This window comes from Saimiri boliviensis, chromosome 17 (genome assembly GCF_048565385.1).
Source record: "Saimiri boliviensis isolate mSaiBol1 chromosome 17, mSaiBol1.pri, whole genome shotgun sequence".
NCBI classification, from domain to species: domain Eukaryota; kingdom Metazoa; phylum Chordata; class Mammalia; order Primates; family Cebidae; genus Saimiri; species Saimiri boliviensis.
Window position 1 is genome coordinate 33,497,058 of NC_133465.1, and position 255,075 is coordinate 33,752,132.

At 48.4% G+C, this 255,075-nt stretch overlaps 4 protein-coding genes and 2 long non-coding RNA genes across 12 annotated transcripts; 2 read left to right on the forward strand and 4 right to left on the reverse strand.

Annotated features, from left to right (window-relative positions):
* Window positions 1-579: 579 nt before the first annotated feature.
* LOC141581711 (uncharacterized) lies at window positions 580-64,911 on the reverse strand. Its single transcript, XR_012514467.1, has 3 exons — window positions 64,812-64,911; window positions 64,571-64,717; window positions 580-1,587 (listed from the first exon to the last, which is right to left on the reverse strand). It is a non-coding gene; the product is annotated as an uncharacterized LOC141581711 (long non-coding RNA).
* On the forward strand, window positions 40,729-48,630 carry LOC120366818 (actin-related protein 2/3 complex subunit 5-like protein). The gene is given in 6 exon segments (XM_039476246.2): window positions 40,729-40,868; window positions 41,855-41,960; window positions 47,914-48,002; window positions 48,004-48,174; window positions 48,220-48,227; window positions 48,473-48,630. Coding segments are annotated over 6 exon segments (672 nt in total).
* A 2,716-nt stretch (window positions 64,912-67,627) lies between the features above and the next one.
* Window positions 67,628-95,088, reverse strand: LOC141581712 (uncharacterized). The gene is made up of 4 exons (XR_012514468.1): window positions 94,945-95,088; window positions 83,989-84,171; window positions 83,466-83,602; window positions 67,628-68,495 (listed from the first exon to the last, which is right to left on the reverse strand). It is a non-coding gene; the product is annotated as an uncharacterized LOC141581712 (long non-coding RNA).
* A 12,762-nt stretch (window positions 95,089-107,850) lies between these two features.
* On the reverse strand, window positions 107,851-117,671 carry AIPL1 (AIP like 1 HSP90 co-chaperone). 6 transcript variants are annotated; one of them, XM_010341796.3, is made up of 6 exons: window positions 117,576-117,671; window positions 116,831-116,944; window positions 111,275-111,463; window positions 109,274-109,450; window positions 109,008-109,149; window positions 107,851-108,268 (listed from the first exon to the last, which is right to left on the reverse strand). In XM_010341796.3, the coding sequence occupies exons 1-6, from the start codon at window positions 117,669-117,671 to the stop codon at window positions 107,934-107,936; spliced, it is 1,053 nt and encodes a 350-aa protein (XP_010340098.1). In that variant the 3' UTR covers window positions 107,851-107,933.
* A 9,439-nt stretch (window positions 117,672-127,110) lies between these two features.
* PIMREG (PICALM interacting mitotic regulator) lies at window positions 127,111-133,352 on the forward strand. The gene is made up of 5 exons (XM_074388529.1): window positions 127,111-127,149; window positions 127,647-127,973; window positions 129,853-130,145; window positions 131,639-131,734; window positions 132,310-133,352. Exons 2-5 carry the CDS (start codon window positions 127,680-127,682, stop codon window positions 132,338-132,340), a joined length of 714 nt encoding a protein of 237 aa, XP_074244630.1. The 5' UTR covers window positions 127,111-127,149; window positions 127,647-127,679; the 3' UTR covers window positions 132,341-133,352.
* A 188-nt stretch (window positions 133,353-133,540) lies between these two features.
* PITPNM3 (PITPNM family member 3) lies at window positions 133,541-243,009 on the reverse strand. Of its 2 annotated transcripts, XM_039475865.2 has the most exons (20): window positions 242,813-243,009; window positions 223,935-224,030; window positions 210,957-211,064; window positions 186,937-186,984; window positions 166,304-166,380; window positions 165,580-165,815; window positions 160,745-160,934; window positions 160,174-160,296; window positions 159,248-159,432; window positions 155,021-155,193; window positions 153,235-153,405; window positions 151,757-151,951; window positions 150,814-150,962; window positions 149,710-149,826; window positions 146,464-146,580; window positions 145,983-146,131; window positions 145,547-145,696; window positions 143,717-143,900; window positions 139,991-140,119; window positions 133,541-137,683 (listed from the first exon to the last, which is right to left on the reverse strand). In XM_039475865.2, exons 1-20 carry the CDS (start codon window positions 242,832-242,834, stop codon window positions 137,378-137,380), a joined length of 2,925 nt encoding a protein of 974 aa, XP_039331799.2. In that variant the 5' UTR covers window positions 242,835-243,009; the 3' UTR covers window positions 133,541-137,377. The 2 variants fall into 2 exon arrangements, with proteins under 2 accessions (XP_039331799.2, XP_074244629.1); XM_074388528.1 differs by lacking the exons at window positions 223,935-224,030; window positions 242,813-243,009 and adding an exon at window positions 213,233-213,964.
* Window positions 243,010-255,075: the final 12,066 nt, after the last annotated feature.

Genomic DNA, 255,075 nt, shown 5'->3' on the forward strand with positions numbered 1-255,075 from the left:
GGGTCTGGATGCAGCATACCGATGGGTTTTAGTTTTTTATCCAAATTGCCTGTCTGTCTTTGGATTGGGGGATTTAGTCAATTTAAATTTGTAATTAATAATGATATATGTGAGTTTAATACTGTCATTTAATATTAGCTGGCTGTTTTGCCCATTAGTTGATGTAAATTCTTCATTATATTGATGCTCTTTACTTTTTGGGATTTTTTAGAAAGGCTGATATTGTTTGTTCCTTTCTATGTATAGTGGTTCTTTCAGAAGCTCTTGTAAAGCAGGCCTGGTGGTGATGAAATCTCTGAGTGCTTGCTTGTTCACAAAAAAACTTTATTTTTCCTTCACTTACAAAGCTTAGTTTGGCTGGATGTGAAATTCTTGGTTGAAAGTTCTTTTCTTTAAGGATGTTGAATATTGGTCCCCAGTCTCTTCTGGCTTGTAGGGTTTCTGCTGAGAGATCTGCTGTAAGTCTGATAGGCTTCCCTTTGTGGGTAACCTGACCTTTCTCTCTGGCTGCCCTTAGTATTTTCTCCTTCATTTCAACCCTGGTGAATCTGACAATTATGTGCCTTGGAGTTGCTCTTCTTGAGGAATATCTTTGTGGTGTTCTCTGTATTACCTGGAGTTGAATATTATCCTGCCTTACTAGGTTGGGAAAATTTTCCTGAATAATATCCTGAAGTGTATTTTCCAGCTTGGATTTATTCTCTTCGTCACATTCAGGTACACCTATCAAGTGTAGATTAGGTCTTTTCACATAGTCCCATATTTCTTGGAGACTTTGCTCATTCCTTTTTATCCTTTTCTCTCTAATCTTGTCTTCTGGTTTTATTTCATTGAGTTGGTCTTCGACCTCTGATATCCTTTCTTCTGCTTGATCAATTTGGCTGTTAAAACTTGTGCATACTTCACGTAGTTCTCATATTGTGTTTTTCAGCTCCATCAATTCACTTATTTTCCTCTCTAAATTGTGTATTCTTGTTAACATTTTGTCAAACCTTTTTTCAAAGTTCTTAGTTTCTTTGGATTGGGTTAGAACAAGTTCTTTTAATTCACAGAAGTTTCTTATTATCCACATTTTGAAGCCTGCTTCTGTAATTGGAACACACCCGTTCTCCATCAGGCCTTGTTCTGTTGTTGATGAGGAACTATGATCCCCTGCTGAGGGACAGGCGTTCTAATCTTGGGTATTCTCAGCCTTTTTTGGCTGTTTTCTTCCCTTCATTGTAGATTTATCCATCTGTGGTCTTCATAATTACCGTCTTTGTAATTGGGTTTCTGAGTGGACGTCCAACTTATTGATTCTCAGCGTTGAAATCTGAGCAATCCACTGCGCCGACTAAAACAGCGGCGTTAAGATTGATGGTGCTTTTCTGACTCTGCACCAAGAACCTCCGCTCCGAGGCGCTGGCAAAACCGCCTCGCCAGTCACAAGAGTCACGCTGGCGACCCGTGGGGATCCTCCACTGGGAATCTCCTGGTACATGAGCAACAAGAATTCATCTGAAAGTGTGGCATCCTCTCGTTCTCTGCGCTTTCACTGGGAGCTACAATCCCGAGCTGTTAGTGATCAGCCATCTTGGATCTCTCTCTCTGGTTTTTTTAAAAAAGAAAAAAACAGTAATGAGAAATAGAGACACATAAGTCTGGCCACATCTGGAGGAAGGAGTAAGGCAGGCTGGGGCCTCAGCACATCAACACCACAGATGGTTTTGAGACACATGGATGAGTAGACACTGGCGGCTATGTGTGGGCAGGTCACCGTGTGCTCAGCCCCGATCTGTTCAGGGCAGCCCTCAACCCTCTCAGCCTCCAGTCAGGCCAGATCTCATGAGGGATCTGGAGAAGAACTAATCCCAGCTGACCAAGCTTAAAGCTTGCACCCCCAAGCAGGCACAGAAACTTTGCAGGACAGGCTCTCTACTTTTTCTCCACACTGAGTGGTGCAGCCACCATGAAGGTCACTCAGACTCCACTGAAATGGTCATTGGGCACCATCTTGGATGAAAGCCCGCTGTGGCAGACAGCAGCGGTACTTTCCCACAAACCTACCTACCTCAGACAATTCCACACAAGTCGACACACACACATGCAGAGAGAGACAAAGAGAGACAGACAGAGAGATCAATACCAAAAACCTGAGTGAACCAGTCATCAGCCATAAGCAGATAAAATGAGGTGAACTTACAGCATTTCTTTGGCAAACTGTGCAGAGAGCCTGAGGCAGGGTGAAAAGATTTGAAGCTTAAGAAATTAACAAGCAGATGCAATCTGCAGCCTAATGAAGTGTAAGGCCCAATCAACACCTTTGTGAAAGGGAATATGGTGGGCACTTCCAGATCTTTCCACCCAGCCCAAGGCCCTTGTCATGACTCAAGGTAAAGACTTCCTACCACAGATACTGCTCCTAACAATGCCCGCAGGCTCCCAGCTCTGCCTCACTGAACCGCATCTGTGTAGAATGGGAGAGAAGAGTTCCAGTTCATAGCTTCTAAGTCTTAATTCAGAGTCAATCTAGTCTTCTCGTATTTGAATTTTGGAGTTCATTGGTAAAGCTCACAATTTCAAAAATAGACACATTATAGTAAAAGCTGAGGAAAGGATATCCCCAAACTGTTAGCAGTTGTTGCTTTTGGGAAATAGTATGGGTAGAGAAGGAAGTTTGCTTTTTATTCTGTGTTAGTTGAATATTTATAATGAGCAGATATTACTTTTGTAATTTAAAAACTTATGGAATAGCTAATGTTCTTTAGACACAATGATTTGGTTTGTTTCTGTTTGGCTGTATTTTGATATCGAAAGTTTCAAGGATCACAAACTGTAAAAACAGGGAGGGAACAAAAAAGCTCATCTGGACTCATCCCCTCAAGGTTAAAAAGAGCTCAGAGATGGGGAAGTGGGGAGGAGTCATTTCACCAAATTCATGGCAAGTTACTGTCAGAGCTAAGGCTAACTGCCCTGGTCTCCTGATGCCCAGGCATGGCTCTTTCCCTGCATGCTGGAGACCTTAGCTGCAAATTTGACTGACAGCCTCCTCTCCACACTCAAGGATGGACAAGGACTGGTTCCAGCATGCATCATCCCTAAAGCCAGTAATGGCTCAGAACTTAATCTGCATCTCAACCACCTGTGGCCTCTAGCTGCCACCCAGGACTCCTGCTTTTATCCAGACACATCCCATCTTAACTAGGAAATGGGTGATAATTACATGAGCTGGTTATTGTCACCCTCTCATCAGCTCTTTGCCAAGATACAGACAAGATGTGGAATATGAAAGGAGACACTTTGGGAGCCACTGCAGCTGGATCTGCAGATTGCCAGCCCCACTGTGACATGGCTAGTGTCTTCAGCCTCTTCTCTCATCCCTCATTGTTTTGCATCCAACATTTCAGACATAGGAAATGGCTCATAGAACACCCACCCACCCCATAGTACTATCACAGTGCTTTTCCCCTGGGATTTTAAAGAGAGCCCAAGTACCTGAATTTTTCCTTCCTCCCTAGGTGGTCTCGATGTGCACTTCATGGTGAGGCTCTTCTTCATTATGCAATTTAGAATCCTCTATTTGCCAGAAATATCTGACTCTCATCACACTTTGGTCCCAGAGCAGGACTTTGCTTGCAATTGGCCATTGCAAATTGTTTTCAGGTGAACGTTTGTTGAATTGAATTGCTTCAAGGAGCCTGGCTTGAGAAGGTGTTGGGGGGCTCTCACTTCCTTTTGACATCCTCCATGATCTTAGGTAAGAAAGATCCTGCTCTTCTATGGATGTGGAGGTGGGAGATTGGTCTTGGCATAAGGAACAAACTATACATTGAGTCAACTCAGTCAGTCAAACCAACAGTCAATTCCAATTATGAGCAGCTGACCCTGCTAAAAGGATTGAAGGCAAGAGTTTCAAGCTGCCTGACATTTCCCTGATAATGTTCAGTTGGCCGCATTCCAAAAGCCAGGCCACTCTGATCAGACGTTCCCACTTGTCCGGGCTTCCAGAATGACTCTGCCTAGTAAATCTTCAGTCAAGGTTGAAGGTAAGTGCAAATCCGGCTCCATTTGAGTTTTCACCACCCAGGACAGCACCCAGCACCTAGTCGCCACTTGGTGCTATTTGTTGACATATCCTGGAGCTGAGGGTGGCGGGTTTGAGCATTAATACCCTTCAGCAATGAAAGAGCAACCCTTGCTTCTCTAACCGCACCCAATGGGCCACCAAACTTGTCCAAACCCCTGAAAACTAAGGCCAGAAATTGTGGAAGGAGATTCCTTTAAAACCACACCTGGACTCAGACAGTTAAATAGGCCAAGGTACTACTGTGTAGGCAAGGCGGTGTTAATTAAAGCAGCCTCAAGCACCACTAGTCAACTCCCTCCAGATAGGGTGCCCTCACAATACAGATCAGCACGAAACAAATAGATACAGACAGACTTGTGCTATGCTGTCCCAACCGCCTCCAGTCACAGAAGAGAAGGAAAATTTTAAATCAACCAAATTTTCATATTATGCTTATCTACCTTACTATCCTTTTAGTGACACAAATAACATAGGTTAAAGTCAAACAATCAAGTGTGGAAAGAAAAAATATCCCTCCCTACCCCAATAACATCTCCACAACTACCACTGCCATCCCTCAGGCATGTATCCTTTCTCATCTTTCTCTATGCTCACAAAGAAACATAGACACACACACACACACACACACACACACACACACACGTTCTGGTTTTCTTCCCCTCTAAAAATACATAAGCATGAGTTGTTTGTTTAACAATTGCATATTATACCATAAGGGTAAACCATATATTATTAAAACATTCTCTTATTCATAGGTGTATTCATAGGTGTATCAGTCAGAATTCTCCAGAGAAACAAAATCAATAGGATGTGTGTGTGTGTGTGTGTGTGTGTGTGTGTAGAGAGAGAGAGAGAGACCGAGAAACAGTTCTCCAGAGAAATAGAATCAATAGAATGTGTGTGTGTGTGTGTGTATATACATATATATATATATGTATATATATATATACATAGAGAGATAGAAAAAAGTTATTTTGAGGAATTGGCTCACAAGATTGATAATTTGCAAATATTCAGGGTAGGCAGGGCGGCTGGAGACCCAGGGAAGAGCTGTGGTTCTGATCCAAAGGCACTATTATCCTGGAAGAATTCTCTCTTATTCCAGCACAGTGCTTTCTATTCTTACCAGAAAAAGGTCACTTTTTTCCTATTACAGTCTTCACCTGATTGGATAAAATCTTTTCTTTTTTTCCATTAAGGTCTTCACCTGATTGGATAAGGCCCACCCACATGATGAAGGGTAATCGATCTGCTTTACTCCATGTCTACTGATTTAAATGTTAATACCTTTCCAGAAACACATACAATAATGTTCGATAAGACATGGGCCCATGGCCTATCGAAGTTGACACATAAAGTTAGCCTTCACAATAGGCATTCAAACATTTACAAAATTGTTACTCAATGCCACGTTTCAGGCTGGTAAATTTTTGTCCACATAATTTTGTTTCATCCCTACAGTAATCCTGAGAGGTAGATAGAATTACCCTGTTAGGCACATGATGAACTGAGACTCCAAATTCAGGTTCATCTAATTACAAGTTTGAATTCTAACTCGCTCTCCCACCAGCTCTGTAAGCTTGAGCTGTTGGCTTAACCTTTTGCTGTCAGCTTCCCATATATAAAATGAGCTTAATAACACATCTACCTGTAGGATTGCTAGGAGGATTCAATGAGATAATGCAGGTAAAGGGCCTCACACTGCATAAAGCTTGGTAGACTATAAACATTCAGTAAAGACCACATATTATTTCTACTATTGTTCTGTCGAAGGAGGCCTGAACCCCACTTGGACAAAGCCCAGGAGCATTCCTGCAACACGTGGATGTAACAGGTGCATAAACTATTTACGAACCACACCCGTCACCCACAAGCTGGGGAGGCTCCTTAATTAAGAAGCAGCCCATCCTGCCACCTGGCAGTGTGTTTCCATTTCCTGGCCTGAGCTTCAGTGTTTCCACAGTTGGCACTTTGCAGAGGAGATCTGAGAAACATTAGCACTCTCTGAAGCCCACGCTCCAGACCCACTGGGGAGCCCACCTCTCCATCTGTCCAAGCATGCACCAAACAGCCACGAGGCAGAAGTCATTGAGAGATGTATTTAGAATGAGCTTTCGATTACTGAAGTGGAGGTCAACTGAGCTCCGTGCTGGGCAAGTTTCCAGTGAACACCTCCTCTCGCCTGGGCCCCCAGGCCATTGCTGAGACAGAGTTCAGAGTTTGGATGGCACTGTACACCTGGTGGCCACTCAGAATCCACACTCTCTCTGTGGCTGGACTCGCCCCAGGAACTCAGGATGCTGAGAAGCCACTGCCATCTGTTCATACCTGCTGTTTCAAGCCACCTAGGGTGGGGGAATGATTTATATGGAGAAAAAGCCTGGGACATCAGACAGGACAAACTGCTCTGCCCCCTCACGCACACACAGGCCACCCCCATTTAGACGTGGGAACTGCAGTCACCATTTCCTCCAAAATATGAATTGCCAGGACCCAAAGCACCAATTTCTCAGCTTCTGAGCTAGAGAGAAGAGATATGAGATATGAAAGTTGATGGGTTCAGGAGAAACTGATTTGCCCCCATGCCTACCTCCCTTGCGCTGTACTGTGTAAAAAGGCTCCATGCTAACAGAAGGGAGCAGGGTTGGAAGGAAAGAAGTGAATCTGAGGCTGGGTGTGGTGGCTCATGCCTGTAATCCCAGCACTCTGGGAGGCCAGGGTAGGCCAATCGCTAGGTCAGGAGTTCAAGACCAGCCTGGCCAACATGGTGAAACCTCGTCTCTACTAAAAATATAAAAATTAGCCCGGTGTGGTGGTACATGCCTGTAATCCCAGCTACTCAGGAGGCTGAGGCAGGAGAATCGCTTGAACCCAGGAGGTGGAGGTCGCAGTGAGCCAAGATCACACCATCGCATTCCAGCCTGGGTGACAGAGCAAGACTCTGTCTCTAAGAAAAAAGAAGTGAATCTGACAGAGTATAGCTAAGTCATCTATTGCCCCGCCTATAGGACAGGAACAGGGAGCGCAAAGGAATAGGTGAGTTCCCTCTGAAATGAAGATGGGGAGGTGGAATTTGAAAAAAGGGGGAGCACTGTTTGCTGACTAGAGTTTTGAAGTTGCAAACCCACAGATGTTTCCTGCACACCCAGGCCCTGGGGGTAGGGATGGATCAGTGAGATATAAGTCTACACCTGAGAGGTAGCTGAAGAGGAAACACAGGATGAACCCAAACATCTCGGCGTCCCCAAGTCAGGAACTCAGAGGGTAGCTGTGATGATTGATGGTACTTGTCAACTTGACTGGATTGCAGGATCTCTAGACAGCTGGTAAAGTATTGTCGCTGGGTGTGTCTGTAAGGGTGTTGCCAGAGGAGATGACACATGAGTCCATGGACTGGAAGAGGAAGGCCCACCCTCAATGTGAGTGGGCACCATCCAATCAGCTGCCAGCACAGCTAGAACAAAGCAGGCAGAAGACGAGGGATAAGCAGCTTGCTTGCTGAGTCCGCTTGCTCTCTGCTGCCTCTCTTCCCAATCATGCTGGACACTTGCTTCCTCTCCTCTTGCCCTTGGGCATCAGACTTCAGGTTCTTCGGTGTTTAGATTCTGGAACTTGCATCAGCAGCCTCCTAGGAGCTCTGGGGCCTTCAGCCTCAGACTGAAGGTCGCACTGTAGACTTCTCTGGTTTTAAGGCTTTTGGACTTGGACTGAGGCACACTACTGTATTTTCTTTCCCCAGCTTGTAGACAGACTATTGTGGGGTCTCCCTTGGTAATCATGTGAATGAATTCTTCTGTTGGTTCTGTCCCTCTGGAGCACCCTGACTCATGTAGTAGGTGACAGTGGAGAACTTATGGGGTGTAAAGATGTGACTATCAGAGAAATGCAAAGAGCCAAAGAGAGAGGGCAGCCAATGGTCCAGGATATTGCCAACACTGGGGCACTAGAGAAAGAGCTCAATACTGGCCTGGCATCCCAGCTCTGGCAAGCCCCTAAAGCAGGCATGACAAAGAACAACATGCCCCAGGCTCCACCAGAATGCCAACTGCATAAGCAGGCCTTGGCCCACCTGTCCCCAGGGCTGAAGGGGAAAAGTGGGCTAGACCAAGCTAACAACTCCAAATATACCTCCCGTTTCCCCAATAAATGGACAGACTAAGAAAATTTGAGCTGGAAGAAACAAGGGCACCTGCACTTCATCAACTGGGTGTTTGAAGTGAAGAAATAAAATCAGCTCTGCAAGTCCACAATATCACATTTTTCCCACCACCAGCTCTACAACCGTTGAAATTCTATATGCATTTCATAGGCAAATGCCAATAAGCACGTGACTCCTTGTGATAAGTAGATTTTTCTTCATGTAGCATTGAGAACAAGACTTTACATATGGCTAGGAAAGGCAGGAGCCTATTTTAGAATTCTCGAAATGAAGATGGGACTCTCACGCTAAGAATTTCTGTACTGGAAGGAGTGGCACTGCCTCTAGGAAACTGCTAGCTCACATCATGTCTTGTCAGAGAAGGATTTATTTCCCCTGAGAACCTTCTGTTGTATCTTAGCCTGGGTTCCTCCCAGAAGCTTACTTGAAGATAAGGATTTGAGAACAGGAGGTCTGTTTGGGAGATGATCTTAGAAAGTGTTCTAGAGAGTGGGAAAGTGAGTCAGGGAGGGGAAAGAAGCCCATACTTCCCCTAGGTGACTTCATGAACAGGTAACCACCTGGGCAGCTGGTATGGTGCAACCCCACCCACCACCACTATCAGGGTTAAGAAACTGAGTTCTTTTTTTAATTCTTCTTTTTTTTTTTTTTTTTTTTTTTGAGATGGAGTCTTGCTCGATCACCCAGGCTGGAGTGTAGTGGCATGATCTCAACTTACTGCAACCTCTGCCTCCCAAGTTCAAGTGATTCTCCTGCCTAAGCCTCCCGAGTAGCTAGGACTACAGGCATGTGTCACCACACTCAGCTATTTTTTTGTATTCTTAGTAGAGATGGGATTTCACCATGTTGGCCAGAAGGGTCTGGATCTCTTGACCTCGTGATCCGCCCACCTCGGCCTCCCATAAACCTCATGCTGGGATTACAGGCATGAGCCACCACGTCTGGCCAAAACTGGGTTATTTATTCACCCATTTCTTTTTCTCATCAACCAAGGACTGCTCCTGGTATCACTGACTTCCAGGCACTGCAGCCTGGCCTGCACCTGGCCTGAGCAGTGGGTGATTACGTTTCTCTCATTACATCACTAGATGGTCAGACGTAATGAGAGGAACAGCCAACAACCAAACCACCCATGCTGCCATGCCAACAACCAAAACCCCAAGTCCTCTTCATATACATTTTTCAAGCCTGTTCTTCATCCTGTAAGCATGCAACTGAGTTTTAAGACCCAACTGTGGGAGTTTACATTTATTCTGCTCCTCCCTTCAACTTCTTTATTTCTCTTTCTTAATTTCAACCAGTTATTTCAACCCATCTAAGTAATCTTGGAAACTGACTCAAACACCTAAGTATTTATTGGCTGTTCCTCTCATGACGACATCTGACCATCTCGTGATAAGGAACTAAAACATACTCCTCTGCAGTGGCCCCATCACCCACTGCATCCTTTCAGATTCCCCCGCAGCCTGTGATGGCTGGAGATTTGGTCTCTATAGCTGTTCCTTTCCTTGATATCCTCAAAGACAAGCACAGGTCCTTTGCATTTTAAGAGTTTTGCTGATGATTACTGAGAGAAACTGGATGTGGAGTGATAGAGTAATGAATATGAGGAAATCACATTAGTCTCAGAATTCTATGAAGTCCATAAAGTCTTGCCCTTTGTCCACAGGTAAAGCCCTCTCTGAGACGATCGCTAGATACCTTCATGGAACATCTTCCTAGCTTTAATTCCTAAAAATGGGCTTAAGCCCTCTTCCACCTGCAATGGTGGGTACCCCCCTCTCCTATGTGAAGATGACATCCTGCAGAGTACCTCCCTTCCTCTGGTGGCCATTTTACATTTGAGATCTCGAGACTGTGAGATCCTTAAGTCACTGATGCTCTGTTCAGCAAAGAACTAATCCTGTCTAAAAATGTCTTCATGGGCACTCATCAATGTATCCAGCTGATAAGCAGAAACTTAACATTATCCAAATTTTAGTTGTGTCTACCCTTTAGTCATTGGTAAAAATGCGAAATAGAACAGAACCAAGCACAGAGAGCTGGACAACAGCTCTGCAGACATTTTTCTCACTTGCCCCCAGTGAAGTCTTAATATCCAGCTCCAAATCATCCCACGTGAAGCTCATCCTTTCCATAAACAGCTAAATGGGGTCATAGATAAAGGCAGAAGTCAAAGTCATATCTAATATCCAGAATACACAAAGAACTCTTAAAATTTAACAGAAAGATAATTTAATTGTTTTAAATGGGCAAAGGACTTCAATAGACATTCCTCCAAAGAAGACATACAAATGGCCAACAAGCATGGGAAAAGATGATCAACCTCATTAATCATTAGGGAAATGCAAATCAAACCACAAGGAGATGCCACTTCACATCCACTAGGATGGCTGTAATAATTTTTTTTAAATGTAAGAAGAATTGGCAAGGATGTGAAAAAAATTAGAACTATCATACATTGCTGGTTGGAATGTAAAATGGCTCAGCCACTGTAGAAAACAGCCTGGTGGTTCCTCAAAAAGTTAAACATAAAATTACTCTATGAGGCTGGGCACAGTAGCTCATGCTTGCAATTCAAGCACTTTAGGAAGCTGAGGCCAAAGTATTGCTTGAGTTCAAGAATTTCATATTATTCTGAGCAACACAAAGAGACCTCATCTCTACAAAAAATAAAGTTAGCTGGATGTGGTGGCACATGCCTGTAGTTCTAGCTACTCAGGAAGCTGAGGTGGGAGGATCATTTAAACCTGGGAAGTCAAGGCTGCAGGGAGCCATGATTACACCACAGCACTCCAGCCTGGATGACAGAGAAAGACCCTGTACCAAAAAAATAAAATTTGAAAAAACTGTATGATTCAGTGATCCCACTCATAGATATATACCTAAAGAAACTGAAAACTGTTACTAAAACAAATGCATGTAACCACATGTTCAGAGCAACGCTAGTCACAATACCCAAAAGGTCCAATATCCAATTTGGACTCCAATGGAGTGTGCATTGTCCAGATCATGGGAAGCCAGGATCTTAGTCCTTTCTGGGCTTGAGCTGAACTTATATGGAATCTTACATCCACTGCTTGGGGCCACCATGGGAAGGGGCCTATTAATCATGGGCAATGGAGAGTTTTCAGAGCTGGGTGACCAGGACAGCCCAAATGTCCATCAATGAACAAATAGAGAAACAAATTATGGTATATACATATAATGAAATATTATTAAAATATAAAAAGTAATGAAGCATTGTATTAACTCATAAAAAGGAATAAAGTATTATTAAGCCATTAAAAAAGAAATGAGTGATAGCAATGTGGATAAACCTGAAAAACACTATGCTAAGTGAAAGAAGCCAGACCCAAAAGGTCACACATTATATGACTCCATTGATATGAAATATTCATAATGGGTAAATCTACCAAGACAGAATGAAGACTCGTGATTGTCAGGGGCTAATTGGAAGGAGGGGTGGAGAGCAACAGCGACTCCTTATCGGGCACAGGATTTCCTTTTGGAATGATGAAAATGTTTTGGACCTAAATAGAGGTGGTAACCGCATGCCATCCCCATCTAGCTATTAATGGGAAGGATGAGCTTCTCTTGGGCTGATTTGGAGCTGGATGTTAAGATGGAACTGGGGGCCACTGAGAAAGATGTTTGCAGAGTGGTTCTCCAGCTCTCTGCCCTTGGTTCTATCTAGCATTTTTACCAATGACTCCAAAGTGGACACAACTAAAATATGGATAATGTTAAGTTTCTGCTTGTTAGCTAGAAACATTGATGAATGCACTACATGTACAACATTGTGAATGCACAAAGTGCCACTGAATCATTCACTTTTAAATGCTTAATTGTTGGTTATGTAACTTTTAACTCGTTTTAAAGGGGCGGGATGGGATGGTGGGGAGGGGTAACATGGAGAGAAATGCCAGATACAGTATGCACCTAAAATAAAATAAATAAATTTTAAAAAAGATTTGCTAATGAACGATAGAATATATATATATATAGTTTGCACTTTCAAGACTGTGAACTTAAAACTCAAGGATTGGCCTGTATTAGTCTGTTTTCACCCTGCTGATAAAGACATACCCGAGACTGGGCAATTTACAAAAGAAAGCGGTTTAATTAAAAGTGGAAACCACTGATAAAACCATCAGATCTCACGAGACTTATTCACTACCATGAGAATGGTATGGGCGAACCGCTCCTGTGATTCAACTATCACCCACAGAGTCCCTCCCACAACATGTGGGAATTATGCAAGTACAATTCAAGATTGAGATTTGGGTAGGGACACAGAGCCAAACCATATCGTTACCTTCATCTTCCTAAAACTGCATTGAAAGGACCAAAGAAACAGAAAACTAAGATCCCTGAGACAGAGAGCAATGCCTGCAGTAGACTGAAAAACAGGAGAGTATCTGGGAGGAATGAAGACTCCTCCCTGAATGGATGGAGGAAAGTGGTCAGTAAGAAAAAAAAATGGCTGGTGATTCATACAAGAAAAAGGTGGCCCTATCTGAAATGTGGGCAGGAAGGTTTTCCAACAGAGCCCCGTGGAATCTCTCAACTCAAGGCAACGGGGGCCTAGGGTGAAAGAGCAATGTGAATCAGGGGGCAGCATCCCAGTTGGCAGGCTGGTGGGAGGTGTGCACAGGGTGCAGGCAGAGCATGGTGGTGGTTGTACCAGGAAGTCATTGGGTGTGGTGTGATCTGGGCAAGTAGGGAGACAGCCTTAGTGCAACAGGCTCCTGTCATGGTCAATAAGACTAGAAAAAGGTGGGCTAACTGTAGGTCATCTCAACAGGCATGATTTAAAAAGTCAAAGTTCCAAACCCATAGCCCAGTATCAGAAGTCCTAATTCACTGAATTTCAGGGACTGTTCTAGAACCAGAGTAAGCATGACCCAGCATATGCATCTGTATCCTGTTTTATTTTTTAAAAAGCACTTAACCTTACCACCTGAGACATTCTTATATTTTTCATTCTGATCTAGTATGTTTCATTAAAAAAAAAAAAAGATGCTGGCCATCACCCACTTACATAGTTTAATGTAGCCTAGATCTCCATGGTAATTCCACCACTATCTATACACAGACACCCCAAAGATCCAAGCTAAAATAAGGGAAGGGGGCATGGAGGCAGGAAATAATCAGAAGGGGGAAGTTGCAGGTTTCAGGGATTCTTTCAGGGCACCAGGAATTCCTGGCATCCCACAATGGAGGATGCAAGCCAAAGACATGGGACTTTGCTACCCACCTGCTACAGGGGAGGCCCCCACTCGATCTGTTCTCAGCAGATTTAGGCAAATCAAAGACAAATACATGTGTCACAAAAGGAAAAAGGGCCAAAGGCATGAACTGGCAACTCATGGAAAACGTAAAACGTGTGACAAGGACATGACTTACTAATTTATGAATTGTTCCCCTGACCCCCAGCTCTCAGGAGCCGCTTCTGTCTGCAGGAGTGAGAAAACTGGGGAGGAAAGGAAATAACTTTTGAGAAGTCATTTTAAGTTAGGAATTAGAATCTCTTTAATGTCCTTTGCGAGACACAAGTAAAGCCTGATTCCTTTTTAATTACTTCAGGCTACTTGTCTGTGCTTCTCTGATTAAGCTACTCCATGCAGAGCCACAGGGGCCTGGCTTTCACATGAGTAACACAGATGAAGAGATGCCAAACCTCCCTTGAGATCAAAGGAATGCAACATCACACAACAGTGTGAAGTCCTTTGAAACCACCAGATTAGAGAAAATAAAAACACCAGTGCCAGCAGGATTGTAAATTGTACCAACTTTCCCAAATGCAACCTGTTGCTAGGAGCAAAATTTAAATTGCACATGCTCTATGACTCAGCAGTTCCATGCCTACAAATTCAGTGAAGGAAATCATTACAAAAGTACCTACATCTATTTACAAGAAGGTGAACACTGAAGGTAACCTAAATATGCATTTACTATCATGTACCTGCTACTCAGGGTCCCAGACACACATACAGAGCACTTAAAGGCTTCACTTGAGTTTACCTTCATGTCAGCTCCAGGGGATGTATGCTATTATCTCCATTTCAGAACTGAAGAAATTAAGACTCAGGAAGTTTAAGTGACATGTCCAAAGTCACAGCAGGACCATATGACAACAACCTTGCTCTTTGGTTACAGAGTATAGCCATACGACAACCTGTTAGAGAGATGTTTACGAGCATTCATTTATGCAACAAGCGTTCCCTGAGTGCACATTATGTGCCAGTCACTATTCTAGATGCTGAGCAAAGTGGGCCAAAGGCATGAACTGGTAATTCACAAAAAAAGTGAAGTATGTGGGACAAAAATATGGCTCATTCACATGTGAACGTTCCCCCATTTGTAAATCCCCCAGGTGATTAAAACAGAAAAAAATCCCCGTCCTCCAGCTGCTTGGAGAAACTTGACTACACGCTAACATAGGAAGACGGCTACAACATGGTGAGGCTGAAAAAAGCAGGTCAAATGATTCTGCTGCATGTAAATATAATGCATTGATTCATTCAATTAATATTTATTGAGGAGCTACTTTTGTCAGGTACTTCTTTCACTGATTTATGAGATACTCAAAGGCCTCAAGGAACTGGTTCTTTCTGTTTCCTTAGTTAGAGGTCCACCCAGAGCTGGGCACAGTGGCTCATGCCTGTAATCCCAGCTCTTTGGGAGGCTGAGGTGGGTGGATCACCTGAGGTCAGGAGTTCAAGACCAGTCTGGCCAATACGGCAAAACCCCATCTCTATTAAAAATACAAAAATTAGCTGGCTGTGGTGACGGGTGCCTGTAATCCCATCTACTCAGGAGGCTGAGGCAGGAGAGTCACCGGAACCCCCGGGCAGAGGCTGCAGTGAGCTGAGATAGCACCATTGCACTCCAGCCTGGGTGGCAGAGCAAGACTCCATCTCAGGGAAAAAAAAAAAGAGGTCCACCAAGGGGCAGACACAGAGCCAGTGCATTAGAAAATGTTATTGACTAAATGAGTGAGCAAAAGAGAGTGGGAGGCATAAAAGATAGCAAACTTTGAAACATCATTTACTTAAATTATTAATAAAATTACAAAACAAACATTCTTGAAAGAAAAAAATGATAAAACAATTTAGAATAGAGGGTGAAATTGCTCCCCCTCTATCCAAGCTTTAGAACTAATTCTTGACCCTTTGACTGTATAATTTTCAGACTCCCAATCATGCCCTTCAAAAAAGGTCTCCCCTTGTTTCCCTGTTGTGGTGCCCTATCCATTTCCCAATTCTATCCAACCATAGAATTATTTTGTTCATCAGACTATTTGTTCATTTTCCTTATTGCCCCATGAGAATATAACCTTCACACCTAAACTTAAGAACAAAGAAAACACGCATCATGCTATATAGCTGAATTACTAAGTATGAAAACTCTGATAAAGAATTTCTTTCATCTCAGGAGTAACAAAAACTATCTCTAGTTTTTGTTACTTTTCTCTTTTTTTTCCCCAAGACTCAGTCTCACTCTATCGCCCAGACTGGAGTGCAGTGGTGTGATCTCGGCTCACTGCAACCCCCGCCTCCTGGATTCAAGTGATTCTTGTGCCTCGGCCTCCTGAGTAGCTGGGATTACAGGCATCTGCCACCATACCCAGCTAATTTTTGTATTTTTAGTAGAGATGGGGTTTCACCACATTGGCCAGGCTGGCCTCGAACTCCTGATCTCAAGTGATCCACCCACTTTAGCCTCCCAAAGTGCTGGGATTACAGGCGTGGGCCACCGTACCTGACCTGCCCCAACTCCCCATCACTCTCCAAGTTTTCCCCTTAAAAGTTCTATATTTTGAATGCCCTTGGCTTTTTGAAGCTCTGATCCAGAAGAACCCATTTTTGGGAACTCCCTCAAGAGTCCATGGGTAAGACATCTATCCCTAGAATTCTAGGAGTGTTCTGAGGGTCAGCAAATGGACTAACTAAAGCCCAGCTTCTTTGCCCCACAATATCCGTCTGAGACTGGGGCCTCTGATTCCCTGACGTGCCAGAGTTGCAAATGTGGATAACCGTGATTCGATGAGACACGGGTATATGTGTGTTTCTCAAGATGTGAGAGCAAAAGCAATTAAAACGGCATTAGTTGTGCTTTTGTGTCGACTTATGTTCTTAAAACTAATTATTTGTTCATTAAGGCTCCCAGCCTTCATCAGAGGCTTTGTCACGTGGAAATAGCTGACAAGCTCAACTTGTGGCTATGAAATGAAAGGCTTAGCAGAAGCAAAAGATGCTCCACAATTATGAACAGCCTCTGTCTCTGAGGTAATCAGAACCAACAATTCTCCATGAGACCTGCAAAGCTTAGGGTTAAAAATGAAGACATGTAATTCATGGTTGGCTTATCAGCTTTTTGTGATGTGAAAAATGAGCCAGAAGCTTTATTACCTGGACTTTTGCATGTATCTTCTTGATGTGCTTCCAGCTATAGACCTTTGACCATTCTAGAAAGGTGGGATCAAAAGTGTACATTAATCACAGTTATTTATTTCATCTCTCACCTGAGAGCCTATTAAAATGAAAGTAAAAGACCCATGAAAGTTATAAACACAGATTGATAAAGACAACAAGAAGAGAGACATCAGCAGACAAGACATATGAATAAATTGGCCAGGCACGGTGGCTCACACCTATAATCTCAGCACTTTGCGAGGCCAAGACGGGTGGATCACCTGAGGTCAGGAGTTCAAGGCCACCCTAATCAACATGGTGAAACCCCATCTCTACTAAAAATACAAAAAGTTAGCTGGATGTGGTAGTGGGTGCCTGTAATCCCAGCTGCTTGGGCAGCTGAGGCATGAGAATCACTTGAACCCAGGAGGCAGAGGCTGAGGTGAGCAGAGATTGTACCATTGCACTCCAGCCTGGGCAACAAGAATAAAATTCCATCTCAAAAAAAAAAAAAAAAGAGAGAGAGAGAGAGAGATAAAGAGAGATAAATATATTTCTGGAAGCTAGGAAGTGGGTGGTTGGGACAGGTGATAACAGGTAAAGTAGTATAGAGAAAGCCACACTAAGTGTAGACATAGAAATGGATACAGTTCAGGAAGTAATCTGCTCTCCAGACGCTGTAGTAGTTGGGACTCAGAAATTTCAGATACAAATGGAAATGAGATATGGGACTAAAATCAGGGCAGTTGAATTGATTATCTCTATATTAAATATCTTAATCCACTCTTGGACCAAAACTCTTAGCAGCTATGTAGAGATGTCTGAGTAAAATATTGAAGGGTGAATCTCAAGAAAAGTTGATAGTCCATGTATTAGTTACCTACTGCTGCATAACGAATGGCCCCAAAAGTAGTCACTTAGAGCAACACATATTTATTATCTTACAGTTTCTGTGGATGAGGAATTTGAGAGTAGCTTAGCTGGATGGTTCTTGCTCAAGGTTTAAGACTGCAGTTGAGATGTTATCCAGGGTTGAAGTTTTCCAACATGGCCATGTCCGTTTGTTCATGTGCTGTCTATGGCTGCTGTAATGCTATGATAGCAGAGCTGAGCAGTTAGAACAGAAACCACATGCCCATAAAGTCTAAACTATTTGGCTTAACTGGGGCTGGATGATCCATTTTCAAGATGGCATATTCATAGGGCTGTTGCCTGGAGGCCTCAGCTCCTTATCACATGGACGTCTCCACAGGGCTTCTTGAGTGTCCTCATGGCATGGTAGCTGACTTCCCCCAAAGGAGAGAACAAAGAAGAAACAGATGCCTTTTATGACCTAATCTTGTAAGTCACACATAGTCACGTTAACCATATTCTCAGCAGAATCAAGTCACTAAGCCCAATCCTCACTCAAGGAGTGTGAAATGAAACTCCCCCTCCTGAAGGGGAGCATGCCCCACTAACTCTTGCTGGCTCCTAGGTTCTGGGTTGGGTAAAAGCAACATCAAAGATGGAAACTTGAAAATATTCTCCAGAAGTCCCAGATTCCCACATCTTCTGGGACTCATTCCTCTCTCCCACCAAGAGCCTCTTCCTCCTCCTCCCCTGCAAGCCCACTCCTTCTAGAAACTCTACAATTATTATTTTTTTAAGTAGGGAAATAACTGTGTTAACCCTGTTTCAAACCTTATTTCCAGGCTTCTTCAATTTAATTACCTACAAGTAACAAATTGTGTATAAGCAAAAACTAAAACGAGCTGCAGTGTCCAAGTGGCTTGGGATTAAAAATATTAGAGACCTAGATTTTATCAGATTTATAAACCAACTTTAAAAAGCAGTCGAGGTTGGGCTTGGTGGCTCATGCCTTTAATCCCAAAACCTTGGGAGGCTAAGATAGGTGGGTCACCTGAGGTCAGGAGTTCAAGACTAGCCTGGCCAACATGGAAAAACCCCATCTCTACCAAAAATATAAAACATTAGCCAAGTGTGGTGGTGGGCACTTGTAATCCCAGCTATTTGGCAGGCTGAGGCAAGAGAATTGCTTGAATCCAGGAGGCTGAGGTTGCAGTAAGCTGACATTGTGCCATTGCACTCCACCCTGGGCGACAAGAGTGAGACTCTGTCTCAAAAAAAAAAAAAAAAAAAAAAAAAAGAAAGAAAGAAAGAAAGAAAGAAAGAAAGAAAAAGCAGTCCTAGTGTAAAATAGCAGCTCCCAGTAACTTCTGCAGGTTTTAGCTTCTTCCGAAGTTGACTTAATTCAGTTTGCCTCATTCTTGGAAACCACATTCAAATTATCTGCCAGAGCTGGAACTTCTTCATCATCATCCTCTCCAGTAGCAAGCCATGCTTTTTCATCCCCAGACTGTTCGGGCAGAGGTTCAGCCCATCTTCCTAAACTAGTTAGACTGTCTGCATCACACTGGCTTAAGATGCTGGGTAGCGTTTCCATTAGCTACTGTGTCTCAGCACGGCGTGTAATAGTGAAAGCATTCTCTGCCAGAGATGCCTGAACTTTAGGGTGGTTAAAGTGAATCAGTGATCTTTGATCCACTTTAACTTGTAAATGTATTTGCCTCTCTTCAATACCAGATATTGTTTACCCCTAATTTTTTTTATTTATTTTTATTTTTATTTTTATTTTGAGGCAGAGGTTTGCTCTGTCTCCCAGGCTGGAATGCAGTGGTGTGATCTCAGCCCACTGCAGCCTCTGCCTCCTGGCTTCAAGCAATTCTCCTCCCTCAGTCTCCCCAGTAGCTAGGATTACAGGTGCCCACCACCATGCCTGGCTAATTTTTTGTATTTTTTTCAGTAGAGACAGGGTTTCATCATGTTGGTCAGGCTGGTCTCGAACTCCTGACTTCAGGTGATCCACCTGCCTCCATCTCCCAAAGTGCTGGGATTATAGGTGTAAGCCACCTTGCCAGCCCCTAACTTCTTTAAGGAGAGCTGAAGTTATTTTTATCATCTGCTCTAGCTGTTCTATGAACCATCTTATTTTTACAACCAGCTCCTTTCCCACCAGTGCACACACTCGTGCCTGCAGTTTGGCGGGTTTTTTCTGGTTCGTGATTGTCTCTTCCATCTTGTCAGAGCAAAAAAGGGGCCGTGCAGGGATGGGTTGGCACTCAGGGTCTCAGGTAGACCAGCCGAGCTTAGGCAACATAGGCGGGGATGCAAGATGGCGGCTCTGCGACTCTTACCTCATTCTTTAGGACAAACTTAATCTCTTTCTGTGAATTTCCAGGCATATCCTCTGGCCTATTTTTTCAAAACCAGAGAGTTTTATCAGTATAGCCAAAGTCTCTTAGCCAAAGTCTATTTATCGAGAGATTTCGCAACCAGTAAAAGTGGCTTTAAGATGGTTTTTAAATACAATTTCTTTTTCTCTTTACCCGATTTCCATTTTTCCAGGTGAGGACATTGAAGTCAGAGAGGTTATGTCACTTGCTGCAGGTCACAGGGCTGGGACTGGAGCAACGAGTCGGTCAGGATTCAAATCCAGAAATCTCTGGCTCCAAAGCCAGGCTCCAAATTTTCACTTCCCTTCCCTTCTCTCCAAGGAGAAGGACCTCATCACTGGAACTGTCCTTATCAAGTGCCATTCAAAGTCAAGGCTCCCAGTGGAATTGTCTTCATTCACAATTCCCGGGTTCTGCTGGAGAGAACCTGATTGGCCCAGCTTAGGTCATGTGTCCCCACCTTGGACGTATCAGGCGGAGGCTGCAGGGCAACCACTCTGAGCCACCAGGGCCATTCTCAGGGAAGACAGGTGCGCAGCGAGCTGGAAGGCCATCCCGAGAGGAGCCTACTACTGATGAGCAAAATGTTGTTAGGCAGAATCGATTGCTTTCATACTGCTGTGTACACTATCATCAATAGCTACGCAGAATGGTCATAATATTTCACCAAATGTGCTCTGGCTCCCCACCCTGAGCAAACTCCCTCTGGTCCAAGAACAGAAAATGGAAATGCATTTCCACTTTTCCTGTGTTCGGGCGTGGGGTGATTACTTGGCAAATAGCCCTGTCATATTTGGTCATCTAGGATATGTTTCCTACCTAGCGGCTCCTCTTCCCAGACAGACCTAGAGACATTTCTCAAAATGTTCTGCTCCAACAAGCATGTGACAAAACAGCTTGTCTGCTGGTCTCTTTCTTGCCGAAACGAGACCGTGATGTCAAAATTCAGTCCTTCACTCATTTAGAAACAGTCTGATAATGGAGAGCTAGTTTAATTTCCCGGGTAAAATAAGATGCCTCTTGACTAGCAAAGCTCCCCGTAACTCCAGGAAGAGGCATAATTATCTTCTTCAGAGTCAATCCCTTGTGGATCTCCTAATTAATTGTAAACTATAGATGAGAGCTGTTCAAAAGTAAGTGTACAAGGTTAATTACTGGTGCATTATGCGTAGCACAATTTTGCTGGGCACATCTGATAAAGTGATGATCAACTTTTTGCAAGTTCCTCCCCACTGTCAAGTGGGTGAGTTGAGAGAAACAACCCGAAAGTTACTTCTAACTTTGGCAGACTAGTTATCGAGGTACACCGGCATTATCAAGGGAAATCAGCTTTGCCTGTGACTGAGTGGGCCCTTGACCTTTATACACTCCTACACATGCAAGTCCAATCACACTACAGGTGCACACACACAAGTGTTCATGTACACACCCATGTGCACACACACAAATGCATGCGTGCACACACACCAGCAGATGTTATGCAAAGGGCGTCGGCGTCGAAGTCCAGAGAACTGAAGTTGAGTCTCAGGCCTCATGCATTGGGCATTTTCTTACTGGAAAACAGAGTCATTCCAGGGCATTCTGCATAATTCCAGCCTCCTGTTAGGAGTCAGGAACATTAATATGGTCCAAGCTTAGAGCCATCCTCATTCCTCTTTGTGGCAAAGATAAACACACATATTTGGAGATTCTGTGTCCACGTGGCTGAGTGGCACATACAACATAGTGTACTTAAGGATTGGTTTGTACTAATTGTCACATGTTATTTCTCCTTTTTGGCTCCTGCCAGCTCCTGCTTTGGAGCCTACCAGAACATAAGGAGGCTAAACAGGATTCCAAATGAAACACAGCCCAATCCTTCAGTTCCCTCCTCTCCTGATAGAGACCCTAACAGCTTGGTGAGGAATATGGGTTGCTATGGGGATGAGCTGTGACTGAATCAGGTGGGTATAGGCAAGGGTATTGCAACACCAGGAAGAAAGAAAAGGAAAAAGTTTGTTTCTTGGGTTGGCCTTGAAATATTACAAGACTGCTAATGTGGAGGGATGTTGTCCTTCCTGTCCCCAAATCCCTGTTTCTGCATGCCTATTCCCTGTCCCTTCCCAAGAGTGGAGATGTTGGTCTGATGGATCACAGCCCATGTTCTGCCAGCAGGCAGGGTTGCTGCTCCTTAAGAGAAGGACCTTGGGTGGACACAGTGGCTCACGCCTGTAATCCCAGCACTTTGAGAGGCTGATGTGGGTAGATCACCTGGGGTCAAGAGTTTGAGACAAGCCTAACCAAATAGTGAAACCCCATCTCTACTAAAAATACAAAAATTATGCCTGCAGTCCCAGCTACTCGGGAGGCTGAGACAGGAGAATCGCTTGAACTCAGGAGGTGGGGGGTGTAATCAGCAAGGTCGCGCCATTGCACTCCAGCCTGGGTGACAGAGCGAGACTCTATCAGAAAAAAAAAAAAAAAAAAAAAAAAAAAAAAAAAAAAAAAAAAAACTTGGTAATATTCCCTCTTCCCTTCCTGCCTTGGACTGGAACAAGCAGATGCAAGGTGCAGCTCAGAGGGTGTGGAGGGAGCCACAAAGGTGCAGACGGGAGTCTGAAATGAGCCAAGGAGAGAAAGCCTTTGCTTCCGCCTGTGAAGATCCCCAAGGGCACCTTAAAGGGTCAGCTGCTTCCCCTGAAGAAGAAGGAAAAGGTTGTGGCAGACACATCACTGTGTAAACAGGTGCAAGAGCGTTAAAGACAAGGCTTGTTTGGGGGCTGCTGGGACATTTGCCAGCACTGGGTAGCATTGGGGAGAGGGAGGTATGAAGACCCCCAAGTGTCAAATGAGGACTTTGGACTTTTTTCTACAGGCAGTGGAGGCTTCTGAGAAGGGAAGTGACACAATTTGTCCTTTGGGAAGCTGAGACTGGTGGCAAGTATCAGGAAAGTGTGGGAAGGGGGAGAGATGAGGGCAGGCTGAGACAGCAATCAGAAGTTATGACATACTGATCTCAGGAGGGAATGGCAAGGTGGACAGGTCATGGTGCTGGGAACAGGAATAAGTAGGAAGGTCAGGTAGTCCAGGGCTCAGGAATCACCGTCTATAGGGGGAGAGAGAGCCAGCGGCTGAGATGGCTCTGGGGTTTGATCACTGAGGCCTGGGTGAATGGCAGTGCATTTACAAAAGAGCACACAGAAGAATGTGTGAGCACACACACACACATACACATACATGCATATACACATGCACGCACACATACATATGCATGCATGCACACATACACACATGTATGCACACACATACGCACATGTACACACACAAACCTTTCACTCCTCAGCCAGTACTTATCAGATTCCTATTCTCTGGAATTCTTTCCCTTATTACTCCCATACATGACTTAAATAATAACATTAACAAATAGGGTCACACATCATTTGGGCACAACTATATTAAATTGAAATTTTCTATACCTAACCAGCTCTGAGGCAGGCCAAAAGAGGCTCAGAAAGGACAAGCAGTGTGGCTCATTTCGCACAGCCAAAAGCTGAGAGGGTGGAGTCTTGACTTCTGACCCAGTGCTCCTCCTGCCATGCTCCACTGAGGCTGCAAGGAAACCATGAGATCAGCTTGTCCAGCCCTCTCATTATCCATCTTTTTGACGGTTTGTATTGTAGTCAGGAAACTCCTGTTAATCGTTCTTTTTGCTACCACCATCATATTTTCTTCCTCCAAAAAGGAGCACAGGCAGGGAGATTATTTTGACATATTTCCTGAAGACGCTGTTTCTAGAGCACTTGCCTGATAAAAATGATATATTTATTTGGGACCGCCAAGAGCTTGCTGAAATGAGGAATTTATCTGCATAGCTTTTGTTATTAAAGTGATTCTTCTTGTTTATTTCCTTCTAAGCTACTGATTCCATCTATAATACATGAGTTTCAGGTAATAGAAATTTTTCATGCAAGTAAATATTTTAATAACAACATTATGGTCTTGATTCAGTGTTACAGGCAATAGCCTGGCACAGGGAACAAGGACGACGCTGGAAGGCTAGAGACCTGGGTTCCTGTCTGCACTCTGCATCTGTACCCATGGCCAAAATCCTGTCCTCTGTGAACCTCAGTTTCCTTCTCAGCAAAGTGTAGTAGGTGCTGTACACCCTTCCTGACTCACAAGGGCCACTGTTAAGATCAGATGAGATGGCAGCTCCAAAGGTTCTGGAGATGCTGCAGGCTTTGCTATACATGGGCAGGGTCAGCATGAGACACTGACCAGGGTAAAGACTTAGGAGTGTAATAGAGAGACTTAAAAACACAGTGGCTTATATGAGATAGCGTTTGTCTTACACAAAGATGGGCGGGGGTCAAGAAAAGGTGAATGGCCTCATTCTACAAGGTCATTTGGAGCAGGCTAGTCAGCACTACCAGCCTCAACACAGGTTTTCCATCTTTGTGTCTCCTACCATGGTTGCTTCCCAACAAGCAAGAAGGTAGCAAAAGGAAATCAACATCACGGTGAGTGTGTCTTTAAGGTGAAACTCACATGACACTTTCACTCACATCCTCTTGGCTCAGATTTAGTCACGTGAGTCACTTGGTTTCCCTAGCCACAAAGAAGGCTGGGAAATGTAGTTTCTAGCTTGGTTGTCATGTGCCCATCTAGCACTTGGAAGATAGAATGAATAGTAGGAGACACTTAGCAGTATGGGGAAAATGACCACTCAGGATAAAGGCCACAGATACGGAAGGGCCCACAAGATCTTTAGGAAAAGCAAACAGCCAATTGAGTACGGAGCAAGGCTGTCATGTGTCTGCCTCAGATATTTTATGCATGTTCGTACTCATATGAGCACATCTGCAATCAAAGACCAGCACTGGCAAACAAAATAATAAGAGTGAAACTCATCATACCTCCTGGCTGTCAAGGTGGTACAGATCCAAGAGACAGATGGTGGTGAGGCCTAAGCCGAAGCAGCTACATTGGAGAGAGGTATGTGAGTTCAATATCTACCTTGCCTTTCCAACTCTGGAAGAAGAGAGGCCATGATGAGTTCAGTTTGAGGACCACAAAGAGAAGAAGGTCTGAACAGACTAGACCTGGGAGGGCCACAGACTTTGGGACACACCTCAAGTCAGACATATTGCCAGTGTTCACTGCTCCATCAAGCTGATGACCATCCACCATTTTTTCCCCCAAGCAGGTTGCCTTCACCATTTTGATCCCCACTGAAGTCTGCCATCTCACACCCTTCAGCCACATGCAGTGTGGCAGGATTAATATCTGATACCCCAAACAAGGTGACTCTTGGTCAGATTCAACCCTGAGCCCTGCCCCACCCAGAACTCTTTCAAGTGTTCTCTAAGGTCTCTGCTATAAACCCAGGAGGGAATGCAACTGGTTAGCACAGCGCATGTCAAAATCCTACCCCGGCCACCAGCCCTAGCTCATGACAGGGGTCAGAAGCACCCCAGGGAAGAAAGAAATTTCAAGTCCAAAGTGATCAAATGGGAGTCAGTCCATGAGTACAACTGTCACCCTAGTAGAGGGCGAGTCCCTCCCAATAGGTGGTACCTTACACAGGAGACCATTGGAAGAGCCTCTGGAGTTCACTATTCACTATTTACATACCAGTCAACATACATTAACAGCTCAAGTGGATTCACATCAGCTCAACCATAATTATTTGTCAAATCCACTTTTTCCTTCATTATTTCCTACTGAGAGTGTGAGATTATACAGATTTATGTTGTAGCTATCACAGATTCTAACAGCATCAGAAAGGAAGAGAAATTAACCCCCTACTTATTAGGAAATGTTTAGCTCAACTCTCCAGGAGAAGTCAATTTACTAGGTTAAATTTTCTGAAATTGCATGAAGATACTAGTCTGACAATGCACCATAACAGAGTGGCATTATCTGCTATTTTACTATGGAAGACCTGCTGACAACAGCCTTGATAATTTATAGCTAAAAGGTATTTACCAAGAAGTTGTCAGGCTAATTCTAGCCTGAACCAGACACTGGGACCCACATTGTTTCCTGGAAGACTTGGGTCTTGGTGAACAATAATAATCATACATATTGGGTCCTTTCAGTTCTAGGCAATGGATACTGTGCTCAGTCAGTAACACACAAGCATCATTCCCCACATGGACCATGGCCATTCCTTCCTAACTGCTCTCCCATATCTATGCTGACCCCTACCAACACCTCACCCATCTTTCATGGTATACCCAGAGTGATTCGTCAAAACCAAGATCTGATACTATCCTTCTCTCCCACCACAGGGTCTTTGCACAAGCTCTTTCCTCTGTCTGGAATCCTCTTTCTATCCCTCTTCACTTTCCTATTCATCCTTCAATTTAAGCCCTTTATTGCTAGAAGCAAAAACCAAAGTCTTTACAATGGCCTGCAGGTATATATCCACTTGCTATATCATCCTAACAGGGGTACTCTTGAGAGTGACATAAGATGCTGTTAATACTTACACCAGAAGTACTGGTACAAATGCACCTATCCTGGGCACAGACGCTCCTGGCCTGGCTCTCCTCACCTGTCTGGTCTCATCACCTACCATGTTTTCCTTTAATTGCTCCAGTATTCCTGGTCTCCTTGCTGTTCCTCAATCACACCAGGCCTAACACCTGCCTTCAGGCTGTTGTGCTGGCTGTTCCCACTGGCTTCTCCCAGAAGTCAGCCAAACAAACTCCTACACCTCCTTCAAGTTGCTGCTCAAGCTCACTTTGAGTGCCCTGATGACAACCTTCATCATCTGCTTCTTTGCTCAAACCCATGGATGGCAGAGGTGGGTCACAGTGATATTGTGAATGTCACCAGCTCACATCCCAGACATTTGAAACACTAGCATAGTTACTATTTAGACACACTGATTCACTGGTGTATCCTCTCTGATTATGGTGTATCCCTGGAGAGTAGCTCTGTAGACCCCAGGTAAAATGACCCAGTACAGAATTCTGGACCTGTCCTTGTAAAGCTTCAGCTTTCTGCTCTCTGTCCCCACCATGCTAGGGAAACCCAGCTGACAAGCAATGCCCCCAGTCACAGAGTTAACATTCAACTATCTGCCTCCCAAGTGACAACTTGAATAACCAGGCAGCAAGAGGAGCCCAGTGGCCCCATGGAGATGGAGCATCCTCTAAGTTGGAAGAAGCCCTGGAGTCTTCCATTCCCACCTGCCGTATGGTAGTAAACAAAATAAGAAACCCAACTCAAGCCAAAATAGCAAGAGTGGGAAGGGAATCTAATGTCTCATGTAACTGGGCATTCTAGTTTAGCTGGCCTTCAGCATGGTGGGGCCCAAGAGGTCCAATAGTGTCACAGGAAACTGTTTCATTGTGTTCTCACTAACGTCCCAGGGAGGGCCTCTCCATGTGGCAATAAAGTGTCCACTGACAACTCTAGGGCTCCATCATCCCCACAGCTGGTCCTACCAGTGAAAGGAGACAACTTTGTTTTATAGAGTTGCAACAAAAATCCCAGAGAAAGCTCTCATTTGCCCAACTTCGATCACATGTTCATGGCTGAACAAATCACTGAGGTCAGGGCATGAAATACTTTGATTGGATGGCCTAGATCACATGCTCAGGTGGAAGAGTCACCCAAAACATATGGTTGCCCAAAGCCATGTTGAACAGCCAAAAAATTATATGTGCGTCCCTGACACTAATCTAACAGGAAGGGGCTGTGTTGCACAAAGGGAAGACTTGAGCTCTACAGAGGCTCTCTAGTAGATATCTATGACGTGACTTTGCCACTATCTCTATGTGACTTCAGACAAGATATTTTATTAATACTTCACAGAGCCTTAGATTTTTCAGATGTGATGAGAGGATGCAGTTCTCTGCTCTTCCAGACCCTAGAGCATGCTATGAGGGTGAAATGAGGAAGGACTGTTCTCCCCTAGAGAGAGGCCGAGGTGTCCTTCATCAGGAGTACAAGGGAGCAGGAATGTCCATGTTTCTACCACATCTCCAAGCTCCAGTGGGCTCTGTGCTGGAGCATGAGTTTCTTTTCCACTTACCACTCAAAAGAAAGAACAACTTTGCTTCCCACGTACTTGATGTTTGGATGCTGCCTCCTCCTACCACCTCCACCTGTTAGCCAAAAGGTACCATCTCTGAGCCCAGAGGAGGCAAAAGCCCATCACTCCTGTACAGAGTCCACGCCACGCAGCCATGACCTGAACAACACATCCACAATTAGCTAATGTGGATCATTTTCAATAGAAAATGAAGCATGAAATATGCAAAAATAATGAGCCCTTCACTGAAATTCCAGTAGCTGCTACACGGTAACCAATTCAAATAGCAGTTGCAATTCCTAGGGAGGAAATCCATTAATAAGAACAATGTTGGAATTGTTATGTATGGACTCTGAAACTCACTTGATAATTAATCCGGTCAATAAACATAGTATTAATCCTCCCACATTATAAAACTTAAATGAGGCTTTTATTGAAATATTGGGTCCAGTTTCAGACTTAGCAGCTAGTCTGAAGCAAATGGGGACATTGGCAACAGCATGAAGACCAATGCAAAAGCCAGAGCAAAGGACAGAAGACAGAGCCTTTCTCATAGGCCTAGAGGAGACCTCCATATCACCAGGTCCCCAGCATAACAAAAGCCCCAATATTAAGCCCTGGCTCGGATGCCCCATGCCAACAAGTGCCAAGCTTCCAAACAGTGCTCTTTAGAGGTCACTAATTATTGCTAATTATTGGTCTTCCCAAACCCATCTGTGCGCAATGGGTAGCAACACCACATATGTTTTCAGAGCTCACTCAGATTTTTCACTTACTGTCTTCCTGGAAACCCCTCTAGCTAGTAGAAGAGTGACATTGAAAGCATCAGGCTTGGGTGTTGGATCAGTTTCAACCACAGGCTCGGCCACTTACTTACCAGCTCTTTGCCCTACAGTTTGTGAAGGTCCTTTCCCAGTCTGTAAATAATACAAGTGCCTACCTTTCAGGGATTTTCTGAAGAATAAATAACAAAATAGGTGTTAGGTACTCAGCCATGTGTCTAACTGGGACCCATTGCTATTCATTTCTTTCACCCAAGGCTGGAGTTCCTGGTTCTCAGAGGCATACAGGTAACAAGTTGCTCTGCATGGAAGTCAGTTCCTCATGCACTCCTTTTTTTTTTTTTTTTTTTTTTTTCCAAGACAGAGTCTTGCTCTGTCACCCAGGCTGGAATGCAGTGGCATTTTCTTGGCTCACTGCAACCTCCACCTCCCGGATTCAGGTGATTCTCCTGCCTCAGCCTCCTGAGTAGCTGGGATTACAGGTGCCCAACACCATGCCCAGCTAATTTTTATATTTTTAACAGAGACAGGGTTTCACCATGTTGGCCAGGCTGCTCTCGAACTCCTGCCCTTGTGATCTGCCCGCCTTGGCCTCCTCAAGTGCTGGAATTACAAGCATGAGCCACCGCACCCTGCCCCTCGTGTACTCTACAGCATTCAGGCTGGAGTTGGCTCCTGATGTCATGAGGGCCTGGACTGCAGAATTAGGAAGCCTTCTGAGATGCCACACTTACTACATGCAGGCTATACTTAAAGATCCATCTTATGAAATGTTAGCCATGAGTTGACAACTGTTTAAACTGGATGGTGGTTACATAGGGGTTCATTGTACTGTTCTCTCTAGTTTGGTATATATTTCGTTGGTTTGAGTTTTTTTCTTTCTTAAGATCTATCTAAAGTGAGTTTATTTGGGTTTTTTAATTCCACAGCTAGGAGCAATACTGGCAAACTCATACCTGGGCATTTCTCTTGCCATTCTGTTGAGGAGGCTTCTCTGGGTTAAGTCGCCAGGACATTCCTGGTGGAGCTTAGATCCCGATTGTGACTGGCAAACTTTAGGAGAGCTTGCCACCTCCATTGTTTTAAGAGCACTGAGGAACATAAGTAATCCAAGTAGAGAATCTTAACCAAGAAACAAATTATTAACTGCTAACGGATGAAATGCAACGAGATTCTAATGATATATTTCCTAATTGTTCCTTGCCTCAGGTCATATGAGGAGTAACTGGTATAATTAAGAATAGAATGCAAGCCGGGCATGGTGGCTCAAGCCTGTAATCCCAGCACTTTGGGAGGCCGAGGCGGGTGGATCATGAGGTCAAGAGATGAAGACCATCCTGGTCAACAAGGTGAAACCCCATCTCTACTAAAAATACAAAAAATTAGCTGGGCATGGTGGCGCGTGCCTGTAATCCCAGCTACTCAGGAGGCTGAGACAGGAGAATTGCCTGAACCCAGGAGGCGGAGGTTGCGGTGAGCCGAGATCGCGCCATTGCACTCCAGCCTGGGTAACAAGAGCGAAACTCCGTCTCAAAAAAAAAAAAAAAAAAGAAAAAGAATAGAATGCAAGTTTTCTGCTTCTACACCTGGTGTTTTTTCTGCTACATATACAGATACTTCTGTATCTCCTGCCTCTAATCTGTAGCCATTATACCCACAAGCATAACAATAGCAACAACAAAAGCCATAGCAGCTAATATATATTGAGGATTTCCTCTGCCATGAACTCTGCTAAGCTTTTTAATGCATAATCTCATTTAATTCTATAAATACATTTCTAAAATAAAATAACTTTTAAAGAGGCTGATATCATTATCCCCATTTCACAGATGAGAAAACTGAGGCTTAAAGTCATGAAGTAACATTGAAGTAACTAAGTGTATACAGCCTGGGAATGGTAAGGTTTGGCATTCCACCTTGATCTACCCTGTGTGCATATGGAAGTGCCTGGTTGCTGCACAAGACTCCATAGTTTATTTCACAGTCTCTATAAGGCATTTGGGCTCTTTCCAATTTCTTCATTCTTACAAATGATGTTGCAATAGACATCCTTGTACAGGATTCTGACTCGTGTCTGTCTTTTCTGTTCAAGTATAAAAAGTCAGGGATTTTTGCTCCTTTTGCTTACTTCTTCTGAACTTCAGTACATAGAAGCAAGACTGGCATAAAGTAAAATCAATAAACATTTGTTGAATGAATGGATGGACAAATGGATTGATGGAAGGGAGGGAGGGGGAAGAAAGGAAGGAAGAAAAGGAAGGGAAGGGAGGGAGGGAGGAAGGAAGGGAGAGAGGAAAGAAGGAAAGAGGGAAGGAAGGAAGGAACCAGGGAGGGAGGGAGGGAGGGAGGGAGGGAAGGAAGGACAGACTGGACAGTTGGATGGGCAGGTGTATGGATGGGAATGGGATTAATTCTCCGACGTAGACACCCAGAAGTCTCTAGATCTTGCCCCCAAGAACCACACTGTTTAGGACAGTGGTCCTCAACTTTTGTTGCATCTTGGAATCTCCTGAAGACCTTTTTAAAAAATGATGGTAATCACCTCTGCAAATATTCAGATTTAACAGGCCTGGGATGTGACCTGTGCATTGGAATGTCTAAAAGCTCCTCAGGTGATTTCAATGTGCAGGACCACTGGACAAGGCAAAACTCTTATCATTCACAGAGGCACTTGTTAAAAAGCCAACTATATCTTCCCATTCTAAGAAGGCAGCCAGGCTGTTTCATTTCCTGGCTTTGAGCTTTTGAAGAACTGGAAGCAGAAGTCCTCCTGAAGACAGCTCCTCTCCATCTTTTGTGACATCAGGGTGGTGTCCCTGAGGCGAGAGAGGCGAGTGAGCTTCCCCAACCTGGAATGGGGAGGGATTGGGAGTCCCACAGCAGTCAAGGGACCTTTAGACCCTGGGTGTTAGAGTCCCACTCCCCAGACCTACAAAATCTGAATCTCTGTGTATAGAACCCAGAAAGCTATACTTTCAATAAGCACTCCAAGTGATTCTGATACACAGTCAAATTGGAAGAGGATTAATCTATAAAAATAAGTGAAGAGAGGCCAGGCACGGTGGCTTGCACCATCCCAGCACTTTGGGAGGCTGAGGTGGGTGGATCACCTGAGGTTGGGAGTTGGAGACCAGCCCGACCGACATGGAGACACCCCATCTCTACTAAAAATACAAAATTAGCCAGGCGTGGTGACGTGTACCTGTAATCCCAGCTAGTCAGAAGGCTGAGGCAGGAGAATTGCTTGAAACCAGGAGCTGAGATTGTGGTGAGCCGAGATGGCACCATTGCATTCCAGCCTGGGTGACAAGAGCGAAACTCTGTCTTAAATAAATAAATAAGTGAAGAGAGATTAGTTCTAATAAAATGAATCAGTCCAAACCTTCATTCTGTAACTCAAATATTCAAGAAATATTACGTCTTTATTTCCTTTAAATCTAATTAAACCATATTTTATGACTCAACCCCATGACCGTAGCAGAAATGCCACTGTCATTCACAGTTGCTTTGGATGGATTGTTACCATTTCATGCTGTGTTTTCTATTTCTTCTGGTTGTTCTTCTTGTCTGCCCACATTACTTCCTACCTATTATTGGGCGGACTAAATATATTTACCACACTTTCCTCTCTTATATTTAATATTTTTCCTTCTAACATTTTTTATTTTTACAGAGAATAACCCTCAATTTTCATATTCGTATTTAAACTTACATTGAAGTTACAAGTATATTTAAACTTTCAATATTTAAACTTACATTTAAGTTACAATTTCAACTTACAAGTAAGATGAAATATGAATATGAAAATTTAGGGTTATTCTCTGTAAAAATAAAAAATGTTAGAAGGATATACAAATATTTCATATTCATCTTTACTTACATTTAGTAATCAATATCTATATCTTCTCTCTGAACAGAACAAAATCCTGAGTATTCTTTTTTTTTTTTTTTTTTTTTTTTGAGAAGGAGTTTCGCTCTTGTTACCCAGGCTGGAGTGCAATGGCGCGATCTCGGCTCACCGCAACCTCCGCCTCCTGGGTTCAGGCAATTCTCCTGCCTCAGCCTCCAGAGTAGCTGGGATTACAGGCACGCGCCACCATGCCCAGCTAATTTTTTGTATTTTTAGTAGCGACAGGGTTTCACCATGTTGACCAGGATGGTCTCGATCTCTCGACCTCATGATCCACCCGCCTCGGCCTCCCAAAGTGCTGGGATTACAGGCTTGAGCCACCGCGCCCGGCCAATCCTGAGTATTCTTTACTTCCCTTCACCCCCTCCCTATACCTTCCCTGCCTCTTGCCTCACAATACTTCCTCTAAGACTTTAATTCCAGTTTGTTGTTACTCTTTGCAATCAAATGTCATTCATCTTAAAATTTCATTAGTTTTTTGCATACCATTGCATCTTGTGCCACAATGTCTTCTTCAATTCTTCTTTCATGTCTAGTAATTTTTTCAAATGGATTATGAGAAGTAAGCTTTCTGGGTCCTTGCTCAACTGAAAAATATCTTTACCCTCCAGGGCATTTGAGGCAAGGTATGTAATTTTCACTTTAAATTACTCTCCCTTAGAGCTTGGAGTACATGGCTCCTTGCATTCTCGTACTCAATGTTGTTCATGCTTGTTGTTTTACACAGACTCTGTTTCTCTGTTTCTTTTTTCTCTCTTGCTCTTTCTGAAAGATTCTATGATCTTTCTCTTTATCCTTGGTGATGCAAGATTTTTCTATGATTGGTCTGGGGTTTGGTGCATTTTTTACTCAATGTGTTTCAGCCTTTGGCACCTTCCAATAATAATTATAATATGATTAATGTTAATAGCTTTCATGGAGTTTTTTTCGCAAGGCCAGGCTATTCTGAGGGCTCTACTCAGGTAATACTTTACACATCCTATGCTAGATACTATCATTATGCCCATTTCATAGAAGAGAAAACTGAGCCACCAGAAAAGCATATCTGTCTTCAGTCTGGAAATTATTTCTTTTAGAGTTTCCTCCATTTCTTTCTCTCTGGTAATTTCCATTTGTCAGCTATTGGAAATTGGAAGTCGATCTCAATGTTTGATTTTTGTGCTTGGGCAGTGTGTTTTGGGAGATTTCCTCAGCTTGATGGTTGAGCTCATTGATTCCCCACATAGTTGTGATCTTTCTGAGACTGAGTCCATCTGTGGAGGCCTGCAACCACACCCATCATTGAGACAAGAAAGAGGCCACACTGCCTTGCCTGTTTCACCCTGATAGTTGCCCCCTGGCTCTCTCCTGGCCCCTGTTAGCCCTCTGCACACCCATAGACTCTTAACTCCCTTTTTTTTCACAGCAGTACTTGCCATTAATTCTATTCCACTGCTTTCCATCCTCTAAAGATTTTTTAAAATAATGTCTGCTCCATCAAGGACATGCTTCTTGCTTTAAATGCTACCATGAATTGTTTATACCTTTTTATCATTTCTAGGGATTTGGATCAAAAAGATAAACAAGTGCTTAGTTCACCATTTGACCCAATGTCCTTCTCTTAGATGCAAAGAGCAGAGACTCTGGTCATCTTGAGAAATGGGGATTCACTCAGGAACATGGGTAGCAATGAGGTAGACAGGTGTCTCCGACTTGTGGCCAGGCCTTCCAGGGAAAATAGACATGACCTGGCTGCATCTCAAAGGCCCTGGAAAGCCCTTTAAGAATGGGAAAGGAGGCTGGGTGCAGTGGCTCACACCTGTAATCACAGCACTTTGGGAGGCCAAGGCAGGCAGATCACCTGAGGTCAGGAGTTCGAGACCAGCCTGGCCAAGGTGGTGAAACACTGTCTCTACTAAAAATATTTAAAAAATTAGCCTGGCGAGGTAGAGGGCACCTGTAATCCCAGCTACTCGGGAGACTGAGGCAAGAGAATTGCTTGAACCCAGAAGGTGGAGGCTGCAGTGAGCCCAGATTGCGCCATTGCACTCCAGCCTGGGCAAGAGAGCAGAACTCTGTCTTAAACAAAGAGAAAAGAAAAGAAAAGAATCGGAAAGCTGTGCAGAATTAAGATCCTCTAATGGTGGTGTATCAACTCTTCAGCTCCAGAAGCTGAGGATGGCAGCTCTAATCCTCCGCCACTAACTCTGTCTCTCTGCTTCTCCTCCTGCTGCCATCTGATGAAGTCCTCTGTACCCTGACTATAAATTTCTGAGAGGAAAAACCTGATTGGTCCAGTTAGTCATTATTATTCTTGTGGCTTCCATATCCCCTCAGCCTGACAAACCCATTGACTGACCACCTTGAGATTCAATGCCCATGCAGATCCAATTAGTCTGAGCTTTTATGGTGGGAGACATGTAGTCCCTATATGGAACCCCTTGAAGTGAACTGTGGTTGAGGCTGGTGCTCTGAGATTCATCCTTTCCAAAGCAATGTCTAAGGATCCTCCAAAATATAACTATCCGGAGCCTGTGAGAGTGTCTGCAGGCTCACAAATAAGCCCAACTCATCTTTATGAAACTATCCATCAGGAAAAAAGAAATGCTCCTGATTCTCATTTGTGATGGTTAATTGTATGTGTCAACTTGACTAGGCTACAGGGTGCCTAGATTAAACATTGTTTCTGGGTGTGTCTGTGAGGCTGTTTCTGGTTGAGATTAGAATTAGAATCAGTGGACTCAGTAAAATAGATTGCCCTCCCCAGTGTGGGTGAGTACCATCCAGTCATTGAGGGCCTGAATAGAACGCAAAGGGAGACGAAAGAGGAATTCATCCCTTTGGCTATCTGCCTGCCTGCTTGAGCTGGGACATCAGTCTTCTCCTGCCCTTCAACTGGGACTTACACCATTGGCTCCCCTGGTCTTTCGGCCTCTAAACTCAAACTGGAACAACGCCCCAGCACCACAAGCTTTCCTGGGTCTCTAGTTTGCAAACCAAAGACCGTGGAACTTCTCAGCCTCCATAATCATGTGCATCAATTCCTCATAAATATATATATATTTATGTATGTATAATATATATTTCTGTTCTTTTTTTTCCTCTGGAGAACCCTGAACAATACACCATTGGATCAATGTTCCCCAAGAAATCAGCACCTCTACAAACACAGGCAGTGAACTCCATGATGAGGATTTAGCTGATGTAAGGGAAAGTTTTGGGTTAGAAATACCAGAGTTAATAACCCCAAGAAAGATGCTACAATGCTTCTGAAAAAACTCACAAGCAGGGTAGCTCTCTGGTTCATAATACCACACTCTTCTCTAGGAATTGCCCAGTACATCGTATTAACAGTACGATGGCTTCAAGACCGCCCCTCTCTGCTCTGTACTTAGCCACAGATGATTGGTTGACACAGGGTTGAACACCTGACCCACGCTAGGCTAATCAAAAATCTCTTTCTCCGCTTTAGCATGTGAAACTTAAAAGAATATCCTTAACTAATATAGGCCCCACCTCATGGCAGAAACCACACGGCCCGGCCTCTGTTGAAACAGACAATCTGCAAAGAAGTATCCCAATTGATGATAATTTCTGATGCGATCAATCTCTTTAATCCACGCCCTTACCACTGCCCAAGCCATGACCCTAGCTACACACTGGCCTTGACTCCAGCCCCTGTTCAGCCTATTCCTGGCCAGATGTTGAACTTGGACCCTGGCTACAGAACTAAATCCTGACCTGGTCAGAGGTGATTCTATGCCCTCATCACAAACTGAGTCTGACCCCAGCAACACACCAATCCCTGGCTCCCTCCAGTCACCCTGGAAACATATGCTGTTGTCACAAGCGGCCATGGTATGCAATGGTTTCCCTCCACACAACTGAAGTTACTGCTAGTTTACCGCAAAGCAGCCAGCTCAGGCCCTCCTCCCCATATTACTGAGGATGGCGAATCTCTAGATCTGTTGCTTTGACTCTGGGCCCAGATGCTCCTGGTGGAGTTGCATCCTGGAAACATTCTCTCACTGTGGGATGCGATGCCCAGGACGACTGCCACAATCTGTTCTTTGACCTAAAGGAATATGGCATGAGCTGGCCAAGCTCAGACTCACACAGCCTCTCTGCAAGAAAACCTAAGCAAACACCACTGGTTGGAATCATCTAAGGAAAAACCTGATGATTATTCAGTTAACTAGAAGCCCCTCAGAGTCAGCTCCAGCAGCTCTCTCTTCCTCGTACCAACACATACTTGTTTTCAAGATCTGTCCATTCTATATCGCCAATGCTCCCCCTGTGAACTCCTTCTCTCCATCTTCACCCTATCCTTTCTTGGTACAAGCTGGCACCCACAGCCTCCTTTCTAACTGAAATTCCTACCTCCAGTCTCACCACCTCCTCCTTGACCCTCACCCCAATTCACCAAATATACTTGCAAAAAAATCAAATACATGCTCATTCCCTTCTGCTCATCAACTTACCTGTGGCTTCCCATTGCCCTCCAGGTAAATTCCAACTTCCTGGGCATGGCTTTCCAGGCCCTTCATGATCGGTCCTAAAGTGTGCATCTAGTGAAGAATAGAGCTTATTTCTCATGCAGACCATTTCTCCCCAAGTGCTCACGGGTCTCTACTCAAACCCTTCTGTGGGGGAGATGATGGCTTTGTTGTTAGAATCTGTCGTTTCCTACGGCGGAGCATGGTGGTGGTAGGGGGAGGGGTTATAATTATACGTACATTGCAAATTAAAGCTGTTATTAATCAAAGCAGCCCTAAAAACATCAGAAACATAATGTGACGTCTCAGAGCTCTTTTCCCGCTGGCTCCAGTGAAGATCCAAAAGGAAGCTGACCTTTTCCACAGCTGAAATATAAATGTCAGAATTGCATGGTGCCATCCTTCAATTACTGTCACCTTGAAAGGGGAGAGCGCTGGAGGCCTCACACTTAAGTGTTTTCAATCACAGATATATTTCAAACACTGTCTCCTTGCGAGAGGAGCACTGTGCTCTGGAAGCTGGTGCAGCCCCCACTGTGGCTTCTGTGTCATGTGCAATGACCCAGAAAGTTAGGAACTTAAAAGATGATTTGGAGTTGATCAGAACTGCCCATTTAATCTCCTCCTGTTCTAACAAACTAAAGATTTAATTATCCTTCAATTGCTGTTTACAGAAGCACCACAGAACAAAGATGCCTCCATCAGGTATCTCTTAAATACAGGTAACTGTAGATTGCTTCTCCCTTTACAAAATCAAGTTTTTATTGTGCAGCTTCAAGTAATGGGGAAAAAAAACTTTCCTTCCAGCCATATTTCTAATCTTCATTCAAAGTCTCCATTCAACAAGAAGGCAGAGAGGTTTGAGTCCGATAAGCAGGAAAAAGCAATTCAACATCAAGACAGATCTGATGCTATGGTATTTATAGAACACACATATCACATTAGCATCTTCCCATGTTATAATATAATATCTTCATCTGTCTCTTGTAATCTATATTTACAGAAGGGATTTTTTTCCCTCTGCACTTAATTAACAAGGAGTATTATTGAATTTTAGTTATTATAAAACATGGCCAATCAATATAATTCTCTGTTCCTCTTTTTAACAGAACATCCTGGGTCTGATTTGAGCTGGGAAGTTCAACCCCATCACAAAGAGGAGAGTTGTAAATTCAACAGGCCTTACTAGGGAGCTTTGCCTCACTGTGGCCATCCTCCGCAGCCAAATACATTCTGCCTCCAAGTCCAATGGTGCCAGAACCCTGGGTGGTCATCAGGGTGGTTGGAGACAATGGGCAGCCTGACCCATGAGCTTCACCAGCTGGTGGCTGGCTTATATACTGTCCCATTACACTCGGACACATGGCAGAACTTGTCCCTGCCTTGGAGCCCAGTGACTCAGATTCTTCATCCCCAGCCCCAGAAAGCAGGAAACAAGCATAGCTGGGAGGAAGATGCTTAAAGGGGAGACGTCACTCATCCTAAACCCATTCTCCAAAAGCCTTTCCCATACTTCAAAGGTTGATGTGGTGATTGTTTAGAGTGCAATGAAAAGACTTTAGAGGAAACAGCCCAAAACAAGACTCTGAACCATGCCCAGTCCTTCCTCACGTCCACACTACGAGCAAATCCATTGGTTATACCTTGAAAATATACTGATACATGCTGCATTTACAATGGATGGGTTCAGTCTCTTGGTAGGTGCCAGCCCATATACACTGGGTTGGATGTGGCCTAATCAACAGGCATGGCAGAGCCAAGAAAGGGTCTCAGGAGGGGGTTTGGTCACTCCCTGCAAGTACACGCAGCCCCCAACTCTGCGACATATAAAAACAAGAAGGATATTCATACTTTTTGAGATGGACAATTGATATTTTCTCAATTTTAGGCAAAGTCTGAAAAAAAGTTTGTTGTTGTTGTTGTTTTTGTTTTAGATGAAGTTTTGCTCTTGTCACCCAGGCTGGAGTCCAGTGGCGTGATCTTGGATCACTGCAACCTCCGCCTCCCGGGTTCTCCCGCCTCTGCCTCCCAAGTAGCTGGGATTACAGGCATGAGCCACTATGCCCAGCTAATTTTTGTATTTTTAGTAGATGCGGGGTTTCACCATGTTGGCCAGGCTGGTCTCAAACTCCTGACCTCAGCCTCCCCAGTGCTGGGATTACAGGTGTGAGCCACTATGCCCAGACAATAAAAGCATATTAAGAAAAATGTTGTTATTCACCTCAATTATATACTGTTTTTTTAAGTGTATTTGCTCTGCCATAAAGCTTTAAGAGGAGTCCCGGCCAGGTTTAGTGATCACACCTATAATCCCAGCACTTTGAGAGGCCAAGGTGGGTGGATCATGAGGTTGAGATGGAGACCATCCTGGCCAACATGGTGAAACCTGGTCTCTACTAAAAATACAAAAATTAGCTGGAGTTTGCAGTGAGCCAAGATCACACCACTACACTCCGGCCTGTGACAGAGCCAGACCCCATCTCAAAAAAAAAAAAAGGTGAGTACCAGCACCATTTTCTTCCAGATTGCTAAACCTAAATTCTCCTCATATAGAAAGTCAAGAGGCAACGAAGATCGCAGTGGACAGAACATGATTAAATAGCAAATACTCGCCCCGACACACACACTCACACACACAGCTGCACCAAAAGAGACTGTTTACTGTGCTAAGTAATCCACATTTCTATGGATTCAATGAGAAACTGGAGAGGGAAAAATTCCCTTCCATCACTGCTAAAATCCAGGTCACGGAAATACAGACCCAGAACAGAAATGCACAGGCCAAGACAAGGCAGACAGCCACAGTGCCAGGAAAGCAAAGAGAGTTTGTTCCAGATCAAGATGTGTGACGGGGCTATGTGGCGGGGAGGGCTTAAGAGGCAGAGGGACATGCCTGATGATGGCTGCCCTGCCCAAAACAAAAACAGTGAGCCACGGAAATGTAGATTTTCCACTTGGTGCCTGAGCTGGAAGCCATCAGCCACATACAAAGAGTTTAAGTTTGATTCAACTCAGCAAACATTTACTGGGCATTTACTGTGTGCCAGGTGCTGGCAGCAGCCCAGCAAGATACATGTGTCTGTCTCTGGCCTCAGACAGCTCCTGGTGAAGGTGGAGAGATAGAGAACATTTTGGTGGCAGTCCGGTGTGGCCAGGCTCTGATCCACACGGTGTCTAAGCTGCTGCAGTGCCTGTGGCCATCTGGTCTTCCTAGCACAGCCTGGGGGCAGGACACCAGGAAGAGGATGCCTGAGATAGACCCAAAGAACCCCCTTTCTCTGGACGTAGTGTTCCTAATTCCTGATTGTTGCTGGATCTGTAATTGACAGCAGACCTTGTGGTATATCACTTGTAGTTGAATATGTAGATGAGTATGTTAACTGTACACTGTTTTATGGTACGGATTCAAGGTTTAGATCAATCTCAGTTAACCCTTTGGCCAAAGGTGACCTCCAGATCAACGTCAGACAAGATAGGCTGGCCTCGAACTCCGGACTTCAGGTGATCCACCTGCCTCGGCCTCTCAAAGTGTTGAGATTACAGGCATGAGCCACGTGCCCAGCCAACGAATGCATATTTAGACATTAGACAGCAGCAATCTAGGGCTGGAACTGCAAGTGAGCAGCATGTATCAGAATTTCTAGAGGGCAGGACATGGAGTTGGAGGTACAGATGGAGATTGTCATGGATGTTCTCCAAACATCACTCACCCCGCCACAAGAAAACTCTGCTTCTGGGGGACTTTCCAGTAGCTCAGGGCCAGAGGAGTACAAAGTTCTGCACGCACTCCTCAAGTGGGCTAGAGAAAGCCTGTCATGGGAGCCAGTCACTCTGTGCCCCTTCCCTCCATTCCCACTGCCACCTCCTTAGTCTTCTCTCTCTTACACAGTTGCCATCATCTCCTGAGTCTTCTTTTCCAGTCCTGCTCCCACACTCCCTCCAGAGGGATGGAATCGATGTGCTGACCAGGTGGGGTTTGGAGCCATCCCTGAGTAGAAATCTGGAGACACTCTCAGCTCCTCTGCCTGGCTTTCCATGTCCTCCAACTCCAGCTTCATCTCCCACTGTTCCCTTCCGTACCCTGGCCTCTCTTTCCCGGGCCACCAGCCCTTGCCTTCTCAGAATTTCTTGCAGTCACCTCTCAGAGACCACCTCCTTGTAGAAGTCTGCCTAGATTTTACCCCTACCCTCGCTGGAGGTAGCCTCCCTCCCTCTCATACAGGACATACCATGTTTTTACCTTGTGCTACGATGATCTATACTCCTGATTTATCTCCCTCATTGAATTCCTTGATATTGTTTCCTACCCAGTACATCATACAGGGATTTAGCAAATGTTTTTGGATTCAATAAACCCTGTTTTTCAGGTTTGATGCTACTGGTGTAACTGATATAACTACTGTCTTAGGATTTACCTTCCCTGAGGGGCAGCCTGGTCTAAAAGTTATTCCATTGCACACTGGGTGAGGGGCCCGGGCGGTGAAGGAGAACATTGGGATGGGCAGGTGCCACTCCTGGCAGCTTGCTCCCCACAGCTCTTCTAAAGCCAGGGTCAGACCATGAGCCCTGGGTGGGAGGTCCATCATCCTAGACTTGATCAAGCCTAGAAGGGCTTGCGTTCTCAACCAAGGCTGGTCCTCACCAAGATCATCCCCAGTGACCTGCCCTCCCTAGTCATCCCTCCTCCCACATGCTACACCCTATACATCTTGCAAAGCTGGTGTCCCCTGTGGCTCCTTAACTGCCATGTCTCTCTGATCTCTTCTTTCTCACACCATAGGTATGTGAGCATGGTGTGGGAAAAGAGAGGTCAGAGAGACATCCGGCCTCTCAAGGTGCATGGAATTTACAGTCCTGGTGACATGATCGTTCCATATGTGAATCCGGTTTGCCCCTTTAGTCCCATAATGCCAGGATGTGCATCTTTCACAGTGGCCTTTATGCTCTCCTGAATACTTGGGGTATACGTGCACATGTGTGTCTGTGTCGTGTGTGTGTGTGTGTGTGTGTGTGTGTGTGTGTGTGTGTGTGTATGCGCGCACGCGCGCGTTAGGACCAGGGCTTAAAAACACAGAGCTCCAGGATTTCAAGGACCACATTTGGTTCAGTTATTTTCTTTAATTATGGCAAGCTAAGAAGAAAAGAACAGCAACGTGCATGCTCTGTAGCTGGACATACTTCCCACAGTCATTACAGCAGAGGAGAGTGGGGCACAGCTCCTCAAATGGTCCACCTGTCCCTCAAGAACCACACTCCATGGTCAACCCTATCCTCACAGGGAGAGCCACGATTTCAGTTTGGTAAAACAATATCCCATTAAATTAATGTTGTTAATTTGAATTTTATTGATTTCATCGTTTGCTGTTCTATAATTTGTCCATTTGTTTTGCTTTTATAGTCATATGAGAGCCATCAGCAGAAAGATTTCACACCGGCTTTCATGTTGGTACATATTTAAATACCGTTATAATAGAAATTACTTGTATCAACAAAGAGGGAGAAGTTCTTTGAAAGTATTTTTATTTCAAAAGAAGACCCAAGCTTTGCTAGGATCTGAGAAATATTTTATTTAATGTTAGATTCCCACAAGAGGATCAAGAGCTCTCAACTCCTCCCAACCCCAGTTGACTCCTCCATGAGAAATCTGCTAGTGGTTTTCCCAAGAGGCTACCTCTATGTGCAACTCAAAGATATATAGTGTGTTAAGGCCAGAGTGTTGCTCTCTGAATGACCCGGAAGCATCTGGGACCCAGCTTCTGCTCATTTGCAAATGAATGGGACAAAGTCATGTCCACTGGAAACTTGCCTGAGAAACCATCTGAGGACCCCATTGTGGGTCCATCATTCTGAGAAAACATGAGCTGTGAAAGACCACAGGACAGATTCAGAAGACTCCCTTGAACTTTCTTCCCCAGGGAGTGCTGGCACTTCTCTCTATGCCTGATGCCAGGAAATACAACCATGCCCAAGAGACTGTGTTTTCTTTCTTTTTCCCCCACAAGAAGAAGATATGGAGACACTATGTGGTTACTAAAGCTCTTAGCAGAGCACCAAGTTCCTGGGCAAATACCACACAGCCATTTATCTTTCACTTCACTGAATTTTCCATTTTAATTTGTGTATAGGGTGGAGTGTAAAGACGATAGGAAAATCTCAGTGAATGCATCAGGGAGGCTGTTATAAGCATGGCTATAACCTACAAGCCTGGGAAAGTCAGGGTATGTTTAATCAGCCACAGAGTGTACCCAAGGACTGGCTTCCTATACTTCCCTTTGCAGACTCATCTCTTACTTCTTTTCTCTTTTTTTTTTTTTTCTTTGAGATGGAGTCTCTCTCTGTTGCCCAGGCTGGAGTGTAGTAGCGTGACTTTGGCTCACTGCAACTACCACCTCCCCGGTTCAAGCAACTCTCCTGTCTCAGCCTCGGCCTCCCAAAGGGCTGGGATTACAGGCATGAGCCACTGCACCCGGCCCTGGCCTCATCTCTTACTTCTTTCACCTTTCCTGCTACATCCCAGCTCCAGCCTCTCGCTCCTCTTGGGGCCTTTGTACCACTATTCTTTCTGCTTAGAAGTTTCTCTACCCTCTCTGTACTGGCTGAAACCTGCTTGTTTTTTAGCCCTTAGCTGAGATGGTATTTCCTTCAGAATCTTCCCCTACTCACACCAAAACTGGAATTAATGCCCCTCTGCTGTGCCCCGTGGGACCCTGTGTGTACCCCCCTTAGAAGTCATCACACAGTGGTGCCATATTGTTCTCTCCCCACCAGACTGCAAGCTCCTCAGGGGCAGGCCCTTGAAGCCCTTTAGATTCCACAATGCAGCATGATACCCAGTATACGCAGGTACTCAGGGAGGCTTTTTGAATGGATGGATGGATAGTTTCAGAAGAAATGCTTATCACTAGACAAAGAGGATAGCAGTGACTCTGTGGTGTCAGATGTCCCCTTTCTCCCCTGCCTCTTCCACTATCAGATCCACTGCTTCTGGGCACCCTTAGCTTGCTGCTGTGGGTTCTGATCTTCATTCCCTAAGCAAGAAGCACTCAAGTAGATAGAGATACAGTCTCTAACCCATCAGGCCTCCTGGCATACACTCCAAATTCCCCTCATTGGGCTAATCCAGTATCTAAAGGAAATTGCTAAGCCTCCACCTCCGCAACACAGGGCTCTCAATAGGTTTGAATGGCAGATGATGAAAAATAGTACTTGGGGCCCAAGCTGCTAAGTGCTGCCAAGTTTATAGGTGTCGTCTTCTTGTTTCTTTCTCTGATCATTGGCCATTTGTACCCCAACTATTTTTTTTAGAGATAGAGTCTAAATCTGTGACTCAGGCTGGAGTGCAGTGGCCTGATCATAGTTCACTGCAGCCTCAAGCTTCTGAGTTCAAGGGATCCTCCCACCTCAGCCTCCCAAGTAACTCCCGGGGTTTACTATGTTGCCCAGATTGGTCTCAAACTCCTGGCCTCAAGTGATCCCTCCACCTCAGCTTCCCAAAGTGCTAGGGTTATAGGTATGAGCCACCATGTCCTGCCATGCACCCCAATTTCTCATAAGAATGGGGCCTGAACATGGTTTTGCTTGACCCAGCTCTTCCAGAAGCCAGCCTGGAGAACCTGCTGCCAGGGCAGACTTGTAGGTGACTGCCAGGATAACTAAGCTTTGCTGTCTCCAGATTCCTCACCTTCCCCAGTTCATACATCTTGGAATCACTTCCTGGTAAGATAAGAAATTCCTGCTGGGCATGGTGGCTCACGCCTGTAATCCTAGCACTTTGGAAGGCCAAGGTGGGCAGATCACAAGGTCAGGAGATTGAGATCATCCTGGCTAACACGATGAAACCCATCTCTACCAAAAATACAAAAACAAAAAAGTATTTGGGCATGGTGGCGGGCACCTGTAATCCCAGCTACTTCAGAGGCTGAGGCAAGGAGAATCGCTTGAACCTGGAAGGCGGAGGTTGCAGTGAACTTGAGATTGCACCACTGCACCCCAGCCCAGGCCACAGTGTGAGACTGTCTGGGAAAAAAAAAAGAAAGAAATTCCTCTACCTTTCTGCTTTGTGGCCTTACCAGGCTATCTGAACTCCAAAGATTAATCCTTAAGGGTACGGTTACCAAAATCCACTCTGTCTATGAGGCAGGTGAAGGCCAAGTCAGGGCCTCTACTATCTAGTGTCTTTTCCCTGTTGTTTTTCTGTGTGAGCACAACCTTGTATCTCTTTTTCTAATCAACAACAGTATAGAAAACCTCCAATTCAAGCTATTAAAGTTCGTTTCTCTGCCTCTAACATTCTACTAGAAAATGAACCATAATTTGAAGCACACAGTAAAAAAAGTAATCTTTCCTTTTTAACATCCAAGCTCCTTCATTTTCAAAGAAAGCCAAAGGCTGTTGGATTGGATTTTGCTTTTTACCAATTATACATTTTGCCTCAAAAGCTGCCCAGAGTACAAAAAAGAAGTGAGGGTGTTCACACTTTGAAGATGAATCATCTCAAAAGCTGGCATAACCCCTCCACCCATGTTCATCACTCCAGTCTTGAGATAAATGCTCTGGTCATTAATGAGTATGCATAAGACAGGCTGGAGTTATGACTAGCATTTATTTACTGCACTAAAGAATGTCCTCTATTAATGACAACAGCTGTCGGTTTAATAACCCCAGAAAAGATCATTAAATTCCTTCACATTTCCCAGAAACAGATGGAAGAATTGCAAAAAGGTTCAAGCATATGGGGAAACATATTGGAGCCAGCAGCTCCAAAGAATAGCCAGAAAACTGATACTCTAATGGGCTGCTCCACACAGCATCACCTGTGGGGGTGCCCATTGGGAGCAGGTGTGCTCCCTGCCTTGTGGGGATTGTGGAAACATGGTGAGGAGCAGTGTCAAGACAGGTGAGCCCTGAGTGCACTAGCTTGGGCTGGAAAGACGGCTGCCTGAGTTTGTGGGTTGTTGTGAAGGCTAAGAAGGTGACTAACATCAGCAGCCCTTAGCTGCAAACCTACTTTGCTGCCTTGGTGATTGCTAATGCCACCATCCCTTGGCAGAATAGACACATTCATTTTTCCATGCATGCTGTTTCTGGTCACTGCACACTTACTCCAATGCATACAGACATACCCAGGCATTCAACAGATAGCCTAATGCCCTTGCAGACAAACTCCTGAAACATGCATCAGTCAACTTATTCTGCTGAAGAAACCTCCCATAGTCAGAGCCTATCAGCTTGGTCTTGAGTTCAGAGTCAGCAGACTTGTCTACTTTTCATGCATCCAGATGAAGGAAGGCATTTCAAGACCTCTGAATCAAGTGCTCGGGTGATTCTGTCCACTTAGAGAGAGGGAGAAGTAACCATGGAGGAAATGTAGAGTTGCCAAAAAATTATCTCCAAAAAAAAAAAAAGGTTACAGGGCCTGATGGTTCTACTAGTGACTTCTTTCAGACTTTCCAGGAAGCATTAATTCCCATTCCAGATAAACTGTCCTCATGCATAGAAAAATACGGAAAGCTAAGCTCTTCATTCCATCGAGGAGGCATGGTCTTGATAACACTTATATAGCATAGAAAGAAAAGAAAACTAAAAACCAAGTTCACTTAAAAATGTAGACATAAATTCGTGCATAAATAGTGGCAAGACAAATGGGAGGCTTCATACAAATATATAAATTCATATTCTTTGAGGTTTGTATGAAAGGTTTAATGTAATAAAATTAATATAGAATATATATGTCATGTTTAGATGGAAATATTAAATATTAAAAAGATTTATAATATACTTTTCTCAGATTAATTTATTTGTGTTATGAGTTAAATTGTGTCCTTCCAAAAAAAGATATGGTGAAGTTATTATCACCAGTACCTCAGAATGTGACCTTATTTGGAAACAGGGACATTGCAGATATAATTAGTTAAGGCGAAATTATACCGGAACAAGGTAGGTCCCTAATCCAAGATGACTGGTGTCCTTATCCGAGGGACACAGACACAGGGAGAAGGCTGCGTGATGAGGGAGGTGGGGTGGAGAGAGGGAGCTGCAAGCCAAGCAACGCCAACGATTAATGCTGGTTTAACACTGTGGTCAGCAAACTACAGCTTATGAGCCAGAATCCAGCTTGCAGCCTATTTTTTGCAACCTGTGAATAAGGATTTTCTTTTTTGAGACAGAGTCTCGCTCTATTGCCCAGACTAGAGTGCGGTGGCATAACCTTGGCTCACTGCAACCTCCACCTCCCAGGTTCAAGTGATTCTCCTGCCTCAGCCTCCAAAGTAACTGGGATTACAGGCAACCTGCCACCACGCCTGGCTAATTTTGTAGTTTTAGTAGAGACAGGGTTTCACCATGTTGGCCAGGCTGGTCTCAAACTCCTGACCTCAGGTGATGTGCCTGCCTCGGCCTCCCAAAGTGCTGGGATTACAGGCAGGAACCACTGTGCCCGGCCAAGAATGGTTTTTATATTTTATATTTGTGTGTAAACAAAAGAAAAGAAACAAGAAGGAGGAGGGAAAGGAGAAGAAGGAAGAGGAGGGAAAAGAGATTGAGGTTATATGTTGCTCACAAAGCAACATATTTACTGCTTGGCTGGTCACAAAACAAATTTGCTGACCCCTGGTTTAATACAACCCTAATAAAAATCCCTATAGATAAACTGAAGTTGATTTGGAGGAAGACACAGGTGAAATTCTTAGCTAAGAAAATTTTGGGTTTAAAAAAAAAAAAAGTAAGGAGAGATTATGCTCTGAGAAATTTAAGTATAAATCTACAATAGTTTCCCACCCCTGAGCCAGCACAGGTGGGAACAGATCGGAGCCAGTGGAATGGGCTCCTGCCACGGCCCAGAACACGCCATCCTCATGCTTCCGCCTGGTGGACATCGACGAATTTGACAACAAATGTGTGGACTAGCAGGAAGCAGCAGAGGCAGGCCTGGAGTGGGGTGGATGAGCTCCCATGGCAACAGTACATGTTTCAGGCGTTCCCTGCAGCCTTGCAGAACTCTCTCTTCAACACCAAGAATCAAGCTGTGAAGGAACAAGCCCAAGGTGTGGTGCTAAAAGCACTCACAGAGTTCAAGAGCAGAGAGACTGGGCGGGTTGTGCAGTTGCTGGACAAAATCCCAGCACTTTGGGAGGCTGAGGCAGGCAGGTCACAAGGTCAGGTGTTCAAGACCAGCCTGGCCAGCATGGTAAAACCTGTCTCTACTAAAAATACAAAAAAAAAAAAAAAAAAAAAAAAAAATACGCCAGGTGCAGTGGCTCACACCTGTAATCCCAGCACTTTGAGAGGTAAAGGTGGGTGGATCACGAGGTCAGGAGTTCAAGACCAGCCTGGCCAAGATGATGAAACCTCATCTCTACTTTAAAAAAAAAAAAAAAGTTTTTTGTATTACTGTATTCAGACAAAAACAGCCTTGACTTGTCAATGAGGCACATTGACATAGGCTTTGAGAAGCCCACAGAAAACCATGCAGTGTTACTCCAGGTGCATGAAAAGGCCTTAGCAGTAGGAGGATTGTGCTCCATTATAAGAGTTCTTACAGCAAGAAAGACTGTTTAAAAGAATAAAAAGACTCCAAAGACACATGCACATGTATGTTTTTACTGCAGCACTATTTACAATAGCAAAGAATGGGAACCAACCCAAATGTTCCTCAATGATAGACTGGATAAAGAAAATGTGGCATATATACACCATGGAATACTATGTAGCCATTAAAAAGAATGACGTCATGTCTTTTGCAGGAACATGGATGAAGCTGGAAGTCATCATTCTCAGCAAACTAACACAGGAACAGAAAACCAAATACTGCATGTTCTCACTCATAAATGGGAGCTGAACAATGAGAACACATGAACACAGGGAGGGGAACATCACACACTGGGGCCTGTCTGGGGGGGTGGAGGTGGGAACAAGGGAAGGGAGAGCATTAAGACAAATGCCTAATGCATGCAGGGTTTAAAACCTAAATGACAGATTGATAGGTACAGCAAACCATCATGGCACATGTATACCTATGTAACAAACCTATACATTCTGCACATGTAACCCAGAACTTAAAGTAAAATTTAAAAAAAAATACAAAATAAATAAATAAAAAGACTCATTTTATCTCAAGAAGAATTCTGATGCCCAGGCTGGTGAAAAAGGGATGGACAATGGACCACCTTCTTGGGAACTTCCAACTACACTATTTTAGGACATGCATCTGCTGAAATGTATTTTATTTTCAAGGTGGAGAGAAAAATCATCTGTTTCCTAAATCCTGTGCAGGATCTGACAGTCTGACAGTCTGTGCCCTTGTCTTTGCATACTGCAAAACTGACATTTTGGTTGTACCAGAGTGGCTGGTTGGCACCTGTGTGCGCTGGTGGGTGGCAGGGGGGGATGGTTTGGGCAGGTGCAGATTCAAGGACTGTGGTAAAAGGGAGAGATTGTTTTCTGATGTGGAAAAAAGCCAAGGGTTTGTATAGACATCCCATCTTCCCAGAGGAGGCGGACACTCTTTGCCTCATTGTAAAGCTCTTGCTGCATCAATAAGGCTCTTGGCTTATCAGGAAATAAAAAATCTACAATAACTAAAACAGAAGGACTCTAAGAAAAATACTGGCATAAAAATCAATGAAATCTGTTGCATCACCCTTAAATGGGCTTAATTCATAATAAGAGATAAATATATATTATTGGAAGTATCCAAAACTTAAGGGAATAATTATAATTTTTAAAATACTGGGGAAAATAGTAGTATGAGAAAAATAAATTATTAGATCACTATATCACACTATATATCAAAATAAATTATTGGCTAGTTAAAACAATTGAACGTAAAAAAAAAAGGAAGAAATACTTAAGCAATCTAGAAGACAATTTTCCAAGCACAAGGTAAAGAAAAAGAGCTATAGACATTTTCAAACTTCTGTACCTCAAAAGAATCATAAACAAAACTGAAACGTAAATGACAAGCTAAAAAAATTGACATAATTACGACAGAGAAAGGATCGATAACCATCATATATTTAAAAAGATCAGTAAGAAAAGCACTAATACTCTAATAAAAATATGAGCAACAGACAGACTCCAACAACTCACACGGGATATATAATTGGCTAAAATATATATAAGAAATAGTCATCTTCCTTGGTAATTAAAAAATGCACATTTTAAAATGAGAGTTCATGTTTAATCTATCAAACTGGCAAGAAAAATTTTTTTTTTTTTTTTTTTTTTGAGACAGAGTCTTGCTCTGTCGCCAGACTGCAGTGCAGTGGCACAATCTTGGCTCACTGCAACCTCCGCCTCCTGGGTTCAAGCGATTCTTCTGCCTCAGCCTCCCGAGTAGCTGGGACATGTGCCACCACACCTGGCTAATTTTTGTATTTTTAGTAGAGACGGGGTTTCAGCATGTTGGTCATGCTGGTCTCAATCTCTTAACCTCATGATCCACCCGCCTCAGCCTCGAAAAGTGCTGGGATTACAGGTGTGAGCCACCACGCCTGGCCTTAAATACTCTGTGTTTGGTAGGGTCCAGTTGAGGACTTTTATACATTAATCTTAGAAGTATATAAAAACAATGTCTCTGGACAGCAATTTTGCAGTACAGTCTGTTTGCTACAGCATAAGCTTCTGTAATGAGAATGAGGACATAAGTGATTTGCAGAAAGTTAAGGACATCAGTAGAACCCAGAGGATGCATTGCTTCCTACGTAATTCTTCCCAGAAGGCTGTGTTTTAAATCACCAAGTATCAACAGCTGAACTCAATGCCCATGCCCTGGGATGAGCAGGAGAAGCCCCAGTGGGGTGCAGTTCATGCTGCCTGTTCACCCACATTCTTTGGCTAGAGTTTCCCACTTGTTCTGCCATGAAAGTACTTATCATCTGATAATTCACCACCTTTATGCATTTTCTCCTTGTCTCCATAACCCAGCATCTCCTCTCCAATTCTTCTTTATATCCCTTTCCATCAAACAACTTTTAAAAGTCCAATCTGTAATGTAATTGTTACTCTATTTATTAGAAATCTAATTAATTTTTAAATAGCATTTTTATGAGGCTTGTTATCTTTTGTTAGTGTTGTGGTTACAACATAAAATAAATTTTGAGTAATTTATTTTCCCCATAAGTCATGTTATTTTCAGTGCACAGTTTTGCAGAACACAATATTTTTTAGCATTTTATATGACATATATACACATATATATCGACTTATTGTAGTACACCTCTATATGATTATCAAAAGCCTAAAATAACTAACTAGCAATTTCACTTACAGCAATATACATACAGGAAAAAAATCAGGTGCACACAAAAATTTACACATAAGTGTGTTCATTAAAGAGTAACTTATAAAACTGAGAAATCAGAAAAAATACAAATGCATAATACTTGATTGAATACCCGATACTCCATCTAGAAAATGGAATCTATGAGCCATTAAAAATAATCTTTTCGAAGAGTGCTTAAAGCAATAAAATTTATCATAATACATCATTAAGGGGATAAAGAAGTCTGTAAAAACAAATGCCACCGAATATCATCTAAATTCTACAATATAAATTACTGAATTATGTATTTCCTGTCTTAGATATGACAAATATATAAATATGTATAGCAAAATATAAATAACAGTAGATAAGACTGTGGGTAAACATTAATTACCTCCGTGCACTTTCATACATTTTTCTAACTTTTCTATCATGAACATATTGACTTTGATAAATAAAAGAAAATGAAGATTATGTTTCAAATAAATAAAAATTTAATGGATTCTTTATGAAACAGAATGGTAGCAAAAAAAAGTTGGAGGGAACAGGACAGAAATGGAGAGAGGACTGGGGGAGAATGAGGTCACCTTAAGTTTCAATCCCAGGCCTGTCTCCCAGGAGCCCCAGAGACTAGCAGAAGAAAATCCTCGGGGCTATGGAAATCCTCAGGTAATTCTCAGGCAAACCCTGTGCCTACTTTCCTGAGCCAGTAATGCCTGATTCTCCAGCTTCTCTCTCTCTTGCCCCAGGCCATGAATGGTCTCTCTGACCCCCTAGATCTACTCACTCACCAGATTCCTTTACCCTTGGGTCAAGCCCTTCAACCCCTTTAGACATATCTCAGCTCAGCTGCAGCCCAAGAGCCAAGACTGCCTTATCCACTCCATTCCCCAGAAGCCAGGTGGTCCAGGGCAGGCCCTATATAGAGTCACTGGAGGAAAGCCTCCAACTCCATTCCTGCTCCCCACCCTGTCCTGCAGGAGCAAGCATTTCTTTGTAATTTATAGAAGGAATTGATGATCCAGGCCCTAGTGGAGTGTCAATACAACCTCCAGCAGTGGCACAGGACTGCTGGCAAGAGCCAACAGACTTGAAAATGTCTTGAGGCTGGATGGATGGCTCAGTTATCATTCAGGTGAACCATCTCTACCTACGCCCACATGGGAATATAATATTGGGATCAGACACACCCTGCTCCCACACCCATGCCTTGGCACTATAAAGCTCTTCCCACCCACCCAGGGCAGGAGCAAAAGAGGTAAATCAATGGAGACAAAGTCAATGGTGATTTTAATAAGAAATTAACTTGAGTTATAAAGAATAACATAATGGCTCATTTCCAGCAGCAGGGTAGATTTGATTGTCCTGAAGGACCTCCCCAAGTGAAACTACTAAACGGTTGAATAAAATATTTTTTAAAATCTATTTAAATGCATTATTGAGTTGGCACAAAAGTAAGAAATCTGCAAAGCCCTAAAACAAAGTGAAATAAGAAGTCTGGAAGGAAAATGAGTGCCACAGTCTGCTTTCTCCCTGAAGGCTTCTGCTAACCTCTGGAGATGCTGCGATGCTTCTCTGATCAGCCAACCCCAAGGCTGGCGATCTAATGTGAAATTCCTGCATAAGGTTGAGGCTCACAGAGGCCACACACTCTAAAAGTGAGTAAGAAGTAAACCTGGATCACCATAAAGTCGCAACAAGGAAACTTAACCAATACACTCTGGCACTGGTTAGAGGGGAAAACATTGTAAACAGGCCACTTCTTATATAACTTTGAGATCCAAAATTATGCTAGTTGTGAGATCCAAACAACCCCAGGCACTTCAGAAGCAAATAAAAATCCTCTCTGGTGAAACTCAACCCCAAAAAAGTCCCCAAAAATCCTCACAAATAAAGTCTCAAGGACAATAAGCAGCTTACAGCCCAAAATTACAAAACATAAAAACATACAGGGAAATAAAGTATCATTAGTAAAAAGCATTAGGGAAAAGAAATTCACAGAAACCTTAGGCATTGGAACTTTTTGATATAGAATATAACATACACATAAATAGGCACAGGAAAAGATTGAAAATAAACTAAATAGAAATAAAATACAATAATAAAATCAAAAATTCACTAAACATGTTAACTAGCAGATTAAACACCCATCAAGAGAGCAATAGTAGACTAAAAGATCTGAAGAAATTATCTAGCTGCAGCCCATAGGACAGAAAGATGGAACTGTGGAAGAGAGGTTACAAAAAGGAAATATGTCAAGAAGGTCTAATACAATTATCATCAGAGTTCCAAAAGAAAACAACAAAGAGAATGAGAAAGTGGCAATACAGGAGAAGTTAATAGCTGAGAATTTTCCAGAACTGTTGAAAAACACCAATTCTCAGTTTGGGGAAAACCTATGAGTTTCAAGTGGAATAATTTTTGTTTAATCTCTACACTAAGTAGATTACAGTGAAATTGCAAAATACCAAAGAAAAAGAAGACCATGATTAAGATTACAACCAACCTCTCAAACACTACAATGGAAGATAGAAAACATGAAGATTATCTTCATGTTGAAAGGACTGACGATATGAAATTCTATATCCAAAAATTTTTCTTTCAATCATGAGGATTTTAAAAGACATCTGGAGACAATAAAAACAAGTAATTTACTACTATAGGATGCCCATTAAAGGAAATACTAATGCTTATGCTTCACACAGAAGAGAAATTGTCCCAAATGAAAGGTCTAAAATGCAAGGTAGAATGACAAGATAGATACTGTAAAAAAGTTGGCAAAGTCTAAGCAATGACTGTACAAAACAATAATCACAATGTCAAATACACTGGAATTTTAAAAATAGGCTAGAACTAGAATATTGAACAACAGCTTATAAACTTGGAGGAAAACAGTCAGAAAAAAATTGTTCTAAGGCAGATCTCATCTGCCCTCTGCCTCAAGGCTATATCCCAGGGATGCCCTTTATAATGAAGGTATCATTTCCTCTAAAAGACAGGAGTGTGCTTGAAAAGCTGCTTAGGAACTGGGGAATCAGCTTCCTCTATTCCTTTGACTCCTCTCCATCCAATCTTACTTCTCTGTTGTTTTTTTCCTGCCTTCCTACCTTAGTAGGAGGCAGGAAATTCTACTTTTGCAATTCTGCAAGGCACATGGCTTAACCCATCAAGACTTAATCTAAAGAAAGGGGAAGAGAGGGTTCTACTGTCAACACTACTTGCTCTTCCCTCTCTGTTTTCCAACTGGGCTTCTTAGACCATGTTTATTGTAGACTATATTTACGCCCTCCCAAAAGGCCATAAGAAGTAGCCAACATACTCTAATATCTCCCAAATATCTACCAATCCCCTAAAGTGCCATCCTCAGTAAGCACACAATAACGATTTAACCAGCTGCATTGCTACCTTTAACAAGGGCTTCCCAGCTGCAAACTGGGGGATTCCCCTGTGCCTCATTCCTCCAGAGCTCAGCAATGCCAATTGCAAGTACCAATTTCTGCCACTTTTAGGAGTGTTGGGCAGGGCATGGATACTCCCCACCTGGACACTCATCAGTAAGTTCTCCTCTCACTTTTGTCTCCTGGGGCTTCAAAGACAGACCTTGGGTTGGCCAGCACCTGCTCCCAGCAGTCTTCCTGCTCACCTTGGCTCAGCTCAGACAATTTCTCCAGGGAGCTCACACTAACAAAGGTAAGGAGTCTTGAAGTCATTGCTTACAAAACAGTACTAAGAGGCTTCTGCCTTGAGAGGCAAACCCTTTATTACGGATAGATCTTTAGATTGCATATTTTTATAATTTCCCAGAGAGTTCTTTTTATGCTCTGCTAAGATCCAAATGAACTGGTACAAATGCTTGGACTTCCTTCTGCCTCTGGCGAGGTGAGGTCTGCAAGGCTGGAAAATGTGCACGTGGGTCTGAGAATGAGCTCTTCTCCGGAAGGGGTGAGGGCCAAGCAGCACACTGGGGATGGAAAACACCCAGGGTCCTTACGATACCTTTGCTCCTAGGATGAAGGGTATTAATTCTCAATGGGGATCACTTTTGGGAAACTCTGAGCTGGGCAGCTATTTGACCAAGTTCTGTTCCTTGTAAGCTCCATGCAGGCATGACCCATCTCTGGCTCACTTATCTCAGTGCCCAGAATGCCCAGCCTAGAGTCTAGCACCAAATCAGCACTCAGTGAATACTTGTTGGCCGGTTGGGTAACATGCTGCTGGCAGGCACAGCAGCTCCCTGTCTACCGCCACAGCTATGTTCTTCTGCCATCCACATGAATCAGATCTGTGCCTCTCTCAGTCCATTTTCTCTGAGATTAGAAGAGATGCCAACAGCCAGTAAGCTCAGAGGACTGGACTAGGTTCCCCGGCAGCTGTAAAGGATAGAAACCCTTTGAGAGCCCAGAAGGCTGATTCCTTCTTCTGAAGAGAACTGTTCACAGATCAGAAAAAGTCAGGAGATGGGAGAGGAAGAGGAAGCACATTTCAGAAAGTGGAAGCAGAAAGTAGGAGGAAGTGCTAAAGCCCGAGATGTGGGCAGGGCTAGAGCATCCCAGCTGAGGTCCTGGACTTCTTCCTGTGGAATGGAGGGAATTCTGGAACACTGGCAACAGGGGAGTGCCCTAACCAGATCTACATTTTACAAAGGTCATCATGGCGGCTGCCATGGACAGATGTCACTGGAGCCCAGGGGACTGCTGTAATGTCTGGCTGAGATATGAAGGGCTGAGGAGTGGGGCTGGAGAGAAGAGATCATATCATGTGTTCCTCCCAAAATGGAAGTAGAAAGCCCCAACCCTCAGGGGACAGTGTTCCCTGCTAATGTACGGTCCAGGGTGGGAGACCAGCCTATGTTTCATGGCTCTCGATATCGTCTCTTCTGCTTCGCATTGAGACTGTCCCAAGAGGTGGCCCCACAGTCCCCCTACGTCCTTCCAGGTTCCTTGCTTCCCAGGAGGCCAGCCTCGGCCCATGTGGTACCTTATCCCACACGCTCTGTCCAGGTTGTTTGCTTCTTAAGAGTTCCTCCTGCTTAGAACGGTGAGAGAAGCACAGAATTCAGACTTACCGCTTTCAGAGCCTCCCAAACTGGTCTGTTCATCCTCTGCCCCTCACTCACTGTGTGACACCAGGTAGGTGTCTTCCCCTCTCTGAGCCTTGTTTTTCTCATCCACAAAGATGGGATAATAATAATCACCTTGCAGGGCTATGAGGTGGAGTCATGCTTATTACAAAAAGCTCCTAGCATGTTGCTAGGCATAAAGTAGTTGCTTAGCGATGAGTCCCTGTGATTGGGGCTGCCACAAATTTCTCATTTCCCAAGGCCCAGCTATAGGCCACCTTCTCCAGGCAGCATTTCCTGACAACCCAACCCAACTCATGGACTTCTCCCTCTCTTGGCTCTGACAATCCTTGCAATTTGTCCCATCAACCTAACACCTGATTTCTCACTCTCAGATTGGGCACTAATGTTTCTCCACGAGCTTTCCTTATCTCCCCACAGCTTTCCTTATCTCCCCACAGTGAACAAAAGATTCTCCAATACCAAGAAGCACCTCTTCCCCTTCTTCCGCCTCCCTACAGTGCAGGGATAGGCACATCATGGTTGCTCCAGTAGGTGGGCAGGATAAGGCCTGTTCACTGAGGGCTGCAAGTTTGGCCTCTATGACGAAGGCAATAGGGAGCTAGTGAAGGCTCTGGAAGAGGGAGATGAAAGAAGGTGTCATTTGGGTGAGCACTAAGCCCCAGTGCACAATTTTTCCAGTTTGTGTCCTTCCTGCTTTCTCTGCAGAGGCCACTGGCAGAGTGATGAATGCACAGAAGCTGCGCATTATTAATCACCTTAAAAGCAAACATTCATCTTGGTGCAGAATTTTTACTTTTCTCCTCTAATAATAACGGATTAGAGCACCCAGATATTAATGGGCTAGATAATTTACATTTTGCTTAAGCAGAAAAAACAAACCATCAGACCCTTGTGGCAATACCACTTTCCGACACATTGAGAGACAGGCCAAATAAATTGCTGTAACTAAAACACTCACGTACACACGTTCACCCGCCGATACATGACAGTTTGCAAACATTTTGCAACAGGCTCAATATAATTTCTAAACACAATTACTCATTCTCTTCTGGATGGTTTTCCACTCCTCCTTGCCTTCCCAATTGCTCAGGGCCATTAAACCGCAAATCCCTGGGCAGGGTTCCCCTCTGCTCCTTTCCTGAAACTCTGACCTCCCCCCTAAATAAGTCAGTCCTTAAAGGAAACAACTCATCGAGTACCCAGTACCACCAAGAAGCAAAATGGGCCGTGGACATTCACCCCTCTTTTCACCTCTTCTCCTACCTGGAATCCCAAAAAGGGAGAAGCATTACTGAAAAGAGAAGCCTGAGAAAAATTCTTTCATCTTGATCCTCTTTATGTGATCACCAACAGAAAGCTGCCATTGTGGCTTGCCTGAGGTTCCAGCCAAAGAGTGAAATACTGCAGTAGGCCAAGCCATGAAGAGACAGGACAGCGACTGATTCCTGCACTGACAATGATTTATTGTAGCATCTTGACCAATTCCTCAACTTTCTCTGAGTTGTGGATTCCCCATTTCCACAATGAATGCTTTGGTTTTGATAACCCAAAACTCCTGACATTTTGTGATTTAACTCCTGGGCACCAACAGTCACACAGGGTGGGAGCATCGAGTATTAGAGCTGAGCAGTTAAAAGGAGCATGCATAATACTTAGTCCCCGGGTGAGCCAGCCACTGCACATGCTCAGTACTGGGGAGCACTACCCACTGAGAATTCTTAGTCCGCAGGTGGGCTACCCACTAAGCCTGCTCAGCCCGGAGGTGAGCTATCCACTGAGCATGCTCAGTCCCGAGGTGAGCTATCCACTGAGCATGCTCAGTCCCGAGGTGAGCTATCCACTAAGCAGGCTCAGTCCGCAGATGAGCTATCCACTGAGCATGCTCAGTTTCCCCAACCCCAACAGTGTACTACTCGCCCTCCAGTGTACTACCCACTGGGCATGCTCTGTACGAAGGCAATCAAGTTCCCTAAGGTACCAGAGCATATCACCTCTCACTCAGTTCTAAAGAAAAGTGGCACTAGACATGCTTAGTTACAGGGCAGTAGACTGTCTGCTGGCGAAAGCTTATCCTTTCTCCTTGAGCTCCCCAGAAATAGGATAGACAGATACACGGTGGGCCCACAGCAACTAGTTGAATTAAAATAATCTTAGCCACACTGTCTCTGTTCACCTGTTGAGTTCTGTAGACTCTGATTATGACATACGCGGGCCTTAAGTGTTATACAACAAAACAAAGTTTCCAGCAAGTAAATCTTCACCAGCCAATCACTCCAAAACAGCATATATCCTCATAATATGTTTTCAAACTCATCAAACCTGTAAGAATACAGATTTGATCAGTACTATCCACCAGTTTTACCTAATTAACATTTATAATCTTCCCATCTAACAGTAGAAATCACTTTTTTTCAGGTAGCAAGGCATGTTCACCAAAATAGGTCATATACTTGGCCAAAAAGCATGTCTCAAAAATTTTTTAAAGATTGAAATCATACAAGTTATTTTATTATAATAAGATTAAATTAAAAAGTAATAACAGCCATCTAGAAAATCACCAACTCTCAGGAAATTAAATAAAACACTTTTAAATAACTCGCAGATCAATGAAGAAATCACAGGGGAAATTGGAAAATATTTCAAACTGAATGATAATGAAAGCAACACATATCAAAATTTGTAGGATACAGCGGAAGTGGAGATTAGAAGGAAAGTTAGGTCTTTAAATGCCTAGATTAATAAAGAAAAAAAAAGGCACAAAATCAATAATCTGAGCATCCACCTCCAGATCCAAAAAAAGAGCAAATAAAATTCAGTGTAAACAGGAAATGGAAAACAGTAAGAAGAGAGAAAATCGATGATATAGAAATTAGACAGACAATAGTGAAAATCAGCAGAGTCACAGTTGTTTCTTCGAAAAGATTGATAAAATTGACCACCCCTCCAAAGAAGACTAGCCAAGAAAAAAAGGAGCTCATCTATGAACCAGAACATGGGCCCTCACCAGACACTGAATCTGCTGGCACCTTGATCTTGGACTTTGCAGTTTCTAGAACTATGAGAAATTAAATTTCTGATGTTTATAAGCCAAAAAAAAAAAAAGGACAGGAAACACGTATTACCAATATCAGAAATTACATATGGCTTATCACTACAGAGTCTGTATCTACTAAAAACAATAGGAAATATGATGAACAACTTTAGAGGTCAATAAATGGACAACTCAGATGAAACTGACAAACTCCTTGGAAAGGATAACTCACAAAAACTAAATACATGAAATTATGAATCTAAATAGTCCTATATCTGTTAAGTAATTTTAATTCATAGTCAAAAACTTTCCCACAAAGAAAATTCTGAGTCCATGTAGCTTTACCAATGAATTTCACCAAACATTTAAGGAAGATATAATACAATGGTATTAAACAAACTCTGAAAGTCAAAAAGAAGGAGATATTTTCTAACTAATTTAATGAAGCCAGAAAAATCCTGACATTGAAAACTGACAAAGATATTAGAAAAGATTGTTACAGACCAATATTTCTCATGATTAAAGAGATTTTTTTTAAAGCCTTGTTAAACTACTAGCAAATTAAACAGTGGTATAGAGAAGTATAATGTAACTTGACCAAGTTGTGTTTATCACAGTAATGCAAATTTGATTTAACATTTGGAAAATAAAACAGATGAAGTTGAAAATTTTTTTGAAAAAATCTGAAATTCACAAGATTAACAGAATAAGGGAGAAAAAGGTCAATGTAATTCACAACATTGATTGAATAATGGAGAAAAATAATATAATTCAAAGAAAATATTGGGCTAATTCAATACCCATTACAGAAAAAGAAACAACTATGAGTAGAATTTTCTTAATCTGATGAAGACAACTATTAAACATCTAGAACTAAAAACATCCTACCTAACAGTGAAACACTGAATGCTTTTCTTATAAGATCAATAACAGTGTTAACAGATAATATCCCAAACATTGTACTAAGCTGTAGATGGTGTACTGGGACAAGAAAACTAAATAAAAGTCATAAACATTGAAAATTGAAAAGTAAAGCTGTACTCACAGACAATGTGGTTATATACATGGAATACTCTATGGAAATCTTGAAAAATATATTAGAATAATTGAATATTAAAGGATACAATGTCATTATATTAAAAAATCAATTATTGCTCTACATACTAGCAACAAAAAAATGGAAAATAAAAACTCTTTTTTTGTTGAGACAGGGTCTTGCTCTGTCACCCAGGTTAAAGTGACTGCAGTTAAAAGTGAGTGGGCACAAACAGGGCTCACTGCAGCCTTGACCTTCCAGGCTCAAGTGATCCTCCCACCTCAGTCTCCCAGGTGGTTGGGACCACAAGTACATATTGCCATGCCAGACTAATTTTATTTATTTTTATTTTTTGTAGAGATGGAGTCTTGCCATATTGCCCAGGCTGGACTCAAACTCCTGGGCTCAAGCAATCCTCCTGTCTTGGCCTCCCAAAATGCTAGGATTATAAGCATGAGCAATAAAAACTTATTAAATTGCCATTTGCAATAGAATTAATAAACACAAATACCTAGATATGATTCTAATTAATAAGGTGTTACAAAACCACTGTACTGAAAACTACAAAACAATTGCTGAGAGAAATTTAAAAGACTTTTAAAAATGTTTATGTTTATGTATATTATGTTTATGGAGTAAATAACTTGATATTGTTAAGATGTCATTTGCCACCAAAGTGATCTATCAGTCACAATCCCAAATTACAAGAGGATTTTTTGAAGAAGCTGACAAGTTGGTCTAAAATATATATGGAAATGCAAAGTACCTAGAGTAGCCAAAACAGAATTGAAAAAGAACAAAGTTGGAAGACTTAAACTAATTTCAAATCTTTCTACAAAATAACAGCAGTGAAGTCAGTATGGTTTTGGTATAAGAATAAGTGAGCAGAGAAGAACACAATGTCCAAAAAAAGACCCACACACAGACAATTAATTTTTAGCCAAGTCAACTCAATAGGGGAGAGGAAAGCCTTGCTACAAATGGCGTCAGAATAACCATGTAGTTCTATTTAAAAACAAAGAATCTCAACTCCTACCTCACTCCACATGCAAAAATTTATTAGAATGAGATCATAAAGCTAAACATAGTGCTAGATCCAGAAAACTTCCAGAGAAAACATAAAATAATATCTTTGAGACTTGGGATAGAAAAAGATTTCTTAGAACACAGAAGCCAATAATCATAAAAGAAAAAATTTTTAAATGGAGTTAACAAAAATTTAAATTTCTGCTCATTAAAATATGCCATTAATAAAATTAACAAGGAAACCGGCCACAAACTGAGAAAAATATCACAATATATGTAACCCTAACAAAGGACTCATCTATTCTGAGTATACAAGGAATTCCTGCTAATCAACAAACACACAAGTAGCACAACTTTAAAAATGGGCAAAAGACTTGAAAAGACATTTTGCAAAAGAAGATATATGAATGGCCACTAAGACATGAAAAATGCTCAATATCAATTTTCTTCAGAAAATGCAAATTAAAATCACAATAAGATACCTTTCCTACTCACTACAATGTATTCTTTTTTGGCAAGTAGGGTGCTTTTTTTATTTTTTATTTTTGAGACAGAGTTTCACTCTTGTTGCCCAGGCTGGACTGCAGTGGCGCTATCTCAGCTCACCGCAACCTCTGCCTCCCAGGTTCAAGCAATTCTCCTGCTTCAGCCTCCTGAGTAGCTGGGATTACAGGCACGCACCACCACGCCTGGCTAATTTTGTATTTTTAGTAGAGATGGGGTTTCTCCATGTTGATCAGGCTGGTCTTGAACTCCTAACCTCAGGTGATCTGCCAGTCTCGACCTCCCAAAGGGCCGGGATTACAGGTGTGAGTCACCACACCCAGCAGCAAGTAGAGAATTAAAGATCGACGCTCATGTAAGAGAGGAAAGAAGTAGGATTGGGCAGAAAGAAGATGGACTGCAGTGCAGTCACAATCTAGTCTGTTCAGAGATGTCCCATTTTGGCACCAAATGCCCCAGCTTCTTAGTCCTCCAGTGGATCCACGAGAATTACAGGGAGTCCAATTCTGCCTCCACTGCTTTATTTCTGGACCCATGTATCCTTTTTATTGTCGTACAAGATGGCATTCCATCCTTGCAGAGGACCACCTCGAAGCTGACACCTCCACCACCCCTTTGGTATGCCATACCAAAACTCTATCAGGCTGGAAGTTGGAATGTATTTTTTGAATGATGGAGAATGAACACAAGGAATCTTTTTTGGAGAGAAGGAAATATTCTAAAAGTAGATTGTAGTGATGGTTGCACAACTTTATAAATTTACCAAAAATCATTGAACTATACCTTCACAATGGCTGGAATTTATATGTAAATTATTCCTCAATATGTTCATACATTGCTGCTGAAAGTATAAATCATATATCACAATTGAAAGATACGAGCATTTAGTAAAATTGTAAAGAAAAGCTAGATAATGATAAACATAAAATTCAGGACAGTAGTTACCTATGAGGGGGACAGAGAGGAATGAGAAGTGTTAACTTCAAAGAAGAAATGTTGAAGATATTGGTAATCTTTTTCCCTATATTAGGTAGTGGTATAAAAGTGTTCATTGTATCAATATTTCTTAGACCTTCTATCTAGTTTATATATATTATTTTGTTTCTACTCAACACATGAATAAAACAACTTATAGTTAATAAAAACAATTTTTTTTACTATACTTTAAGTTCTGGGATACATGTGCAGACTGTGCAGGTTCGTTACATAGGTAGACACATGTCATGGTGGTTTGCTGCATCCATCCCCCCAGTCATCTACATTAGGTATTTCTCCTAATGTTACCCCTCCCCAATGCCCCTACCTACCTGCTATCCCTCCCCTTGAAATCGAGATTTCAAGACCAGCCTGGCCAACCTGGTGAAACCTCATCTCCACTAAAATTCAAAACTTAGTCGGGCATGGTGGAGGGCACCTGTAATCCCAGCTACTCAGCAGGCTAAGGCAGGAGAACCCAGGAAGCAGAGGTTGAAGTGAGCCGAGATCACGCCACTGCACTCTAGCCTGGGTGACAGAGTGAGACTCCGTCTCAAAAAATAATAATAATAAATTAAATTTAATTAATTATAAAAGAGATCAAGCACTGGGTGAAGTGGCTCACACCTGTAATCCCAGCACTTTGGGAAGCCGAGGAGGGTGGATCACAAGGTCAGGAGTTCAAGACCAGCCTGACAAACATGGTGAAACCCCATGGTTTCTACTAAAAATACAAAAATTAACCGGGTGTGGTGGCACATGCCTGTAATCCCAGCTACTCAGGAGGCTGAGGCAGGAGAATTGTTTGTATGCAGAGGCAGAGGTGTGAGCTGAGATCACACCAATGCACTCTAGCCTAGGCAACAGAACAAGACTCCATCTTAAAAGAGAGAGAGAGAGAGAGAAAGATTAGCGATAGACCTGATAAAAAAAAATATGCATTATACTAACAAACTGACCAGTGGAGAGTTGGTGAGGTAAGACTCACCCTCATCCAAGAAACAGGGTAATAACACAGAGGCAGAATTAGAACAGTCCCCAGAGCTGAAAACCAACAGGGGACCACTTAGACTTACAGGCAAAGTTGATGATAATGAGGGAATGGACAGTGAGAAGGAGGAGAATACTGGCCGGGCGCAGTGACTCAAGCCTATAATCCCAGCACTTGGGAAGGCCAAGGTGGGCAGATCACTTAAGGTCAGGAGTTTGAGACCAGGCTGGCCAAATGGTGAAACCCCATCTCTACTAAAAAATACAAAAATTAGCCAGGCATGGTGGCGCATGCCTGTAGTCCTGGCTATTTGGGAGGCTGAGGTGGGAGAATCTCTTAAACCTGGGAGGCAGAGGTTGCAGTGAGCTGACATCATGCCACTGCACTACAGCCTGGGCAGCAGAGCGAGACCCTGTCGCCAAAAAAAAAAAAAAAAATGAAGAAGGAGAATACTGGGTTGACTGGAGGCTTCACCCTCTCCACTTTGGTGGACAAGAGAGCAAGAGAATCACAGCACTGATCCCCCCAGCCCCAGCCCAATGCCATTTAGATACTAACACCTTAAAACTTCAAAAAAGATATGCACACACCTGCCTTAGATTTCATTGTCCGGCTTGTTCAGAGGAGGAAAGTGAGAAAGCTTAGGTACAGGAACCGGGAGGAGTGTTGAATGGTGGCAGCCCTTCAATCAGTGGCGGTAACTTCCGTGGGGGCTCCTGGGTGCAGTATCTGCACACCTGGAGAAATAGTAAGTTCCAGGGCAGGCTAAGCTACCATCACAGATAGACCCACAATATGTTAATGGCTCAAACAACAGAAGTTCATTCCTACCTCAAATGCCTAGTTCAGAGAACGGTGTCCTCCTTTGTGTGGTATTTTGAGTCTCAGCCTCCTTTTATCTTCTGGCTTCTCTATTCTCTAGGGCCTTCTTGTCATCTGCTTTCAGTCAGAGAAAAAAAAAAAAAGGAGGCAGGAGGGACTTAGCTGCTTTTTTAAAAGTTTCAGCCCAGCAACCTTCGGGCAGACCAAGATGTCTTATAACAGGACACAACGAAAACAAACCATCAAAGAAAAAAATTGACAAGCCAATTAATTGGACTGCATCAAAATGAAACATTTCTCCTTTTCAAAACAAATCATTAACAAAATGAAAAGCCAAACCACAAAGAAAACATTTTTGTAATTCACATATCAAACAAAAGACTTGCATCCACAGTATGTAAAAACCTCTAGAATTCAATAAGACTCCCCCCCCCCCCGAAAATGTAGCGGCAAAAGATTTTAAGATGCTCACAAAAGGAGTTGTGCATGAAAGGATGCTTGACATCATGAGTCATCAAGGAAACGCGAATTAAAACTACAAAAAGGCCAGGTGCGGCGGCTCAAGCCTATAATCCCAGCTACTTGGGAGGCTGAGGCAGGAGAATCACTTGAACCTGGGAGGCAGAGGTTGCAGTGAGCCGAGATCACACTACTGCTCTCAAGCCTGGGTGATAGAGCAAGACTCAGTCTCAAATAAATAAATAAAACCACAAAGAGGTGCCATGATACACCTACCAGACTCACTAAAATTAAAGGGACTGACATGATCAAGTATTGGTAAGGGTGTGGGATAACGGGAGCTCTTAAATATTGCTGAATGTAGGATGGTACAACCATCATGGACAGTGGTTTAGTGCTTTCTTGTAGTTAAATACGCACTTTAATGACTCAGCAGTTCTACCTCTGGGTATATAACCAAGCGAATGGAAAGCAGAGGTTCATACAGAGACTGGACAGACGTGTACATAGCTTTTCTGCATAGAAGCCAAAAACCACAGACCAACCAAATGTCTATCACCAGGTAAGCGGATAAACAAACTGTAGTATAATCATACAATGGAATACTACTCATCACTAAAAGGAAAAAAGCCACGCGATACATACAACATCATGAATGAATTTTAAAACACTATGTGAAGCAAAAGTAGCCAGCCCAGCCGACTTCATGTTGTATGATTTTATGTATAGGAAATCCTTGAGTGTGCAAATCTAATCTGTGATAACATACAGTGGATCAGGCAGCCATCTGTGGGTGGGAGGAATTTACTACAGAGGAGCAGGTGAAAGCCCTTTGGGATCATGGAAATGTTCAGTATGTTGATTGTGCTAGTGGTGGTAGACATCAAGCTGGTATTGGGGATGTACAAGTTGTACATTTTAAAAGGGTGCTTTTCATTGTATATAAATTGCATGTTAATAACACTGACTTTTTTTAAGGGAAGGAGAACGTCTTAGCCTAGAAAGTGCACACATAACTTCTGCTCACATTACAGTGGTTAGAACAAACCATCCTAAGGTCACTCCAACTTCAAGGGAGGCTGAGACATGTGTCCAGCTGTGTGGCCAGGAAGAAAGGAAAATGGGTTTGGCAAAAAACAGCAGCATCTGCCACACCCAACTGTCTGCTGCCCAGAGGGTTACTGAGAGCCCTTCCAAGGCAGAGATAGCGGGGCCGCCCCAAGGTTGACAGCAAGGCAGGCGATGAGGCTGGGACCCAGGGCTGAGCACAGAGAGAGAGGAGAAGGCTGCTGGAAGAGGAAGCATTCCCAAAAGCCATTTCCGAAGAACAAAGCAAGAGAAAATGGTGTCCACAAAAGCATGGAACAGGAAAGCAGATGTTTGGAGACTGGGTTGGGAAGTCCTGCATTGCTGGAGCGCAGAGAGGTTGGAACAAATCGTGGGTGACGGAGACTGTGGGCTCTACGATGAAGGGCGAAGCAGTGGGGACTGTACCTCGTAAACCCTCAGGACCCTGGAAGGGTTGGAGGGAAGCTCCAGCTCTGACGGCCCCTACACAGTTTGTAGTACTTAGTGACTTACCTTCCCATTCAGTCACAGCACTGGGGGGCGAGCGGTGGGTCACTGCCTTGAGGTGCACACCCCAAGACTGGGGAGCCCCCTCCACCCAGAGAAGGTAGGAGAAGTTCCAAGCTGTGACTCAGGCTGCACTCCAGGAAACAGGCGGATGGAGGAGCCAACGTCACAGGCAGGAAGTAGCGTGTGGCTGGAGCCCACTCACAAACCCCACTCCCATCTGAATCACTTCGCAAAAGAGGCACCTGTTGCTCAGCAACGGAGGGGAGGTCCCGGCAGGCCCCAGCTCCTGGCTTCAGACTCCGGCCTGGTTAACCCTTCACTTCCCAAGTAGCGGGGGATCTGACCCCACCAACTATGTCAAAGGTGTAGACTTACCTGGATTTGACTTCACCTGCCATTCAGCCTATTCCGAAAAGGAACACCTTCCAGCAGAGGATACAGTGTCTACTGCATCCCACTCCTCACTGTCCCACTGAGGGAAGCAAGGCCCCAAAGGACCAAGGCCTTACCCAAAGCCACACAGTTAACAAGTGGCAGAAGAAAGACAGGAAGGCCTCCGGGCTTCTTCCGTAGGTATTAAAGTTCTTTTTACTTATCAGGCGTGATAGAGGAAGTACTGAGGGCCCACAAAATATGCAGGGCCTGAAAAAGAACAACTGGTTCCAAAATATGAAGAGCAAACTGCAAAATCACATTTGGTAAAATGTTTAATTAAAGATTACAAAAGAGCACAACAAGATTGGGTGTGGTGGCTCACACCTATAATCCTAGCACTTTGGGAGGCCGAGGCAGGTGGATCTCTTCAGGTCAGGAGTTCAAGACCAGCCTGGCCAACATGGTGAAACCTCATCTCTACTAAATACAAAAAATTAGCTTGCCATGGTGTTACATGTCTGTAATCCCAGCTACTTGGGAGGCTGAGGCAGGAGAATCACTTGAACCTGGGAGGTGGAGGTTGCAGTGAGCTGAGATCACACCACTGCACTCCACGCCGGGCAACAGAACAAGACTCTGTCTCAAAAACAAACAAACAAACAAAAAACAGTATGACAAGTTGACTTCATGAGTGGTGACATATAGAATATGCAGAACATGTCCTTTTGTTTGAAAATCATTTCTAGATTTGCTTTCATCACCTTGCGGAGTTCCTGAGCGTGCCTGAGAAACACTGACCCAGGCTAACATATGTGATTTGTGACCAAATTATTTCAAAAGCAAAATTTAAATTAAACATCTTCAATTTGTTTACAGAAAGAAAAAAATCCACATTTCATATGAGATATGTGCTACGTATGATGGAAGAAGCTTCCAGAGGAAGGAGGTGAAAGCCCGGTGGAGCCTCGAAATGGCTCTGCCTATGCCTCCTTCCCAAGTCAGGGATTTGCAGCTGGAGCCACAGCCCCTACCTGAGGCTGTAAGTAGGGGGCAAAGAGGGCCCAGCTTGGGGGATGCCACTCTCTTCATGACTTCCGCACAGTGGGGCAGGCTGAGAAAATGCCTGCCTCAGAGGGAAGGAAACACCCCGGAGGATTTTTACCCTCCTGAATAGGAAAGCTTCTCCGCTGCAGACAGATTCCGTAGCTACCTGAGCCGCAGCTCGGCAACAGCATCTTCCCAGGCATGCTGATCGTGTGCGCGGCAGCTCCCCATGCCCTGCTGAAAAGACCGATCCTATTAGTGATAAGGTACCAGGGAGAAGCTTTATTTCATGTTCCAAGCAGGTTATGCTGATGGAAACAAGATAAAGGTTTTGTGCTGTGTTCTCAGCTGTATTAGGAGTCCTAGGGATTGCTTTCCACCAGTAAATGGTAATACAGTATTTACTCTCTGGGGCAATAAGAAATGAACAGTCCTGTAGTCTCTCCTTGAGGGATCTACTCTAAGCCCAAGGACCACCTCAGTCCCAGGTAGGCCATCTGCTGTACGGACTTCTTGGCCCCCTGCCCTCTTCTCCCTGTCCTCCTGCAGCTGGTCCCCACCACTCACACTACATGGATACGCAGGACACCAACCAACTGGAGTAGCCAAAGTATTTTTTTTTTTCGGAGACGAAGTCTCACTCAGTCACCTAGGCTAGAGTGCAGTGGTGCTATCTCAGCTCACTACAACTTCCACCTCCCGGGTTCAAGCGATTCTCCTGCCTCAGCCTCCCAAGAAGCTGGGACTACAGGCACACACCACCATGCCTGGCTAATTTTTTGTATTTTTTAGTAGAGATGGGGTTTCACTATGTTACCCAGGCTGGTCTTAAACACCTGACCTCAAGCAATCCACCTGCCTTGGCCTTCCAAAGTGCTGGGATTACAAGCATGAGCCACTGCACCCAACTGCCAAAGTATTTTTTTAATGAACCTTAAAGAACTTTACAACAGTTTCACTCCATTTACTCATTCTCTGTCATTTGTGCTGTACTGGTCATATATTTTGCATTTTCATAAATACATATTAATACAGAATACAATTTCATACATTATAGACCTTATAATACAATGCTATTCTTTTTCCTTGAAGCAGTCATTGTCTTCCAAAGGAATCAAAAGAAGAAAAAACGTTGTTTTTTGATCTTTGCTACATTTTGCCATTGCTAGTGTTCTTTATTCTTTCTCTTATGTCTAAGTTTCCACCTAGTGCCATTTCCCTTTATCTTAAAGAATTGCCTTTAGCATTTCATGTTGCATGTCTGCTCAGCTTTTGTTTATCTGAAAATGTCTTGATACTGCCTTCATTTTTTACATGAAAAGAGTGTTTTTCACAGAATATTGAATTTCGAGTTGCCTGCTTTTTTTCTTTCAGTGTGTTAAAGATGCCATTCCATTGTCTTATGGTCTTCATTGTTTTTGATGAGATGTCAGTTATCCTTTGTATCATTGTTCTCTGTATGTAGAGTATTTTTTTCTCAGCTTTCAAGTTTCTCTCTTTATTTTTCATTAGTTTGATGATTATGTGCCTAAGTACAGTTTTCTTTGTATGTATTCAGCATGGGGTTGGCTGAGTTTCTTAAATCTGTAAGTTTTATGGCTTCACAAAACTTGGGGAAAATTAGGACATTGATTTTTCCATATACTGTCTCTGCCCAACTCTGTTTCTCTCTCTTCTCTTATGGGACACTAATTAAACATATGATAAGCCACTTCATATTGTCTCACAAGTTGCTGAGACCATGTTCAATTTTATTTCAATCAACCTTTTTTTCTCTCTCTCTGCAGATTGGATGATTTTATGTGTCTTCCATTTCACTCACCCTTTCTTCTGCTATCTTTAATGTGATATTAAACCCATTAGTAAATTTTTCATTTTAGATATTGTACTTTTCAATTCTGGAATTTTCAATGGGTTCTTACTTTTATCTTCTTTCTCCATCTGCTCATCATTATGATCAAGTCCATAGGTATTTTATTAGTTTGTTTATAAAGATTTTGTCAGCTCATTCCAACATCTGAGTCATCTTGAGATCTCTTCCTCTTGATTGTTTTTTTCTTTTGACCGCTGATTACATCTTTCTGTTTCTTCATGTCTGGCCATTTATAATTGTATACTGATTATTATAGACCATCATCATAGATAAAATTTTGATTATGTATATTTTTCCTTCACGAGTGCTAATTTTTGTTGTAATATAAAATTAAATTACTAGCTAATCACCTTGAACTCTTAGAGGCTTGGTTTTGTATTATTAGAACAGGTCTGTTTCAATTTTGCCCTTTGTACTAGAGCAAATCCCTAGTCCTGGGACACAATCTGCCCTCCTCCCATATAGGGCCTCTGAGATCCTAATGGAAAGCCCAAGGACCCATCAAGCCTCTCTCAGGTGGAAGAGCCAAGCTGGCTTTGCTCACATGTCTGGCAGTTGGTCTGGCTGTCAGCCAGGTCTCCTCAGTTAACCTCCTGTAGACTATACCAGCTTCCTTGCACGGTGGTCTCAAGATAGTATTCCAAGAGGGTGAAGACAGAAGCTTCAAGGCATCTTAAGGTCTAACCTTGAAAATTATATAATATTCCTTGTGATGGTTAATTTATGTGTCAACTTGACTGGGCTACAGGATGCTCAGATATTTGACCAAATATTATTCTAGGTGTGTTTGTGAGGGTATTTCTGGATGATATCAACATTTGAATTGATAGACTGAATAAAACAGATTGCTCTCTCCAGTGGGGGTGGGTTCATAGAATCAGTTGAAGGACTCAGTGGAACAAAACATTTGACTCTTCCACAAGTAAGCGGGAATACCTCCTGCCTGACTGCCTTTGAGTTGGAACATTCCCTTTTTCCTGCCTTCAGACTTGAACAGACACATGACAGACTCTTCCTGCACCTTAGGCCTTTGGATTCTTGTGTCTCCAGCTTGCCAACTGTGAGTCTCAGGACTTGTCAGCCTCCATAACTACATAAACCAACTATAGACACATATGTATGTATGTATATTTAAAGAGAATATATATAATAATTATTTAATTATATCACCCATTTATACTGCTTAATTATTAGTTATATATCACATACACACAAATACAGATACTCCTTAATTTAAAATGAGGCTACATTCTGATAAACTCATTGTATGTAAAAAATATTATACCCCTCTAAACGCATTGTAATGTCAAAAAATTGTAAGTCAAGCCATCAAGTCCAGATGCTTCTTGACTCCAGTGGGGTTATATCCCATCATAAAGTCAAACATCGTAAATAGAATACCATCCCTCTGTGTGTGTGTGTGTGTGTGTGTGCGCGCGCATGTGCGTGTGTGTCCATCATAAATAGGAGACCATCTGTATGTGTATGAGTGTGTGTGTATGTGTGTGTGTGCATGTGTGCATGTGTCCATCATAAATAGACCATCTGTATGTGTATGAGTGTGTGTGTGTGTGTGCGCGTGTGCGTGTGTGTCCATCATAAATAGGAGACCATCTGTATGTGTATGAGTGTGTGTGTGTGTGTGTGTGTGTGTGTGTGTGTAATCTTCTGTTGGTTCTGTTTTTCTGGAGAATCCTGATTAATACATCCCTTCTGCCATAATCTGTTACTCACAAGTCACAAAATAGACTTTACCTCTGAATGAGAGGAGTTAAAAAGTCACATTGCAAAGGGATGTGCATACTGGGCTAACAGGATTTTGTGGTCATTAAAAAAATCTGCCATAGCATTCTGATAGAGTTTGGATATGTGTCCCCACCCCCAAATCTCATGCTGAGTTATAATCCCCAGTATTGGAGGTAGGGCTTGGTGGAAAGTAATTGTCTCATGGGGGTGAAACAAAGATGGCCCTCTTGCTTTCTCTCTCTTGTTCCTGCTCTGGCCATGTGATGTGCCTGCTCTCTCTTCATATTCTGGCATAATTGTAAGGTTCCTGAGGCCTCCCCAGAAGCTGAGGAGATACCAGCATCATGCTTCCTGTACAGCCTGCAGAGTCATGAACAAGGTAAATCTCTTTATAAATTACCCAATCTCAGGTATTTGTAGCGATGCAAGAATGGACGAAGACACACCCTTTACTATCCTTAAAATGAAAACAGAAAATAGACCTAACCTAAATGTAAATGCTTAAAAACATAAAATCATTCACTAACCATAATATAAAGGAGGTATGGAAGGCAAATAATTTATAATACAACAATATGTATTTCAATATGTAAGTGCTTGGGCATAATTGCAGTAGAAGACATCATGAAGTAATCAGTCTCTTATATTTATATGCAGAGTGACACATGCAGTGTGACACAGCAGTGTTATCCTGGTGACTCATATTATGAACATCATTATCCTCAGTAATGATCAGCAAAATGGTGAAGAACTGTTGGTAATGTTCAGAACAAAACAAAATATAAAATTCTCTTGATTTATACCACAGCTGTATTCCTCCACTATTCAGTATAAGTTCAAAACTGAGCCAAAAAGTTCTTACGCTCTAGATTCAGATAAGTATGAACAAGTTTTACACTGGCAAGAATATCTGGCTGAACATTTGAAGTCCAGCAGGACAAGAAATTTGTTGAGAATATTTCAGGAAACCAGGCACCCCACCATCTTTGGTTTAACCAAAGCCACACCCTAAAGTTTGAGACATCCCCTAGGGGGCCATACTGCCAGTTGAGAATCATCAGACTGGGGGCTGTTATCACAGAGCTATGGACCAGAAATGCACACTGTGGAAAGTGCACCATAACTTCCCCCCAGTGCATCATCAGAGACAAAGCACCACCCAAGAGAACCACCAGTGAGGTTCCAGAGAGAAAAGGAAGTGCGACAGAGGAGATGCTCAGAAGTGGTCTAACAAAAGAAGCAGATAGAGTTCCCAGCAGATACACGACGTGAATGGCCCAGTGTTTTTTACTCACATCAGAATAATTCAAGACTCAGTATTATGGCCCCTCAGGGAGAGGGCAGGCCAGGCAGCCCACCCTGCCGAGGGCTTGCAGACCCAATCCTTCAGGGCACAAGGATAGGAAGCTGGCAGTTGTCTGCCCAACTCTAAGATTTGGAGTTAACTTGGGGGAACTTGCTTCTGTTGGACTTTAAAACGAACACATTTAGTGCCTTTATGGAGAGATTCTGGGCCAGGGAATACCACAAGATTTAGTATTTTAAAGCTGTACCCATTGTCCCAAGTTTTACTTGAGGAAGGAGGGAAGGTCACAGCTTGATGTGATGGCTGTGTATGATGTGACTGGGTCTCCAGAGGCAAAGGGATTCAGCTGAGGGCCTGCCCGTGTGTGCATGTGGCATGTGCACTTAGAGTGTGATCTATGGGTTGTGGAGTCATTTCTGTTAATTGAACACCTCAATATAATTTTGAGGTAAGAGTGCTTGGCCTGTATTTCAGACAGTCCCTGGAGGACTAGGGAAGTGGGAAAATATGCCATCTGGCAAAGCACTAGGAAATTGAATACCCTGGTGGAATTCACAGAAAATTGCACTAACAGTGGAGGGATAGATAGATGGACAAATCAACACAGAGGCTCTCTACTCACTTTATCAAAGATCAAGGTTAGGAGCAGGTTTCATTTTCCCCCACCAATGGCTGACCTACCCATCCAGCCTCCAGCCACATTGGGATCCCCGAGAAGCCACGGTGCACACTCCTTCCTGCAGCTGCAAAGCCCAGACAATGGCAGCCCTCACTCCTGTCCCCTCTACTCATCCAGGAGCCAGGCTCCTCTGACTTTCCCTCCAAATCCAACCCTCTTTCCTCAGATTGTGTTTATGCTGGGCCATGAACGTGCACGTTAACTCAAGGCCATGCATCTTTGGAAGGAAATCAATACATAATTATGTGTTCTGTCTGCCACATGGCCCACAGCCAAACTGATTGGAAATTAGAGAAATTGAACACAGAGTGGTCAAGGCCAGCCCAACAGATATGCCCTGGCAGAGTGGAAGAAGCTGGGGCTGAGGACCAACCACCAGGCCTCAGTGTGGATCTCACAGCCTTTTCCACATGAAGCATCTGCATCCTGGGACCAGTTCAAGCAGGCAGAGTCAAGGACACTGGCTCCTTTGCTTTTCTGATTTCCTTGCTGTATACACAGGGGGCTGGACTCTGCAGCAGTCTCATCACCTGCCTCCCTATCTCTCTTCTCTCCCCTCTATCCTACCCAACTTGAGCACCAGCAACCCAAATGACCTTCTTAAGGTACAAATACAACCACATCATTTGTCTGCATAAAGGCATTCTTGGGAAGAAGCACAGGATTGACAGCATCTAATATGAAGTTAGAAAGACCCAAGTTTGAGTATTGCCTGGGCCACCGAAAGACACTGATCAAGTCACTGTATCCCTCTGTAACATTGAGGAATATAAGAGTATCAACTTTCCAGAGTTGCTTGTGAGGATTCTAGAAAATGATATGGACTAAACCTGGCACATGGTAGGCACCATGTAAGTAATAGCCATCATCCACATCATCATCATTATCAACATCATCACCATCATCAACATCATCATCATGGTCAACATCATTGTGATCATCCACATCATCATCATCGACATCATCATCATGGTTAACATCATCAACATCATCATCATCATCATCACCATCACCACACATCATCATCATCATCATCATCATCACCATCATCATCACCATCACCATCACCATCATCTTCATCATCATCACTATCATCATCATCACCATCATCATCATCACCATCATCATCACCATCATCATCTTCATCACCACCACCATCTTCATCATCATCACCATCATCATTATCATCATCATCATTGTCATCCATATTTTATGGATTTCTCCCTGGAGATAATGCCTTTGTCCTCTTCAGCCTTCCACACATTTTCATGACAGCACTTAGGATTTGGGAGTCTCTGCCATCTTTCCTCCACTTACAGGAGGATCTGGGTTTCATAGGCAGAAGATCTGGGTACAAGTCATATCCCAGTGGATAAGACCATGTTCTTTTGGGGCTTCCCTGTGATGATGGCACATGTTTGTGGGATGAAGGAGCCTAAATCAGCTGCAGCTGGCCCACTACTCAGGTCATGTGAAGACCCAAGCTCAGTCTGGGGTTTGCCTTTGGACCTGGGTCTTGGGCCACAGGTTGGTCTGGAAATGGGATCAGAACTCAGCCGATAGCCAGAATCTGGGCTGACACTAGGGCCACAGTGGAAACTCAGCTCAAGGGCAGGGAGCAGAGTTTCTTGGTGTGAAGTTTAAGGATTTCTATGAACATAACCCATGGCTAAAGCTTTGCGGGCATCCAGCTCTCACCATGCTGGACTGAAATGCATCATTCCCCTTCATGATGTGAAAGCCTCTTCCAGCCCACATGCAACAGGAATGCAAACATTTTTAGGAACAAGAGGACTCTGACATTAGCAATTCGTCTTCTGCAAACAGCATGTCTGCCAAAACCACTCTACCACTTGATGCCAAAAAGACACCCACTACAGCCATAGCTTTATGTCTTGTGACACCAGACAGGCAGAAGAAAAGCAAAAATAAATGTTCCTTGAATATTTCCAAAGATCCAAGTTTGGGCCCTCTGTCTCTAACAACCTTACCCCAGCAAGAGGAGAGACCCTGGGACAGAGGGCCACAGTGTATGTTTCTCGTGGCTGTGGCAGAGATGCTGAAAGGCCTGTACCAGGAGCAGAGGGAGTGAGTCGAGCATGGGTCAGAGTGCAGATGAGAGCAGCCCAAGGATTCAGAGGTCAGAATGGGCCTGAAGAGGAGGTGGCTAGAAGGGAGTCAGCAGTGGCAGCCAGGGTTTGTGCTTCAGTGGCAACCAGTGCCCCATGTACTTCACCAGGGACAAGAGCCAGGACAGAAGGAGCAGTGGACAAAACCCAAAGGGGAGTCGGTCCCATCTTCCTCAGGGCAAGGAATGTGCAGGGGCTGCATCAGGGCTCCCCACCCACCACATGGCTGCAGATACCACTCCCTCCCTCTGAATGCCACGTCCACTCCCTCTGTGGGGAAAGCAGGTCCTGCCTGTGGGCTGCATTCTCCACTTCTCTCTCCAACCCTTGATTTCTCTAGCCCTCTTTAGACACCAGTCTCTATTTTCACTCCCTAATTCTTTTACTGAGATGGCTCTAGAAGGCAATTCCCTCCTCAGCATTAAAAAATAATTTATAGAAATAATGTTCCTTTAATAAAAGCCACATAGAATGATATAATTTTTATAGTGCATGACCAAACAAGAAAGGTAGAAATTCTTGTATAACAATGGATCTCTCCCACTCCAGCATTCTCAGAATGATACCACCTCCTCAGGCTAACATAATATATTGACTTGGAAAGTGTAACTTGCAGTGTCGTTGGGCAGAGCTGGCCACCACTCATTCTGCTCCAAAGAGCTCCTCCAAAGACAGCCTCTTCCAGTGTGGCTCATAAATATGAGAGCAGAAAAACAAACTTACTTCTGCTGCTTGCTCGCTCTCTCCCCCCGCCCCATATATATCTTTAAACAGTTAGTGGCTAAATTGCACTGTAATTGTAATTGATTGCAAAATTGCTTTTTTAATGAGATTTAGACACCAGGAAATAGCTTTTTTTCTTCAGCATACCCAAAATGAACTTGATCTCTCTGACAACAGATTATCTCCCTAGCTTTCTCCTAGTCATGTATAATTTGGATATTAGCAGAGAAGAGGGTTCTGGGCTGCCTTGGAAAGCAATGGCTCAAGTCAGCAGTTCCTCCCCTCCCCCAGCAGGGATGGTGACCTTGCAGCCCCTTCTGCCCAGAACTCTTCAGAACACTTTCATCCCCCTTCCTGTTCCACCCAAAGGCGCGCTGTTCGAACTGGAGGGGTCCTCAGAGCACCACCCTTTGCAGTCCAGGATGCTCCTCCATCTCAGTCCACCTTACTATGTGCCTCTCCACTGGAGGGAAATGTGAGATCCCCTAAGAACGCATGCCAGAGGGACCCACCCAGCTGGCAGGACCTAGTCAAAACCTCAAGCGCTTCAGAATCTAGTAAGGGAAGTCTGCATATTTCATTGCTGAAGACACAGGAGCTGTTTGTACCCTCCTAGATCCTCTTTAAAGCCAGTGCTGTGAATACTGGATGCTAATGGCTCATAGCACCCCATTCTCCAGAACAGCCTGTTTTTGTAAATAAAGTTTTATTGGAACACAGCCATGCCCATTCATTTCATGGTCTGTGCCTGAGTTGGGTCATTGCAGCAGAAATCGCATGGCCCACAAAGCATAACATGTATACTACCTGGCCAGTAACAGAAAAATTTTGCTCTAGAGACAGAGCTTCTGCCAATGTGCCTTTGCTTAATTGTCATGCTGCCCACACCCCAATTCATGACTAATGCAGGGATCTGGAAAGCCCACCTTCTCTGTCTCAGGTGAGGCCCACTGTGCACTGTGGTTCACATTCCAGAGCACCCCACCGGGTGGGGCTGAGGCTAGAGCCAGCTGAGAAGCTCCTGTCTGCCTAGCTCCTGCCCCTGCCCTCTCTTGTTATCCTTGTTCCCCTTCTTCTTTGAGCACTTCCACGATAAATCACATACTCCAGAACCCCGGTCTCGGGTTGTTTCTAAGGATCCTGACTCATAAAAAATAAGTCACAAGAACTTTTTTCCCACAACCTCTTGCATGGAAACTCAGGTTTTCAAACAGATGGAACAGAGCAGCGGAAGAGTCCCACTTACTCAGCATCACCCTCCTCTTCAGCAGCTCCTGGAGTGCCTCCTTCAAATTCCAAGAGCCTCAAAACACCACTGGTAAATTGTTGCCTGGGGTGTGTTAACTTCCACCCCAGCCTAGAGCCTTCCCTGACTCCCTACTCCTGGAGATCACTCCCTCATCCAGAACGTGGCTGGCCCCCAGACACTTGCCCCCACCTGCTAGTTCTCCTGGTGGCTTGTGCCTGGCCTTCTCTTTCTGCCACAATGTGAGCTCCTCTGTGACCAATTCATCTTCTTTTCACCCAGAACACCCATCATTCATTCATTCATTCATTCATTCAACGTATCTGCTCTGGCTGGCATTCCCCAACATGCCCTATGCTTCGCACTGGGACTCCAGAGATGAATAAGACAGGATTTCTATCCCCCAAGAGTTCACAGGGTGAGAGGGAGGAGGAAGAAATAGGCACGCTGCTGGACGAGGAGGCCAGGCAGTCAGAAAGTCAGAAGAGCCTTTGCAGAAGAGGGAGCACTTGCGCTGGGCTTTGAAGGATGAGTAGGAGTTAGTGGGGAGTGAAGCTGTGGAGCTCAGCACTCTCTATTCGCATCAGTCTTTCTTTGATGCTTGTGGGGTGAATCCACAATGAGGTGACCATGGTGGGACCAGGCTACAGCCAGAGGGAGCCTGGCCCAAGTCTGGGGCTTAGTCTTCAGTCCTTGCCCACCTCTCCAAGCAACTTAGAGTCTAAGTTCAGAGGGGCCAGGACCCAACCAAGGGGCCAGATGCACCTTCCCAGGAAGTGATGCTTCATCCAAGATTTAAAGGATGAGGTCACATAAAGCAAACAAGAAGCACAGAATGGATGTTCTAAGAGGAAGGAACAGTCAGTAACAAGCCCTGAAGGGAGGGTGGAGAGTGAGAGTTGTGACAGTCACAAGCAACCAAGGGGATTCACAGGAGGGTGAAGGTGGAGCAGAATGTGAAGAGGGATGTGGGAGAGGAGGGCAGAGCCCCTGAGCCCCTGAGCCAGAGAAGGAAGCTCCATCTCCGTTGGGAAGGTCTTTAAAGCGGGCATAACATGAGCAGCTTTGCATCTAGAAATGACATTGCTCTGGTTTCTAGAAAGAGAAGAGATTGAGGGAAGCCACTGACAGCCTCCAGTGAGAACAGGCAGAAGGGTTTGCAACAAGTCCAGACAGAAAGCAATGACAGCCGGGACAAGGTGGGGAGAAATGGGCAGATCCAAGAGAGATTTGGGAGGTAAAATGGTTGGATGCTAAAAGTGGGCAGGATGTGGTTGGACATAGCAGATGAAAAGGAAGGGGTCATGGTATATCTGCCTTGGGTCTCTGAAGGATCACTAGTGTTGCTAACTGAAGCAGAGTCCATGGTGTCTCCCAGGGCCTCAGTTTCCCCTTCTGTACACCAAGAGGCTGGCACAATGTTCTCCCAGGGCCCCTTCAGGACAGGTGTCCTGACGAGCAATTCATCATGGTACCAAGAGCTTCAGAGCCAGAGGTCACTTCATCCTCACATCAATCCCAGAAGTTAGATCTGTTATTATGACCATTTTGGAGGACTCAGGCTCAGAGAAATGAAGAAATTTGCCCAAGATCCCCCAGCTAGTAAGTGTCAGACAAAAACCTGGATCCTGCAAATCCAAAGTGCATGTTCTCACCCACCTCACCACAGCATCCTGCATCCCATTCCAGCTCCCAGGAGATGCTGCTGTTCACCTTTCTTCACCCTGGGTTGCTGTGTAACCCCTGTCTCTCCACTTGCCCTGGGTATCCTTTCAAGGACCCTCCTCATGACCAGTGAGGCAAGTAAAGTTTGTATCTGCCACTTGAAGTCCCTGACATTTCTGTTTCAACGACCTCAGGGAATCAGCTCTGCAGAGATTCTAATATAGACTCATCAAGAAATCTAGAAACCATCACCAACACCAATCCAACAGTACAGAGCACCTGCATATTTCCATACTGGTTTGAGAATCAGTTAGAGTGACACCAGTGACTGCTGAATAAGCACACACACTTGAAGGTCTTAGTGCAATAAAAGATGATCTCTCATTCAGCATGGGTGTTCCTGGTTGGTAGACAAATTCCCTTTACACAAAGATTCAGAGATCCAGGCTTCTTCCATATAATGTCTCCACTATCCTCTAGGGAAGGGTTTGGCAAACTATTTTTTTTTTTTTTGAGATAGAGTTTTGTTCTTGTTACCCAGGCTGGAGTGCAATGGCGCCATCTTGGCTCACTGCAGCCTTCACCTCCCTGGTTCAAGTGATTCTCCTGCCTTGGACTCCCAAGTAGCTGGGGTTACAGAAATGCACCACCATGCCCAGCTAATTTTTTTTTGTATTTTACTAGAGACAGGTTTTCACCATATTGGCCAGCCTGGTCTTGAACTCCTGACCTCAGATGATCTGCCTGCCTCAGCCTCCCAGAGTGCTGGGATTACAAGCATGAGCTATCAAGCCTGGCCAAGCCAAGATTTTGTGTAGAGGTCCAGATAGTAAATATTTTAGGCTTTGTGGGCCTGATCACATCTGTCACAACTACTCAACTCTGCTCTTGCAAGGCAAAGCAGCCAGACTATACATTAAATGACTGGGCATGGCAGTGTTTCAATATAACTTTATTTATAAAAACAAGCAGCAAATAGACACAGCTATGTTCCAATAAAACTTTTTTTTTTTTTTTTTTTTTTTGAGACAGCGTTTCACTCTTGTTACCCAGGCTGGAGTGCAATGGTGCGATCTCGGCTCACCGCAACCTCCGCCTCCTGGGTTCAGGCAATTCTCCTGCCTCAGCCTCCTGAGTGCTGGGATTACAGGCACACGCCACCACGCCCAGCTAATTTTTTGTATTTTTAGAAGAGACGGGGTTTCACCATGTTGACCAGGATGGTCTCGATCTTTTGACCTCTTGATCCACCCGCCTCAGCCTCCCAAAATGCTGGAATTACAGGCTTGAGCCACTGTGCCCGGCTTCCAATAAAACTTTTTACAAAAGCAAGCAGCAAACCCACTTTGGCTCATGGGCTATGGTTTGTCTTCTGCTTCTTCCAACTGGCAAAGGAGATCAGGAGGGGATGCAAGACACCCACTTAAACTCCTTCACCCAGAGTGTCACACAGCACTTCCACATATGTTTGTTTGTTGCTATCTAGATGAGAAATGTAGTCTCTGGCTGGGCAGTCACTTTCCAGCAGCAGAGCTACTCTGTGGGCGGGCAACATGGATCTTTGGTGATCAGATGGCCAGCCATCTCTGAGAATTTAGGTCCAACTAATACCTACTGAGTATCTCCCATGTGTGGCAGTTTCTGTGCTCTGTCTGGGCACACAGGGGTTCAAAAGATGCTCCAACCCTAGAGAGATCAGAATCTCATTTAAATTGAAAAATAGAAAGATCTTATTCCTAAGATGTCAGCTCTTTTTCTGAGGTTTTTACCTTTCAAACGGGTGCCCAAAATGCCAGGCTGATTACAGGTGGATCACACCTATAATCAGCTGTGGGAGGATTGCTTGAGGCCAGGAGTTGAAGGCCAGCCTGGGCAATGCAGCAAGACCTCACCCTCACCACTGACATCACAAAAAAAATTAAAAATTAGCCCAATATGGTGGCATGTAACTGTAGTCCCAGCTACTCAGGGGGCTGAGGTAGGAGGATCTCCTGAGTCCAATAGTTTGAGGCTGCAGTAAGCTATGATTGGGCCACTTGTACTCCAGTCTCAGTGAGAGCAAGACCCAATCTCTAAAAAAAAACAAGAAGAAGCAGAGAACTGGTAGAGAATTCTTCACAGGGCAAGGGCCATTCTGTTTTATATACCATTGAGTCCTCAGTTCAGCATAGGACCTGGCATACAGAGGGGTCTCAGTATTTGCTGCATAAATGAATTTAATCATGACTCATCTGCAGAGCTAGAACTTTGGGGGTCAGTGCTGTACACTTTTCATACTTGATGGGTTTAGAATCTAAACCAGAAAATCTGTCTTAGATCTGTGCAATGTCAAAATTTCAAAGGAAGATCATTTGTATCCAAACAGAAGAGTCAAAGCTTAAATCCATCATGTAGACGTTTGGTCTGTAAATGGAATTGTGATCCAGAAGACCTAACTCTAAGGATCTGTAACAGTACATAGCCACAGTGTAATATTATGCAATTCTTTTTCTTTTCTTTTCTTTTTTTCTTTTTTTTTTTTTTTTTTTTGAGACTGAGTCTCACTCTGTTGCCCAGGCTAGAGTGCAGTGTGCAGTGGCATGATTTCAGCTCACTGCAACCTCTGCCTCCCAGGTTTAAGTGATTCTTCTGCCTCAGCCTCCCAAGTAGCTGAGATTATAGGTGCCTCCCACCATGCCCAGCTAATTTTTTGTTGTTGTTGTTGTATTTTTAGTAGACACGGGGTTTCACCATGTTGGTCAGGCTGGTCTTGAACTCCTGACCTCAGATGATCCACGAGCCTTGGCCTCCCAAAGCGTTGGGATGACAGGCATGAACCACCATGCCCAGACGTAATACTATACAATTCTTTACAGCTTCTAAGATGCATTTATACCCAAGTGCTCATGTGAAACATCACACATGACCTTAGGTGGACGAGACAAGCTCCACACTCCCACTTTTACAGAGGAGAATACTGAAGCCCTGAGAGATGCAGTGTTTCCCTCAAGGGTACTCAACTAGAAGGTCCTTAAACCAGGCCTGGAGGCTACGACTGATCTGAATCGAGGAGGTCCTATCCCTTCTCCTCACTGGTAGCTCTGGCTTGAGAACGAAGTAGCCACTAAGTACGGATTTCTAAAATTTAGCTTATGTTGAAAACTTTTATACCAAGCTGTATCTTCTCTGAAAAGAATTGGTCCAAGGCTGTGTGTATTTCAAATAAAAGGAGTTCTAATTTTGTAAACTTTATGAAATGAAACACCCTGGAGCATATCTCACAAACGAGATTGAATTTACACAAAATCAAGAGACGGAGCTGGGAGACACTCTCATATTGTGACCTCTGGCAAGCCACTTCCTCACTCAGGAGTTTATTCTCAGCTGTTACAAGGGGGTGGGATCTGATGCTCTCTGGAGTCTTTCTCAGCTCAAAGAAAAACACTATAATCAATTATCTCTGGGCATTAGGCCAACATTTTTACATCCTCTCAATAACCCATTGTGAAGGCTTCAAGGGAAGGCAAAGATATTTGTGGTTCACTCAACAGAGGTTGTGGTGATTTCCCTCCAGGCCACACAGGTGGTCTCTGGACCTGAGTGTCCAGCCAGATAGAGCTGGGGGTGTCGGGGAAGGTAGTTTGGTTGCTGCTGAGTCCTTGCAGGTACCTGTGAGCCAGGACAATGCATGGACTCCTCAGACACACGTACACAAGCTGCTATTTCCAAACCATCACTTTGCAAGGACTCTGACCCTGAACAACATCCCTTTCTCTTCATCTTCAGAAAGTCATCAATATTGTGATTATGAGCCATTAATGTAATAATAACTAGCAGGCAATGGAGTGGTCCAGGCAGTACCTTGGGCGTCTGTCATCATACAGGGAGGGAAGCTGAGTGGCCCATTCCCCACGAGCACAGAGCGCTGCATTTCTGGCTCACCCAGAATCTTCCCCAGCAGGCAATGCTTCGAGTACGTCCTCTGCAGAGCCACCTGGCTGAAAGGGGAGAAAAGAAATCAGACCGAAGTCGGGCTGGTGGGAATTTCCAAACGAGATAGCCCACGTGCTGGGAAGGATGCATTGGACAGAACTTCAGGGTTTGTTCTGAATTGTAATGAGTGGCATGCCAAAGTCAAGATTTTTATTTCTTATTTTTCAAAAGCCGCATTGATGGGAACAATCTCACAATACAAACAGTGGTGATTGCAATCACTTGCCGTTCCCATGGCAACAGACAAGATTAAAAGGGCAAACAACGAAGCTGGAACTCTCTTCAGAGAGTTAAGCGCTCCCGATTTTAATTGCCAGGCAGCACACTGACACATGAAGTCCCCGGCTCGCGGTTTAACGGGAGCCAAACCTCTCCTCAGTTTCTTACTTACCATCCAGGCTGACCACTTGGGACCTCACTCCTCCCATCCAGAGCATGAAGCACAAGAAAGTGTCACATTGCTCCTTGAATACCTCCAGCGGTGGGGAGCTCATTCCAACTGGCTGGACATGAGGGCTTAGTGATGGAGCAGTCTTAGCAGTCAGGGGAGAAAACTACAGGGCATGGGCTCAGGCTGCAAAAATAAGAACAAAAAGGCAAAGGTTGATAATAGCATTAATTTTAATCAAATCCATGGTTTATAGAGGCATGGTTCTCAGTGTTCTCCCCTTGATCGCAAAGAGACAGCACCAATAACTTACCTTCAGCAAAGAATTCCTATGTGTCACACACACAGCGCTAGTCCATCTTTATGTATGACCTCACCTAACCCTCTCAGCAGCCTGCAGCAAACCTTATTATAATTCCAGTTTTGAAGATGAGGGGGCTGCAGCTTGGGGAGATTATGACCACAGTCACAACCAGCAGTGGCAGAATCAAGACAGAAACTCAGACCCATTCGACCTCAGAGCTCAAGCTTTTGCTACCATTTTGCCCCTGGAGGAAGGAATCAGCTGAATTTGGAGACAGTTGCCTGGCAGCGGTGAGAAGGTGCTGTCTCAGGGACACCTGGTGGTATTGCCAAGCTGTTCTCTCCAAGCCTTCCCAAAAGGAAACTCCAGTCTTGGGGCTGCAGGCTCAGCTCGCCTCTCTCCCTGTGGCACCTGCAGAGGAACATTGTTACTGTTGCCTTCTTGAGATTTTTCTTGTTTCCAAGGCTCCAGCTTTGCCAGCTCAAGCTGCCTTCTGCCCTGAGCCGTGAGTTCTCTCCTCTCACAGCTGCCTGGCGTATGATCAGCCTGGCTCAAACAATCTCTGCAGGTCTGGGGAGAAGCAGACCTTTGGAAAATCAACACTGAAATAAAACAATAATGAATTCACAAAGAAAATGATGATTCAATAAACCACCCAGAGCATCTAGTCTTTCCACCCCACCCCACCCCAGATAAACAAGGTCTGTTCCCAAACTCCAATCAGTCACTATTTGCCTCTGAACTATTTACTGTGCACCTGCTATGGGCCAGGCACTGGATCTCATCCAAACTGGATGAGATCTGGATCATTCAGAGAGGGATCTGCATGAGGAGAGCAGGTGGGGAGGCCGTCAGCAATCACTGAACAAGATAAGCAGTGGCAAATGCTACAAGAGCAGAGGGGGACATCACTGCTGATGTTGAGAGACAAGGAAGATGGCTCTCCTCTTGGGGATCCTGGAAGGCTTCTTGTAGGAGGGGGCCTTCTCAGTCACTACTCCCTCACAGAGGCAATATTGGCTAAGTCCCCACAGACACTCTGCTAGGGGCTGCGGTGAATAAAACATAGTCCCTGCGGGCTGGAACTTATTGTCTGGTGGAGAAAACAGTCATCTATTAAACTTCACAAAAAGTGCCCTAAAGGGCAAAAAGAAGGCTCTAGGGAACAGTAAAGCAAAGTAAATGTTCATGTCTTGGGTGCTCGGTGGAACTTCCTAAGAAGAGTAGCACTGGGGCGGGGATGGGGATGCTGAGGAGGTGCTAGATGGATGAAGTCAATCAGGGGGGTCACACTGGAAACGGGTGGCACCAGCCAATGGGATAATGTGGGATCCCTTGGTGAGAGCACTGTTGACACGGATGTGGGAAGGGTCAAAAAAATAAAGAAGGGATAGTGCAGTCCCCTGGGGTTGGTAACAGCAAGGAGCCCCTCCTATCCCTGCGCTGAGAGGAGAGAGCCTCTGAAGGGAACAGCCGGGACCAAGACACACACCCCGCCCAAGGTCGCCAGCCGGGGAGAAGCTGGGGAAGCAAACCCTGACCACGCTCTTTTCCCGCCATTTGATCACCTGCCAAGGCCTCCCTCTGGCCAAACCCAATCGGAAGCCAGAAAGCACAGGATCCTCTTGATTAGGCTCACAGAGTCAACCTCCCAAGGGGTGGAAGGAAGGAAGTGGACAAGCATGGAGGGGCACGTGGATACATCCAGCCTGAAGGGAGGAGTGTGCGTCATCACAGCGACAAGATGCAACAATCTCTGCTCCTCCCCAAAAGCCCATTAACATGACTGGGCAGAGAATGAGGAAGGAGAAAGAAGCAACAGAGAGAGTACAACAAATGTGAGACAGGCAGGACAGTGATAACTGGCCCAGGAAATGAGAGAGAGCTGAAGCCTCAGTTGCTGCAGAGGGAAGATCGATGGCAAGCAAATGTTAACCCCACCATGCCCCAGGAAGGTTCAGGAATTAGGGACACCCGGTAACGTTGAGGGTGTCAAAGTTTCGGACCAAGGCTGAAAAAAGACTTCGTTGTCAAGCCCATGTGAGGATGGCTGGGCTCCCAGGTCTCCCCCTTCATCCCCAGCAGTCAGGGGCCTCACTTGCCCTCCCTACAAGGTACAAGCAGATGATTAGGGAATTGGACCAGGAGAGCTCCTGACTCCGGGATACAGGCACATCAGAGGGCCAGTGAGAGGACAGCTGCATCCTAAAGGCTCAGTTCTCCAGCTCCTTCTGCTTGCTTGTTTGCCAGCCAAACACATATCTCCAAACAGAACAATGTATTCTTCATTTCTGGTAAAATAAAAGGCCCAAGAGAACAGACCTACAAAAAGCTGAAGTTGAGAGCCCCCCAAATGGCTGGGCCCCTGCTTTTTCATTCTATAGTAAAGCCCCTCACCTGTCAACAAGCCTAGCCCATGTGCAGAGTCCAACCAACCTTTTAGTGTCTCACTCTTAAATATGCATGGATCGATGAGAATCTCTAGACATTTGGGGAAATTTTTCAATATAAGAGACCAAAACAGACATAGGTAGAAAAAGGAGCTCTGCTTAAATAGGGCCAATACAGGAAGTAAAAGGAAAACTTCAAGGACCTTATAATTCATATCCTCAGGGAGATAAAAGAGGTTATTGTTCCCATGAAATAAGAACAAGATCTTATAAAACGGAGGCAATCAGAAAATAAGAGCTCTTAGAAATTAAAAATACAGAGGCCAAGTGCAATGGTTCACACATGTAACCCCAGCACTTTTGAAGGCTGAGGCGGGCAGATCATCTGAGGTCAGGAGTTCAAGACCAGCCTGGCCACAACATAGTGAAACCCTGTCTCTACTAACAATACAAAATTTAGCCAGGCATAGTGGTGTGTGCCTGTAATCCCAGCTACTCAGGAGGCTGAGGTAGGAGAATTACTTGAACCCAGGAGACAGAGGTTGCAGTGAGCTGAGATTGTGCCACTGCACTCCAGCCTGGGCAACAGAAGGAGACTCTGTCTCAAAGAAGGAAGGAAAGAAGAAAAGAAGGAAAGAAGGAAGGAAGGAAGGAAGGAATTAAAAACATGGTTTCAGTAATATGAAAATCAGTAGAAATATTTGAAAATAAAGTTGAATAAATATCCCCTAAACATGACAAGAAAAAAGATGTTCAATAGGAAATAAAGAATATAAAATTTAGAATATCAATCTATAAGAGCCAATATTTAGCTGATAGGAGTTTCAGAAGGAACAGAAAAAAAAATAAGAAAAATAATCAAATAAATTCTAGAATAAATTTTACCCAAACCAAATGACAGTATTTCCAGATTGAATGGGTTTACTGAAGGCCCATAGCAAAAAAACTAAAAGACCCACCAAAGCATGTTACCATGTGTGTTAGTTCATTCTCATGCTGCTAACAAAGACATACCCAGGACTCGGTAATTTATAAAGAAAAAGAGGTTTAATGGACTTACAGTACGATCTAAGAGTGCCAATGTCGGGTCTTTATACTAGGAAAGAAACAGATTGTGTTGGAAATTTATAACTCAAGACTGAGTAGCAAAAGCTACACCTGATTCAGAGCAAGCTGAAAAATCGCCCTAAAAGAAAGCACTGCAATTCCCTTTCCCTGTGTGCTGAGCAGCCTCAGCAGCTCTTTCCAGACCTGTGGGTGGCCAGAGCCCTGGGAGGAGAGGTGGGCGAGCTCTAGCTTAGTAAATGGCACATTTCTGGCCATGTGATCGTGTGTGTGCAGTAGTTACTCAACCATTGCAGCTTCTGGCATTACTATTTAGGTAAACCTGTGTCAAGATGCTGTGTTAGTTCAGTGGCCTGATACCACTATTGGACACATAGTTGAATAATTTAGTTGGAATTAGTGTTTGGATCTATGTTAAAGGGTGTTATTAGTCCATTCTTGCATTGCTATAAAGAAATACCTGAGACTGGGTAATTTACAAAGAGAAGTATTCCTGCATACTATGCAGGAAGCATGACTGGGGAGGTCTCAGGAAACTTATGGTGGAAGGCAAAGATGGAAGCAGGCAGTCTGAAATGGCTGGAGCAGGAGGAGGACAGAGTGGGGAAGGTGCTACACACGTTTCAACAACCAGATCTCATGAGAACTCTATTATGAGAACAGCACCAAATGGATAGTGCTAAACTATTCATGGAGGATCCAGACCCATGATCCAATCACCTCCCACCAGGCCCCACCTCCAACACTGGGGATTACAATTGAACATGAGATTTGGATGGGATACTTTTGTTTTAAACATACCATTTCTTCTATTACATGCTGATTGCCAGGAAGTTCATTCCCAAAAGAAGTACAACCTTTTTTCCTGTAATTCTGTGCTTTTCTCAAGGCTATGAACAGTTCCACATAAGAAAAATAAACTTTAGAACTGTCTGAAATAAAATGTTATTATGAATTGGCCACTTATTAAGATGAAATGATAATATGAGGTTTCAGGTTTTATTAACTTAAACCATTTGTAGATGGATTTCTTTTCTTTTTTTTTTTTTTTTTTTTTCTATTGAAACAGTCTGGCTCTGTTGCCCAGGCTGGAGTGCAGTGGCTCAATCTCAGCTCACTGCAACCTCTGCCTCCCAGGTTCAAGCAATTCTTCTGCCTCAGCCTCCTGAGTAGCTGCAATTACAGGTGCCAGCCACCATGCCCAGCTAATATTTCCATTTTTAATAGAGACAGGGTTTTGCCATGTTGGCCAGGCTGGTCTGGAACTCCAGACCTTGTGATCTGCCTGCCTTAGCCTCCCAAAGTGCTGGGATTACAGGCATGAGCCAACGCGCCCATCCTGGATTTTTTTTTTTTTAACAAAAACACAGACCTGTGACCCACTGAGATTTGCAGAGATAATGAATAGGAGATAACTGAATTGCTTCTTCCACTCTGTTTTCCAGCTTCACATATTTCTTTAAATAGTTCATGTTTTATTTAGTAATTTTGCTTTTCCCTTACTCAAAACCAGGATAGGCGTTTCTTCCCCGAGTGGATTTTAATGCAGCTGCTGCAGGCTACAGAATAAAACCCTATTGGAGAAAGACGCTCCATTAAAGTAAGATTGAAGCCAAAATTGAAAATTGAAAGCTAATCTTTGTGTACCTTTCGAATGGATGCATTTTTTAAATTGGCAATTTGAAGAAGAATAAAATTGTTTAGAATATACGGTGCAGCGGGGAAAGCAGGTTGGATGGTATTATTGTAATTCTAATTAGATGCATTCCCCTGTTTGAGATATACTTACAGAGCAATCTTAGTTTTAATGGAAAGAAATTCTTATTGATGAATTTGATTACTACTATGGATTCTTACTTGCCTTTGGTGGCTACAGGATGACGCCTTACAAAATGTGAAGTTAGAAATTTAAGCATAGAGTCCTTCTTACTTGCTACCAGCTGGAACTCGTGTCCAGAATGCAGTGGAACTTACTAAGAAATGCTAAATAGTTTTCTATCTATCTATCTATCTATCTATCTATCTATCTATCTATCTCTTTCTAAAGGGAGGATCTTTTTTCCTTTCTAAATATAGGATCTCGCTCTCACCCCGGCTGAGTACAGTGGCTATCATAGCTCATTGCAGTCTCAAACTCCTGGGCTCAAGCAATCCGCAAGCTTCAGCCTTCGGAGTGGCTAGGACCATAAACATGTGCTATGATGCCTGGCTTTTTTTTTTTTTTAATGTATTTGTAGAAATGGGGTCTTGCTATGTTGCCCAGGTTGGTCTTGAACCCCCAGCCTGAAATAATGTTACTTTAATTCAGATGTCCTGGGTAGTCCAAAGATAACTGGGAATTAATTTTTCACAGTATTAAGGGACTGCTTGGAATTGCACCTGGAAGGCAATGATGTCATCAGCAAATGGTCCATAACTTAGAGTACCTATGTATCCTCATTCTGGAAGTATGGGGCCCTCTATCTGGGATTTAAGTGGCTTTGCTGATCTGATTCTTGGCAATATGAGTAGGAATATATGGACTGATATGGAAAGTATCAGTCTTGAATAGTTTGAAAGTCAAGAATCTCATATATTAAGAAGTGAAATACTTTGTAGCAGACCATTGAAAAATGGAAGGACACAAATGAAGATACAGATATAAGGAGGATGAGAGAGAAAGGCAGAGATGTCATGTTAACTGAAGCATCTGTTTACGTGGCCTAAGAAGGAAGTGAAGCCAGATAAGAGATTCACTGTGGATGAAGCTCAGGCCAAATCCTTGGCCTTCGTTTGCCCCTGGGTGTTGCTGACCTCTAAAAGCTGCAGCCGAAATGGAAACAAATCTGTCAGTGATGTTCCTCTCCGTCTGAGGCCTGTTCTTGTGTACCCGAAACCTTTTCCCCTGAGACCATCCCCTGGATATACAACCACCACACTGTATTCAGTTTCCACGGCTATTCTAACAAATGTCCGCAAGTGTCCAAACAACACAGGTGTATTATCTTACAGTTCTGGAGCTCAGAGTCCCAAAAGGGGTCTCACTGGGCTAGAAGCAAGATGTTGGCAGGGCTGCCTTCCTCTCTGGAAGCTCTAGGGCTGAATCTTTGTGCTTGTTTTTCCAGCCTGACCACATTTGTTGGCTGAGTCCTTCCCAGTTGCCATCTCTCTGGTTCTCCTTAAGCTCTCCCCCTTTTTAGGACTCTCATGACTATTTCGGACCCATCCAACATATATTCCTACCTTAAGGCCAGCTGACTGGAAAACTTAATTCCAACTGCTACTTTAATTCTCCCTTGCCATATAACCTGCCCTATTTGCAGGTTCTGGGGATTAGGACGTGGGCATCTTTGGGAGGCCAAGATGCTTGCCTACCATGGAGAATTCCAATTCCTCAATAATGGGGTTTGGACCACACCTCCCACAAAGAGGTGGCTGAACCAGATACGGAGATGGGAAAGAGGATTTCTGGTGGCAGGTCCTGTGGATACTACTGACCAGCACAGGTGACTCCACCCATCTAGCTCCTCATCTGAAAGCCCAGCAAAGGGATTCACCACGAAGAAATAAAAACAAGGTGGGAAATGGCACATAGAAAGTAGACATGTGAAGAGAGTAAATCCACAAGAGAAGGATTTTTAAACCACTCCCAAAGCTGCCTTCCTTTCAACACCGTGTCTCCCCATAATCAGGTGTAGAACATCAGACACAAATCAACCTTCTTGGCCTCTCCAGTCCTCAGTTTCCACATCTGTAGAATGGAGGAATAACACCTGGTATGACCAGGGTTGCTAGTGATCCCCTAGTAAGAAGGCAAACCCGATAGGTTGAAGAGTTCAGCAGTGTTTGCACTATGTGCTATATTTATTATAGGCATTGACTTAATTGTCCTGATAGGAGCCTTGGTTTCCACATCTAGAAACTGGGGGTAATAATATTTCTCTACTGCATAGGGTGGGGAGGGCAATTGGCACTTGCCTCTGGTAGATTCCTTCTTTTAAACAAGTCTCCCTCTGATGATCAGGTGCTGCCTAGTTGTGAATTCTCCATCTCTCACACACGCGCACTTCCCAGCCTCCTACCCTCTGCCCACTAGCAGCCACGAACTTCGCCTTTTGTGGTGGAGCATCCAAGAGTCGGTTCTCTGCTCCCCTTCATTGGTGAGCTCCTCTAGCCCACAGCCTCCTCTGCTCACCACTCCTCCCTCACTGACCAGTGTCTGCATTCTGCCTTTCGTCTGATGCTAAGCTCCAGGCCCCTCCCCTCCCAGCATGAGAGCTACATGGCCTTGTAGCCCTCATTCTTCCTCACTTTTCCATATGTTTGGCTTAGCACGAGGCCACCTTCTCCTCCAGGTAAGCCCATGCTGGGTCTTTAGCCTGACCAAGTTCCCCCCTGGATTCTGAACTCCAGTGAGATAGAGAGACAATCTGTCTCTCCCCGACCTCCATAAACTCAGGGCTTCGGACCTGGAACACAGCAGGCGTTTAGCACTGCCCAGCATGAAAGAAGAGGCAAATGGATTCACTCATCCATTCATCACTCCCGGCCGGGTGGGTGTGGTGGCTCACGCCTGTAATCCCAGCACTTTGGGAGGCTGAGACGGGCAGATTACCTTAGGTCAGGAGTTCAGGAACAGCCTGGCCAACATGGTGAAACCCTGTCTCTACTAAAAATATAAAAATTAGCCAGACATGGTGATGGGCGCCTATAATCCCAGCTACTAGGGAGGCTGAGGCAGGAGAATTGCTTGAACCTGGGAAGCAGAGGTCGCAGTAAGCCAAGATCTCGCCACTGTACTCCAGCCTGGGTGACACAGCAAGACTCCATCTCAAAAAAAAAAAAAAAAAAAAAAAAAAAAAAAAACAAAGTATCACTCCCTGTAGCTGGGCTGATAAAATTTCACTATGGTTCCCCTGGGTGAGTGAGATATTGAGAGACCACCACGTGCTGGTGAGGAGAGCCAGCCAATCATGGAGCAGGCAGCTCTGTGAGATCTCATCAGGGACCTCCAGGCCCCATCTGTTTAGTGCCCATCCCTTGAATGACCCACACATGTGAGGATGATTACTCATAAAGAAGGGGCCAAGAGTAATAGGACCTGCATCTGCTCTGCCGCAGACCTGCTGTGTGACCTTGGGAAAGGCCCATCTCCCACAGGGCCCGAGTCTCCTCTCCTTAAGGACCCAAGGCAGGCAGCCTGCCCACTTGGTTCTATGGGTGTTTTCCTTACTTAAAGGCTCAGGGCTTGAACTGACCAGGGGAATTCTCAGCCAGATCACAGCCCCTGGAAAGTGGTGGGCAACAGGTGTTTAGAGAAAAGGATCGAGGCGGGCACCCTAAGACCCCCACACCCGAGGAACACCAGAGGTGTAGGAGATTGCGGGCCAGAGGAGAGTGAGGTCGGGGCTTTTGTTCCTTCAACTTTCTTCCTTGGGTAGGTGGGGGTCTCCTGTCCTGACTGTTTAATATGCTCATCTTTTGTCAGGCAGCCCTGCCCTCACGGCCCTGGTTTCCTTTCTTCCTTCCTTTTTCCTTCCTTCCTTCCTTCCTGAGTTTTGTTCTTGTTATCCAGTCTGGAGTGCAATGGCACAATCTTGGCTCACTGCAACCTCTGCCTCCTCAGTTCATGTGATTCTCATGCCTCAACTTCCCTAGTAACTGGGATTACAGGCATGTGACACCACAACTGGCTAATTTTGTGTTTTTAGTAGGGATGGGGTTTCACCATGTGAGTCAGACTGGTCTCAAACTCCGGACCTTCAGTGATCTGCCCACCTTGGCCTCCCATAGTGCTAGAATTACAGGTGTGAGCCACTGTGCCTGGCCCACACTGGTTTCTTATTGCTGCTATAACAAATATATAAACCCACATTTATTATTTTACATTTCTGGAGTTCAGAAGTCTGAACTGGGTCACATGGGACTGGAATCAATGAGTGGTTGACTTTAGTCCTGTGGGCAGGAGTGCATTCCTTCTGGAGGCTCTAGCGGGGAAATCATTCCTTGCCGTTCCCAGCTTCTAGAGGCTCCCGCATGCCTTGGCTCATGGCCACATCGCTCCAGCCTCTGTTTCTGCTGTCACATGTCCTTCTCTGACTCTTCTGCCTCCTCCTCCATTTTTGAGATGGAGTCTTACTCTGTCATCCAGACTGGAGTGCAATGGCGTGATCTCGGCTCACTGCAATGTCTGCCTCCCGGGTTCAAGTGATTCTCCTGCTTCAGCCTCCTGAGTAGCTGGGATTACAGGCACATGCCACCATGCCTGACTAATTTTTACATTTTTCGTAGAGATGGAGTTTTGTCTTTTTGGCCAGGCTGGTCTCGAACTCCTGACCTCAGGTGCTCCACTCTCCTTGGCTTCCCAAAGTGCTGGGATTACAGGTGTGAGCCACTATGCCCAGCCCCTCAGTGGTCCTCTTGCATGGGTCATCGAGGTCATTGCTATCATCAGTTTGGTTGTCAAATTAAAGCTGACTGTGACTGTTGCTCATTGGTGATAATGACTACTCAGGGTTCCCCTCAGAGATGATCTCGGAGGTGCCTGTCCTGTTATCTCTAAGGCCACATCAGAGGTCAAAATAGAATGAAGGCTAACAGAAAGGGCTACAGAGTCAGGTGGGCTTGAATTCCTAACCCAGTTTAACTGCTCACCGGTTGTGTGCTTTTGTGCAAGTTACTTAACCTCTCTGAGCAATAGTTTCCTCATCTAGATAACAGAGATCATAACTGCTGCTACCTCAATGGGTTGTCAGAGGATTAAATGAATCAATGGCTGGGTGCGGTGGCTCATGCCTATAATTCCAGCACTTTGGGAGGCCGAGGTGGGCAGATCACCTGAGGTCGGGAGTTTGAGACCAGCCTGACCAACGTGGAGAAACCCATCTCTACTAAAAATACAAAAAGTTAGCCAGGTGGCTGTCTGTAATCCCAGCTACTCGGGAGGCTGAGGCAGGAGAATTGCTTGAACCTGGGAAGCAGAAATTGCAATGAGCTGAGATCATGCCATTCCGCTCTAGCCTGGGCATCAAGAGCAAACTCCTTCTCAAAAACAAAAAAAAAAAAAAACAAAAAAGTGAGTCAATGGACATAAGGTCCCTTGAAGGGCTGAGCACGACAGTACACTCCAGTGGCTTCTTTTATTATGATCATTATGCATGCTGCCACCCTAGGGTCACCTCTGCACACCCCTTGGCCGCACCCCAGCAGTCCTGGCCTTACCTTTACCTTCCGGGAGTCTCATGTTCAGGTGCCCGCTGTGTTCTGGCAGAACCCCCACTTCCTGGCTGTAGATGAGAGTGAATTTTCACAGCCTTCTTGTAGCCCTGGCAGCTCCTGCCAGTGTGGGAGTAAAGGAAGCATAGCCTCGGGAAGCCTACTGCATATTCTGTGTCAACGTGAACAGTGCGACCTTTTGCGGATGTCCTTTTTTTTTGTAATAAATATTGCAGACGGCCAACACTGAGTCTTCAGTTCTTTCACAGCTACTTTTCAGGACCCCTTTGGGGAATTCCAAGCAAGACAAGTGACACTGATCTCAAAACTTTGTACTCATCCTGCTGACAGTTTTGCATTTGTCTTTTAGAAATGCCTTTTCTTTTTCTGGGATGTTGCATCTTTGGCTGGCCCCTGGGGGCTGCCCAGTCATTTCCTGGGGCCAGCATCAGAAGCCCCCATCTCTGGGACTTGCAAACGGCCCCAGGTTCAGATCTGAGGAAGGAACATGAAAGATGTCCTTTGGCCCATTGGGAGCAGAGGCTTGGCAGCGGGATAGCAGCAGCAAAGTGGCTTCCTCTGATTCAATGAAGCCATCAGCTGTCTCTCCAAATGTTTCTTCCCCTCTAAACCTTGTTTTGGTTAATTTAAGAACAGCTGCCCTCAATGGGAACCAATTTTTGACAGTGTGGAAGCAGCTTCCCAGGAAAGCTGCCGGCATGGGAATGGAGGATTAGCTAGGGATTTAGAGGTGGGGATCTCTTGGGGTGTACCACTTAATTGCTTTCTTCCCTTAGCAAGGAGCCCCCATTACGGAGGATGAGTAAATAAACCTGGTTATTCCCAGGGAGAGTTAAAAGCGGCTTGAGGGCCGGGTGTGGTGGCTCACACCTGTAATCCCAGCACTTTGGGAGGATGAGGCTGAGGCTGGTGGATCACGAGGTCAGGAGTTCAAGGCCAGCCTGGCCAAGGTGGTGAAAAAAACAAAACAAAACAAAACAAACAAAAACCACAGTGGCTTGAGAACCTGGAACTATGGTGGAAGGAAGCTTGCAATGGACTAGATAAATGGTCAGCAAAGCCATTTTCTTTTTCTTTCTTTTCTTTTTTTTAGACAGAGTCTCATTCTGTTGCCCAAGCTGGAGTGCAGCAGTGCGATCTTGGCTCACTGCAACCTCTGCCTCCCAGGTTCATGAGACTCTGCCTCAGCCTCCTGAGTAGCTGGGAGACTATGGGTACTCACCATCATGACTGGCTAATTTTTTTTTGTCTTTTTAGTAGAGATGGGGTTTCACCGTGTTGACCAGGATGGTCTAGATCTCCTGACTTCATGATCCACCTGCCTCGGCTTCCCAAAATGCTGGGATTACAGGCAAGAGCCATTGTACCCGGCCTCAGCCATTTTCTTTTATCCCTGGGCACAGCTGCCCTGTGTTTCCCAGCTCCCTTGAAGTTAGGGGGGCCCTGAACCTGAGCACCAGCAGGCAGAATGGGTGTGGAAGTGACGCATGCCACTTAAGGCTTGGCCCCAGCAGCCCTTTGCATGATTCCTTCCTACCTGGTGATGGATGATGCCAAAGTGTCAGTGAAGCCCTTTGTGTGAGATGGTGGAACCTTAGCATAGAGGAAGCCTGGACACCCTAGGGACTACTCTTTTTTCTTTTTGAGATGGGGTCTTGCTCTGTTGCCCAGGCTGGAGTGCGGTGGCACAATCTCGGCTCACTGCAACTTCCGCCTCCCAGGTTCAAGTGATTCTCCTGCCTCAACCTTCCTAGTAGCTGGGATTATAGGCACCCACCACTAAGTCTGGCTTTTTTTTTTTTTTTTTTGGTATTTTTAGTAGAGACAGGGTTTCACCATGTTGACCAGGTTGGTCTTGAACTCCTGACCTCGGGTGATCTGCCAGCCATGGCCCTACAAAGTGCTGAGATTACCGTGGGTCTACTCTTGAAACTGTTACATGAATCAGAGAAAAGCCTGTACCATTTCCAGCCAATACAATCTTTTTTTGAGATCTTTTGCGTGGTTGGTTACAGTAGTTGGTGTGCTGTGATGAATACTGGCATTCGAGGTCATGGAGTCCTGCTCTTTTATTTGAGGACATGGTAGGATAGCCTGGGAGATGTTCTTCCTATGAGGGCATAGATTCCAATAGCAGAACGGGATTATTTGGGCTGGCAACACACCCCCATGTACAGTGGGTACACGCAGAACGCAAGGGGTTCTCCCAGAGTCCGATACGCCAAAGCTGGGATTGCAATTTGCATTTGAGCACTGTGACTCCTCTTTGTAGAAAGATGTGGTTGCTCTTGGGTAATTCAGGATAAAACCAGATGCAGCTCTTGTTGGTGAAGGGATAAGGTCAGCAGCCAGAGCCTCCCCATCTTACTCCAGTCTGTAAGACCAGGACCCACTTCTCTATTCTTTGGAATAGTAAAAATGACCTGACTCCCTCTCTGGCCTGACACCAGGAGGCCTTTTCCCTCCCGACTGTGAGAAGGGAACATGCTGGATAAAGTCTAAACTCTGGGGCTTCCATGAGAAGAACCCACTGGAAGCCAGAGGGAGCCGTTGGTGTGCCATCTACACAATCACCTGCCAGAGCAGAGTGCAGGAAGGAGGGTGGAGTGGATTGAAGAGACCAGCGGGGGACAATCTGCACAGCAGGGCAACTTGACTGAACTCTTCACTGGCTAATGTATTAATTATCCAAGAGGAAAGGGCTACTGGGGAGTCCCGAGCCGGCTCCAAGTAGGAGGAGCAGGACTCTGCACTCCAGCTGGAAACTAAGGCTCACGCTACCCTCAGGACAAAATCCAAGAAGACAGACACAGATCTGGGGCACAGTGGATGGAAATCCCCCCAGAGCTTCCCAGGAAAGGGGTCCTTCAAGAGCCTAATAGCCATGCTGGAGGCCAGCCAGTAGAGTGACCAACCCAGAGACCACCACCCCTCATCCTGTCTTAACCACCCAATCCCAGCCCTGGCTATCCCTCCTCAATGCCATGCCGTTCACTGATAAGATTCTGCTGGTTAGAAGGAAAAGCCCAGGCTTCCAGACATCAACTGGGCCGGCCATTGCTCCTAGTTTGGGCTCTGGCCAGCTGATATTGTCCAGTGTCGGATCTGGACATCCTCAGGCCCTGCCATCAGAAACTTACATTCACGGATCAACTTCGCTCAAACACAGCCTCAACACTAGCCAATATGGCAACTGCAAATTAGAAAAAGGTACCCCCTTGCTCAAAACCCTTTCCTGCCATCTATCGGGAACGTGTAGTAACTACACATATCTAAGATAGATGACCATGAAATTGCAGGAGCCGGGAGTGGGAGAGACAATGCTGGAACTGTTGAGTGCACAACCTGCACAACTGTAAGTGGCCGCTAATCCAAACTTCCTCTACCACATGCGGGGAGCTCCACTGCACCAGCATCTTACATAAGCCTCTTCTCTTCAAAGGCTGCTCTCTTGCCTGGACTATTGCAGGAGTCTCCAAATTGATCTCCCTCTTTCAGTACAGCCTTACACTTGCCACAGAGACATCTCTCTAGAATATTCATCTGACCATGCCCCTTACCAGAGGAAGCCCTTCAGAGGCCCCTCACTGGCATTCAAGATCCCCTGGATCTGGTCCCGTTCAATCTTGGCAGCCTTTTCTCCCATGACTCTTGTCGCATACAGGTTCATACTGGCCTCTACCTAGGCTCTCTCTGAACCCTGCCCTGGTCACAGACTCACCGCATATTCAGTGCCTGCTCTGGCCTTCAACCCATGTCCCAGGCAGGACAAATCCCAGGTCGGATGCCAGTAGCCCCCTCCCAAGTGAGAGCTGGGACAATGTGAGATGTCATTCTGGTCTAACTTCAACTCCCAGCCTTACACTTTTTACCTCTTCTCCTGTCTGGGCCACTCCCATTCATCAGGGACAATGAGCCCCATCTGCAGAGGCTGAGTGTCCTTCCTGAGCCCCCCTGCTCAGGCTCCCACAGGTGGAAGAAGGAATTTCCCCACAATAAGGAGGGCCAGTCCCCAGGTGTGCTCTCTCTGGGCTGGGCAGGTGTGGCAGCAGGGACCAGGGCTACAGTGTTCTGAGGACCATCAGTCACTCCTCTTGCTCAGAGACAACGGCAACCTTAGTGTCTCAGTTCCAATTACCCAGAGAGAGGCTCGCTGTGGCTGCACAATTAATACTCTAATTGGGGGTCACTCTAACTCCAGCAGTCCTTCAAGGAGTGTCGGGAGATAGAGATACGACATGAGGGGGAAGGCAGGGACTGATGGGGTACAGCCTAATCATGGCTGGGGTTGCAGATGCTGGCCTGGGAGGGCCATTTCCCAGTGTGGGAGGGGCTGGCAGACCGGGGCCAACTCGTGGTGCTCAGGACCTGGGAAAAAGTGATGAAATACCTATCTATATCAGAAATTTGAGTCACCCTAAATTCAGCACCTCCCACCATGCTGGTTGCCTACTCTCGAACAACCCCACGAAAGAAATACTACCCTGGCCAACAGGAGCAATCCACTCTCTAGGCTTCCCTCCGGGAACCAGTGTCTGGCCACAGGGCCGTGGGATGGCCCTATGGGTATGCGCTCTGGCTCTCCCCATCTGGTTGAGCCCACAGTGGAGGGTGGGAAGGGGTCGGAGGGATAGAGGATAAGACAGTGCCCCTAAGAACAAGGACCAAACCAGGACTGTTTGGGGTTGAGTCATGTCCTCCCCCCCAAAAGATATGTTGAAGTCCTAACCCCTAGATCCTCAGAATGTGATCTTATGCATAAACAGGGTATTTGCAGAGATAATCAAGTAAAAATGAGGCATTTGGGGTTAGGTGCTAATGCAATATATGTCCTTATGGCCAAGTGCAGTGGCTCACACCTGTAATCCCAGCACTTTGGGAGGCCGAAGCAGGCAGATCACGAAGTCAAGAGATCAAGACCATCCTGGCCAACACGGTGAAACCCCGTCTCTACTAAAAGTACAAAATATGAGCTGGGCATGGTGGTACGCGTCTGTAATCCCAGCTACTTGGGAGGCTGAGGCAGAAGAATCACTTGAACCTGGGAGGCGGAGGTTGCAGTGAGCTGAGATCTCGACATTGCACTCCAGCCTGGGTAACAGAGCGAGACTCCGTCTCAAAGAAAAAAAAAAAAATCTGGGCACAAAGACAGTCACAGAAAGAAGACAATGTAAGTAGACATAGGGCGAAGGTGGCCATCTACAAGCCACGGCATGCCTGCAGCTACCCGAAGACAGGAGAAAGGCCAGGACAGACCCTTCCCTGGAGTCTTCAGAGAGAGCGCAGCCCTGGCAATGCCTTGATTTCAGACTTCCTGTCTCCAATGCTGTGAGACAAGAAGCTTCTCAGTTTGTGGCTCTGTGACTGCAGCCCTAGGGCACTAAGACAAGGGCCCACCCAAGTCTCAGTCTGGTCTTGGGACTCCCTGGTCACAGGACACTACGACCCCTGTCCAGGCCCAGGCACCTAGAAAAGGCACTTAGAAAATGTCAAGGAAGGGCCAGGCATGGTGGCTCACGCCTGTAATCCCAGCACTTTGGGAAGCTGAGGCAACTGGATCACCTGAGGTCAGGAGTTCAAAAGCAGCCTGGCCAACGTGGTGAAACCCATCTCTACTCATGCTCCTCCCCATCTCCACTCATGCTCCTCCCCATCTCTACTCATGCTCCTCCCTCTATTCCTGCTTCTCTTCATCTCTACTCATGCTCCTCCCCATCTCTACTCATGCTCTTCCCCCATCTCCGCTCATGCTCCTCCCCATCTCCACTCATGCTCCTTCCCCATCTCTACTCATGCTCCTCCCCCATCTCTACTCATGCTCCTCCAGTGCCCTGGGCCCTCTGCAGAGCTCTCATCACACCTGCAATGGTGAGAACTATGCTGACTGTGGCTTTCTTCATCCCACCAAGATCACGATTAATGCCCCTCAGCCGAAGACCATCAGATCACACTTCTGGTTGAACCCACTGGGCTCATGGGCCCTTGCGGTGAGAGAACACACATCATGGCAACCATGGGCATCCCAGTAAGAGAGTACTAGGAAGAACCTGTTACAGGATTGGGCTGATGTTATATGGCCTGGGAGAGTTTAAGGGAACAGGGCTTTGCTCTCGGTGAAACATTATCAAGAAATAGGGATAACTGGTTGGCGATCTTCATAAATCTCATCTAGGTGGAGGAAGACCAGCCCACAGCTGAAGCTGCCATTAGCAAAGAAGCTTATTAGTTTCCCCATCTGCACTATAAGATATTAAACTAGATAATTTCCTTTTTTTGAGACAGAGTCTTGCTCTGTCGCCCAGGCTGGAGTGCAATGGCGCAATCTCAGCTCACTGCAACCTCTACCTCCCAGGTTCAAGCTATTCTCCTGCCTCAGCCTCCTGAGTAGCTGAGATTACCAGCATGTACCACTACAACCAGCTATTTTTTTTGTATTTTTACTAGAGATGGGTTTTCACCATGTTGGCCAGGCTGGTCCTAAACGTCTGACCTCGTGATCAGCCCACCTCGGCCTCCCAAAGTGCTGGGATTACAGGTGTGAGCCTGCACCTGGCCAAACTAGACAATTTCTGAAGTCCCTTGCTCTTGTAATAATTGCAACATGTTTTTCAAAAAGAAATTGATTCATTCAGTCAATATTTCTGAGCCTCCCAGAATGGGTAGGGCATAATTCTAGCTATTGAGGATACAGCAGTGAACAAAGCAGGCAAAATCCTCTGCCCTCCAAAGACTGTCACGCTCAGTAAGAGCTGCCAGCCCCAAGACTGCTGAGAAAAGACAAATGCTCCACTACATCTTCAAATGATATTTTTATTGGTGGCAAGAGGAAAGGCAAGATTCTTTGTTCATCAGATTCTCGCACTAATGAGAATACCTGAAGTAATGGAGCAATTGTAATTAGGCCAGGAACTCTGTAGACTTGAAACCACCATAAATAAGAATGCAGGTTTACCTAACCTTTCCACTAAAACCTCAAGTGGGAGAGGAACAGAGAAAGACTGAGCAGGGCACAGTCCCCCTATCCCGAGCACTCAGAGGTGGTCAAGCTGACCCCTCACTCATAGACGGTTCAGTCAAGGTGAAATTCAAGATGGGCTCTCCAGGTACAAAACTTGGCAAGCCCAGTGAGGAAAATCAAAAACTAGCATGCAGGCCAGGCGTGGTAGCTCATGCCTGTAATCCCAGCACTTTGAGAGACGAGGAGGACAGATCACAAGGTCAAGAGATCAAGACCATCCTGGCCAACATGGTGAAACCCCATCTGTACTAAAAATACAAAAATTAGCCAGGCATGGTGACATGTGCCTGCAGTCTCAACTACTCAGAGTACTGAGGCAGGAGAATCACTTGAACCCAGGAGGCAGAGTTTGCAGTGAGCCAAGATCCTGGTGAGAGTGAGTGAGACTCCATCTCAAAACCAACCAAACAACAACAACAACAAAAAAAAAAACAAAAAAACAAAAAACAGTGTGCAGATGTCGGCTATCAGAGCAATCAAACCTGGACTGCTACAGGGTCCTCGAAGGCAGCTGACATGGTGAGGATCTGTTATTCAGGGGAAATCAGGACACAGGTAAGGCTCAGGCAGCCCCTCCATCCTAAGCTCCCTCCACCCTAAACTTCTGTTGAGACCCTATAGAAACAGTGACGTTGCAGGAAACTGGAAGAAGTTTACTCACTGTGCAGCTCAGGCAGCCCAAGAGTGGCCCCTGGTGTGCAGGTAGGGTGAGCTGAAGAGAGACTGTTAGGGCAACACTACAGCGGGCTTATGGACTGCATCACAAAGGCGTCTTGTCCCCTGGTCCCCGGCTGCTCTTCCACACAAGCGCCATGCCCTGTGGTGGCTGTGGAACATTAAAACACACCGTTACTTCAGTCTGGCTTTCAGTGTGCTGGTGGCTAGGCGTGGTGGCTCACGCCTGTCATCCCAGCACTTTGGGAGGCCGAGGTGGGTGGATCACAAGGGCAGATCGAGACCACCCTGACCAACATGGTGAAACCCCGTCTCTAATAAAAGTACAAAAAAATTAGCTGGGCGTGGTGGCGCGTGCCTGCAGTCCCAGCTACTCGGGAGGCTGAGGCAGGAGAATTGATTGAACCCAGGAGGCAGAGACTGTTTAGAACTTCTGGTTAGAACTTCTCCCCGAAGGTGGCTGTGCCATGGAGGGCATCAACTGAGGGTGTTGGAGGCAGCTGTGCCCCAGGGGGCTGGAAAATGCCAGCACTAATGCCCATGTGTGGCATCTGGGCCTAAGTTCCAATTCTGCCCACACCCCTGAGGCACTGGGGACACGGTGTGTGTTCTCAGCTCCTTGGCTCTCCTCTGCTGCCTGCATCCTGGTGGAGATGTGATTCCTGCTCAGGCAGGGGCTGGAAGTCAACAGGTGGCTGGCTTATGCAAACGGGGCAGCCACAGAGGCAGAATAAAGATGGAGGAGGAATTGAGGAGCCAGCCAAGAATGGTGGGAGCTAACGGGGTGGAGTGGGAGTGGGAAGCCATTGCCGTGCTAAGGCTACAGGACCCAGAGGAGGCTCTGCTTGGAGACCAGCGAGAGCTGTGACCCGGGACATCTGCTGTGACCACAGGTAAAAAAGCACAACCCCTGCCAGACCTCACCCAGCAAGGAGGGAATCCAGGAAGCAAACGTCCCAGTGCCATCCTCCCACAACCAGGTATCATGCTGCTGCCCCCTGCCGGCCAAACCCAGCAGGAGGGCAGGACTCGGGAGCCGGGACATCTGTAGGCTGAGCCTCCAGGACACAGAGCATCTAGGCAGAGGACAGATTGGAGACTCACAGGGACTCACCGGCAGTGACGGGCTGTGTAATGCACGCCATAAAACATGCCCACATTCGAATTCCCAGAGCCTGTAGATAGGTTACTTTCTAAGCAAAGGAATTTCGCAGCTGTGATTATATTAAGGGCCTTGAGGTGGGGAGATGAGCCTCTATAAACCAGCAGGTGGGGACAATGTAAGCAGATGGGTCCTTATCAGAGTGAGACAGGAGGGTCAGGGACCTGCAGAAGCCTCGTGATGATGGAAGCAGAGGAATGCAGAGTGGAAGATGCTACGTTGCTGCCTTTGAAGGGGCTACGTGGCAAGGAGTCCGGGCAGCCTCTAAAAGCTGAAAAAGGCAGGAAAGAAAATGGACTCTCCCCTCCAGCCTCTGGAAGGAACACTACCCTACCAACCTAGTTTAGAATCCCTGACCTCAGGAACAGTAAGAGAATACTTGTGTGTTGTTTTCAGCCATTAATTTTGCCATAATTTGCTGCAGCCGCCGTGGGAAATGATTACCCCTGCACAATGCCCTGGGAAGGGGTGTCCCTCGGGCCACTAAGCCCATTACTGCTGACCCAAAGGACTCTCTGGTCTCAGGATCTCTGTCAACTACAGAGGTCAGAATGGTGGCTCCTCCCTGGGAGCAAATGCTTTGATTAGCCAGTAATGATTCCTGAGGACATGCCAGGCCAAACGGGGCTGCAAAACCCCACAGGTTCTACTCATGTTGACCCTTCCAGCTGCTCCCAAACAAAGGCAATTGGCACGCCCCAGGCTACTGCCTGATACAAGTTTCATGTTTTCTCCTTTGTTAAAAAATGCATCATATCCACGTGTGAAGCCTCTGGTGTAGGAGGCAGCACAGTGTAGTTTTTTTAAAAAAAGTCAGGGTGTGGTGGCTCACACCTGTAATCCCAGCACTTTGGGAGGCCGAGGCGGGCGGATCATGAGGTCAGGAGTTCGAGACCAGCCTGCCCAACATGGTAAAACCCCGTCTCTACTAAAAATACAAAAACTGAGCTGCGTGTGGTGGCAGGCACCTGTAATTCCAGCTACTCAGGAGGCTGAAGCAGGAGAATCACTTGAACCCAGGGGGCTGAGGTTGCAGTGAGCCAAGATTGTGCCATGGCACTCCAGCCTGCCCCAGTGCGAGACTCCGTCTCAAAAAATAAATAAAGGCCCCAGCCCAGACACCTGGAAACCTAATGCTAATCCTGGATCTACTGCCCCTCTCTAAGCCTCAGTTTCCCCATCTGTACAAGGGATTGGGACTGAGTTGCCTCCGAGGACCTAGTTTGTTGGCAGCCTCATTCCGTGGTTCTAACTGCCTTCTTCCCTGTCCACAGCTTGCCTGACCTGGCGACCTGCAGCCGTCAGTGACAGTCAGGGCTGATGGAAAACCACCACATCTGGAGCCCAAAGCTGCCTGCCCTCTCCTGCCCCGGGGACCTGTTTGCTTGTTCTCTGCTGCCCCCTGCTGACAACTTGAAAACAAAGCATTCTGGCTGGATCTAGAGGAAAGAAGGCCTTCAGAGAGAGGCCCTGCAACCTACTACAACTGCCTGCCCAGACCTGGCCAGCCAGGCCCTTGCTTTAGGCTGGGTTTCAGGGAGCAGAAGGAAGCCCAGGCAGCAACTAGAGCCCTGGATGGGGAGGCTGCCTGCCTCTCTCCCCACGTCTGCGTCCCATCTCCTCTGCTCGAGGAAGATAGGGTTTGGGCTGCAGCAGTTTCTGAACAGTGGTTCTGTGGGCCCAGCTCTGCCTCTGGAGGATCATGACAATAGGACAAGGGTCCCTGCGCACCCTCTCCCAGCGTATCTCCTACCACATGCTATGGGAATCCTGGTTTCTAGCCCCTTTTTCCTGTTTTCAAACATCGAGAGGCATCAGAAGGGGAGATGTCCACACAGGAAAAGCCAGACAGGACCAAGCAGGAGCTAGGGCTGGATTCGAACCGCTGTCCTACCAGGGAGCTCACAGGCCACGTTCTGGCCACAAATGAGGGGGCACCCTCGCTGCTCGTCCCCAAGAGAAAGGGCAGCTGGGAGGACAGCTACATACAGAAAATGGACAGGGCCAGAAATACCCTCATTCTGGTGGCCCAGGGGTCACGAAATTGGAACCACGGAGAAAACCATGTGGTAGAGGCATCATGCTAGGCCCTGCGGAAAAACACGTACGTGGCCACGGTCACGGAAATGCTGTTTATTGATTTTCAGATTTTAGAGTCAATCTGTGGACAAAGCACAGAAGACTTAGTTTTGCTTACAGAGCAGAAGATAGATGTTAACTACAGGGGTGATGGAAAAGTAAAGTACATCAGAACTTTGGGGAAACAGTTAGGGCTGGGGAACCCCTGCTGGGTGGAGACAAGCTCTGGGGCAGAAGGGAACCCAGGAAGGCCTTGGCAGTTGACTACATGGTGCCGGGCGGGATGCTCCGTCACCACCTGCCCCACCCCACGCACCTGGGTGGTGCTAGAGGATGTCACTGGTGTGACAGCACCTCCTCCTACTTTTCCTTCTTTAGGGAGGATCAAGAGGAAGGAAGGAGTGAGAAGGGAAGATCCCAGCACTGCCATGCTCAGCAGACACAGGAGGTCACCAGACTAAGGAAGGCAGTGGGGTTTGGACACCAGACTAAATTGAAGATCAGCTAAAACAGAGGAAAGTGAAGCAGCTTTCCTAAAGACATGCCAACCAGGTGCCATGTCAATTTCCCGCTGCCATGGCGACACCCTAGCATTTCCGCTCCTTTTTGTGGCAATGACCCCAGGACCCAGAAGTTACTTCTTCCCTAGAAATTTTTTTTTTTTTTAGACAGAGTCTCGCTCTGTCACCCAGGCTGGAGTGCACTGGCACAATCTCGGCTCACTGCAACCTCCACCTCCCAGGTTCAAGCGACTCTCCTGCCTCAGCTTTCCTAGTAGCTAGGATTACAGGCACGCACCACCACACCCAGCTAATTTTTGTATTTTTAGTAGAGACAAGATTTCGCCATGTTGGCCAGGCTGGTCTTGATCTCTTGACCTCATGACCCACCCAAATTTGGCCTCCCAAAGTGCTGGGATTACAGGCGTGAGCCACTGTGCCCAGTGCCCCTAGAAATTGTTGTTTAAACTGCTCCTTAATCTACATGTAATTAAAAGTGGGTATAAATCTGACTGCTTTCTGCTTATGGGGTAGCCCTTCTCTACAGTCATGAAGCTGTAACACTGCAGCTTCCAGACAACTGTATTCTTTTTTTTTACTTTCTTTTCTTTTTTTATTTTTTGAGATGAAATTTCACTCTTGTTGCCCAGGCTGGAGTATAATGATGCAGTCTCGGCTCACTGCAACCTCCGCCTCCCAGGTCCAAGTGATTCTCCTGCCTCAGCCTCTTGAGTAGCTGGGATTACAGGCATATGCCACCACACCCAGCTAGTTTTTTGTATTTTTAGTAGAAATGGGGTTTCACCATGTTGGCCACGCTGGTGTTGAACTCCTGACCTCAGGTGATCCGCCCACCTCAGCCTCCCAAAGTGGTGGGATTACAGGCGTGAGCCACCGCTCGAGGCCACAGCTGTTTTTTTCTTCCCTACTACTGGCTTGCCCTTGAAATCTCTCCTAGGGGAAGCCAAGAACCCACTCAGGCTAAGTTCCAGTTTTGGGGCTTGCTCACCCTACATCAAGACCCATTAAAGTCAGTGGGATTCTAGAGAGTTCCAGGTATCCTGCGTAAACTTGCAAAAATAACCAAGAAATGACCCACAAATGTAACTATCCAAAATGGGGAGACGGTGAGGGGTAGCAGGGATGAGAAAGGATCAGAGCGTCATCAGATCCTCATTTGTCATTGACACGGGGTAAAATCGACAGGTGGAGAAACTGGTTTAAACAGATTACTTGGAAATAGAGAAAACTACCAGAAGAACAAAAAACAGGGTCAGTTAAAACCACGGCACGGAAGGAATGGGACAGGTAGGGGAGAAACCGGCTTTTATTCATTCATAAGTTCTTCTGTGCCCTTTGGATTTTTTTTTTTTTTTTTTTTTTTTTTTTTTTTTTTTTACCATAGGCATGTCTGACTTTGATTTCAAAGATTAATTTTAAATTTCAAAAAGCGACAACACAATCCTGGTCAATTGAACCAGAAGTGACCAGGCCACTTGCTCCCTGCCTGGGTGCCAGGCTGGCTGTGGGCCTCAGGGCGTCAGTGCTGTAGTGGGTGCCCCGGGGTCAAGGTTAGCTCTGCAGGTGGCTCTGCAGGTGGCTCTGCGGGTGGCTCTGTGGATGACTCTGCAGGTGGCTCTGCGGGTGGCTCCGCGGGGGACCACGTGGCCCCCTGGCTCAGCATGTTGCGGCAGCGCAGCCGCTCCTCCTCCTGCTTCTCCGCCATGCGGTTCTCCAGCAGCCTCAGCTCCCTGCGCACCGCCTTCTGCATGGACGGCTCCAGCTCCAGCACTTTCTGGAGGTCCGCCTTGGCCTCGGCCTCGTTCCACACCTCCGCGTGAGCCCGGGCGCGCACATAGTAGGCCTTCACAATGCCTGTGGGGAGCATCCAGTCTCAGAGGCAGCCCCCGCCCAGCTGGGACTCACCAGCCTACAAGACCCTTAGCCGTGCCGTGATCCTTAAACTCTCTGTACCCCCCGTGCTTCGGTTTCCCCAACTGTAAAACGAAGATGATGATCATAATAGCAGTACCTCCTCCTCTCCTTTTCAAGGCCCTATGATTAATTTTATATTCTTAACTTTGTTTTCTTTTTCTTATAGACACTCCCTAAATTAGATAACCTTCAGGCCCTTTCCCTGCACCTCCCCCATATGGTGATTATGAGGATTATGAGGATTAAATGAGATAATCAAAACGCAGAGGACTTGTGCCTGATGGATGAGCCAAGTGCTGGATGTTGTTACTGTGAGCGCTGTCGGAGTGTTAAGTCAGTGCTAGTACCAGCGGCCCCTATACTAGAATCGACATAATATTTTTCTCTATATTGATTGTCCCTCTTTTTTAAAAGCCTGTTTACTGTTCCACCGAAATCACAAGCTTGGTGAGTTTCCTTGGTAAGCATTCAAATACACATTAAAATAAAAGGCCCCACACCAAGCACAGGCCATCGATCACCCAGGATTCAGTGACACACGCTAGGAAACCCGGCTGGCTGGAGACAAAGTTTGGTGCCCTGGTGGGGTGGAAAGGAAAGTCCAGGGAGGTTGTGACAGGTGTCTCTGTGGCCCTGGGCTGGGTGCCCCCTTGCTGCCCACCCCTCCAGCCCCGCGCACCTGGGTGGTGCCGGAGAATGTCACTGGTATGCTCCAGGACCTCGTAGTACTCCTCCTTCTTCAGCAGACACTGACAGTAGTTGAGGATCAGGGTATTGATCATCTTCTCCAGCTTCAGCCACTGCACCTCCCAGGGTTTCTCCTGCCCAAAAAGAAGGTCAGCCGTGACCTCAGGCTGCTGCTTGACCCTCGCCCCACCCTGGCCAGCACTGGGCAGGTCCCCCAGAGGCAGCCCCACTTCTCACCCCCTGCCAGCGGCCTCCCACCTTGGTCTGCAGGTTCCTTAGGCAGATGATGGCCTCCTGGTACTTGGAAGAGGCCTCCTCGTAGCGGCCCAGCTTGAAGAGCCTATTTCCTTCTCCATGGAGGACGGGCACCACCTTCATCTTCTCGTGATTGCTCAGGTTCCAGGTCTCCCTCTGGTAATCACTTGGGGCATCAACCTGGCCCCAGAGCTGCGGGTCATTGAGGAAGGAACCCCGGGGTCCTCACCCCAGCAGGGACCAGAGAAAGTAGGCCCTGGCACGTCTCCCTGAAGTCATGCTTGCTGGTCAGTTGCATACAGACAAGGGAAAGAAGCAACAAGGCCGAAAACCCTGCCCTAAATCAGTGCCTTCGTGCACACAGGGAAAAGGTGCCCGTTCCTCAAGACACGTCACTTCTAATATTCGGAAAATTGTCGCCAGGTGCAGTGACTCACATCTGTAACCCCAGCACTTTGGGAGGCCAAGGTGAGTGGATCACGAAGTCAGGAGATTGAGACCATCCTGGCTAACACGGTAAAACACCATCTCTACTAAAAAGACAAAAAATTTGCTGGCAGTGATGGCACGTGCCTGTAATCCCAACTACTTGGGAAGCTGAGGCAGGAGAATCACTTGAACCTGGGAGGTGGAGGTTGCAGTGAACTGAGATCACGCCATTGCACTCCAGCCTGGGCAACAGTGAGACTCCGTCTCAAAAAAAAGAAAGAAAATTGTCAGGAATACTCGTTTTGTTAGAACAATGCACTGTTGCCATCTGCTGGAAGATGGTCATTATAGCAATACCAATATACAATGCCTATCATGAGCACCTTGGAGGAGATGCCGGTACACCTTGCGCAGTGCACAGACCACACAGCTGACTGTGACAGTAAGCCTGTAAAGGCCCTGAGTTGACACAGTTCTCATTTTATTTTTATTCACTCACATAGCTCTCAGGCTGAGCCCCGTTCTTGGCCATAGCTGAGTCCCAACGTGACCTTGACCCTGGCCCTAACCCTCTCCCACCAATCCACAAACATGGGCTGTCAATCACTCTAGGGCTCTGGCTGGGAGGATGTGGGGAGTTCCATGCAGCCTCTCCCACTACTTGAGAACCAAGTCTGAATCCACAAACCACAGGAAGTAGGAGGTTATAATCTTAAACTCTTGGGAAAAAAGTGGAAGTGGATAACCAACAGAAGTAAAATGCTGGCCAGGCACAGTGGCTCACACCTGTAATCCCAGCACTTTGGGAGGCCGAGGCGGGTGGATCACCTGAGGTCAGGGGTTCAAGATCAGCCTGACCAGCAGGGAGAAACCCCATCTCTACTAAAGCTATAAAATTAGCCAGGTGTGGTAGCGGACACCTGTAATCCCAGCTACTCGGGAGGCTGAGGCAGAATCGATTGAACCTGGGAGGCAGAGGTTGTGGTGAGCCGAGATCACGCCATTGCACAGGAGTAAAATACCTCCAAAATGAAAATGAGTCACATTTTTAAAAATTGGCTCCAAACAGACTTTTCTCTTTTTTTCTTTTTTAGTGACAGTCTCACTCTGTCGCCCAGGCTGGAGTGCGATGGCGCGATCTTGGCTCACTGCAACCTCCACCTTCCAGGATCAAGCAATTCTCGTGCCTCAACCTCCTGAGTAGCTAGGATTACAGGTACACACCACCATGCCAGGTTAATTTTTGTACTTTTAATAGAGACGGGGTTTCACCATGTTGGCCAGGCTAGTCTCGAACTCCTGACTTCAAGTGATCCACCACCTTGGCCTCCCAAAGTGTTGAGATTACAGGCATGAGTCACCATGCCCAGCACCAAATCGACTTTTTGCGTGGAAAAAGCAGAGGCCTTTTTTTTTCCAAATTCATATTCCCCTGTGGTTTATGAACCCTTACTGATGCTCTAAAGAGAAACAGGGCACTGTTCAATGGTCAGTCGGATAGGGGGTGCCCGTGATGCCTGCTGTCCCTCTCTAGTCCTGGCACAGCCCTCCAGCCCTGCCTACCCTGAGCCCCACCTGCAGCAGCTCGATCACAAAGATCAGAGGCTGAGGCTCCTTCTGCAGCTCATCCAGGTCCTCGTAGCCCAGCGTGTGGTAGGCGAACATGTTGGCCAGCCCGCACGTGTGCACATGCCACTCCGTCGGGTCCTTGCCCTGGGCCATCTGCCGCAGGCTCCGGGACAGGATGGGGTAGACCCCCGTGTGCTGGGGAGAGAAACAGATGGCATCTGGGCTACCTGCTGAGAGCTACGTAGGCCACAGAAGGCCTCTACTCAGAGCCCCTCCTAGCAGGAATCCTGCCACCTCACTATGCCACTAACTGATTCACTGTGTGCCAGGCAAAGCACTTTACACTATCATGAGCTCCTTTAATCCTTATGACAATTGAAGGGAGGCACTATTATACCCACTTTACAGATGAGGAAACCACAGCCCAGAGAGGCAAAGCAACTTGCTTAAGGTCACACAGCTAGGAAATATGCAGCCAGGATTCAAACCTGGCTCCAGAGGCCATAAGCTCTTAGCCTCTGGCTACCTCTTCTGGCCCTTGTGGTCCACTGTAACACATCTCTGCCCCAAGGAAACTCTGAGCTCTGCAAAGCCTATGACTGACAGGAAGGGCAGTGTGGCGCAGTGGAAGGGACAGGACTCCGGGGTCCAAGAGAGTCACTTTGGTATCCTGGAACTGCTGCAGATTAGCAGTGAGCCCAGGTCTCTGTACGTCTCTGAAGCCCACTTCCCTGGGTTGCTCCTGTCTGGTATTAGGGCTGCTGTAGGGATTAAATGAGATGGTGCAGACATAGGTCTGGCTCGTCACAGCCTCAGCCACAATGGGAGCTGAGGTTACCACTCTTGGAATGAAGAAGGGCTGGGAAAATCAGCTGTGCAGCCTTAGTGAGTCATGCCGTATGCATGCTGGGCCTCAATTTCCCCAACTAGGCTCTCTGAGAACCCATCTCCTTGGACTGGCTTCTGAGATGACCCAGTTCTGGCCCCACATGCAACATGTTGCTGGGAAGAGAAGCAGATGAAACTCCGTGCAGCAGTTCAGCGCTGCCTCCAGGTCACCAGCACAGAGACAGAGGTCACCCCGCCCATCCCACCACCAGCTGAGATTAGCCCGAAATGCCTTCTGCCTCTTCATGGAAGAGACGAGCAGATGGCTGTTGAGCCTGTTGGGATTAGAGCTGGACCAAGGGAGGGAGAGGCCCCAGAATCAGCTTGCTACAGGGAGGGAGCACCCCGGCCCTGACTCAGCAGCCCCTAGCTCAGCACCCCATGGCTCCCAGCAAGCTAAGTGTGCTTTTGTGGTCCCAAAGCACACTGCCCTCACTTATCTATCTTGTGGCACTGGCTACCCTGCATTACAATTGTTTAGGTGTGTGCTCCTCCAGAATTCAAGTTCCTTATGGGCTAGAAGCTTCACTTGCTTCATTCCTAACATACAGCACAGGCCAAGTGAGGTTCCCAGTGAATGTTTTCTAATTAGATAGATAGATAGATAGATAGATAGATAGATAGATAGATAGGTAGACAGACAGATGAATGACAGGAGATGATGGATGCAGGCATAGTGATGAAAGACTGGATTATGAATGAAGATTGGTTGAAGGAAAGAATGGATGAATTGATGCCTAGGCAAGTGGGTGGATGGATAAGAGGTGGGCATGCAGGTGAAGAAATAACTCTAGAAGGTGTGTGTGTGTGTGTGTGTGTGTGTGTGTACATGTGCACAATCATGGCAGCCATGGGCTGGGGTGAGGAGATGGGAGGGGTGTGGCGATTGGGAAAACCCATAGTTACTATGGTATAACAGTTACCAGCTGGGCACTCACGTCTATAATACCAGCACTTTGAGAGGCCAAGGGGGCAGATCACCTGAGGTCAAACATTTGAGACCAGCCTGGCCAATGTGGTGAAACCCTGTCTCTACTAAAAATACCAAAAAAAAAAAAAAATTAGCCGGGCATGATGGTGGGCACCAGTAATCCCAGCCACTCGGGAGGCTGAGGCAGGAGAATCGCTTGACCCCAGGAGGCAGAGGTGGCAGTGAGCCAAGATCACACCATTGCACTCCAGCCTGGGCAACAAGAGCGAAACTCCGTCTCAGAAAAAAAAATTCAGCCTGTTGTAAGGGCAGTGCAGTCATGTGACTATCAATGTGGACAAAGGAACACAGACTCCACAGGAAACAAAAAGCCACGCCCATGTTATGGGAATGACAACAGCTTGTGGTTTTGCAAACAACAAATCAATCATCTAATCAATAATTTATTGACATTCTTCTATGCACTCAGCTGTCATGTGTTAATGAACATGTATCCTATGGAGAGGGGGTTCTTGGTGGCAGCCAAGCCTTGCTTCTCATATGGCATGAATTGAAGTACAGGAGTCCCTCACTCTATTTGGAGTCCCAAAGTCAATAGATATATTTTTAAACTCACTAAAATCACAAAGAAGCCAATTTTCTGAAGCCTTGACTTGATAAAAATAAAACAGATTTTAAGTTAAAAACATCAGAAGGAAGAAAAACACAGGGACTGGTACGAAGGAAAGATGTTCAACGAATATGTGCTACATGAGTGAAGAAATGAATAACATGTTGGGTGGGATCACCTACTGGCAGAGGATGGTACTGCAGCCCAACTCTATTGTACATTGTGAGAAACAGGTGCAGGATAAAGAGGGAACCAGGTGTCTCACCCAGATCTTTTATCTTAACCTGTTTGAGCCATTACAGGTTTTCCTTTTTTTGGAGTCTTAAGTTTTCTCATTAGTAAAGTGAAGAAGTTAATCTCAAAATGTTTTCTAGGCCGGGCACTGTGGCTCATGCCTATAATTCCAGCACTTTGGGAGACTGAGGCAGGTAGATCACTTGAGGTAAAGCCTGGTCCAACATGATGAAACCCCGTCTCTACTAAAAATACAAAATAAAATTAGCTGGGTGTAGTCGTGGGCACCTGTAATCCCATTTACTCAGGAGTCTGAGGCAGGAGAATCATTTGAACCTGGAAGGCACAGGTTCCAGTGAGCATAGATTGTGCCACTGCACTCTAGCCTGGGTGACAGAGTAAAACTCCACCTTAGGGAAAAGAAATTCTAGCTCAAAATAATAGCTCTAAGTTTTAATTGCCCTCATATGTTATATCATTTAATCTCCAAAACAACTCCTTAACTTAGAGTTTTCTTTATTTATAAATGAAGGAATAGAGTAGCAGGCAGAAGAAGGGACTTCCCCAGATCACACAACTAATAAAAGACAGAACAGGTTCAAACTGTCCCCGAAATGCTCATTTAAAAGGTCAGTGGCCTCTGATGAAATAATGAGTCTGGGTATCTGCCATCAATGGTGAAAGTCTAGGGGTAGCTTTGGAATGGATGGATCAGGCTGTCAACACCCACGCTCACCAATCACTCTTAACATCACAGTAAAACAGACAAGTAGATGTCATGGACTTCTCTCAAAGGAAAGTATATGGTATCATCCATAGCAGACTTTTTTGAAAAAGAGAGAGAGAAAATAATCTGAATTTTACCAAGTTCTCTAGACTCAGCTTTCAATGTATCAAAAACATGGGAAATAAAGGAACAGGTTAGACAATTTCAGGGCAAAGCACCAGGAAAATCAGAATGTGGGACTTGTACAGGATAAATGACCCCATTCCTTCAACACATCCATGTCAAGGAAGAATAGAAGAAAAGAAGGTGAACCTATAGATAAAAATAGACTTGACAGACACATCAACAAAGCGCTATGCAGGGACTTTGTTTGGTTGTTGATTTAAACAAACCAAACTCATTCATTTATAAAGAATAAAAGAGGAGTCAACCAGAGAAAATTTAACAGTGACTGGATATTAGATGGCTTTAAGGAATTACTGGAGTTTTTAAAAGACTTCATAACAATGTCATGGTCAAGTTTTTTCAATATCCTCATATCTGGCCAGGTGCGGTGGCTCACACCTGTAATCCCAGCACTCTAGGAGGCCAAGGCGGGCAGATCACGAGGTCAGCAGTTCGAGACCAGCCTGGCCAACATAATGAAACCCTGTCTCTACTAAAAATACAAAAGTTAGCCAGGCATGATGTGCCTGTAGTCCCAGCTACTCAGGAGGCTGAGGCAGGAGAATCACTTGAACCTGGGAGACGGAGGAATGCACCACTGCATTCCAGCCTGGGCGACACAGCAAGAGTTTGTCTCAAAAAAAATCCTCATATTTTAGGGATACAAATTTTAGTATTTACAGATGAAGTGATGTGGTGCCTGGCTTTTACTTTAACCATGCAGGACAAAGAATGGAAGTGGGTAGGGTGGAAGATGAAGCAAGACCAGCTGTGGGTTGATAGTGGCTGGCACTGGGTGATGTGTTCTTAGAAGTGCATTATACTTTCTGCTGACTTTTGTTTTTGTTTGAAAGTTCTCATAAGAAACATTGCTTAAAGGTCAGTGGGTGCTGCCATAAGGCAAGGAAGCTAACTTATAAGAGTAACTTACGCAGTGCCATAAATAGAGAGGGGCAACTTGCAACGTGAGGAGGAAGGCAAAGAAGTGACCAGTGCTGGTCTAATCATACTCTATAAAGTCTCCAGATCTAGCTCAGGCACAGCGGCTCTCACCTGTATTCCCAGCACTTTGGGAGGCCAAAGCAGGTGGATCATGAGGTCAGAAGATGGATTGAGACCATCCTGGCCAACATAGTGAAACCTCATCTCTACTAAAAATACAAAAATTAGCTGGGTGTGGTGGTACATGCCTGTAATCCCAGCTACTCTGGAGGCTGAGACAGAAGAATCGCTTTAACTAGGGAGAGGGAGGTTGCAGTGAGCCAAGATCATGCCACTGCACTCCAGCCTGGGCAACAGAATGAGACTCTGTCTCAAAAAAAAAAAAAAAAATCTCCAGGTTGAATCACACTGCATAAAAAGCAAGGACTGGATGGGGCATGATGGCTCACGGCTATAATTCCAGCACTTTGGGAGGCCGAGTTGGAAGGATTGCTTAAGCCCAAGAGCTCAGAACCAGCCTGGCCAACATGGAGAAACTCTGTCTCTACAAAATATACAAAAATCAGGTGTGGTGGTGTGCTCCTTGGAGGCTGAGGTAGGCGGATGACCGGAGCCCAGGAAGTTGAGGGCTGCAGTGAGCCGTGATTACACTACTGCACTCCAGCCTGGGTGACAGAGCGAGACCATCTCTCTCCCTCTCTCTCTCTCTCTCTCTGTCTCTCCTCTCTCTCTCTCTCTCTCTCTCTCTCTCTCTCTCTCTCACACACACACACACACACACACAAACACACACACACACACGTGAAGACTGTGAAGCAGCTGGCTCCCTCCTGCTGGGCACAGCCCTGCTCCCACACCGCACCAGCCAGCCACGACCCAGGCCTCCCCTTCCAGGCCTTGTTCCCTCCATCTTCACACGCACAGCAATGGGGAATGAGGTTGCAGGACTGGCTTTGCAGGGCTTTGTTTCAGTCCCAGGTTTCCCAAAACACATCAGCCCCCCAGAGCGGGTGGGTGAGCCCGGAAGAGACCAGCCCTAGGCAACTGGGTGCAGGGCCAACTTACGATGGTGTCGCACCAGAACTCGGCCACCTCTCGCACCCGCATGGACGTGAGCAGGATCTCCCAGACCTCCAGCTTGAACATGTTCCCGATGATGATGTGCATGGGCTGGCCCACCTCCCTGCTGTCGTCAATCACCGTCCGCTCCTCATCACATTTCATGGTGCGAAAATGAAAGATCACCTGGTCACGGAGACGGCGCGCTCTGCTCTAGATAAACCTCTCCAGACCGGGCAGAAGCCACCTCCCGGCCACCAAATCCCAGGTGTCCTCGGTCGGCTCACTCAGTTCACCCCATCAGATGCCTCAGAGCCCCAGAGCACCTCCACACTGCCTGCATCCCCCAGGGAGGAGGAGCCCACCCCCTCCCTATGGACCCCATTCCACTCCCCACAGCCCTGCCTGTCCAGAAATCCTTCCTCAAATAAGCCCACAGGAACACCCTTCAGTCCAGGGAAGCCCAACAGACGTTTGGGGACAAATGCCAAGACCCCTGAGGCCCCCTTTCTTCTTCGTCCAGAAAATTCCTAAAAGTCTTTCCCCTCAGCTCATGCTAAAAGTGGAATCTGCAAAGTACCAAAAATGCCCCGTGAAGGCGTAGACGCTGGGAGCTCCCCGGAGGCCCAGGGCTGGGGCTGCCTGGATGTTCTGGGGCAAAGCTGAAAGCTGTTTACAGTGCCTCGGGGCACACCTGGAACGTGGAGCCTGCTCTGGGAGACCCTATCTGCTCTGGAGGGGCCCCACTCACTCGGGATCCGGTGATGAAATTTGGGAGCTCGCCCGTGCCCCCGTGCAGAATGGTCTTCTTGACCCCTTCCACGTTCAGGAGCAGAGCGGCATCCATGGCTGGAGGAGGAAAAGTTGGAGGAGAAAAGGCGGCGTCCAGCACAGGCTGAGATAATCTCACCTCCGGGGACGACACTTAGGCGCCTGAGACGCTGGGATTTGCCCAGCCAGGAGGAGTGGCGGGGGAGGGCAGACCGTGGGGGCGGTGCCCCAGGCGCCCCGCTTCTCATCAGAGAGCCACGCGGGTCTGTGGTCAGCAGGCAGCCTTTCCTCCTACCCCATCCATCACTCTTTCCAGTGATTCTGGGTCCCTGCCTGACACACGCCAGGGGTGTGCTAGGCCTGAGTTTTGTTCCCCCTCAAGAAGGAAGAAGGTCCCCCGAGCTTTCTTAAAGAAGGCAGGAGAGGAGGAGTGAGCAGGAGAGAAGCCTGGAGGCCACTGAAGGGGAAAAGGAGGGGAGGCCTGGGCTGAGCACAGACTCTAAGCCCCTGAGGACCCCAGGCCAGGCAGGGCAGCAGCGGCCCTTGCCATCCAACCACCTGCCTGCTTTCCCCGTTCCCTCTCCCCTGCCCAGGATCTACCTTTAGGAGGCCCTGCGATGGTGGCCCAAGGGACGAGGGGACAGGTTTCTGGCTTGGGAGGGAAGGAAGACAGGGAACAAAAGTCGGGGTGGGTTTGAGTAAAGTTGAGCGCCCTCCCCAGCCCCGCTCCTGCCTCCCCTGCAAGGCCTGGCTGCGGGAGGACGCCTATTCCCTCCCCTTTGGAGGGCCTCAGCCCTGTGCTCTGGGAACCAGGCGGAGTGCATTCAGGGCATCCGGGACGCCCTTCCAGGCGGCCAAACATGCGAAGACTTGGTGTTTGGCACCATCGTGTGGCCAGTTCAAGCTCCTTCGCCTCCACACCCTGAGGGTGGTGGACTCAGCTCCAAACCGTTTTCCTGACACCAGGCTCACTTGTTGCAGAGGGAAGGGACTCTGCTACAGGGAGAGAGAAAAACACTAGACTGTGCCAGGTGCGGTGGCTCATGGCCATAATCCCAGCACTTTGGGAGCTGTGGTGGGTGGATCACCTGAGGTCAGGAGTTCAAGTCCACCCTGGCCAACATGGTGAAACCCCGTCTCCACTAAAAATACAACAATTAGCCAGGAGTGATGGCAGGTGCCTGCAATCCCAGCTACTCGGGAGGCAGAGGCAGGAGAATCGCTTGAACCCAGGAGATGAAGGTTGCTCTGAGCTGAGATCACACCACTGCACTGCACTCCAGCCTGGGTGATAGAATGAGACTGTGTCTAAAAAAAAAAAACAAGAAGGAGAAGAAGGAAGAAGAAAGGAGAAGAAGGAGGAGGACTGGATTGAGCCAGATACAGCTGAGTTCAAAGGGCTGACCCTTTCCTATTTACTGACCTTGTGGCCTTGGGTGTCTCTCGTTTAACTCAACTGCCTTTTCCCAATTGAAATGGAAAAATTGACCTCTGCTGCGTTCCTCTCAAGGGAGGCTGAGAGGCTGGCAGCAGTGAATGGGACCCTGAAATCCGGCACCCCTGAAAGTCTTGCCTCCCATGAAGAGCCATTGGCATAGAGGAGATCAAACCTGGGCCAACTGGCCAAGGCCAGGGAGCCCTGGCCAGACCCCCAAGGGTCAGGTCTCCATCCCTGGAAGGTGGAAGGCTGCAGAAAACCTTCCCCTCCTCTCTTCCATCCTTTCTCCAGCGACACGGCAACCTAGAGACGTCTGTATGCATAGGTAAAATGGATACTTAGGAAAACTAATATAGGAGTTATTAAGAAATAATTTTTAGGTAGATAGTAAGGGTAAAGGTTCTCCAACGAAATTTCCCTGCAATTAAAAGCAACCCTCCGAACCATCTCTTTTCTTTTTTTTTTTTTTTTTTTTTTTTTTTTTTTTTGAGACAGAGTCTTACTCTGTCACCCAGGCTGGAGTGCAGTGACATGATTGTGGCTCACTGCAACCTCTGCTTCCTGGGTTCAAGGAATCTCCTGCCTCAGCCTCCCGAGTAGCTGGGATTACAAGTGTACACCACCATGGCCTAATTTTGTATTTTTAGTAGAGACAGGGTTTCAGTATGTTGGCCAGGATGGTTTCGAACTCCTGACCTCGTGATCCACCCGCCTGAGCCTCCCAAAGTGCTGGGCTTACAGGCGTGAGCCACCGCACCCTGCTACCATCTCTTTTCTGACAGCAAAAGGCTGCTTAAAGATCCAGGCTGGCAAGCCTTGATATGCAAATATCGGCCATTAGAAATTGGATTCACTCATATGGCAATTTCCACTGTCTATTCTTTGTCACAAGTGTACCAACTGTCATGGCCACCTCCAGGTAACACCATGTGTTCAGAACATCCTGGTGACCTGCATTTGCATATTAAAGAGCTAAGGTGGGAGGGCCAGGTTTTTTTCTTTTCGGACTATTTAAATGACACACCTAGTCAAACCAATCCCCTGGGCCCTGTGGAAACCAAATACCACCTCCTCCCGCCTCCTCATGTAAGCAGCCACTTTTCGCCAAACGGGGTTTTCTCTTCATTCAAATCCCCCCTCCCTTTGTCTCTGTATGGAGGAGCTATTTTTTTCTTCCTTCCTTCTTTCTTGCCTACTAAACTTTTTGCTCCTTAAAAACACTGCATGTGTGTTCGTGTCGTTAATCCTATTGGCGCAAGACCAAGAACCCTGGAGTTCCCCCAGTCATCAGAGCCATAGCAAAACTACAAAGGAATAAACAGGGATAACCATAAAGTTTCAGGAGTGGCCAGCCCAGGTGGCTCACACCTGTAATCGCAGCACTTTGGGAGGCCAAGGCAGCAGGATCAAGTTTAGGAGACTGAGACCATCCTGGCCAACATGGTGAAACCCCGCCTCTACTAAAAATACAAAAATTAGCCGGGCATGGTGGCATGCACCTATAATACCAGCTACTCAGGAGGCTGAGGCAGGAGAATCACTTGAACCCTGAGGGGCGAAGGTTGCAGTGAGCTGAGCTCTCGCCACTGCACTCCAGCCTGACAACAGAGGGAGGCTCCCTTGTCTAAAAAAAAAAAAAAAAATCTAAAGAGAGAGGGAGAACACACTTGTCACGTGCAGGTGTCAAGTGTCTGCTTCTGGGTTACTGGCAATGTTCACCCTTGACCTAGGTGATGGTTACATGGTTTTTGGCTTTATAAGTACAGTAAGTTCTCACTTCATATCCTTTTAGGTTCTTGCAAACTGCAGTTGGAAGTGAAAGGACATACACCAGGTCCTCAAATAACATCATTTCAATCGACGTCATCATTTCATTATAATGTTGATGAGGAAAAAAAAAATGTGGTTTCCTTATAGGTAATTTCATTTAAAGTCGATTTTCAAACATGTGCATGCTCTTGTCCTCTCACTGTGTGATGCCTCCCACCATGCTATGAATGTAGTAAGAAGGCCCTCACCAGATGCCAGAACTCACTGTATTCACTGCACTAGATTTTGTCTTAGGCAGTTTTCTATCAGTAATATAATTCACAGTGGCAGAAAAAGATCCTATTGCGTCTCTTCTCACCTTCTTAAGACTCTCCCACTGTTTCAGTTGCTTCCCTTTGTAGAGGGTCAAAGGGCACACACACAAGGCAGAGATGTTTAAACAGTAGAACTGACAGACGTAGCCTGTGGTTGACTGGGGGAGGTGGGGGCGAGAAGAAAAGGGGATGTTGAAGCTGATGCCGGGGGTGGGGGGTTGGTTTCCCTGCTGAGAAGAATGAGGATTCACTCCAGGTCTGTGCCTGGGCTTGGGCCACAAGTTTCAGACTGATGCTCCAGAAACCCTTTGGCCCCAGTCTTAATTCATTTTCTGTTATTATAACTGAACACCACAGATTGCACAATTTATTTTTTTAAAAAAGACATTTATGTAGCTCATGGGTCTGGAGACTGCGAAATCCAAGAGCATGGTGCTGGCATCTGGTGAGGACCTTCTTACTACACCATAGCATGGTGGGAGGCATCACACAGTGAGAGGACAAGAGCATGCACATCAGCTCAGGTCTCTCTACCTCTTCTCGTAAAGCCTCCAATCCTATCATGGGCCCTACCCTGGTGAGGTTATCTCATCCTAGTTACCCTCCAAAGACCCCACCCATAATGTCATCCACATGTGAATTTGAGGATTCAGTTTCCAACAAATGAGCCAAGATCATGCCATTGCACTGTGGCCTGGGCAATAAGAGCAAAACTCCATCTAAACAACAACAACAAAAAAAATAGCAGCTTTGAAACCAGTCTCCTCAAGGACTTTATTAAAATGCCACTCCAGTAATCTACTGCCCTTTTAAAATTCAGCAAAGAGTTGCTACCACCTTCAGGGCAGATTTTAAACTCCTTCTCTGGCCTACAGACCCTATCTCTTGCCACCCTATCCCCTACCCCCAGCCCCTGATCTCAGCCCCATCCTTTTTGCCCAGGCTTTCCCCAGTCTTAACACTTGACAATGCTCCAGACTCCCAACAGTGGCCCACTAGCTCCTCACTTAAAACACCACATGTTCAGGGAATACGACCCTGACCTCCAGCTCCAGCCACTTTTTCCACTTCCCTTAAGCCCTCTCGCTTCTCCCTGGAACTTCACATTCATGGTATTTTCCACAGTTGTAACTGTTTACAATGATGTGTTTAATTTCTGTGTCTTCCATCAAATTGACAGTTCCAGGAGGTCAAGGAAACTGGTGGAATCTTTGCTTTTGGACAAAGAGCCCCTGGAGAGCAGGGCTGGAGTTCTTCCTTCATCCCTGTCCCCAGCAGAGGCAAGGGTGATGCTGGATTAAGCCTCTGCTAGGAACAAGTGATTGATTTTTCCTCCTTATCAAGAACAGAAACCCCTGTACCAACCTCTGGACTAGGAGCCTGCTTCCCCTGAGTACTCCCTCCTTCCCTCCACTCAATGGAAGGCAAAAGGGAAAAGCTTCTCATTCAGAAGAAAATGTTTCTTCCCCCTTTGCTTGTTGCCATGGAGACTGCTCTTCATTAACCTGGCCTGCCAGTTACCATTCTGAGTGAGGGAAGAGGGTGGAAAGCTCCAAGCAGGGACGGCATCTTTACGCATGCATGCATTCATTGTTTCATCCCAGATACTCAATGAAGCTGTGTCATCTAAGGGTAAGAATTCAGGATTTGAAGTCAGACACTGGATTTAAGCTCCAGTCCTGACATTCCACACAATCTTGGACCAGATATTTCACCTAGCTGCATCTCACTTTTGTCACCTGTAATGGAAATAAAAATAGTACCTACTTCATAGAATTGCTTGAGGATTAAGAAAGAAGAGAGAAAATAAATGCACTTAGCAGAGCGTCTGACACATGGTGAGGACTCAAAAAATACCAGCTATTATTAGGGATGCCTGTGACATGACAGGCACTGGGGAGACAATTGCGATAAGACACTCCAGTTTGAGAGGCTTTGCTTGTTCTTAAGTGTTTCACCTTCACCCCACTTTGAACCTAGTTCTCACAGAAACAACAACTCTTACCCCTTGTATTTCATTGGCAAAAGACATTAATTAAATTCCTTAACTACAGTAACAAATACAACTGTTGTAAACAGGTTTGAAAGCAAGCATTTCTGACTCTTGATAAACAACTTCACTGTAGTAACAAAGTGAACAGGCAGACTAGAGCAGTATTTTGCAAACCACAACCCATACCCCATTAGTGACCCTTGTAAAGTAAATGTAGTGGGTTGTAACCATCGAGGTTATTTTTTTATTTTTTATGAAATAGAAAATAAAATTTCAGAGCATATCACACATAGTCAAGTATTGTGTCATGAAATTTTTGTTTCAGTTCACGTGTGTGTGTGTGCGTGTGTGTGTGCGTGTGTGCTGGGTCTCTTATACTGAATGCTTGTTCCTTAAACATGCTGTTCTCTCAGTCAAGAAGAACACACGCACACACACGCACACACACACGCACACACACGCACACACACACACTCTTTGCCTCGTTAACTCATTCTCTTGGTCTCAGCTTTAAATAAGATAAGTTTTGCATAGTTCTAACTCATTCTCTTGGTCTCAGCTTTAAATAAGATAAGTTTTGCATAGTTCTTTGATTAATTGATTACTGTTTATTTAATCCATTCGTGTCTGTATCTCCCCACACACTAGATCTGAGCTCTGTGAGGGTAAGGAATGCATCTACTTTGTTGACCTCTGTGGCTCATTTTTTTTTTTTTTTTTTTTTTTTTTTTTTGAGACGGAGTTTCACTCTTGTTACCCAGGCTGGAGTGCAATGGTGCGATCTTGGCTCACCGCAACCTCTGCCTCCTGGGTTCAGGCAATTCTCCTGCCTCAGCCTCCTGAGTAGCTGGGATTACAGGCACACGTGTGGCCCATTTTTTAGCACAGTGCTTAATTGATCACAGACACCTATTTGATACAATTTGGAAAGACATGAGAGAGGGAATATGAGGGAGGGGAAGGAGAGTCGAGGAGACCAGGGTGACTTTAGCTAGGGTATGTAGATCTAAGATGCCTGCAGTACCCAAGAGGAGATGAGACCCAGGAAGTAGTTGGCTATACATGTCAGATGAGAGGCCCAAGCTGGGGTTGGAGGTATTAGGGGCTGAGAAAGGACAGTGTGGTATGGTGGTTAGGCACAGATATCCTAGTCCTAGACTGATGAAGTCTGAATCCTTGGCCCTGGTGTAGACTAACTGAGTGAAATTTGGGCCCAATCAAATTCTCTATTCTCAGTTTCCTCATCAAATGTACAATGAGGGTGTTAGTCCATTTTCTGTTGCTACAAGTGAATACCACAGACTGCATAATTTATAAAGAAAAGACACTTATTTAGCTCATGGTCTGGAGGATGGGAAGTCCAAGAGGATAGCACTGGCATCTGGTAAGGGCCTTCTTGCTGTGCCGTATGTAACATGGCAGAAGGCATTGCATGGTTAGAGGGCAAAAGTGTGCCTGTCAGCTCAGGTCACTGTTCTTTTTCTTTTAAAGCTACCAGTACCATCACGGGGATCCCACCCTGTTTGACTTTTTTTTTTTTTTTTTTTTTGAGATGGAATTTTTGCTCTTGTCACCCAAGCTGGAGTACAATGGCGCGATCTTTGCTCACTGCAGCTTCTGCCTCCCAGGTTCAAGCAATTCTCCTGCCTCAGCCTCCCGAGTAACCGAGATGAAGGCATGCACCACCATACCCAGCTAATTTTTTGGTATTATTAGTAGAGACAGGGTTTCACCATGTTGGCCAAGCTAGTCTCGAACTCCTGACCTCAAATGATCCACATGCCTTGGCCTCCCAAAGTGTGGAAATTATAGGCTTGAGCCACCTCCTGGGCCTCTGTTTGCTCTTATCTAATGCTAATTACCTCTCAAAGGCCTCACCTCATTAACATACTAAACATTGGGAATGGTAGGTGGAAGGAAGGAATAAGATACAAGTTACAGCTAAATAGGAGTAAATAGCTTAGTATTCTATAGCACGGTGGGATGACTAGAGTCATCTAGTCATGATGACTAGAGTAAACAATAATACATAGTTTCAAATAGCTAAAAGGAAGATATTGACTGTTCCCAACATAGAAAAATGATAATGTTTGAGATGATGAATATGCCAGTTACCCAAATCTGATCACTCTACAAGTATCAAAGCATCACTATGTGCCCCATAAATGTTTAATTACTACTTGTCAATTTTTAATTTTTTAAGAAAATTACAAAGTAGCTCATACTTGCAAACTACTATAGGTACAGGTATGTGTATACACACATATATAAAGTGGTACATATAAAATATACATATATGATTTACAGAATAATAAAGGCTGGGCAAGGTGGCTCATGCTTGAAATCCCAGCACTCTGGGAGGCCAAGGCAGGAGGACTGCTTGAGCCCAGGAGTTTGAGACTGCAGTGAGCCATGATTGCACCACTGCACGCCAGCCTGGACAACAGGGCAAGATCCTGTCTAAAAAACGGTAAAAAAGAAGAAAGTAAACAACCATGTGGCTACCACCCAGCCTACGAAATAGAACATTACCTTTGAAGTCCTTTGAGCCCTTTCCTCAATACATCCTCTTCTCCTGTCACCCTTCCAAAAATGACTACCTGTTTTATTTTGGTGCTTACAATTCCTTTGCTTTCCATAACAGCTTTGTCCACAAATGTGTCTGTATATTCCTAAACCATATTGTTTAGTTTTTTGCTTTTGAACTTACATGGTGTCATACTCTGTCTGCATAGCTTTTTTTTAAATCTAACATGATATTTCTGATATTCACCTAAGTTGGGAATGGTAGGTGGGAGGAAGGAATAGGAGAAATTTGTTAAAAGATACAAAGTTACAGCTAAATAGGAGTGATCTGGTTACAATTCACTTATTTTTCAGTGCTGTATAATTTGAATAAGTAACAATTTATATGTCTAAAAAATCCCACCCATATATGAATTTGGGTATTATATTTCCAACATTTGAAATTCGAGGGACATAGTCAAACCACAGCCGAAGGTCAGATGAGTTAATAAACTGTTTAAAACACCAGGACCTGTACATACTAAGTGTCATATACACATCATCCTTATCATCATCCTTTGGAGGGAAATCACTGAGGCCAAAGTGGGTGAGACCACCCAGAAAAGAAGAAGGTTAAAGACAGAGCCTCAAGGAACCATCATCTCAGGCTCTTGTGCGGTAGAAGTAACAAAGAAACCAACCGGGGTAGTGCGCAGCGCTGCTTTGAGGTCACCGAAAGGAGAAGGATGAGTTGGAGAGAGCTTTATAATGGCTTATTTTGTTTGGATGCTAAGGAGAGGAGAGGTAGGCATTCCGCTGGAGGGAGGGAGAGATGCTTGGGGCAAGGCAGGGGCAGGGAGCTGCAGTGGGCGGGAGGAGGGCAGACGGGTACCCTCTGGTCTATCCCCACTTCCAGGACGCGTTTTCTAGGGGGGCGGAGTGTGGATGGCGAATATGGGGAACTCAGAGAGGGGCAGTGTCTAGTCACAGGAAGGGAGGGTCAGGAGGGAAATTTGAAAGAAAACGTCTCTGGAAAATCCAGGACTCCGCGCTGCCAGCCCCTGGCTCTTTCTGAATGAATCACTGAGCAAGAAGGAAAAGCCAGGCCCCTTGGCGGGTTGGGCGGTGGTCCCTGCCGGCTGCGGAACCTGGAGCCTGAGCCATGGGGTCTCGGTGGCTGGACCTCCGCCTTTACCCCATGGGTCAGAGCAGCCTGGACCTATGCGCGCTCCAGGGAGGGGATCCGGCGTGCGGTGGGCGGCGGCGCGGGCTGGACGCAGGATACAAAGCCAGGAGCCACGAGGCAGGAGGCCGGGAGGGGGCCGGAGCAATGAATGGGGACGCCTGGGCCAATCCGAGCGCAGCATCTGCAGCCGCGAGAGAGGGAGCCAATCGGATGCCCGGCGCGGCGGCGGGGCCGGCAACGGAGCCAATCAGCTGTGAGGACGGGCCGGGGCAGGGCCGCGCAGTGTTTCAAATCTGCTGCAGTGGGCGAGAAGCAGCTGCGCTCGGGTGTGATCAGCGTTGGTGTCGGGTGAGTGCGGGCGGGACCGTGGCGGGGCGTCTGCTCAGAGCAGGAGGGCCTCAGGTTCGGACATGCACGGCGTGCGGGTGCGTCTGGGTACCTCAAGCGTCGGATCGGAATGGGTCGGGGGCCCGTCTGGTGGGAAGGCCGGGATCTGGGCAGGGGTGCGGTGGGTCTAGCCGAGCTGGTGAAAGAGACGGTAATCGTGTCCAGGCCCGGCGCTGAGGCTCGGTTCTGGAGTGTCCTGATCCTGCCTCGCCTGAGGCTGAGAGAGGAAGGAGGCTGGGATGAAAAGACAGCTGTTTTGGAAACTTGAAGTGCAGGACAGCAGAAATGCTGCTGACCCGGATGCTTCCAGGAAGCATCTTCCTTTCTGCACCCACACTTGCCAACTCCCCCACCATCCTGCTGCATCCCATCTCCTCCCCTGCGCCCAGGGTCTCTGTGGGGCCTGGGAATGCAGATGGGGAATGCCTTGCTGACCTGCTTTTTGCCCACCTCCCCAGGGTATAGTGGGCAGAAAAGACTTGGCCAGGCAGATGGCTTCTCGGTGGCAGAGCATGGGGACCTCCGTGCGCCGGAGATCTCTCCGGCACCAGGAGCAGCTGGAGGACAGCAAGGAGCTGCAGCCTGTGGCCAGCCGTCAGGAGACCTCCTCCAGGGCCCTGGGGTCCCTGTGCAGACAGTTCCAAAGGAGGCTGCCCCTGAAAGCCGTCAACCTCAACCTCCGCGCAGGCCCCTCCTGGAAACGCCTGGAAACCCCAGAGCCAGGGCAGCAGGGCCTCCAGGCAGCAGCTCGCTCAGCTAAGAGTGCCTTGGGTGCCATGTCCCAGGTAATACCGACAATACTAACCATCTTTTTTATGAATGGTTACCTTGGTGCCAGACAGTCCCTGCCTTCGAAGAGCCTCCAAAAATATAGACTACATGAAGACAGGGACTTTGGTTAGTTCACTGCTGTTTCCCCAGCACCCCAAATAGTTCCTGGCATGTATAGGTGCTGGACAAATAGTTGAATGAATGAATGAAAGCATGTCTTGGAGGAAACAGATGCTCACACTACCAAGTGATAAGAGCTGTACATGATAGGAAATTGCAAGCAAGTGGCCAATAGTGAGGGCTCACCAAACGAAAGCTTAGTCGGTGAAGGCTTCTCAGAGGAGGTGACTCCAGGGTTCACCCAGGGAAGCAAAGGTCAAGGGGTATTTAAGGCAGGGGAAATAGTGCCAAGTCCAGGCCTGGAGCTGAGGGAAAGCAAGATTGCCCACTCGTCCGTGGACCCCTGAGGAGAGCCAGAATTTTAGTCTGGGAATGAGCAAAGGACACAGGGCAAGGCACGGCAGGGAGAAAGGAAATAAAGGAGCCTAGACTCTCCTGGGAGTGATCAGGAGTCCGTAGGATTCTAAAACAATGGAAAGTCTGGTCTAATTAGCATATTAGAATTTGCCCTTTAGCTACATAATGGAGAAGGGAATGGAAGCAGAGAAGCTCCTGAGGGGGCTAAGGGTCTGGACTTGCAGGGGATAAACTTCCGGAACTGCCTAGAAGGTTGATTAGAGGGGATATGCTGTGAAATGAGATGTGCTGGCAGGATGACATCCTTAAAGGGTCTACAGGCCCTTTAAGGGATGCATCTTTCAACTCAGAGCTGGAGGTGTAGAGGGGTCACTTAAGAAGGACAGAAGCCATTAGGATGGATAGACCTTCAGCGAGAGGACTGGAGACTGCAGAGGTTTCTCCTCGGTGTCTCATTGGGAATTCTGAAGATGAGGGGAGAGGGTGGCTGTTTCCAGACGCTCTGCAGAGAGCTCTCTGAGCCAAATGTTAGTCCTTATTTGGAAACTATTTTTTTATTTTTTGATAAATAAAAATTGTCGCCAGGCTGGAGTGCAGTGGCGAGATCTCAGCTCACTGCAACCACCACCTCCCGAGTTCAAGTGATCCTCCAGCCTCAACCTCCCAAGTAGCTGGGATTACAGACGTGTGCCACCACTCCTGGCTAATTTTTTTGTATTTTTAGTAGAGATGGGGTTTCACCGTGTTAGCCAGGCTGGTCTCAATCTCCTAACTGCGTGATCCACCCAAATGCTCTCCTGGTATGCTGGGGGTGGTAGGCAAGCTGGTCTGCTCTTCTCTGGAGCCCTCCCTTACAGTCATTGGGTCAATCTGTGTCTAGAAGGAGAGTTAGACAAACAGGCTGCATGCACTAGGAGGGGGTCATCCTGCTGCTGACAGCTGCTGTCATATCCAGAAGCTCTGAGCTGGGTCCCTGCCATGGACTTATTCCATGAGGAGTCATTCACATCCCTCACCCTGGAAACTAACAGCAGCCTGTATTTACGGGACACTTGGTTGGTCTAGGGGTGGTGGTAGCTCACCCTTGTTTTTTGTTTTTTCAAGACAGTGTCTCACTCTGTCACCCAGGCTGAAGTGCAGTGGCGTGATCTCACTTCACTGCAACACTGCAACCTCTGCCTCCTGGGTTCAAGGGATTCTGGGATTACAGGTGCCCGCCAACATGCCCAGCTAATTTTTTTGTGTTTTTAGTAGAGATGGTGTTTTATGATGTTGGCCAGGCTGGTCTCCAACTCCTGACCTCAGGTCATCTGCCCGCCTTGGCCTCCAAAAGTGCCGAGATTAAAGGCATGAGCCACCGCACCCAGCCTCACCCTTGGTTCTGTCTGTGCTAACCTTTCCATTTGCCTGTTACAGAGAATCCAGGAGTCCTGCCAAAGTGGCACCAAGTGGCTGGTGGAGACCCAGGTGAAGGCCAGGAGGAGGAAGAGAGGGCCACAGAAGGGCAGTGGCTCCCCAACTCACAGCCTGAGCCAGAAGAGCACCCGGCTGTCTGGAGCCGCCCTTGCCCACTCACCCGCAGACCACTGGGAGGAGCATCACTGCCTCTCTGCCCGGATGGGCTCATGTGCCCACCCATTCTGGCGGTCGAGGTGGGAGGCAGCCTTCCGGAGCCCCTGCTCCTCTACAGAGCCCCTCTGCTCTCCCAGGCAAGTAGGACAGTTCCTCACCCTGGGGCTGGTGGCCTTTTAGCCTGGGCACAATCCCTGCTCTCTGACCTCCTAGACACTAACTGGGGCCCAGGGGCACCCTGAGTGGAGTCACAGCATGTAATTATTATTCTTATTGTTAAATGCATGTCCTGCTTTAGCAGAGATCCAGTGCATGTATTTGTTCATTAGAAAATGAGACAACAGGACGGGCACAGTGGCTCACACCTGTCATCCCAGCACTTTGGGGGGCCGAGACGGGCGGATCACCGGAAGTCAGGAGTTGGAGAGCAGCCTAGCCAACATGGTGGAACCCCATCTCTACTAAAAACATAAAATAAGCTAGGCGTGATGGTGCATGCCTGTAATCCCAGCTACTTGGGAGGCTGAGGCAGGAGCAACGCTTGAATCTGGGAGGCAGAGGTTGCAGTGAACTGAGATCACACCACTGCACTCCAGCCTGGGTGACAAAGTGAGATTCCATCTCAAAAAAAAAAAAGAGAAAGAGAGAGAGAAAACAAAACAACAACTGGATTCCTAAGGGTTTTATTTCAACTTTCCACCTGAGCTACAGGGGAAAAGGTAGTGTGCTAATTAAGGCTGTCTAGGAGCTCTGGGCTGTTGGATTTTTCTCACATTTCTTTGAGGGCTAGCATCTTTCTTTAGTCTCATAGGAACCTTGAGCTGTGATTAAGGCAGGCTCTGTTTTTCCCGTTTGACAAGTAAGGAAATGGAGGTCCAGAGGGGTTTGGTGCTTAGCATGGGGGACATCCTGTAGGAAGTCGAGGAGTAAAGGCTGGGGTCCAGATCACCTGGATGTTCTGCCCCACACATCAAGCTGGCCTGCCCTGCAGAATCTTCTAGTTCTCAGGCCCAGAGCGGGGTAGGGGGTGAAGCTCATCCCAGTCCGCAGACCCTGGCAGCTAGCTTCCCGTTCCCATCTCGGGGCTCCCAGGGAAGGCTGCCTACCTGCCGCCCCTGCGTCGGTGGTCACCAGGATGCATGTTTAAGTGACCGAGTAGCTTTGCTCAGTGCAGGAGCAAACCTGGAGGCTAAAATAAGGCGCGTGAACACTTCAAAAATACTCTCCACCTCTGTGTTCTGACCCGCTTCTGCCCCCAGAGCTAGTGAGGGACCTGAGACAATCAACCATTCAGGACCTTAGTTTCCCTGTCTGAAAAGGAAGAGCTGAGCTGAGCTCTGACACAATCACACCCACCCAAACCTCCTAGTGAGCCCAAAAGCAAGTTTTGATGCTACCTGGAAGGCTGAGGCTCAGTTTCCAAGCGGGGAAACTGCAAAATCCCTTGCCCATGACCTCGGCCTCATGGATCTTGACCTCTCTGTTCTTTGCTCTGAGGTCACTTCCTGGAGTGAGGGTCTGGAGTGAAGCCCAGCCAACCAGGGTCATCCAGGCCCACAGACCAGACCCTGGTATGAGCCCTGCCAGGGGTTTCCAACTAATCACTGGTGTGGGTTTTTCTTTCATTCAGTGAGTCTGACAATGACCTAGAGCCGGTGGGGGCGGGAATTCAGCACCTTCAGAAGCTGTCCCAAGAGCTAGATGAAGCCATCATGGCAGAAGACAGGTGAGTTGGCATCCCATGCTTCAAAGTGAAGTGGCCGGAAAGGCCCCTCCAGCTATCTTTGCAGGCGGGTGCTGGTTTTGCTCTGACCTGCTGTGTGACCCTGGCCAGTCTCTGCCCCTGTCTGGGCCTCAGCGTCCCTTATCTCAAACTCAAGAAGAGATAAAAACCTAGACTGGGGTGATGGTAAAGGATGTACCCTGAATGTGTGTGGTCTTCTGGGCCTTGGGCCCCCACGTTTGTCCATCACTTGGAACCTCACATGTGGCTGGTTCTGTTCCTGAAAAGCCTACCCTGCCTCCAGAACTTTCCATGGCTCCTCTGTGCCCTCCCTGCCTATGGAATTGGGAAAAGCAACATGACTGCTATGGAGTTCCTGGTCTGTCCGCTCATGACCCCATCCTGGGGGCAGGGCCTCGGTTCTGGATGTCCCCTAAGTTAGGACTGTTTCCCCATTCCACTTGTATGATGGCCATGATGGGCTCTAAGGCTGGGACTGATCTTGTCTAGCCTAGACTGGGAGGGCCTTCTCAGAGCCCACCACAACCAGTGGCATCCATCCCTCCCCCTCTCTCTAGTGGTGACATCGTCTCTCTCATTCATGGCTGAGGAAGTGCCTGCAGGTAATGCGCACCCCTCGAGATCTTTCTCAATGTCCTCCTCCACCTTATGCATGAGCAAATTAAAGAAAAAGCCCACAGACCTAATGGGCACAGCAGAGGCAGTAGTATCTGCCTGCTACTTGAGGTCAGAGCTAACCTCACTAACCCCCATCACTAACTGAGCATGCTGGGGGCCCCGGGTAGCTACAGCCGCCTTCCAGCACCTCCCACCCTGCAGTGAACAGGGAAAGGCATCCCTGCTTCTTCTACACGGAGCACAGTGAGGGGCACAAAAGCAGCTCTGTCTTGCAGGAAACAAGCCCTGTCTGACTGCCAAGGCTTCACACCCAAGGACGTCTGTGCTTCCTCATGCACTTCCTGGAGGAAGTCCCCAGGAGTCATCAGTACCCCTGGGCCCCTGCTAATGAGGACCTGACTGACAAGGGGCCTGGAGCCCCCCTGCTCCGGCCACATCTGGACCCATCAGTGACTGCCAGCCATAGCCTGAGAGTGTCTTGGGGAGAGTGTCTTGCAGAGGTGGGGAGCATTGTACCTTTTGCTTTCCCAGGGGACTCTTGAGCTTAGAAACTCATTATACACCTGCCTTTGAGCTTTGTATTTGCCTCATCTGTAACGTGAAGTGCTACCATCTGATGTCTGAGAGCTCAGCCATGTACCCAGGTGTCTGGTTTTGGGGGAGTCATCCACAGAGTCACTCACCGTCTGTGTTTCTGGTACCAAGGCTCTTGAGGGCCCCACTCTCATCCCTGCTTTCCCTATCAGCGACTCAGAGGAAGGCACAGGAGATATTTCCAGGCTTAAGACCTTGGGCTCACAGGTACCTATTTATATGCTCGATGCAGAGTGCTGTGGGTATGCCGGGAGGGGTAGCCTGGTCAAGAGCAATTTCTGCCCTTTGTAAATTATTTAAGAAATCTGCTTTGTCATTTTATTAGAAAGAAACCAGCGTGTGACTTTCCTAGATAACACTGCTTTCTCATAATAAAGACTGCCTTTGACATCTGTTCCCTTTCACCGCCAACCTCCATCGTCCCCCACCCCCCCACACCATTCTGTGCTATAGATTTGTGGTTTGGGGTCTGGCCCTCATCTACCTCTGCTCCCAGCCAGCCTGCCCCGAAGTCCCACCCCAGGGAGAACATGTATAAGGGGAAAGGTTTCTCAATTTCATTCAGAGCAAAACACATTGTAAAGGCAAATAAGGTTTTTATTTAAGTGACAACGCTTGAGAGCTAAAAACCAGCTCACATCAAAATCAAGACCAGTTGTAAAAATCTTTTAACTCCATAATGCTCTTTTTGTCTTGTTAGAAATCTGGTATCTTACATTAGCGTCTCTAACGGATTTTGTACAAGGCAGCCATAAAGAATATAATAAACCTTTTTTACCACGGAACCATCTGTCACAGATAATACTGAAAGTTACACACTTAGGAACAGTCAGACCACAGACAAGGTCAGGCTGGCTGCCACCACCAAGTAAACAGAGAGAAGGACAGCGGGGTCCAAGGGTGGGGGTCCCTGTGCACAAGTCGCCCTCCTCTGGCCTGCCCCCTCCTTGGTGTCGCCTGCTTCTCCTTTGCCCCAAAGAGGGTGGAGTCAAATTCAAATTTTCCTCCCAAGTGCCTGTTAGTTTCTCAACAAGGAGAGCGGGACCCAGGTCAGGCGTCGGGGCTTGGACTTAACCCTAACTGTGGTTTTTAAGAAAGTTCCCCTAAGCCTAGAAGGAAAGGAAGGAAGGGATGTTTCTTCTGGCTGAGCCAAAAGACTATAGGTTTTCAGGGCATTTCGTACCCAAACCCCCCCAGATGGGATTCAGTGGGAAAGTTGGTTGTTTAAGGCGGGGTCAGGGCCCCCCTCCCGGGGCTGCACCTGGGCTGGGTGGGAGAGTGAGGATGCAGAGGACTCTCGTGCCTCATGAACGACTCCAGGGCACAGCTATGGGTCCCAAAGGGATAAAAATACAATTTAAAAACCATGAGATCCAGCCTCGCCTCTTCCAGAGCACCCACCACCACGAATCTCTGGAATACTAGAATTCAAACACATTCATTTGCTGTAGCCCAGCACCCAGACAAGAGGGCCGTTCATCCCAATGTGTAAAAGGAGTCTGCTTTTTAAAAAAATATTTTACAGAGCCCACGGGAGCTGTTGAGATCTTTAGGAAAAAAACCCATGATGCTGGAAGACCAGGTCCTGGGCTAAGGACGCACCCTGAACCCCAACAGGGCAAATGGTAAAGGAAGGTGGCAGGCAGGCCCTCAGCCACGACAGCCGCCAGATCGGGAGGAACAAACATGCCACACAAGAAACAAGGAGCTTTGGTAAGGCGGGAAGATCTGGTCCAGCTGCTGGAAAACAGGCATACCAGAAGCTAGAAAGATTCTCTAGAAAACAGCTGGATTGGGGGTCACAGAACTACTCAAGGAGAGGCAGTGGCACCCCCTCCAGAGGACAACACAACTTGGTTCTTTTTTTCTCCAACTTCACTAGACGGACAAAACCGAACAAACCACTGGGATAGAAAGTGCATATATGCATTACATCGTTGCTGTGAAAGCCATACTGAAACATACGCTGTCTCACCTCTACATAGAACCGCATGTACACACATTCACACACACCAACTACAGCTCCAACTGGGTTCACAATATCTCACTGTACACCATCAGCATCTCATGTGTGCATTGTCGGTCAAAGCTACAATCTTCCTACCTGCTTGGAGCCAGAGCTGCTTCCAAAAGGAGTGGTGGCCCTTCTGCTGGGTCCTTGTCCCAGCTCTGACCCCCAGAGCCATAGAACCCAGGTCACACTAACTTCAAATTCCCCAGGGATCCTGGCCCATGTGTGCTCATTCTCTCATTCTGTCTTCCTTTCTCTCTCTCTCTCTCTTTCTCCCCCCCCACCACCCCCAACCCCTCGCCTAGCCTGGGGTTCTCAGGGAAGAGGGAATCTAACTGGGAGCAAAGTAACTCATACTAAGTATTTATTATTTTAGAGTAATCAGTGGCTTCTGCAAAAAGGAAATGGTAAGAGTTTTCAAGAATCAGACTAAGTCTGCCCAAGTTTAAATCAGAATATTTTGGGGAAGGATTAGGGTTGGGGTGGCTATGCCGTATGAGCTGGTGCCTTTGGAAAACCGAGAACTGTGAAATGTTAAAGGGGGGATGGGCACCTATGAACAGCCCGGAGGCAGGACCATACAGGAGGCTGAGGCTGAGGCTGAGGCTGATCTGCACCCCTCCCCACAGACTCACCAGCAGCCCTGGGCTAGAGTGAAGGAGGCTGCGCCAGAAGTGGAGCAGAAGAGCTGGCAGACCGAAGACACATTTCTAGTGGAGAGAGCAGGGTTGGGGGCTGGGAGCCCAGACCCCTCCAGCCCCAGGAGGGCACCCAGTTTGCCAGCTAATTCACAACAGTGGTGCCAGCTGCCCCCAACAGCAGCATCATTGGCTGCATAGGAGCCAAGAGAGGTAGACACTGAGCAGAAGCAACACTGAGCTGACACAGATGCCTGCTGTGGATACAGACGTCTGAAATTGCTGGGACCGGCCTCAGAGGTGGCCCATGAGGGCTCAGAGGCCACCTGGGAAGCCCACACAGCAGGTATGGGCCTGGGCCAGGGAGTCAGGGAGCCAGGGGATGCAGGAAACCAATGCCCAGGCCAAGGCTCAGCAGCAGGAGGGCCTGGGCCAGCTTGGCCCCAGAAGGGCCAAGACCTGCCGACCTCAGGGGACTACCCAGGAGGAGAGTATGGGCACAAACTGAGCGGCAGGGGAAAGGGAAGAGAATGCAACAGTTGGAGCCAAACTTCCAGGAACCCCCTAGAACCCCAGAATCTCTGCTCTATGCCCCCAGGAGCCAAAAAGGATAAATGGGTCCTGGCAGAGCTAGGGGTAGGGGGAGCCAGATCATTTGGCCGGAGATGGAGGTGGGTTGTCCCTGGGACACCCAGTTTGGGCATCAGTGCAAGGCAAACCAGCTGTGCCTCTCCGTGGAGTAGGGATCCCTTCCCAGCCAGCCCAGAGCAGCTCTTTTAAGAGCCCCTCCTCCTTCCCAACCCACCCAGACCCCGTCTCCCAGGCTGTGTGAAAGGCATGGGTCACAGGACACTCTGAGGGGCCCTTAGACCTGAAAAGCCTCAAGGAGCCAAACTCCTGGACACGCTGGAGTCAGACTCACACCAATCTCAGCTAGGGTATCCCTCCAATAACAGAAGGGGCCCAGAGAGGGCAAGCAACCAGCTCAGGGGCTCACAGCCAGCCCAGCTGAGCCAGAGCCCAAGGCTGCAGCCTCCCAAGGGAGCACATGAGGCAGAGCTCCAGGAAGAGGAACCCCTGGCCCCCAGGGCCACAGAGAAATGGTGAGGACACTTAGGACAAGTGGAGGGGGGTGTTTGGGAACAATGGACAGCCACAGGACAGACCGTCAGCACCAGACTCCACCTCCCCAGGACTGTGGACAGAGACGGCATTAAGATGAGCCAGGGGATGCGCTCTCACTCCTAGAACGTGGCCATCTTGCCGTAAGAGCGCCAACCCAAACAAGGTCCAGGGCCACAGGGAGGGCGGGCACACATGCCACTCACGCCTCCACAAACCAGCCGAGAAGCTGTGCCTGCCAGCGGCGCTGGGTCCCGGGGCTGGGGCTGCGGCTGCCCCTTGAGGGCCAGCCCAGCTCACTGTGAAGCCTGGGGACTCGGGATGGTCGACTTTGCCCAAACGCTCCAGCTCCAGGCAAGCCTGCCCCCAGGATGATACCAACAAGAACTCTACTGGGGCGTGCGGTCGCAGGCACACGGGAGGCAGCAGCGGCTGCATCGAGACCCCTGGATCTCACCCCGTCGCAGCCCAGGGAGCCCCCGAGGCCGGGCAGGGTCCCTCCCCGCTCTGCTAGGACACTGCTGGACAGACACGGGAGGGAAAAAGCAGGAAAACGCCTGTGTCGGGGAGAGGGCCGCCCCTCCAGTCCCCGCAGGCAGCCCGGCTGGGCGCCCCCTCCCCGCTCTGAGCACAGCCCCCCTCTCAAGGCACCGACTCGAACTTGGGGGGCCCACGCGCCCAGCTGAGCGCGGGCAGCGGCGGCTCGTGGTCCTTGTCGGACTCGGGCTGGCTCTGGGCCCGCTCGGGCTTGGGGTTGGCGGCGGGCGGGTCGGGCTGCTGCACGGACATGGTTCTGCGCAGGTGGTTGCGCTTCCGCAGGAACTCTGGCTGCGCGTGGAGCCCGAAGCTGCCCTTGCGCAGGATCATGCGTGAGTTGTTCTTCTTGGGGCGCGAGCGGTGGCTGCTCTCCAGCGCGGCCAGGTGTGCTGCGTAGCCCTCGCTCAGGAACTGCAAAGGGCGAGGCGGGACGGGGCGGGGCAGGGTGGGGAGGAGCAGGGGAGGGAAGAAGGGAGGGGAGAAGAGGGGAGGGGAGGGGAGAAGAGGGGAGGGGAGGGGAGAAGAGGGGAGGGGAGGGGAGAAGAGGGGAGGGGAGGGGAAAAGGAAGAAGGAAGGAGAAGAAAGGGAGAAGAAGAGAGGGGAGGGGCGGAGAGAGAAGGAAGGGGCACGAAGGGGTGGGGAGAGAAGGGAAGAGAGGAAGGGAAGGGAGGGAAGGGAAAGGAGGGGAGGAAAGGGGTGGGGAGAAAAGGAAGGGGAGGAAAGGGGAGGGGAGAAGAGGGGTGGGAGAGAAGTGGAGATAAGGGAGAGGAGGGAAGGGAGGGGAGGAATGACAAGGGGAGAGAAGGGGGGAGGGGGAGGTGAGAGCAAGAGGAAGAAGGGGGGAGAGGAGAGGAGGGAAGGAGAGAGAAAGGGAGAGAAGAGAGGGGAGGGAAGAGAAGGGAGGGGAGGGGAGAGAAGGGAGGGGAGGGGAGAGCATGAAGAAGAAGGGAGGGGAGGGGATGGGAGTCAGGCAGAGGGGCAGGGCAGGCCCCTGATCCTGATCCTGTCCCCATCATTTCCTGGGAACACCCTACCGAGGTGCCTCCAGCTTCTCTGAGGAACGCCTGGGGAAGCCAAGAGCTCTTTACTGTTCCAGGGTCCCATCCCGCTTTGGAAAAGCGTGCACCTCTACCCATACCCATGGATCACACCAGTTCCTCTGGATTTTCTATTTTATTTCAATTAATTACTTTATTTATTTGAGACAGGGTCTTGCTCTGCTGCCCAGGCTGGAGTGCAGTGGCCCAATCTCAGCTCAGTGCAGTCTCAACCTCGCCAGCTCAAGCAATCCTCCAGCCTCAGCCTCTTGAGTGACTGGGACCACTGGTACATGCCACCACACCCAGCTCATTTTTTATTTTTTTTGTAGAAACAGGGTCTTGTTTTGTTGCCAGGGCTGGCCTTGAACCCCTGGGCTCAAGCAATCCTCCTGCCTCTCAAAGCACTGGGATCACAGGCATGAGCCACGGTGCTTGGCCTCTGGATTCTTTATGGTAGGGAAGCGCCCATCCTTGTCACTTGGCTGGTTAGAATACTGCGAAGTCCCTCCCATCATGTGGCCTCTCCATGCATCTTGTCATTTTTCTGAGCCCCATGAGTGCCCTCCTTGCTAGTCCTTACAGCTGTGTCCAGAACCTCATATTCGATGTGTGGTCCATGGACTCCAGCAGCATCAACATCACCTGGCCCCTTGTTAGGCAGAACCTTAGGCCCCACCCTAGTCCCATGGAATCAAAATGTGTGTGTCAACAAGATCCTCAGGTGATGCCCATGAACTTTAGAGTGTGAGTAGTGGGGCCTCTGAGCTCCCAGCTCTGAGATGCCACCATCTCCTGGCCCTCTACCCGCAGTTCACTCTCAGGAACCACACACTTGACATGCCCCGCCTTCCCTTCCCCCTGCTGTGTGATTCCAATACTGTCACCTCCTACATGGTCACCCAAGCCACAGACCAAGGCGCTGTCCTCCGCCTTCCCTTTCTCTCATCCCGCACATCTGATCTGGGCATTACCAAATCCAATCCATCTCCCACCAAAAAATGCGTCTCAGACCCTCCACTTTCCCTTCAACTCCCTTGGCTTTTCTCTCCACCTGCAGCCTGAGGGAACTTCCTGAATCGCACACCTGCTCATGGCCCTGTCCATCCCAGCCTCTGACAGAGTCCCACACAGGCCATCTCGGCTGCACTGAACGTTCCAGCCCCCTCCCCCGCTCCCGGCTCACATCCCACGCAGCCAAGCTGAGTCACTGGCAGTTCCAAGAATATACATGTTCTCTGTCACCTCCTGACCTTGGCTTTTGCTGCTGCCTCTGCCACAAATACTCTTCTCAATCTCAGGCCCTTCCTGGACTATTTCTTCAAATTCCCGAAATCCAGCCATGCCCTTGAGTCTGGGTCAGCGGCCCCTCTCCAGGGCCCCACAATTCCCTGGGCTCCCCATCATCCATCATGGCACTTGCTACACTGTACTGTCACCAACTGTAAATGTGTCCGTCTCCCCACTGCACGGAAGAATGCTGCATCTGACTCCACTTGGGATTCTCCCCTGAACCCAACACAGGTCCTGGCCCAATGCAGGCAGGCCAGCAGTGTTTGCTGAATAAATGAATGAGCCAATGGGGGAATGAACAAATGAATGAATGAATGAATGAATGACCCTCCATCCCTTTCCCTGACCTCCCTCCCAACTCCCCACCTCCAGCCCAGCCTCTACCCACCTGGCACTGGGTTTGGTACTTCTTGGTGGGCCGGCCCACGATGAAGATCTGGGAGGCTGGCAAGCCCAGCACACTGTAGACGGAGATGTCCTTTGTGGAGCCATAGGCCGCACTGATTCTAATGAAGCACTGAAATACAGGGCAGGCCACAGAGGGAGAGTGAGGCCAGTCTACCCACTGGAAAGCCTTCCCAGGCCAACCCCGGGGAGCCCCTGCTTGGGGACCCTTTATGTGCACTCTGGTAGACTCCAAGCCATGAGGCCACCCTGTGTCAGGAATGAACCCCCATAGTGGCAACCCCTCCTTGCACCCAGGCCCAGTGCAGGGCTCTGCTGGTAAGCAGGCGTGACCACAGCATTTACTGACCCCCTCCCCTCCAGCAGCAGCACACTCCAGTTAAGGAACAATGAAGCAAAGTGTTTCCTGTGGATAAGGAAATCAAGTTCAGGCTTCTTGATTTCCTTATCCACAGGGATAGGATGGGAGGCCGGTTCTGCCTGGCTCCTGATCCTGTGCCGTCCACACTGCTCCACACTGGGGTTTGCCATTTGCCCGATGCCTCTCACATGACCTTCCCAGAATCCCCAATTCAATTCAGGCAACTGCACAATGATCCGCCTTGCTCCAGGGGCACTTCCAGACCATCACCCTCCCCTCCCCTCGTGGGGATAGACGGGATCAAACTACCTCCTCCTGTGCGGTGCCGGCCCCCCCAGCTGCCCCTCGATGTGTGCCTCCCCTCAATGTCATCCTCTTTTCTCCCAATCATGCTCTTCCCAAGCCTGGGTCACAGCTTTCCTTCCTCCCAAGCCCCACCATCGCTGGGAGGACCCACAATCCAAGTGACATGAAGGACCTGCCACCTCCCACCCAGTCTTGCAGCTTTGCACCTTCTTTGATGGCAGTGGCCATCACTTCCAGGACCGAACTCAAAACCTGCTCCTCACAACTGTGAAAGTCCACATGTCCGCTCCACCCAAGGCTTCTGCCCCAGCTCCCCCGCAACCCCGCTCCCCTCCACTTCTCCGCCAGCCCCACCTGGCTGCTCTCAGCCTCACCGACGCTTGTGTTTTCTGCAACACCTTCCTGCCTTGCCCCTTCCTCAACCTGCCTGAGTGACCCGTGCCATCCCTGTGCCCTCTGCCTCCACCCCAGGGTCTCTCACCCCTTCATCCTCCTCCCACACCTGCCCGGCCAAATCTCAGCCCTGGAACTTTTCCACCAGCCCCCTGTCTGTTTGTACACGCTGCCCACCAAGAGCTGCTCAAGAAACTTGCAGAACCACGCAGCTCTCACCTTCCATATTCTTCCTGTCCTTCCCTGGGACCTACCCCATCCCACAGGTGACTGCCTTCGATGCTGAACCAAGGAGAGGGCTTCCTCAGCCCGCTGCCCCTCCCCTCAGTGGTTGGTTTATTCCCAACTGGCCTTTGGCTCAGAGGCCAGAGCAGCCTCTCTGTCTGGTCCTTCCACCTTCTCCTTCACTTGAGCTCACTCCTGTAAGTTGGATCCCCCAGCTCTGGCGATCCTGCCTACCTGCCTCACGAACCTCCCAGCTGACACCCACCTTCTCTGCTCCTCCCTCTACTACTTTTGCCCCCATGTCCTTCCAAAGTGTCCCCTCCTCACCAAGGTCATCCGGTGGTCAATCTTTGTCTAGTGGGCAGTTCACAGCATCCCACACCCTTGGCAAAAGGGACACTGTTTCCTTGAACCCCTCTCCTCCAGACACCTGGAGCCTCTCTCTCCTGGCCCTCCTCCCCCTCTCACTCTCCTCCTAGTTCCTCAGCCACTCCGTGTCCTGCTCTTGCGGGCCCAGCACAGCCTCTTCTCATGCTTCGCCTCCCCCTTTTGTGGTTCCACTGATGTGTCCCATGCGTCTGTTTCCCAGTCTCCACCTGCAGCCCAGACCTCCCCTAAGCCGTATCAGGTCCCATGGCCATAGCAGCCTTGACATATCCACAGCTGAGCTCGTCTCCCTCTAGCCTCCTCTCATGTCCCCTATTATCCACTCACTCATTCATTCATTCATTCATTCATTCACTCTACCAACAGTTATTGAGTCCCTACCATGGGGTGTCATCCCCCAAATCCAGAAGCTGTATTGGTGAGCAGAATGGACAGGCTTTGCCTCCACAGAGACCTTGGTCAGGTGTGCAGCACCTGGGTCCCTCCTGGTCACCCAGCGCAGGCATCTTCAACTCCTCACTCCCTGCATCCCAGCATCCCTGAGTCCTAACAATTCCACCTCCTAATCCCGTCCCCGCTTTTCTCTCCATCCTGTGGTCCTCGTTGCCTGGATTATGGTCTTCCTGTCTTTTGCTTGGGCAACAGCTCCCTAACTGCCCTCCCAATCTGTTCTCCACACAGCCACCATTAGGATTGTTCTACAAGCCAAATTAAACACTGCCACTTCCCTGCTCTAAACTCTTCCACGGCTCCCTATTACCCTCAGCAGAGAGTTTATGATCTTGGTCTGGTTTCCAAGGTTTTCAGGATCTGTCAAGTTTGGGCCCCTGATGACCTCTGAGGGCTCAGCTCCCACTTGTCCTGGGTCTAACCCTGCCTGCACTTACCCCAATCCTGGATGCCTGCAGCTCTAAGAATGTCCCAAGCTCCGTCCTGCCTCTGTGCCTTTGCACAGGCTGTTTTATTGTCTACCTGACAAACTCATCCTTCAAGACTCAGCTCAAAAGTTACCACCTTCTAGCAGCCTTCCCTGGCCTTCCTGGCCAAGTCCTTTCTCCTTTGTTTGCTAAAAGGGTCTTTTTCAACCACACACCAGTAGTTGTCAATTTACATGTCCTTCCTCCTCTAGATCAGGGATTTGCTGACTCTTTCTTGGAAAGGCTAGATAGTAAATGTCTCAGGCTTTGCGCTGTGTCACCAGTACTCAATTCTGCTGTTGTGCAAAAAGCAATCATAAACAGTATGTAAACAGGTGAGCTCGGCTGAGTTTCAATCACATTTTTTTATTTAGAGACACTGAAATGCATGTAATTTTCATGTCATGAAGTACCATCCATTTGAAATGGATGGAGACAACAGCTCACAATCACATCAAAACAGTCTGTGGGCTGGATGTGGTCATTGCTTGTCAACTCCTGCTCTGCTGTAGGTCAGAGATTCTCAAAATCTTTCTGTCCATCAGAATCCCCTGGAGAGCTTGTGAAAAAGTTCCTGAGCCCCTCCCCCAGAGTTTCTGATTGAGTAGATCTAAGCGGGTTGTGGAGGGGCGGGGCAGAGAATCTGCACTTCTGAGTTCCCAGGTGCTGCTAGAGGGAACCATAGCTCTGGGTCGCGAAAAGAACATCCTGCCCCCTCTCCCCCATTCTGTTTGTCTCTGTGCAGCCCCAGCAAGCACAGAGTAAGGAACACAATCCACACGGAAATGTCCTTTGGATGAATGGCCAGATGTAGAGAGTCAGGAGATAAAGGATGGAAGTCTGACTCAGATCTAGGGCAAGCCTCTGGATCCTCACCGTTCTCCTCTATCAGTGACGAGACTAATACCTACCTCTCAGAGCTGCTGGAGGACCCAGCGAGATCCACGGGAATGGGCTTTGCACACTGCATATCCGTGAGGCCCCACCCAGGTGGAGGGAGGCAGGAGTGGTAGAGAGGAGGGTCGGAAGGCAGGCAGTGGTGTGGAGGAGGGTCACGCTCTCAAGCCGCAGAGTAGCCCTTGCCCCTGCCCCCCAGCCCCGCCCCGAACTGGACACTCACCTCCTGCATGAGGTTGCGCAGGAAGATGGCCTTCTGCCGCAGCGGGTCGTGCACCAGCCCGTCCGAGAAGAAGATCATGCCCTGGGGAAAGTTGTGCTGGGACAGCCACGACACCACCCGCTGCTTCTGCATGTCCGGCCGCCCCGTGATGTAAAGGATCATGTAGCCCAGGTCCTGCCAGTGCCTGGTGAGACGGCATTAGGAGGGTCCAGCCCCGCTCAGCACAGGGCACCCACTGCCCAGAAACCCACCCTGCCCACATCTGCCCTCCTGAGACGCCAGAGAGACAAGCCGGAGGCATGCTGGAGAGAACACAGGGGACCCTGCATCCCCTCTCCGGGTTGAGCCCTGGACATCCCCCTCGATGGCCCTGCAGGTGCCGCATGCCTATATCCAAACTCATCTCCTCACCGCTGCCCCCCTGCTCACAGCCACTTCAGAGCCAGAGACAGGTGCCTTTCGTTCCTCCCTGTTCCCTGTGCTTCCCTCCTCCTCCTCCTCAAGGGAGCAAGCTTTATGGTTTCACCAGGCCAGGCTCTTTACCCTCCCCAGCCCCCTCACTGAAGCCATGCTTCTCATCCTTAGCTCGGGCCCCATCTCTCTCCTGAGCCACTATGAAAGCCTTCTGGGCGGCCTCTTGCCCTCCCCAACCATTCCTACCAGCATCTAACCTGAGCCGTATAACCCTGGGCAGATTACTCAGCCCTCCCCAGCCTCCCAGGGTTTCACTGTATAATATTAACCACCCCATGAGGTTGTCCTAAAGATGAAAGGAATTAATCTCAAACATGCGTGGTGTGATGGTATGCTTGGCTTAATTATTATCCTCTGCAGTGTTTATATGGTGATTTCTGTGCATCACAAATCTAACCCCAGCACTCCTTTGCCTAACAGCATCTCCAGGTCCCAGGGCCCTGAGGCAGAGCCTCAAGGCCTCTCTCTGCCTCTGTGGCCATGTCCCTGCTCTGCCGTTGCATATGGGATCCTCCAGCCCACCCAGAGCTGCTTTGCTGCCCCTGGACAAGCCCTGGTGTGGGAAGTAAAAAAGTTCTTCTTTAAAATTCCCTTTCTTGTTAAAGAATAAATCATAAGTGTGCTAATAACTCTTTGTCAAGCCCTATCCTGGGCAGCTGTTAAATATGCCATGCTTACAGGCACATAGTACATTCTATGTCCTTGTACTTTAACCAAGATGTCTGTGCTGGACGTGCTCACAGGCATGTCCCAGCTCTCCATTGCTTTTTCCTGTTTAGAACATTCCAGGTTTAGAACTCCCTTTTACCTCTTCTCTCACCAAAGCCATCACTGTCACTGGGGTGAGACAGGGTACTCTCCAGCCCCCAAGAACTTCCAGTGCCTGGCATCTTCCTACTCTTGAGCTTCTGATCACTTGGAGTGCTGGGTTACAGCTTCTCATGCCTGTGCCTTATTTTCCCCACCTGACTGAGTTTCCTCCAACTTAGGAGCTCACTCTGCATCCGTGCTCAGCACACAGCCTGGCCACAGTGGGCCTCAGAAAGTGGTGGATGCATGCATGAGTGGAGGGAGAGAGGGAAGGAGGAAGGAAAAGGGAAGAAATTGAAAGAGGGAGGAAGGAAGGGAGGGAGGGAGGGAGGAAGAAACAGACAAGCTGAGGTCTAGAAAGCAGGAGAGATTTTTCCCAAGGAAGCTCAATAAATTACTATTAGAGGTAAAGCCAGGACTTCTCAGCTTACAGCCCCAGAGACCAATAGAATTCCCAGGGCTAATCAGAAAAACAATGTATTTCCCCCAGGACTGCTGGCTCCTGCCCCCCAGGGAGACAGATCCCTCATGGAAGGCGACACTCACCGGACAACGTCCACTGCGCCCGGCCGGACCTTGGGGTCGCTTCCCATGATGGACACGCTGGCCGCAAAGGACCCGTCAATGCTGAACACCACGCACTCCATGCCCCGCGGCAACACCGTGAGGTAGCTCATGGCACAGGTCTGGTCGCCCCTGAAAGGAACCTCCCTATGGTCAGCCGTGCAGTCAGGGTCAGAGGTGAGCCTGAAGCCAGAGGTCAGCCTGGAGCTGCAGTCAGAGCTCAGGGTGGGTCAAGGTCAGACAGCACCTGGGTGGCATCTCCTGATGCCACAGCTGGTGACCTCTCCCAGCCACCTCTGTCCACGCAGACAGAGATGGGGGTCAAAGGAGCCTCAAGGACCCCATCTTCTGGACAGGCCTGGCTGGAAAGGCCATGGAAATGAGAGAAACACCCATGAGAACAGCCCCTGGGTCTTACCTGACGACCATCTTCACAGGATAGACGCCGACCCCCAGGCGCCGGGGCCGCGGCACATTGTATATGATTCGACCGCTGCTGTTGGTGATCTCCGTGTCCAGGTGTACCCAGCGGCCTGAGGACGGCTCTGCCATTACCAGGATGTCCACCTGCGGCAGTGAAGGGACTCAGGACTTCCTGAAGGCTGAGGGGCTGCAGGTTTGGCGGAGGGGTTGGGCGGGGGAGCTCTGGGCTGAGGTCCCTGCCTGACATTCCCTGGCTCCTGCTACCCTGGCTCCTCATTCGTCCTTGGCTGATCTGAGCCCATCCTTTACTCCTTGCTAGCCCTCCCTGGCCTGCCCAGGCAGGCGAGTGGCTTCCGGCCCTGTCTGGCCACCCCAGGCATCTCAGCTCTCCTGGAACCTTCACTCCACATGCCATATGGCATGAGGCACCTGGTGCAGGTGGACTGGCCGAGGAGGGGATGCCCAGCCCCGGGTACCTTCTCTCCAGTCAGAGCCACCATGTCGAGAGGCCCGTACATGAACCTCCCCACCAGGACCTGGGGGCCATCTTCAGCAGCAATCACGTCGTTGGCCCGATGATTAGCCGTGACATTCTGGAAGGACAGAAAGAAGCCGGCTCAGCCCTTGCAAGGGAGGCTCAACCTTGCCGTATCATGGCAGTGTTCTTCAGACTGGCCAGAGCCATATAAGCCCACTGAATCATGTCTCCCTACTCACTTCTGCTAGAGTTCAGAGATGTGGTCCTAGGGAACTTGTGAGAAAAACAGAATGTGAGTCCCCCTAATGCCATCTTCAAGGAGCACTGGGCTTCCTGCTGTTGTACGTTCTCTGCTTTTGACTCTGCTCACCCTGAGGGGACAACCAGCCTCACAGCCCGTCCTTGTCCTCTAGATACCTGGTCTGGAAACTGCCTGGCCACCTTTGATTCTTTCTTCCACATCACAGCTCACATCCAACAGAATTTACCATCTGTCTTTTTTTTTTCTTTTTAGATAAAATTTCAAATGCTCAAGCGTAGAAAGGAGAGTGTAACAAAGCCTTGTGTTCCCAGCACCTGCTCTATCGTTTAGCAACGAACTCATGGCACTCCTGGTTTCATTCTCCCCTTGCCCAATTCCCCAGCCTTGGCCCCAGCCCCACCGGGATTATCCTGGAGCAGTCCTGGACACAGCATCACTTTATCTGTGACCGTCCCAACATCCCTGCTCTTCTTCACTTCTGGTTTCAGTTCATTCTGCAGCTCTGAGGCCTGTGTTGACCCCTACCAGCCCTGACTCCCAGCCTGGCCTCCAAGACCCTGTCTCTCAATCTAGTGACCATTCCTTTATCGTGCTGGCCACCTCTTTCCCCTACAACCACATGGCCTGGGTGCTGCTAACAGTGTCCTAACTGAGCTCCTTACTTGAAGGCAGTCCCTGCAAGAGAGCCTCTGTCTTTATAAAGCACAGATCTGGCCGGGCGCGGTGGCTCATGCCTGTAATCCTTGCACTCTGGGAGGCTGAGGCGGTTGGATCACGAGGTCAGGAGATCGAGACCATCCTGGCTAACACAGTAAAACCCCATCTCCACTAAAAATACAAAAAATTAGCCAGGCATGGTGGCATGTGCCTGTAGTCCCAGCTAATGGGGAGGCCGAGGCCAGAGAATCACTTGAAGCCAGGACACAGAGGTTGCAGTGAGCCAAAATCATGCCACTGCATTCCAGCCTGAGCAAAACTACGTCTCAAAATAAATAAATAAATAAATAAATAAAGCACAGATTTATTAACATCCTCCCTGGCTCCCCAGTGCCCTCTGGGTGGAGTCCAGACCCTGAGCTCAACCCTCCAAGCCTTGCCTGAACACCTCTTCAGGCTTGTCTCCCGCTGCTCCCCATCCACATCTTCTGGTGCTTTCTGCCAGGCTCTGCAGCAGCCTCCAGGCCTTTGCTCACACCACCGCCCCACCCCCACACTGGCTCTAGGTGCCATCCCGGCCCTCTTCCCCCTCATTCCAGCCCATTCACTATTCAGGATCATCTGCCTGAAGCACTCCTTGGACTCCTCAAAGATATGTTCTTGGCCTCCTTTCGGTTCCCACACATTTTAATTCAATCCAACAGATATCTACAGACACCTCATTTGCACAGGTCCCTGAGATAAACAGGTTGTGGGCCCTGCCCTGGAGACACTCAGCCAAGTAGGGGACACAGGCTTCCCTCCAGGTGGACCGTCTGGGGGAGGGAACAGCTGGTTCATGAATATAAGCCCCTGAAAAGACGCCGCATCACTAGTCATTAGGGAAATGCAATCAAAACCACAATGATATACCCTGTCACACCCACCAGGACGACTGGAATCAGACAGAGAGATAATCACAGGGGTTGCTGAAGATGTAGAGAAATCAGAATCCTCATACATTGCTAGTAGGACTGTAACATGGTACAGTCACTGTGGAAAACAGGCTGGCAGTTCCCTATACGATTAAACATAGAGTTCCCATTTGATCTAGCAATAGCACTTCTAGGCATATACCCGAGAGAAATGAAAAGATATGAGAAATGAAAAACATAAAAACGTATACGAATGCTCATGGCAGCATTATTCAGAGTAGCTAAGAGGTGAAAACAGACCAAATGTTCATCAGGTTGCCAATGGATAAGCAAAACGTCGCATCTCCATACAATGGAATATTATTCAGCCTCAGAAAGGAATTTCCGAAACAGCGACCACGTGGATGAACCTTGAAGACAGTATGCTAAGTGAAAGAAGCCAGACACAGATGGTCACATATTACATCATTTCATTGAAATGAAATGTCCAGAATAGGCAGGTCTGCAGGAACAGAGTCAGTTCCTGATTGCTCAGGGCAAGTGAGGGAGTGTCAGCTAAAGGGTAGAGACCTTTTTGGAGGTAATGAAAATGTTCTAAAACAGCCTGTGGTAATGGTTGCACACATCTGTGAATATACTAAAATCCACTGAGTTGTACCATTTAAATAGGTAAATTATAGGATATGTGGATTCGATCTCGATAAATATGTTTACCAAAAAAAAGTTGATTCATGAAAGACTGATCTCCTTCTACCTTTTAGGACTGTTCTTGGGGTCCATGTCTCGTCTTGTCACCAGACTGGAGGTGCCTACCATAGCAATGGCTGTGTCTGTACAACCCTATACCCCACTCCCTAGCAGAATGACTGAGACAGAGTAGGCACTGATGGTCATTTGCTGAGTGAATCAATAAATATATGCACCTCAAACTTCTATTCATCCTTCAATACCCCACAGAGGAGCCTCTTCAGAGAAGGCCTGAATGATTTGCCCTGACAATCCTTCTTTCCATCTTTGTCTTAATCTGTGCCTCCCTCTATCAAATATCATACCAGGCCATATTCTACGGTAAGTGAGGCTAAGCGCCAGGACTCTCTGATTCAAGTCCACATCCACGGCAGTCTAGCATATGGCGATTGCTATAACTGGTATCTCCTCGCCAACCCTAGTGTCTTGGACCTCTGCCCTCAGGGCTACTGTGGAACCAGGCCATGGAGAAGTAACTCACACAACTTTGCAGCCGCAGTGCCTGGGCCTCACCTGAGTGTGAGTCCCAGCAGCCTGTTCGGGTGTCAAGCGCTGAGGGCAAATCGAAGTGCTGACCTGCCATGCAGATGCCCCAGCCCCCAGCCCATCCCCACCTCCCGGAGGACACAGTCCCAGCTGTATGTGACCCCAGCAATGCACGCACCCTCAGCTTGACCTGGGTCCGCTTACGAAGCCACTTCTCTCGGGGGCTGGCAGGGCTCAGTGCCGCGGGGTCCAAGCGGGCACTCTCCTTGACGTTCACGCTCTCGTAGCGCATCACCTGGCCGAGAGCCAAGCAGGGCGCCCTGGTCAGGCCTTCTGGCTCCTCTGCCTCCCTCCCTCCCTCCCAGGGTATCAGCGCCCACCAGCTTGTGGCCAGCTGGGCCCTGCCACCCCCCAACCTCACAGCCTGGAACCGTCAGGAGGCTGCAGACCCCAGGACCCATGTCCCTGCAATCCTGTCCTGGAAGCTGAGGCCAGAGTAGTCTCCCAGTTGGCTCCCTTCCTGAGAGAAGTCTCTGCCCCCTGGGCACAAACCTGGCAGCCAACTGTATCTGTCCCCACTCTGTGCCTTCCCTGTGACAACAGGTGGCCCTTCCTTTTATTTTTTTTTTTTTTGAAACGGAGTTTCGCTCTTGTTGCTCAGGCTAGGGTGCAATGGCACAATCTCCGCTCACTGCAACCTCTGCCTCCCAGGTTCAAGCAATTCTCCTGCCTCAGCCTCCCGAGTAGCTGGGATTACAGGCATGCACCGCCATGCCCAGATAATTTTGTATTTTTAGTAGAGACAGGATTTCTCCATGTTGGTCAAGCTGGTCTTGAACTCCCAGCCTCAGGTGATCCACCTGCCTCAGCCTCCCAAAGTGCTGGGAATACAGTCGTGAGCCACCACGCCCAGCCCAACAGGTGGCCCTTCCTTAAGACTGGCATGAGTACTGATCCCAGCCCCTCCGTGCTTCTTGAGGATGCTGCTCCAGTGATGCTCCCCTTTCCATCCCACAGTGCTGACTACACTGCCTCTGCTAGACCACTCTCCTTAGCACCCAAATATGCATAATACGCCCATCTTAAAAAATACTCTCGGACTCCTCATGCCTCTCTAGGGACCACCACGTCCCTGCTATCCCTTGCAGCAGCGCTCACAGAGGTCTAAGCCCACACACCGTCACCCCTGCACACTGTGCGCAAGAACAGCCTCCTCTCCAGACAGAGAAGGGCAGCACCCCCTCGGGTCCTGTGGGCAGGCCCACAATGACGGCAGCGGTACCTGTCTCAGGATGAAGGCGACCACGTCCGTGGACTCCCAGTAGCTGGCGTGGAAGAGGTGGGGCAGGGCCACGGTGGGGAAGGCCGTGAGGACATCAGGGCAGTACAGGGCATAGTCAATCCTCTTGGTTCCCCACCACTTGGCTGTGACTGTGGGTCAGAGAGGAAGGTGAGGATGTGTGGCCCGCCCGCGCCTCAACCAGAGGGGCATGGGGTCTCCATTGCACAGACTGGTGGCAGAGCATCACGCAGGGCCCAGGTTTGGGCTGGAGCCCCCTGGCCTGAAGGAAGCCTGGGAAATGTGCTGCTCTTCCTCTCTCCTTCTCAAAACCCACCGGCCATCCCCTAAGATGTGCACTCCAAGCCCGTGCCCAGGAAGGAGGGCCAGAGCCACAGACACGTCCACAGTCTCACCCAGCGCTGTCGCTCATGGCAGTTCCCAGTGGGCTCTGTCTGAAGTCGGGGCTGAGTCTGTGTCTGGAGGGTTCAGGACTTCCTTTATGGTCAGAGGTCAGAGCCCTGTCCAGGGTCAGAGGTCAGGGCTCTGTCCAGGGTCAGAGGTCAGGGCACTGTCCAGGGTCAGAGATCAGGGCTCTGTTTGAGGTCAAAGCTCAGTCCCAGTCAGGGGCCAGGGGTCTGTGCTCTCTTCAAGGTCAGAGCTCTGAAATGAGCCAGGGTCCGTTCAGGGCCCTGTCCGGGTCAGAAGTCCAGGTTCCTCTGAGGTCAGAGCTCAGACTGGGGCCTGAGTGAGGATTTGGCCCACTGTCCAGGTCTCCACCAGCAGACCTCAGCTCTCTAAAGGCAGAAGCAGCCCCCAGGACGTCCTCCACCCTCTCCACACCCTAGGGCCTGCCCTCAGCAGCTCTAGTAGTGACCCAGTAACCACCCAAAGGAAGGTTCCCCTCCCCCGAATCCAGGCAGGGCCCCAAAAGGACCTCACTCACTGCGGGAGGCACCCACGGGTGCCATGCTGTCCGAGGACTCTGAGCTCTCGCTGTGGGAGCTGCCCTCGCTTATCCTTCGTCCTGGGCGCTGGAACCTTGAGGCCTGAGGGGGCGAGGCAGGGGTGTCCAGAAGAGGTGGGCTGTCCCGGGAGCTGCCCTCGAGGAAGAGGGGGCTGTGGGTGTGCAGGGCATCAGCTGGAGGGGGAATTTCAAGGTCAGGCTGAGTCATGTGTCTCCAGCAGGGCGGCCCACTCGGTGCCAGCCCTATGCTGGGTGGGAGGTTGCGCACTGGAAGGAGCCAGCCCTGGCACTGCTCACTTGCCAGCCCAGCAGGCACCTGCCCCTCTCACTGTGCCCACCCCACCAGCCCCCCAGGCCTCAAGGGACCCCGTTGCCATAGCACATTGCTGCATTTACCTCCTTGCAGCTCTGAGTTAACGCAGTGAAGCTGCAGAGGAAGCCTCTGGGACGCTGCCCCAAAAGCACCAGCTGAGGCCCCAGGGGTGACTCATAACCTTGTCCTCTCTGATCCAAGTCCTTCCCTGCACTACAAAGGGTTGAGGCCGCCTCTGAAAGGGAAGAGGACTCCAGCCTGGGAGCTAGGATAGCCTCGTGGGAGGGAGAGGAATCCCCTGACCTAAGAGGGCCCCATGGGGAGGGAGGTTTCCAGCCCAGCCTACCTGCTGAAGCTCCAGGCAGGCAGGGATTTGGAAACAAAGGCTCCACTGAATTAGGGGTGAGGAAGGGATGGTTTTTAATCCTGAATGAGCCCCATCCACAGCTCCTTCATCCCAGACATATAGCTCTGAGCAGGCTTAGGCTAAATCTCCTCAAGGCAGGCATGGAGCCAAGGCTCTGATTTCCAAGTCTCTGACTGTCCGTTACAGGCCTCCCATCGACGACAGTCGGTCCATGCCCAGATCACCCCACTTGACCCTGGAGACCACTGGCCTGTTGCCAAACCACCTGCCCTCACTCTTGCTGTTCTCTCCCCCTAGAAGATCTCACTCCTTGTCCTCTAGCTCTTCTCTACCTGTCCAAATGCACCTCCTCTGTCTGGACCCTAATCAAAGGCCATCTCTCCCATGGAGCCCACCAGAATGGCACACTCTCTGCCCTACCCCTACAGAGTCCAAGCTGGGTACTTGCAAATAGCTCGGAGCATGGATCCCTGGACCTGCCATCAGGTCTGATGTTACGCCAGCCCTGACCACAGGAGTGTGTCTGGGAGCCCGTTGGGGGACAGAGCCTGGGTCTCTGAGCCCCAACATGCTTCAGACGGAGCATGTGCTTGGCACAGGTAGGCCACTCTGAGGACGGAGGAGTTGGCTATCCTGTTCTCAGGGCCCCTGTTCAGGGGAGTCACCCTACTCACTGAGTGCTTGGAGGGCCTGGACCAGAGAGACCAGTGTTGGGTGCCACAGGGCTGGGACCCCACCTCCAGCTCAGCACACACTCTCCTGCCTGCAAGAACCTACCGAGGAGGAGGGACTGGCCATCGCCCAGTGGGAACCTCTGGTAGCGGGGCACACTGACAGGGGGCACCAGGTGGAACTTGGGCTCCAGCAGCGGCTCCAGCCGAGAGGCAGAGGGGTCTGCGCAGTGGAAGAAGCTGTAGACCTGGCTGCAGGCAGGGCGCATCTGGAAGCCTGGGGTGAAGACACAGAAGGAAGCCCCTTTCCAGCACCTGAGCCCTAGGAGGCTCCCTGGAGTGCAGCTTGGAGCAGCCTACTTGCCTTTCAAGAACATCCCAGGGCTCCCTGCTCCCCATGGGAACAAAGCCATTACCTTCAGTTTGTCATTCAAGGCCTTGCCAATCGGCCCCACCGGTTAGCCCCAGCACTGCAGCCTCCATGTTCACCTGCCCTTCCCCCCTCGGGCTTGCAGCTTTCCTTTCTTTCTCTGAGCCCTTGCTCAAACCATCCCTTCTCCTTGTGGGATCTTCCTGCACCATTTCCATGGGGCAACTCCTTTAAATTCTTCCAACTTTCACTTAGTTACTACCTGACATAGGAAACCAGCCCAGGTTCCTTCAGGCAGGTCAGCTGCCCCTTCCGCAGGCCTCGGGGCTATACACACTCAGTTCCCAGGCCTGCGGCCAGAGAGAGTTCCCGGTTTGCCAGAGCAGGTGGAACACTTCTGTTGCTGACCAGCAGGTGTCTCCACTGAGGCCTCCACCTCCTCCGTGGGCCTCCCTGTCCTTCTAGAACAGGGACTGGGACCCTCCAGCATCCAGGGAGCCCTAGGGTTTGTTTGTGACATTGAGGGCAGCCATGGGGTTCTGCCTCCTTGCCTCCATTTCTACCAGAGCCCTGCCCACTTGATCTGTTCCATACTGCAGCTCGTCAGTAAGCTTTGGCTAAAAGCATGGATCTGTGGATACCCAAGATGCCCTGCGGTATCAGACGGTGTGTGTGCTTCCGACCTTGGAATCACTGCTACCATCCCCGACCCTATGCCTGCTGGTGCCAGTCACCTGGTGTGTGCATTTTAGAGGAACATGAAAAGGTGTTCAAGGTTGCAGGTACTAGCCAGGCATGGCGGCTCATGCCTATAATCCCAGCGCTTTCAGAGGCTGAGGTAGATGGATCACTTGAGGTCAGGAGTTTGAGACCAGAATGGTGAAACCCCATCTCTACAAAAAATATAAAAATTAGCCGGATATTGTGGTGGGTGCCTGTAATCCCAGCTATTCAGGGGAGTTAAGGCAGGAGAATCACTTGAACCCCAGAGGCAGAGGTCGCAGTGAGTGAAGATCTCTACTGCGCCACTGTACTCTAGCCTGGGCAACAGAGCAAGACTCTGTCTCAAAAAGATTAAAAAAAAAAAAAAAAAAGTTTGCAGGTATTGCATGAGCAAAGGCACTTGAGGTGGGGGAGGGCTTGGGGATATGCAGGGGTGGCCGGTGACCAACCTGGCTGCAGTGTCTGCCTCAGCACAGAAGAAGGAGACAGTGGGAGGCAAGAGGGTGAATGTTATAGCTTCTGTTCCCCAAAGGGCATGACCACCAGAAAAGCAGCCAGGGGCACTTGATGGGGACAGTGAAATCCATCCGAAGCTACCTTACCTTCGCCCCATGTCGGGAGGGAAGCTGCTCCTCTCTCCCCCCTCTGCCCCACCCTCTCTCCTCTCTTTCCACCTATCCCAACTCTGTGACCCTCCCTGCCCCCATCCCCGACTCCACTGCCCTCATTCTGAGGCCCTGACACAGTGGGTGGCCATAGTGGCACACAGGCATCTCAGGTCCCTGCCCACCCTCCCTACCGTCCAGCCCAGGCAGCACCGTCCTCCGCATGGCCAGGACCAGGCCCAGCGGCGAGCCGAAGAGGAAGAAGTCGGACACATCGAAGTCAAAGCGGCCCAGGCTGACCTCGGGGAGCTGCAGCCCCCCGGCCGCCGGGGTCTCAGACTCATCCTTTAGCACGCTGGAGTGGATGCTGCAAGGGAGGGGGACACAGGGCAGGGCAGGTTAGGGAAAGACTGAGAATGCAGGCGTGTTCACTCAGCGGCGCAGCCTGAACTCTGAGCACCAAGTGCCCCACCCTCCACCTCTGGGACGGGACTGAGTCCAGTCCACCAGCTGCACACCACCTGCAGTCAGCACTGGCCACCAAGGCCTGGCCGATATTTGGCTAGAAAAGTAGTCAATGGGCTGGGCGCGGTGGCTCACGCCTGTAATCCTAGTATTTTGGGAGGCCAAGGTGGGTGGATCACAAGGTCAGGAGTTCAAGAGCAGCCTGACCAACATGGTGAAACCCCCTCTCTACTAAAAATACAAAAAAATTAGCTGGGCGTGGTGGCATGCCTGTAATCCCAGCTACAGGCTGAGGCAGGAGAATAGCTTGAACCCAGGAGGCAGAGGTTGCAGTGAGCCGAGATCGCACCACTGCACTCTAGCCTGAGCAACACAGCAAGACTCTGTCTCAAAAAAACAACAAAAAAAAAAGTCAACGAACCTTTTCTGCAAAGGGCCAGAGAGTAAATATTTCAGACTTCATGGACCATGTGGTCTCCACTGCATCTAGTTAACTCTGCCACTGCAGCATAAAAGCAGCCATGGACAGCACTTAAATACGCGTGGCTGGGATCCAATAAAATGTTACTTACAAAAGCAGGCTGAGCCCTTGGGGGCATCTGAGCATTCTACACACAGGCAGGCCTGCCTCGTCACACTGGCTTTATGATGGCCGCGCGGAGGATTCCTACACTGTGTACCAGACAAGTCCAGCCTGCCCAATATCCAGCTGGCTAACGTCAGTTCTGCAGGGGTCTGAGCTTTCATCATTAACTCCTGTTCCAGGCAACCCGCAGACACAGATGCAAACAGCTTGATCTCCCCACTGCCAGCCCCAGCCTGCAGATGAAGCAGGGCTTAAGGAGAAAAACGTGAGACACACAGAATTCCAAACATTTCCAACCCAGGTGCCCACTGCCCCAGGAAGAGTCCAAGTCATGTTCAGCTACAGACCCAGAATAGGGCGCCAAGAATCAGAAGGACACCCGGGCCACCTCCCTAACCTTCCAGCCAGCATTAGCTACAGCTTAAAGTAAAAACCTGACAGTGGGACCATGTGATGTATCTGTCAATTAAGTGAATGCAAGGCAACTAAAATACTTGAGTTAGAGGAGAACAAACTTTAGAAAGATCTCTTGGGGAATGCTTTTACACTGTTGGTGGCAGTGTAAATTAGTTCGACCATTCTGGAAGACACTGTGGTGATTCCTCAAGGATCTAGAAATAGAAATACCATTTGACCCAGCAATCCCATTGCTGGGTATATATCCAAAGGATTATAAAATCATTCTATTATAAAGGTACATGCACATGTATGTTCATTGTGGCACTTTTATGATAGCAAAGACTTGGAACCAACCCAAATGCCCATCAGTGATAGACTGGATAAAGAAAATGTGGCACACATATACCATGGAATACTATGCAGCCATAAAAAAGGATGAGTTCATGTCCTTTGCAGGGACATGGATAAAGCTGGAAACCATCATTCTCAACAAACTAAGAACAGAAAACCACTGTATGTTTTCACTCATAAGTGGATGTTAAACAATGAGAACTCATGGACACAGGGAGGGGAGCATCACACACTGGGGCCTGTTGCAGGGGCGGGGGACTAGGGGAGGGATAGAGGGGGTGGGGGGTTGGGGAGGGATAGTATTATTAAAAATGCCTAATGCAGATGACAGGGTGATGGATGCAGCATACCACCATGGCATGGGTACAACTACGCAACAAACCTGCACATTCTGCACTTGTATCCCAGAACTTAAAGTATAATAATAATAATAAAGCAGCACTGAGAAGGGTCTCTGAACATTGTAAGTAATCAATAAATTTATTTTTGCTATTACTCAAAGCAAAAAGAAACAGCGATTGGAATGGTGTGGACGAGAGCCCCACCCTCAGGAGTGAGCGAGTCTGCAAAGCTGAATCCTCGGTCCCCACGCCCCCGCCTGCCTCTCGCAGTGTGAGCATCTCCCAGTGAGGCAACGACTCTGATGTTTAACAATACATATTTCACGTACAGCATGGTCCCTAGACACACGCCAACTACTTAATTGCCAAAGAAACCACCATCTGTCCCTACACCAGAGGGGGAAGCTGGCTGTGTCAGACCAGCTACCGAAAGCCTCCAACTTCCATCACTCTCCAAATTTGGGGCTCCCCTAAAGGAATTTTCAAGGATGAACCAGAAAGGTTGAGATTTTTCATCTTGCAAGCCTCCCTAGAAGGCAGCTGCTTTTCTAAAGGATCAGTCAGCGGGGCTTTAAACATTCAGAGATGTAAATGTGCAGAGACTTTGACCTAGTAATTCCCCCTCCAGGAATCCTTCCAAATACAATCATCCTAATATACATGTTAATGTTTATGTGCAAAGATGTTCACTGCAGAGCTACTCATAGTGGTAAGGAATTGGAAACTGCCAAAATACCTAATTACAGGGATTAAATAAACATCCATTCACTCAATATTATATTGCCATTAAGAACATTTATCAAGTATTTTTAACTGTATCAGGAAAAGATCACAATATGAAGGGTTCCTTTTTTTTTTTTTTGAGACAGAGTTTCGCTCTTGTTGCCCCGGCTGGAGTGCAATGGCGTGATCTCCGCTCACTGCAACTTCCGCCTCCTGGGTTCAAGTGATTCCCTTGCCTCAGCCTCCTGAGTAGCTGGGATTACAGGCACCTGCCACCACGCCCAGCTAATTTTTGTATTTTTAGTAGTGATGGAGTTTCACTACGTTGGCCAGGCTGGTCTCGAACTCCTGACCTCGTGATCCACCCACCTCAGCCTCCCAAAGTGCTGAGATTACAGGCATGAGCTACTGTGCCCGGCTATAAAACTATCTTAAAGCATGTAGAAGGAAATAGTTTCAATGTTAACAGTAGCTCCCTCTGGGTGGTGAGATGATGTATTTTCCAAATGTTGGAATGATCTCATGATACTTATCCCTTGGGTAAGGAGGAAGGAGAAAGAAAGGAAGAAAAGAGCGGAGGAGCAGAGGAAAAAGAGACATTCCCTCTAACTTGGGTCCAAGTTCAGTAACTGTAAGTTGAACGACTGTGCAGGTAACGTATTTTGCCCATGTTGATTAACATGCCTATTCTAGAAAGTTAAAGGGTAGACAGTTCTGTAGAGGGACCTGCCTGGCCCTCAAACAAGTGTGTTGTATCAGAAAGCACTGAACTAGGGATAGGAAAACCAGAATGATGATCCCAGCTATTCCATCACTGGCTGCGTGACCCCTAGAAATTTCCTGACCTACTTGGCCCTCTCTCTCCCTGAGAGAAATGATAACAACACACACCTGGGTGACTCACAAACCACAGTCACAGCAGTTATTCCACCAGCTTCTTTTTTTTTTTTTTTTTTGAGATGGAGTCTCGCTCTGTCACCCAGGCTGGAGTGCAATGGCACAATCTCAGCTCATTGCAACCTCCACCACCCAGGTTCAAGCAATTCTCCTGCCTCAGCCTCCCGCATAGCTGGGATTACTGGTACCCGCCACCATGCCTGGCTAATTTTTATATCCTTAGTAGAGACAAGGTTTCACCATATTGGCCAGACTGGCCTCAAACTCCTGACCTCGTGGTTGGCCCACCTCGGCCTCCCAAAGTGCTGGGATTACAGGCGTGAGCCATGGCGCCCAGCCTCCACCAGGTTCTTTAAACCATCCAGTGAGGTAGGCTGGGCACCATTACCTTCTTGCAGAAGAAAAGCTGAGGTTCAGAAAAAGACTACTGTTACCAGTCTCTCTGCAAGTCAGAGCAGAGCAGGGACAGGGAGCAAATAACAGAGTCTCGGTACAGGGCTGATGGCAAGTGGCCTTGGCCCCAGCATTTCAATGCTTATATATGGGCCCCCATGGAAGTGCCTGGGACATGTGACTGCCCTCCCAGTTGACTCTGAGCCAAGGTCTTCTTGTTCCTGGGTGCATTGACAGAAAGCCAGAAGGGGACAGGGAAGGGCTACCTTGAGAGGAAGGCGTGGTGCTGGGTGATGGTCTCACAATCATAGGTGGAAGAGTCACTCTGTTTCCGCGGCAGCGGCCTCTTAGGCTCCTCATCTTCCAACCCGCTGGAGACATCAATGTTGCTCTTGCTGAGACGCTTGCTGCTGGCCAGGCTGCAATCCTCCTCTACCACAATTGGGGTGTCCTTTGGGACCGAGCAGGGGACAGGAGAACAGAAGACTGTTGTCACAGGATACTCTGGGCTCTGTTTCCTCCCACAAGCGCAAATCAGCCCTTTCAGCCTAAGATGGGAGGGACCACACTTCTTCCAAAAGACACAAGGAAGCCACATCACAATAACGGCAGGCTCTCTCCTACACCCACAGAAATTGACATTCCAGCTGGCACGCTGGACGGTTGTCGAAGGAGCCAAATCCAACTCAGCCCTCTCCAGGCCTCAGTTTCCACACCTGTCGTAATAATCCCCTGCTACTCTGGTAGAATTACGGTACACTTCTTTTTTTTTTTTTTTTTTTGAAACAGAGTCTTGCTCCATCGCCCAGGCTGGTGTGCAATGGCGTGATCTCGGCTCACTGCAACCTCTGCCTCCTGGGTTCAAGGGATTCTCCTGCCTCAGCCTCCTGAGTAGCTGCAATTATAAGCGCCCACCACCACACCTGGCTGATTTTTGTATTTTTAGTAGAGACGGGGTTTCACTATGTTGTCCAGGATGGCCTCAAACTCCTGACCTCAAGTGATCCAACCACCTCGGCCTCCCAACGTGCTGGGATTACAGGCCTGAGCCACTGCGCCTGGCCAGATTATGATATATTTCTTTGTAACCTGGATGTCATGGTGCCAATGTGGAGAACCAGTACTCCCTCCCCAAGGGGAGGCCCTGATCCCACGGGTGTGCCCCGCCCGCAGTCCTGGACCCCAGCCGCACCTGGGTGCTGCTGATGCTCCCTTTCCGGCTGCTGCTGGCAGGGCTGTCCCCGGAGGGCCCCGCACTGTAGCAGATGGCATCGAAGGCCAGGAGGCCGCCCACACAGTCCCCGATGAGACACACCTGGAAGAGACGCAGCTGGGACTGCGGGCCTGCCCACGGCTGACCCTGTACACCCACAGCCGGCCAGAGCGCTTCTGCCTCCCCTCAGGAGAATGAGAAACTCGTCCTTGGGAACCATTGAGAGAGCTCAATTGGGAAGCAGTGCTCAAACCGGGGGATCAGGGCTGACGCTGGCCCAGGTCAGCTCAAGGAGAGGGAGTAGGTTACTATCAGGGGTCAGACCTCAGCTAGAGAGCAGCATGGGCTCAGAATCAGCACTCAGACTGCTGCCCTCCTCAGTTTTTCTATCTGTAAAATGAGGGCAAACCCAGAGCTCTCCAAAGCCGCCTCTGAGCTCAGATGCTGATTCTAGAACAGCCTGGCCTTGGTCCTTTCAGTAGAGTCCAGCCTTACCCAGGCAGGGGCCGGAACAGGGGAGGGGAGAGGAGGGAAGGGCGGGCTGTCCTACCTGCCCACTGAAGCCAATCCCATCGGAGGACTTGAGGAACTCTCTGTACACCTGGTTGGCTCGCTCGATGACGGTGGTGACGGCATCCTGGTACTGCGGGGAGGAGATGGCCAACAGGGGAAGGGCGGCCAGAGGGACGTGGTCCTGGCTGCTGCTCAGGCAGCCCTCATCGTGGCTGTAGGGGTTCAGGCTGCAGACAGGGGGCCCAAGGTGAGCCCAGCCAGGATTGGGCAGGTTGGCAGGTTTGGGGCTGAGGACCCTTCAGGAGGACCCAGGCAGGAGCCTGGTGACACAAAGCACAGGCATAGCGGGTAGATGGAAGAGGATTCAAGCCTACACTGACTCCCTGTGTGTCTTTCCTGTGCTGGCCATGGGTGTGGGCCCTGGGGTCCCTGTGACTGCAGAGCTCTCTTGTCCTCTTATGCATGGCCCCAAAGGACACCCCAGTCATAGAGGAAAAAGTCAGCTGAGGAGCCAGCTAGTATGGAACAAGTGGGAACATATCATCATGACAGACTTCCTGGAAGAGGTGGGGCTTGAACTAGACCTCAAGAAAGGCTTTGGAGAAGCTGAGAAAGGAGGAGAGAGGCCATGCCAGGCATGGGGTCCACATTTTGTCTATAGCTTGGAGCTGGGCACATGGCTGCAGACAGGATGTCTTCATTGTGTCACTGGGAGAAGATCGGAGCTTTTATCGGCTTCGCAGAAAGTTCTGGGACCCCAGAGGAGGCTGAGAGCCTGCCCAAGAGTGTCCAGCTAGCAGATTGTCCAGACTTTGCACTGGTGCCCTCAACTCCCTACCTTCCCACTAGGAAATCCCTCCCTCTCTGGGCAGCTCAGACGCACCTGAGACCAGTGCCTCTGAGCAACCTGCCCCTGCCTGTCCCCACCTCTGCTTCTGTTCCCTGGGGCTTCTGGCCCAGATGCACTGTGGGACCTGGCTGGTCAGGAAAGACCACAGAGGGAGGCTGGGAACTCTCCACGCCTGCCCAGAGCCTGCCCTTCCCCCTTAGCCCAAGCTCAGGCTAACGGAGCCCAGTGCAGACCCCACTGGGACTCCACAGACTCCGGGGCAGGTGACAGAGCCCAGGCACTCTCAGCAGGTGGCAGAGTCCTCGTAGTATACAAGGCTGGCCCTGTCAGCCATTCCTCATCTCCAAAGAACACAAATTAGAGGAAGCAGGCCTCGATTGCAGCCGGAGAGATTTTAATTAGCTGAGAAAGAGCTCCCTCCCAGTCGTGATTACAGGGTGATGAATGGCCCTGGCGAGGAGCTGCCTGGGGGAGAAGTAAGCTCCCTCCTGCTGGTCCCATGAATGGCCCAGCCATCCATCTTCCTGGAGATAGGGGTGACCCAGCTCTGAAGGTCAGACGTCCTGGGGGCAGGTAGGGGGTTCCTGAGATGGATGATGAACTAGCTGAGTGAAGTCCTGGACTGTCAGAGTGACAGGGGAACGCGCTGTGCCGCCAGCTCAGCAGTGAGCAGGTGTTGGAGATGCAGATTCCAGGGCACCTCCCTCCTGAATCAGCCACTGTTGGGGTAAGGTGTGGACATCTCACAGTTTCACAAGAATCACACCAGGGATTTGGGCCATTAGCCAGGCTGCAGAACTATGGACCTCATCTCCTTCCTTCCTTCCAACTCGGATGGAGATCTGCCTGCAATTCCTGTCAGTGTCCAAGGAACACAGATAAATCAGAGTCTCTGACTTTCCCTGAATCCAGAGGGGGAAAAGGAAGCCCCAGGAAAGGGAAAGGGGTTGGCCATGCTCTCTTCTGATAAACTGGAAGCTCCAAGATGGGGGACTTGAGCCTTCCCCGCACTGAGTGCTCCTCAGAACCTCATCTGGCTGAGAACACTGACTCCCATTCTCCTGGGGAATCAGGAGTGTGGTCTACCCCACAGACCTGGCATCCTACTGGGGACCTCTTCCCACCCTCCCCAGCCCCAGAGCCCCAGGGTATGAGGGCCCTGCCTGACAGCTGGGCTCTGCGGCAGCCTCAAGTCCCTGGTGGGGTCCTGTGAGGGGGAGAGGCAGAACAGAGGTGCAGTGGCCTCCCTTCTGCTCCTAACTGAAAGTTCCCAGCTGCCAGCTGCCAGCTGCCAGCCCCAGTGATCTGCCAAATGCCTATAGGATTTGCCCCCGCAGGCATTTGGGTCATTTTCTGCACATGTGACTGCTGAGAATCCAGGTATCCACCCGGTCCCAGGCACACACCTTTAGCTAGTTTGACAGGACAGGCAGGAGGGGAGCACTGCAGCCCTCGGGGCCTGGAACAGTGGGTGGATCTCCCAGAGGCCCCATACCCTGGAGGTCCCCTGGTCACTCAGTTTGTTCCCCACAGGTACCAGGGCCCACAGTGGATGTGCCAGCATCAGCACTGAGCAAGCTGCACTGCGCTCAACTAGCCCTCCTGTGCACACCATCCTTCTTCCTTTCTCCCCACCAGCTGGGCTCCCTACTGGGAATTGGAAGTCTCTTCCCCAGCCCACTCTCCACCTGCAGAGAGAGCCCCTCTTCCAGCCAGGAGGAAGATGATGTGAGTCACGGCTAGCATCACCGAGGCTGGCATCCCCACGGTTAGCATCTCCATGGCTGGCATCCCCATGGCTAGTCTCCCTGAGGGTAGCATCCCCATGGCTGGATCCCCACAGCCAGCATCCCCAAGGCCGGTATTCCCACAGCTAGAATCCCTCAGGCTAGTATCCCCATGACTAGATCCCCACAGATGGCGCCCCCAAAGCTGGCATCCCCAAGGTTAGCATCCCCATGTGCTTTCTACGTTCTGGACACCGTTGAGTGCTTCACACATATTAGCACACAGAATCTTCACAACAACCCTGAGAGGTTATTTACTCTGGTTACTTTCATTGCATAGATTAGGAAACTGAGACAAGGAGAGGTGAAACAACTTCCCCCAGTCACGTAGCCAGGATGCAAACCCAGGAGGGGGCCACAAACTTAACCAAGATATGTACCCCCAAAAGTCATTCCTCCAGGAAGTCCTCTCTGGCCTTTCTCAGAGAGCCCACAATGCCCTGTTCCTCCTCCAGCACAGCACTGAGATACTATGAGGTAGGTAGGTAAGTAGGTAGGTAGGTAAGTAGGTAGGTAGGTAGATAGACTGTAGATGGATGGATGGATGGATGGATGGATGGATAGAGTGATGGGGATGGATGGATGGATAGACAAATAGGATAGATAGATGGTTGAATGGATAGAGTGATAAGGGATGGATAGATAGATAATGGATGGATGAATAGGGTGATAGGGGATGGATGGATGGATAGATAGATTAGATAGATAGATAGCAGATGGCTAGAGTGATAGGGGATAGATGGAGGGATAGACAGATAAATTGGATGGATGGATAGATAGATAGACAGATGGATATGGATGGATGAATAGGGTGACAGGATGGATGGATATATAATAGATGGATAGAGTGATAGGAGGTGGATGGAGGGATAGATGGATGGATGGATGGATGGATAGATAGATAGATGGATGGATAGATAGATAGATAGACAGGTTTGTCCACAGTTCCTGGCTCCCATATCCCTTATTATAATATTGGAGCACTTTAGGCCTCAGGAGCAGGCCTTGGAAAACAGAATCAATCTCTCTGTCTGTCTCTCTCTATCTCTCTCTCTCTGACCTCTGACATTCTCCTGCCCTTCTTTTATTCTCTCCCCAGGGAGGAACTCTCCCCCACCTTTCTGTCTTGCAGCTGGCTGTAAAGAAATTATCTGATCTCCCTTGTCTGATTTAGGTCATGAGACCTTCATTTCAGAAGGATTCCTGCTCCATACCCAGGAGGAGGGAATGCTGCAGAGAGGCCAGGAAGAACCTGAGCAGACAGGCCCTGCTGGGTTCCCTACCCGGGCTGAATCTGAGACCCTTGTTGTCCAACCACATTTCTTTGTTGTCAGTCATGCCTAGCCAATGCCACCTCCATTAAAGGGCCGAAAAGCCAGGAGAGCTTCCGGCGATCTGAACACGTGGAGGTTCCTCAAGGGCGGCACACGTAGGGAAGCTCCGCCCCTTCCCCCATACCTCGCCCTATGCATCCCTTTATCTGCCTCCTTTATCATAAACCAATCAATATGATTAGGCGTTTTCCTGAGTTCTGTGAGCCGATCTAGCAATTAATTGAACCCAGTGACAGGGTTGTGAGAACCCCAACTTGAAGCCAGGCCGTCAGAAGCACAGGTAAAACAAACTGGGGCATGCTCTCGGTGTCAGAAGTTTGGGGCAGTTCGTGGGACCAAGCTCTCGCCCCGTGGGATCTAATGCTATCTCCAGGTAGACAGTGGCGGGATTGAATTGGAGGGCACCTAGCTGGTGTCCACGGCAGAACTGATTGCTTGGTGTGTACGGAAACAGCCCCTCCCATGTGGCCCCAGAAATCTTCTGTGTTGACTGCTACGGTGTGAGAGCAAAGGAGAAACAACGTTCGTGTTTTTCAAATTCCTACTTGGTTGCAATTGTGTGGCCGAGTGTGACTCCTGTCTCCATTGGCTGGGCCACCATGGGGAAAACTGGCCAACCTCTCAACACTCAGTGTCCTGATCTGGGCCAAATAGATCAGGCTTGTTGAACACCACAGGAAATGACTTGAGCTTTCATGGGGACCCCAGCACACCCAGGCCCAGGCAGAGGACAATTCCCAGCCCCTTCCACCAGGGATGCTTGTGTTTTGTCAGGATCTGACATCCCAGAGAGGGCTTGCAGGTACCCACCTGCCCACAGGGTCCATGTTGCAGGGGCAGCCCCTCTACTTAGTTCCCCCACCAACCCCATCCAGCCCCAACCAAGCAGAAATGGACTCACTGAGAGACGAGTGAGAAAGCCTCAGAGCAGATAGCAGGACAGGGGACGAACTTGATGAGGATGTGGCCCAGGGCAGCAGGGAAGTGGGCTCGTGTGACCTTCTCCAGCACGGAGCTGAAGGTGTGGATGTCGGCTGCCTTGCAGGACGGGTCCCCGGCACCAGTGTCCAGGACGTTGCCCCCATGCAGCACCAGCAGGAGGACGTGCGTCTTGCAGGAGCGCTGCGGGCAGCCTTCCTGAGAGCCACGTCGGTTGGTATAGAGAAAGAGAGGCAGCTGGGGTTGGGGGAGGCACACAGGGACAGACACACACACACACACACACACACACACACACACACACAAACACACACACACACACACACACACACACACAGGGAGACTGAGGCCAGAGAAGTAGGCACTATATCCAGCCTGTCTCAGCTCCAATTTGAGTGGCAGTCTCAGCACTACTATGCCCAGCTATGTGATAGAACCTCTGGTACATTCAGAGTGAGGAAAGGGCACAGGCTGCCAGGAGTCATGTCAGAGCAGGAAGGAGTCTCAAGAGACCCTTCCTGTTCATATGGGAACCCAAAGCCCAGAGAAGGACAGGAACCAGCCCAGGGTCACACAGCCAGTCAGATGAAGAGCTGGAAGAAAATGAGGCCGCCTGTTATCCAAGGGCTCTTCCTAAAATCCTGGCCTCTGAGATGGCCCCAGACATACCCCAAAACCCAGCCCACCTCACTGTCTTCATGGATCTCAATGCTTCCCTGGGTGGGGAACCTCTGTCTTCTCAAGGAAACCCGGTACAGTTCTCCTGCAGAGAGAAAGAGGAGAGCTCAGCGTGTCCAGGCTTCCCCAAAGCGACCAGACACTCCCTGGGCCCAGCTGGCCCTAAAGGTGAGGCCTTGGCTTACATCATAGATGAGCTCAGGTTAGTTACAGTCTGGAGCTAGGGAGAGTCACCCCAACCAGGCCCCACCTCGGAAACCAACGTGACATGAAACCCTTTCTCCTCACAAGGAAAGGGAGGCCAGCAGAGTAGGGCCGTCCTGGATGGTGCTCCTGAAAGGAGAGGCTTCCTCAAAAGGAACTAGCCCGCGTTTCTTCACCTCAGTAGGAACTAGCTTGTGTTTCTTCAACTGGATCAGCAGCAAGTGTGAGAACCTACTGAGGACTTCCACTTCCAGTTATGGACGGTGATTTGAGCCAAGCCTCCCGCTGAGGACAACTAGAAGAGCTGGTGTAAAGGCACATTTTATGCACCAACTCTTGACTGGGCTGAGAGACACCCAGGTAGCTGGTAAAACATGTTATCTGGGGATATTGGTGACGTGTTTCCGGAAGAGATTGGCATTTGAAGCGGTGAGTGAAGGAGACTGGCCCTCACAGCAGGGGTGAGTACCATGCGGTCCGTAGAAGGCCTGAACAGAACAAAATGATGCAGGCAGGAAGGACTCACTCTTCTCAAGTCCAGACCTCCGTCTCCTGCTCTCACAGTCAGCACTCCTGGTTCTCTAGCCTTAGGACTTGAACTGGGATTCATGCCCTCGTCTCCCCAGGTTCTCAGGCCCTTGGGCTCGGGCTGGGACTACACCAGAGGCTTTCCTGGGCCTCCCAACCTCCAGGCAGTAGATCAGGGAACGTCTCAGCCTCCATCATCACAAAAGCCAGTCCCTCATAATAAATCTCTTTTGATACATCTGTGTGTATACTTTTCAGTTCTGTTTCTCCAGAGAACCCTAATTCAGCTAGATAAATCCTTTAAAAAAAAAAATCTGGCCAGGCGCAGTGGCTCACACCTGTAATTCCAGCACTTTGGGAGGCCGAGGTAGGTGGATCACGAGGTCAGGAGATCAAGACCATCCTGGCCAACATAGTGAAACCCCGTCTCTACTAAAAATACAAAAAAATTAGCCGGGCATGGTGGTACACCCCTGCAACCCCAGCTATTTGGGAGGCTGAGACAGGAGAATTGCTTGAACTTGGGAGGCGGAGGCTGCAGTGAGCCGAGATCACACGACTACACTCCAGCCTGGGCAACAAGAGCGAGACTCCACCTCAAAAAAACCAAAAATCTGTTTGAAGTTATCAGAGAGATAATACAGACTTGAATTATGGGACCACTTTCCAGGGAAGGTAGACTCCCAGAGAGGTAAGGTCAGCATTTAAAACATTCTTGGCACCACCCATGAGCTTTGGGGTAAAGCTGGCCTTTGGCAGAAATCTCTCCTTGCTCCTCTGAGCAGGCTGGGATCAACATCTCCCCCTTCAAGAAGCCCTTATCGGCTCCCAGCCCTCCCTGAGCTCTCATTTCCCTAACAAAGAATTCAGTAAGCCACAGCCATGGACCAAATCTGCCCCACTGCCCATTTTCGTAAATAAAGTTTTATTGGAACACACCCAGGTTCATTCATTTACATACCGTCTATGGCAGGTAGCCTTTGTGCCACAGTAGCAGAGTAGTTGCAGCAGACAGCTCACAGCTCACAAAGCTGAGAATATTTATTATCTGGCCCTTTCCAGAAATGTTTGTCAACCCCTGATCTAATGCCTGCGCTCCTGAATATCATGACACTGGTTGGACTCCTGGGTGGAGAAACTTCAAAGGCACCCAACAGCCACCCCAGAGCCCCCACCCAAATGCTTCCTGCCACTCTGAGGACCCCCTCCTGCCATCAGGCTGCCTTCAGCTCCTCTCCTTCCTCCCCCATGAGATGGATACTATCTCTTGTGTGTGGCTAAAACCTACACCCAAGCTGAACCACCTGTTTGTCTTCAGTGAGGAGAAACTGGCTCATCTCTTAAGGTTAAAGGTTCTAGATGAGGCTGGCCCTTGCCTTCTTCACAACCACCTCCCCCCCGCCACCACCACCAGAGCCTGCTGCTCCCCTCTAGGAGTCACATCTGGGGAGGCTCCTTCCAGGGGCTTTGAGGGCAACCCTAGGCACCCTGCCAACTTCCCCTCACCATGACTGGCCCCAGGGGAGGGGATCTCTACAGAGAACTGCAAATGAGCAGCTTTTCTGAGCAGTGAAGAGCATTTCTGAAATATTCTGTCCTCACAGACACAATCCCGGTCAAAGGGCAACTGCTTTATGAGCTCGGAGCTGCTGCCCACATAGACAGGAAATCGTTTCGGAAATGATGGAGGAGGAAGAAAAACTTGTCCTGGGGCCCGGCTCTGCCCAGCACTTCCTCGTGTTCTTCCCACTGGTGAGGCTCCCCTGCCTAATTCCTAACTTATCAAAGACCTTGCCGTATGCCATTCAGGACATATGCATAGGCAAGGACTTCATGACTAAAACATCAAAAGCAACAGCAATAAAAGCCAAAATATATAAATGGGATCTAATTAAATTAAAGAGCTTCTGCACAGCAAAAGAAACTATCCTTAGAGTGAACCAGCAACCAACAGAATGGGAAGAAATTTTTTCAATCTACCCATCTGACAAAGGGCTAATATCCAGAATCTACAAAGAACATAGACAAATTTACAAGAAAAAAACAAACAACCTCATCAAAAAGTTGGCAAAGGATATGAACAGACACTTCTTAAAAGAAGATATTTATGCAGCCAACAAACATATGAAAAAAAAAAAGCTTATAATTACTGGTCACTAGAGAAATGCAAATCAAAACTACATTGAGATACCATCTCACGCCAGTTAGAATGGCAATCATTACAAAATAAGAAGACAACAGATGCTGGAGAGGATGTGGAGAAATAGGAATGCTTTAACACTGTTGGTGGGAGTGTAAATTAGTTCATCCATTGTGGAAGACAATGTGGCGATTCCTCAAGGATCTAGAAATAGAAATACCATTTGATCCAGCAATCCCATTACTGGGTATATACCCAAAGGAGTATAAATCATTCTACATGCACACATATGTTTATTGAGGCACTGTTCACAATTAGCAAAGACTTGGAACCAACCCAAATGCCCATCAGTGATAGACTGGATAAAGAAAATGTGGCACCCGTGTATCATGGAATACTATGCAGCCATAAAAAAGGATGAGTTCCTGTCCTTTGCAGGGACATGGATGAAGCTGGAAACCATCATTCTCAGCAAAGTGACGCAAGAACAGAAAACCAAACACTGCATGTTCTCATTCATAAGTGGGAGTTGAACAATGAGAACACACGGATGCAGGGAGGGGAACATCACACACCGGGGCCTGGTGGGGGATGGGGGTGGAGGCTAGGGGAGGGATAGCAGGGGGTGGGGGGATTGGGAAGGGATAACATTAGGAGAAATACCTAATGTAGATGACGGGGTGATTAATGCAGCAAACCATCATGGCACGTGTATACGAAACAAACCTGCATGTTCTGCACATGTACCCCAGAACTTCAAGTATGACTGTTTCAAAAAAAAAAAAAAAAAAAAGACCTTGCCCTAGGCTTGGCTAGAAGAGACCCAGGCCCTCCCCTCAGGACAGGATGACAACACAACAGTAACGACTCAGCTTTATTAAGCACTTATTATGTCTTGGGCTCTATGTGTGTTACATGGTTCATCCTGTCCAGTCCCCACAATTACTCTCTGAGTCTGAATGATCTTGTTAGTAGCCCCATTTTACAGAAGAGCAAACCAAGGCTCAAACAACCTATGTCACTTGCCCCATGCACCTTAAAGGTATGCCCAGGTATGCCGCTGCCAGAGCCCTTTCCATTTCCACCACATGAAATAGCGCCAGGAGGGAAAGAGTCTGAGTGTGGCTTCCCCAAGACAAAGCGCCCACGCTTCATGGTGTGTGCAGCCCTGTGTGTGGCTCTGGGCGGGCTCTGAGACCAGAGGGACCAGGAGTGACGGTAGGGCTGAGGTTGGCTCTAGGGCTGGGAGGTGCGTGGTCAAAGCCACAGTCTCTCGATCCAGAATGCCTGGGCTCAAATCCTGGCTCTTATCAGTTGTATGACCTGTCTCAGTTTCTTCATCTGGAATATGGGGATAATACAGCAGCTAGCCAGTGGGGTGGTGGCGAGGAGAGATGAGTTCACAGGCATAAAAGGCTTAGAACAGGGTGTAGAACACAGGAAGTGTCATGTGGTTTAGCTGCTATTGTTATTATTATCATTATCCAGGGGACATCCAGGGCACAGAGCCAGGACCACAGCTGACGAGATGGGCTGATGGGGACATTGCCGCCTCCACACTTGCCTGCCCTGGTGCCAAGTTCCTCCCTGAGCCCTGGCAGCCTCCTCAGCCTTGCTGGGCTGGGCGCCTGTTTGCAGTGTGATTACAGGATTAAATGCTGTGATTGCCACAAATTACTATGGCAAAGCTATAAATACATTGCAGGGAAGACATGAGGGTCCTGCTGTCTCCTGGGCACGATGCCTTCTGTTAGGTGGGGGCCGGACCCTGCGCCCTCACTGATTACAAAGGCCAAGGAGCACCTACAGCTTTGATCTGTGTGGAGCCAGCTCCTTCGGGACCCCTGTGATGCCCTGGACATCAAATTGGTGGGCGACTGCTGCATCCTGGCTACCACCGACGTTGAGGCTGTTCCTGGTTCAGCAGGGATAGGAGCCACAGGAGCCACAGGCCAGAGACTGGGCAGCATTGTCCTCAGTATCCCTCACTCCTCCCCAGCAGGAAGGAAGAGTATCACCTCCTACACTGTTTGGGGACAGAGCCTTGCTTCCTTTCCATGCACAAAAGCCAGGAATGCTTTGCTCTGGGAGATGGAGGAAGGGAGATCTAGCCTGCCAGATTCAGATTCTGGCCCCTTGAGAGTTGACTAACAGGACCAGAGCTTCCCCACGGAAAGGCACATCTCCCGTCTTCATCTTAGCAAAGGCCCCTGGAGACAAGCAGGGGCAGCCACAGGCCACCTTCCTGGTACCTTACCCACCCGTCTGTGCTCTTCTAAAAGCCAGACATTCCTACCATAATAATTGAGGCCATTGGCTGTGACTCACCCACAAGACATAACTCTTTCACATAACTCTGTCCTTGCCTTTGCTCATGCTGAGCCTCTGCCTGTAAGCCCTTCCTCCCCTTCCAGACTGGCAATCTCCTACTTGTCCTGCAAAACCTTGCTCCATTGCTGTCACCTCTAGAAAGCCGTCTTTCTAGGCAAAGATGGTTATCCCACAGTCTGCTGCACTGGTCCTGGCTTATTTGTCTATTTCCCCATCAGACTGTGGGACCCTTGAGAATAGAGTTTATCAGCTTTCAGAGCCTAGGGTGGCATTTTTGTGAAAACCTTTTGGAAGATCCCAGGCTGCACACAGCCCGTGAGACATCTCTGTGCCATTAAACCCCCAGGAGAAATCAGGCTCAGGGAAGCATCACCCACTGAGAAGCACATTTCTTGAAAGTACTCATGAGAACTGGTATGTGAGAACCTCTGGAGACTCTAGAAGACTCTGGCCTGGGCTTTATAATAACACCCCTAGAGGCTCCCCCAGGGCCTCTGGTGACAAGAGCAGCTGGCAGGGCGTCCTCAGGGGTAGAGAGCCACATGCAGGGGACCCCAGGACCTCATCATGTGGCTGCCTGTTTCTTCCCACTTTCTGTTAATTTCCATGCGCATGTCCCTATTCAGGCTGGGTCCCTGCAGTGCCCAGATTTGGGGTGGGTGAGCCCACAGCTGTTTCTGTGAGAGTGTTCTGTGACAGGCTTTACAACAGCTCCCTCAGTGCAGGCTTCCAGTACCCTGCTAGCCCTGCATCAGGATAGGTGGTCCACCCCGCTCACCATGGCTGCTCCTGATGCCTGAAGAATGGAGCCTATTTTTGCTTAATCACAGCCTTGGAGAGGTACAAATCGTGATCATCCCCTCTAATTACCAATGCGGCACACTGCTCTTGAGACAAAAGCCAAGGTCATCACCCACACGCTCAGCACCCTAAGCAAAGCATCACCCTGGCTCCGCCAGGGAGCGTAGCTGTCTCCATCTCTCTTGCTATCAACCTCTGGGGTCCACAGGGGCAGATGCTGAGGGCCCCCGGCTAAAGCTAAACACTCAGTTTCCCCCTCCATCCTTGGCAGTCACTCCCACCCCCCTTACTCACCTCTGGAGTCAACCGAGCAGAGCTGGGCCCAGGTTGAGAACATATGGCACAGCCTGAGAAGTAGCTACAAAAGTATCTCATCCTCTGTGAGCTAGTGGAAGCTCCTACATAGGTGGAAACACACTTTTTTTTTTTTTTTTTTTTTTTTTCATAAACCAGCCCTGGCCACCAGGACTCTTCACCGTCCTGAAAGAGGGGAGTAAGAAACGGATGGTCTCTTTGCTCTTACTAATACCTTCATATCTCAGCCCTGCCTCTTCAGGGTGACTCCTGGCAGGGAGGAAAGAGTGAGGAGAGTGTACTATGAACAGCAGGAACCGCTTAGACTGTTAGGACCTATCCCCTAAGGATCCTATCAAGTCCACCCTGGCCCTGCCTGGGAGTCAAAGGCTTTGCTTTTTTTTTTTTTTTTTTTTTTTTTTTTTTGAGACGGAGTCTCACTCTGTCGCCAGGCCAGAGTGCAGTGGTGCAATTTCAGCTCACTGCAACCTCTGCTTCCTGGGTTCAAGTGATTCTCCTGCATCAGTCTCCCAAGTAGCTGGGACTACAGGCGCATACCACCATGCTCGGCTAATTTTTGTATTTTTGGTAGAGACAGGGTTTCACCATGTTGGCCAGGATGAAACTCCTGACCTCATGATCCGCCTGCCTTGGCCTCCCAAAGTGCTGGGATTACAGGTGTGCACCACAACACCCAGACAAAAGCTTTGCTATTTTGCCGTGATGTGGGATCCATCCATACACCTAGATGACATCTGGGAAGAACTAGAATCTCCCTCATTCAGCAGCATGGATGGGGGGGCTCAGACCACAGCCCTTCCCCAGGTGAACCCACATGACACACACACGAGGAGAGAAGGACACACACACATACAGGGGAGACAGGCCATGGATCAAGTCCTCGGGTGAGAAACGAACACCCTATTCAGAGGGTGACCTCAGACATGCTTTGCAAACTATAGCAAAAGGAGGGGTTTGCCTGCATTCCCTGGTAAGAGTCAGGCAGCCTGAGAGTCTGTGAGTCCAAGGATGAGTGCCCTTGGTGAGTGCTGGCCTCCAGACCCAGCAGAATCAGGCACTAGGACCTTTAAGGGGACCCACAATCACAACGATGTAGTCACTTTGAGAGGCTCTGGAGAAAGGAAGGGCAACTTAACAAACTACAAGCAGCTATCTCACTTTGCTTTTCAAAGTGGTTGATTCCAACTAGGGGGCTTGGTGTTAATTCCTAGGCAAGTCCTGGGGCAAATTAATAAATGCTTTGAGGGCCCTTACAAAAGGAAGCAGTAGGTCCCAGCGCGGTGGCTCACACCTGTAATCCCAACATTTTGGGAGGCCAAGGTGGGCGGATCACTTGAGCTCAGGAATTCAAGGTCAGCCTGGCCAACATGGTGAAACCCCACCTCTACGCCAGGCATGGTAATGGGCACCTATAATCCTAGCTACTTGGGAGGCTGAGGCAGGAGAATCCTTAAACCTGGGAGGCAAAGGTTACAGTGAGTCCAGATTGTGCCACAGCACTCCAGCCTGGGCGATAGAGCAAGACTCCATCAAGGAAAGAAAAGGGGAGGGGAGGGGAGGGGCTCCTAAAGCTCTGATAGGTTCCCTTGGAACCAGCTTCCTAACCAATCAGCTCCCTAATCCTGTGTCATAGCATGTGGCATAGATAAGGTCACTGTACCAGAAGCTCAAGGGAATGCCAATGGCTTAGGGCATCTGAGGAGGGAACACACCGGCAGAATAAAAACTATCCAAGGAACCCACAGCCCTCACCACAGGAGCAAAAGGAATGTGGGCTCATGAATGGGAACCTGTGACCACACAGAAGGTGTGGGGACCAATGGCCAGTAGCAGGTGCCCATGGAACAGCATTAAGCTAGGAAAATGACGGACCCTCTTCTCAAGGTTTTAAAATGTTTTTTAAAACGGGAAATTTTTATCCAATGAAAGTTTCCTTAGGAGCCCAATTTGCAAAGATGAAAGTGGATTGGCTCTGGCTGAAGCAGGTTGGGGGGCCCAGAGCCCACCTTCCTCACTTCAGCACATCCCTGTCCCTAGGCAGTTCCTGAAGGCTCCACAGAATGAAACTTAAAAGCCACTGATCTGCCAGGTGCAGTGGCTCACGCCTGTAATCCCAGCACTTTGGTAGGCTGAGGCAGGAGGATCACGAGGTCAAGAGATTGAGACCATCCTAGCCAACATGTGAAACCCCGTCTCTACTAAAAATACAAAAATTAGCCGGGCATGGCGGCACATGCCTGTAGTCGCAACTACTCAGGAGGCTGAAGCAGGAGAATCGTTTGAACCTGGGAGACAGAGGTTGCAGTGAGCCAAGATCATGCCACTGCACTCTAGCCTGGACGACAGAGCAAGATTCCGTCTCAAAAGAAAAAAAAAAAAAAAAGCCACTGACCCTGTTCACCAGCCAGACTGCAGGCCACCTCCTCCACAGGTTCCCATTCCCTAGTTTTACAGAAAATGAAAAACAACAATCTAAATGATGGTGGGGAGGTAGGGGAAGGAACTTGGGGTCTCATATTAGAAGGAAACACACCAAAATGTTTACAGTGATTTTCTCTAGATGCTGGGACAATGGACAATTTTTTTTTTTACTTTCTACTTTCCTCTATTTTCTAATTTTTCTCTAAGGAGTCCCATTTCTTTTAGTTTAAAACTATTTGTGAATGTTTATTGGACAGATAATGCAAGTATATATCATGTTTATGCAAGGAATGTTTTAAAACCAGCCACAACCTCCTATTTTAGTCAATACAAACACTAAAAAGAAAAAGGTGTGAAATGCTGTCCTGCCCTCTGGGAGCTGACAGGCTAATGAGGGAATATAAAAGGACAAAAAATGCTTTCGGAAGGAAAGAATAAATGGGGAACATGATGAGTGAATTAAGATTCTGTGTTTGGGTTAAAAATGAACTTAAGGCTGTGTGCAGAGGCTCACACCTGTAATCCCAACACTGGGAGGCGAAGGCAGGTGAATTACCTGAGGTCAGGAGTTCAAGACCAGCCTGGTCAACATGGTGAAGCCTTGTCTCTACTAAAAATACAAAAATTATCCAGGGGTGGTGGTGTGTGCCTGTAATCCCAGCTACTTGAGAGGCCAAGGCAGGAGGATCACTTGAACCTGAGAGGTGGAGGTTGCAATGAGTGGAAATCAAGCTATTGCACTCCAGCCTGGGCAACAAGAGTGAAACTCCAACTCAAAAAAAATAAAATAAAGTAAGCTTTCCAGGAACTTTAAAAAACAAAACAAAACTCGATACCACTTGCCGATTCCTGCCCTATTGGTTATTGCCCAAACTTGTGTCAGGGCTGAAAACAGCAAGACCAGTCAGATATAGCACCTGCCTCCAAAGATCTCACAGGCACCTGGGATCACATGACCAAGAGTAGATCATGTGACCAAGGTCAGGTCACGTGATAAAGACCTAGGTCATGTGCCCAAAATCAGTCACATGACCAAAGGCTACAAACAGCCCGAGTCAGGGTAATGGGCCTGCCACAGTTACTTCTCAACCTCTGAAGCTGCATAAACCAGATATCTCCATTCAAAATGAGAAGGGGACATCCCTGCCCTATCCCTGCAGCTTAGCCCCCTCGATGGTATATCTGATGCCCAGTAACAGGGCAGGAAAGCTGTAGAAAGGGCTCAGGAGGTCGAGAGACCCAGCCTGGGGAAGAGCGGCTCCAAGGGATACAGTGGCTGCCTGCAAATCTATGCTGAGCCTTGTGTGGGCCAAGGGAGCAGAGGGCAGAACCAGGACGAGTGGGAGTTGGGGTGGTTTCTGGAGCGACATTCCAAGTTTTAGCACAACGTAGGAAATGTTTACAGCAGTTCAAAAGTGATCTGTGCTGACCTGGAGACAGGCTGTTCTCCTTCACTGAAGTTAGACAAGCAAGTTATATAAGTGGCCACTTAGCAGGGTGCTAGGGAGGGAAGTTTCATGGGAGGTGGGAAGCTGGAGGCTGAAGTCCCTCCGTGACTCCTTAACCCTTTAGGGTCAGAATCTAATCGTGTCTGCCTGGATTTGTCCAACTAACAAGGCCAACGGAATGTGACCAAACCTTCAATAGGCCAGTGAGCCTTTCATGGAGACACTACCCCAGACCGGCGCCTGGCCCTTGCAAGGGCCTATGCCCCAAACCCTGCCCCTTGAGAACATGCTGTTAGACACCCTATGGGAACACAGGGTTAGTTGAGAGGAACAGTTCTCATGGGGGATCCCAGTTCAGATCAGAGGTGCCATCTTGAATGGGGCCCAGTGAAATTTCCAGATATACAACCATGAGAAATCTCTGCCACCACGACACAGTGATGCTAAAGGGACTGCAAACCCTGGTATCCCCTACAGACTCTTCTGCAACAAACACAGCCCTCCGAAGATTGGTCCTGAGTTTCTAGTCCCCATCCAGTGTCTCAGGCAATCTTCACATTCATCCTGTGAGGTCAGGAGTGCTCTCCCCATTTTAAAGATGAGAAAACCAAGGATTGGAAAGGTGAGGTGATTTCTCTCAGGATATAAGTGGAGGGCTTGAACCCAAGTCATCAGGCCAGGGCTCTTCATCATCCCAAAGGAAGGGAGTAAGAAAGGGATGGTCTCTTTGTTCTCACTAATGCCTTCACGCCACAGCCCTGCCTCTTCAGGGTGACTCTTGGCAGGGAGGAAAGAGTGGGGAGAGGCTATTATGAGGAGCAGGAACTGCTTAGACTGTTAGGCCCTACCCGCTACGGACCCTGCTGTCCACCCTGGCCCTGCCTGGAAGTCAGCACAAACACAAAGGAATGCAACAGCACACTCCAGCCCACGCACTCCTGCACAGGAATCCCTGCCAAGTGTGTGCGGCTTCCAGCACAGGGACTGGGAGTGTCTCTTACACGTCTGAAAAAGATGCTCAACCTTAACCTAGAGGAAGGTCATTGAAATTACCCTAAGACAACTATATTTTTCCCCCAACTGTTAGATTGACAGTTACGACACCCTGTGGGCCAGGGTGTGGGAAAACGCTCTCTTCATTCATTGCTGGTGAGAGTAAAAATCAGCACAGCCTCTGTCAAGGGCCATTCGGCAATGTCATTCAAAACACAAAATGCCTTTGACCCAGCAATTCCAAGCCCATGTGCAAAAGGATTTATGCACAATGCTAACCATTGCCATACTGTTTACAATGGCAAAAGACAGGACACACCTATATGTCCACCAGTATGGGACAGATTAAATAAATTGTACCGCAGTGAAGTCGCACATACCCATTGCAAAAAACAACTCACCTCTAAGTGTACCGAGCTAGTAAGACAATCACGATATAGCATCAGCATCTGAGAAAAGCGAGGTGCACAATGAAAAGAACTGTGTGCTCCCATCTGTGTGAGGGTATAGGCATACAAATATACATAGGCCGGACACGGTGGCTCATGCCTGTAATCCCAGACCTTTGAGGGGGCTGAGGCAGGTGGATCACAAGGTCAGGAGCTCGAGACCAGCCTGGCCAACATGGGGAAACCCCATCTCTACTAAAAATACAAAAAATTAGGTGGGCATGATGGCAGGCGCCTGTAATCCCAGCTACTTGTGAGGCTGAGGCAGGAGAATTGCTTGAATCCAGGAGGCAGAGGTTGCAGTAAGCTGAGATCACACCACTGCACTCCAGCCTGGATGACAGAGTGAGACTCTATCTCAAAAAAAAAAAAAAAAAAAAAAAAAAAAAAAATATATATATATATATATATATATATATATATATACACACATATATCTATGCATATTTGTATGGATATGCTCATGTATGCAGAGATTATCTCTGAAATGGAATCTAAGCAACTAGTTATAATCTTGCTTCTAGGGAGAACTGTGTGAGGTGGAAGACAGGAGAGGGAAGCATTTTCTACCATGTACGTGTGCTACCTACTCCAAAAACAGATTAAAAATAAGAGTTTTTTTAAAGTGCGTGTAGCAGGGTGGTTTTTTTTTAAGATACCAATTTCTATTTTCTCCCAGCTCTGGCTCCTTTGCCTCTGGGAAGGTTTGTGGCAGAGCTTCCTGGCTTTTGTTTCCAAAAGCTCTTTTGTTCCCAAGAGGAAAAGATTTGAGGAGACAGAGAGTGCTTCAGGGTGAAAAGAGATCCTCATACCCTGGCCCCAAGTGGAGGAGACAGTCCTCTGCAGGGACCCTTTGCAACTCCAGGAAGATGGAGAACAACGTAAGAAGACCTGGCCATCCCAGGCGCCAGAGAGCCTGAACCCTACGCCAGGGGCTGCATGCCCAGGACTAAAGGGCCCACCAGGCTGGGTTCCAGGGTCCTCATGATTTCTGGTGTGGAGGGAGAACTCCCTGCACACGTGTACATGTGTGCAGACACCCTTCCCTGCCCCCAGAGTGTGGGGGAGACCTGGAGTTTTGGGGTGATGGCAGGAGGAGGAGAAAATTGAAGCCCCTCTACGCACAGAGGAGCAGTCCTTCACCAGCACAGCTGCGTGGGAATGCACAGTCAGACTCAAAGTGGCCGACACAAAAACAAACAAAAGGACGATGCTTCCACGTGGAAGTAAGCAGACTGGGCGGCGAGGTCTCCCTTTGCCTCTCCAGAGCCACAGTGACCCACCTCTGCCCGACTCAGCCCCGAGGCCACCTTGCTACTGGTTGGGTGTAGCCAATGGAAAACACCAGGAGGAGAACTGGGGCGAGGGAGCCCCCTCCACGCCGGGCCATTGTAAGGTGGTCTCTGCTGGAGGCTGCAGCTCATGCAGGGGCCTCTCTGGGCTCTTCTCCTTCAGCGGTGGGAGCAGCCCCAGGGTACTGCCAATACCTTCTTGGTTTCCTTAAAGCCTCACTCACCTGTGAATAAAGTCCCTCTGCTAAGCCCTCCTCCCACCTGTGGTTTGTGTGAGCTTTCCTGTTTCCTGCTAGAACCCTGACGGAATCACAGACTGGATCCTGAGTGCTCTATGCAAATCCCATCACCTCCTCCCACGCCACCCCTCTCCAGGCCTCCATCCTGACCAAGCACCCATCTTCTCCTCTGCTCTCCCACACTCACCCCTCCCTCCCTGAACTCAACCCGTTTTCAAATATCCCCTTTCCCTCTCACTGCAGAGTCCCTGAACGTGTTGCTCCCCAGACCTGGCGCTTCTCTACACTACCCTGTGCCTAAATATTTCCCACAGGAACTTCAGTGTTCCTTCCAGCCAGGGGCCTTCCTCTCTTACTGTCTCCTCTGCAAAAGCCCCATGGTCCTCTCATTCCTGGGGTTAACCCTCATGCTTTTCATTTTATGACTATTTGATTATTATCTTCCCTCCTCCATCTCCCAGATGACAAGATCCTTAAGGGCTGGGACTGAGTTTGTTTTCACTCTATTTTATCCCCAAAGATGATCACGATGCTGGCATACAAAGGTGCTCATTAAATATTTTTTAAACAAATGGGCGAGTGAACTAATAATTTGTTCCCATTTTGCACCCCTATAAGTGTCAGAAGCTGCACGTGCAAAGCACAGATGCTTCGTAGATAGACTTGAATATATGCAACAGAGATGCACGCACACTCATCCTCATGAAAGTGAATGCACCACTGCATTGGCATAGGGGCTAACGCACACACACACAAATGCAAGGGCGCGCGCACACACACACACACACACACACACAGCGAGAAAGAAACATGCCAAGCAGAGACACACACATGCAAGAAAAGTGCTCCCTAGGCGGACGTCTGCCACCCTGTGCTCATTAAAGCTGGCTAAATATAGCCCATCTGCAGCTGTGCTCAGCAAGCTGCCCACACAGGCCAGGAAAAGACACCAGTTACTAGGCAGAGGAGTGGAGAGGCCAGCCGTGGGCAAGGGGCTTCATGCATGCTATCTGTCAGGGGGTCTTCTTGGGGAGGCCAGGGGCTGAGGGTATGTGGGAAGGGAAGCCCTTTGGTGGCTGGTCAGGGCATTCAGCATGGTTCCTCTGGTCACTGACCTTAGGCAGTGGGGTGTGAGGTCAAACCATGTGCCCACAATGCGGGGAGGTGAGCTGAGCCATCTACATCTGTGTCTGAGCCAAGGCCCCAAGCTCAGTCCAGAACCAGTGGTTGGAGTTAGGACCCAGCTGGGGATAAATTGGGGCTCAGTTGGTGGCTGGCAGAGAGGCTCAGTAGAGAATGAAGGTAAAGTCAGACTGGGACTAGAGTTGAGACTCTGTGGACCATTGCCAGGTCTTTTTCTAGGGATGAGAGGAAGTTCAGAGCCCCACAGAGCACTTGCTCTACTGTGTGGACGTGGCTGTGGGGAGACCCTCCCTGCACCTGGGACAGCTGCCTGCTGCCCCCACCCCTGCAGCTGATGCCAGGCACTGGGCCTGGCAAAGTCATGAGATGGCCAGCCTGGGTTTGGGTCATGTCTGTTAGGTGGCTGTTGTCATCCGCGCAGGCCAGGTCCAACTTCAAGGTCCACCATAGACAGGTCTTCCTGCCGTAGAATCTGCCTCCCAACCCATCCTGCAGGGTGTGGGGCAGAGGGAGCCTCCTCTCAACTCGCACTTCCTCCCCTGCACCTGGTGGAGCTGCTGAGACTGGAAGGGAGAGGCATGGACAGGGTGAGGCAGCCGCAGGTCTCCTGGGAGAGTCCACGCCTCCTCCCACCAGACATTCCTGGATGGGGGTGTGGGCAGAGGAAGGTGAGTTACTGCCCTTTTGAGACAACAGCTCTACCCTCTGCCTCTTCTACGGTGGTGGCAGATTGAAGCAGGAGAGGTGGGCTGGGCTTGCTGGATTCAGCACATATGATCCCCGCATCCCTGAATGGAGCCGCAAGGGCAGATGCCAACAGTGAGGGGTCCAGAGGGACGCTGGTCCTTCCCACCATTTGCCGCAGAGGAGCTGCCTGTCTCCTCCACAGGAATGGATGGGATGCTCAGGCTTCCCAATTAGCCAATAAGAAAACTGTGCTTAGAGAGCCCATGCTCCTCCCAGAGTTAGTGTGGAAGGGAAGAGGGTAAAGTGGGCAGGTAAGGTCATATGGAGGCAAGGTTCATGCTTCGTTGGAGAGGAGCCATGGGAGGGGAGGCAGGGGCTGTGAGGATCAGGCTTTCCTCCTCCAAAGGTCTCTCTGACACTCTGAAAGGAGGACCAGAGTAGGTGAGATGGGAGGCAGGGAGGCCAGTGCAGAGGAGGATGGTCCAGGAGAGAAAAGACGGGGCCTGAACTAGAGAAGGGATGGGGACAGAGAGGAGTGGATGGCTCTCAGGGCACTGCGGAGGTTGAATGGCACTAGGAGAGGCTGATTTAACAGTGGATGGTGACGGAAACGGAGAAGTCTAGAAGGTTTCTGGCTTGGATTCATGGAGGACGGTGCCATTCACACTGGAGGGAAGCACAGGAGTGAGGATCAAGGGAAGCACGTAAGCTCCCTGAGGCCCTGCAGCCAGCGCCACGGCCGGTGTGCTGGGAGCGCTCTGGAAATGGCCACATCATCACACTAACAGAGCAGCATGAACAGGGCAGAAACAGAGGTACAGACAGAGGCGGCCAGGGGGCAGACACGTGGCAACAGAAGACCCCGAAAATGTCAGACCCAGAAGGGACTCCATGCACAGACCAATGAGCCCCAGGCAGCAGCTGAGACTGCACAACAACTCGGCAGGAGGGAGCCCAGATCTCCTCCCCCAAGTCCAAGGCCCTCTCTCTCCTCTGCCCCCCTTGTGAGCTCCACACACAATGGCTCCCTTGGCTTCCTCTAGTTTAGTTTCAAATATCAGGCTCGTGCCAGTGACAGCAGGCTACGAGCCTGTCCAACCGCACGATGAAGGTTGGGGCAGCCATGAAGGAGAAAGTGTCCAGGACACCCCTCCTGGCACAGCCGCTGTACACAAGGCCTTGCAACCTCATACCTGCACATGCCCTGAGAGTCCCACAGAGGCCTCCCTCCCCATGCTCCCAACCCAAGAGGCCCAGTGCTCTCTGGCCGGCTCATGTCCTCCTCTCTGGGGACTCCAACGCTTGAGGAACCACTGCTATGACAATGGCAACTGAGACAGCCACAGGACAAACGGAGCACAGGAAAGACTGAGAGCTCCATTGATAAGATTCATCGTCACATGTGTGCCAGGTGTTCCAGCTCCCAAGGCACATTGTCCAATAACAGGTGAGACCCATCAGACGCTTCCTATCTACCCTGCTCGGATCCTAGGATCTCAAGTATATCATCTCTGGTGCCTTCAGAAACTCTTAAGAAGCAGACGGTATGGTCATCTTTCCACACTGAGTAAACTGAGGTTCAGAGACATCGAGTAACTTGCCCAAAATGTCACAGCTATGAAACAAGAGAAGCTGAGTCAGACCGCGGCCTTACCACCCCGCAATCCCAGACACCATCACACCAGTTCCAGGATTTTCTGACTCCTGGTTCCAGGGCAATTTTTACCACCTCACAAACTTGTTTTCGTGGGTTTGCAAAAACCCAGTGGAACTATTAAATAAGATAATTTGCATGCAAGTATACTTTATGTGGAAAAGCACCATTATAAATGCAAGGCATTTATTCTTTTCTTAATTCAGGTCACAGACTTTTCTTCTGCCAGTATTGCACTAAAAATAAACAAACACATTACTATCGATCATCACCATTGTTTCTTAAAAGAAAAAGCATTTTAATGCTAAAAACAGGCAGGACATAATTGTAAAATTATGTGAAAAGGAGTCCTCTCTATTGAATACATTCAACATTATGGAAAAACACATTACAGTATTATTGTTTTTCTCACTGCTGAAAATGTTGGTTTCACTTGGGCATCCCCAACCTAGACGACCTCCAAGGTACCATTTCAGCTCCAAAATTCATCTGCATATATGATGTCATTCTTTGCTAAATAAGAACATTCTTATTTTTTCAAGACGGAGTCTTGTTCTGTTACCCAGGCTGGAGTGCAGTGGTGGGATCTTGGCTCGCTGCAACCTCTGTTTCCCGGGTTCAAGCAATTCTCCTGCCTCAGCCTCCCAAGTAGTTGGGATTGCAGGTGCATACCATCATACCCAGCTAATTTTTGTATTTTTAGTAGAGATGGGTTTTCACCATGTTGGCCAGGCTGGTCTCAAACTCCTGACCTCAGGTGATCCACCCACCTCTGACTCCCAAAGTGCTGGGATGACAGGCATGAGCTACTGCTCCTGGCCTGATAAGAATATTGCTTTTTTTTTTTTTTTTTTGAGACAGAGTCTTGCTCTGTAGCCCAGGCTGGAGTGTAGTGGCATGATATCGGCTCACCGCAACCTCCACTTTCTGGGTTCAAGCGATTCTCCTGCCTCGGCCTCCCAAATTACTGAGACTACAGGCACATGCCACCATGCCAGGATAATTTTTTGCAATTTTATTAGAGACGGGGTTTCGCCTTGTTAGCCAGGATGGTCTCGATCTCCTGACCTTGTGATCTGCCTGCCTTGGCCTCCCAAAGTGCTGGGATTATAGGTGCGAGCCACCGTGGCCAGTCCAATAGGAACATTCTTAAGGAGCAGAATTTGATGACAACTGTTAGCAATAGAATTCTAACTAAAATCTGTAACTGAAAAGAAAAAAAAAAAAAAAGACTTTGCCTCTATTTAAACACATTTTTTTTTCAGCCAGGTCCAGAGGTCACTAAACATCTCATCAATTCAACTGTGTCTGTGGAAAACAGAGCTGTGGTTTGGCATCCTGGAGACAAGCCCCGCGTCGGGTGGCTGTTTTTGCTTCGGGGCTGCCTCTGTGGTTTCCTTTGGCTAAATGCTCGGAAGGGGAGATGATGGGTTCTTCTCCTCTCCTGCATTCCTGGGGAATGTGGTGACACCCCTGTATTAATCATGCTTGTTATTTTATGTTTTGACATCTCCGGGGGCCTCAATGGCCAGGAAGAGACAGCCCCTCCCAGGGCTGGCTAATTCCTAGAGGTAATAACCACTCCTTTTGAGGGTAACTTTCACAGGCAAACGAGCCCATCCCAAACCCATATCCCTAATCACCTTCTCTGTCTAACTCTCACCCACCAAGACAATATTTCCCTGGCCCTAAATCACCCCAGGGCCAGCTACCAGACAACGAGACACCAGCCCTAGAGCCCAGAGACCTCGACACGCAAATCAGCCAGCCCTACGTGGTTCTCCTTTTCTGCCCTGCTTTTCCTGCAGAAAACCCAACAAGGGCTCTGGGCCTTGCAGCTTTGGGGGGCCCAGTCCACTCTGCCCACCACCTCCCCATGCTCAGGCCTGCGGCTGCTCTCCAACCTCTTGCCTCACTTAGTTGCTGTTCTGAGGCAGAGACGCCTATGACACTAGCCTGCCTATGACTTGGAATCCAGCCTTAAGTTGGATTCCTGGCTCTTCAGTCTCCTGACCAAACCCAGTGCTTTCCCTGTGGCCCTGGGTAGTGTGGTTCCCATCTCTTGAAACCTGTGCTGAAAACCGTTTTGTTTTTTTTTTGTTTTTTTTTTTTTGAGATGGAGTCTCACTCTGTCGCCCAGGCTGGAGTGCGATGGCGCAATGTCAGCTCACCACAACCTCCGCCTTCCAGGTTCTAGCAATTCTCCTGTCTCAGCCTCCTGAGTAGCTGGGACTACAGGCGCATGCTGCTGTGCCCAGCTAATTTTTGTATTTTAGTAGAGACAAGGTTTCACCATGTGGACCAGGCTGGTCTCGAACTCTTGAGCTCAGGCAATCCATCTGCCTCGGCCTCCCAAAGTACAGGGATTACAGGCATGAGCCACTGTACCCAGACAAATCTTTTGATGACGTGAGCCTCTCACGTGCTCAGTCACCTCTATACATTAAAGACCCGCAGGTACATTTTAACACGGTCCCCTTGTGCTGAGCTCAGTTCCTTACACCTACAAGCCTCAGGAAAGAGAACTGCCCTCTCTCTGCCCTGCCCTTTCCATGGCCTGATGCCTCCAAGGCCTGGGCCTTGGGGTGCCCTTGACAAAGACATTCACACCTACTGGCCCCTGAAGGACTTTGTCTATGAAATTTCCATTGAATGTTAGAAGCAGAAAAAGATTATCCAGGTAGAATGCAGTGGCTCACACCTGTAATCCCAGCACTATGGGAGGCCAAGGTGGGCAGATGACCTGAGGTCAGGAGTTCCAGACTAGCTCAGCCAACATGGCAAAACCACATCTCTACTAAAAATACAAACATTAGCCGGGCGTGGTGGCGGGAGCCTGTAATCCCAGCTACTCAGGAGGCTGAAGCAGGAGAATCGCTTGAACCTGGGAGACGGAGGTTGTAGTGAGCTGAGATCGCGCCATTGAACTCCAGCCTGGGTGACAGAGCAAGAGAAGAAAAGAAAGATTCTCCCACAGGGGATGCCTGTGCACCCACTCAAGGCTAGATTCCAGGCCACAGGAAGTCTGGTGTCACGTGTCTCTACCTCAGGTACTAGCAAATGAGGGATGAAACTGAGGGATGAAAGAGCTTGCAGAGCGACCACAGGCCTGAACCTGGGGAGATGGTGGGCAGAATGGACTGACCACTCCCCTGCAAAGCTGCAAACACAGATCAAAGGAGCAGGGCAGAGAAGTCAGGAAAGTTCTGAGCACAACCCTGCCCCAAACACACATGGGCTCCTCTCCTGACCCAGCCACATGTGAAAGGCAATACCACCAACAGCAAAGACATCTGGCCCAGACCTTGGCCACTGAGTCCTCCCAGAAAGGCGTCCTGAGGTCACTATATCAGCAAATGGACACATCTTGACCAAGTCTTTCCTGGGTCCAATACTGTGCTCATCTCTCTAAGACAACGCAAGGGGAAGGAAATCTGGAGATGCCTGTATAACACAGAGGACAAGGACTCCGCCACAGGGCCACAGGCTCTGCAGAGAGGCGGCCTCTTCATGGAAAAATACTGAGGATCGTCACCCCTGGCACATCCATGAATGAGGTATCTCTGAACATGGTGTCATGGTGACTGACACCATGAGACCATCAGTGGTTCCTGGAAGCTGTGTTGCCCATAGGGAGTGGGCACAGGGTTGGTGTTCCCCATTCCTGTCCTCCTGTCTCTGTCCCCATGCCACGATGTCATCTGCTCTGCTGAGCTCACGCTCCCAACCCACCAGCCTCTACTCCTCACTCTGGCCCTGTAGAATCCCCAGAGAGGAAGACGTGAGCTGGCCTAAGCTGCCCAGTGATAGGAACTCAGGAGCCCTAAGGGCTCAGCTCATGGGGTAGAGAGTGGCCCGAACTCAGGCTGAGTGACCCCATGCCCTCCGGTCCTGCCTGCAGAAAGATTACAGGGATCCTGCCACCCTTCCAGGCTCCAACAAGCTTGGACCCATCCGAGGGGAAGAAATGGCCCCATGGGGTCAGGCTTGACTCACGCTGCTTCTCCTGGAGGATGCTGGATGTGCATGGCGCGGTCCCTTCTCCTGCAGAAAAAGAAAAGAATTGTGAGCAGATCCCTGTCACTGTTGCCAGGCACTGGATTTCCTAGGGAGGTTTTGCTTGTAGTTGCCTCTGCCCCTCACTCTGGAGCTTGGGATGGGCAGAGGTATCTCCCACCACTTCATACGCTGCTCTGCCCTACCCTGACCCAGCCCTTGGCTCTGCATGCCACACCTGATGCCTGGTGAGAGCGCGGCCTGGCTCTTCTGCCTCCTCGGACCTTTCCACCTCTGTCTCCTCCCTCCTCTACAAAGCAGCTGCTTCCCAGGAGCTGCCTACCTCTCTATACTCACTCTCTCTTCTGAGGGTCAGCACTGAGCTCCAAGCCCACAGACCACCGCCAGGGCTCTGCCTCTGGTCCAGGCCTCTCTCCTTAGTTCTGGATCTGCACACCCACTGCCCCCCGGGCACCTCCTGCAGCCACTCCTAAACACTGCACCCTCCCCAGGACCAAAGCTTCCCCAGAAGTCCGCTTCCAAAACATGTCTGCAGCTTCCTCTAGCACCCCCGTTCTCTGAGGAAGGGTTCCAAGGCACAAAGCAAAGTCACATCCTGGTCTCCCTTAGGGACTCAAGAACCCTTCCCCATGCAAAGCCACCTCGTTTCTTCCCCTGCAGGACCCAATGGCAACTCCAGTCTAGGAAGCTCCTCCATCTCCGCCACCCACACTCCGGGGTCTGGTGGATGACTCCTTTCCTGACCCCGTGCCTGCCTCCCATATGAAACTTCTCCAGATGTGTCCATCAGAATCTGTTACCCTGTTCTGTGGCCCTTTGCCTGCCAGGGCTCCTTTCATGGCCCATGTCCTCTGAATCCTGGGATCCTGGCCCCCGGGCTCTCTCAAAAATAGGCAGGGGTAAATAGTGGGAAGAGCGTACAGTTGGAGGCTGGAAGCTGACTCTGTTTCAGGCTCCCTCTGGCCTGCTGCGTGATATGAGGCACGTCACTCCCTCTCTGGGCTCATTCCTACAAAATAGCAAGGATCCAGTGCTCTCTAAGAACCTCAGAGTCCTGAAAGGACTTGAGTGGCACTGCATTATGATTGGCTACCCGGATTCAAATGCCAGTTTCTTCGCTTATGAACCATGGACCCTTGGGCAAGTTTCACAATCTGTATAAGCCTCAGTCTTCTAATCTATAAACTGCGGATGGTACTGGTACCTGCCTCAGAGGGTTACTGTGGGTATTAAATAATTAATATATGTAAAGCTGGCTGGGCACAGTGGCTTATGCCTGTAATCCCAGCACTTTGGGAGACAGAGGTGGGTGGATCACCTGAGGTCAGGAGTTTTGAGACCAGCATGGCCAACATGGTGAAACCCCATCTCTACTAAAATACAAAAATTAGCTGGGCATGGTGGTACACACATGTAATCCCAAAGCTACTAGGGAGGCTGAGGCAGGAGAATCACTTGAACCTGGGAGGTAGAGGTTGCAGTGAGCTGAGATCATGCCACTGCACTCCAGCCTGGGCAACAGAATGAGACTCAGGCTCAAAAAAATAAAATAAAATAATAAATAAATATATATTTATGTAAAGCCTTCAGAACACAGCCAGGTACATAACAGGTATTCAATAAGTGAGGATTGCTCTGATTCTTGGTTGGTTTTGTTTTGTTTTGTTTTTTTGAGATGGAGTCTCGCTCTGTCGCCAGACTGGAGTGCAGTGGCATGATCTCTGCTTACTGAAAACTCCACCTCCCAGCTTCAAGCAATTCCCCTGCCTCAGCCTCCCGAGTATCTGGGACTACAGGCGCCCACCACCATACCTGGCTAATTTTTTGTGTTTTAGTAAACAGAGTTTCACCATGTTGGCCAGGCTGGTCTTGATCTCCTGACCTTGTGATCCACCCACCTCGGCCTCCCAAAGTGCTAGGATTACAAGCGTGAGCCACCGTGCCCAGCCCTGATTCTTGTTTTATTTACTTGTTTACTTCTAACAATTGATGTAAGACCTTGTCCCTTTCGTCTTCATCATGATCCCAGGTGGAGCCAGATAGAGAGAATCAATGACTAATGTTAGATGCCAGCTCACAGCACTCCCCAGGTCCAGGGCCTGTGACAAAGCCTAAGCCCAAGAAGGAGCCCAGATAGAGAAGAGACCTGGATACCCTCATAGAGCTGTCCCCACACAACACAATAGGGGTGCAAGAGCAGCACAGGTGTGGACAGAAACACACCTTAGCTTGGCATGCGTGCGCGCGCGCACACACACACACACACACACACACACAGGCCCCACCAGCACCCAGGTTCCCCCTCCTGCCGACAAACCATACTGTGAGTAACAGTTGGAAAGCTGAGTCAAGCATCTGCCCTTCCCAGGGCAGATGGCCCCATCCAGGTAGACAGGGAGCAAAGACCAGCATCAGGTCTGAGCACCAGCCAAGGCCTATGACACTTTGGTACCCCCAAAGAAAGTCAGCTTCAGCTGGCCGTGGTGGCTCTCTCCTGTAGTCCCAGCACTTCAGGAGTCCGAGGCAGGTGGATCATGAGGTCAGGAGTTTGAGACCAGCCTGGCCAACATAGTGAAACCCCATCTCTACTAAAAAAATAGAAAAAATTAGCTGGGCATGTTGGTGGGCATCTGTAATCCCAGCTACTTCGAAGGCTGAGGTAGGGGAATCGCTTGAACCCGGGAGGTGGAGGTTGTAATGAGCCAAGATCGCACCACTGCACTCCAGCCTGGGTGGCGAGTGTGAGACTCCTTCCCCAAAAAAAAAGAAAGAAGGAAAATCAGCTTGAACCACCCAGCAGAACCAGGGCCTAGCAGAGAAATTAAGACATGCATTCAAAAAAACACTTTCTACGGGCCAAGCCCTGTGCTAGGGACTGTAGCGATGAGTAGGTGTGAGTATAAAGCAAGAACACCTCTATGCAGAACAGCCACCGCTAACTGCAGTGAGAGGCAAGGCCAGTGGAGAGAGAGGGAGGGAGAAATACTCATCCTGACAGAGGACCCCAGGGAAGCATGTGCCAGAGCAGAGATTGGAGTTTTGGCAGTAGAGAAAATGGCAGAGCATTCCAAGCAGCCAGCAAGATCATGTTTAGAGAATGCCAAGTTCAAGGCAAAGTGGGGGTGTGAGAGAGCATGGCCTTGGGAAGGAAGCCCATCTACAGATAAGAAATCCAAGGCCTGAAGAGGTCAAGAGACTTGCAGACGCTTCCAAATCCAAACGTTTTCTATCATACTCTACCTAAAACCAGCTGCATAATTAGAAAGGACCTGCAAAGAGAAAATGGAGGGTCCCTTCTTCAAACAGAAAAAAAAAAAATGTTGCTAAAGGTACTAAAATATAACGTTTTTCCATTTCTCTGAGGATGCTCTAAGACCTGTCATGCTGTTTTCTACTTGCGACTTAACACTGTGTTTCCAGGCCGAGTACGGTGGCTCACGCCTGTAATTCCAGCACTTCGGGAGACCAAGGTGCAAGGATCACCTGAGGTCAGGAGTTAGACATCAACCTGGCCAACATGGTGAAACCCATCTCTACTAAAAATACAAAAAATTAGCCGGGCATGATGGGGCACACGTGTAATCCCAGCTACTTAGGAGACTGAGGCAGAAGAATCACTTAAACCTGGGTGGTGGAGGTTGCAGTGAGCTGAGATCACACCACTGCACTTCAGCCCAAGTGACAGTGACACTCTGTTTCAAAAACAAACAAACAAACACTATGTTTCCTCATGCCCAGGAATACTTAAGGGATGAGCGCAGGACCTCCCAGGGCCCCAGAACCCCTGCTCCTTAGCTTGGCACGCGCACACACACACACACGTACACACACACACACACACACACACACACACACGCCCCACCTGCACCCAGGTTCCCCCTCCTGCTAGCCACTGGGCCAACAAACCATGCCATGAGTGACAGTTGGAAAGTTGAGCCAAGCATCTGCCCATTCCAGGACAGATGGTCGAATCCAGACAGACAAGAGTATTGCAATCTCCATGCTGAAATGCACTAGGTAAGTGAGAGGTATTTTCCCTCTGAATCACCCTTAGAATATTCTATGTCACTGCCAGCCCAGAGTGGAGACGGCTGCCTTGCCCCAAGACATGGTGGAATATGAGCACCGAACCTCAGCCCTACCTGCACCCAGGCTCTGGCTTGGAGGGAGGCCAGCAGGGGCAGGGAGAAGAAAGCTGGGGGGATGGGGCTGAGAAGCCAGAGGCCAGAAGAGCAGAAAGAAGGCCAAGATCCCAGGAGGCTTCAAGGCGGCAGGAGGCAGGACCATGTGAGAGCTGCCTACCAAGTCCCCCGCATATGTGCACTGTCCCATCAGACTTCACTTACAAAACACAAACTTGGCTGGGTGCATTGGCTCACACCTGTAATGCCAACACTTTGGGAGGCCGAGGCGGGTGGATCACCTGAGGTCAAGAGATCAAGACCATCCTGGCCAACATGGTGAAACCCCATCTCTACTAAAAATACAAAAATTAGTCCAGCATGGTGGCGTGCACCTATAATTCTAGCTACCAGGGAGGCTGAGGCAGGAGAATCACTTGAACCTTGAAGGCAGAGGTTGCAGTGAGCCAAGATTATGCCACTGCACTCCAGCTTGGTGACAGAGTGAGACTCCATCTCAAAAACAAAACAAACAAAAAGAACCCCACAAACTTGAACATAACACTATTCAGACTTCGGAACAGTAAACTCAATAGCTGGGACCCTCTGGAGCACTGGCCCCGAGCCCTGACTGTAACACAGAGGCTTCTGGCATTTCTTGGGCGTCTACTCTGTGTCAGACCCTGGAGGAGGGAAGGACTCCAGTGCAGGGAGGGGCCAGGTCAGAGTCATTACTTCCAGATTCTCATGCCAGGTCTGTAGCTGCTCCTCACAGAGACAGTTTATGAGTTCTCCACACCATCCAATACTTTCATTACCAGGGAGTAAATATGACTTAGTCGGGGCAGGGTGTTCTGAGGCGGGAATGCATGGTGGGGAGGTGGGCAAGGATCAGAGCTGGGGTGGCTGGGGAGTGCAGAGGCCACAAGAAGCCCAGGGACCCAGGTGAGAAGAGGCCAGGAGGTGAGCGTCCTCAAAATGCCAGTACACAGGTTTCACATGGGTAAGCAGAGGGAAAATGTCAGAAAGGAGGTGGGGGCCAAGCTCTGGGGCTCCTCCAAGCCAGCCGTGAGTGTGGCCTTAACTGTGCAAGCCTTGAAGGCTGTACCTGGGCATGCAGGTACGTTCTGGCTTGCCTAGTGCTTTCCTGCACATGAAATCACTGGATTCCACACCTGTGCAATAAGGCCGCTGAGGCTTAGCGGGATGAAGTCACTTCCTCAACATTGAAATCCGGTCCCTTGGACAACCCCAATAATGGCAAGGGCTCTTTCCACAATTTCACCCTGCCCCACATTGGTGGGGGGCTTCCTAGACCAGGGGCTTCCCAGGACGGCTAAGGCAGCCTGGGTAGTGGTTCCTGGAGGAGGAAGGCATGGGACAGGGAAGGCTGCCACAAATCAGGGGCTGAGGGGTGGGGAGGACGGGAGCGGAGAAGAGGACATTTGCAAAGGGTGCAGACAGGATGCGTCCAGAGGCTTGGGGACTGGCTGGCTGATGTTTGCCTTGGGCTTTGCCTCTCCTGCAACACAGCCTGAGCCAGGCATCCAAGGGTACCCAGGGCTGGGGAGGCTACCGAGGAACAAGCCTGTTGTTTGACCAGGTAAGTGTGGGGCCCAGACAGCAGGAAGCCGGCCTTCCCTGCCCAGCCTAGGCCAGCTCCATCTTCGCTGGAAACCGCCAGCCAGAAAGAGCCGGCTTGAACCTGGCTTCCTGATTTAGCAGGCTCCCAGGACGAGGGTGATTAGCCAACTGTGCAGCTAGCTCAGCTGCCGCCTAAACGAGACCCCACTTAGCCTGTAGCTTGCCAGGGCTCATGGGCCCAACAGCTTTGCCTCTGCTGGAGCTTGTTTCAAGCGCTGGAGCTGCCAGAAACTCCTGCAGACAGGATGGGCTACACGGAGAGGAGTAGGGACCAGGAAAGCAGGGGTTTTGTCACCCACCCCACACTCTGGCCCCACGGACTCTGCCTGTCCTGAACTCACACTGCCCTGGGAGGCTGAGCCGCATCATCTCGTCTGTTGTGTGCCCGCTGGGACAGTGATTCAGATAGACGGGGCCTTGGGGAATAAAGAATTGTGAATTCGGCCGGGCGCGGTGGCTCAAGCCTGTAATCCCAGCACTTTGGGAGGCCGAGGCGGGCGGATCACAAGGTCAAGAGATCGAGACCATCCTGGTCAACATGGTGAAACCCCATCCCTATTAAAAATACAAAAAATTAGCTGGGCATGGTAGGGCGTGCCTGTAATCCCAGCTACTCGGGAGGCTGAGGCAGGAGAATTGCCTGAACCCGGGAGGCAGAGGTTGCAGTGAGCCGAGATCACACCATTGCACTCCAGCCTGGGTAACAAGAGCGAAACTCCGTATCAAAAAAAAAAAAAAAAAAAAAAAAAAGAATTGGGAATTCCCTCCTGACACACCAGAAAGTGTCAGGGACAACCCCTCTGGAGTAGAGACAGGAGCAGCTGAAGCCGGAACTTGCCCGGGGCTCTCCCCTTACCGGGCCTTGGGAGCCCTGGCCAGGCTCCAGGCTGGACTGGTGACTTTGCTCATCAAGCCGGGCTGAGAAGGGAAGACCTGCACGCACCCCACCTTGCTCAGGGCACTCCCAACATGGAGCCTCCCCTGAGCTTCAGATAAAGACCCAAGCTCATTCCCTCTCACCTGGCCCATCGTAAGCCTCTACACTCATGCCCTGGTCCCTCTCGTTCTCCTCCACGTTGGCTTCTAGAATAATCTTTCTAAAAAGCCGCTCTTCACTCCCCCACTTAAACTATTTGGTGGATCCACAGGGGCACTCCTGAGAAGGCTCCAACTCCTCGGTCTGGTGTTCAAGACCTTCGTCTCCAGCTTTTCCACCCCTGCCTCTTCTCCAAGACCATCTCACCTCCAGCCCAATGCTTTACACCCCAACCTCCGTCAAGACAAAGTCCCCAAATTTCCCTGCTCCCCATGCCTCCTGCCATACCTTTGCCCCTGCAGCTCCCTGTCCCCTCTCTGGTCCGTCCCAACCACAGCAGAACTTCCTTAGCACCTCCTGTGGCAGCTCCAGCTCTGCCTCCTCTTTGAGCCCTCTGTGCCTTGCTCCCCATCTTGTTAGAGCAATTAGCTCACTGAATTGTTACTATCCCACCCCCATCTGGGAGCTGGTCAATTCTTCGTCCACTTCTGAGTCATCTGTGTGTCCCCAGCAGTGACCAGCACAGGGTCTGACGCAGAGTCAATGCCCATTCCTGTGCATTGAACGCATAAGTGAGGGAAGAGGTGCATGAATACACAAGGAGCCCCTCACAGCTTCAGGCTCAGACAAGGAGGAAAGGAACACACCCGAAACAGCACCACTGTCAGCAGAGTGGTCCACGCTACAGGCAAGGGACAGACTCAGTTGTGCTGCGCATGAGGACAGTGGTCCGGGAGAGGCTGGAGTATCAAGGGGGCTTCCCAGTGGCAGTGCATGGAATTGTGAGAGCTAGAGATGAAATCAGGGGAGGAGCTGGGGCAAAGGCAGGAAACTGACGAGCTCCACGCGAGCTCATGGGTCTCTCTGCAAGCAGCCCCCTGGCCATTTGACTAGGACACAGTGCGAGTGGAAGAGGAGGGGAGGGATGGCCAGGAAGCCGTGAATATCAGAGTCAGAGATAACCTTGAGATTACTGGATTTAGCAACAATTTGACAGCCCCTTTCTGTCCCTCATGGTAGCTGTTGCGGGGCTGTTTGATTCCTGTAGTGATAGGGAACTTACTAACTCTGGAAATGTATCATTGTTAGAAGGAAGGCTGGAACCACACTGTGGATGGCCTTATGTGCCAGGCTGGGGGATTTATACTTCACACTGCAGGCAACAAAGACCTTCTTGCCAATTTCATGGCAGAATAATAGGACTGGATTTCTATTTTAGAAGCATCATGGTAGGATTGGATAAAGATGGTAAACTGACTACACGATCTAGTCTTTTTCTCCTCCCCCAGATCCCCAGAAAATGACATCAAGTATTTTTATGTGAATTAATCTTCAGTAGCACTGTAAAAGGAGAAGTGTCCTTGGCAGACCAGAAACTGTGTGGCATCCCCAAAAGTTAAAAGGCAGAAAGATCTAAGGAGGGAGGCAGGACCGGTGACATAATTTTCAGGGCCCAGTGTAAAATGAAAATGTGGGTCCCTTTGTTCAAACTAATTAAAAATTTCAAGATGGAGACAGTAGGGTAGAATATCAAGTTGTGTGATCTTCCTAACTGTGGAATCTTGTGTGACTGCAAAGGACAATGCCCATAAAGCTAGCCAGGGAGAAAGAAAACCATAACCTCAAGCCTGCAAAGAAAGGTCTGTGGCTTGGCCAGGCACGGTGGTTTACACCTGTAATCCCAGCACTTGAGGAGGCTGAGGTGGGTGGATCATGAGGTCAGGAGTTTGAAACCAGCCTGGCCAACATAGTGAAACCCCATCTCTACTAAAAATATTTAAAAATTAGCCATGGGAGGCAGGAGAATCGCTTGAACCTGGGAGGCAGAGATTGCAGTGAGCCGAGATCTTGCCACTGTACTCTAGCCTGGGCAACAAAAGCAAGAATTCATCTGAAAAAAAGAAGGAAAGAAAGAAAGATCTGTGGCCAGTGATGGAGGCAGCACAGAAGGAACAGCAGGCTCATGGGTGAAAAATACAGAAGCAAAGAAAGTGCTTGTGATCAATTGTCTGGGCTTCCTCAGTACAGGAACCAGGTGTCTTGGTCCTTCCCCAACATCTGCTTATGCCAAGCAAAAGCATCTGTCCTCAAATGTGAGAAGGGATGAGTGTCTGAGGTACAGGACACCATGGAAGGCTAAAAATACCCAAGAGGAATAAAGCAGAAGCAACTGGCTCAACTTGCACCAGCAACATTTTCTACCTTCCCCAATAATTAAATGACAGCAGGTTTCAGTGAACAGACATATTCCTATCACTCAGAGACAGGCTGACAGGGAACTACAAACACTAACTGGCATACACACAAACATTACTGAGGATTAGATAAAAACCAACAATGTGGAAGGACAATATTCAGCTCAGTGACTGAAGGCAGCAGAGTACAGAGAAGTGCACTTGTGGAATCCTCAAACAACATAGTATCATGGTCATTAGTGGCTCTCAAATTTTAGTGTGCATCTGAATCACAGGACTAGTTAAAATGTGGATTCTGAGCCCTGCTCCCAGAGCTTGGCTGAATTAGTAGGTCTAGGGGTCTAGAAATGTGACCCCCAAAGTCACATTTCTAATTATTTCCCAAGAGATGTTAATGCTGTTGGTCCAGGGACCACTCTTTGAGAAGCATGTATCTAGATACAAGGTCACAGACCAGAGTCAGGGGGTGAATGGTAGGAAAAAATAGCTCTCTGGAAAGATAGAGGCAGAGAAATTGATCAGGGATACCCAGGCAGTGACTGTTTCCTTCCTGTCAACAAGAATATGGCCTTGCTGACACTAAGTTTGCTTTAAGAACAAGAAGAACCTAGATTGTAAATGATTCCTTAAATGACAGCTCATCGATTGTTAGTATAAATTATCCTGGAAGAGATATATAAACCCCAAGCATAAAAGAATAGTGAGATGACAAGATTTGTCAAGGACTAAGTAGAATTTATCCCAGGAATGCAAAGTTATTCAGTATGTGAAAATCAATCGATGTAAGATTCTTTTTTTTTTTTTAATTTTTCTAGACTGCTCAGCAGGACAATCGACGTAATATACCATATTGATAGAATAAAAGACAAATCAATGAGCCTCTCAGTACATGTCTGGAAGAAAACATCTGGCAAAATCCAACACCATTTTATGGTTAAAAAAAAATCAACAAACTAGGAATAGGAGGGAACTTCATCAACTAGATGAAGGACAACAATAAAAGAGTCATAGTTAACATCACACTGAACGGTAAAAGACTGAAAACCTTCCCAAGTTCAGGAATAAAACAAGGTGTCTGCTCTCATCACTTCTATTCAATATTATCCTGGAGACTCTAGTTAGGGAAATTAGATAAGAAAAGGAAATAAAAGCAGATTGGAAAGGGAAAAGTAAAACTACCTATTCGAAGATGATGTCATCCTATGCATAGAAAGTCCTAAAGAATTCCCCCAAAAATAAAACTAATAAATGAGTTCAGCAAGGTTGCAAGATACAGGCTCAATATACAAAAACTGATTACGTTTCCATACACTTGTAATAATCAGCCTAAATGTGAAATTAAGAAGAAAATTCCAGTTACACTAGTATCAAAAACACCAAAATATTTAGGAATAAATTTAACAAAACAAGTGTAAGACTTAAACACTTAAAACTTTAAAACATCATTGAAAGAAATTAAAGACTGATATAAATGTAAAGACATCTCACATTCATGGATTGCAACTAATATTGTTGACAATACTCCTCAAACTGATCTACAGAGTCAACACACTCCACATCAAAATCCCCACTAGCATTTTTGCAGAAATTGACAAGCCAACCTAAAATTCATATGGAAGTGCAGGAAACACAGAATAGCCAAACAATCTTGCAAAAGAAAAACAAAGCTGGTGGACCCCCACTTCCCAATTTCAAACTTACTGCAGGTGTACAATAATCAAGACTGTATGGCATACTGACATATATACATGAGTGGAATAGAACTAAGTGTCCAGAAATAAACCCATACCTCTATGATCAATTGATTTTTGACAAACCTGCCCAAACAGTTCAATGGAAGAGAGACAGTCTTTTAAATAAATGGTGCTGGGAAAAATGGTTAATCACACTCAAAAGAACTCCTACCTCACACCGTACACAAAAATTAGCTCAAAGTGGATCAAAGACCTAAATATAAGAGTGAAAACTATAACACTTTACAAAGAAAACAAGTGGGTAAATCTTCATGACTCTGGATTGGGCAATGGTTTCTTAGATATTGGCACCAAAAGCACAGATGATCTTTTTTATAAAAGAAAAAATACATAAACCAAACTTCATCAAAATTTTAAGATTTTGTACTCCAAAAGACATTATCCAAAAAAAAGTACAAAGACAACCCACAAAATGGGAGAAAGCATATCTGATAAGGGTTTGGTGTCCAGAATTTATTAAAGAATCCTTACAACTCAACAATAAAAAGACAAATAAGCCAAATTTTAAATGGGCAAAGGATTTGAGTAGACATTTCCCCAAAGGAGATAAACAAATGATAAACGATGAATAAGCACATCTAAAGATGCTCAGCATCATTAGTCATTAGAGAAATGACTAAAAGATCAAAACCACCATGAAACATCACTTCACACCTGCTAGGATAGCTATATACAAAAGGACAGCTAGTAACAAGTGTTGGCAAGGATGCAGAGCAATTGGAACCTTTTTACATTACTAGCGGGAATGTAAAGTGGGGCAGCTACTTTGGAAAAGAATTTGGCAGTTCTTCAAAAAGTTAAACAGAATAACCATATGATATAGCAATTCCACTCCTATACATATCAGCAAGATAATCAAAAACATATCCACACAAAAACTTGCATATGAATACTTACAGCAGCATTATTCATAATAGCCAAAAAGTAGAAACAATTCAAACGTCCATCAACTGGAATGAATGAAACATGGCATATCCATACAATGAAATAATATTCAGCCTTAAAATGAAATGAAGTGCTGGCTCATGCTACAACATGGATGAATCTCAAAAACATTATGCTAAGGGAAAGAAGTCAGACAAAAAAGGCCACATATTGTTTGATTCCATTTATATGAATACCAGGGGCTGGGGAAAGGAGAATGGGGATTGACTGCTAATGGGTATGGGGTTTCTTTTTGCAACACTGAAAATGTTCTTGGGCTGGGTTTGGTGGCTCACACCTGTAATCCCAGCACTTTGCGGGGCGGAGGTGGGTGCATCACTTGAGGTCAGGAGTTCAAGACCAGACTGGCCAACATAGTGAAACCCCATCTCTACTAAAAAAATACAAGTTAGCTGGTGTGGTGGTATGTGCCTGTAATCCCAGCTATTTGGGAGGCTGAGGCCAGAGGATCGCTTGAACCCAGATGGCAGAGGTTGCAGTGTGCCAAGATCACCCCACTGCACTCCAGCCTGGACAACAGAGTGAGACTCCATCTCAAAAAAAAAAAAAAAAAAAAAACAAGAAAGAAAATATTGAACTAGATAATGGTGATGACTGCATCCCTTCATGAATATATTAAAACCACTGAATTGTATATTTTACAAAAGAGTGGGTTTTATGGTATGGGAATTATATCTCAATTTTTAGAAAACAATTTGGCAGGCCAGGCACAGTAGCCCACGCCTGTAATCCCAGCACTTTGGGAGGCCAAGGTGGGTGGGTCACTTGAGGTCAGGAGTTGGAGACCACCCTGGCCAACATAATGAAATCCCATTTCCACTAAAAATATACAAAAATTAGCCAGCTGGGGTGGCGTGTGCCCGTAATCTCAGCTACTTAGGGAGCTGAGGCAGAAGAATCTCTTGAACCCAGGTGGCAGAGGTTGCAATGAGCCGAGATCGCACCACTGCACTCCAGCCTGGACAACAGAGCAAGACTCCATCTTAAAAAAAAAAGAAAAGAAAAGATTATTGAACTAGACAGTGGTGATGATTGCATACCTTCATGAATAAACTAAAACCTTGCACATTTTATAAAAGGGTAGGTTTCATGGTATGAATTATACCTCAATTTTTAAAAAAAGAATGTGGCAGGCCAGGTGTAGTGCTCACACCTGTAATTCCAGCATTCGGAAGGCTGAGATGGGCGGATCGTGAGGTCGAGAGATTGGGGCCATCCTGGCCAACATGGTGAAACCACGTCTCTACTAAAAATACAAAAATTTGCTGAGTGTGGTTGCACATGCCTGTAATCTCAGCTACTGGGGAGGCTGAGGCAGAAGAATTGCTTGAACCTGGGAGGCAGAGGTTGCAGTGAGCAGAGATTGTGCCACTGCACTCCAGCCTTGGCGGCAGAGTGAGACTCTGTATCTCAGTAAAATAAAGAATTTGGCAAGACCTACTTCACTTGAATAGTGTTAATGGCAGCTGTGCAACTCCTTAGATCATTAGAATCAAGATGTCTCCTGCTCTGTGTTGTAATCTCACCTATTATCTTAGGCTGAATAATCCAATCTTAAGTGTGTAGTTATTCCCACCCATCTCTAACCTACCAGAAAACTCTGAAATGTTTTAAAATAAGCAGAAGGAGACTTTTAAAAACATAGCATGAGCCTGTGCTTCCATGAATTAAGATCAGATTGCTAATTAAAAGAATCAGTGAGAGCACATGAAAATGAAAAGATGATTTTAAAAAACAAACAAACAAACTCCAGGCATAGCACAGTGACATATGCCTATAATCCTAGCACTTTGGAAGGCTGAGGTGGAAGGATCACTTAAGCCCAGGAGTCCAAGACCAACCAGGGCAACACAGCAAGACCCTGTCTCTACAAAAAATTAGGCAGGTGTAGTAGTGCATGCCTGTGGTCCCAACTACTTGGGAGGTTGAGACAGGAGAATGAGACCCAATTTCTAAAAACAAAACACAATAAAATACAGAAGAGCTGACTTGCAGAATGGAAACTGATGAAAAGAAAATTCATAACCCTTCGAGGACCAAGAAATAAGAATAAGAAGAACAAGTTGACATGTGGTTAGAAAAGTCTTTGGAAGGCCGGGTGCAGTGGCTCAAGCCTGTAATCCCAGCACTTTGGGAGACCGAGGCGGGTGGATCACAAGGTCAAGAGATCGAGACCATCCTGGTCAACATGGTGAAACCCTGTCTCTACTAAAAATACAAAAAATTAGCTGGGCATGGTGGCGCACGCCTGTAGTCCCAGCTACTCGGGAGGCTAAGGCAGGAGAATTGCCTGAACCCAGGAGGCGGAGGTTGCGGTGAGCCAAGATCACGCCATTGCACTCCAGCCTGGGTAACAAGAGCGAAACTCCGTCTCAAAAAAAAAAAAAGAAGAAAAGAAGAAAAAAAAAAAAGAAAGAAAGAAAAGAAAAGAAAAGTCTTTGGAAGGATAAAACAGATAAATAAATACTTGAAGAAGCAACGAAAAGAAAATTTCACAGTACTGCAAGGGCACAACCAGGTGAAGCATGACAACCACCTCCACAACAAAAACCTATTCAGAAACGTCACTTGAAATTTCAGAATACAAGAAATAGAGATTTAAAAAATCTAAAGGCTGGGTATGGTGGCTCATGCCTGTAATCCCAGCACTTTGGGAGGTCGAGGTGGGCTGATCACCTGAGGCCAGGAGTTTGAGACCAGCCTGGGCAACATGGTAAAACCCTGTCTCTATTGAAAAAATAAATAAATAAAGCTTCTTGAAGAGTAAAAACCAGAATACCCACAAAGGAATGAGAATCAAGTTTATCTCAGACTTCTCACCAACAATACAAACGCAAGAAGGCCATGGAGGAATAGCTGCAGAGATAGTTGGGAATGTGATTATAGAGGCAGATAAGCTTGCATTCAAATGAGCAAGCAAAATAAAGATGTGTTTAGCAATGCAAGGACCTAGAAAATTGCTATCCATAGTCCCTACCTGAAAGAATTACTAGTGGAGATATTTCAGTGAAAAGAGAAAGCAAATCCAAGAGGAAGTCAGGGAATTGAGGAAGTAGAAGTGAGAACTGTCTGCTCTAAAGGGTGAATTTTACTGAATATAAATCATAGCTCAAAATACTTAACCCAAAAAGAACGAGAAGGAGGAGGAGGCGGAAGAGGAGTTATCACTGCCAAAGCCACCATGATGAGAAAACAAAACCCTCCCTAAAAGTAAAACAGCAAAATTTATCATTAAATTGAGATAAGAATTGACAACATGAAACCAAACAGACAGGGGCCAGGGGAGCTGGGGAGTTAGGAAGAGAAGGAAGAAAAAGGGAACAAATGTCCTTTCCTGCTCAGGATGGAGTGGAGCAATCATGGCTCACTACAGCTGCCAACTCCTGGGTTCAAGCGATCCTCTCATCTCAGCCCACAGAATAGCTGGGAACACAGGTGCATGCCACCATACCCAGTTAAGTTTTTAATTTTTTGTAGAGACGGGGGTCACTATCTTAGCCAGACTGGTCTCAAACTCCTGATCTCAAGCGATCCTCCCACCTTGGCCTCCCAAGGTATTGGGATTATAGGCATGAGCCACCATGCCTAGCCAAAAATTCCAGTTTTTAAATATGTGTTAAAACTGTAAATTTCTAGAGCTACAGAAAAAGGAGGTATATAAGAAATTTGTATCAATGAAAAACAGGAAAAAGGGAAAGAGAAAGAAAACTGTATTGATAATATCTTTAACAGATAGAGAACTTGTAATCCAACATATACAGTATAGATAATGTATATATTTTTTAACTCATAAAAATTTATATACATATATACACACACACCCAAGACCACGTTTTAGACAAAGAATTTCAAAAAGATACCACTTTAGGGTCACATTGTCTGATCACAGTGGATTAAAATTGCTAATTAACAAGAAAAAAATCTATTTGTCAGGATTCTTGTACGTGGCTCTGAACAGCTTTTTGGGTAAAGAGAAGAAACGTGGAGGTTTTGAACTACTTAGACGTGACGGACAGTGTGAGGGCTACTTATCCAAATCCTGTGGAACATGGCCAACATGGCTGGATGCGGGTTTTGTGGGGACTGAAGGTTATACAATTTGGGGGCCCCATTTAAGGAAAAGATTATCCCCCAAAAAGAGATAATGGGTAAACACCTTGCTAGGACCCTTCCTTGGAAGGGAACTGTGATTGTGTAATTTAGAAAACAAAAATTTTTTTTTTCTTGAGATGGAGTTTCGCTCTTGTTACCCAGGCTGGAGTGCAATGGGGCGATCTTGGATCACCACAACCTCTGCCTCCTGGGTTCAGGCAATTCTCCTGCCTCAGCCTCCTGAATAGCTGGGATTACAGACACGCGCCACCATGCCCAGCTAATTTTTTGTATTTTTAGTAGAGACGGGGTTTCACCATGTTGACCAGGATGGTCTCCATCTCTTGACCTCATGATCCACCCACCTTGGCCTCCCAAAGTGCTGGGATTACAGGCTTGAGCCACCGCGCCTGGCTAGAAAACAAGATTAAAAAGCTCATCTCTAGAATTAGAAAAGCACAAATAACATAAATTTGAAAAATGTAGAAGGAAATAACTAATGAAATAAAAGCAATGTTAATTTATAAAAACTAAATAGAGAAAATGGTAGACAATAGAACTGATTAATAAAAGTAAGCTATTTCTTTGAAAAGACCATCAAAATACGTAAGCCTTTGGCAAAACTTCCTATAAATGAGAGGGAAAGATGGAGGGAGGGGAAAAGAATACAAATAAACAATGAGGGGAATGAGAAAGAAGACATAACCTTCAGAAGTTTGTTGTTTTCAACTTGATGAAGAATATTCCTGGAATCATAGGATGAGGGTCATGCTTATCGGTAAAACATTGGAATATTTCCATCACAGCACTACAGTCAGGCTCCAACCAGAAAGCCTACTACCACTCCTGTCACTCTGCATTGACCTGGAGATCCCATGCAATGCAGTTTAAAAGAAAAAATAAGTAGCCGGGCGCGGTGGCTCAAGCCTGTAATCCCAGCACTTTGGGAAGCTGAGGCGGGTGGATCACAAGGTCAAGAGATCAAGACCATCCTGGTCAACATGGTGAAACCCCGTCTCTACTAAAAATACAAAAAATTAGCTGGGCATGGTGGCACGTGCCTGTAATCCCAGCTACTCAGGAGGTTGAGGCAGGAGAATTGCCTGAACCCAGGAGGCGGAGGTTGCGGTGAGCCAAGATCGCCCCATTGCACTCCAGCCTGGGTAACAAGAGCGAAACTCCGTCTCTAAATAAATAAATAAATAAAGAGACTAAATACTGGCAAAAAAAAAAAAAATAACTGTTAAGATTTGTAAACGAGGCTGGGCACAGTGGCTGACACCTGTAATCCTAGCACTTTGGGAGGTCGAGGCAAGCAGATCACTTGAAGTCAGGAGTTCAAGACCAGCTTGGTCAAACGTGGTGAAAACCCTGTCTCTACTAAAAATATAAAAATTAGCCAGTTGTGCTGGCCCACGCCTGTAATCACAGCTATTCAGGAGGCTGAGGCAGGAGAAACACTTGAATCTGGGAGGCGGAGATTGCAGTGAGCCAGGATCACACCACTGTGCTCCAGCCTGGGCAACACAGCAGACTCTTTTCAAGGGAAAAAAAAAAAAAAAAAGTTTGTAAATGATGTGATTCTCTAACTAGAAAATACTCAAGAGAATAAACTGAGCAACTATTAGAACCAAAAAGAAATATCAGCAAAGTGCCAATATTTCAAATACATAGCAGACTAATAATTTATACCCAGGATATATATGAAGTTCTCCTAAAATCCAGTAAAAAGGATAAACAATCCAATAACATATGGCCAAAAATTATCTTTAAGAAATTCAGAGTCTGGGTGTGGTGGCTCACGCCTGTAATCTCAGCACTTTGGGAGGCCAAGGCGGGCGGATCACGAGGTCAAGAGATAGAGACCATCCTGGCCAACATGGTGAAACCCTATCTCTACTAAAAAATTTTTAAAAATTAGTCAGGCATGGTGGCACGGGCCTGTAGCCCCAGCTACTCGGGAGGCTGAGGCAGAAGAATCACTTGAACCCAGGAGGCAGAGGTTGCAGCAAGCCGAGATTGTAGCACTGCACTCCAGTCTGGTGACAGAGCAAGACTCCGTCTCAAAAAAAAAAAAAAAAAAAATCAGAAAAAAAGAAAATAGGATTGGTCGACACATTTATGAAAAGATAATTAGATTCACTAGAAATTGGGTAAGGACAAAGCAAAACAATAAAATATTTTCACCCAGCCATTAGAAAAAATGTTGAAGTTTGATAACATCAAATCTGGTAACACATTGTGGTGAAATGGCTGACTTAATCCGTGGTTGGTGTGCAAATATAAATTTGCACTGTTTTTTTGGAAAACAATTTGACAGTATCTATTGCAATTTTCAATGCTTATACTTTAAACCCATAAAGCATTCTTATAATAATGAAAGATTCCAATGTCTATCATTATAGAATGGTTAAATAAATTATGGTACAACTATGGTAGAGGACACTACAGTATAGGCAAAGAGAACAAAGTGAATCCATGTCTACTCATATGAAAAACTCTCCAAGATCTTCTGTTAAATGTGAGGGAAGAGGTAAGTTGCAGCACTCATGTCTAATACTGTCTACCTCTAGAGACACTCTCTACATTAATCAACTCTTCAAGGAGGTCTGTAGTTGAAGGAATAAGTAAAGGAGACCTTGATTTTATTTGCTGTGTTTGATTTTTTTCAATGACAACAAATTTAAGAAATAAGGTGGATATTTATCATGTTTGTAGCCGCATTATTCATGGTAGCTAAAAGGTGGAAGCAACCCAAACGTCCATCATCAGATGAATGGATAAACAAAATGTGGTATATTCACACAAGGAAAGCTACCCAGCCCCAAAATGGAGCAAAGTACTGATTCATGCTGCAACAGGAATCAACCTCGAAAATATTATGCTGAGTGAAATAGGCCAGACTAGGAAGGCTTTTACACTGTCGATGGGAGTGTAAATTGTCTTTCAACCATTGTGAAAGACAGTGTGGTGATTCCTCAAGGATCTAGACGTAGAAATATCATTTGTTCCAGCAATCCCATTACTGGGTATACACCCTAAAGATTATAAATTGTTCTATTATAAAGACATATGCACACATATGTTCGTTGTGGCACTGCTTGCAATAGCAAAGACTTGTAACCAACCCAAATGCACATCAGTGATACACTGGATAAAGAAAATGTGGCACATATACACCATCGAATACTATGCAGCCATAAAAAAGGATGAGTTCACATCATTTGCAGGGGCATGGATGAAGCTGGAAACCATCATCTCAGCAAACTGACACAAGAACAGAAAGCCAAGCACCACATGTTCTTACTCACAGGTGGGTGTTGAACAATGAGAACAGGTGGACACAGGGAGGGGAATATCACACACCTGGGCCTGTCGGGGGGTGTGAGAGCTAGGGGAGGGACAGCAGGGGGTGGAGGGATTGGGGAGAGATACCATTAGGAGAAATATGTAATGTAGATGATGGGGTAATGGATGCAGCAAACCAGCATGGCATGTGTATACCTATGTAACAATCCTGCATGAGCTGCACATGTACCCCAGAGCTTAAAGTATAATTTTTAAAAATAAACACATAAAGGACAAATACTGTATGATCCCACTTACGTAGGGTACCTAGAGAAGTCAAATTCATGGAGACAGATAGTAGAATGGTGGTTACCAAGAGCTGGGAAAAGTAGAATGGGGAATTGGTTTTCTTTTTTTTTTTAATTGAGACGGGGTTTCGCCATGTTTGCCAGACTGGTCTCAAACTTGTTACCTCAGGTGATCCACCTGCCTTGGCCTCCCAAAGTGCTGGAATTACAAGAATGAGCCACTGTGCCCAGCTGGGGAGTTGGTCTTTGATGGGTACAGAGTTTCAGGTGGGGAAGATGACCAAGTTCTGGAGCTGGATGTTGGTGATGGTTGCACAGCAGTGTGAATGGACTTAATGCCACTGACCTGTATACTTAAAAATTGTTAAAATGGGTCAGACGTGGTGGCTCATGCCTGTAATCCCAGAACTTTGGGAGGCCGAGGTGGGCAGATCACTTGAGGTCAGGAGTTTGAGACTGGACTGGCCAACATGGTGAAACCCTGTCTCTATTAAAAATACAAAAATTAGCTGGGCGTAATAGCACGTGCTGTAATCCCAGCTCCTCAGGAGGCTGAGGCAGGAGAATCGCTTGAACCCAGGAGGTGGAGGTTGCAGTGAGCCGAGATTGCACCACTGCACTCCAGCCCAGGTGACAAAGTAAAGCTCTGTCTCAAAAAAATAAAAATTGTTAAAATGGTAAATATTATGTTACGCATATTTTACCACAATAAGAAATGTTAAATAAAAATAACAGGCAAACAATTGCAAAATAATAGTATAATAAATAATAATATTTGAATAATTGTAAAATAATAGTAATAACAACACACTTCTGGGTGTTCAGCTGGTGCTAAAGGATCCCTTTCCATTAAAAATATATACATACATATGTGTATATACATACATATATATGTGTGTATATACATATGTACTGGGCAATATATTGCCAAAAAAGATAAATATATAATCAAGCTTAAAATAAAAAATGCATAATACACAGTGCCAGGAACAAAGAAAGGAATCTAGAAATGAAAGCAGAAGCTGAGATAGAGATCTGAGAATCTCGTGCGTCAGATGAATAAAGGGAGAAGCTCCAGGGTCAGGCACCTTGTGAACTCCACCAACCTGACCTCAGCCTGCGGACGGCAAGGAGCCGATGTGGCACCCACTTCATAGCAGGGATCCTTGATGGGCTATTCCATCCTTACAGGAACTTAAAAAAAGAACCTTCTTTGCGGAAGCAGCAAAGAAACCATTCACAGACAGTGAGAGAGAAAATTCACACATGAGTAATTAAAACCCTAAGCCTGTGCCACTTCTGCGTGTGGGGTCTAAATTTACACCACCCATGTAGAATGGAAACTCTGAACTATAAATTTAGCCTATAAAATATTCAAGATCAGTAAAACACTCAGGCCCAGCAAAAAAGAACACAAGGCCGGTCTCTATGAGGATATTTTCCCAACCTAGGGCATGCAAGACTCCCCCAAACAAGGAGAGAGGTATGTGTTACCAAGATGAGTTCACAATAACAAATGAGAAACAAAACCCATGAGGTACAGTCGTGTGCGTGCGCACGCGCGCGCACACACACACACACACACACACACACACACACAGAGCAGAATTAGCACCCCTGAGAACTGGAGGAATGAGAGCAGTCTGAAAGTGCCGATGAAACATATGACGTAAATGATTAGAGAGAGAAAAGGTGAAACACGAAACAGAATTCAGGCTTAAAAGGAAAAAGGTCGACTCCATTTGGAATTTGTGGAACATAAGGAGTCTTTAGGACATCCAGGTAGAGGTTAACAGGAGGCCACCAAAGTATAAGTATGGAGCCCAGAAGAAAGATCTTGGCTGGAGATAGACCAGGGAGTGGTCACTGAGGTGGGTGGGGCGTGCATGGAGGCAGTGTGACTGGCCACGGTGTGGAGCATGACAGGAGGCCCCTGGAATGAGCCCTGTGTCTAAGGGCAGGAAATTTGAAGAAGACAGAAGGATACGGTCTGTCTATGCCACAAATTTTGATTGCATCCCTTTCCAGGAAGAGTTCACAGATCTTCCTTTCCCCAAGAGCCTCTCAGAGCCTTCACACAGCCTGTCTTACTGCACAGTAACCCCTGGCTCTGATCTGTCGCTTCCACTCTGCTGCAAGCTTCTAAGGAATGACAAGGCCATCCTGCTTGCCTTTGTTTCCCCCACACTGAGCACAGGGTCAAGCCCCTATAATGGCTCCATAAATTATTACTGAAATGAATGTGTGTGTTCTGTCCTGTTGTGAGAATTTATGTCATGAATCCACACAAGAATGGGACTCAGAAGGAGTTGGAAATCCCACTGGTTTCGTGTTCCTCTTGCCCTCTTTCCTCTCTTCTTCCTGCTCTCCGTTCTGTACTGGGAGGAAACAGCACCGGCTCTCAGACTCAGGCAAGCACTGCCGTTAATTCAATCGTGCATAAGCACCATGAAATATTTGTGCAAGACTGGTCATGCTTCTCCCCGTTCCATCATTATAAGAATGACCTGCTGTGGAGTGTATTTGCAAATATCATCTCATTTAATCCTCACAGCTTTTTCACTAGTCCTCCACTCTGCAGACGAAGAAACGGAAGCCCAGAGAGGTGATAGGACTTTTCCTGACCACAGAGCTATGGAGTGGCATGGCTGAAGTTCAAACTCAGGCCTCTCTGACTCCAACACTGCAGCTTCTGCCTCTCTCCTGGACCTCCCCCTGTGCTTCCTTGTCCCCTGCCCTCCCGTGCCCTCCCAGCTCACTCTGCCTCTGGCTCACACGACTGACTGCCCTTAGCTCACACTGGGTCTGAGTCATACATTCTTTAGCAGACAAATGGGGGTGGGGAATGGGAAGGGGATGGCCAAATGGGTGGCACCAATCCAGATTTGTCTTTTCCAGGCTACAAGCACTGTCGTGGGGCAGGACCCAGGATCCAAGACCCCTTCTAGGCCCCCTCTGGGATTCTCGGGATGAAGGAAAGAGCAGCAAAGGACGCACTGGCAGATACATGGCTATGAATACTGGGAAGCTGTCTCTGGACTGGCCTTGGGGGACAGACTCAGAGCCCCCCCCATACACTTTTTGTGGATGAGAAAGTGGTAGAGGGTGCCTTTCCTTTAAGATTCATGGTTCCTCAAGGCTGACTTTGTTAGGACCCAGAACTGTGCCAAGCCTTAGTCCAGTATGAGAGGTGAAGCCCTGGACTGGAAATCAGAAGACCAGGGATCTGAGCCTGATGTTGCCACCAGCTTGGAGGACCCTGGGCAAGACATGGCTTCTCTGAGCCTGCATTCTTCATTGGTTAGATGGGATGACCACATCAGGCCTGTGCATTTCTCAAGATGGATGCTCTGGCATGAGGAGAGCTCTGAACCAAGGAGGCAGGGATGGGCATGAGAAAAGAAACAGAAATAGGGCAAGGTGGTCACCACCAAGACAGCTGCCAAGATGGCTGTTCTCGTGGGCTGGGCCAGGACTATCTCACGAACACCTCCTGAGAGCATGGCCTTGCCCACTCGGCAACTCTGGCCCAGAGCATGACTACAAATGATGGGAGCAAGAGAGGAAGGAGAAGATGAGGAAGAAATAAAGCAGGAGGTGTGGTATGTGGGATGTGTAGGGAGGGATGGAAGAAACCAACCTGAGGGGAACAGATACAGAGTTTAGCACCCTGCATCCTGGATGGGGTTCTAGCTCTGGCTCTGCTTCTCACTCCATTGCAATAACAATCAAACACAGTCCTCAGCTGAGGATCTCAGAGGCTCAGTTTCCCCATATGTTAACTCAGATTTTATGACCTCTTCAGCCATGTTGTCCATTTGCCTTTTAAAGCCTTGTCCCATTGATTCATTGTCAGGAGCCCTTTCAGGACTCCCTCTCCCGCCTCCTGAAAGTTATGCCTCTCCCCTCTGAGCTAACAGCCCTCAGCTTAAGCCTGATCCCATATGTCTTGACTTAGACTGTATCACACATCACAAGACAGAGGCCTCAGATGAATCACCTTTCATCACTCCTGACAATCATTTATACACAGTAGGTGCTCAACAAACCTGTTAGTGATGAACAATAGCCAAACAGATGGAAAGATGGATGCTGACGAGAATCAGACTGCTTTGCAGGCTGACCAAACTCCTGGTCAAAACTCTTCTCCATAGAAAGCCTCCTGGATTAATCCCCAGCCATAAACTCCTCTTCAACCACTCAGCCAAAGGAAATTCTGATTCTCACTGCTGTCCTCTCTCCCCTTAGACCTCAGCTCCTGTCCCTGCTCAAAAACTCCTTCAGCTGCCACTCTCCTTATTCAGCAGATTCCAATACCAATGACCTAGCTGTCCAAGAAGCTTGGACCCAGGCACCTGTCATGAATGACCTATGCCACTGGGGTGGTCATTCTATGAACAAAGGAAGCTCTGTTGAAGTACCCTGGAGTTGTTCTGCCATAGAAAACCCCACAGAAGTCCCCATGAGAGTTCCCGTAGGTGGCAGAATTCAGGGATGCTATGAGGAAGATACCCAGGCAGATGGACTCTTCACAGAAGACCCAAGTCTCAGCCCTACAGCCCACCCTGCAATACACCTATGTGCACACCCTGGTCATGAGAGAAGCAGAATCTCACCTTGATGCTCCTCCAGTTTCCCCATGGTCTCCATCTGTTCCACAAGGTCATTGGAGTTCCACTGGCTCATCCCAATGAGAATGGCATTCTTCCCTTCAGCCATCTCCTCTGTGGGAAGAAGCAGAGGTGAGCATGAGCAGGTGTGGCTAGGGATAGGCATCCCTATCAGGAGCTTCTGTCTGAGGGACATTTTCTACCATCCTGTTTCTTCCTTGAGTGAGGTAGACCTCAATTCTTGAAGGTGTCTGTAGCTAGGTGGTTACAAGACTGTCAGAGATTTGTCATTGCAAGAAGGGGCCCCGCTGGGCCTCCACATGCTACAGCAAAAGAAAGTAACAAAAAAGCTGAAACTCCATAGAAAGTACCATTCCTAGCACTGAGAGCAGTACCTCCTGAAAGTCAGTGTGTGTAGGAAGAGAGGGCAAAACCTTGTCATTTGCAAGCGGTTTTTCTTTAAGTTAATGACTCCTCTGACCCTCAATTTTCCCATCAATAAAATGGGTCTAGCCACAGAGCTGTTGTGAGGATTAAATGAGATGATGGATGTAAAGGTCTTGGTACAGAGGAGGTGCTCATAGATGACAGCCATCATGGTGATTTCTTCACATGATAAGTAACTTGCCATCAGGAGTTGAGTGGATGAGGATTTGTGTGCTGCAGAAGCAGCTCTGGAATAACTGGAGGAGAAGAAACCTTCTGGATCTAAGCAAGCTTTGAGTTGTATGGAACCCTTAGCCCCCATCTGAACCTTATGTCCCTCTTAATGCCTCCATTCTCTCCCACTCCTCCCCCTAACCCTGTCTCTGTCCTTGTTCATTCCTTGTCTGAGCATAGTGATTCCTCTGGGAGAAATCAGTGGGGCTATTATTCCACAACCACACCGAACACAAGCCCTGGGTACCACACATCTGATACATACATCTGGTACCATCCCTCATCCTACAAAGGGACATTTCTTCAAAGACAAACCCCCAGGCATGCATGCTCTCCTCCCTATGGTTTGCCTGAAACAGATGTGTCTTTCTGGTGAAGAGCTTTGTGCTCTCCCTCACAAAACAGACGTCAAAGGGTGTTGAGGACAATCTCCAAGCTTATTAGAATAAGGATAAAGGGCTGAGATCCATTTCACTGCCAAAGAACTTTACCTAGCAGAAGGAATCAATATGGCGGATCTGAAGCTTTGGGAGCTGTCCAGAGTTCTGATTCACTGTGCTCAATGAAGCAGACCCCAGTTCTGGCTAGGACAGCTCCTCCTGGCTCATTTTATTTATCTATTTGATTTACTTAACAACATTTATCTAATCCTTGATACACACTGAGATTATTATAAGTGCTTTACAAATATTAACTCGATTCTTATAACAATACAAAAAAGGTACAATTATTACTCTCTCCATTTTATAGGCAAGGAAACAGGCACCGAGTAGCTGAGTAATTCTTGCCCAAGGTCACTGGCTAGAGCCAGGATCCAAAACCAGATATACTATTTCAAGAGTCCTGAAATCCTGCCACCCTGATAGCCTGCCCTGGACATCCTGTATTGGCTGCCTACACTCCATCCAGGCACCACACACATTCAGACAATTTCCTGAGCCTGGTGTGTTCCATCTGGGAACTGGTTTATACCTGTAGGCAGCATTGTATACCGGGCAGAGCCCTGACCAGGTTCCAGTGCAGATTCTCTGCTGCATGTGAGATTTGTGCTTCTGCACACCCTCCACCATTGTGTCTGCTTTATTATCTTTTAAACAACAATAACTATAGCTTTTTATAGCAACCTGCTGTGGGGACAAATAATATAGTGCATCTGAAAACACTACAGAAGTCGAGGTGCTATAAACAAATATAAGGTGGTATTATCCTTGGGGCAGCCAAATTATAGAGGTTAAGAGCTCAATTCTGGGGTTTGATGGATGGCTTTCAATCTTGGACCCGCCATCTGCTAGCAATACAACTGCAGTTTCCTCATCTAAAAAAATGGTATCATTGTAGTGCCTATGTGATTGGATTGCTGTGAGGATTAAGTGAGAGGATGCAGGTAAGGTGTTTATAAGAGTTCCCCCGACATGGCAAAAGCACAGACTGAGGTGCTATCACATCATGGTATCACCATCACCACCACCACCAGCAGGAGCATGGGTGCTATGCCCTACACTCACTCTTGGTTCCAATCCTGCTGTTGTCTACCCTTATGACATTCTAGCCCAGCTCCAGAGTAAGGTCATCAGGATCAGCCTGATTACCACCTTGAGTTCTTTGTCTCCTGGTTCACTTACTCAAGCACAGAGTTATCCATTTGTTCATTCCAGCATTCAATCTACAGTGGATAGATTTCTGAACACCTACTGTGTGCAGGGCAAGACATAACCTCCCTCCTCCTGGAATCCAGTTTTCTGAAAAACATGAGAAATGCCTCTGACATAAGCTGAGAGAGCCAGGTATGCAGCAGGTGCTCAGCACATCCTAGCTCTCATTTTTTCTACGGTGCCATAAGTCCTGTCTCAGTGGGGTCTCCCAGGGCTCTGGAGGTCTGAACATGCCTCTTCCTGCACAGCCCAGGACTCTTTCCTGTCTTTTCCTAATCACCAGTATAACTCTGCTCCATCTTTGGCTCTTTGTCTTTTGTCTGTTTCTGATCAAATACATCTTTCTCTCCCAGAGTCTCACCATGCTTCTCCCGTGCTTTATATCTCGCCCTGTCCCACTCAGATTAGAGCTCTCTGGATCCCTTTCTATGGGTCTGTGTCTCTCTTGGTCCTTGTAGTTCTCTTGGCCTCTCTCAGGCTCTCCAGGGCTGCTTGCCATATCCATCCTCCTCTCTGGGTGGAACACATATGCACTGCCTTGCTCTCTTCTCACCCCAGGGTCTTTCTCTCTATCCCTTCTCCGGGTCTCACTTTATCTGATTGGGTATGTCTCTTTCTTGCTCTCTCTCATTCTCTACGAATTTCTCTTTTGTCTCCCTGCATCCCTGTCCTCAGGATCTCTCCAGCCCCCTGCTTCCTAAGGCTGTTCTCCCTCCCCTCCCCATTCTCCCTTGCAATGTGTGTGTGTATCCACAAGCATGTGTGAGTGTGTGCATACATGCTTGTGTGTGCCTGTGTGTAGATGCATGTGTGTGCATGTGTGCATGTGTGTACATGCATGTGTGTGTGCATACATGTGTGTGTACCTACATGTGTGTGCATTGTGTGCATATGTGGCATGTGTGCACGTGCACGAGTGTGTGCATGTATGCATGTGTGCACATGCATGTGTGTGCATGTGTGTGTGTGCATGTGTGCATGTGTGCATATGCATGAGTGTGTGCATGTGTGTACATGCATGTGTGTGCATGCATGCAAGTGTGCACGCATGTGTGAATGTGTGCGTGCATGTGTGTGCATGTGCAAGTGGGTATGTGCATGTGTACAGGCACGTGTGGATGTGTGCATGCGTGTGCATGTGTGTACATGCACACATGTGTGCATATGTGTGTGTACATGTGTGTCCGTGCTTGTGTGCATACGTGCTTGTGTGCATACATGCATATGTGTGGCCCTCTCTCCCTCCTGCTCCCTTTCACTCTGCTTTCTCTTACCTTCTCTGGCATTCTCACACTCCCTTGCCCCTCCGCCCATCCGTGTCTCTCTGCTGCTCTGTGCACCCCCCAAATCCCAACATGCTTTCTCTCCCACACTCAGCCTTTACATCTTCACTCTGGCAACAATGGGCCTGTCCCCTGAGAAACAACAAGAACACACACACACACACACACACACACACACACACACACACACAGAAGCAGCAGCAGCAATATCTCCTTTTGGAGCCATTCAGGCAAAGATCGGAGCTGCAGGCTTGGCTCAAAGTCTCTGCCCTGCTTCCCACATTGTAGGACATGCCTCCAACAGGAACTGTGGAGGCCACATTGCACTCATTTGTATAAATGTCCTGGTTATTGATTTTGCTTTTCAGCTTCTGGTAACTGTCTCCTGCATGCTAATTCTCATCCTGCTGACCTCTGCTGCGGACATAGTTTTAGCATGTAATTCACCCTGCTGAGACCTGACCCAGCTCTGACAAAGCTCCAAGCTGAACCTCACCCACTGTCACCACAGCCCTGGTCTTGACCGCAGATTGACTCTGACACTGATCAAAGCCTGGTTATACTCTTGTAAGCACAACCTCCAATGCCATAAGGAAAGCCTTTCTTCCTACCCTGGGGTCTCTGCTTCTACTGGCTTGACAGGACTCCAGAGTAAAGAATCTCCTTGTTCCATGCCAGGAAGCCTTCACCTCCAGCTCATGGAGCCGAGGGCTTAGTCACATTCTCCAGATGGCCCATCTAGTACCACAGATCACCAGGCCCACAATATGGATTTTTCCAAGAATCTAGATATGCATTGCCTGGGGCTCTGAGCCACAAGATTGCTCACCTTCACCTTGCACTGCCTGCAACACGCCCACCCATGGCCCACCTAGTCAATACCAGAACTCTCTTCCTTGCAAGGGGGAGTCCCCACACAGCCCATCCCCAGATGTGCTGGGGCTGGTTCCGTGGCATCCCCTTTTCCACTTCCCCTCCCTCAATGGGAAAAAAGGGAGAGGGATAGTGGGGATCATGGCACACCTGTGGTTTGTTTGCTTCTGTGATGGCTCCTTGGCCCAGGAATAATCACGCAGCTTCCCACAGTGACATCCTTCCACTCCCTCCAGGAGACAAACAATTCTAGCCCTACCATTCTACAAATGAGGAACCTGAGGTTCAGAGACCCAAGACTTGCCTGAGATCAGAGAGTAGCCAGTCAGTGACACAACCAGCACGAAAACCTGGTCCTCTAAGGTCCAGGGGACACATATAATTTTCTACTTATTCCCCCTTCCCTCACCCTTGGGGTTGGAAACTTCCGGGAGGCTGAGTGATCACAGGGAAAGCTCAGGTCAAAATGAAAAAGCCTGGCAGGTGCCCCTCATTCTCCGTGAGACCTAGAGCTGACTTTGAGCCTTTGTCTGCAAAATGGGGTGATTTAGCTCTGCACTGCCTTCCTCTCCCAGTTGCTATGGGAAACCAGGAGTTAGAGGCACAAGCAGATTCTGCAACACAGAGCCCGGTTCCTCAGGCCCCAGCCTCTCACCCTGGGAAGTAATGGAGGGGAGGACCAGCCAGGCTAGGCACTGAGACGGCAAGAAACCAGGACACAGAAGACAGGGGCGCAAATGCAGAAGGGTGGACTCCTTCAGCTTCTAGCTCAGATGGTCCCCTTAGCCCTGCCGAGGAAGACAGTCTTGTGCTTTGCTCTGATCCAGATACCTAGTGCCAGATGAGCCCTGACAATAAACCCTAGCTCCCGCACCACCACTACCACCACCATACCCACCTCATTCCTGGCCCTGATGGCATTTTTGACACTGCAACTGTCAGGGCCTGGCCTGCTTATGCATATTCATGGGGGGAAGGCTATTTAGATGCTGGAGCGGGTAGGGAAACCAAAAGAAAAGAAGTATTTCCCATTCAAGTGAGGGAATGGACCTGGACCTCATAGCCAACAGAGCCTTGCAAGGCCATTGGGAGCCTCATTGGCAGAGCCTGTGAGGTGAAGCCTAGCATCCTCATTTTACAGGTGCAGAGCCGTGCCACCGGCCCACAGCCATGCAGAACCTCAGGGGAAGAGCTGGGCCAACAATCCAGATCCTGCCAATTAAAGGCACTTCCAATAACACTATCTCCAGCAGTTAATTTCATGAAAATACCTTCGTTTGTACCTAGATGTTTAGTGGCTCTAATTGGAGTGTTCTTTCCACTAAGCAAAAGGTTAAAGTTAAGGATGCATCTGATATTTTCTAAATGAAGACACACGTTTTGCTATAAAAATAGAAGATAAAGTGACCTAGGTTTGACATATACAACCAAATCCCAAATCCCAATGCCACAGTGACTGCTCTAATCCCAACCTTGCATCCTTTCAGGGATGAAGACTTCAAAAGACAGTCTCATTTTCTCTCTAGAACTTAGCATTTCATAGCCAGGAACCCTAGGAAATCTGGGCTATCCCAACAGGTCAACGAATCCTCCTTGGTCCACTATGTTCTTCTTACCCATGGCTTTCTGGCCAGACTACCTGTCACCCAGCCATCTTCATCCTCTGCAGTGAGGAGCTCACTCAAGGTCCAGGCATGGTTCCATTTTGAGGATCCATCCTGCACTAGAGATTCTGAGTTCTGCATCTCTGGCCTTCTCTGAGACAGGGACAGGGGTACCCAGAGCCAACCCTGAGCCTGGCCAGGAAAGCATGTCCAGAGGATACCCATTGCCTTCCACAATATGGACTACTGGGTCTAGTCCACCCTCTCTCTCCTTGCTGGGGCTGTGAACCCATGGTACTGAGCCATTGCCTCCCTGGCTCACTCTGGCCACCCAAAGATGCCAAGTTTGGGTGCAGTGGCTCACGCCTGTAATCCCAGAACTCTGGGAGCTGAGGCAGGCAGATCACCTGAGGTCAGGAGTTCAAGACCAGCCTGGCCAGCATGGTGAAACCCCATCTCTACTAAAAATACAAAAAAATTTGCCGGGCCTGGTGATGTGTGCCTGTAATCCCAGCTACTCAGGAGGCTGAGGCAGAATTGCTTGAACCTGGGAGGTGGAGGTTGCAGTCAGCTGAGATTGGGCCACTGTACTCCAGCCTGGGTGACCAGAGTGAAACTCCATCTCAAAAAAAAAAAAAAAAAAATTCATCAAGCTAATTTCTCCCATAAATCCTTTGTGCTGGCTGTTCCCACTGTCCATAACACTCTTCCCCCCAGACCCACAGGTGGCTCATTTCTCATGACTCAGCTCTCAGCTCAGGGCCACACCCCTGGGCCCCTCCTGCAGCCACCCAGTCACTCTATCATATCCTTTATGTTATATGCTGGGGAGAGTCTCCATTTTTTAAACAGCATTACTGCGGTACAACTGATATTCCATCAACTACACCCCTTTAAAGCATGCAGTTGGGTAAGTTTTGACATACATACACACCTGTAAGCCATCACCCCAACCAAGCTAGTGAACAAGGACCCATCCCCTCTAGAAGTTTTCTCCTGCCCCTGATGATCCCTCCTCCCCCAGCTCCCCATCCCCAGACGACCGCTGATCTGCTCCTGGCACCACAGATTCATTTTCACTTTCTAGACTTGTGTATAAATGGAATCATACAGGATGTACTCTGCTTCAGTCTGACTTCTTTCATTTGGCATGATTATTTTGAGATTTATCCATATTGCTGCATATATCAGCGGTCCGTTCCTTCTTAACTGTACCACAATTTGTTTGCTCACTCACTGATGCCCATTTGGGTTGTTTTCAGTGGTGGGGCTGTAATCCATCAAGCTGCTGAGAACATTCATGAACAAGTCCTCAGGTGGATAAATGGTTTCTTTTTCTTGGAGAAATGCCAAGGAGCAGAAGGGTTGGGTCATATGGTAGTTAAGTATGATGAGTTTCTTAAGCAGCTGCAGTAGATTTTCCAAAATGATTGTACCATCGTACATTCCCGCCAGCCAAGTTTGAAAGTCCCAATGCCTCCACATCCTGGTAAGTTATTGTAATCAGCCATTCTAACAAGTAGGTAGTGGTATCTCATTGCAGTTTTGATTTACAATAATGACTTCATTCCCTGATGATAAATGACGTGGAGCATCTTTTTTTTTTTTTGAGACTGAGTCTTACTCTGTCACTAGGCTGGAGTGTAGCAGCACGATCTTGGCTCACTGCAACCTCTGCCTCCCAGTTATTGTTCGGCCACAGCCTCCCGAGTAGCTAGGATTACAAGCACCCGCCACCAAGCCCGGCTACTTTTTGTATTTTTAGTAGAGACAGGGTTTCACCATGTTGGCCAGGATAGTCTCAATCTCTTGACCTCGTGATCCACCAGCCTCAGTCTCTCAAAGTGCTGGGATTACAGGCGTGAGCCACCATGCCGTCCCAGCCGGAGCATTTTTCACATGCTCACTTGCCAGGTGTGTATCTTCTTTGGTGCAGCATTTATTCCTTTGTGTTATTTTATTTACAGTAATTCTTAATAAAACTTATTTGCTTGTATATTGTCTTCCTATTTGTCACCCACCACCACCACTAGACTGTAAGCTCCATGGGCTGGGGCAGGATTCCCTTGCTCCTATATCCCCCACACCTACAAGAGTGCCTGACACTTGATGGACAGATGAACAATCAATACTGTTGGAAGAGTAAACGAATGAGGCTGAAATCTAGCTCCTGCTCTGCCTCTTTGTATAGCCCTGAACAAGGTTCCCTGGCCTCCGTTTCTCATTTCGTAAAGTGAGTTGGAGGTGTTAGATTCAAAAACCTACAGGGGCCTCCCAGCTCTGGCTTGTTCCGGGTTGGAGGCCACAGCCCCTTCTGGCCACTCTGGGTTTTCCCTTACTCTGCATCTTCTAACCTCAGCACTGCGGGTCATGGCCCCGCAGATATCCTGTCTTGACAGGAGAAGGAATGGCACCTCTTTTGAATCTGGGAGCCTGGACCCCATAGCCCATCCTGCAGCATCTAATCACCCCTGAGCCCCAGGCCTGCCACCTTAGCTGGAGAAGCTGGCACCCTAGCGAGTTGTTACGGATCCAGAGAGCTCCATATTCCTGCCTGACTATCCCCTAATCCCTCCCATGCCTTCCATACACAACCAGAGACCCCAGAAACTAGGACTTCCCTCTGCTCCCAGACTATGAGCTCTAAGAGCCTCTCACCTCACCAGGTGAACCCCAGTGCTGGGCCAATGGGTCGGGGCTGATGGCTGCAAAGGAGGGAGGATGGTCCCAATGTCAGTAACAAGTCAAAGGGAAAGGACTGACCTGGACACTAAACTCCTGGGTTCCAGCCCCTCGACTCCCACCTTGATGTATGATCTGGGGAGGTCCCTTCTGTGCTGTGGCCTCAGTTTTCCCATTAGTGCACTACGGAGGAAGGAGACACAGTGTTCCCAGGCCTGGTCAGTGCTGATTCTAGCAATGCAGTTTCTTCCAGTTTAGACGCCGCTTGGTTTCTCATTCCTCTGGTCGTTTTTGTATTAGTTGAGGTGGACGGGGGTGGGGAACCATGACAGGGGTTATAAGCAGAGGAGGGAGTGGATGAGGGAGCCGTCAGGGACAGAAGGCTGCGCCCAGGACAGCCTGAGGCACAGGGGATGGCTGCCAGTGCCCAGCTGGTCTCTGCGGGAAGACACAGAGAAGGTCATCTGTGAAGACCTCTACATGTGGAGGAATCACCGGACTGGACATCTGTGGCAGCCAAGGAGTCATCTGAGAAGTTCATGGGGGAAACCCAGGGAGCTTTGAAGGTGCAGGATGTCTGTGTGGGGCTAGATTTAATGGTGCTGGCCCCACCACAACTATAGCTGGAACTGTTGAAGCCACAGGATGCAAGGCCCTGCTCAAGCAGAGGACAGAGATCACACCCAAGGTTAAGGTCAGGGTTCAGCCTGGGCTGGAGAGCAGAGGGCAGGGAAACAGCCCTTCAAGGGATGTTCAGAAGCCCAGGGCTGGCCCCAGACACACAGCATCTGGCTGGGCTGTGGTGGACCAGACTCTTGGGGGAAAGAGAAAGAGATGGTTTCACCTCTCACTGGCTTGAGCCAAGGAAACACATAAAGGCCTTGCTCCAGGGAGGAATGGAAAGGAGGTTGGAAGTTAGAAAATCAGAACTAAAGAGGGTCCCAGCAGCCTGTAGGGCAGATCCTGTGGTTTAGGAATACAGATGCTCTGGAAGAGGGCAGATGGGAGGGAGGCGGCAGAGATACGAGGTCCTGTAGGGTGTGTGGAGAGGCAGAAGATGGGGAAAACAGGGGAGAGTCTGGGATACTAAAAGAGTTAGGAGAAGAAAAGAGGTGGCCAGGCACGGTGGCTCACACCTGTAATCCCAGCACTTTGGGAGGCCAAGGCAGGCAGATCACTTGAGGTCGGGAGTTTGAGACAAGCCTGGCCAACATGGTAAAATTTCATCTCTACTAAAAATACAACAACAAAAATATTATCCACATATGGTGGCACATGCCTGTGATCTCAGCACTTTGGGAGGCCAAGGTGGGCAGATCACTTGAGGTCAGGAGTTTGAGACCAGCTTGGCCAACATAGTGAAACTCCATCTCTACTGAAAAAAAAAATTAGCTGGGCATGGTAACTCATGCCTGTAATCCCAGCTACTCAGGAGTCTGGGGCAGGAGAATCACTTGAACCTGGGAGGTGGAGGTTGCAGTGAGCCAAGTTTGCGCCACTGCACTCCCACCTGGGCAACAGAGTGAGACTCCATCTCAAACAAAAAAAAAGAAGAAGGAGAGATAATGAGACAGAGAAGGCAGGGCCACCGACACCGGAGGAGTGAGAAGTGGGGCTAATTTCACGACAGAACAAGTTATGAGATGAAGAGGAAAGGATGGGGACAGCTGAGGGGGCTGGGGAGACGCTGTCAGCTGTGGGAAACACGGCAGCTGCTCTCAGGGACGGCAGGTGAGCGGGGCCCCAAGGGATAGAGCTGAATGACCCTCGCACCACCCACAGATGCCTCTGTCGTCAGCTGGGAATGCAGAGCCCTGATCAACTGCAAGCATGTTTTAAATGAAAGTCTTCCAAGCATCAAAATATTGAAGCCGTTGTTGTCTCACTGCGGGTTAATTGCTATGGAGAAATTCAGCCCCGGCAGCCACTCTAATCAGACGCCCATGGGAGACAGGCCCCGAATGGGCTGGTTTAGGGCTGGCATCAGGCAAAGAGTTCCCCCACCCAGAGCCAAGAAGGGGGAGGCTTGAGTCAGGACAGCTCCCCGCCTCCCAGCCACGCTTTCCTGAAAATCACCCAAACTGAGTCTTCTCCATTGTCGGAGGTGCAGAGCTGATAAGGAAACTGAGGCCCAGAGAAGGTGAAGGACCTGCCAAGGTCACAAAACAAGTCAACGGCATGGCTGAGACCACATCCCGAGTGCCCTGCTCCAGGTATAGATGTCTTCCCAGCACGTAGTCTGTTTCTATTCCAAGACCTTTTTTGCCAGGCATTTCAAAGCCGACCTGGTCTCAGGAGTCAGTCAATTCCCTACATGCAATGATTTCCCAGAGTGGAGCCATGCAGGCCTAGCAGCAGCCAGGGACTGTCCTGGACTGTGGAGCAGGACACTAGTGCTTCTCCCCGACTGCCATGCAGCCCAGCTGAGCATGACTGGGGAGGGTTTTCTCTGCTCAATTCCAGACTGACTCCACCTTCCCATGCCCATACATCTGAGTGGGTGCTCATGCCTCTGAGCCTTCGCTCAGGCAGATCTCTGCCTGAAATACCCACCCCACTGGATGCTCCTTTCTCCAATCCCATTGTCAACAGTGCCCCTTGCTATGTCTCATTGGGTTGGCCGTGATGAGATGCAGAGGACACTTCCCCACCTGCTCTCTCTCCTTAAACACTGGCAACTCTGGATCTGCATCTATGAGGCTGATATAGATAGATAGATAGATAGATAGATAGATAGATAGATAGATAGATAGATAGATAGTAGATTTTTTTTTTTTGAGAACGGAGCCTTACTGTCACCCAGGTTAGAGTGCTGTGGTGCGATCTCAGCTCACTGCAGCTTCCGCTTCCCAGATTCAAGCGATTCTCCTGACTCAGCCTCCCGAGTAGCTGAGATTACAGGTGCCTGCCACCATGCCCAGCTAATTTTTGTATTTTTAGTAGAGACAGGGTTCACCATGTTAGCTAACCTTCTTTTTTTTTTTTTTTTTTTTTTTTTCTGAGACAGAGTCTTCTGTCGCCCAGGCTGGAGAGCAGTAGCACGTTCTCAACTCACTGCAACCTCCACTTCCTGGGTTCAAGTGATTCGCCTGCCTCAGCTTCTCCGGTAGAAGGGATTACAGGTACCTGCCGCCACACCACACCACACCAAAATACAAAGTAACGTTTTATGTTTTTAGTAGAGATAGGGTTTCACCATGTTGGCCAGGCTGGTTCGAACTCCTGACTTCAAGTGATCCACCCACCTCGACCTTCCAAAGTGTTAGGATTACAGGCATGAGCCACCGCGCCCGGCCGAGACTTATCTTAAGTCACACGGGATCACAGGTGCATGTAGCATCTCCTCTCACCTCCTCCCCACTGCCCACCACCTCCTCTCCACTCGGCCTCCCTCCAGTTCCTGGAATGCTCCAGTCTCTCCTACTTCAGGACCATCACACCTGTTGTGTCCTTTGTCCAAAAGGCTCTTTCTTCCTCTTTTCACAGTGCTGATGTCTACTTAGCTCTGCAGCGAGGGTGTCAACTACCTCCTCAACACATTAAATTCGGTGCCCCCCTGACTTCTCTCTTATAACAGCTGGCGCTTTTTTTTTTTTTTTTTTTTTTTTTTTGAGATGGAGTCTTGCACCCAGGCTGGAATGCCATGGCGAGATTACTGTAACCTTTGCCTTCTGGGTTCAAGCAATTCTCCTGCCTCAACTGGAACTACAGGCACACACCACCAAGTCCAGCTGATTTTTGTATTTCTGGTAGGGACGGGTTTCACCATGTTGGCCAGGATGGTCTTGATCTCTTGACCTTGTGATCCACCTGCCTTGGACTCCCAAAGTGCTGGGATTACAGGCGTGAGTCACCACGCTCAGCCAAAAGCCGGCACTTTTACTTGGCGGCGTCACTCCCCATTCATAATTGTATTTGTCTGTGCCGTTCTTGGATGTCCGCCTCTCCTGCAAGGCTGTAAGTCTGAGAAGAGCAGCAACCGTGCTGACTGGTTGCTGCAGGATCCCTGGAACCTAGCAGAGCTCCCAGCACATGTTAGGGACTCAGCAAATATATCAAATAGCGAACAGGTGAATGCTGAACCCCTGCTCTCGGCACGCTCACAGGACGGGTAAGTATGGAATGTGGAGCTGCAGACACCACGTCTGAGTGGGGAGGGATGCAAACCCCTAACCGGGATCCTTCTAGGAAGGTCACCCAGCCAGTGATGTGAAGTTGGGGTTCACTCACCTCTGGCATCAAAGAATTCATCATCTGAGCTCTCCACAGAGTCACTGAGGACATTTCGAAGGTGCCAGGGGGCACCGCCGCCCGGGGGAGGGCCACCTGTTAAAGGGAACATATCCATTAACCAAGCCCGAGATGGTGTCCCAGTATGAGGAAGGTGACCCAAGACCCCCTGGACTAAAGACCAGTTAGCATCCTGCACATCTGCGAATTCTCCCTCCAAGACCTCAGACCCCATAGAGCCCTCCCTCTCCTGTGCCTTCACTGAAGCTCAAAAACCTCTCTGTGTAAGCTCAGCAGAGCAGGAATGAGTATGCCCATTTTGCACGTCCTAAAACTGAGGCCAGTGGTAATTATGAGCCTTTGCCAAGCCACATCTCAGTCAGCAGAGGGGGAGATCTGCTGTATGAACAAATAAGCTCAGACATTTAAACAGCAGCGGTTTATTTCTCACTCACACACAGGTTGGAAGGGAGCTCTGCTCATTGTGGTCACTCAAAAGAGCCACCACCGTATGATGTCACCAGCCCAAAAGGAGACATCAAGGTCTGGCCAAGCAGGGGAGAAGGGCTCAGAAAACCTCACCCCGTCTGAAATGCTTCTGCCCAGAAATGACACACTTCTGCTCACACTTCACCGGCCCCGGCTACCAGGCACACATGCCCTGCCCCCACAGAGACCTGCGTTCTTGTATCAGCAACGCCCCGCCTCAGTTTTTCCATCTGTACAGTGAGAATCCTGGCAGAGACTGTCCTTGGACACTCTTCTACTCTGACTGATATTTGGGGAGCCCGCCTGGCACGTAGTAGCTGTCAATAGACAAGCGGGAGGTAGACATCCTCCCCAGACACTGCCAGGTGAGCCTGATGGTGCAGTCCTTGGAGATACCTGCTGTAGTCCCAGTTCGCCACACCCCATACCCTGCAGGATGCTGGCACTGTTCCCTGCCCTGAGTCCAGATCCCAGAGCATAAACTGCCACTGAAGGGAGAGGGCCAGCCCACACCATCCAGGGACACAGCCCTCCTGCCTGCCATTCCCACCTGTCCCCACCACAAACTCCCAAACACACACCCAGCTTTTGCTCCATGGCTTGTAGCCCAGTGCAAAACACATTCTGAGACATCAAAAGGACAGAAGTTACAGTGAGCACCAACTCAGTAGTCACCTCTAGGTACACAGCTGATTCCCTAAGGTTCTGATCCCCTGCCTCGGCCACTGTGGGCTGATGTCCCACCCTTGGGCCCTCAGGCAAGGGGGTCTAAGAGCCCAGATGCACCATAACTGTGTTCCTAACACAGATACGGCACTATTTTCCAAATGTATTCTAGCTATTGCAATAAGACCAGAAAAAAGAAATGAAAGGGATGCAGGTTGGAAAGGAAGATATAAAATAGTCTTTATTCCCAGATGGCAAGATTGTCTACACAGAAAACCAAAACTCTACAAAATCTATGTTTAAAAAAAACTACCGGAACTAACAGCTGAGTATAGCAAGATTGTAGGATACAAGATCGGTATGCAAAAGTCAATTGTGAGCTGGGGGCCGGGGGCGGTGGCTCAAGCCTGTAATCCCAGCACTTTGGGAGGCCGAGGCGGATGGATCACGAGGTCAAGAGATCGAGACCATCTGGTCAACATGGTGAAACCCTGTCTCTACTAAAAATACAAAAAATTAGCTGGGCATGGTGGCACGTGCCTGTAATCCCAGCTACTCAGGAGGCTGAGGCAGGAGAATTGCCTGAACCCAGGAGGCAGAAGTTGTGGTGAGCCGAGATCGCACCATTGCACTCCAGCCTGGGTAACAGGAGCGAAACTCCGTCTCAAAAAAAAAAAAAAAAATTGTGAGCTGGGCACAGTGGCTCATGCCTGTAATCCCAGCACTTTGGGAGGCTGAGGCAGGCAGGATCACCTGAGGTCGGGAGTTTGAGACCAGCCTGACCAACTCGTCTCTACTAAAAATACAAAATTAGCCAGGCACGGTGGTGCATGCCTGTTATCCCAGCTACTTGGGAGACTGAGGCAGGAGAATTGCTTGAACCCGGGAGGCAGAGGCTGTGGTAAGCTGAGATCATGCCACTGCACTCCAGCCTGGGCAACAAGAGTGAAACTCCGTATCAAAAAAAATAAAAATAAAAAATAAAAAAATAAAACGTCAATTGCATTCCTAGATACAATAAATGAACTGAAATTTGAAGATGATAATACTGTTAACAGTAGCACACACAGAATACTTAGGCATAAATCATATGTAAAAATTTATGTGATTCAAAAACTCCAATCACTTAAAATTATTCCTGAATTATATTAACTGCATGTTTTCTCAATCAACCAATACCAAAGGTATAAAATCTATCATACCTACTATATCTGCACATACTATGTGAATGTGCTATATTAATATACAAATATCCCTTGCTATTCAAATCTACTCCATTTCTAAGAAATAAGAATTTGGATAGTCAGGAAAGTCCTATTATCCCCATCTGTTCAGCTCCGGAGTTTTAGATAGTAAGCAGCAAGAGTTTAAGCAGCAATGGAGGCCGGGCATGGTGGCTCACGCCTGTAATCCCAAAACTTTGGGAGGCCGAGGGCAATTCACAAGGTCAGGAGTTCAAGACCAGCCTGACCAACATGGTGAAACCCCATCTCCACTAAAAATACAAAAAATTAGCTTGGCATGGTGGCGGATGCCTGGAATCCCAGCTACTCTGGAGGCTGAGACAGGAGAATCACTTGAACCCGGGAGGCGAAGTTTGCAGTGAGCCAAGATCATCACTGCACTCCAGCCCAGGCAACAAAGACTCTGTCTCAAAAAAAAAAAAAAAAAAAAAAAAAAAAAATTAGCAATGGAGTCAGCTGAGGATTTATCTGGATCCATTTGGCTCCTGACCCAGTAAGACGCTCCTCTATATGGTGACCTTATATATGCACAGTTTAGATCCATCTAAGAACAAAGGCGGAGGCATTCTCTCTGATGACATGTGCAGGGGTCTTAGGGGGAGGTCTGGGGCAGAGGGAAAGGCTACAAGGAGGCCCCTCAGCTCCATTTGGGGGAGCAAGTTCTCTCAGCTACAGATGAGCAGAAAAGGAAGGAGCTGGTGGGCATCAAAGGGGGCCTCTCATTCCACAGACACTATATTGGGTACTGGGAACACCATGGGGAATAAAAGGACAGGAAAGCTTACATTCTGCAGGCAGGGAAGGAAAAGCCAGCCTGGGTCAAATAAACAACCAAGATAATTTCAGCCTAAAACTTCTCCCTTCCTACGCCATGTCCTCCTTCCTCCGGTGTCTCTTATATGGTAATTACAGCCTAAAGAATAGACAGGCTTGAACCTGCAGATCTGCACATCCACGAGGAGAAAATGGTGGGGAAACTCAGCCTTAGACATCAAAAGGATTTTGTCACCTACTGTAGTTACCAATGCTGAACTAACACAATGTCTCCTTTTATTATTGTGACTCTCTTTTGTGGTCAAAATATATATTTAAATTTCTTTTCAAATGCATATTTTATCTTGTTTACTATTAATTGTACTTGGTTTCAAAACACACATCTGCCTTGGTTTTCTTGTTTTGTTTTATTTTGCTTTTGAGACGGAGTTCCGCTCTTGTTTCCCAGGCTGGAGTGCAATGGCGCAGTCTCGGTTCACTGAAAACTCCATCTACCGGGTTCAAGCGATTCTCCTGCCTCAGCCTCCAGAGTGGGATTACAGGCACCCCGCCCCCACCACACCTAGCTAATTTTTGTATTTTTAGTAGAGATGGGGTTTCACCTTATTGGCCAGGCTGGTCTCAAACTCCTGACCTCAGGTGAGCTGCCCACCTCAGCCTCCCAAAGTGTTGGGATTACAGGCATGAGCCACCATGCCCGGCCCCTGCCTTGGTTTTTAAACGTATACTGGAAACAAGGTCTTCCCTCCCTTCCAGCAGGGGTTTCCCAGCCCAACTTTTGGAAAGGTGTTGGGGTGTGCGGAACCTCGCTTATATACACTTGTAGAAAAAGAACCAGTAAAAACGGCTGTTAAAATGGGATATGGGAACTGCTCCCTGCATCTCTTCCTCCACTATGCAGATTGTTTAGCAAACAACAAAGGTCATATTTCCAAAAAGGAAAAAAGCAATAGGCAGTGTCTCAGGAGGGGTTCAAGGGAAAGACCTTTGTGGAAAGGTGTCAGGTGAGCAGAGACCTGAATAATAAGAAAAGCCAGACATGCTAAGCATGTATGGGTATGTGTGTGTCTGCACGTGTGCTCATGCACATCCACGTGTGGGATGGACAGGGCATAATCCATGGATAACAGCCTTCCTGGATGAAGGAACTGCAAGGGTAAGTTTCCACATGAGCTTGGTATGTCCAAGGGGCAGAAAGAAATCCATGTGGCTGGAGTCAATGATTGAAGGGTGATAGGAATAGAGGAGGGGAGAGAGGAAATGGACCCAGACCAGGTAAGGTATGACCTGTCATGGATGGAAGCTTGGAACAGGTGAGTTTTAAGGCTCCTCCCACGACCCAGACTCTATCACCTGCAAACTTCAAGAGGAGGGGAATACAGATGTCAAAGAGGGTCAGAAAGTCTCCTGGAGGAGGGGACCACCAGTCAGATGTGCTAGAGGACACATAGGTTCCTGAGAGTCAGATCAGGTGGGCATGAGGACCCCAGAACAGTGAGGGAAAGGCTCAGAAGCAGCCTTGAGGCAGGTCCTTGCCCTGCACTCGTCTGCATTTTCTGGGTCCAGCACAAGGTCCCACACAGAAGAGGGCCAGCAAGTGTTTGAGAAACAAGTAAATGAATAAAAATGATTTGCTTAGCGAGTACAGCATGCCAGACAGTCTGCTAGCTGCTTTTCAGACATTCTCTAAAGTCATCCTAACCAAGCCCAGCAAAGCAGATATAATGAATCCCCACCTTACAGTTAAGGAAACGGAGGCTCAGGGATGTTTCAGGAAGGCATTTGCTCGGCAGAAGAGCTCAGGGCATGGGACCTGTCTCCTCTCCATTGCCTGTTCTCTTGGTAATAGCAACCCTTCCATCTGCTGCTGACCAGCTGGGTAAGGGGCCAGAGGTTTGTCCCTGGCTCTTCATGGACCTGATAGGGGGTCCCATCAGGATTTGTAGACCTGATAGGCAGATGGTTCTAGAAGTGGTACAGCTGGGGGGCTCAGCTGTCCCACTTCTAGAACCATCTGTGCATCAGGTCTACAAATCAGTGTCTGGGTATCCTGGTAATCCAAATGGATGTCTGCATTCCTGTGTAGAGGTGTCTAGTGTCACGTGGGCATCTGTCCCTGTGTCTGCATGGCTATTGTGCATGTCTACATTTCCCAGAGAGTGTGAGCCCCTTCCTAACACTGTTCCTACGAATCGTGCATGCACACTCCCATAGTTCTCTCCCTCTCTCCCTCACACAGAAGCAAATCAGCTGCAGCCATGCATGAAAATTTAGCAGACGTTAGAGCAGGGGCTTTGGAACAACACAAATCTGGGTGCAGTGTTAGATTTGCTCATCTAGGACCTGAAGCAAGCTAACTTCTCTGAGCCTCACTTGTCTTATCTGTAAAATGAGCATCATAATCCTTACCCCACTGCTAGGAGACTTAAATGAGATCAGCCCCAAGATCCAGCCCACTGCCTGGCACTTGGAAATGGTGGCCTTGTCAGCTACAGGACCAAGGGTGGAGGCAAGGTAAGCCCACCTGAGGGGCTTCCAGGCAGCTGCCAGGGGCCCTCCCCATGGCCTCAGAGATCTATCTGGGTCCTCCAAGGCCCAGCCCAGCTCCTCCCAAAGGCCCTCCTTCCATCCACCTTCACTACCACATTTACCTATATTTTTATTTTTCATTTTTTAATTGAGACGGGGTCTTGCCATGTTGGCCAGTCTGGTCTCGAACTCCTGAGCTCAAGCGATCTGCCCACCTCGGTCTCCCAAAGTGCTGGGATTATAGGAATGAGCCACCCAGCCCCAAATTTATTTAAAATCTTAAGTTAGGATTTAAAAACACAGGAATATCCCAAATCTTCTCCTAGCAATTTAAAGAGAAAAAAAATGACCCTTCACCCCAGCAATGCTAGCACAGCTCTGAGCTGGGCCCTTCAGTGGGAGGGGCTGCTGGAAGCTATCCCCGCTCCCTCTCCTGGCTCCCCTACCCACCACCTCAGGTCCAGTGTGATCTAGACCTTGTCATGGGCCTGGGCCTCCCTAGCATGGGTGCAGCCAAAGATTCTGCTCAGGTCATCAGCTCCTCCTGGCCATCCTTCCCACCCAGGGACATCGGAATAGCAGACTTAGAGACAGACAGGGAGACAGATGGACAGGCATCTCCTACATGTGTTCTGCTCTATATCAGGGACCCCAAGCAGCCCCAGCCCAGGGGCAGAGTCCTCAGTTGAAGGGAGATGCCACCCCTGTGCTCAAAAGCCCTGTCTGACGGGGAAGACGTTTCATAATAAGGAGTACCCTGACAGTCAGATACAGAACAAAGGTATTGGCTGATGCTTCCTGGGCCAGATCTTGGGCCAGATGGTGCCCGGGAGGAAGGAGTAGGGGACAGAGCTGAACTGGAACAGTCCCTGCCCTCAGAAGTGCCAGCCCCGGGGTCACAGCCCTACAATGCTCCCTGCACAGAGCACAGGAGGAACAGAGGAGCAGGCAGCCTGGCCTGGCCCGTGCGAAATTCTGCACCTGCTCTGTCCCTCGGCCAGTGGGAACTACACCTCCCAGAGGCAGGGACTGGCGAGGATGCCCAGATCGTTTCTGGGGGAGGGAAAGCCAAGCTGAGCCTTCAGGGAAGGGGTGGGTAGGGTTGGCCAGGCTGGGGAAGGTGGGAGGATGGGAGAGAGACATAGGCCAAAATAATCAAGCCATTTCCAGGGAAAGCTGGATCTAGAACTTTCTTCTCAAGAGTAAGGATCATCAGGGCAAAAGAGGGCACATGGGTGTCTGCTGGCAGCTGTGGCTCCAGGGATATTCAAACAACACGTGCAATTCCTAGACCTCCATGGAGGAACAAGCGCCCCTGAGCAAGGCCCTGGTGGGTGCACAGCACTGAGCGGGCATCTGCACCTCCTGGCCTGTGGCCACAGCTTGTATGCCCAGCCCTGCCTGTGGCTCTATCAGAAACCACAGCCTGCCAATACTGGATGGACTTAAGCAATCTGTGCCTCAGAAGAGGAGCGGAAGGACAGGCATGGCAGCAAACACCTAGCACTTTGGGAGACCAAGGCAGGAGGATTGCTTGAGCCCAGGAGTTTGAGACCAGCCCAGGCAACATAATCAGATCCCATCTGTACAAAAACATCAAAATAAAAAATAAGCCTGACATGGTGACATGTGCCTATAGTCTCAGGTACTCAGGAGGCTGGGGTGGGAGGATCACTTGAGCCTGAGAGGTTGAGGCTGCATTGAGCCATGATCGTACCACTGCACTCCAGCCTGGGGTCAGAGTGAGCCTCTGTCTCAAAAAAAATAAAAATAAAATAAAAAACAGAAAAGAAGAGCCAAGAGTCAGAGCAGTGCCTGGCTGCAAGGCTGAGGCTCATTGGAATGGTCTCTCTCTCTCGCTCTCTCCCTCTCTCTCTCTCTCTCTCTCTCTCTCTCTCACACACACACACACACACACACACACACACACACACACACGAGAACAGTAGGTTCTATAAGCACGAGCATCAGGTCTAACTCCTGGCAGCTGATGCAGCTGAAAATAATCAGGCCTCGGGATGTCCCATGGGCAGTGAGAGCCCCATAGACATGTAGAAGAACCCAGAGCCCACATGTAGAGCTTAGCCCACACACACACACACACACACACACATACACGCACGCACACACACACACACGCACGCACACACATGCACTCAGAATCACACTTTAGTGCTCTCAGCTCTGCCCTGGGGTCCCTGGGGTCCCTGGGGTCCAAACACAGAATGTGTAGTACAGCGCTTCCAACAGCCTGGGCGAGGCTCCCGCAGACGGGCAGGTGACTCAAGGCCCACCTCCTCCCTGCCTCCTTTCTCCCTCCTGGGCTGATTCCAGTCCCAGTTCTCTGCCACTTACCAATTCGTGATCTTACTAAATGGCACAAACCCTTCCATGCCTCAGTTTCCTGCTCTGTGAAATGGGGAGGATAATCGGGCTGACGTAGTGCTGCAGTGAGGATTACATGAAGAAACATTTGAAAAAGGTTTAGCAGAGTGCCTGAGACTCCATCAGTGCTATAAAAGGGTGTGTTAATAAAGTAATAAACCGTGATTATCCAAGGGCTTTTCTTTGGTTCTTTCATACGTAGGGGCCGTTCTGGGAGAAATGAGAGGGCAGCTTCCAAGGGCAGGCCCCTCTCCTCCTTCTCAGTCCCCTGGAATGGGAGCCTCTCCTCTCCACTCCCCAAAGGCTGGAACTGCCTGCCCCTGCCCACACTCATGGGGCCAGTCCCTCTCTCCTCCCTCCCCTCGAAGATCCCTGGGGCTTGCCTTATCTGCCTCCTAAACTTGAACTACTACAGGCCAGGAGCTGCCCTCCCCTCCCAGAGTCTCCTTCCACCAGCCTGGGCTTCAGCAGCACGTGGCCACTGGGAAGGCCTTCACACCACGCTCCTCTTCCTCTCCAGGCCTTTGCTCCTGCAGGTCCTGATGCCTGAAATGCCCTCTCTCCCCTCATCTCACCCCCAATTCCTATTGATGCTTGAAGTGCCAGCTGGAAGTCTTTCTTGGCCCCTGAGGCCAGGCTGGGCCCCTGCCTTCTCTGTGCGCCCTTCATGTCCAGTGTCTGTGCCCCTCAGAGCACCTATTCGCAGACTGGGTCCAGGCCTGCCTGCCACACTGGGCTGTGGGTTCTCCCTGGGCAGACATCTGGTAGGAATCCTCTCTAGGCCCCTATCCTCCGCCAGATCAGGGCTGAGCATGGAGAAGGCTCTTGTTATGCTCAGTGTGGCCCAGCACAGGGGCTATCTTAGCAAGGCCCTCTCACAGGGGAGCATCCCATAGAGAATGTCCCCAGGCTTCCTCCCTGGATCAGGGTGAATTTGGAGGCCAGACCAGTCCAGGGCCAGCCAGCCCATCCTCACCCTTGAAGAGTGGCTGTCCAGGGAGAGATGAGAGACCAGGAGAAGCTGCTTCCAGAAAAATGCATGATTGAAGGAAACCAGTGCTGGTTGGGGGTTGGTTGCTATAGAAACATGTCCTAACGATCTCCCAAACTGCTATATGTGCCACTGATGAGCTCATGTGCTCGTCTGTTTCAGGGGACACACCAGGAGCCCTGGAAGGGTCTATCTGCTGGAGTACCCAGCATCTGAAGCCAACATCCTAGAAGACCCAGGAAGAAATTCACCTTCCAGGGCAACCAGGTGGGTACATCCATCCATGGGTAATGCACTCCAAGACTCAGGCTGACTTCAGTTTGCAGAATTGTCCAGAGAGTGGCTCAGGTCTGACACTAGCCATGGCCCAAATCTCAACGTCAACCAGCTGTTCCCACTATGTCCCACCAGCCTCAACTTTCAGCTCGGCCATAGACTGAGTCATAACCCTGGCAAAAGGCACAACCCCTGTGTCAAGCCACACCATGAGCCTGACCACAGATCCAGCTTGACTCAGTCACAGACCAACAACACTATTAGCCACAGAGTAAACCCTAACCCTGGCACCCAGCACAGCCAAGGGCTTGTATCAAGTAACTTGAAGGGTACGTTCACTCTAAAGTCTGCAGATGCCAGGTGCCATGGCTCATGCCTGTAATCCCAATACTTTAGGAGGCTGAGGCAGGCAGATCACCTGAAGTCAGGAGTTCGAGACCTGGCCAACATGGCAAAATCCTCTCTCTACTAAAAAATACAAAAATTAGCCAGGCATGGTGGCACACGCCTGTAATCCCAGCTACTTGGGAGGCTGAGGCAGGGAGAATTGCTTGAACCAAAGAGGTGGAGGTTGCAGTGAGCTGAGATCGTGCCACTACACTCCAGCCTGGGTGACAGAGCGAGACTCCATCTCAAATCCGTACAGCATTGCATGAGGTTGCCTGGGATTTCCACAGCCTCTGCTGCCTATCATCTTCATGGTAGCCCAGGGAAGTCAGTCAGGATTCTTGTTCACAGATGAGAAAACTGAAGCTCAGAGAGGAAAACCGACTTCCTACTGTCACACCGCCTGTTTCTAGGGGCAAAGGGGGTCTCCAAGCAGGGCCCAGTTGGCCAACCCAGTTGCTTTGGGAAAAATGTGCTTTTTGAAGACCTGCTGGTATGTCATAAATATGCCATTTAAATACCCATTAATTACTTTATTTAGGAGATAATTAGTGATTAATAGCTTTGGCTATCTATTGTACTTTCATTTGCTCTGCCAATTAGGCTCCCAACAGTTCGGAATTATTTGGAACAATTCTCCCAAGGCCCAGCTGTCTCCCCTATGTCCCGCCAGATTCCTGTTCCATAAGGAAGAGACTCTCTCCTCCCTCTAAAACGAGTTCCCTGTAGCACCTGCCACGGTGCCATGACAGGCTCTGCCACCTGCAGGCTCCCCAGAAGGGCAGCCCAAAAGACAGGACAGAGGGAGGCGTTCCTTCCCATCATCCCAGGACCCCCTTGCAGACAGTGGAGAACAGGGTCTCCAGATCCAGGCACCAACCCAGGCAACAGGAGGCCAGGTTAGAATTAGACTCCTCAAAGGACACTGGGGTCTCTTTCAAAGACCACTGCCTCAATGAGGTGACCAGTATGTTGGTGAGTGCATCAAAGGCTGCCATGAGCCTGGAGCGAACAGCAGGAGGGTAGCAGCTCCCCATCCCATGCCAGCAAGAGCCAATGTGACCCCATGCAGGTGATTCGACTCATATCACCTGCCACTCCTGGATTGCAACTGAGCAAAGATGCGGCCCAAGGTTGCCTCTGCCCCCAGGCCCCTCCATTTGGTGCCAAAGCACGGTGCCAGGAATTGCGAGCCAGAGCCTCAGAGGCAGAGCTGGATAATGCTGTCATCACTGCTCCAGATTATACTATACCAGAAGGAAACACAAAAGCTGCAAGGGATAAACACACACACACACACACACACACACACACACACACACACCCGAACTGGGCAGCAATGGGAAAGCTGAAAATAGCTTTTTACCACAAGGGATGACTCCAGAGTTGCTCGGCTGGGACTAGCCTCATGGGGGGCAGGAAGTAGGAGCAAGGGGAAGAGAAGGAAGCCCCAGGAGCTATGTCGGGGCCAGAAGGAGTTCTGTCGAGGATGGTAATCTGGACCAATCCAGAACAATCAGGAAAGGTCAATGGCACATGAGTGATGGGAAGCCACAGACACTCAGAATCTCTGAAAGACAGATTCTAGAACAAGCTAGAGCCTTCCAGCTGCCAGCCCCGAGAGCTCGCAGCCCCACATCCTGCACACCTAGGTCTCTCCCTGAGGAAGGCAAGAGTGCAGGACATGACGTGCTCTGCAAACATCCAGAGCCAAGCAAACACCGTGTCAGCAGCAGACAGCTCAGAAGAGGCCTCTCAGATCCACCAGAACTCAACGCCCCTCCCAGACAGAGCCCAACGCGTTTCTATTTTTGCTTTCAACCCTTGTTTGGCATCCCTGCTCCCAGCTAACAGACGGCTACTTCCCCTCCTTCCAGAATAATGGGTCATCTGGGAGGAGGAACAACACCTCTCTGGCCTCCCATGTCCCACGTCTACTAATAAACAGGCTGACCCTCCCAAAGAGAGATGAGGGTTCCAACACCCCCAGGAACCTTCTCCTGGTAGGTGGTTCACTCCAAGCTGTCTTGCTCACCAGCCCTGGAGAAAAGCTTCACCAAGACACCTAGAGAGAGCAGCTTCACGAAACCGGAGAAGCCTGCTTTCCAGAGGCAGATGCACCCCCTCTCCGCAGCCCCCTGCCAGCCCTGGCCACACGGACTACACCCCTTGGAGCCCCAAAGTCACTCACACTGTGCCAACTCCAGCCACAGATTGAAGCCCAACTTGCCATACCCTGCACCCCATCTCCAGCTTCAAATCAAGTGCTGGCAGTGACCACATGGGCTTCCAGCCTGGCCCAGTCTGAGCTGTGGCCCCATGAACGTGTGAGCCTCACAGATGCAGCCGTGAGAGAGCTTGGGCACGCAGGTGGGCTGGGTGGGGCCCCACTGCTGGGACCCAGCTCCCACCCCAGGGTCATGGACAGACAGGAGGCTCCTCCTGCCCTGTCTACCCTTGCCACACCCATACCCTGTGGGGACTGCTGGCCACACAGCTGTGCAGGCCTCCACAGGCACACGTGGGGCCCTGGAGGTGGCATTTACCTCCGGAGTGACTCACTAAGCCTCCTATTCCGTTTGCAAAAGAGGGTGCAATTGAGCATTTTCTTTCTCTTTAGAAAACAGGAATTTTAAAAGAGAAAAGAGTGGAGAGAGATTTGAGGGAGTGGGTGGGGAGCTCAGATCTCATTTGATTTCCAAACTCATTTGTTACGCATTCTCTCCTCCCCTCTCCCACACCAAGCCCTTCCCCCACGGGGACCCTGGCCACCTCGTTCTGGGCTCCTGGCTGCAGAGGAGATGGTGATGGCCTGCCAGGAGGCACGAGCTCTCCACGTCCAAGTCCTCAGCTCCCCATTGGTTCACTGACCTTCAGGTCTGGGAGGATCAGTGCAAGGTCAGAGTTGAGAGGGGCAAGGCCTCTTCAGGGCACAGTAAGGCCTCCAGCCACAGAGGCCACTGAAGAGGAGAGAGCAGTGCTGGAGCTGGAAAGAGCCTGAAGCCCATCCTGACCCCCACACTGTTCCTTTTCTCTTTTACAGATAAGGAAACTGAGGCCAAAGGGGGAGGTTCAAGGTCAATCAGTGGCAGAGCCAGGGCTCTGTTGTTAGACAAGTGAGCTCCCAGGAATATTGACTCCGAGAATAGAAGAAACATAAGCTCTAATTCCAGCTTTGCCTCTAACTTTACGTGTGAATCTAGAAGTAGACCTTTCTGGGCCTCAGTTTCTCGTTCATAAAATGGGAATAACATTGGCTCTGCCTCAGAGACACTGTTGAGCCACTGGACAGAAAAGCATGCTGATCGCTGCTGTAAGACCTGAGCCAAATCGGTCCCAGCACGAAAACTCTGATCCTACAATCTCAGAATTCCTGGAAGGCAGCTGGGTCCTGCCAGGAAGTCCCCAATCCCAAAAGCCTCCATGGTCTCTGAAAGTTCATACTCTCTGTCCTTGAAGGAGAAATGATGCTGGACCTCAGAGAAAGACCCTTGGCCTTTCTGGTCTCCGTCTCCCAACCTGCTTAACAGGTATAACTGAGAGATCACCAGGCCTTCTCCAGCCATGAAGTGTTGTCATACATGAAGATGTATGTAAGAAAACATCACAGCTCTGGCCAATCTGACCCAGACGTGGCACAGGCGAGTGGCTAGGGCAGTGACGCTGTCCAGCCAAGTCCTTACATTCAGCATCCAGCCACACTGGACTTCCAAACACAGGTGAAGTTCCAGAAGCCTCGAATGGTGGATAAAGGGTTCCAGGTCCAGGGTCACAGGCTTGAGGTGGAACCTCTCTGAGCTGCACCATTCTTGACTCAAACAAGGACACCACAGCCAGAACTTAGAGGCAACGGATGTCTCAGGCTGGTACCTGCCGGGTCTGCTGCTGTGACAGGTGATTTCACAGAGGCCGGCGTATTTGCATGGGAACACAAGGCACGTCCCAGCTCCAGCACATCCCAGACTCCAGGGAAGCCCAGAAAAGCTTCTGAGAAGTCTGGAGTCTGGATACTGGTGTGTGATTTGACCAAGCCTTCCACTGGGGACCACAGAAGGTGAGTTTTCTATCTCCTTGCAGAATGCAATGCCCTTCCCAGGATACACAGTACACCAGTGTTACTCAGTCATGCCTCAAATCCCCTGGCACCTCCCCAAAGATTTAAGAATCCCAGCATTGTCCAGGTGTGGTGGCTCATGCCTATAATCCCAGCACTGAGAGGATCACTAGGTCAGGAGTTCAAGACCAGCCTGACCAACATGGCGAAACCCTGTCTCTACTAAAAATACAAAAATTATCTGGACCTGGTGGCATGTGTCTGTAATCTCAACTACTCAGGAGGCTCAGGCAGGAGAATTGCTTGACCCCGGAAGGTGGAGTTTGCAGTGAGCCGAGATCGCACTACTGTACTCCAGCCTGGACAATAGAGTGACACTCCATCTTAAAAAAAAAAAAAAAAAAAAAAAAAAAAAAAATCTGCTCTGGTCCCCTTTCCAAGCTTCCAGATGTTTCCTCCTTTGAGTGATCTATCCACTAGTCCCTGCCCCTAGAAGCCACAGAGTAAGAGGTCCAGGAGTAGGTCTGGCTTTGGGAGGATGTTAGAACACATGCTGTGCTCCGGGAGGACCCCACAGGAGGCTGACTCAGCAGAGCAAGGTCCAAACTGAGACTCTGGTAACCCAGGCTCTGCCATCACCTTCTGTGATGTTAGCCAAATACCTGCCCCTCACGGGCCCTCAGTGACCCATTGTTAACGAGGACTTGGAACATGGTCTCTGGAAATGTTCCCTCCCATCCTAACACTGTAAGATCAGTATTTTACTGACTCAAATTACTAGGTTTGCTACACAGAAGCCTGCCAGCTATGGCCCTCAGAGCAGAGGCCAACACCTGAGAGTAGAATAAACTGGTTCCTCCAGCCTGGGTGGCCCAGCCCTGTAGCCTCAGCCCTGTCTCTGCAGACATCCCTGCCCCACCCTGAGAGGTGCCAAGACCCTCTAAGCTGCTCACTCGGCTCCTACGTAGCCTGGGGACCTGGGGCCCCCCACTGACATTCTCCCAGCGGGGGAGAGGGACAGCCTTTTGGGATGCAGAGGGAGGGCCATAGGGAGGTAGATGGGAAGGGAGGGGCAGTGTGGCTGGCAGGAACCAGAACCAACCCTTCCCAACAAAGCCAGCTCCACCAGACTGGCCTCTCTCCAGCTTCCCAGGAGCCCTCGCGTCCCAGCCAGAGGGCTCTGTCGAAACACCCAAGTCTTATCACAGCACTCCTGCCTTCATGCGCTTCGGAGTTCCTTGTAGCCCTCTGCACCTTCCCACTCCAGCCATTCAGGTTTCTTTACTCTTGGGTACCTCCTGCCCACCCTCCATCCCTACACTTAGCAGCCCCTCTCCACTTACATAGGTGCCTCTCCCCTTCCATCCCCCTAGCCTTTGTTCCAGCCATTACCCCCACCTGGAAGCCTGCCCCAGCCACCTTTCTCTCTCTTTTTGTTTATTTTTATTTATTTATTTATTTTTTTTTTTTTTTTTTTGAGATGGAGTCTCACTTTATTGCCCAGGCTGGAGTGCAGTAGCACAATCTTGGCTCACTGCAACCTCCGCCTCCCAGGTTCAAGCAATTCTCCTGCCTCAGCCTCCAGAGTAGCTGGGACTACAGGCATGTGGCACAACGCCCAGCTAATTTTTGTATTTTTAGTAGAGACGGGATTTCACCAAGTTGACCAGACTGGTCTCAAACTGCTGACCTCAAGCAGTCCACCCACCTTGGCCTCCCAAAGTGCTGGGATTACAGGTGTGAGCCACTGCGCCCAGCCCTGGCAACCTTTCTATCCAAACTCTGTTAGCCTTTAGGGCCAATCTCCCAGAGAAACCCAGCCTTCACTGTCTCAAGCCACTCACTGGCCTCTCTGCCCCTTGGGTGGCTCTGTCCTGTAAATTATCCCTTCCTACACAGAGCTGCTGAATCCTCCCCGCCCCTGCCACCAGCTTCCCTGTCGCTGGCTAGACTGGTGCCACCATAAATGATTCCCGTCCGTATAACTGAAATCCCCCCTAGAGTTTGAGAGCTGGTAACAACCCATTGGATTTCACCTTCTGAAGATTTATCTCATCCTCTCTGGGCCCTGGTAACAATTTCTCTTGTACCTGGATTCTCCTGGCAGTGTGAAAGGCCTTTTACTGCCTCCCTTCAGCTCTTGTCTGACACAAGCCATGCGACAAGTCTGGCACAGCCATGACTGGTTGCTCAGGCTGTACACTGCACAACTCCACAGGTATTATTCACTAGACCACATGTGATGACCTAAAGTCAGGCACCATGGCAACCCGGGAGCCCAAAGCTCTCTCTTTTCTCTCCGTGGGTGATCTACTGGCCAGATATTTAGAGGAAACACCTCACAGATCATGGCGCAGACCCCTCACTCACAATCCAGTGCCATAGCCTCCCTTTGTTCCCGTGTCATCCCCCAGAGTGAAGGCCGGATCATTCCTGCCAATCAGTCTGCCCATCTGAGACAGGTGGTACTGAACAGCCACTTTTCTCTCTGTTTCGTGTTCTCCTTGGGCCTCAGTTTCCCCAGCTGTGAAGAAGAGATTTGGGTTCCTGATCTCCAAGGGCTCTCTCTGTTCTGAAGCTCACCAACCTTTTCCTCACAGATTTTGCCAATGGGGAATATGTGATTCTCATACACACATTACTGTGTGTTGTTTTCAATTCAATAGGCTTAGGAGCTTCAAGAAGAGGAGGGAGGCAAGGCGCAGTGGCTCACACCTGTAATCCCAGCACTTTGTAGGCCGAGGCGGGCAGATCATTTAAGGTCAGGAGTTCAAAATTAGCCTGGTCAACATGGCGAAACCCCGTCTCTACTAAAAATAAAAAAAAAATTAGCCGGGCGTGGTGGTGAGTGTCTGTAATCCCAGCTACTCAGGAGGCTGAGGCAGGAGAAAGTCTTCAGCCTGGGAGGCGGAGGTTGCAGTGAGCCGAGATCGAGCCACTGCACTCCAGCCTGGGAGACACAGTCAGACTGAGTCTCAAAAAAAACACCAAAAAAAAAAAAAAGAAAAGAAAAAAGAAAAAGAAAAGAAGGAACATTTCTAAAATGCAGAGGAGCCTAAGAGAGCTAAGCAGGGAGAGGTAACCAGACTCCTCGGAATGACTGCTGAGTACGGGGCGCAGGAGCCCAGGCCCTGGATCTACAGACTCGAGGAATCTGCATCGCCTTGAGGGAAAGGGCCAAGCATGAAATTGCAACAGGAAAAACAAAATGTTAGAACAGCACGAGGCATCGATGCTCAGAGCAGGGCAGTTTTTCCACGTGTCACTGGAACAAGTTCTCACAGACGCTCAGCCCAGAGACCAAAGGACCCACATGCTCAGGCAGAGGGACTGAGACAGGCACCCCCATTTGGTACTGTGGGGGGTGACCTATCAGGGCAGTGATGGAGAGAGTCCTTGGAGTCCAATAGACCTGGCTGTGAGTCCAGGCTCTTTCCAGACCGTCTGGGCCACCTTGAGGCTGCTATTTCTTTGAGCATCTGTTTCCAGATGTTTTCAAAGGGGGAGAGTTGCATTTCCTCACTCCCAGGATCACGGTGCAGTAAAGAGCTTAGCACCCTGCCTGCTACACAGAACAAGCAGTGACTGTTCACTGCTGTTGTGATGACGGTGCCCTGGCAGGTGACCCGTGCTCACTGCGTCCAGGTGCACACACACTCCCACACAGGGTAAGGCAGCAGACAGCACACACGCCCAGCCACAGGCCCGTTTTAAGGAGTCGGGGTGGGTGAGGACCCAGGCATGGCGGAGGGAGGAGGGAGGCAAGATGCCTTTTTCAGCCTCCTCGGTGTCATCCCACAGTGCCTCCCTCAGGAGGGGAAAAGGGAGGGGAGTGAGAAAGTAGCTGTTTAGCTCTGTTACATACTGTCTGGTGTCTCACACAACTGGCCCACCCCAGAGGACTTCTTGGGGACAGAACGGGAGTGTATCCTCAGACACCTAAATCACAGGCTCAGTGCCTACACGGGGAGACGGGTCCCCTGCCCAGGGTCCCGGGCAGCTTTCGGGTATGGGAGTGGATTGCCACACAGCCCAGTGTGCATACGGGTGAATTCACACCCATTCCTTCACTGTCACGCTCGGTCCTGGGGGACGGCATGGCACCTGTGAACGTCACGGGTTGGGTGTGAGTTCATGGTAGATTCTCACATGCCAGCCTCACAAGAAGCACTGCCGAGACCAGGCTTGCCGCCACCTACTGTATGGCCAGCCCAATGGGCACAGCTGTCCTCCACCCGCCTCCCAAGGCACCATCCGGCCCACTGTGTGCCCGATGAGTCATGGGCCTGGGTCTCCCCAGCATGGGCGCAGCAGGGAGGGCTGAGTATGCCTGAGCCCCGGTGCCCAGCTCAGGGCCTGGCACAGAGCAGATGCTGGTGAATGAACGTCGGGCTGGATGAATGAACGAATGACTAATGCCCGCTCCCTCAAACCACGGGCTACACCGTCTGAGCCTGCGGAAGGGCAGAGCTCACGGGACCCCAGAAGAGGCCGCACCTTCAGACCTCCCCAGCTGAGGCTTTTCGTCCCAGGGTCGATAGGGGAGGGGGCGGGGCGGCCAGCAGCCTGCGCAGCGCGGGGCTCCCCTCCTTCCCGAGAAGGAATCTGGGTCTCAGGACTGAGCTGGAGGGGGGCGGGGGCGGGGGGTTGTGGCGTCCTGGATGGAGAGAGCTGCAGGACGAGGGGGCGCGTCCCAGTTCGCGTTGGGTGCGTGGGAAGAAGCGGCGGCCCCGGGACATCCCCTTCGGTGGCAGAACCCGGGTCTGCCCGGGGCCTCCGGGGGGGTGCAGATGGCTCCCCACGGCGAGACCGCCCCGGGGCGCCGCAGACCTGGCCCTTTCCAGCGGGGTCGTGGAGAGGGGGACGTGGTGTCCCGCGAGGTGACCGGGGGTGCAAAAAGGACTGAGGGCGCGCGGAGCCCCCTCTCCACGCGCAGGAGGTCCAGCCCCGCCACCGCCCCGTCCGCCCGCCGGGAACCTCCGCCCACCTGCGCGAGGGGCTCACCTGGGCCGGCGGCCACTCCTAGAGACGCGCAGGTCCCTCTCCCGGGTCCCGGCCCTGCCCTCCCCGCGCCTGCCCTCACCTGCACGGCCCGCCTTGGCCATGTCCCGGGCGGCGGGCTCCGGTGGCGCTGCCCGCGCTCCTCGCGCCTCCCGGGCCCGGCCCCGGCCGCCTCCAGCCCCGAACGGACTCCGAGCGCCGCGCCCGCGCCCCCGCCCCGCTCGCCTCGGCTGCCGCCACCGCAGCTGCCGCCGCCTCGCCGCTCCCTCCCGCTCCCTTAAAGGCGCCGAGCGGCGGCCGCGCCTCCCCTCCGCGCCGCCGGGGAGGGACTGACGAAGGAAGGCGCCCAACGCCGCCCCCGCGGGCCCGCACCCCCGCCCCGGGCCGCGGCCGCCGCGCTCCAGACCGCTCCGCTCCGGCCCGCGGGGCCACCGCAGCGCGCAGGGGGCGACGGCCACCGAGACCGGGGCCGGCGCAGAGACGCGGAGACAGCCCGAGACACTGCGGGCCAGGCAGAGATGGGGCGCTGGACTGAGAGGGGGGCGCAGATACCCTGAGACAGCGCTGGAGAGGGACGCCCCTAGGGCCGGAACGCCGATGGGGAGGGAGAGAAAGGGAAAAATTCAGAGGAAACCAGAGACCCAGAGCCCGGCTCCTGGAGAGAAGGACTGAGAGAGTGGGGCGAGGAAGGAAGACAGGGACCCAGGGAGGCTCCCACGAAGCCAAAAGGAAAGTCACTCTGGGATCAGAGACAAGAGAGGAACCCAGCCATCAGCCCCCACTCCAGGGATTCTGGATCATTTAGGGCGTCCGACCTAACCTCAAAAGAGAAGGGATCCCTGTGATTTTAACTCTCAAGAAAAAAGTAAAACACTTGCATATCCACCTGGGGCTCCAGGCTGGAGCAGGGTTTGTGGAGCCCTGCGGCCTGAGCAGTACCCGCCTTCCACTTCCCAAACCGGATGCAGTCTAGTGGACATGCCTCGTGGGGCCAGGGAGATTTGGGTTATGACTTCTGCTTGGGGGTAGCAAGGATCCACAGTCCAGCCCCAATAGAGGGCAGAAGATGGCCAATCGTAGTTGGCGGTGCCTGAGAGGTGGCAACACTCCACTGAGGTGTCCGCCCTGCCTCCCCCTAGGAATTGGTAAAGCTGAAGCCCAGTTGCCATCTGTATAGCCAGGCACCCCACCCACCCTGCCCCACCCCCACTTGACAGAGAATTCCATCCATGGTCCAGGCTCCAAGGTCCCACAAATTCCTCTATGGAAACAGGGCAAATAGGGCACACATGGGGTTAGATGGGACCTCTTAGTCCAGCTAAGCCCTTTGGGCTTTGACTCCATCCTCAAGATTCCCGCTAAGCAGTCCTTCAGCTCCTGGTTGGTTACCTCCAGGGACTGGAAGCTCAGTATCTTAAGTGAGAGTTCTTTCATCTTTTTTTTTTTTTTTTTTTTTTTTTTTGTTTGCCAGTGCTAGCCTTAAGAATGTTCTTCCTCACTTGACCTGAAATCTACATCCCACATGTCCCATCTATGAGTTCTGCTCAGCCTTCTGACACCTCACCGGACAAAACCAGGGCTTCCCAGAGCCCTCTTCAAAACTCCCTACTATGGCTTTATTCAGGGAGAAGAGCCATCCAGGTTTTCCAGGGCTTACCTCCCAGAAAACCCATCAGTCCCAAGAGCTTTGGATCCCAGAGCCAGGCACCACCACCAACTCCAATAAATGTAGAATTTCAGAAGCCCTGGGCTCCCGAATACAGTGCTGTTCACCAGCACCTGCCATTGGTCACCAGCCGGAAGGGCAGGAATGGACCTCTGCAGCCTTCTCCACTACCAGGATGGGAGTGGGAATTAGAATAGCAAGGACTACTGATCAGACAGTCGGTATTAACCCTCATGCATTCTCTCAGCTACACTGTATTATCCTCAGTGTACACATAAGGAAGTGGGTGCTGAGAAAGTTTGGTGCTTGTGGTCATGCGGGATTCAATTTCGGCCTGTGCTGTGTCTACTGGGCCTCAGTGGCCTCACCCTTCCCTGAAGTAGAAGGCGTTTCAGAGGCCTGACAGCCAGGATAATGTCCAGGCGTGACCACCTGGTCTGTGGGCATGTGAGTGGTCACGAAGGAGACAGACCACTGGCTGCAGAAGAAGCAAAGCACCTGCCACAGAGGGGACACGTCTGGGCCTGAGCTCCTCTGTGTCCCTGGCTCACAGCAGCAGCAGTGACCACAGTGCATCAGGGGCCCTCCTGTTTCTGGGCACAGCTTCCTGTTGTGTTTATGTGTGTGCCTGGGTATGCGCGCATGGGCTGTACGTGTGTGTGCTTGTGTGTGCTCAGGCATGCATGCATGGGTGTGTATATGCACACTCGTACACCTGCTGACAGATACTCCCTGGGTGGGCCCCCAGACCCCTGCCCTTCCCATCACTTAGTCCTCACAAACCCTAAACCAGTCACCCTGGAGGGCCTGGGTGGAGCAGTTAAGGGGAGGTGCCAAGTTGATGGGAATTTCAGAAACCATCTCTCCAGACCACACTCCACACCCCATTTCTCAGATGGGAAGACAGCCAGATCTATCCCCTGAAATCCACGTCTTAGAGGCCCAGATCCGTGGCTTCCCCTCTTTAAACCTTCACCCCAGCCTTGGTCTTCCCCCAAGGCAGCTCCTGAAGGCACTGACTGTTAGCAGCTGCCAGAGAAATTCCAGCCCAGCCTTCTGACAGAGCAAACACATCAGGACTCAAGGCCGTTAGATTAACTGGTGGGAGTTAACTCCCTGCACCAGAAGAATTGTCCTTAATTGAGGAAAGGGATAACCAACAATTTAGCGATGCTGACCTCTGCTGCCCGGAGGAAAGAGAGGCAGGAGCCAGCCAGCGCCTCCTGGCCTCCCAGCTCCCAGTGACCAGAGTTACTGTGCCAGGGGTACAGACCCAATCCCTTCTCTGAGACCTGGCACCCAGGCCCTTTCTTCTGACCACAGCTTGTTCTGCTCCTGCCTCCACAGTGGCCAGCTGCTCCTGGGTCCAGGCAAGCATTCGAACCCAGAGAACCAGTGAACATGAGCAGGGCCCCATCCTCTCAATGGCCGTGGAGGACATGTGCACAGATGTGAACAGGTTGGAGAGCTCCAGGTAGGTAGGGAGTGGGAGCTGGCTGCAAGACAACTCCTTGACATGACAGCCCCCAGGCCTGGTGATCCAGCCTGGACAGCTGGCGTCAGCACTCGGAAAGGTAAGTGACAGTACTAGGAGCCAACACGGCCCCTGGAAAGCTAGTCAGGCCAGGCGAAGAAAGCTAGTCACGCCAGGCGAAGCTCGTTTCCTATTTGGACATGGTTATAACGACTGGTGGAGTTGGGCATCGCCATGCCTTCTGGGCCTCAGTTGGGGCACAACTGCTGCCCAGCTCTCTGATGGTAACTCTGTAAACAACAGAGGGAGCCAGGAGCAAGATGATAGCCTGGTGAAGCGGCTTGTCCCGGTCCACTTCCTCATGGACTCCAGTGGAGGGAGCCTCCAGCAGGGCTTCAGCCACACCAAGCATCTCGGCAAAAGTGCTCATGAAAGAGAATAAGTTGCATAAGAAGGACGCAGACGGGACAGATGCGCGGCCATTCACCGCGGCCTTGACAAGCTAGAACCATGAGCCAAAGCCAAGAGGATGAGATGAACATGGACAAGCAAGTGGGTCCATCCTCCCAGGCCGAACACAAACACCCGGCTAGGAATCCCATCCTTCTCCTCTTCCTCCCCATTCTCTGGGTGGGCACCCAGACCCCTTCCCTTCCCATCACTTAGTCCTCACAAACCCTAAACCAGTCACCCTGGAGGGCCTGGGTGGAACAGTTAAGGGGAGGTGCCAAGTTGATGGGAATTTCAGAAACCATCTTTCCAGACCACACTCCACACCCCATTTCTCCCTCTCCTCCTCTTCTCCCTCCTCCTCCTCCTTCCCCTCCTCCTCCCCTCCTCTCTCCTTCTCTTCCTTGTCTTTCTTATTCTCCTCTTCCTCCTCCCCTCCTCCCCTCCTCTTCCTCTTCTTCCTCCTTATCCTTCTCTTCCTCCTTACCCTCCCCCCTCCTCCTTCCTCCCCTTCCTTCTTATCCTTCTCTTCCTCCTCATTCTCCCCTTCCTGTTCCTCCTCCTCCTCCCCTGCTCTTTCTCCTCCTCCTCCTCCTCCTCCTACCTTCTTCTCTTTGCTGGTGACTGTGGCTTACCTAGTGTGTGCTTTTTTATTTTTGAGACCTAGTCCCACTCTGTTGCCCAGGCTGGAATGCAGTGACACAATCTTGGCTCACTCAACCTCTGCCTCTGGGGTTCAAGTGATTCTTCTGCCCCAGCCTCCCAAGTAGCTGGGACTACATGCCTGGCTAATTTTTGTACTTTTAGTAGAGACGGGGTTTCACCATGTTGGGCCAGGTTGGTCTTGAACTCCTGACCTCAAGTGATCCACCCACCTCGGCCTCCCAAAGTGCTGGGATTACAGGCATGAGCCACTGTGCCCGGCTAGCACCTGCTGTCTTAATCCCATTCTCAGCAGTTACGTTGACAACCATGGCTTTGCCCTCCATGCAGAGGCTGTAAAGAAGGCACTGATCACCAGCAGTCTTATGTGTGGTCTCCTGCAGAGGCAGGAAGATGCCCTTAAGGTTAACACATGATCTTTTAGGTGAACGCTAGACCCCTATGTGTGAGGACCACCCCCACACACATACACCCAAAACAGACTCCCACCCAGGAGACCAAGCTAAGTGTTCTGCCTTTACATGAGACTGCTTTCCACTTTATTCTCACCAGGGTGGGCTTCAAAATCTAGAAAACATACATGAGAATGTTCCCTTTGTGTTTTCAAAAGACATCTGGAGACATTTGCAGAATCTGTTGAACTGGATCGCATCAGATTTTTATTTATTTATTTTAAATTTGAGAGTCTCACTCTGTCACCTAGGCTGGAGTGCAGTGCCCCAATCTCAGCTGACTGCAACCTCCACCTCTCAGGTTCAAGCAAGTCTCCTGCCTCAGCCTCCCAAATAGCTGAGATTACGGGCATGTGCCACCACACCCAGCTAATTTTCATATTTTTAGTACAGACGGGGTTTCACCATGTTGGCCAGGCTGGTCTTGAACTGCTAACCTCAAGTGATCTGCCCACCTCGGCCTCCCAAAGTGCTGGGATTACAGGTGTAAGCCACTGTGCCCGGCCCAGATTTTTATTTGAGATGCTGAAACGAGTTGAGGCCCAAGTCTAGATTTCGTTTTTTCAGTTGCTGTTTAGCTTGCTTTTGTCTTATTGAATGGGGTGTGCTGGTAGATGGGATTTTTGGAGAGGGGGGTCTGGAGAGGCTGAGGGGTGGCTGGGTAGAGGCAGGGAGAGATCTAGCAGCTGCTGTAAGGAGAGGAATTGTGGGGCAAGAGCTTAATTAGGCTGCCCAATAGGTTCTGTTATGGACCCTCCTGTCTGCCCTTGAAAGTGTCAGCAACAATTTATCTCCCTCATGAAGCTTTTGCAGTTGGATCTGCGTTTTGCGTTTGTTTGCTGTCAAGACTTGAGATTGGCCCCAAGCAAGCCCAGTTGTCTTCAATCTACACCCAGACCGAATTAAAATTAGAAACTGGGTGAAAATCTAAAACTCTCTGCAGGATGGGCTCCTTGTGTCGCATTCCTGCAAATCCCCATCAGCATCAGGTGCCCAAGAACAAGCCAATCCAGAGGCTCTGACCTCAGTTGTGTCCCTACCCTGCCCCAGCCTCATACACAATATTGTTAGTTTCTGACAGATTCCAAAACTCAGAAAATCAAACGCAGTGGCAGATGATAAGGCAGACAGATCAAGAGGGAAGAAACTGCCCGATTCCAAATGCAACAGTGTTGGACAAGGGCAGAAAAGTCTCAATGAGATCATGTAAACTGATGATGTAATAGACGGTGACTTTCTCTGCATCTGGTTTACTGACTCCACCTATCGTGGCCCTTGCACCTTCCCCCTGGCTACAGGCTTCCTTGCAGGCTCTTCTACTCTGCAGGGTCCTCACTCTGGAGCCCACTGTTGGTTCCAGCTATGGCTGTGCTAGCCAGGTCCCAACATGGCAGTGTCGGAGGACCCTGAGGGATCAGCTGGATGCAAACCATCTTGATTTTGTTTTAACCTAAGGTGTACATAGTAGGTCATAATAGGACCGGTGTTACGATGCTACCCCATGAGGCATCTCCCCCCAGTCTGGGCACAGTCCATTATTAGTCTGCAAACCCCATTCCATTCCTCCCCTCCAGGTCCACTCTGAATTTGCACATTTCCCAAGCTACTTTCTTTTTTCTTTTCCTTTTTTTTTTTTTTTTTTTTGGTTTGAAATGGAGTCTCACTCTATTGCCCAGGCTGGAGTACAGTGGCGCCATCTTGGCTCACTGCAATCTCCACTTTCTGGGTTCAAGTGATACTCCTGCCTCAGCCTCCTGAGTAGCTGGGATTACAAGCACCCACCACAGTGCCTGGCTAATTTTTTGTATTTTTGGTAGAGATGTTGGCCAGGCTGGTCTCCAACTCCTGACCTTGTGATCCTCCTGCCTTGTCCTCCCAAAGTGCTAGGATTACAGGCGTGAGCCACCACACCCAGCCTATTGTTTTTTTGTTTTTTTTTTTTAGATGGAGTCTCATTCTGGGGTGTAGTGTCGAGATCTCGTCTCACTGTAACCTCCACCTCCCAGGTTCAAGTGATTCTCCTGCCTCAGCTCCCCCAAGTACCTGGGACTACAGGTGCCAGCCACCATGCCTAACTAACTTTTATATTTTTAGTAGAGACAGGTTTCACCATGTTGGCCAGGCTGGTCTCAAACTCCTGACCTCAGGTGATCTGCCCGCCTCAGCCTCCCAAAGTGCTGGAATTACAAGCCTGAGCCACCATGCCCGGGCTCCCAATCTACTTTCTAAAGCTTTTGCCCATCTATGTGTATGTAGAGCGTTATATTCTTGTGTGTATGCATTTGAAACATTACGGAATGTCACCATGGGGACAGCATGTTCTGTTTCTTACTTTCCCCGTCAGTATTGTTTTTTGAGATGAATCCGAGGCAGGCAGATCACAAGGTCAGGAAATCGAGACCAGCCTGGCCAACGTGATGAAACCCTGTCTCTACTAAAAATACAAAAAAATATTAGCAGGGCATGGTAGTAGGCACCTGTAATCCCAGCTACTCAGGAGGCTGAGGCAGGAGAATCGCTTGAACCTGGGAGGCAGAGGTTGCAGTGAACCAAGACTGCACCATTGCACTCCAGCCTGGGTGACAGAGCGAAACTCCATCTCCAAAAAAAGAAGAAAGGAAGGAAGGAAGGAAGGAAGGAAGGAAGGAAGTAAACAAACTAAGTGTCTTAAAATCTAACTTAGGGATCCCCTGGCCAGAACACCCCACTGCCCACTGCCTCTCCTCAGTCTCCCGCAGAGCCAGCAGGGTGGCTGCAGCCTCACTGAGAAGGGATGTCTGCCCTGGGATAGAAACTTCATCTCTCTCCTCCTCCATATTCAAGTGCAGTGGTGCCCACGACAACCCTCCCAGGAGGCAGGGGAGAAGAGTGGGTCATGTGAGCTGAAGTTGGCATGGAAAGACCCAGTGCAAAAACAGAAATAAGCCTTGATGCCCCCCACCCCCCACCCCACTATCACACACGCACATGATGAAAACTCCCTCCGGCTACAGCCCACCCTGCGGAGGTAGAATCTGTGCCATTGACCCAGACCTGAAAGTGTACTGTTCTTGACTCCTAAGAAAGGACCCCCTACTGCAGGGAGCCCAGGCAGCTGCTGAATAAAAGCTAAGACAGTCATCATGGAGAGCAACCCTCCAAGAAAGGGTCATTCTGTCTTTCCCTCCTTCTCCCTGATTCCGGACTTGGAGAAAACCTTCAGGCCTCTGCTGGCTTAAAACTTGAAGGGAAGAAATCCCTTCACTTATAAGGAGGCCATTCCAGTTCTTTAACTCTACCAGCTGGGAAGCTCTTCCTGTTTGCTCTATTTCTCTCCTGCTGTCCAGCAGCATGCTGAGAAAAATAACAATCAGAAGAGTAACAGGAATAGATATTTGCTGAGTGACTATTATGTGCCTGGAAGTGTTTTAAGTGCTTTTCACGTGTTTCCTCCTTTCATCCTTATAGCGACATTAGGAGGGAGGGATTCTTAGAACCATTCCCATTTTACAGATAAGGAAACAGGCTTAGAAAGGTCTTGCAGCTAATAAGTAAGTGGTAGAGCAATCCATCCCACTAATGTCCGCATCCCGCTAATGTCCACGCTCCCGCCTTAACTGCGAGAGAAGAAGATGGGTAAAAATAAGACAGAAACCACACACAGAAAAGCAAGAGGCTGAGGCTCTACCACTAAGTCCTGATGCAACCTCAGGGAATTCACCAAAGCAAGCCCCTCCGTGTCTATACAGGGAGACTGCTAGACTCACCGGTGCCCTAGAGCCTTTGCGGCTTGGCTAGGATCCTATGGTTTTCCTAATCCCTGGGCGAGGTGCCCTGGCAGAGAGAGGAGGTGAGGGAGGAGCTGAGTCAGCAGGATTCTCCAGGGCCCAGAGGCAGCTGCCTCTGCCTGGGCAGGACCTCCTGGGCCTATCAATGCCTTCCTCCTTTGTGGCTGCCAAGCTGGTATCCCGGTCAGATCTCCCCGGGCTGCTAGGGCTATCTATTCATATTGCAATTTGAATGCTTCTGGTCAGAATGACTAAAAGGCTGAATTTTACAAGGGTTTTGAAAGTGAATTGACTCCACTTATTAAAGATATACTAGATTACACGCTGAGTGAAAGGACACTCTGGGGACTCCAGGCATCACAGCCTTTCACAAAGATGGAAACATCCCTTTCTGAGGCGCTCCCAGTAAACCACAGTGGGAGACGTTGTACCAAGCAGGTGCCAATTAAATTACCAGCTGAAGGACACAGTCCATCCAGGAAACATCTTGGTCCAGAAGGGCCACTGGTGAATGAAGAGGCAGTTCCGGAAATCCCCTCTGGTTATTTTATGTAAATCAATTTCTAAAGGTAGGAAGGCAAAGGCAAAAAGAGGAGTTCCAGGGAAGGCTTGACCTTCAGTCATGCAATTTATAAGGCGGAGAGAGAAAGGTGTGAGAGGTAGAGAAAGTGATGGACTGGGAGGGGCACACAACTGCTGTTTGTTTTCAGGTCCAGAACACCTGGGGAGTGAGTCCCAAGTGGGTGGGGGTTTCCTCTGTACAGCCGGGGAAGCTGAATAGCTGGAAGGATTTCCCGGACTTGGAGCCTGGTGGAAGAGGAAGGCCCTTCAGAACGTGCTTATGGATCCAACCCCAGCACCTCATTGTACTGATGGGGGAGCTCAGCACTGGGTAATAGGGGTGTGTGGGGGAGTGGGGGTGTCAAAATCAGGGCATTTGGTGGCACAACTGGGGCTGAAAGAGGATCCAGGCTCCTAACGAAAGGCTCTCTCCTCCCACCCTCCCATGGAGACGTAGGGAGCTGTCCCTGGCTTGTGTCGCTAAGTCTCTTCTCTCTTTTTGTCCCCATGAGAATCAATCCTTTCCACCCATCGCTGTCAAGACAAGCAGCAGCATGGAGCAGGTACATAGACCGCAGTTGCTTGCAGAACCCATAGAAGGTCTGGGCAATGTGTATGCAACACCAGTGCTTCCAACTGTAAGTAATAGATACAGACTCAGTCTCTCCAAAGCAGAAAGGGGGTTTACTGGCAGGCTGTCAGCATCTCAGAGAATCACAGGAGGCTGCAGGGATAGGCTTGAAAAGCAGATGGGGCCTGGTGGGTGGCTCACGCCTGTAATCCCAGCACTTTGGGAGGCCAAGGTGGGCGGATCACTTAAGGTGAGTTCAAGATCAGCCAGGCCAACATGGTGAAACCCCATCTCTACTTTTAAAATACAAAAATTAGCTGGGTGTGGTGGCACACACCAGTAGTCCCAGCTACTCAGGAGGCTGAGGGGGGATAATCGCTCAAACCCAGGCAGCAGAGGTTGCTGTGAGCAGAGATCACACCATTGCACTCCAGCCCAGCCTGGACAACAGAGTGAGACTCTGTCTCCAAAAAAAAAAGAAAAAAAAAAAAGAAAAGAAAAGCAGATGGGAATTGAGGCTGCTGGAACCAGCCAAGAACTAGAAAGCACAGCAGTCACCTTTTAGCAGAAGGACTTTAGTCTGACAGTCACTCTCTTCACTATAGAAACCAGCCCCTGAATGAATGGGTTCTAAAGAAACATCAGGCCAGGCATGGTGGCTCACGCCTGTAATCCCAGCTCTCTGGGAGGCTGAGGCAGATCACTTGAGGTCGGGAGTTTGAGACCAGCCTGACCAACATGGTGAAACCCGGTCTCTACTAAAAATACAAAAATTAGCTGGGCATGGTGGCTTATGCCTGTAATTCTGGCTACTCGGGAGGCTGAGGCAGCATAATCTCTTGAACCCGAAAGGCAGAGGTTGCGGTGAGCCAATATCGCACCATTGTACTCCAGCCTGGGCAACAAGAGCGAAACTCTGAAAAAATAAAATAGAAAAGAAAAGAAAAGAAACATCAATTTTGAATCACTCATTTCAGCCAAGCATGATTAGTCAAACCTGGGACGTGCATGCTCCAGCTTCCAGGAATGGAAGATGAAGATTGGAGTGTTCTGTCTTGGGAGGCAGGGCCCTATACCCATATAATCACATTCCAAGGGCATGGAGAGTGCAATAGACTTCTGAGGGTTGACAATTCTTATGAGGGATTGCATCATGAATTCCAAATTGCTTAAACAGTAGGGGCTGTGTCATCGCACCTACCCAGCAATCCCCCCAGAACTCATCCTTAGACCCCTGCCAAAGTTAAGGGTTCCAGAAAGCTTCAGAAGGGTGCAGCTGCTTTTGATTACAGGTGTGTGAGTGAGGCACTTTTCCGGGCCACCTGTGATGGGCACTCCCCAACCCCTACAATGAGGACGTGATAGCATCCTCTGCAGGAAACTGCAGAGAAGGGGCTTGGGGGCGAGGTCTCTCAGATCCATCACCACCCCGTATCCCGCCCCCCGCCTCTCCCCCGAGGAAGGAAGAGGCTGCTAGTCCTCCCATAGAGCTTTTCTGTTGGGGCTGCCACAGGCTGTGTGCTTTTCAATGTTTCGACATTGCAATATTTCATACTTGGGAAGTAAGAACGACCATGATTTTCAGAGTTCTATTTCTTGACATTCTATTTCAAGCTGTGGAAAGTAATACTTAACAAAAGCTTTCTTAGCCTAAGATGAAGTGAGGCTCCACTGGGGGAATTGGATTTCTGCTCCCCTCCGCACACACAGGGTAAGAGTTATTGGACATTCCTAGGGTGGGGGGGATGAGGTTTTCTGTTTTGGTTTGTTTGGGTTTTTTTTTAATGCATCAAAAGAGAGCATGGGCTAAAACAGCAGGAAACAGTGATGTAGCCGAATGAGCACCAGACTGGGAATCAGGAGACCTTAGGTCCAGTCCAGTTTTGCTACTGATTTCCTGTGAGACCTCTTTCCACTCTGGGATTTTGCTCTCATTCACAGAAAAAGGGTAGTAAATCCTTCTCTGTTTGGGGACACTGCTATGTAGATGAACTATTCCAGAGAGGTGGTGTGTTTTTTTAATTTTTATTTATTTATTTATTTATTTATGAGACAGAGTTTTTGCTCTTGTTACCCAGGCTGGAGTGCAATGGCGCGATCTCGGCTCACCGCAACCTCCGCCTGCTGGGTTCAGGCAATTCTCCTGCCTCAGCCTCCTGAGTAGTTGGGATTACAGGTACATGCCACCATGCCTAGCTAATTTTTTTGTATTTTTAGTAGAGACGGGGTTTCACCATGTTGACCAGGATGGTCTCGATCTCTTGACCTCGTGATCCACCCGCCTCAGCCTCCCAAAGTGCTGGGATTACAGGCTTGAGCCACTGCGCCCAGCCCACTGTTTTTTTGTTTTTTAAGACAGAGTCTCGCTCTGTCACCCAGGCTGGAGTGCAGTGGCGCCATTTTGGCTCACTCCAACCTTCACCTCCCAGGTTAAAGCAATTCTCCTGCGTCAGACTCCCGAGGAACTGCGACTACAGGCATGCACCACCACACTCAGCTAATTTTTGTATTTTTAGTAGAGATGGGTTTCATCATGTTGGCCAGGCTGATCTCGAACTCCTGACCTCATGATCCAACTGCCTTGGCCTCCCAGAGTGCTGGGATTACAGGTGTAAGCCACCATTCCAGGCCCCTATGTATGTGTCTTTATTGAGGAAAGGGTCCACAACATCGTCCAGGCTTTTAAAGGGGTCCTGACACTTCAAAATAGCAAGAACTCCAGTTTCAGTCAATTCCTTTGT

Coding starts and splice junctions, on each gene's coding strand:
- AIPL1 (XM_010341795.3), bottom strand. CDS start 117,671: ATGGATGCCGCTCTGCTCCTGAACGTGGAAGGGGTCAAGAAGACCATT. Junction 111,464..116,830: donor AGTTCTGGTGCGACACCATC/GTAAGTTGGCCC, acceptor TTCTCTCCCCAG/CACACGGGGGTCTACCCCAT. Junction 109,150..109,273: donor TAAGGAACCTGCAGACCAAG/GTGGGAGGCCGC, acceptor CTTTTTGGGCAG/GAGAAACCCTGGGAGGTGCA.
- PIMREG (XM_074388529.1), top strand. CDS start 127,680: ATGGCTTCTCGGTGGCAGAGCATGGGGACCTCCGTGCGCCGGAGATCT. Junction 130,146..131,638: donor GAGCCCCTCTGCTCTCCCAG/GCAAGTAGGACA, acceptor TCTTTCATTCAG/TGAGTCTGACAATGACCTAG. Junction 131,735..132,309: donor GCCATCATGGCAGAAGACAG/GTGAGTTGGCAT, acceptor CCCTCTCTCTAG/TGGTGACATCGTCTCTCTCA.
- PITPNM3 (XM_039475865.2), bottom strand. CDS start 242,834: ATGGCCAAGGCGGGCCGTGCAG. Junction 160,935..165,579: donor GCTTTCTCACTCGTCTCTCA/GTGAGTCCATTT, acceptor CCCTGTCTGCAG/CCTGAACCCCTACAGCCACG. Junction 153,406..155,020: donor GGTGCTGCCTGGGCTGGACG/GTAGGGAGGGTG, acceptor TCTTCACCCCAG/GCTTCCAGATGCGCCCTGCC.